Source organism: Cataglyphis hispanica, chromosome 15 (assembly GCF_021464435.1).
Source record: "Cataglyphis hispanica isolate Lineage 1 chromosome 15, ULB_Chis1_1.0, whole genome shotgun sequence".
NCBI classification, from domain to species: domain Eukaryota; kingdom Metazoa; phylum Arthropoda; class Insecta; order Hymenoptera; family Formicidae; genus Cataglyphis; species Cataglyphis hispanica.
In genome coordinates, this window is record NC_065968.1 from 5309492 (window position 1) to 5597849 (window position 288358).

General features: G+C 35.9%; 12 protein-coding genes and 1 long non-coding RNA gene across 28 annotated transcripts; 5 read left to right on the plus strand and 8 right to left on the minus strand.

Moving 5' to 3' along the window:
* Positions 1 to 7663: 7663 nt before the first annotated feature.
* Positions 7664 to 37527, minus strand: LOC126855066 (uncharacterized). The gene is made up of 6 exons (XM_050602424.1): positions 37118 to 37527; positions 35597 to 35813; positions 11610 to 11866; positions 10852 to 10915; positions 10313 to 10552; positions 7664 to 9806 (listed from the first exon to the last, which is right to left on the minus strand). Exons 2-6 carry the CDS (start codon positions 35798 to 35800, stop codon positions 9444 to 9446), a joined length of 1128 nt encoding a protein of 375 aa, XP_050458381.1. The 5' UTR covers positions 35801 to 35813; positions 37118 to 37527; the 3' UTR covers positions 7664 to 9443.
* A 17792-nt stretch (positions 37528 to 55319) lies between these two features.
* On the plus strand, positions 55320 to 63183 carry LOC126855038 (LIM domain-containing protein jub). The gene is made up of 6 exons (XM_050602349.1): positions 55320 to 57702; positions 58834 to 58924; positions 60786 to 60955; positions 61031 to 61093; positions 61167 to 61349; positions 61647 to 63183. The coding sequence occupies exons 1-6, from the start codon at positions 55774 to 55776 to the stop codon at positions 61866 to 61868; spliced, it is 2658 nt and encodes an 885-aa protein (XP_050458306.1). The 5' UTR covers positions 55320 to 55773; the 3' UTR covers positions 61869 to 63183.
* Positions 63184 to 63483: 300 nt separating this feature from the next.
* LOC126855079 (protein FAM210A) lies at positions 63484 to 66736 on the minus strand. 5 transcript variants are annotated; one of them, XM_050602442.1, is made up of 6 exons: positions 66500 to 66736; positions 64777 to 64936; positions 64419 to 64694; positions 64188 to 64333; positions 64023 to 64102; positions 63484 to 63885 (listed from the first exon to the last, which is right to left on the minus strand). In XM_050602442.1, the coding sequence occupies exons 2-6, from the start codon at positions 64824 to 64826 to the stop codon at positions 63784 to 63786; spliced, it is 654 nt and encodes a 217-aa protein (XP_050458399.1). In that variant the 5' UTR covers positions 64827 to 64936; positions 66500 to 66736; the 3' UTR covers positions 63484 to 63783. The 5 variants fall into 5 exon arrangements, with proteins under 5 accessions (XP_050458399.1, XP_050458394.1, XP_050458397.1 ...); XM_050602437.1 differs by having other exon boundaries at positions 64419 to 64713; positions 66500 to 66732; XM_050602440.1 differs by having other exon boundaries at positions 63484 to 63712; positions 64419 to 64713; positions 66500 to 66727.
* A 1259-nt stretch (positions 66737 to 67995) lies between these two features.
* On the minus strand, positions 67996 to 73417 carry LOC126855041 (angiotensin-converting enzyme-like). Of its 5 annotated transcripts, none has more exons than XR_007688183.1 (14): positions 72892 to 73417; positions 72392 to 72529; positions 72128 to 72286; positions 71850 to 71949; positions 71624 to 71767; positions 71205 to 71508; positions 70964 to 71116; positions 70674 to 70798; positions 70417 to 70592; positions 70053 to 70213; positions 69837 to 69959; positions 69565 to 69749; positions 69306 to 69461; positions 67996 to 68133 (listed from the first exon to the last, which is right to left on the minus strand). XR_007688183.1 is itself a non-coding variant. In XM_050602374.1 (13 exons), exons 1-13 carry the CDS (start codon positions 73009 to 73011, stop codon positions 68120 to 68122), a joined length of 1902 nt encoding a protein of 633 aa, XP_050458331.1. In that variant the 5' UTR covers positions 73012 to 73417; the 3' UTR covers positions 67997 to 68119. The 5 variants fall into 5 exon arrangements, 2 of the variants coding, with proteins under 2 accessions (XP_050458331.1, XP_050458329.1); XR_007688182.1 differs by having other exon boundaries at positions 69306 to 69482; XR_007688184.1 differs by lacking the exon at positions 72892 to 73417 and having other exon boundaries at positions 69306 to 69482; positions 72390 to 72468.
* Positions 73418 to 74608: 1191 nt separating this feature from the next.
* Positions 74609 to 76439, minus strand: LOC126855195 (coiled-coil domain-containing protein 113). The gene is made up of 7 exons (XM_050602617.1): positions 76358 to 76439; positions 76098 to 76241; positions 75786 to 75984; positions 75470 to 75706; positions 75144 to 75376; positions 74882 to 75081; positions 74609 to 74731 (listed from the first exon to the last, which is right to left on the minus strand). The coding sequence occupies exons 1-7, from the start codon at positions 76437 to 76439 to the stop codon at positions 74609 to 74611; spliced, it is 1218 nt and encodes a 405-aa protein (XP_050458574.1).
* LOC126855081 (fas apoptotic inhibitory molecule 1) lies at positions 76422 to 78785 on the minus strand. The gene is made up of 5 exons (XM_050602444.1): positions 78667 to 78785; positions 77569 to 77801; positions 77370 to 77495; positions 77242 to 77291; positions 76422 to 77070 (listed from the first exon to the last, which is right to left on the minus strand). The coding sequence occupies exons 1-5, from the start codon at positions 78684 to 78686 to the stop codon at positions 76906 to 76908; spliced, it is 594 nt and encodes a 197-aa protein (XP_050458401.1). The 5' UTR covers positions 78687 to 78785; the 3' UTR covers positions 76422 to 76905.
* A 217-nt stretch (positions 78786 to 79002) lies between these two features.
* LOC126855061 (fumarylacetoacetase) lies at positions 79003 to 81876 on the minus strand. Of its 2 annotated transcripts, XM_050602415.1 has the most exons (9): positions 81679 to 81876; positions 81301 to 81339; positions 80878 to 81107; positions 80661 to 80801; positions 80341 to 80591; positions 79991 to 80197; positions 79740 to 79885; positions 79437 to 79554; positions 79003 to 79292 (listed from the first exon to the last, which is right to left on the minus strand). In XM_050602415.1, exons 1-9 carry the CDS (start codon positions 81760 to 81762, stop codon positions 79204 to 79206), a joined length of 1305 nt encoding a protein of 434 aa, XP_050458372.1. In that variant the 5' UTR covers positions 81763 to 81876; the 3' UTR covers positions 79003 to 79203. The 2 variants fall into 2 exon arrangements, with proteins under 2 accessions (XP_050458372.1, XP_050458373.1); XM_050602416.1 differs by lacking the exon at positions 81301 to 81339 and having other exon boundaries at positions 81679 to 81875.
* Positions 81877 to 85902: 4026 nt separating this feature from the next.
* On the minus strand, positions 85903 to 105562 carry LOC126855047 (glutamate decarboxylase). Of its 2 annotated transcripts, XM_050602390.1 has the most exons (11): positions 105355 to 105562; positions 103511 to 103599; positions 102706 to 102796; positions 99870 to 100106; positions 94127 to 94443; positions 93501 to 93752; positions 92809 to 92876; positions 89005 to 89083; positions 87586 to 87735; positions 87234 to 87428; positions 85903 to 87059 (listed from the first exon to the last, which is right to left on the minus strand). In XM_050602390.1, the coding sequence occupies exons 2-11, from the start codon at positions 103565 to 103567 to the stop codon at positions 86886 to 86888; spliced, it is 1620 nt and encodes a 539-aa protein (XP_050458347.1). In that variant the 5' UTR covers positions 103568 to 103599; positions 105355 to 105562; the 3' UTR covers positions 85903 to 86885. The 2 variants fall into 2 exon arrangements, with proteins under 2 accessions (XP_050458347.1, XP_050458348.1); XM_050602391.1 differs by lacking the exon at positions 103511 to 103599.
* Positions 105563 to 110123: 4561 nt separating this feature from the next.
* LOC126855068 (uncharacterized) lies at positions 110124 to 112550 on the plus strand. The gene is made up of 2 exons (XM_050602426.1): positions 110124 to 110345; positions 110760 to 112550. The coding sequence occupies exon 2, from the start codon at positions 110760 to 110762 to the stop codon at positions 111825 to 111827; it is 1068 nt and encodes a 355-aa protein (XP_050458383.1). The 5' UTR covers positions 110124 to 110345; the 3' UTR covers positions 111828 to 112550.
* A 3027-nt stretch (positions 112551 to 115577) lies between these two features.
* On the plus strand, positions 115578 to 117286 carry LOC126855091 (SIFamide-related peptide). The gene is made up of 3 exons (XM_050602466.1): positions 115578 to 115620; positions 116297 to 116439; positions 116901 to 117286. The coding sequence occupies exons 2-3, from the start codon at positions 116316 to 116318 to the stop codon at positions 116990 to 116992; spliced, it is 216 nt and encodes a 71-aa protein (XP_050458423.1). The 5' UTR covers positions 115578 to 115620; positions 116297 to 116315; the 3' UTR covers positions 116993 to 117286.
* A 1433-nt stretch (positions 117287 to 118719) lies between these two features.
* On the plus strand, positions 118720 to 120539 carry LOC126855083 (uncharacterized). 3 transcript variants are annotated; one of them, XM_050602445.1, is made up of 6 exons: positions 118720 to 118835; positions 119095 to 119166; positions 119322 to 119509; positions 119650 to 119728; positions 119799 to 119895; positions 120144 to 120539. In XM_050602445.1, exons 1-6 carry the CDS (start codon positions 118757 to 118759, stop codon positions 120211 to 120213), a joined length of 585 nt encoding a protein of 194 aa, XP_050458402.1. In that variant the 5' UTR covers positions 118720 to 118756; the 3' UTR covers positions 120214 to 120539. The 3 variants fall into 3 exon arrangements, with proteins under 3 accessions (XP_050458402.1, XP_050458403.1, XP_050458404.1); XM_050602446.1 differs by having other exon boundaries at positions 119665 to 119728; XM_050602447.1 differs by lacking the exon at positions 118720 to 118835 and adding an exon at positions 118881 to 119020.
* A 10608-nt stretch (positions 120540 to 131147) lies between these two features.
* Positions 131148 to 226202, plus strand: LOC126855063 (homeotic protein distal-less). 4 transcript variants are annotated; one of them, XM_050602419.1, is made up of 6 exons: positions 131150 to 132799; positions 148252 to 150514; positions 157746 to 157969; positions 218282 to 218453; positions 219849 to 220161; positions 221135 to 226202. In XM_050602419.1, the coding sequence occupies exons 2-6, from the start codon at positions 150016 to 150018 to the stop codon at positions 221151 to 221153; spliced, it is 1227 nt and encodes a 408-aa protein (XP_050458376.1). In that variant the 5' UTR covers positions 131150 to 132799; positions 148252 to 150015; the 3' UTR covers positions 221154 to 226202. The 4 variants fall into 4 exon arrangements, with proteins under 4 accessions (XP_050458377.1, XP_050458376.1, XP_050458374.1 ...); XM_050602417.1 differs by having other exon boundaries at positions 131154 to 132799; positions 148252 to 150529; positions 221135 to 224891; XM_050602418.1 differs by having other exon boundaries at positions 131155 to 132799; positions 148252 to 150529; positions 218282 to 218450; positions 221135 to 224891.
* A 45794-nt stretch (positions 226203 to 271996) lies between these two features.
* Positions 271997 to 279166, minus strand: LOC126855096 (uncharacterized). The gene is made up of 3 exons (XR_007688189.1): positions 278847 to 279166; positions 278116 to 278335; positions 271997 to 272283 (listed from the first exon to the last, which is right to left on the minus strand). It is a non-coding gene; the product is annotated as an uncharacterized LOC126855096 (long non-coding RNA).
* Positions 279167 to 288358: the final 9192 nt, after the last annotated feature.

Sequence of the window (288358 nt, forward strand, 5' to 3'; positions counted from 1 at the left end):
TTAATAAATAATGAATATATAAATAACAAGTTACTTACCACAGGGCTGTTTCACCGATGCCCGATGCCTCTCCTAGGCCTCCTCCTCCTCCTCTGTGTAGATTCACACGCGCGATTCTTTAAACGGCACACCCGCACTTTTATTAAAAAATACTTCCGCACTTTTACGCGCGATACTTTAAACGAAACTCCCGCATTTTCGAATTTCGGCACGATCGAACCCCGTTTCACTCGAGAATCATACTGCGAGTCGACAAGTCGGGAATTCACGATTACTCCGAGCTAGGGTTAAGCGAGCAAAGGAAGAAGACGAAATCGATTGATGGAATCGACGCTCAATTCTTGTCCGCGCTTGTTCTCACCGAGGGCCGACTCGAACTTTATTAGGAACGATCACAGAGAACCACCAAGTTTCTATCATACAGACTGAAACTTACGCTTATCATAAGGCTGAGAGACGGGTCGAGAATGAAGATACCCAAGTCCTAAGTGTTCACAATTTAGATCACTTAGAAGATGAGAAATCAGCTTCTCTAGCGAGCGAAAATCGAACCTAATAAAACACAGCCAACTGTCCTCAATGCGATACAGTACAGCTGATAGACGGAACAAGATGAGGGAACGACGATTCAAAAATCGATCGAATTCTAACCGATTCGGGCCGAACCGTTCGTCGAAGCAGAGCGTGCCCCCAACAGCCAATTCTCGAACCGAAGTTCTTGATTAACCGCGCGATCGTCGCATCTATACTATGCACGATCATACGTTGCTACGCGGCCGGCATTCACCTCAGCCGCGATACTGAGGCGTTTTAACGTTGCGTCTCCATTAATATATTAAATTTATTAATACATAAATATTTATATAATATATATAACATTAATATTGTATTAACGTTACCTAATATTATATAAAATTAATTATATTAATAGGGTATTAATATATTACCGATAGCAACGCTGAGAGATATCCCAGTTAGTCGGCAACGAAGTACGATCCTCGAATCGTGAAAACGGGATAGAAGTACGACGCGAAGACGCGACGACGCGAAAACGCGGTTATGCGGTTACGCGACTCTCTCGTTGCTCGTACGCTCCGATGACGAGCAACAAGGCAACGCACTAAGTCCTCCACAGATGTGCGTGCCACATATGAGTCATTGTACGACTCGTGGCAATGCAGTATGGACACGCGACGACGCGAAAACCGTCCGCGGCACGATGACGGGACACGGGATCGGCGTCGCGACGCGAAAACCGTCCGCGACGCGTTGACGGAACCGACGCCGCGAAAAGCCGTCCGCGGCACGATGACAGCACTAACGATACGACGAGCCGTCCGCGGCACGATGACAGCGACGACGGCGTTGGGTGCTTGGTTTCCCCTTCTCAGTAACCTCAGGAGGCCTTTAAGGCCCTTAAGGTACCATCCGGGTACTATGCCCTCCCACCACGCCAAGGTTACACCCTAGGAGGGTATTATATGCATATAATTTTATAATATGATATATATAAATATATATATCATATTACAAAATTATATACGTATAACGTGAGATTATATTTGAGAATAAGAAATGTAGATAAAAATCATTAAAAAAATTTTATTAATAATTTTCAACTCCTATCGTTTTGAATAAATAAATTGCGTGAAATTTACTTTAATATGTGTTGTCAAAAAAATAATTATTGTCTGTTAATTCGAAATAAATTATAAGACATATACATTGCAAAATTGTACAATATAAATGTTATATACATGAAATGATAAATGCATCAGAAATTAATTATTAGTCATTCAATTGATTGCTACTCGTGATGTGCGAGATTATATTTGAATGTAGAAAATGTAGATGAGAATCGTTAAAAAAAATTTATTAATAATTTTCAACTTTTATCGATTTGATTTCGAATGAATAAATTGCGTGAAATATTTAGTTCGGTAAATAGCTACCGCTTTGATACGTTATTAATTTTATAAATCTTTAATTATGAAGTTAATTTTACTGTCGGGCTGTTTGCTAATTGTTAAATAATAAATGATTGCAAGAAATCACAGAGTGTCTATCTCAATCAGCCTAAACAGCTCAAACATCAAGATCGTGTACTAACCAATTTGTTTTCATCAGCGATAATTTAGATTGAAAAACACGCATTATCAAAGAAATGAAAAAAGAACAAGCAATGTGTATATTTTAAAAATAATATAAATGAGGTAAATAAAATATATAATAAATTACTCACGGTATGCTGTTGTTTCGCACATCACTCGATATTTTTCTAAGTCTTTATTTCCTTTCTTGTTTATCCTTTGCTGTTTAATCATAACACTTACACTTACAGTCACTCGAGAAAACACAATTAATTATGGTTAATCGTATATTCAATAATCGCAGAATAATTTACAAGGCACTCCCGATCGAGGAACAATTACACGAGATACATTTTATTATATCACAAGAGAGTAATACAGAAGATATGATTCCCGCTTGACATTTACACAAAACCAAAATCATGTGTGCATTATTATAAAATAATATAGCAATCTTTTAATTAATAATTATTTTATGCTCGCATTTTAGAAAAAAATTATCGGACGAAATATATTTGAATTATAAGAATTAATTAAATAAATAATTATTATCCGTAAAAAATTGTAACGAAATTTACAATTTTTATCTCTATTAATTTGATTTTTATTCACAATAATGAATGATCGCAATTGAGAATTTGAGAAAGATTTGTATTTACAATTACTTACATCCGCAATACAATTTCGTGTCTTTTTTTCGTAAAAGTAAATTAATTTTTAATTATAATAATCATAATAATTTTTATTCTAATACTAATCGCGTTTGCAATCGCGAACATTTAGGAAAAGTATTTAAAAATATGCGCAGCGTTTCGTACCACTACGTTACTATTCGAGTGTCTCCGTACGAATGATAAGACCATGCATGTAAACAATAGGGCCAAACACTATGTTATTCGAAAATTGTTGCCAAAATATTTTACGTATTATCATATTATATGTATACGCGGAGTGTTAAAGTGTATAAAATATATTTGAAATTATGATTAATTATTAATTGCACGAATGATATATCACGAAGCCTTTCGTTATATTAATTACTCAATTTTACGATCTGATTGTTTAATTGCGCGGTAATCTTAATCCCACGCCGTCGAAGGATAAAGTATTGGACGAAATATATTTAACTTTAAATATTTTTGAAGAAATAATTATTGCTTATAAAGATCGCAACAAAACAATAATTCATAATTTTGACTCCGGTCTTGATTAAATGTGTATATACATCACTCGAAATACGCGCTAAAAAATCTATCGTAGCGATATAATTACGTTGAGTTAATATTAAATTATAATTATTATTTAAGATAAGCAAAAGATAACTAATTATTAATCTTATCAAATTATGTCACGATACTTGTTGCGATCGCGTTTAGGAAATGAATTTAACGGAGCGTCTCGCACTGCTACTTTACTGTTTGACTGTTGTCGTACGAATGATAAGACGTAGGAAAGGAATTCGAGCGTCTCACCCCACCCCTACAATTCTATTCAAGTGTCGCCGTATGAATAACAAAGTCGTGATACAACGTAAACAATAATGAATGTTTACATTGCCAAGGCCGAATATCATGTAATTGTTAATTCGTTGCCGAAATATTTTCCGTGGTGTATATTCAAATAGAATTATATTAAATTACACAGAAATTTTAAATTATAGATCAATTATTAAATTAACAATTAATATATCACGTAATGCATGAATGGAACATTGCGTTACTAATGAATTCCTTTCTTATAAGAGAACCGCGCGAACTAGAAAAATTTTGATATCGCCAAGTTTCATGGTTTTACCGTTATTTATGATTAAATTATTAACGCGCCAAAAAAGTACATTTATAATCTATTCAGATTTTTTTTTATCTAAAAGTTGACTTAATTTTTGTTAAAAATATTTTATAATTTTTTTTTTTCGTGGCAATTTTACGAGTAAACACTTAGAACGGAACAAAAATTATTTAAGAAAAGCATTTCTTATTATATAACTATTCAAATGTCAAACGCGTTTTATAACTTTTTAGTAATATATATATTTTACACACGTACGTCACCCCTTAAAAATGTAGTAATTTTCTTTTTTTTGTCGCTTAAAGAATAATTGAAAATATTACACATATACAAAAATACAAATTCTTTTTCAACTTATGCTATTAACCTAAGAACGTGCCTTTCGCAAAATCTGATATTTATTCATCTAATCCGCACTCAAATAATAAAACGCGCGAAATAATATGTTGCGCGCCCTAACACAATCCGACGTGATCAATAACGATCAATAGATAATATTGATCGATAATTAAAATTATTCAATTATTACCTTATTATTAGACGTAAATTCACTCAGCATTCCCGACACTTATCGCGCCATCATGACGGACCCGCGGGCGCGCCGATATTTGGCGCGCAAATATCGTAGACAAACGCGATCACTTATCAATAAAACTCCGCGGCAATGAAATCTCTCAGTACTTTTCGATGCTTCTCGATACTTCTCGATAATCCGAATGCTCGATAATCTGAATGACACGACTTGAACTGACGTATATCGCGATATATCTGCATATTAGAAACCGTTGCCATTGCTTCGACGAAGCGTGGAATGCATGGATCGCGCATACCGAGATACGCGGTTAATTGCAGTTAATTGCGAGATTGCAACAAGCTGATTAATGCTGAAATGATTACCTGTTACTAAAATTGACATCCTCGATGTTCGTCCAGATACGAAATTTGTCCAGGACGGATTAAAAAGACGCGAAAAGACGGAGCGATCGGGATTCGACTGCACACCGGCGACGCTCGGCTTCAAGTAACGATTCGGTTCGAAATTCAGTCACGTGACCGCGACTAATTTCGCACGACTACGTGAAACATAACTCCCTAACTGTTATATAATTGTACGTATATATGTATATATAATATTTCAAATACTATATTAATTGGATGTTATATATTGGATGTTATATACAATCTATATATATATATATATATATATATATATATATATATATATATATATATATAATTTTTCTATAATGTATGTAACCATGTTTCTTCTGCATATTTTCTTACACAAAATTGAAAGAATTTGAAACGTACTCGCACATCTAGATATTTGTGCACCATGACTGTTGATTAGAAATTTTAAATTATAGATTAATTTTAAATTAACAATATATCACGAAGCTTATCGTTAATTATTCAAAGCTACGTTTTGACTATTTTATTGCGCGTTCTTAATTCATGTTTAAACCGTCGAATGATGAAGCATCGGACAAAATATATTTAATTTTAAATATTTTTAAAGAAATAATTTTTATTTAAAAAGAAAGAGACAGAGGGAGAGAGAGAGAGAGGGAGAGAGAGAGAGAGTCCATGCTTTTTCTAATTGATATAATTATAAAATCTCACTTTGAGAGACTGTAATAATTCCTTTCCTAAAAAAATCATGGGCTAGAAAAATATCTTAATAATCAAGTATTGAGAATCAAATCAAATTTCCAATTTAGCCGTTATGTAACAATTTTTTTAACCTACGATTTTTTAGGAAAGTTTAAAGAGTTATTAGTTTTTCAAATTAAGATTTTATAATTATTGGTACTAATTAACAAAGAAAAAGTGTACCAAGTGGATATAAAATGATAAATACAAATATAAATTACTTACCGTCGCTCTGTTTTGTCTAATGCTTTTCCAAAGTATTTCCTCTCTCGTTCCTTCGTTGTATACACATAGCACTTACACTCACTCGCGAAAATACAATTAATTACAATTATTCAAATATAAGTGAATAATGATTGCTGAACACTTTGCACATCTTTTCCAATCGCATGCACAGCGCTTTGATTTATCATTGAGATTTATCATCGCGACAATTTTGTCAAAAGTTAATTAATCGTTAATTTTGTAATAATAGCAAATTAAGTTTTGATATTAGTCACGATTCGATAATATACGAAGCGTTTTGCATCACAACTTCAGTGCTAGAGTGTCGCCGTACGAATGATAACAAGGCCGTAACATATAAACAATAGCGCGGTACACGTCACTAAGGTCGAACACTTTGTTATCGATAATTGCCGAAATATTTTACGTACTATGACGTATATTATATATATGTACGCAAATATTAAATTTTATAAGTATTATAAATTATAGATTAATTATTTATTATGTTAGATGTATATCACGAAGCCTTTTGTTAAGTTAATTACTAGATTCTGCAATTCGATTTAATTAATTACGCTTTTCAAATATGAATCATATTTAAATCGTCGAAGAGTCAAACGATAAAATACCGGAAGAAATATATTTAATTTTATAATATCTAATTTAAATTTAATTTAATTTTAAATTATATTTAATTAAATATTTTTAAAGAAATAATTATAATTAATTATGTTCATAAAAAATTATAATTAATTAAGTTTATAAAAAAAGATAACAATAATTTATTATTTTGGACTTTTGTCACTACGTTTTGTACTTGAATAAATAAAATAAAATTTAATTAAAATTAAATAAATAAATTACGCAAAGTACGCACTTTGAATTGTTGCGATATAAATAACTTATGATAACGTAGGGATAATTAGTAAAAAATAATTAATTATTAATCATAATAATCATATCAATCAGATTATTCCCCGATATTTGGCGCAATCACGTTTGGAAAAGGAATTTGACAGAGCGTCTCGGAGCACTACTTTCCTATTCGAGCGTCGTTGTGAGAATGATAATAAAGCCATAAGACGTAAACAACAGAGCGCTAATGTTTATGCCGCCAAGGCTGAACATCTTGTTATTGATAATACGTTGTCGAATGATTTTACATCCTATGATGTATATATACGTATATATAAAATATTAAATTATGTAAATATTTTAAATTATAGATTAATTATTTATTAATTGATAGATGTGTATTGCAAAGCCTTTCGTTAATTATTCGATCCTGCGATTTGATATTTAATTACGTGTTCCCAATATAAATCATATTTGGATCAAAGAGTCTAACGATAAAATATCGGAAGAAATGTATTTAATTTTATATTTAATTTAAATTTAAATTGTATTTAATTAAATATTATTAAAAAAATAATTATTGCTCATAAAGAGAGATAACAACAAAACGATAGTAGAAACTTCAAGAAATGGTTCGATTCAATATTCAGTCACATGACCGCGGTTAATTTCGACTACGCGAAACATAACTCCCTAACGATTACATAATCGTACATATATGTATATGTATATATAATATTTCAAATACTATATTTGAATGTTATATACAATCTATATTATAATTTCTCTTTACAATGTATGTATGTACACTGTAGCCACGTTTTTTTCCCCTACATGTTTTTTTACACAAAATGGAAAATATTTGAAACACTCGCTCATCTAGATATTTGTGCACCATGACTATTGATTAGGAATTTTTAATTATAGATAGATACACATAAAATAAATGGCGCACGCGTTTATAGTATTTCAATACATATAAAAGAAAAGATAACGCAGGTGACAAAAAATTTCAATTGTAAGGTGAAATAAAAACATTTTAGAGAACGTTTTAGGACACATAAATCATTTTATTCGATATTCTCTCCTATAAAATATAAACGGACAATACAAAAAAATATTTACACTCTACGTAGATACATTAATTCGACATATAAGTGTAACATGAAATCGTGTTCCATCGATGCACACTATTACGGACGACATACATACATCAAAGACTTTTAGTAGGTATAAATGCACATTCGGCTGCCGTATTTTATGCGCGCGTGATTACTTGATATTTTTATATACGTACCTCTCTCTCTATCTCGTATTCCTCTCGTATCTCTTTGGCAATAAAAATCTAAAACGTATTGTGCGGCAAGAAGACGTAGCGGATCTTCATTTATTCATTTCCACCGTATGGAAATGATGAAATCGCGTGAATCGCCATTAACCGTGTGAAATAATTCTCAAAGTGTTTTGCACAATTTCTCAGATGTTACTTTACTTTACAGCTGATTAGTTTCAATGCGATAAAGTCGTTTGCCTTTGCGATAACAGGAGCAATATGTTTGCAATCGCGGTCTGACGTTTTGTAAATTACGTTTCCGTAATTACACACGATTAGAAAGAATAATATGTATACATATATATGCAACTAGGGAAATAGTTATTACAAATTCTTATAGGAGCTAAACGATGCTATAATAGTGAGTGTTACTTGAACACGTTTTTTTCTCCCGCCTGTAATATTTAGGAGATGTCCGATGTTCTGTTCGGCCGGTTTGAATAAAATTTTGAATAGACGAGAGAAGTTTAACAATAATTTAAAATTACATTCAGATAAACTTAACTAAAGACTTTTTACATTTTACATAAATAAATAATAATACATTTCTGAAGCTCTTCTCGCTCTTTAAATCACTTCAAACGAGCCTTATTTTTAAACTACGCGGATACACAATTTCACTGTTAAAATTATCTGGTAATTTTATGTTGATTTATGTATATAATAAAAAAATGATTTATTCTTCAGATATCAAGTCAACATTTTTTTCAACGCGCAAAAAATTATAAACAAATATTTATAAAAATTATCAAAATCTTAAGTGTATGTGTCAGACTTGATGAGTGCCGCACATAGTTTTACAAACGCAGCATACATTATTTAAACATATATGTATAAATACATTAAAATTTTATATGTCTACCTTTGGTACAATTTCCCTCACTACTATCTAATATAATAATAAATTCTCTTTGTTATCAACCTTCGATCAGCTGACATACAGGCAGCATACGAGTGTTTAATCATTGCAATTTTCTTCTTCTTGAATTTCTTTAAAAATTTATAATTATATATATATATATAAATATAACAAAGTTAATAAAGTTAAAAACATAATTTTTTTGTTTCCAAATGCTTTTTATGTGCTCGTGGAAATATTAATCAAACATCATAATATCCTTTAGAAAGTATCATGTCTATTTCGATGCAAATTAGATTCTTTTAATAAAGAAACGAGCTTCGTTGAATCATTATAGATTAATCCAAGTAAGAACTAATAATAAGTAAATCCAAATTGTATCGAGAAGACGCATTAGTAATTTTCTAATACAATTCGAAGGTACATCGTTTATTGACGCCTCAGTGCTCGTAGTACTTGAAGGCTACATATTACATACGAAGTCAATTGCGCTATTCGAATAGCCGCTACGTATGTTTTCTAATATCTCCAATAAGTCTCTGGTAACTCTGACCGTTTCGCGAGTCAAATTCTCGCGAGTGACGTGATTCCTCTCATCTTCGATTACGTTCACGCAAACTCGTAAGTGCCACTCGCCCTATATAAAGAGATAATTTTCGTAATCAGCGTAGGAAGAGGCAGTTATATGTTTTGCCGAGAGCGGCGTCGACGGAACGCTCTGCGGGAGTTGCTGCACCCGTGGCAGCTGCGGAAGATCCGTATTACGGGGTACGACGATTCGCGGCGCCTGATTAATGGAACCTAAGGACGAGTGATGCTGATCCCGATGAATGATATTGTTGTTATTGTTGTTGGTGGTAATATTAACAGTTTTTCCAGCAAGATGATGCAGGCTCAAATGATTGTTGTTGTCGAGCCTCGTACTGTAATGGATAGGAGGACTATCGTGGAGATCCAGCCTCGATATTGCCATGATACTCGAATCCGACGCCCACATGCTCTGAAATGACGACGACACCGGATTGTGTAACAGATTTGACTTTCTATTAAGCTCTTATGAATAATTCCGATAGTGGCATAATTATATACAGATTGAATTTGACGACTATAGTCTCTTTGTTTGAGCATACACATAATATTTCATACTCTCTATTCTTTAAAAATTGACGACAGAGAAGATTACCTGATTGAAGCTGATTTATTATATGAAATGAATTTCTCTCACTTTTTTATAAACAAAATAATAATAAACTATTATTTATTTGCTTTCTTTATGTGGATTTAATTTAATTTAGAAAAAATTATTTTAAAAATTATATTAAATATATTATTTTATTTAGAGGCACTTTTAAAAGATTATATTAGTTGTTAAATATCATAGAACATTTTAAAAATATAAAACAATTTTTTCTTCTAAACATGAATATCATAATAAATAATTTTGCTCATACAAATCTAAATGAACCGAGCTATCGTCAGAATGTCATAATAAATCGGATGCAATACCTTCCGCCTGTAATCTGGATTGCGTCTAATGCGAAGATGTCGATCCGTGCTGGTCCACCGCTGTGTGACTTTGAGCGGGGAATCGTCGGGATGTAATTTCCTTTGGTACTCTTCACCTTCGCAGACCTCGTAGAGAGAAAACTGCTCCACTGGTTCCTTGGAGCTGTAGCAACTCAACAGCATCTGGATCAACTCATCTACGGTGGTCTGCTCCGAGACCAGAAGGCTCTTGTACTTTGACTGTGAACATTAATTCTCAATTATTGCAGGAAAAATAAAAATTAAAAAAAAATATATATATAATTTTTGAAATAAAATATTTTGAAATAAAATATTTTGAAATAAAATATAATAGTTTATCTTTTAAAAAATATATATATGATGTAATTATATATGTAATTATAATTCTTAATTTATTCAAAGATTGCAAGTTTCTTTTATATATGAAAAAATTGTTCTTGCTTTCATATATTATATTTAATATTAAAATGTATCTGTTATATTTCTGTTTGTTTGTAGAAGAGTAAAAATTTATATACCCCGGACATGAGTGCGCTGTCGTATATTTTGACGAGTCCGCCACGACGCGTCTGCAACGAGAACCTGAAAACAAGGAGGAGGCATATGTAAGCACACAAGTTTACGTGCTAAAGATTCCGCGACGCTGGTAGAAGTCGGTAAATTCAAAGGACACGGACGAGCGTTATTTCTATGTTAAAGCATCGGTTTAAAGCGCCGGGGAGACAAACGCTCTCGTCCTGTATTACGTGTGTAATATACGCACCGGAAGTCTTATACTACCAAGAAAACATCGGCTTTTTTATAAAAGAGCGAACTGTAAAGGTGTGTGTTTGCACAACATTTTTTATATACTATAAAATATTGTATCATATCAAACTAATGCGTATCATGACTTTTGTATTACAGTATATATTTAATAGTTACATAATTAGGCTCGCGTGGAATCTTAAAATCGTCCTCGCGCTCTCCTCAAATCTTAATCTATAGCGTTTACGACCAAGACCACCATAAAATATCATGAATTCTATTCGGTTTCGCAACCGAATAACCGTATTTACGTTCCTCGCGAATCGTGCAGCGACCCACGCTCGCGACCATTTGTGTCCGAGAATTATATTGGTGAGCGACGCGAAGTACGTCGATCGTTGTACTTAGCTCGTGCTCAGTGGTCCACGGGACGTGTTTATAGTCACGAGCCCTGAAATTACGTCACGCAGCCGACCGAAACCAAAAGGGTCGGAAATCAGGTACGAAAGTAGAGAGTGAGCAAACGTACCTGGAATCGCCGCGAGGATGACAGGATTGCAGGACGGCCGGTCGTGCATCCTCGTCGAGCGGCAAAACGGTGCGCACGTTGGCCCTCCTTACGGTCACCTCCATGATCAAGTAAAATAATCGAGGATCACGGTGTCTCATGCGATACTTGTTCAGAAGATTTTGCACGACCTCGCGACAGGTCGTCTCGTAGGTGATACTCAGAGTCTTGTACTCGATGTCCGGTCGCAAGCAATTGGCATAGACCTTGATGGTGGTCTGTAACAAGAATCACAGGTTTAAATATACGAATTAGTATAAAAGTTGTCTAAACAAACATTAATGACACTTGTTGAAGTATGTTATAGAAGAGAATAAGAGAGAAGAAATCTCCTTTTCAGTTTCAAGTTAATTTCAGCAACGTAAGAGAGGAAGGCAACGTCTCGTTTTGCCAGCGCGGCAAAAACTTCCAAAGAGCGGGCCTTGACAATTAGTCCATAATTAACTCGGAGACAGGCGTTGCCCATGCACGCGACATAAAATACTATCAACCCTTCCGATACGACTGGTTATGAGGGGATGCGTGCACCGAAAATAAACCAGACACCAGATCATCCCATTCGCAGATGCCACCGCCCGCACGCATACGCTAACATCCGCTTGCCGGACTTATTATGTGTATGCGGATTTAGAATAATGGATGTAATTTCATGAAAAACGGAGAATTCATCGAAATACCGGTGAGTTACATAAAACAGCGAACAAAGTATATTTCTAAAAATAGTTTATTTTATTACATTTATTTGATTCTGCAAAACTTATTACATCTTATCTACATCTATTAAATTTATTTATTATTTTTTAAATAAAAAAGAATTCCAGCTAAAATTATCAATATTCTTATAATAAATCATTCATCTTCATAGCAATCAAAACTAATCCGCATTTTTTCGCACTTTCACTTTTAAAAACATTTGTGTACTTATAAATAAAAGAAACGTCAGATTTGATGTGACAAACATATGTTTGTTTCCACGCAAATGGTCTTCCAAACACGTGTTATCGTTGATGAAATTTTACGAGTCAGTCGTATGCTTTTATTACTTTGTCGAAAGTTTTCCGACCTGATGCGGATCCGATGAAAACATGCAGACATATGGTTCGAACGTGCTTGCACATTTATTCACGCGTGATGATTTCGCTAATGCCAGTACAAATTGAAATCGCGTGAAACCGGAACCTGCGTTGCGAAATCCAGTTGGCCCCGTCCGAATCCGGCTGACAAGCCCCTATCGTGTGAAATAAACACGTTTTCGATGACAATCATGGGATTATACGTTCAATGCGTTTATTACAATGTCAACAATGGATTTTGTTGCGTACTGGCGCAATCGCATATTAAGTTGAATTTGTCGAAATAATTCTTACGTTTCGTCTTATTATGTGACATCATGATGGGTCTTTAAAAAAAAAAAGATTGAATCACGCTGAATTACAGTTCCAAATCCGGAAAAAAATAATTTATGAATATTTATAATATAACATAGTCTTACATTTTAAGAAGAGATAAAAGGCTATTAAATATCTCCAGTCAAATGTAACAATATAATTACTTTTTTATATCGATTTATATTGTTAATTAACAAGCTACGCATTCTCATAAAATAATTGCACGAATTGGACGTAAAAAAAAAAATTTTATCTCAGAGCAAACTTTGCACGTTTTCACAGAAACATGTTTTTATGTTTATGAATACAGGGAAATTTCTGATTCAGCTGTTGAAATTCCAAAGTGTTTATGTAAATAGCATTTACGCAAGTTTCTTTAGTGCGCGTGCACCAATCTTTAAACAGATTTTTTCCTTAATTATACCGCAGCCAGACAAGGTGCAAAGATCGTTATGAATCATCGATTATGAACTTATGTGAATGATGTTTTTTTTTCTCGCACTACTTGAATGAATGATATATAAAGTTAATCGAGAAATGAGATATTTACGTCTTATTATCGTAAAATAAATGTCAAGTTAAATATAATTGAATCACGCGTACGAAATTAATATGCAGTTTAATCTGCTAACAACAAAATAAATCATGTTGAAATGCAAATTAAAAAAAAAAAAACCCATTAGATGATAAATAACAACATAGGTCAATCATTATCTTGCTGATAACATCACTTGCATATGTTATATTTGTATAGCGCGCACGAGCCGTTCGAACACGTTTCAGGATCATCTCGCGAGTACAGTCGATCGACCATGTTTTCGTCCGACTAACGGCTAATGAAAGGGAAAATGCGGGAGTTAGAAGGCATGCAAATGTCAAAGCAAGGTCTGCGCTTCGTCAGGATCGAGAAGGTCGTACGACACTTGGTTACGAGCGGTAGGCTCCAATATCTCACACCCGGTTATACAGGACAGGAATACATCTCGAGATATTTCGGTGCGGCGTTTTTTTTCGAGTTGAAAATATTGTTTGACTCGCGCACGTGGCGATCGACATCACCATCAAAAACACAACATCGATAATTTTTACCGCTACAACTATAAAGCAAATCTAACATTGATATTTAATACCAAGAAGAAATTGAAAGAAACGAGAATATTAAACATCTTCTTATTTTTCTTAAGCTGTTTTATTATGTCTCAACTTATGTATTGGACTTTAGACTGAACGCATTGTTCTGCGAAATGTATTCGTACCTCGAATGAAGTTATCGATGTACACCTCACCTTGCATAATATACATGATATCACTGCTGCTATTTATAAATGCGCACATAAAGGAGATTTTGATAACATGCGGACTGATTTTCCGTGCCCTTGATCTTATGTTACAGCCAGTAATAGAATGCTGCAGAAAGATTATTTGCTATCGAGATGATGCCAGCTGACGCTATATGCATTATATTATATACAATATACCATAAGAAATATTTTAAAAATAAAAAAAGTATTATATTTTTCAGCAATCACTATGCATGATTATTATCAGAGATATTATATTATTATAGATAAAATATTTTTTCTATCATGTATCAGAGAAGATAAGAAAATGATGTAGAATGATGAAAGATGTAGAAAATAAAATTATTAATTAACAATAAAATATAACATTAAAATTTCATAAAAAGTATGAGATTTTTTACAAATTATGATTATTCGAAAGTCTCGTTATTTAATTTCTAAGGGTCCATCAATTGATTTATAATATCCATTGCTTATCGTGCTAAATTATTATTGCACATTAAAGATAAATTGTTTGACGGCTTCACTTTTTCCATACTCGTTAATTACACAGCTCATGGCTGATCCCAAACGAGAAAAGCAGTTGTATTTTTATATCGCCCTAAAGACTGATTCTGTAAATCGAAGCTCTAATGAAGAAGCCACATTGAGGAATTCGAAGAAGTCTTAAAATCTAGCCGCTAATATGCCATATCCAGCACACGATACGACAAAAAAATGAAGCGTAGAATGGAATCGTGGATGCCATATGTCATGGGATGCCCTCGTAATGAGGGTATCCAATTTAGCCGGAATCCATAAAAATCCCAAACTTACTCTTCGCCAAGCGGAGCGGCAAAGCATAGTCATACACTAAAGAAATTCTACATTAATTGCACATTTAAAATAGAAAAATCAGCCCTTGCTTTTTTTTTGCTACTGTATGTTGCCTATGATTTGTCTTGCTCTTCCAGTAGCTCATTGGCTACTAGTTCTAAATATAGTCGCCTTTATCGCGAGCTTATCGTTATCAATAGCTCGGTTCTCAGCACTCGTTTCCAAACGACACCCGGTATAAGTATCATACGACTCCCGGTATAAGTAACATTTTAGAGCAAGGTAAGCGACACCTTTCAACGGAAATTCTCTTTTATACTAGTTCACCTTTTTTCTAATTAACAAATAATCTCATTTCTGTATAATGAGCACTTTGAAACGTTTATTTTACGTTAAAGAAAATATTAAAACAAACAATTTTATTAATAATATTTGATGTATTTTCTAATAAGTATTTATCACATTAAATGTCAAAAAAATTACAATTACTTTATCTCAATAATCATATAATTGTATAATTAAACTATCCATGATCCAAATTTAATAAGTTTAAATATTAAATTAAGTATTAAATTTTTAAAGTACATTTCCATTTATTCTGAAATACCAAATATTAAATATAACTAGGGGAGAATGATGTGTCTGGATCAACTCACAGAGTTTTATTATTCTTGATGCGTGTTGTCTCTTGCATGGCGCCGTCTATTTATAATATTTATTCTCCAATTGATAAGATGAGCGACGTTGACGCTATATTTCACATGTGCGGCAATCAAGTTAAATAGTTAAAAAGAAATTCTATGCAAAGATAACAGATCCGTCGTGTTTTATTTGAAAATTACAAAATTAATCCCCATTATGAATTATGTGCAAGAGATTACATATTATTATACACTAAACTTTTTTATAATATTGAGTGTAATGCGAGATGTCAAGTTTAATTGCTTAAACAAAGGAAAAAAAATTTGCGTGGTGTTCTTGAAATAATAAATACATTTTAATTATGGAGAATCTCGCTGAGATTGACCACTATAATTACCAGTTTTTCTTAATAAGCTTGAATTTTTTAAATTACATTTATATTACGTATAAATAAAAAATATTAAGATATCTCGCAAGCCATGTAGATTCGGCATATTCGAGACGTTCGTTCATTTTCATTCAACCCCACGTGAACAGTAGTTTCAATGGCTATCACCTTATGTATTGATGTCCCAGGTAAGAGTTCTCTGAATAATAAATTTCTTATCCCAGCACTCCATTGAATCCTACGTCTCCTCTTACATGCGTGGCACGTGCTGTTCGGCCCTCAGCTGCCATTTTTCCTCACGAAGTCTTCAGGTACCGTCGTTAATCGAGCACGTGTGTCCCTCGCGCTTATCCTCCTCTTAGCTTCCGGTCGGAGAAGGGCCTCAAGGATAGGATAAAACAAAAACTCTAAAACGAAGAGAGAAATGCTGCGCTCTGTCCTCGTATACTTTGCTTAAGGATCCCGAATGTTGCGGGAGTAATTATCCGGAGGTAGTCCATTAAATATCATTGCGTTTCAACAGCGTGAAACCAACATTTTTAAAAGTTAAGGCGTTCTATTATAGTCTTGTGTCACAAGTGGTTTTTCTTTTAATTCTTTTCATTTACTTTATTTTTGTTATTATCTCTAAGGTTTTCTTTGATATAAAAATAATTCAATTTAATTTCTTGGAATAATGTAAATGATTTAATAATCGAACAAACCACACACGCAGGCATGATATATGATACATTTATCTAAATGATTATAAGACTTATTTTTACTTAACTACGATTAGTTACGAAAACGATATCCATCGACACCTGCGATACGTAGTAGCAAAGACTTTGCTGATCGCATATAATTTGATCAGTAAACCGCGTGGAATCATCATCGAGCACCTTGAACAGTGTCAGCAGATAATATAGAATTTCACAAGTGTCATCGGCTTTAATTAATACGCCAATCATACGACACTCGTCATAATGATAACAGGCCAATCTTTCACGCTGTTAGCGGGTAATATCGATGACACTGCTCTCAGACGCTTGATAATTATAATTATAATTGAAATCACACACTGCTCTGTACATAATAATCGTCATAATAACATTTAATTAAACGGTCAACTATAATTAAAATCAACGGTCGCCATAGAATTGCTTATAATTGCGAGTTCTCGACAAACTGCTTGTTATGTTAATTAATCTCGCACGATCTATCCAGAATACAGTCATTAAATGCAGAACTTTGTGATTGATCCGCGCACAATTGCCACTCTCTCCGGATCCCACGTGAATTGTCCTTTCAGGATCGCCGATCGGCGAGATTAGAGATCCGTCGCGAATCCGTTGAGAAACCTCACGACGGATATCTCCTGCGGATTCTCTTACTTTCGCGCCACTTTCCCGACGCGAGACAATGAAAGCCATGGGATAATTAATTGTTGCCGAACGGAACACACTTCACACGCTCGATGAAAAAGCATGTGACTGGAAACCGCGAGGTGAGAATTCGACGGTGGCTGACAGAACGTCGTCCGTGCGACTCCTTCCTATGCCGCGAATCGTCACACGACACGGTTTACATAATGTCAATCTATAACAGGAATAACTGTCGCGAAGATTAGATAAGGAGTTTCTACGAGTATATATACGAATATTGTTCGGGAAAAAAAATTTCTTAGAAAATCGCGAGATGTTTTATTGCAAGAAATACGCATCGCGGAAAATCATTTCTGTCACGGCTGATTTATCATTCTCAGACAAAGAATATTGAAATGATCACGTTTACTAGTAAATAAAAATTTAAGATAACCGTGTCTAGGGCAAAAAAACTATTCTATAGTGATGAGCATTTTAAATGTGATTTAGTTAAATAAAAAATTATTTTATATTGAAGTATAAAACAATGTGTTTCGCAAAATATATTTAAAAAAAAAAGAGGAGAAGGGAAAAAAAGAAAAAGGAAGAAAATTTATATATATATTGCATTTCTTATAAATTATATGAAACTAAATAATATTAATTATATTAAATAATATTAAATAATATTAATTTTTTCTAGAAAAAAAGCGCTACTATTTATATTTTATTTTATAGTGAGTTTGTAAAATTAATTTAAAAATAGTACTTCTTTGCTTTCTAATTTTAATTAGGATATGTAGAGTTTAAGCTTCGTATAAAAGATTCTTATATTTTATTTCTTGCCCTGGAGGGGCTCCCTATCTGCTGCCAGCATAAAAGCGCCAGTTTTCACGGTTTCTCTCGTCAGAAAGAAAATGACGTTAAATCGAGCGTGTCGAGTTCAACTGCCGAATCTTTGAACCCATCGCTCCGGGGTCAGTAATTCCATGCGAGGGTCAATCACTTTTGCTTGCATTGCCGGAATCAAACATTTCGAACAAGTTGATCACGATTTTATAAAAGTATCATTAAATTTGATTAAATGTACATTCGATACCAATTTGATAATATTATTCAAGTCATAAAAATATCTTGTAAAAATTAAAAGATTTTATTAAAAATAGAAATTTCTATCATTTGTAACACCTAACATTCTTCATTTGCACGAAACGAAACCAGTAAAACAAGGATATTACTGCAACATTGTGCGTAGTTATGTTCTATTTCCACGGAACAGTGAACTGTTACATTTGGGTTATAAAATTGAGGATGCTAGATCGCATGAAGTTGATGACGGTAATAATGATGACGAGGCAATGCTATGTAGCGTGGGTCAAGATTATCTTGCGATCCCCTTTTGTGAATTACCGTTGTAACGGCAGATTTATCTACTTTTATTTTATCAATAATGCTCTCCTCATTTTTTATATCCAAATAAAAGACTGTCAGAAAGATTGCATAAAGAATGCACATGATAATTGACTAATCTAAATTAAATGTCTTGTTTGCATTAACTGAAAACAGATGTACGATGATACGTGTGACAATATTGATATTATATAATAATTTAATATTGAAATTATCATTTCCTATGTTTTAAAATAATTTCTTATCACATTCGCGATTTTAAGAAATGTATATAATAACTTTTCTCCATTTTTCAATTATTAATATAATAAAAATTGATAATAATTCGAGCATATCTTATCATAAATTGACAAGAGAAACAAAGAAATATATTTTATATGCAATAGATTAAACATCGTGACAAAGAAATCACCATCTCTCAAATTACCGCGAATTACTGCGAAGCTAAGATACGCGCATATAAATCGGACCGTAAATCGATATCATACTTATGCACGTGCTGCATCTCTGATTGCAAACACTACCCTCGCGTTCCGATAAGAAGCCTCTTGCGAAGGACCACACACCAGAAGCGAATACGCTCGCTCGATCCATCCCATGTCCGGCCATGGACGTTCGAGTAGCTGACAATTGACACCCGCTTCCGGACCTTCGGCGATACAAAGGAGCAGCCATGCTCTAAGAAAGAAAAGAAGGGCACGTGCCCTCATCGCGTGCCCCGCTTTTACACAGCCGCCCGTGTTCCTCGCGATGTGTTCTCGGTACAGGGAACATAATACGCACGGTTATGCTGGAAAGCTTCCTTCCTGCAAATACTTCGCCCCGTGTGTAAGCTTCTTCTAGAACCATATGGTATCGAGACTTCTCTTTCTCTACGCGCAAGATGAAAGGGAAACCGTATGTTGTTACTACTCGTTGTACGGGCGAGTGCATGCGCGTGCCGTCGCGAGAATGCAATTCGCGTGATAGACGCGCCGCAAATAGTCGCCCCTTTATACTGCTGGAGAGAGAGAGAAATCTTGATGAAGATGCTTATATTTTTCACCAATTCTTTTTCTCTTATCAGCACAAAACATCTTTTATAATTTCATTTGTTACTGTAAGATTTCTTATATCGGTTATTGGAACACGCTTTAATTAATATGTTGATTGCCAGATGCACATGTGACACATGCAATTATATTTATAATTTATTAATATCCTCCTCTAATATATTCGATGTGTGTTGATTTAAATTCCACGTGAGAGCATTAATTAATTGATATATTAAAAGTATAAGATACTTATATATATAGTGTGTGAGGCATATTTATTTCAATAATAACAAAAGTCATTATTTACTTTAGTGAATTGATGATAATGACATAATAACTGCATTATGCAGTGAATAAATCGGATAAATGCGTTATGCAATGGGTTACACGGAAGCGCAAATGATCGTGTTAAGTGTAAGGATTACTACAAGCAGCATTACTTCAAGTACAAAATATTTCCGTTTCCCTTCCTCTCCGTGCAGCTTTAATTCATTTTCGTTATATAAAATTTTTTTTAACAATTCCTTCCAAAACGTAAGAGAAAGAAATCATTAATATTGTTTGAAAAAAATTGATGTTATTAATCAACAAAAGTATGTAACACATTTGTTCGATACATCCGTAAGCGTGACCAATGAAAGTATCAGAGATAGTCGTTTTATTTCCACCACTTTTTACACGAGACAGACTATGCATATTCGGCCAGGATATAGATCGTTTTTGAGTTTACATCCTGTCGCCTCCCGAAAGGCGGAACGCACGGTGTCGCGCGTGGTGCCGGCTTTGCGTTTTTAAAAGAATAAGACAGCTGGCGAAGTCTCCCTTTTGCGAGGAAAATGTGCCGCCGCCCACTCTTATGTAAAGCACTCCTCGTAAAGTATTCCAAAAGTATTTTATTACAGCGATGTTTTTCGAAGGTAACAATTCTATATTTTGTCATAAGGGGTAGATATGTGATTAAAGAATTTAAAAAAATTATTATGAAATATAAGGATATAAAGAATCAGGAAAAGAGAAACGTCCATCAAGAAAATATATTCCCCTGCTTTACATAATTTATATCTTATTACGTACGAGAACATTAGCACTATCGCGATCTTCAAATCATTAACTTGCGATAAAAAATAGATATACGTATGTACACGCATACACACATATATCGGAATAGCTTCTTTTCACAGGATGCGCGAAAGCGGCGTTTCCCTGAAGAAACGCTATGTTGCCAGTGGGTTTAGTAATTACGCGGACATGTAATGTTGCTTTATATACACTTAATGCAACAACCCAGCAACCTAGCAACTTTCTTAAAACGGATATTTAAAGCGAACTCGGTGCAGTTACTCGTCACTGAATTGTTCGTACAATTAGCGAGCTAGATAAAGGATCGTTTATGTGTATGTGCTCTTTGACTCAATTGTATCTAACATGAGTAAAATTGAAAATGTGGCACAATTACCGTTATTCTATTCATTAACTGCAAAAATGTTCACGTCTACTATCATCAAAAGTGCATTGAGAGTAGGTTTTAAGAATTAATTTGCATGCGAGAATCTGCGGAGAAGAATATTTATCCTTTAAAATAAAAAGGACAAACTTAAAATATTATTTATAAAAAATTATATAATTAGTATTTTACTATATTAAAACATTATTAAAACAATTATAAAATATAATTAATTATCTTGATACTCTTATTCAATGCTTTATTATTTTATGCTTATATACATTACAAAATGGTCCATGATTATTTCAATCGTTCAAAGATTTTCATTTTTTTCAAGAAATGGAATTAATTATTACAGTTTGTTAATTACAACAAATTATTTATATACACACTCATGTATGTTGTTTTGATTACTTATACTTGTGACCTGATGCGGTATGTTAAAAGGCCCACAGGAGGTCGGTGACAGACACAGTCACAGGTCCGTATAATTGGTCCTTCCTCTCCTGCTGATTGTTTTAAACGAGAACAACTCGACCAACTTTAAGTCCCCCGTTACCACCAACACGCGCGCGATTATTAGCGACGCACAGCCGCCGTGCGTGGAACACTCACATCCGGTTCGTAGAGTGTGGAAGAGCGACAAAACATCCTATGTACCGCGCCCGACGTAGATACGGCTCTAATCTCATCGAGCGTGTCACTCTAGCGATCTCTCGAAATAGGGAAACAAGCCTAGTTATTGTACTTATAACTCTCATCAAATGCCCTTCCCAGCGGAAGACAAATTAAAGCATAATTGGGGATCATGTAATATCTTGTTTGAGGCTTATATACTGGTTTATATCATATTTAACTTTTGACCAATTGATGCGAGTCATCAAATATACATTTTTATCTTTTAGTTTATTATAAAATTGAATAATCTTTGTCGAAATAATACATATATTTTACATTCTGTTTTTGGATTTTCTTTATATCAAGATTTACAAATTTCTATAAAAGAACAATTTTAGCTAGAATACTTTCAAAAAATAAGAAATCATTATTATTAATTATAACATTTTTATTTACATATTTATATAATTATATTTATATATATTTATATATATGTAATAAAATAAATGTGTTATATAGAATCATAAGCTTAGCTTCAATCAATATAACTATAAGTTTTGTTTAAATTGAATTAGGCTCACTCAGTTACATAAATTAATTGAATGGCTTAAATTTAGATTTAGATGATTAGTCATAGTTTACGAGCGGAAGTTGACGTACTATTAAATTTGTTAATCATTTATGTGCATTTACTTAAAGTATCTTAGAAATATTTAGATATGATAGTCATTATTAACTTTTGTTAAATTCTCTATATCGTAAATATCGCATTGTTAACATTTTCTTTTATGCAAATTGCATTAAAAATTTTTTAATTTTATTTTACTTGAGAATAAAAAAAGATCGTCGCCACAAAGTAACATTGTGAATTTAATACGCATTTTATGACATTGATTTATCTATGCGACATCATCGCTTATAAATCTAGTTTAGAGACATAGTCTGTTTTTCTGTTCTATTTGGCGCCGACGCGCGGCTAAATGATAATATATCTTCTGAAGTGTATAATGTGTGTGTGTACAAAGCAGGAGGAGTAATGCACAAGCTGACACCCGTTATTGAACGGGTGCGTTCTTCACGTACGCGACATGCGTGCCGAAACATCCATTAAAGCTTTCCGCCTACTCTTAAATATTGAAGACATAAAGTAGCAGTAGTGTGGTTGACATGAACAACCTTCTACGATTTATATCTTTGTAATATATCCTATTAAATACCGTAAAACAACAACGTATTACAACGCTCTATAAAATACAAGTACATAAAATAATTAAAATATACAAAATTTCTTTATTTTTATATTTATGAAGATACACTTGCTAGAAATGCAACGAAGCTGCAGTTAAACCAACAAAGCGATGCGTAACTAGTTGCAAAAAAAAAAAAGAAAAGAGAAAATGTCATTTTTTTCACGAGATACATTGAAACGATATTCAACCCCTATATATAATTTACTCGCGATATATCATTTTTTGCAGTTATATAGACGAGATAATTCGCGGGAGTCACGAAAGGGCTGGAAGGAAACTTGGGTCTTGCATCCGCGCGTACAATCACGGCCGTCGTTTTCATTTGTCCTGCACTCCTTCGGCTCTTTCGTCCCGACAATCACGTCGCCACGCTTCGTATCTCGGCCAATTTGCCCTTGTTCCCAGTCAACGCACCGACCAAGTCTTCCGTTGAACGCACACCTGACTACGACCGACGTAACCGGCGACGATAACACGGACAAGGGTGGTTTATCGCGAGTTAAAGTACTGGAGTTTTCATGAATAATGCAACGTCGCGCCTAGAAGAGCCGCACGCCATAAAACTTATACAAGAAGGTACATATTTTTTAATAATTTGTTCCATACCTCAGCTGTATAATAAAAGAAAATAATAAAACTTAATAATAATATTATATTGATTTATGCACAAATAAAACTACTTTTCTTTCTACAAAAAATCATTGCGACTCGAGATTATTTTTTGCCAGGTCAAAGTTAAACAAGCAGAGAAACGCTCTGTCTCATTTAACCCATCCTCTTGACTTCACTTGGCCAAGTGTCAATAAGTCGTATGCTATGGCAAGAACGAAATTTAACCTTGGACAATAATACTCTTTTCCTCCAGTTCAATAAATTCTAATTAAAAAGAAAATCAAAAATTTATTATTTAATCGATTATCTAATTTATTATTTAATTTATTATTTAGTCGTAGACAAGTATTCGAGATATTCAATGACAAAGATAAAAGTAACTAGTTGCCGCGGTGGTATCTGTTTTGTCGTCGCTGGGAGGCTCGGAAAATGCAGGTGCAACATGTACCTGTGCTCAATGTGTTTCTTTTTCTGCAGTTATAGCAATAGAGTCTATGTATAGGCTGTCGAACGCCGCGCGAGACTTCGATGACGTATATCTTACCGAACTATTTCCAGAGGTTCGCCGTAAAACTAATATTGGTGTCGTAATGAGCTACGAGTGTTCGACGAGTTCGTTGCACCGGAAGTGTCGTGTTCGTGCTTTAACTCTTTCGTCGTGAAATCGTGGAGAACTCTTTGAAATTGAAGCAATTTATCCGTCAACGATAAAAAAATCGTGCACTCTTGAAGAAATCATTCATTTTTTTATATATAAAATCATTATCATTACCATTGCATGTCTAATCATGAGTGATAAGATTATTACTTTGAACAATCATCTTCTGTAAATGTTGTATAGATGATAAAAGCTTGTTTCATAATGTATTCAAAATCGTTAGAAGCATTAGCGTTTAAAATTATAATTCAACTGAATTCATTGATTAAAGTTATTTCATTATACATTCTGTATAATTTGATAATCTATGTTACACCATTCGTTACATCTTAAAAGGACAACGCACGACATCGTTATGGCGTTGCATTAGTCATATTATTTTAATTCTCATTGATCACAATATGCTTAACAAACACACTTTTCATTCACCCGTACAAGTCCGCGAGATTACACTAATTAAGTTTAAACGTCCTATTCATAGCCATTAGAAGGGACAAGTGATATTGGCGCCATACCTATAATTAAAATATCACTTTACATGTCTCCACTTATGTCAAAGTTTATTAACAATTGTCATTAAAATTATTAAATTATTAAACATTCTCAACAAATATTACAAAATATAGTATAAAAAAAAAGTTTGAATAAAATTTTCATACAAGAGAGGCTTAATTTCAAGAAAGAGAAAATAAACAGTCTTGTTCAAAAATTTATAATTTATAATAATTTTATTGTTTAATATTGGAGATTGTGAATGCTTTATCTTTTCCGACTCGTGATATATGGATCCACAGTCGGAGATATTGTAGTACTGGCGCCGTGGCTATCATTACGTTGTTTAACTCATAATACGCCGTAACACGTACGCTACCGCGCCGTGTATTACAACCGTTTACGCGTTTCAACGACCCGGCTCACATGTATGCGTGTAAAGTCGACGCGTGCACGTGTGCACGAGACACGGTACGCTGATGGTCGCCGCATCTGATGCACTACCGCCGTGCAATGCGTTAAATGCATCGGCGTTTTAATTGCCTTAAGAGATGATCAAAGAGCTTATTTCTTTATTGTAATTATAATTATATCTTTTGGATTATATCATAATTTTTGAGATATTATTTACTTTATATATAAATACAAATTACAAAATGTAAATTATAAATTTTAATTAAATATGAATCATTGCACAAAAATATAAATATTAGAATATGATTGATTAATTTAGAAATATGTATATGTATGTGATATTCTTTTTCCTTTTTTAATTGTAATCTACAAAGCTTTTAATTTGATCTTAATGTTTGATTAAAAATTTTTATATGATATGTGGAAGTATCTGATATCTTTGACAAGAATCTATATAGTTATCGATTCTCCTCTCTTCCGGCTGATCCGCTTTGGACTCGCGTACTATCATATTTGTATGAGACACGCAAAACTTCCGGTTGTCTCAAACCCTTGTATGAGTCTCATCCGGTCATCTTTTGAACATCGAACAGCCGGTCTGGGACTCCGGATCAACTGTTTGCATCCTATTCAGCTTAATCATTGACGTGTACCTCGCCTTTAAAAGGATATATTTTACAGCTATATTTAAATTCACACACAAAGAACTTTATTATCTTTACTTGTGTATTATTTAATTGCACAAGAAAAACTCGTCTCTTTTGTCTTTCGAGCTTGAATAAAAAATATTTTAATAAGATGAATTTAAAAAATTACTTAGCTATGGACTTTCTATTTTATCGCTGATAACTATTTGAGTGCTAGAACAAGAATTATTTTCACTGCCGTTTCCTTCGCTTCATTGTCCTCCAGGACATCTCCGCCGTACTTCGAAATATTTTCTACATGATCGAGGATATAAACGGCGCCCACGCTCCCTCAGATTTCGTAGAAATCTCATGGCGATAAACCCAAACGAGTCCATAAAACGCCGTAGATTGTCAGAGGTCAATCGCATGACAGTTATCGTCAGTGAGGCCTTTCGTATTATACGATCGAGGATCCCTCCCGGTTATGAAATAGCAATGAGACCGGATCTCTCTCAGCATATAGAACGAAATGTACGACGTCGAGATGCGGCGACGCCGCCGAGCCATCTGGCACACAGTGCTCCCATTCACTCTTTCTTTCGACGCACACCATCCCTCTCTCGCCCTCCCTCCGTCGCTCGTTGTAGTAAGTTTCTTCATTCGATTCCCCTTTCTCGTTCGCCGACGCGCCGACCGCGGCGCGATATCAACGCTCACCCTGATAACCATGTTTGCGCTCGGTCGCTCGGTTGCGTTGAATTATTGCAGAACGTTACGTTTCTCGGGGTGTTTTCGCTGGTGCGAGAAGAGATGATCGATAAAAATCACCGGTGATACAGCTTTCATTTGATCCTCGCATTTGCATCAAAATATGTTGAGTAATTCGGTCTTGATGCAGATATGATGTAGATGTGAATATAAGTACGTAAAAAATTTCTGCGTCACCTGGTTTCCAGTTAAAGTGCACGTGCAAGAAATAATCGAAGCTTAGGACCAAGTATGTATTGTATGAAAAGTGCTACGTAAAAGAAAAAAATTTTCTCTCGCACAAGAAACAGAGATATAAGAAATAACAACAGAGTATTGATCGATTTTAATTCTTGATATAGGGCAGCGAAATAAAGAAATGCCGTCAACTCGAGCACAAAAACATGTAATAAAATAAATGAGTTGAAAGGATGATGTGACGAGAATTGCACGAAAGCCGAGGGAGACAATACTGGACGCTCCTTCTATTCTAAAATTTAGCGCCCTTGTCGATCAGCCACCAACACCGATCGATATCGTCCTCCTCACGCGATTCCACCGCGATATTCCACCATACAATTCGGCATTCACAATTGTTCGCTTTCACTGCGACATTACGCCGTGCATTATCGTCTACCAGAAGGGATCTTCTGCGGTTTCACGCCGTGGTCGAGATGCACGCACGCGTCCCGGGCGCTAACTTCCCAGAGTCACGACGAGGGAAACCTGTTCGCACATCATTATGCTTTTGGCCGAAGCGAGAGAGGATCCGATCCCGGCATCTCACATTACTTCCTCGCGACCGCAGGAATTAATCATCTCTTCTTGCATCCCGTCGCTCTGTGTAATTTTTCTTTCGACAGACCTGTCCGCAGTTGTACTCTCTTTCTCTGTGTATTGCGAGAAAAAAATGTACCGTTATGAGAAATTGTGCAGATTTTTAAAAACACATTTTCTGATTATAAATAAGACAAATGCACGTATTTAAAATTTACCTAAAAAATTTTTAGTAACAAATTATATATTATTTAATTATTACTAACGAAAAAAAAAAGAATATACGTACATAAAACATAAAAAAATAATTAATTAAACCTATTTTTTTTAACACTGCCAAGTTAGTATTATGTATTAAGTATTAATTATAATAATAATAATAATAATAATAGAATCAGTAAAAACTGTAGATATTCTTTAATATGTTGTGCATATATAATATTTGAGGGTAAAGTTTGGAGGCTTCAAATGTGAAAAATAGAAGAAATGCCTTTTAACTCTTTTAATTACTTTGAAACCCCTGTACCAACCTTTTCTGCTTATAAAGTATTGTGTCGCAATATTAAAACATTATTATACAAGGTCTACAAAGGCAGAATCGTAAGAATGTTAAGGATAACAATCGTTATTATTTAGCAACACACAAACTCGACCATCTGCACCGGAGACTCGAACCACAATTGTCGATTGGCCAGATGTTGAAAGTACATTGAACAGGGAAAATGACTAACAATAAGAAAGGATTCTCGGTAGTCATAGAAACAAAGACACACACAGGTACGAGTGACTCATGAATTGTTGCATAATGCGACTTGCAATGCATTACCTATTTAAGAAATGATTATAATCTCATTAAAAGGGAGTAATATGTGTTTTGAAATAATTAAAATTTTACATATCTTGATAAAATTTTAATTTTAAATTAATTTTTTTTTTTTAATTTAAAATTTTTTCATATTTTATACTTCTTCAACTTCCAACAAATTTAGAAAGTTGAAAAATGTATTAAATCTTTTGCAAAAAGGCGTGCTCCAAAAATAGTTTGGAATATATATGACGCATATTTTGCCATAATTACAAATTATATGATAATGAGATATGATGAGGTTTCGATCTCTTTTTCCCGGTATGATTGATCAAGAATGTTCAAACGGATTCTCAGAATGCAATTTCTCGTCCTACGTGACAATTGATTACTTCGTAGACTCTTAATGACACAAAGCTCTTTGACACCTGATTGGTAAATAGCCGATAATATATTGTAATTGCATTACCACGCGTTCGCACGTAATCATACGCAATACTGGAGACGCCGACACATTACAGCTTGAAATACTCTTCGAAGAATTGTCTTTTCCTCCTCCTTCCCCTCTCCCCTCCATACCGCATCCGTCTCCGGTTATTGCTGTTATTATATTACAACTAATTCCTGAAACTAGTCAATCTTCTAATATAGAAATTCTTTATGTATTAGTAATCTGAATAGCAACATAAATGTATTAATTAATATTAATATCTATATTAATATTTATATTAAAAGAAGAAACAATGCACACATATGTTCAAATTATTATCGGAATTATAAAGAAATAAGAAAAAAATTATTAAAATATTTTAAAGTCATTAAATGTTCATTAATATATAGCGATCGTAAAGTGTGTGTTATTGATATCCTTATAAATCTAATGTAAATAAAAATATACAGATTATTATAAAATTATTTAATAAAATGTAATTTTACTCCTTTTTATAAGATTATAATCTTTACCTTGAGATTTCTATAACTTTACATCCTTTCTATGTAATTTACCGTATTCAGTCGTTTCTATTGCTTTTCTTGTCCTTGCATATTAGCTTCATTCGTTTTACAAGTGTGTAAAGCATCGACTTTAACGGCGCGTAATCTGCGTTTTCAGATTGTCCAAGTTTAACCAGGTAATAACTCGCGGTAGAGCGTGAATGAGTATAATCGCGAATGAGTACTTTCGCGTGCACGAGAAGCCGGCTTCGCGAGCGCTTTCACCAGTAGCCCGTGACCGATCCCCAAAGACATTCACGGCTCAGGAATTCTTACGATAAAATAAATACGATAAATTCTTCTCATGAATGAAATCCATTCCTTTTCAATTCGTTATATGTAACTCCTTAATTAATCTCATGAATTCTTCCGTCTTAAAATTTTATTTTTAATCAATAACCAATATAAATATATTTTCTTGTTATTTTTATTAATTTTTTATTACTAATATTATCCATAAAAATAATTCAAAGGTAAAATAAAAATTATAAAAATTCTATCTAAATATATAAACCACACAAATATATATATTTTTTTCTTACAAAATCGAGTTTGCTACGACACGATGATTTCATTCGTGGCAGATCACACGATGAATCATTGATCATCTGTTCGTGAAACATATCGATATTTTCGTACGTTGCGTACAATTTCAAGATGACTGTGTGAAATTCGATCATGTAAAATCATATGCAATTGTTGAAACGTGCTTAGAAGATACATAAGCGTTATATTGTGTAATACGTCGATTATCTCGAGCGTTAAGCAACAAATTCCGGTTCACTGACGACTCGAGTGTTAAATCGCGGATGTAGCGCTACGCGTGATAATGGTCAAGCATTTCAATTAGAAATTATCATTCGGTGGCATTGAGCAGGACGAGAACGCTTTATCGGATCAGTTTCACAGAGTGGAAAAATCCCATTTGAAGAATTAGCTAGTTTCCAACTGTCCGATTGATGTATTAAATTTGATGGACAATGGCTTATAAAATTACATTACATTTTTATATCTGTTCTATATTTTCAAGTTTAAATAGTTAATGCTTTTTTCTACAGCTATTTCTGCTATTTTTATATTACTTATTTAATCTTTTTTTTTTGAGATTTACAGATCACAGCTGCTTTAATTCCTTTAAATTTATTTTAGAAAGTGTCCAACCGCGAACGTGAAAATTGTTTTTAGAAATCCGGCGAGATTTTCGGTAGTCATTAATTAATAGAAATTGTAGTCCGGCTTCACCGTTGCGATAAGCCAGACATATTGATCTTTCTATAAATAAAATCGTAAAACGGTTTCTTTTCGTTTATCTGCTGCGCTGGCGTCTCAAGCGTATCGGCGGTTTTCTTCAGTTTTATCGGTACCGTTTGCCCGTTTTTCCACGAATTGTCTTCACATACACAAAGAAGGAAAGCTGGTGATTGGCGCGTTATTTGTAAGAATAGAACGAGATTCACGTGCTGAACAAGATAAGCGATGTGCAAGCGCGGCGCGATCTTTTTCTTCGTTCACAGATATCTGCCGCGAAACATGAATGAAACGATTGATGTATTTACGCGGGCGTTGTGTCCATGGAAGATTAAATCGCCAACTTGAGAAAATGTATTGTCAAAACAATGTCATTAAAGAAGCCATAATTATTCCAAATTTTTTTTATGGATGTCCGATGATAATAGACGTAATATTCATATATCATTTCATATTTTAATAATTCTTCTATTTATAATTTTTTATATTCATATATGTACACTGTATATGACATATATGCATTTGAATATAAATGACAATTCAGGTTTTTTCATATATATATAAACCCTTTTTTGTTAACAGTCTCTTGTAAGGAAATCGTTTTAATAATAACAGTGACATTTCCGGATTCGATGCGATTTGCCTTATCACGACGATTGCAGCTGAGCTATTGTTCTTACTAGTTAACATATCATACTTCCGGCTATAATCTTGAACTTAGCACACACTCATCCGCTTCTTTGTCTAATGTTTGTGATAAGAGATTGCGATATGGAAAACTTCATATGCACGATAATATTTTGATGTTTCCGAACAAAAGGTAATTGCGATATGTATTTCTTAATAATTACATATCTGAGATTTTTTCGATAAGTTTTAATCTTTCACATGTCATTTCGGCAGCGTGTGTTTTCACGTGTAAACGAGGTCGATCTTGATCCGGAAAGATTACGGAGCGCGTCATCTCGGTTACGTCAACGATGAAGAATTCCATACCACCGATGATGAAAAACGGGGTGGCTGTAGTTTCTACTTTTTACCGTGGCCGAAGTGTTTTCGTACGACGGCAGTGTGTTTGCTTAAGGTCGTTCATTCGGTAAAGGCTCCCAAGCCTCCCTTCGATCCGAGAAGAAGAGTTCATCTCTCGCGTTCCCCCGAACGCAAGCGGATAATAATCTATAATTATCTTAGGCGTAACAGAAGGAACGCTGCACGTTTGGTGCTTCGTAAATAGTTATTAAAAATGGAAACAGAACCGGATCGACGAGCGGATCGGCCAGTGGAAGGTATCCGAATATGCAATCCATAAGCCCGTCGATCGGACCGAAGGAAAATAATGGAGTAATTAGACTTCTCATTTTCCACTCGAAAGAGCATCTTTTTCGTGGCCATTGTACTCTGTGTCGTACTCGTTCTATGTTTCGAGGAAACTATCCTTGGATATGGGCAAAGATCTTTGGATGAGTTGTATCCTGATTATAGGCTATTGTCATCATGCGGGGTCTCTTCCACGGTGAAAAGCCTTGACGAAGAAGTTGCTTCGCGCCCGCTTCTTTTCTATCTCTTCCTTGTGTCGCGCCATCATGCGGGTGAGACGACACGTATTAATTAACGCAACGCACAATTTATTTTGTGTGCTCTTTCCATCCTGTCTTCCGCGAATAAAGGAACCGGAGCAAGACGAAAACAGGCAATGTCGGCTATAAATCGACATTAGCGTGCTAAATGAACGTTCTAATTCTAACACGTATTTTGCATGCGTGATCACGCATACTTAAATGCTGTGAAGATGACATTAATTTAATTATATGAATGGCAAAGTAATGATCAATAATTTTTAAATAAATATATGTATAACTGCGTGTCTTGGACGGCGCAATTACATACAATATTATTAAAAATTATTATTGTTATTATTATTATTATAACATTAATTCGGAATATTCAACCGTAAGAGAAGAATATCTTTACTATATATAGCGTTGTATTATTATTACATAAATATAATGAATAAAAAGACTACGCAAATAAATTATTAAAATTTCTCACAGCTTATATAAAAATATTTTTATAAATATTTGTTGGTTTTAAATAAGTATAATCAAATAATATATACCCATGACATACAGTAAAATTCGCAACCACATGTCCTTGAATCAACGAGCATCTCTACGAGCAGCTCCATGCGAATCAAGAAAGGTTTGCTATGTCGTGAATTCGACCTTCCTCAAGTCACCGATGCGAGAAACATTTCTGCTCCGAGGGAATCACAGGACAATGAACGTTTTCGAAATCCAACACGATCATATACATCGCGTCAATGATAATTTCGTCATTTCCGATTGTCATCTTCACACACAATACACAAGCCTAATTTATTTTATAAAAAAGATATATCGGCGAAAAAATATAGCAAAATTGTACAAATACTAACTAAATGACAGAAGCAAAGACATAACTGATAATAAGAAATTTATTGCAATATTACAACAAATATATATATTTATATATATAAAATTTTATAGATGGAAACTTGACATTTAACTGGGATAATGAAATGTGGTTTATCGGATTCAATGGAGCATTGTGGAATCGTAAAGAAACACCGGAAACACGGCCTACCGAGCCGGATATTGCAAGGGTCAGGACAGGTCTGGGACCAAAGGTGTAACGAGATATAAAACTTGATCTCGTGTTATACAAATACATAGCTCGATGTTTTAATGTAATATATTTAATTATTTTTCTGAAATCATATTAATATCAAAAATATAAAGAAATTAAATAAAGTAAAAGAAAGCTTAAAAAGAAGATATAAAATGTACAATTTTTTAAAAGTAGCTCGTCTCTCACATGTCTAGTATTTCAATGTTAATTGCAAAAATTATGGAGCTCACGCGCGAGTCGGTAATTGATCCAAAGCTTCTTTGAAAATATACCGCTTAATTCTGAATGAGCAATAAAAAAGTCTGCGTAGATCGGCAGAGAGCGCGATTAAGTGGATCTGTCATGGTTACCGCGGCTCTTTTAGTTTTTCACTGCGTATTGTGAACACGATTGCAATATGTGTGACATCTCAGTATGCGGGGTTCTCACAGAGAATCCTCCGTTTCATCGACAAAAAGTACGGGACTACTTGTGCTTTGAAAACTGGGGTCTCGTCACTGCTTTCTATTACTTATCTATAAAAAGACACTACTTCTTATCGCGATAAAGATATTTTCAAAATTTAACCGCAGCATTAATATATGTCGTCATTAAAAATTTATTCTCATGCAATGCGGTCATATATGTATAATTGTATTCAATATTGTCTACAATGCTCTTTGGATTAATTAGAATTATTGCAATTATAATCAAAATGTCTATTCATTAAATATCTGTTTTGCATATTCTACTAATTACGAAAATATCTATATGATGTATGATCTTGTGAAGATGCGCATTGCCAATATATCTCGGACGGACTAACGGAAGCAATTATACATTTTGCGACGACCTTTGCAACCCGCGTGCGAATCAGGTCAGACAAACACAAATACAATGAAAACACTTTGGTGTGCAGTCATGGAGGAGAATCGCGCGTATGTAATATCTAGAGCTCAAATGGAAATGAGGATAGTGACGTTTGCACGGGTGCAATAACATTTTTAAATATACCGACTCTGATCGTAATCAAGCGTGCGAATTTGCAAAAAACACATATTCATTTAGAAAATTCTTGCAATTTGCCGCTTGCAACTGATTGCATTACTCCATCTCCAGATATATCCATAAATAATTTATTCTAATACACACATATACACATATATATATAAAATTTTTAAAATATTATTCTTTTTTTCAAATTCGTTATTGGACTCCAAAATTGTTATTTTGCATAAAAAGAAATCAATTCAAAGTAGCATAATCATTTTCAAGGATGCCCAGTGTTTTTAGAAAAAAAAAGATTTTGGATAGTAATAAGCATATGTTTGCTACACTCTGTGCAGATGGCGAAGAAAAATATGTCCTGCCTAAATGCCATCCTGAGACGAAAACCCTCGAGAGAATCATGTTTCTGTATGCGCAAAAAGGGACGCGAAACCGCATACCGTGTTGTTACATTATAGCGCAGACTTTAGAAGCCGTGAGAAATTATGCGGATGTCATTAAAACTGGTTCCAGTCGTAAGAGTCAAAAATATTTATCTCGCACGAATACTTATTACTTCGATAACATTACTTATTACGATCTTAAATAAATTTACAATAAAACATTTATTAATATCTTATAGTTACAAAATTGAAAAAAGACCCCTATTATTGACATTATTTTATTTAATCATAATTATTTTTTATAATTATTTTTTTATTTATGACTGTGTTTAAAATAAAGATACGATTTTTTTTAATTACAATAAGAAGAATAATCAAGGATTAAATATGTGATAAATTCATCAGGCGACCTCGTGCAGATACACACGTGGTACAGCTGTTAATAAATGCTAGGAAAACGTGTTACTCCCGTTCTTGCTAAACCACTTTACGTCACGCGGCGAACCGCGTTTTTTATTCTATTTGACTTTATTAAACGCAGCATCGTCACTTTTTGTACTCTCCCGCGTTGTTCTTAATCATCTCCCGCGGACAACGCAAAACCGCCCCTCCCATTTTACAACAATAATGGCTTTATATTGTGCATTCATTATTATTACACATCACATTATTTATCAATTAAAGTACGTTTATCATTAAATGTAAATAATCCTAAATAATCTTTATTTATCACATATTAATAACTATATTAATTTGGAGACAATTGTTTTTTATAACACAGAGTGCTGAGGAACTAGTGGAGTCTCTTATTCCCGTTTCCGGATAAACGATTTCGCGGAAGTGTTCGCCCTAAACAGCGAATTTTGTAAGCGGGTGTGGGAAACTAATCACAAAGTACTCACCTGTTGGGGTGCGGTATCAGCCGGGGAAAAGCTCGACAGAGCGTTTAAGGGTACTAAGGAAGCGCATGAGGACGCTCTCGAGGGTGGTGGTGTGTGACCGGGGGTAGGACTTCCGCTTCCGCAGCTACTCGCGCCGCCGCTGGATGAGAGGCTCACGCTGTCCGCTCGTCCTCTCCACGGCGAGACCGACACGTGTTTCAACATTCCTCCTTTCTTTCTAAAATCAGGTGTTTTATGGTTATCATTCAGCATTAAATCGCAAATATTAAACTGCAAAAAGATATAATTATGTATAAAGTCAATTAATCATTTGTTCTCATGTATCAAGAATCAATTTATCCGCAGATATATTTTTATTTTTTATTTATTTATTTTTTTTTTTCTTTTAATTGTGCTCAAGTCGATTTATATTAAAATTGAGCAGAAATCTCTAAAAAATAATAATAAAAGCAGAGACCGACCTGTAGAGAATTTATAATATAAAAAGATCTCAGTGACAATAGTAATTTCGCGGCCTCTACTGCAAATTTAAATTTAAGATTTACTTTTAAAGAGCATTAAAAAAAAAGCGAGTGAAATTGTCCACTGCGAGTTTCACTGCGGTGTGGATTTCCGGTAATGTATTCGTAACAGCGTTCGCTGGAAGTCGCAGCAGTAGCAGCATAACGTTTCAATTAATCTCTTTGTGCGTTTCCTCTCACAAGGTCGTAGAAAAACCATAATTGGTCGGGAGACCTTTCGATAAGTAGTGTCCAACGACTGTGATTGCTGGACTGAACAAATGTGGAAAGCGCTGAGAAGCCCGCTCGTAGAAAACCGGACGGTAGCTACGGTTACATTTTAAACGCGTCTGTGTAATTTGATGTCGGAGTGAAACCAGACGGTTGCAATATCCAAACCGACGTTCGCGCACGCCTACCTTCTCGAAAGCGAGGAAAATCCTACATAAGAGGTAAATAGTGGAAAAACTCGTTGCAGACGCAAAGCAGAAGCTCGCACATCACATATACAAAATATATGGATACTACATTCTCACCAATAAAATGTTGCAATAAAACTGAATTTTCAAAACAATAATTCATTCTCCGCCTTTGTTATTAATATTGGTAATATAATATTACCGATAATTTTTTTATTCCTCCATGGATTTCAAAAACATATTATTAAGTACTAAAAATATTAATTTTACAAAACTTGTAACGAAAATCCAGAAGCTGAATTTTTCCACTCGGTTTGACAACATATCGCAGATAAATTCTAATTATATACTATGCAATATTTCAATTGTATAAGCATGGAATCGTAAGAGAATATAGTGCTTTCCGGGATGTATCATCAACAGATCGACGTGATGTGGTCACGTGTATCCGAAGGATACATCAATATCCGAGTGCTATGAGAGGAAAGAAAAAGAGAAGGATGTATACTTCTGATTTTTCAAGAAAAGAAAAGCAAAACAAACAATTTATTGTAAACATCAAATAAAAGTATTGTTAATATTTACATGCGTTATATACTTACTTTTATTGAATTCAGCTCAGCTCAGCGACCCGCGCACTCGCAATAATCCGCGTCGACACGCGACAAAGCGATTCAAAAGCGACAAATATTCGACATCGAGATCATCTAAATTCACTGTCTTCGATTAGAGAAAGATTTACGCGATAGTCACAACACACCAACGAATTCACCACCAGTCACAATTTCGACGAGGAGAGACTTCCGGCACGCATGACATTCGCGCGATGACATTTAGTTTCGCGCAAATCGCTCCGTACATTTCACACGAAACGTCCTCGCATCGTTATTCGTCGAATGGTCGTAACGAGACGAGTCTCCTCCTTCTCTCGAGAAGAGTTCGAATCGAGTTCGAAGTCGATTTGCTCGAAACACGCCGAATGCACCGCGATGTGCGCTCGGCGAGCGTTCTGTCGCGACTGGCGAGAACGCACGAGTAAGCCAACATAGTAAGCTAGCGGACGGATGAAGTGGAGGAAAGAGAACGACCTTCTTGTTTGTGTAAGCCGCTGTGCATTCCGCGTGTCTGTATACGTGCGCGTGTCTGTATGCGCGCCGAGAAATTGCGGGGGTGACGACGATACTCGTTGTTCACGACGACGACGACGAAGAGCGTTGTCCACGAACCAGTTGCTCCTGAGGAGGTCCAGGCTGTACTCTCAGCTCCGAGACTCTTCCTTGTCGCAGCGAGAATATAAAATCATTCAGAATATGAAAAAGAAAGATAAATGACAATGGTAAATTAAATGTCCTTTTTTAGGCAAGATTTTAAATTGCAATTTTTACAGTAATCTAAATATATAATAAAATATTATATAATTTTATAATCTGATTTAGATTTTAATGCATTTATGTTTATTTTGAAATATATAAATTAGTACTGATTAAGAAAAATATAAAATTTCTAGAAATTTTTGTACAAGGTTTACACAAGATTCTTACAATAAGCCAGATTGCGCAATTACAGATATTTTAGATAATTTTATAAATATACATTATTATATATATATCATGTTATATTTTTGCATACATATATAAATTATACCATGAATTGCGATCACGCAAAACAACTTGCGCAAATGAAACTCTAGGAGAAAGCGTTCGCATTATCGAAAGCGTGTGATCTACGCTTTATGATTCTATATCTATGATTCTCCCTATAAAAATAAATTAGGATTCGGATGTTACGTGATGCACGTAGCAAGTTCCGCGTTGTATTGTTCAGACAGAGACGAGCTACACGCATATCGCAGCCGAGTCCCGCATCGTGGGGAAAGAATCTGACAGATCCCTCCGCGGTCGTTACGCATAAGCACGTCCGGCAATTTTATTAGTTATTTTGCGCAAAAATTACTTCACCGATTCGAAACTGAGCGACATGTGTAAGAAGCTATTACGTGATGGCGGTAGCGCGTTCTCGTTAAGATAATCATCATCACCGGATCCTAGAATGTCGCGATTGCGACATCCGCCGCATATGCGAGTCTTTCACTTGTCTACAACTATATTTTTTTCGCGAGAACATTGCCAATTTTTTTTATCTACAATCGCGGGATGAGAAATTCCGTAAAAGTGTGAATAAAATATTATTTTCTCGCTCACACGCAATGTAGCGTAAATATGATTGATCGTTTTCTTATGCTGATTGTACAAAGGTAAAATTAAGATTCTGCGGCAAGCTAACTAGCTAATATTAAGCGATCGGGCCATTCATGGAGTTAGAGAGACTGCTTATCTCTGGATGGTGCACGGTCAACAAATCTTCGTTCCTACCTCCTCACGACGGTATTTTACATACACGCCTGTACCCGTCACATTCGAAAAAAAAAAATAAGACGCGAGAGGTGCGTCCTACGTGATCGCCCGTCTGCATGGGCGTCGAGTTCATGCCGAAGAAAGAAGGGTTTACGTCTCGGTGAAGGAAAAGCGAGAAACGTACGTGGGAGTCGACTCGATTCACTGAATGGTAATATGTGTGCGCTTCCCCGATTCCTTTTTAATAAACTCGTTACAACGCGCGATACGTGCGCCTGCCGAGAAAAACAATGAGCTCGCGGCTGAGAAAATTTGTCATTTCGTGGAAAGCGCGCTTCATATTTATAGCGACCTAGTCGCTATTATGTTCCGTGATCTAAATTGGAGTTTAACTTTGCATTTACGTCAGTCCATCCATGCAATCGTGCTTATTCTCGTGCCGGAAGAAGAAATAAATCTTCATTTTCCGGCATCTTACGTCTCACGATTGAATTTTCCACAACCAATGTTGCAACCGCGTTGCACTTTCCGATGGTGATCCTTTGAAGTGATTTATAATAGAGCTATCTGAAAGGAACACTTGCCGCATCAGTCCGCAGGTATTCGGGAAGGTGTAGGTTTCAAAAAGAAAGGAGCTCGCGATTAGGCACATGGTGCAGCCAAGTACAATGTGGGGTGGTCGACACATGTCATTCGAGGCCAATCTTGGATGCATAGGCGTGTCGAAAATAAGGGATGTCCTTGAAAATAATACTCTGGTGCGTTTTGTTTGAAATTGGGAAGATTATCTAAAATATTATCTATTAAATTTTCGTGGATTAAATTAAACTTTCTCCAATCGTTTTACAATTATAGAGATTTAGTAGTCATAAAGATAATAAGAAAGTAGAGAAATTTAATTAGAGTTTATTGATTTTTCTATCATACATTTCATATCCGTCAACTGTTTGGAAACATTTTTCTGAGGACGCGTAGCGCTTAATTCTTGAAATTTTTTTCCATCGATTCTACCGGGGGGGTCGAGAACCGAGAAGTCGTAGAAAAACGTTGCGCGCGTCTAACGGCGGTCTGTTTGTAAGAAGCGCGAATGACTTTAGTCTCGAGCCGGCACGAGAGAGAACGAGAGAGATAGTTCCAGGGCTGCAGCCACGCGTACTATCGCGATACGGTCGTGCAACATGCGTGCCTTTTGTCGCGAACACAAGGGACCTCACTGTGAAAGGTCCTTCCACCATCGGCTCTAGCTTCGTCCGCGACGATCTCGAGGAGAAAATTCAATTAACTGCTAGATCGCTGCCCGCACCGCCGCGCCGATGCAGCTGCAACCAGCAGATAAGTCTCGCGAGTGCACGCGTGCACGGCCGACAATGCGAAACGTGTGTGCACATATATATATATGTATACGTTGGTCTCGTAAAGTCAGCATGAGCTTATCGCGCAAAGGTATGTACCTTACGAGCGTCGATCTGCCGCGCCAAGTTGCTTTTGTATCAAATTATTTTCATACGTTGCGGACCATCTTCTGTTATATGATGGAAAATAAAACATTTGTATTAAATATTGCGGGATAATATTGAGATTATCGATTGATAACATAAAGTAAAAATCTATAACAATAAAAAAAAAAAAATAAAAATATTTTAGATATCATCAACATCTTCTAAAACATAAATTACTTAAATATTTGAATATTCTAAAAACTATTAATTAATCATATCTGATTATTTTTCAATCATATTTATTTTTAACATTCAATCTCTTTAAATTTATAGTTTCAGCATATAATAATGTTTTCACGTAAATTCAAGATTAAATTAAATGATTATCGCGTATATAAATTAAATGATTATCGTGTATGACGTTAAGGCAGGATGGATTCCGAAAGTGTAATCACTGCCAACGATGTTTCAGTGAAACACTACAATCATATTTTTCATCATTTTCAACAAAGTGTGACGTAACAATGTTAAATAAATTACATAGTATTATCGTTAAGTGCCTAGCAGTTTACCAGTTTAGCCTATGGAACCTGCTTATAGGTACTCGCTGATAATATTATGCAATTTATCCGCGTTGCATCACTTAGATTTTAAAGTAATCAAAAATATACGAGCAAAACGTTTTTTTTTATAACTCCAATTGTTTTACGAATGTAATTTTTCTCCTAGAAGTTTCGCAGCGACTGCTGTACTTTTGATTGTATTATGTACTTTTCATTGCATGTGATTATTTAACGAATTTTAATTGATGAGAAATTAATAAAGAAATCAGCGCGTTTATTCGTTTGCAAATTCCACGAAGTCAATTCACCATTCGGCATCGGTGACAGAAAAGAGGAAGTATGAGGGGGAGGGGAGGGAGGGAAGGAAGGGGGTAATCGGAACCATGGTGGTCAGTTTAACCGTGTATACCAAGCAGCGACGAGCATGACGGACTATAGTATGCAGAGGATGCTATGAGACTTTAGCGCACGACGCGCGGTCCAGTCCGGTGGATCCCATGGTGTAGCGTTACTTTCCCACAGGCGAGGCTCTTCCTCTGCGTACGCGCGATTCTTTCCAGCATGCATCTATCATGCACCTGCACACGCTGATTTGCGTGTATGCGTGCACGAGGCGAAGGGGACAGCAAAAAGGTACATGTATCTTTACCTTGCGAGACGAACCTGTTGTTCCTCAGTCCGCCGAAACCGAAGATCGACGTAACCGAGTGTTACCGCCTAAAAAATAATTTCCACCTTCTGGGACCGCCAATTTCGGCGATATAGAAAGCTGGGAATGAAACGTGTCACGGAGAAAAATAAACATACCGGAAAAGAAAAGATGGAATTATTGTAACTGCAAATTTCGATGCGTGCAACAACAGCAAAATTTATATTGTTATATTGACAATTTTATGCTTAAAATTTGAGAGAAAAAATAATTAATTGCACAAAGAAAGAAAGAAATGATACAAAAAGTTAAAAATTAATATAAATTTAAATATAATATAATTAGAATTAATATTATATATTATAAGTGTGCGTATGTAAGATTAATTAATATATTTTTTAATATAATGTTAATATTATAATTATTTATTACAGTACATAATGCATAATTTTATTACGCGAATATTTTGATATAACTACATCCTAATGAGAAATCTAAACAATACACATAGGAGAACAATGGTCAAATTGTTGACCATGGAAGAAAAAAGAACATGTATTTCGAATTCCCAAATATATACTCGAGATATGAAACAGTCCTGGAAATGAGCTTCGTCACGCAGAGCGGAAATTGAACCTTACCGCATCAATGCCATTAAACTACATCGATCGCACGACCAAAGTGTAGCCCAATTCCTGAGAAGAAGAATAATAGCTTGTCTTCTACAAATCCGCTCTTTTTATATTTGTTTATATATCTTTGAAGATATGTGTAATTAATAAAATGAAGATATTGATACATGCGGGCAAAAAATAATATATTGGTATAATAATTATTTCGCAAAATGATAAAATAATATTTAGACAAAAGTTTAATAATGTTTTATACTGGCACCATGCTATCTAAAATTTATCACGCTGAAGTTTAACAGGCAACAAGAGAGTTTAAAAATCATTCTCTCGTTCTGTTGAGTGCGAGAAGAAAAATAAATATGAAAACTAATCTCTTGCGATTTCTCACGTTGCATATATGATAACACAAGAACTGGCAAACATCAGAAGCTTTATGGAACCTGAGAATCAAATTTATATCACAGTCGCTTATATGAAACCATATTTACACTGTGAACAGATATTTATCTCGTTTTTACTAGGATACAAAGCTCTTCTTATACGAGAAGTTTGTCCATCATACCTTTTTTAACACCGCAAAACTAGCATATTAAATACATCACACTTTAAAAATAGTATCATTATAAATAAAATATATAGTGTGCTTAGTTTGTATTTATAACAATATAATCTTTTTAATAAAAAAGAACTTTATTATTTATAATAAATAAAAAATAAAGTAAAATATTTAAAAATTTAAAATATTTTCTCAAAAAGAGATATAATGTATTAGAATAACAGATTTTACATTTGACACATATATTTTGATTGCGCAAATCTACTTGTTCGTTCACAAATTTTGTTTTAAAAAGTGAAATAAAATCATATATTGAGCTCCAGGTGTGCATATTAGCTAATCGTGTTTTAGAATAGGAAGCATCCGCATCTAATAAAAATTGCACAGTCACATCACGATAATCTTTATTAATTGTTGATTTCCGACAATTTTAAACAGTAATTTCCTTTTTAGATAAAAAATAAAGTATAAAGAATATAGTCCGCACCCATGCATAGAGAAAAATAACGATCTTTTATATGTATTCTTTTGAAGATTATACTTTATGCCAAGTCACCGGATGCTATTGGATTCAGGCAATCATAAAAACTCCACCATCTGCATTGATCGATTTTATATTTTACAGATGAGAAGTTATTATTATCACATCTTTAAAATTAAAATTAAAATTATCAGCCAATTGAATTCTATTATTACATTATCGTATAAGCGTAATTAAAAAAATATATTCTCTACAAATATGATTATTTATTATTTTTACTATAAATATATAACATAATTATATTATGTAAATATGTAACAATATTATATAACCTAAATACAATTGAATATATTATGTGCGTGAATTGTTGTAGCCATATTGAATCTACAATAATGCTATATCTTACTTCTTGGTTGCGCAATTGATTAATTATTTCCTATTTCGTGCTCTGTCAGCGAATCGGTGATTCAGGAGTGGTTCGACACATGTAGGTCAGCTTTTAATCTCTAACATGATTGACTTACATTACACGCTTCGTGAACTTTTGAATTTTTTAAGACAGTTGACAGAGGGCAACGAGGGATAACGAATGAGCAGATGATGCCCTTAGTAAACTGGAAAAATCATATCTTCAAAAAAATACCAGTGCGTTTTTTACAAAAACTTTAAAAATTACTTCCTATCTTCAAGACAAAATTTTAAATATACCATTCTGTTTTCTTAATTTCAATATTATTGTTACAACTGTATATTTTATTCTATCTTATTGCAATTTATATAACTATAAATAAGATATAGTGAATGCACTTTTTAATATTTGTAAATCACAAAAAGATGCGTAAAATAAAAAAGAAAATATATGTTTGGGATGATCGTATGACGAATAAATTATGACTAACAGTATGTGACAGTACGAAGTCACACTGTAAACAGTTCAAAGTGCCCATCTTCTCAGACAATGAAAATGCTGCGAAACATAAATCATCTACTAGAGAAGTAGAAGTCTATCATTGTCAAGAGTCGTATATCATGGCGGTTTATAGATTTTACAGTACCATATATTTTACTATATAATGATTTATCCAGTTTACACACACACACACACATCCGTTACTATAACATGAATATAATAAATAAAGAGATCAATAAAATAAATGGTTACTATATTATATTTCAATAAAAAAGGAGATTAATAATATATTAAACATATGTATAAATATTACGTATATTATTATAAAAACAAATGAGGATTTTATTTTTGCGGATATCTCTCTTAAAGCACATATAAAAACTAATCTGGCTGGGCAGGCTGCTTATAATTAAAAGCTCCATGGCTGAAACATTTTCGGTGGTTATTAAGGAAATGACGTTAAATTAAATAGCTTCACCGCGTGCTGTCATAGGGATGAAGAATAAGGGTTCCTGCACGTGCAGCAAACACCACACCCTCAAAAGCCGCGCCCTTATTTCAGGCGTGGCCGAACATTGCACTTTCCACCCTTACGAACGACGCGTGCAAACACGGACCATTAGTCTGTATTTTCACGTGATAAAGTACATCGATATGATTATACGCAATGAATCGTGATATGAAAGATAGAGCGATGGTTTGATAGTCACGTTCGTGGAAAAAGTTGTACCTTCGTGAAAGAGAAGAAATAATAGCGGAATCGCGTTACGGTATCACAAGCAGAACATGCAAAGTCATATAAGTGTTGTATCGTATTTTTGTAGCATAATCAACCATAAAGCTATATTACGTATCATCCTTATAGCATACGCTATTTCTATCCATATAGCATTTTATGCATATTACGATAAGAACGGTGAATGGAATTTAACTGGATTTTAGCGTAAAACTCGTTCATTGATACGCTTCTTTTCAACTTATAGAGTCCTGATTGCATCAACATGCAGTTATATTTAATCTTTTAAATATATTTTTTTATCAATTTTTTTTATTTTAATCTCTTTATGAGCGATTAATCTTTCACTCTTATTGATTTATTATTAAGAAATTACTGATTTTATTTTGTTTGTATCCCTGATATATATCTATGTATAATTATATTCTTATTAAGATAATTATTATCCAAAGATGTTTGATATCTCTAGTTTTACTTCCTAGAACAATAAATATGATGTATCAGATGTAAAGAAGAATAGAAAGAACAAATTATCTATAGAAATCTAATTAGCGCGAATGAGTTTTAATCTTAATTGAATAATCTTATAAAGTTACTTTCTATCTCATTAAGATTGGATCCTCCTTGTCAAACATTTTCCGTTTCCGGAAACATCCGGTACTTCCGGAGCAACGCGGCCATAATTTCGTGGCAAACAATGATGGCCTGATCTGCTTCACGTGGTCTTGCTGTGCATTTCCGGCACGACGACGCTTAATTTGCTTTAACTTCCGGCGGAACCACACCTATCAAACCGTAACGAAATAAATGGAAATTCGCTATTTTCTCGGACAACTTTGATCTAGTTTCGCGGCCTCCAATTACCTAGCCTACATCTTTTTACGCCTACGCATCCTTCAAATAATTTGATCGTAATAAAAAAAAAATATATTTTTAATCGATCTAATTGTAAATCTAATTTATGCATACAATTATATATTACAAATTTATCAGGTTTATTTTAAATAATTCCAACTTGCAGCCAGTGCGTAAAAGCACAAATCTCAGAACCGCAACGAAGTTGCTGCAATTTCCTACTGTCGTTTCATGCCATACCAAGAATTGCGCTAGCGTCTGAGTTGCGTCTACGCACTTGCGTTATTTGATTGTATTCGCGTACCCACGCACGATTGTAATAGCCCGCGTCAAGCGACACGGCTGCAGGATACGAAATATTGTGCAACGTGCGAGGCGAGGCTCGCGTGTATATATCATCGAACGGGAGCATAATTTCCGCCAAAGGAAAAACAATTTTAGCAATGATTTTTGCGCGATAGCATTGCTCTATCCGAGACAGTCCAAAAAAACGATGCGATGCGCTGTATCACTTCCAAAGGTAACGGTGCGATGTGACGAGAAAAAATACATGAAGCAATAAAAGCAAATGAATTAATTTGCGCGCGCTATTGTGACGTGTTTCTTATGCAAACGCATCTTAAAAATTTACATCAACGAGAACGATTTCAGTCGCACGAAGTATTCGTTGCGGTAAAACCAGTTTTGCAATCAAATCGGTAGCATGATTTTTCCACGAATCATTCCGCTTTTCTTGCTCCCCCATCCTTTCAGATCTTACATAAATTTCATGTTATTATTTTTATTATTTTACAATAAAAGAAATTATATATATATATATATATATATATTACAATAATTTTATTCTATCGAATAAAACGAACCAATATTATCAATATTGTCTTGAAACATATTAAAATAGTAACCAATGCAATCTGATGCACACCGAATGATAAATAAAATAATTGCAACAACAAACACGCTAACAGACAATTGCTGTAATGCATAGTTCATTATTAATAATCCGCTTTTAATGTGAGATGCACATTAATAACGAAGAAATGCGCTGGAACAATGCACTTTTCGTTACCGAGCGGGAATCTACGATTTTAGTCTAATTTAATCTAACGGTGGGAAAATTTTCATCGCGATAATTGCAAAGAGAAAGTTGAAAATAATGAACCGGTATGCTAATTAAAACGACTTAACGCTTGGCATTCGTAATCGTTATACATCACATTTTGGACGGAGAACATTATGTAAGAACTAATGATAACATGAATTTCCGTTATAATTATCGAAATAAGTATCCATAGCTGCGATTTATTGCCGGACGATTACGTAGCTTGAAAAAAATAATGGAAAGCAAATACCGATCTGTTGCAAAGCTAGATTTATTTCATTTGAACTCGTGTGTCAAATTGTAACCATGCACTTTGTCACGTTCAGGGACAATCCGCCGTTGGTTGGTAAAGGTTCTAATCGTGCCTCTATGGACAATGGACATGCACTGATACACTATAAATCATGGGGCAGTTCTCAGCTAATCTCTTGTTTAAATCACTGTTCCAAGATCCGTCTCAATCCTGACTGATTAAAGTCTTTACACGCTCGTCGATAAAAGCAATACAGTAAATATGTATATATAGATATGTAGAGGACAGTAAATAAATAATGTAAATAGAACGTATTATATTATAATAACTCATATTTATATGCGTCATCAATTTATTTTATATTAACAATGTTAATGTAATTGTATGTAAATCACAAGGTTTCTATCTTGGATAATGTATATACTTCTTTGCTGATTTCTAAAGACATAGAACTGAGATTTCATTTTCTCACAGAAAGCACTTGCATAATGTGTGACAGATTAGATATGCTAGCAGAAGAACATCTCACACCTTCCGACACATACGTCACAAAAAAATTTTGTGCATATGAATGCATATAAATTATCTAATCGATATGTTCCACTTCCGCAATTATATACTTGTCTCTATGATATAGCAAAATAATTGAAAGACTTTTATCTCGTATTTCACGATTTAAAATTTAATTGTGTAAATTGTATATCTACATAATCGTGGGAATCAGTTACATCTAGATTAATAATATACTAAAATAACGGCTCTGGTTAAATAGATAAATATTTCAAATATCAGAATTTCAAGATTCATATAATAATTAACTGTTAATGTAATAATGTTCACTTAGAGATATTATTATTATCTGACTTCCCGGAAAGCTTTAATCATCATTGACAATCTTACGATTGAAAATGGACTATTCCGTGTAACAAGTTAAAGGTACAGGAAATTCTCGTTCTCTCGAATTAAACATTTTTCAGGTTGGCCTCTATTAAACCGATCGCGTGTAAAGTCAATTGGATGATTCGTTTCCGTAAGACAGGTTCCGTTTGATATCATCATGTAAATAAACTAATTCAGTTTCTTCCGATGGAAAAAAGAAAGAGAGAAAGAGAAAACACAGAGAAATTTAAATCTTTTTATACATAAACAGTTATATCATATTTTTAAAAATTCTATTGAGACAAATATATTTAAATAATATATTTTTTTATTTTTTATATTTTACAGCTTTGTGTTCTGAGCCATCATCAATCGAAATTGTTATTTTATAATTCTTAATTTTCTTTATACCTTTTTTAATAGCATTACCAAAAAGACATTTTTGCAAAATTTACCAGAAATTATTAATTTAACGTCACAATCTTGCTATTTCCCAATGTCTCCTAGAATTGTATCTTCTAATATTTTCTAATTCGACACTTTCGTTTTTGTTTGCAAAGAATAGCTTCCTTTGATAAATTTACAGAAAGCTCTGACAATTTTTAACAACTTGTAAATACTTGCAAATATTAAAGATATTATTATTAATATTAAAAAAAAGGTAATGCATTTTTTACTCATTATTTTACTCATTTGGGAGCAAGCAGTTACCGATATTTATTTTACAGAATAATAACATTGTTCATGACATATCTAATATAATAAGCGATCGATATCGAGCATATAAACCGAGTATCGATAATAACCAACTGTGTTGTAGCGGTTCTGAAACATATTCTCCGCATTCTTTGCATTAATTGCTGCCATTTAATTTCAGAATGCCGCGTTACGATCGTTTTTATTGCGGTACAATTACATGGTTCCGGCAGAGGTGTTTGTTCGGCATTCTGAAAATTTTGCACCTGCATTTCATTTAAAGTCAATATTTCCGGTGGATAGGGCGTGGGTTTTTCCGTGCACTTTCTTTCGCAATCTATGATTTATATTCCGGTAAAACGACTGGAGGATATTGAACGTTCCCATTGCCTGATAATGATGTATAAGCGTGATAAGAGAAAGCAGAACGCCGGTGAGACCACCTTTGATTGTGTATGAGTAGATACAAATTAGGCACTATTAAAATAAATATACTGATATTTTTTCTTTTTTTTTTTAATTTTATGTACTGTTAAAAATTCTTACAAATAATGGTCTTTAATTTTTAATTTCTTAAATATTAAATAAATAAAAATTTTTTTTTCTGTAAGTTTAATATGTTAAAATTATATTTAATATATTTCATGACACTTTATTATATTTACATTTTTTTTTTCTACGTTACATCCAAAAACTCAAATCTGTCGACGACCGATACAAGACTTTCCAAGAGTATTTCGACACCCATACCGTAAAGTTGGTGGTGCATGACTGTCTCGTATGACCTCAACGAACCGAGACTGGTCTCATCGATTCTCATTCTCCCGGCATTCTTCCGATCTTCTCATTCTCAACCGTATACAGATTGAGTGATTCCATTTTTAGCGACTTTATCGTTATAAGATCATGATTGATGGCTTAGGCGAAATTTTCGATATCACTTGTTAATATATTCCGATTTTTAATAACTACTTTTTATCATGACAGTCAAAAATAAGCCAGATGAAAGTTGATAATTCGTAGTTATCTTGCATCGCACGCGGAACTTTAACGGTTACCATATTCAAAGAATGGTATCATAAAGAAACTTTAATACGTAATTAATTTGCTTAATGTTAACAACCTCGTGTAATATTCCTAGAAAATTTAGGACACATACGCGAAACAATTCATTCTCGCTGATGAAATCATAATTTGCTTACATTTGTACGATATTATTTTGACAGTATTTATGATACACACGCCTGTACGAAATAAACAGACGGTACCGCACATCTGCCACACGATATAACGTGGGAAGCGTCCTTCGCGTATAACGGCCTTCCTGAGTCGCGTGAGAGAACCGAATTAAGTCTTCGTAGCATATATGTATCGTCTTTCTGGAAGCGCGAAGTTATGTTCTCCTTATTTTCCGCGTTCTCAAGCAATTCGCGATTCTGTTATCCTTTATGTCATCCGGATTATTTGCTAGATTCAAATGATAATCGAACGACTGTAAAAAACACTTTCACCAAGATATCAGATTTTATATAGATTTATATAATATTTAATTGTCAAACTAAATTACAACTAATATAATATAATAATTTCTAAAATGGTGTTCCGAAGGTATTATCTTTCTGTAATTACATAAATCGATAACACGATATGGTAACACTCGTTTTATTTTTTTCATTTCTTTATATATTTCGCTCCAAATTGCTCTTGGTTTCAAGACCGCGATGTTCGAAAGCAAGGCGGTCGTGATTCTAGCTCGTACAGAACTCTGAGAAAGGAAAGCGGCCTTCTCTCTTTGTCAAGAGAGTCTATTGTCCTTCTGGGGATGGATGGGAACAACGCGGTTGCGGATACTGGATGTATCTCAGGATTATTTCTTCGGATACTTGCAGCGGGAGATTCATCGATAAAGATTTATAATCAGGATATATAAACTTATTGTTAGAATTTTTTATACACATTGTTATATCTATTTCCTCATAAGACTAAGCTATTTATTTGCAATGTGGATAACATCTTATAAATATTATCGCTTATATCCAAATATGTATATTTATATAATAGTATAATAGTTTATATAAAGTTCTTCCTGCAAAATGAATTCAGAAAAGAAAGAAAGTTGGAAGGGAGAATAGCACAAATATAGAAATCAGATATTAAAATAAGATTATTTCTAATTTATTAAATTATTAATTAAAATTAAATTATTTAATTCGCGATTTATGCGCAATATTACATAATTTTCTCAGCAAAAAATATTTTTTCGCTTGTCAAGGATTTATGCAAGCGGAAGGATATGCGTTTGAACATTTGACTAGTCCGATTAAGTGGCTTTAAATGTAAAAAAGTATAAACTTTTAAAAAAAATGCTATTCTCCGATTCAATCTTCTTCCTTCTCTCAATTCATTTTACAGGAGAAACTATTCTGGATATAGCCTGTGGTAATAAGCATTTCTTAGCCGGAGGGAAATGAGGATTTCGCCACATTATCAATCATTATCCATTAAACTCAATTTTGCCATTTCCTTCCTCTCATATATCTTCGCAAATATGATGGGCTTTTTTATTGCCTCAACCAGAAGAAACTCAATATCGTAACACAATTATCGAATTGCCGAAGTAATTGTCGAAGGTACTCTACGATTGCATTCATTGCATTAAAAAAAATCTAGAACGGAAGCCCGTAAGAGATCGCTAAGTGGAATGCGTTTCACGAATGTAAACCGGTTTTTGGGCCGAATTCTTGTCAAGGTGGTAACCAAGAAACAGTTAGATTATATATCGACATACGCGTATCAAGCGACATTATAGATACTTGTATGAGCGCGGAAAGTAAAGGCGTATGTAAGCATGCATTATATACATATATATATATTCGCTATTGGAACGCAGAAGACTTCCGTTGCTCGGGACAACCTGAAAGATACAGGAATTCGACTCGACGGCACAAAAAGCAGTGACAGCGGAATGTAACGTCGTTGCAAGTGAAGAAATGGATTGCCAGATGCGGAAGACCAATCAACGAAAATCACGCACGTATTTTCGCGTATTGCCGATAGACATTTATTTCATAATTCGTGCTTTATGTTCACACATCTTTTATAGCATTTCATTTTTCGTTACATTTTGTTTTTTCGTTCAACGATTTTACAGTATTGTTTTGCGTAATTTGCATGTTCGCGACGTTTTTTTTTTTGATAATTAACGAAATTCGACGGCAAACAGTAGAATTAATTAAAAAACTATAATTTAATAATAAATAAAGAAATATTTGCATTTGATATTAATTCTCTTTTTCTCTTTCTATCCAAATTTTTCACCAAACATTCGTGAATATTTTTAGGTTTTTAATTGCATTAAAAGATTCTTGGAGTTCTCATTGATTTGACATTATCAAAAATACTTATGTATATATCTTTCACATTTTGTAATTACAAGATATCAAGAAATCATACTGATCAACTTCAAGCAACACTGTTAATCCTTCGCATAATTACAGCCAATTAAATAATCTTTGCATCGGTATCGATTTTATATTTTTCCGCGATGGAAATCCTTGCTTAGTCAGCATCAAGAAACGAGTAGTAGTACTATGTATGCATCATGACTTGTCTGACGCGTAAACGCAAGTGTAATTCTACACAAATATACGTCAAAATATGCATGCGCATGCAACATACATTACATACATATGTACATGCATCCAGAGATAAATATCATATATATATAAACGAATATTTATATATACGAGACATTACATATTTATAACTTGAAATATGCGATTTGTTTCACTCATTTACAGTGTCTATCCTATACGTTCGGATATAAATGAAGATGTTTTCCTGTCTAAATCATTACATCCGATACGACGCGTGTTCATATAAACACGATCGTCTCATATTTATTGTCACATCGAGGTGACACGCGTATCAGACCTTATGTCATACACGCAAGGCTTCGTGCGACGAGAATGCACTGCCGTGACACGCGTGTTGGTCACTGCACTTCCGTTCGGGACGCAATGCGTCTTGTATAATATGAATTTTGCATACATGCAAAATTCGCTCACGCCATACTCACGCCATACCACCTGGCGATATATGTGTCTGCAAAAATGAGAAATTAGGATATCCCTAGCAGACTTTGCAATATATCTGCTTACAATTCTCCAATAATAAAATTACAATAATATGAAGATTACATTATCAAAATATCACGAGTTTTAAAAAAAAATTATACAACTAAAACAAAAAATATTTTGTCAATATTTAAATTATACTAAGAGCATTAGTATATCGCATGCAGTTCGCAGATACTTATTTGTGTGTAGGCACAACAGGAAGAGAACATATGGACAGCGATAAATGCCTCTACGAGATTCGCGAATTAATCAGGTATCGAACCCTGAATACGCGGAATTGCGTCACGAGCTGATATCGATCGATCGATCAACCGGTATTGGCCAACGCGGTCGGCTAGTCGCGCAGGCAGGTGCCTGGCGAAACGTGGGCTCCGACTGTCTCGTGGGTGGTACGAGATGGCTTGAAACCTGTGTTTTTTACTCACCTTTCGGAAATATAAGGTTTTCGTTGAGCGAGGTCACGACACCCACGCTATCGCACCGCACGGCGAACAGCTGCGATCTACGATGGGTGAAAAGTTGATTCCTTTCCTGCGTAGGACGACAGTGAGACACGATTACAGCAAGTAACACCGGCGCGATGTCGTCGCAACGATCTCGATAAGATGTATCGAGATTTTTTAATCACTACCGCGATTGTTAATTCTAGCCGCTAGTGTTTGGCACGCGACTGTGTGACAGCTTGCGACGAGAAGAATTGTGTACAGATTTATGTATAGATCGCAAAAATATATAATAATTAATGAAGTATAGCATTAATTTATATACAAGTTACATAAATTTAAAGCTGTTTATTAAGTGAAAATATTCGATTTCCTTTGCAACTAATTTGAAAAACGATGAGCTATATATGTATATCCGATTGATATAAATGAACTGCGAGCGATACAAGTAATCCATTCATCTGAAAATGTTACAGTTTAATGTAAAGAAAAGAAAGAAAATGAAGAATATAAAATACACACACACATTATGCATAATTAATTTCATCGCCGACCCATTTCTCAGAATTCATCGATCATGAGATGAGCCGCGTGATTGCATACAAACCTCTGATTATCCTAAATCTCGAATCCCATTGCAATTGCGTTGAAAATTGTTATCTTTATAGGTCGTATATGCGTGAAAGCTAATTAAATTTAATTAGAATGAAAGCAGAATTGAGGAGAGGGATAAACAAAAACTAATCTTTCCGAGATTAAAATATAAGATACATTCGATATGAATTGTTCGCAAAACACGTATAATACAACTTATAGAATTATTTGTATCGTATTATTTAATTAAAAATATTGTTTGTTAAAATATTTTTTAATTTTATTCAATGGAAGATTTTTTTAAGACGCTTCTTTTTCTTGCCAAGACAGTCTCGTATTAAACTGAGTGTGAAATGCAATACATAGAACGTCATGGAATTACATCGCATTATTATTCCGTGCACAGTAGTTAGAACTGCATGAAGACACGCGAGGTACCAGATACCGTCTGCTCATTCTGACCTTAGGCAAGGTTTGAGAAACCTGTTTCAAAATATCATCATTTGCATTTCGTCTATCTGATATCGCTGTATCGAAAAAAAATATCTTTTTGTGTCCGACGCAACTTTTAGGGTAAAAACAACTTATCTATTTGTTAGGAAAATCTATTGTATAATTCACATACACAAATTCAAATGATAAAAATTAATAAATATTGCTTGAAATGATAAAAATTGTGATAAAATATATATCATATGTATCTCCCGTTTAGTTATAAAGTTATAATTATATTTATAAATATTGTATGGGTAGAGCTGCTTTCAAAAAAACTTTTTCGTATGATATAAAATATTTTCGATTCTGTTCTTAACTTTTATTAATAAAATATTTTATGAGAAGAATTCTTTCGATTAAACTTCGATTAATTTAATCGTTAATTAGCTTTTACACGGCGATCAAAAACAAAATTTTTAAATTTGTATTATATTATATACATAAATTCTACTGTTAGAAATTTTTATGTTAATCATTCTGTACGTTAATCAACGATTAAATTAATCAGAGTTTGATCGAAGATATAATTAATTCCACAAGATAGAGAAAGCAGTCACATAAGAAAGAGAATTATTCCTGTAATATATTACTGCAAAAACTTTAAGATAAAGTATTCAAAATCGAATGCTACAGACGTTGATGAAAGGAATGTAATCACTATTTATCGCGATTAAGCTACGTAAAAAAATACGAGGCCAAGGTTTCTTTTTTTTTTCGCCAAATCTGGATATGAAACGTTTAATCGGTATTCTCTGTATGAACGACCAAGAGTGCAACCGAAATTACTCTACATTCCGTCCACTGATGGCACCACCAATCACATTGCCACCCCGTCACGTACTACATACTCTACTACTATTCCATTCAAAGATTATCATATGGGTCTCCATTGATTGACATTAGACTGAATGAACTTGCTTCTAGCGCCGCACTACGATAAGGAGCAATAATATAATAGAGTTACCGCCAGAATAATTCCATAATATCGCGCAGATCCCTATCTTAACGGAAGATGATGCACGCTGACTCGTTCCGTGCGTACTACGTGCGTGTGCGTCGTCGCATAAATTTTCGCAGGTGGTGATTTTTCGATGTTGCAACGAGAAGAGCCCCGAGGTCTGCGCCGGTCGGCATCCGAGAAGTAAGAGTCCGAGGCGCCTTGGTCGAGGGGCGTAGTCCGAAATCGAAGGAGAAAAAAAGGACTCGCGATACATATCTTGCATTGAGTTTCGTGCTATCCCGTGAGAAGTTTACGAGAACGCGCACGTTTAAAAGGAGGAACAGAGAAAGAAGAAGAGGAAGGAGGAGGAGAGAGAAGAGCGAGTTCGACGATATCAGTTTGACGTATACGATGTCAGATCGCTTCGAATCAAACTCGTCGACAGTATCAGCTTGTATCTGAAAAATTAAAGAAAATTGGAGTGCACGAGGAAATAGACGACATTCTGATTGTTATAATCGTGCCAACGAGAATCCCTGCCAATGTGCAATTCGGCGGATACCTCTTACGTACAAAAGTTAGGTTATCTTCATCTTGGGGATGATACCGCAGATACCGGTGGTGCGACAAGTGCGACTAAAGTCTCGGGTTCTAGACCCGAGGCTCAGGTGCCTGTATCTAGGAACGTGATCAACAGAAACGATGCCAGAGCGTCCGGTAGACCAGTCGGTGCTATTGAGAGCTTCATTGAAAGCAATTCTTCGGATATTTCTAGACAGGCAGCTACAGGCACAGATTATAAATATGAGCGTGAAAACATAATAGCTGCTTCACGATTTGCTACTCCCAAACCAGTGGAGCAAATTAACACGCTACAACAACAGCAGCAACAAAATCAAACTCGTGGAGGTCATCAACAGGCTCCTGTTTATGAAAATATAGATTATTATTCACAGCAGAGTCAACCACATCCTCCTTATTACCATCCAATAGAATCTCGAAAAAGCCCGAAAAGTAGTCCTAGAACTTCCTTGGTTGGTGATTCCTATGAAGGAAATTATAGAAAAGCTCAACCACAAGTGCCAACTGGCAATCGTTATCAAAGTACGTCACCAGCAAAAGAATTACCACCATATGAGGCACCGCCAGTATATGAAAATATACAGGAAGTACACTTCTCTGAAAATATACAAAATAAGCCAGGACCTCAAGTTCCACCAAATTATTACCATCCAACAAATATCAATGGTGGTGATTATGTTGTTATGACTGGAAAGGTAGGTCAATCTCAGAATCAACGTGGTATGTCTCAAAATTTATCATATACTCAACAAAGGAGTGGAAGTATACGTGGTCAAAGTTATGATGGTTCAAGTTTACAGCGATCAATAGATTCATCTACATCTAGGTACTTACAGAGTTCATCCTCTACATCCTCAGATCATCAGGCTGGAAGAAGTGCTTATGTACCTCCATCTGAATTGCAACAACCAAATAGAAACTTTAGTTACAGCTCTGATCAACAGCAACAGTCTCCTAGATCTGGTTTACCATATCACAGTGAATCACCTCCTATACGTTTACCACCAGAATCTCATCATTATCGTGGTTTACTGGAAAGTACAATGAGTGGACAACAAGGATTTCGTGCTACAAATCAAATTGATAGTGGTCAATCTTCCCAATTTCGGCAGGACAATTCACAGAATTACAAGCAATATGTTGATCCTTCTTCAAGAACTGCAAATGCAAATTTCACAGGTGACTCGCAAGCCAGAAATTCGCCAGTATATGGAATACGCCCAGGGGAACAGACAGCATGTCATAATTCTCCATGTTACTCTCCAAATCGTGCAATGCCTCAGAATGAAAGAAATTACCATCATCAAGAAAATCGACCAGATTTCCCTGCAAGAAATTCCCCTGTTTACTCTTCAAATCGTTCTACAGAACATTTGAGATTAGGTACTCTGCAACAAAGTGATAGGAACTATGTCTCGGATGTATCAGATCTCCCAACTACAAAGAGTTCACCTTTATATTCTCCGAGTCGAAGTGATCCTACTAGGACCATTCCTAACAATAATGCAATAAGAGAATCTCCAAAAACAAGTCCAACGCATGGTCAGATGTCATCAGACATTACTTCGCAGAGTATGGTCAATTCACCTAGACAGGGATTGCATCCTTCGTTCAATATTGGGAGTCCTATACGTGTACAGGTGCAAGCTCCTGTCACTAGTGCTTCAACTACTGCCAGTGAAACTGATATCAATACTGGCCCTAGGATCACTAGTCTCCCGCCTGGTGTCACCAGCGGAGTTGCAGGGCCCGTACTCTTGAGTGCCGGTGTACCTGTATTGCAAAGGTCTTCCAATTCGGAGGCAGAAGAGAGAAAATCCGTTAGTCCGCCGATCAAGCCTGCACCTGGAAAAGGATTACTTCCTTATAATGTTATTTCTAGACCTTCGGTAAGTTTATCGTTACTGCATGTAAAATTTCTGTTGAAAAATCTTGCGCTTTTACTGAAAATTTTATATTTGCACTATATATCTTATCTCGAAAATCCTGTAAAATGTTTTTCTCATCTCCTATCTCGATCATACTTCTATTGCATTCTCGTTTGTTGTCACTGCTACTTATTTTGCTAAGAAAGTTGAAGTAACGTAATTAATGCATTGCATTAAGTGGGTTAAGGAAACACATTGACCATAATATATGTCAAGCTTTGTACTTGGCTGAACGCCATAAAGACTATATATAAAATTCGTACAAGAGGGATAAACAATGCGCTGACGCATCCCAAATTCACCGAAGCGTAATCTTATCCCGTTTAAATTGCATTCTCGTCACAAACAATGCAACTTATTTACATAAATTATGGGTAGTCGCCAATGTTACAACGCAATTTCTTTAAAACCACGAATAACTTTTGAACATCCTTTTTTTTGTGTTTTGCCAGCGATGATCTCATTAATGCTCATTTTAATCGCTTATTTTACACAACGCCTGACCTATGTGGCGATAAGATTAATACGCATTTTGAACGAAAATGCGACTCGCAATCATTATATTTTTCTCACTTGTGCACATCTTTATTACCGTTCAATCTCTAATCCACAAAATTTCGATAACCACTTATAATTCCATCCGAAGAATTCATTCTTCACGCACTCGGTGAATCATAGCCAGTAAATTGCTTGCCGCTGACAAGCAACTTGCATTCGCTGGATGATATTTTATTCATGAGACGTTCATATTTCTGCGTTACTTCAACACAGTTTTTAAGCTTTGTTATCTTTTTTATTTTTATCATTTTTTTATTTTTATTTTTCCCTTTTTGTCTATCTATTGCCAGGAAATTAACAACGGTGCGAAGAAACAATAGCATTTTGCAATGTTTGCATAGAATGTTATATCAAATGTTTAAAAAGTTTGTGTGCATATTATTACTACTTTGTAAATAATCCGAATAAGAAAAGTAATAGCCATTGTATTTTATAATTTTTTCATAATTGGATTACGTATGAAATAATAATTTAGAAAACATTTCATACTGTTATTAATCGATATGCTTTTTATATACAAATTACTTTTTGCAGGGACCAACGGAAGCGGAGAGAAAGATAGAGGAATTGACGAGACAACTCGAAGAGGAAATGGAAAAACAGGAGGAGGAAGGAGAATATTTCGGTAAGAAAAAATTGTTCGTGTGACATTTATTTCGAGAAACTAACTATAAGCTTATCGGTGCACTTAGTGTTCCATATTTCTGCACGATAACGAACGATCCTAGACGCAAGAATGGTTATTTATTTGGGGACGGAGTTATCTTTCCATGCTTCGACATTTTTATCTACATTTTTATTTTTATTTTTATGTTCCTCCTATCCTGCGGTGACAGAAAGAAGAGATTAGCGAAACGATCACTATACGCGGGTTCGCACGACACGATAATCGGCACGAATGAATTCACAATTTTAAATATTTCTGAGAAACCATAAAAAGAGCGCAGACACACGTGACACTTTCGTGCCAATTCCCACGGTAACGAGTCCGCGGTAGACCGGTTTCGGAAAACGGAGTCGAGTTTCGGTGCGTCGTCGTTGCGGATACATTTTAGCGCGACACTTTGTTGGCATTCACTCTCTCGCGCGTCGCGTTAGCTTCCACCCACGTATCTCTTCGCATCTTTCCTATATAAAGGGACGAGGGCGAGTATGCGGCACGCACGCGTATACATATATAGGTGTATGTATAAACGAATAGACCGCTCCTCTCTCTTTCTCTCTCTTTAGTCACACGGCTCTTTAAAAACATTAAAGTAGTGCTCATACTAATATCGATGATACATCGATATAACTGTATAATCATTTCTTTGGTTTCCTTATATCGAGGACGATAATAAGAGATAAATTCAATTCGATTACGCAAATTACAGGATTATATCAGATTATATCTAATGCAGAATGTGTCTATAAGAAAATTAAATTTTCTCTTTTATCTTTCTCTTTCTTTTCCTCTTATATTTAATAATTTAATACTTATTTCATGAGGAACAAGAATATTGTGTGATAAATCAATTTAATATACATCTATGCTAATTCTTCTGCGATTTTCATTGTATCTTTCTTCTTGTATTCTTTCAAAAATCTAATATTTATATTTAAGCGGTGAGATGTTTTGTCCCGCTATTTTCTGAAAAGACCCGCAATGCAAGGAAAAGCGAAGAAGGATAACATACAGCTATAACTCTTGGAAGATAAATGTGGATGGAGCCTAATGCACACAATAAGGAACCGAGCGGACAGGAACCTCGGTCGAGCGAAGTAATGTCAGTCGAGAAGTGGCAGGCGTTTAGGCGAACGTAAATGTCCCCCTAGTTGTGCTTATACTTGCAGACGAACAGCGTTCTCTGCTGCGTACGTCCTATATACGCGACTGGTAATCTCGTTATAGATAGACCAGTCCAACTCGTTGGTCGGATTCTAATCCGGCTAGAACTGGTCTAGCAAAACCAAATCGCAAAATTGAAACGGTCAGCGTGGGTGCATGCGAGTTACGGGAAGCATCCGCTAAGGGATGGCAGGATCGCGATTACCCATCGAGAGCTGTGAGTTTGCTTATTTGTTCTCGTCCATCCGCAATGGATCGAGTAATTTTTGACATCGATTGACCCCTGGTGAATGTACATTCTTGCATCTGTCGACGCGTATATTTTTAACCCTTCGATGGTGAACCTCGTGAGTCTCGTGTTCTTGAACTCCGTGTGCTGTATCTCACGCGACGAATAAGCTTCGAATGTGCGTCCCATGAAATAATATGCGATTCTATTGTGTAATTTATATTTTAAGCAGATCTAATGTTAGTCTAACTATCGTCTGTTATCGTAACTTCAATATAAGTTAACGATTTTAAATTCGCAAATTTGTGATTTATTATTTCATGGTGATACATATATATGCCATGACTGAAGAATTAAAGACTGTAAACTATTTCGCACGATGCACCATGACACATGAAAATTTCACATTGAATTATCACTTGATAATAGGTATCTGTCATACATGCGGTGAGAAAGTGACCGGCGCCGGACAAGCTTGTCAAGCAATGGGCAATCTCTATCATACCAATTGTTTCATATGCTGTTCCTGCGGAAGAGCGCTACGTGGCAAAGCTTTCTACAATGTTCATGGGAGGGTTTATTGCGAAGAGGATTATTTAGTATGTGACTCGATTCAAATACCAAAATAATCGATCGATGATTTGCTTAGCTTATAAAAATTATTGTGTTCGCAGTATTCTGGTTTCCAACAGACAGCCGAGAAATGCGCGATTTGTGGTCATCTCATTATGGAAATGGTAAGCGACAAGACTCGATCGTCCGTAAGAATCTCATTGTAAATTCAATAACGTCGTCTTTTGTTTTTCACAGATATTACAAGCGATGGGCAAGTCATATCACCCGGGCTGCTTCAGGTGTTGCGTTTGCAATGAATGTCTCGATGGCGTTCCCTTCACGGTCGACGTCGACAATAAGATATATTGTGTAAACGATTACCATAGAATGTTCGCACCTAAGTGCGCGTCTTGTGGAAAGGGAATCACGCCGGTCGAGGTATGCGCGCTCTAAATTAATTAACTTATTATTATATTATCGAAACATAACAGAAATTTATTCTTACCATCCCTTAGCAATATCGACTCATTTAAATAGATTATAATATTTTGTGGAAAAATATCGCTCGTATAATAATATATATTAAAGTATATATATGTTAAACTAAACAAAATCCTGATATATTCCATGATTGTAATTATTTACGAGAAAAGGATTTTGATCGACATATTTTAATCTTATTTTGCAAGCATTAATTGTAGTCAATAAAATATATTCTATTTTGTATTTATTTAGGGAACCGAGGAAACGGTCAGGGTCGTTTCCATGGACAAAGACTTTCATGTGGATTGTTACGTTTGCGAGGATTGTGGCATGCAGTTGACCGACGAGCCGGATAAACGGTGCTACCCACTCGATGGCAGACTTATGTGTCGTGCGTGTCACATCCAACGCATATCGCACACGCAACCAAGGGCACCACAGCCGGTGTCGGCTAGTTATCAGTTTATGGGCTAAGTTACATCGGTGCTTGAACTTTGAAGCTTTCCGAACTGCGCACGTGACGATCATCTGATAATGAAATCTGTGGAAATCAATCAAATAACATACAAGCCTCATAGCAGAATAGGGCACTTACAATTGCATGCGTGAAATTAAAAAGATACATACGAGTCAGACTTTGCAAAATATACATTCATGTAGGCAAACATTTACATTTACAATATAATAGTTGTTGTTGTTTATCTATTATGCTATAATATAAGCTAATATGTTTGATATTATCTTATGAAATACAAATTATCAAATCAATACAATTAATATATCTCAATAATATATAGTAAAAAAATAATAACTACAATGTGTCACGTGCTAAGTGCGCTTTTAGAATATCAACAGTTTGTGCAATTTTAATTATTTTGATTTTTGAACGAAATGTCATTTTGACATAATTCTAACAATAAGACTGGATATTTTTAAAAAACCGAAATCGATGCACTGCCTTTTGGGATCATTTTAATTAAAGTGAATAGTTATGTAACATATAGTTATGCAAGTACAAGAACATTTCTTTTTAATTAAAAACAAGGACCGATAATCTAGAGAGATAAGTGGTATATTTAATATATGCAATCTTATTTATTTAGTTGGGGTGTTTGTTGCAAACACAGTAATCTCATTAGGATGAACGAGTTGCGCAGGCAACTGTGATATATAATAGCATAATAATTATCTGTTGTTAAGCAACAATTCCATACTTTTTAGCACATGTATATATCTATCACGCGTTTTTTATCGTATTATAACGCAAATTATGACGGAAATATTCTTCTGCGAATTTTCTCCGTCAATCAGGTCTCATCGTACTTCATAAAACATTCATTAATAATATTTATTAGGACAAATATATCGTCTCACTGCAAAGGCTCGCGTAATATTAAAGTTCATCGATATGTGACAGAATGTAATATAATATACTTCGAGGGCTTAAATGCGTTTATCATTTTAACGGCATAAATAACGGAAACTAGAAAATTTTGTTTGAAAAATATGTAGGCGTGCTATAATCGATATAAGCGACATTATTATAGAATATTGAAAGACGCACAACTCAAGCTGCCAAATAACTATTGTTACTTTTCAAGATTAATTAACATAATTATTCTATGTTACACTTAATACTAAGTGTAACACAGAAATGTTACTTAGTACATAGTAACTAAGTAATTAAGTTCTCGCGAATTGTAAATAAAAATGTAATCTTATTTAAATCGCATATATAATATGTATAAATCAATCAATCCTTCAATAAAGATAAACTGCTAAAAATGCATTTATTTGTGTCATGATCGCACTCGAAAAATATCTATATAACTTTGATATTTTTTTTACGAAAAATATTGTTATTTAAAAAATATAACCGAAATTGTTTTTTTCCTAAGAGAACTTTCTCTTTTTCTTTTTGTGAAGAATTATAGTATCTTTTTCGCGAGATTATCGCTAAATATTCTTACCATAAGCTGTTGTCATATTTCTTGATGTATCTGAAATCTCTTAAAATATATGTGAACAATGCTTATTGTTGGATATGGAGTGACAAACAGATTGGATAAATAAGTCATTAAGAAACAACTTAATGCAAGAGATAATTTATCGTGATATAGTTACATTTACAAAGAGAAGTATACATCAATATCGCGCGCGGCAGAAATAATACCCAAGCTATACCGAGCTCAATTCATAAATCCGACATAGTGCAGACGAAATATTTATGGTTTTGGCGGTTCCGTGTGTCGGTCCGTTTTACACTCTGCCTTGAATTTTGTCTTGTGTTCTGCTGCACATTTGTTTGACTGTATCGGCTACAACACGATTAAAGACAATTACGGAGAGAACATTTTCCCACCGATGGAAACGTGAGCGATCTATAACATTATTCACGCGACAAGAATACTTCGCACAGAACAAAAGCAACAGAGATCAGCACAATATATTTGACATTAATCGGTGACCTACTTATAGTTTTGCGCGCAGGCTGCACCACGTGTGCGTGTAAAAAGAGAATAGAAAAAACGGATATTTCAAATATAGACACAGAGATGATTCTATATTAAACATAGTTTATTTTTTCACTCTCAGCAGATGACATTGCACTTCAGGTACATTACTCACCTCTGCTGTTTGACGATTGAATGATGGTGCCTTTACGTAGCCTAACTTGCTGAGATATCTAATAGCCATTGTTGTTCCTCCTGTGTTTTGATATTAATATTTGAAATAGCATATATATAAACAAGTGTCTATTATATAAAATATTAAAATTATTCAAATACATACCAACTGTAACAGTGTATCTCAGTGGAGTAAATATTTTATAAAGTGCATAAGTAATTGCCCAGTTGCCAGCACTCGAATTACGTACTAATTCTATATATTTTTCACTAAAACTCATAGATTGCAACAACTGTGCTATATCCATACCACTGGAAGTATGCAAGAAAGATTTCACATATAATTAACTACCAAATTCAAAAGATATATATATGTGTCAATTGTATTTATACATACTTCCTAATGGCAATGTAGAATATAGCTACCCATCCTAAAGAAGTAATTATGTGTACAGGTATTAATATATGCCAATAATCTTTGGTCATTTGTTTCATTTTTTGGAATACTGATATTTTCTGTTTCGTCTGAGATTTTTGGCAGTCATTTTCGGAACTTTGCTTAATATCCGAATAATATGCCAAAGTGAAACCATTTTTATTCACGTCCTGCCTCAATGATTTCTGATACACAAGTACATTATTTACGAGGCCTAAAGAATTATATGACGCAGTCCTGTAATGATGATGCCTTTCTGTAAGATGAAACAAGTTTCAATATGCACTTATCGACATTCAACATCCAGAATTCAACTTACCAAGAAATGTTGACTTCCAACGTGTTGTATTGACATGACAAGTATAACATGCGGACAACGGAAGATATTTCGTTAATAACGAAGCATTTCCTAAATCGCAACTGAATCTCAGTCCGCGGGCCAAGATTACATCCATTTTCGAAAAACACCGCTTCTATTCCTAACCAACAATCATAAGATTCTTATGCTGCGATTTGTCACGTGCATAAAGAAAGATTTGCATATGAAGAACTTACGAGAAAGTTTTTCAAACGTAATTACTTCGATCCATCAGATATATAAATAAACTCACAAAAACATACAGTGACATATTATACTATGCTGCAGCAGTAATCTTTGTCAGATATTACAATACAGTGAACAAAATGTCGCACGTAGTGACATCTATAGTTTGGAGTATTAACGAAAAATTATTTAAATACCGCTGAGACCTCAGCTGGCATTGATAAAATATATCATTATACATATTTTTTTTTAATTAAAGGAATTATATCATTAACAGCATTAATTAATATTTTCACATTTATATGATTGGTCAGTAATCAATTTTTTATAACTGTCATGTTTTCGCTAAATGTCATGCGAAAAATCGTGATATCTCTTACAATATTGATTTCAGCATGAAAATATTAAAAATTTCTTTTTCAAAAAAATGTATGTCTTTTGAAGCTAAAATATATTTTTATATAGTGCTTTTTCAGTGCTTTGCATTATATTTTTTAACCATCGAATATTAAATTATATATTCGACAGTTCATTAAATGGACGGAAAAATATATATTGCACAATGCAGTTTGTATATAATATATATATTAAAAGAATAACTTTTCAATGATAATGCGTTATATTATTATTTTAATTATACCATTATATAACTATGTATTTCAGGATATATAAAAATTTATCAATAATAAACAATACAAAATTTAATTTATCCTTTATTAAAAATATTCGTGTTATATATTAGAATTTAAAAAACTAGAATACTATAAACGCGCGCGCCATTTATTTTATGCGTATGTGTATATAATTATTTACAGATTAATTCTAGTTTTCTACTTTTTCAAAATAAATTAAATAAAAATTACACACCCACTTAATATTTAGACTATCAAATGTGTCGCTCATTGTCAGTTATGACAAGCTTTTATTAATATAAAGTAATGTTCAGTGCATCGTCGAGATAACCAATCAGCATCGCGAAAAAGAGGTAACAATATTGCCAGTATATAATAAACTCCTTGATATATTAATTGATAATTTAATAATTGATTTAAAATACATGTATAATTTAATATTCCGTTTGTATATACGTCATAGTACGGAAAATATTTCGGCAATGAATAATCAAAACATAACATAGTATACGGCCTTGACGATGTAAACATTAGCGCGCTAGTTATGGCTTATGGCTTTATTATTCTCACGGCGACACTCGAACAGTAAGGAACGCGAAACATTCCACAAAATTTCTCTACTCAACGTGATCGTGACAAGTATCGGGAAATAATTTGATATCATAAATAATTAATTATCTTTCATACACTTTTAATTTTGAATAATTATATACGTAATTATATCATAATGGATAAATTTCGAAGCGCGTATTTTGCGTGACATTTTAATCAAGAATCAAAATGATAAGATCGATCAAACAATGATTGAATCCAATTAATGCGTGTGCGGGATTTATAATAATTAATATAAAAATAATAATACTCACCCTTGGGTTGCTCCGCCGGTGCAAGATGCCTCTCCTAGGCCTCCTCCTCCTCTCAGGTTGATTCACACGCGCGATACTTTAAACGGCACTCTCGCACTTTTGTTAAAAGATAATTCCGCACTTGTATACGCGATACTATAATACGACACTCCCGCACTTTCGGCATGATCGAACCCCGTTTTACACGAAAATCGTACTGCGACAAATACGACTTTATTGCTCGAGCGTTGCTGAACGAATGATAATAAGGCTATGAGTCGTAAGACGTTAACAATAGCGCGCCAATGTTTACATCGCCAAGGCCGAATACAATGTTATTATTTCGCGGCCGAAAGTATGTTGCGCACTATGACGTATATGCGGTGTCGAATATTAAATAATACAAGTATTTTAAATTATAGATTAATTATTTAATAAACGATTAATATATCATGGAGCTTATTATTATGTTAATCATTATTCGAACCTGCAATTTGACTATTTTATTACGCGTTTTCAAGCCGAATCATATTTAAATTAAAATTTTGATTCTAATAATCAAAATTATAAATTATTGTTTTATCGCGATCTTTCTCTCTCTTTCTCTTTTTCTCTTTTTATAAACAATAATTATTTCTTTAAAAATACTTGATTTATAATTATATTTCATCCGATATTTTATCGTTATTCGATTTTTTGATAATTTAAATATGATTCGGCTTGAGAACGCGTAATAAAATAGTCAAATTGCAGGTTCGAATAATGATTAACATAATAATAAGCTCCATGATATATTAATCGTTTATTAAATAATTAATCTATAATTTAAAATACTTGTATTATTTAATATTTGACACCGCATATACGTCATAGTGCGCAATATACTTTCGGCCGCGAAATAATAACATTGTATTCGGCCTTGGCGATGTAAACATTGGCGCGCTATTGTTAACGTCTTACGACTCATAGCCTTATTATCATTCGTTCAGCAACGCTCGAGCAATAAAGTCGTATTTGTCGCAGTACGATTTTCGTGTAAAACGGGGTTCGATCATGCCGAAAGTGCGGGAGTGTCGTTCATAGTATCGCGTATATAAGTGCGGAATTATCTTTTAATAAAAGTGCGGGAGTGCCGTTTAAAGTATCGCGCGTGTGAATCAACCTGAGAGGAGGAGGAGGCCTAGGAGAGGCATCCTGCACCGGCGGAGCAACCCAAGGGTGAGTATTATTATTTTTATATTAATTATTATAAATCCCGCACACGCATTAATTCGATTCAATCATTGTTTGAATAGTTTAAACAAAAGAGACTCATACTATAAAAGTTTTTATTTAAAATAGTTTTTTTTTTAGAATTTATAAAATTATTTCATATTTATAAACCTTCTTATTATTATACGCATCGGCTATAAAATTCGATGCGTGCAATAATAATTTTTTGAAATATTAATAATTATTTTAAACGTTGCTATAATTTGGATTTTATATTTGTGTGTTGCAGACAACGTAGCCTCAAGACCAAATCTCCGCTGTTGCGCATCAGTGCCGGTGAGTGATGAATTTTATTTTCTTTTGAAGTGACGGATCCGTAGATATTGTAGAAGCAAATGTAGATTGTAGATTGTAAATAAATCCGTTGCCTCAAAATGGATGGGCTAGAATAAATGCAATCAAATAACTTTTTAAGTATATATTAAAACACATTAGAAATATGATTTAAAATATAAATTAAAACAAAAAATTGAAAAAAATATTTTATATTTTTTCAATAGAAATTTAATTTAATTTATTTAATATAGAAGAGGCTAATAACTTTATTTCTTATATGAAATATTGATAATTATTGTGATATTGCGTCAATTTTGTCATAATTTTTCATAGCCCATCCATCTTTATTATCATAGCAATGAAAGCTTAGACAGTTTGTCACGCATCGTTTTAATATAATTTTACTTTAGTCAATCTAATGCCAAGTTATCAATCAAATTTAATCATTGTTTGAAGTAATAATATTATTTAATCTTATAATAATATATAATATTTATAATATGTAATTTATATTAAAATAAATAATAAAACATTTATCGTATAATTTGAATAATTTGACTGAAAGTCAAATTATCAATCAATTATTAAATTTGACTTTCAGTCAAATTATTTATATGTCAAATTTTGCAATTTATTGAAACGATGCATGAAAAAACTGTCATGTCATAAATGAGCATAAAATTATGCTCGTCTACCCTGGCGACAATAATTAGTCGGCAAGGAAAGAAATTTTTTTTCCTTTTTTTCGACCTCTGAAAGGGGTCGAAGCTACATCTCTGGCTAGACGTAGCCAGAATTAATATGGCCAGGATCAACGACAGGTAAGTCCAACTGGCCCAACGAAAACAGCCTACGGTGCATTAGGGCATTCTATTAGGGCACGCGGTTAGGGCACGCGATTAGGGCACTCATCTATTATAAAATACATATAACTATTATAAAATTAGTTATATGTAATCTAATAATATGTATAACTAATATGTATTATCTGGTTTTTCCAAAATCAATTAAATCAAAATTATATATATATATATGTATAATATTTAAATTGTCAAATACGCAGCCATGACAGATTTATTAAAATGAAGCGTAATAACCAATCAACATTGAGGAAAAGAAGCAACAATACTTGCGATTTAACATGTCTTTTTTAAGAGTGGATATAAGAGTGTGTATACATACATATGCATATATCAATTAAAATGAAATAATACTAATAATTTAAATTGAAATAATACTTTTTTATAATAATATAGAATATAAAAAATTTTGTACATACATAAAAGTATACACTTTTTTCGAATTAGATACATATTAGATACATTCAATATATATAACCATTAATAAATAAAAGCTTTATAAACGAGCAGTAAAGTAAATAAACTCCATAATTTAATTTTTTCTCCACTATTTTGATACCATTCGGCAAACAATGCTGAAACAAAATGAAAGATTCCTATTTTTACAAGATACATTTTGCCCTTTCATTGAATAGTATATCTGGATAGTCAGTAAATTAATATTAATTTTGGTCAAACCTCTGTCATCACGATTCGTGATCCAGCCGATCACAGATTGCATCTCATTTTGACGTTTTAACCACTCATTTAAAGGCTCAAAATATTTGAGCATGGCACCAGCATCTATCCTATTTACTCTACCTCTTGTCATTTGCCTGATAACATCTTGCCATAATCTAGAAGATCCCATTGACAGAATATCTCTATATAAATATGGAAAAATATAGTTTTACGACTTATTTCCGATAAAAACTCTATTTAATTAAAGCTTTTTTGTAAACTTCACGTACGATAATAATCGACCTGCTTCCCGTGATCTATAAATATCGCAAGTGTGCAATTCACCTGTATGACCAGAAATCTCACACAATGATTGGAACAATTGAAATTGTAGAGCAATGCTTACAAAATATCTAAAAATTAATAGAAATATAAAAATAATATATTTCTTTTTATAAATGCTATCTGTAATACAACAGTAAACATGTTTATTATGTTCTATCTACTTGACATAAAGACTGTCCGCTGGGATGTGATACTTCGCTGCCGGATCGAAATTTCTTTCAGCTCTAGGCATAGGTGGAACAATACCCTGATATTGCAATCTTAATTCCCACCAACGTGCTGTCATATCTTCCACGCCATTGCTAAAGATATGCCATCTCCACTTGAAAAAAAGATGCAATTTATGGTTATTAAATTACTTTTTTCTACATATATGTATATACGTATAAGAAAAAACAATTTTTGCTAAAATCATGTCATAAAAAATTTACGGAAACATTGAAAGTAACTTCTATACACATGCAGATTATGTATTAATTATCATTTATTTAATTATTTGGTGCAATTATTTTAGTTATTAATTACCTGATCAACTATATAAGCAAACGGCATATAAGCTACTTTGCGGAGAGCCATTAGCATCAGAAAATTTATGCTGCTATCATAATCATTCGTTAAATTCTTATACAATCCGATTTTATGCAAATGTTGTGGAGTAAAGATAGATAAACCAATAGCATCGCTAACAGCTTCGTAGAATCCTGATTTAAAAAAAAAAAAGAGTAATAATTAGAATACAATATACAATATATGAGTTTTAGAATACATGAAAAAAAAAATACCTGGCATGGCCTCATTTCGAAATAACAATGGTTGATCTTTGTATTGTAAAAAATATTGCAAATGTGCCATTTCGTAATGCGTCGATAACAAATCCTCCATTGTATTTCTAGTACACTGTTTTATTCTGCAATTACGTAAAAGAGCACAATCTTAAAAACTGTTAACTTTTATATTTAATATAATATATGTATTAAATATAAATATAATATGCACACAGAAAACTAACATAGAATTAAATAAAAAATTAGCTTGTAATAAAGAAAAGTTAGAAAAATAACAAAAAAGTGACCTGTAATCGATTCTGTTACAAAAATCCCACGCACTGGGAGTGCATTTAACTTCTCTATCAATGGGTTTTTCAAATATAGAAAATTTCCAAAATTCCGGCGGCATCGGCTTCATTCCGAGTGAAGTGAAAAACTCCTCCGCTATTTGGAACATCCTTTTTACCGTAAAAACATTCTCTCATAACATCGTTCATATTTTGCAAACTTATACGAGAGTGTATCATATGTTTGAGAACATAATACCTCATTGGTGTGAGACCCTGAATCATTATATCTACGGTCACATCGAGTTTTCTGCTCGCAGGAAAAGGTTGCATCAATTCGAACAGACCTTCCCAATTTTGAGCCCACATATTTCCTAAAACATGCGCCGGTAAAGGCCCGTCCTCTCGTATTCTGTCGCCGTATCTTTCAATAAGTTTTGATCGTACGTAAGTAAAAAGATTCTTGTACAGCGGAGAGATGGCTGACATCACTTCTGCTATATTTTGCTGGAAATATTCATCTTCGAATAACTCTCTCATTTGATCGCCAGCATCGGCAAAACCTAAAAAAAAATGAAAATATTTTGCGAAATTCAAATATATTTTTACATAAAATATTGTTTTATATTATATATTTTATATATCAAGTGCTACATTTGTGTAATCAAAGCCTTATACCGTTTAATTTAGCTGCTCGATTAGCCAATTGAACATATCTCAAATATTTATTTTGAAGCTGTGGACCAGTTGCTTCATGCCAAGCGTGCCAATAATACAATAATTCGTCATAATTTTTTGATTGTATCATTATTTTATTAATATCTAAAAATAAATATAAAAGTTACATTTATATTATATTTATGCATATTTATCTCTTTGTAACAGATTGAACTGAATAAATAACCATGATCTAGATTCAAATTACACTCTCCATCAATTTGTTTGTACGGACATACTCTGGCTTTGCTATAAATCTCTTTCATCTCGGCTATTAAATGGTGTATCTGGAAATTAAATATAATAACAATACGTAAATGAAATGCGATTGTGCGAATAGACTCGCAGTAAACATTCATTTTACTTTATTTATCTTTTTAACTTTTAATAGCAATTTAAATATTAATATTGATTAAAGAATTAACAAATAATATTCTTTTTATTTGAAGATATTTACTTATCTACCTCATTAAATTTTTCGTCTGATAAGGAATTCCGACCTTTTGTAACAATCATTTTAAGTTCCCGTCTTGCTAAAGGATCTGGTATTCGACTCCAAGCAAAAGTGATTGCTTTCCGCCAAGATGCTCTTTCAAATTTTAGCTTTAATGTTTGTTCATCCACCTGATCAAAATCATATAAATATTATAAAATATTTATAAATTTTTTTTTAATTATTAATGTATATCATTATGTATCATTTTGCATAAATTAAAAAATTTGTTACACCATTCTCTGATGATTTGCATCAGTAACGTTTGTCGCAAAATTCCATTGGGCCATTGTCACTCTTGTGCACATTAACGAAGCTGCGCTATCATATTCTCTCAGAAATAAAAGAGCGTCTCCTAAGTTTACGTTGAGACCCTTTGTGACACATAAAAAAAAGAATATTTAGAAATAAAATATAATACTCGAATATAATTTGCTATAATTGCTTAAATTTTTAAGTTGTTACTTAAATGTATGTGTATTATCTGTAGCCATTACATAATTAAAGAAAATATGTGTTCTCTTACATTTACAAAACATAATTACGGATAATTATCAATAAATGTATATTTCCAGTAACCTATATATTAAGCATTACATTAAGTATTACTGAAACAGTAATTACAATTTTAAATGTACCAGTTAACTGATGTGTTTGGGAGAATAATAGCTATGATTTTCCGAGCGTGACCGAGATATAATTTAGTTAAAAGATTGTAATTAATTTTGAATCTTACCTCTAAATATTTTCCATAAGCTTCCTCTCGTAATAAAACAATGCAAAAAACAATGAGATGACGAATTCTCAATATCACCATTCTTGAATGCAAGTTTATCGCTGCTTTAACAAGTGACATAATGAGCTTCGTCGTATACGCGTTAAAATGTCTTTCATTCTCAAAAAAAAATCTTAATCACAATGCAAACGGATAAATACAATAATGACTTAAAAATGCGTGTATAAATAATTATATTGTAATTATATCATATAATTATTAAATATTTGCCAATATTTTAATATTAATTTAAACACATCGCGTTTAAATTACATAATAACAAAAAAAAAATTTATTTGAAAACTGTATACTATATATATAAATTCAAATTTATGTCGCGTTCTTTTGATGAAGACTAAGCCATAATTCAAATGTAAATCGAATAATAGCAAAAACTTGAAGAAAGTTGAATTATTGCGAATGATATCCCGTCAGATCAACACAGTGTTCTTTAAATTTATATGGGGATGACAATCGATTTCGTCGTCATCACTCGGCAACTGATTGAAGAAACAGCGACTCGATGTCGTCGCGGCAAAACTGAATCATGGCAGAAAAAGAGACGGGTCTTTCCGGGACGGATATTCCATGGGCGAAAAGAGGAAGGGACAGGCACTATCGGTGCGTGAAGCGTAACCGTCCAACGCATCGCGGCACACTCCAAAATCTTTCTACGTCGCTTTAATTTCGCAATCGCTCGATTAAGTGTCTCATATTTGTTTTTCATAAAAGTGTCATAATTAAGTGTCTCATAATTGTAATTCATAAAAATCTTTGATATTTTTATGATTTCATATTTATTATACCAAAGCGAAGCAAATGACTCTTGCATTTTTTTTCGTTACAATTCACAGCTGTGTCATAAAAAAGAGATATATTTTATATATAAAAAAGTGTTGTTCATTTTTTTCTAAATATAAATATTAATTAAAAGAAAAAGGTTTAATGATGCATTTTGTACGCAGCGGAGTATATAGTTTAACTTCCTTCATCTTACATACCGTAACTTTAATTACCCGGTGGCGTAATGACAGTGACAGCATGACCATACGATAGTCACTGTACAGAATTGTCTCTTATACTTTATAAGTAATATCAAACCTGATGTTTTTTTACTTTTAGTAAAGTATATTAAGAATAATTATAAGTCTCTTTTTCTCTCTAATGTAATAGATCTTAATATTTTCTATCCATTAATATTTTATATTAATTCTATTTTTATAATAAAACAGTGAAACTGACATATATATTTTAAGTTTATTCCTATAAAATTCAAGCATAACTCCAAATGCATAAATATAATTTTTTGGCATATTTACAATATAACTTTAGCTATTATTAAGTAGAGTTGAGAAATAAGATTTTTGAATATAAATTCACGAAGAGCAAGTTATGATTCGTTGCTTATAAGCATCTGTCCAGAACAATACATATTTCCTACAACGGTAAATCTATTTTTTACGGTAGGAGTGGAGACATTCGTGATTTCACATAACTACGTTCACTATTACATACAATCTATATTGCATAATTGTGGATATTTCGACTCTCTTAAAATACAGAATAATAGAAGAAACAAAGATTGTCAAAATATTTTTGTCAAATAAGATAGAACGTATAATTTTAATTTCTAATGTTTTTGATAATTATATAATATTCCTGTAAAACACTGATGCAGTTATTTTCTGTTAAAATTGAAAGTTATTTGTTGAATGTCTCTTTTCCTGCTTAATTGTTTGTAGATTTTACGTAATTCCTGAAGTTCTATACTCATTTTGATATAATCTATGACATTTGGAACCTGCATTTATAAAATCTTTTATAAATTATAAAGTAAAAAATAATAAAACAATTATACTTTTACTTTAGCATCTTTTAACATCTTATCGCAATTGTCAAAAATAAGTTTCTAAATGATTCCATCACAATAAAATGCACACAAAAATATTACCTCAAATTTATCCACTAATGCCGTCACCGACTTGATCTGTTTTTCCGTGTTCTTTATTTCAACCTTCATAACTACTTTTTCCGATTGTAATTTCATAATTTCCTGTTTTTTAAAAGCAATGTTGCTTCTCACTTCATTCACGATAGATGTCAAGTTAGCTAATTTTTCCTTGTGCTTGGTCAATGCAATACTGTAACGACCTACATCAAATGCAACGATTTACATTATTGCGAAGAGATTGTGGAGTCTTTCTCTTCCTTACCCACGATCTTCTTCATTTCGAGCAGATATCGATTTTTTTCGTCGATTTCTCGTATGCAAATTTGATTTTCTACCTTCAATTGTTCAAAATCTACAGCGCGTAGAGCCTCGCCGAGTTCTTTTCTCTGCTGCATTTGCAGTTTGATTTTCCTTATCAGAGACTTTATGGTAGTTATCTTCAATCTCATTTGTTCTATTGTAGTATCGACTGTTTTGAACCATTCTTCTGTAAACCTACACATCAAACTCGTATCTATTGTCAATTTAATATGCCTACACTATCTAATGATCAATATGTATAATTGAGATTCGTTTATTATATAACACCTGATAAACTTCTCAGCTGGTATTTTCCCCGTAATTTTATCTACGCCTTTAAATACAATGTTCTCTTCGAAGTTCTCTCTAGTTTTGCAAGTTTCGCGAATGCTCATCTCATTTTCTTCTATTCGCGCTTGTATATATTTTTTTTTCTTTATCGATGTTTCTTCGACCTTTATTAATTCTTTTTCCAAATCCCGAATTTCGGTATTTACCATTTCGATGCGATCCGCATATGTAATTCTACGATTTGATAATTGATTAAAATATTTTATCCAATCAAAGACACAGTAACAAAAGTTATGACATCCGATGGACTAACTTTATGGCTGCTTTTGGCGCTCTGGCTGCTAAGAGATTTGATGTGATGAGCTGAGCGGATTGAATGCTGGCGATACTTTCTTTGGTTCCTTCCGTAATACTTATAAAACTTCCGCTTACACTTGTAACGGGTGACGCAAAGCTAAGCTGAGGTGTGATTTTTTGCACGCGTTTAGCGGTTTCTAACATTTGCGCTATTGCTGAATAAAACACGTTAAAAAGATTGAACTAAGATTAGTGTTTTTGTAAAAGTATCTATCTAAAACAATTTTTTTTAAATATGAAATAAATAGAAATTAAATGAGAAAATTACTTTGAAGAATTTCAGGATCGCGACGTGCGAGATATCGTTCGAAAATATCGTTTTCTAATTTTAATAATAGGTTTGAACGAGTAATATTTTCAATTGCCTGTTGCAATTCTTTTTCTGTCAAACCTGAAAAGTGAATAAATTTTTCTGCGATTTTTTGAATATGATTAAGTTATACAGGTATAGAATAGTTATATATATATATACATATATATTTACATCGATATAACTATATTACATGTTATACACAGATTTTCTTTTACCTTCGTAATAGGAGAAGTCATTTTGTTTAGAGGTTAAAATTAAACTTTCAGTACTATAGTCATTTCGTTGTCGTTGAGACATTTCTATTTTCCAAATTTAGTATTTTTTAGCAAACTACTTATAATTTTGCACTACAGAGAATATGTAATATTACACCCATATAATGTACAAACATGTGTATCTATATAATTATTTTACAATTTTTATACGTCACACGAACAAGGATATACATTTTTTCCAGCTATTTTCAAGTAATTCTCAACAAGTGTATTTTTAAATACAAAGTAATTAAATTCACATCATATTATGTGTGTGCTCAATAATTTTATTACATTTATCATAGTTTTAAAAATGTACGCAAAATTGCATGGAACATTGATATTGACCAAATTGAATATGTCACATTTCAGAAGAATGTAAAAATATGTCATATTTGTGGACATTATTTAATGATACATATAATTTATGAGCAACGATGATATACTTATCAATTAATGTTAAATATAAAAATCTACTTATAGATAGCTCGAGACATATTATATTTTAATTAGGATTGCTCTTCCATTAAAACTTCTTGCGGTATTTCAACATTATCAATGTATAGAGAGTACGTTATACCAATTTCTTTTTGTTCTGAACTATAAGATCTGATCACGGCCTGTAAGTTTCCAACGGAGAAAAAAATCTCTGCACCACCGTCTATGAATTCGTTCTATGTACAGAACATTGTTTAATTAAAAATTTAATTGAAATTTTTTATATCGTATAATTCTCAAATACAAAACATATGCTTAAAAATATATAAAAATATATATTAAGTAAATTTTGTTACGAAATTTGAATAATAATATAACGGATTACTTAATAAAAATTCTATAGTTACCTCAACTTCCACCTCTTGTCCATTCACCCAAACACTGTGAGCTTGTTTGTCTATAAATGTCATAGAGGAGGAACTAAATATTTCAATAAAAATATATCTATAAATTGTTTTTATTATACAATAATTACCTAACACGATTCTATATTCCTCGTTTCCAACTTTGGCCAACCAAGTCTCCAATATCTTTGTTTGCGACTGAACAAACTGATTGTAACTTTTCCCATTCACCCACAATGAGTAAGAATATTTCAGACCTATTCACACAATTGTCATGATAGAATAATAAAACATTTATAGTCAAAGATCGATAAGACAATGAGGCTCTACCTGGCATCGGATCGACTCTAATTACGAATTTAATGTTATTGAACATAAAAACTTCGTCACCGACTAGACAAAACATCCAATCTCTGTGGACTATTTCATTGCCGTCAATTTTTACTATACGTCGGCCTGTTGCTGTACCATGTTCAAATTCCACTACGTGATTTCCATCACTCAAAGGAACAGTCCACTTGGCAGTAGGTTCGGTTGTCGAACTTTCCAAATTATGAAGACTTCTAAAAAAATGTGAAAAATAAAAGTTATATATAATATAAAAATAAAAAAATAATATTAAGATAACAATGTGATATTAAAGAGCTTTTATGTGAAATTATATTAATACACAATAAAATTATATTATATAATAATTTTCAGCTTGTTTTCTTAAAATAGATTAAGTAATGATAGACAAATAGGTACAAACGTGCATATCAAAAAGCAATATAAAAGATAATATATTCCTTGTAGTATTTTTCCATCTCTTTAGTGAAAGTAGCTTCGATAAATTTCCTTCGCTCAATACAATAGGCAACCAACATGCTTGATAATCAAATTGCCTACCGTTGGCTAAGAAGGTATTAAAGATCGAAGTTTGTTTTACTAAAGTAATGAAAGTTTGTATTTGCTTATACCATTAAAATTATATTACTAAAGAAATCAAATATGTAAGTAATAATAATTAAATATAATATAAAAATATAAGAAAAAATGTACGTGAAAAAAATAACGTGTACACATATAAATATTTAAATAACATATGTACACATGTTTAATAAAACAAAGAAAAAATAATTTTATATAATATTACATATAATAATAATAGAATATTTTTTATATAAAATATTAATTAAACTTATATTATGATTATATTCTACAATTTTATAAAACAAAACCCTTACTGCCAAAAAATGCAAGTTAATTCGCTTTAGTTACATTTTGACATTATACTTGACACAATTCATATTTGCAGAAATAAAAATAACTATATGATAGCAAATACATAGTACTAGTTAATAACTACATTAATGAATTTAATAAGAATTTAGATGTTGAACAATCCTTTATAGAAATACTGTTTAACATAATTATGCTTTCACTCACCGAAGTAGAACGCCTGCCATACTTCTTCTGACTACACCTGTACTGGCCTCCTTATTGATCGTTCTTACTATGACTATTCTCTCGATCAATAATCAAGTTTGTTTTACGTTATATCATACAATACTATTCCTTTTTAAACACATTATAGTATAAATTATTTAGGTTGTTTTAACTATGAGTCGCGCATTATAGCGTATACCTTTTACAATACGCAAGAAAAACAGTAAAATTATTAATTGGTAATAAATATATAATTAGTTAGCAATAAATAATTAATTATTTTTTTAAAGAAATAATCAACTTTTTAGAGTAATATATAATGAAAGCAACACATAATTTAATATATAAATGTGTGTATAAAATTTTATATTAGATATTTATTTTTTCATACAATTTTAGTCAAAATTAAACACCATTACCTTTCCCAAATCTCACTATCAATAAAAAATTAAAACAAAAGTAGAAAAATGTATTACATAATGCAAAAGTAAGATATAAGAAGGAGTAAAATATGTATATAAACAATTTTATCTCGTTTTATAAATCAAGTTCACTCGATGTAGGCGGTAACAATTTACCCGTGCATGATCCAAAACCGATCTTATAATTATCGCCAAGGCAGTAACCTAAAAAACAATGCTTATAAAAATCGCTGTTTATAATTTTATATATATATATATATATATATATATATATATATATATATATTATAATATATATTATATATTATATAAATATATATTATAATAAATAATTTATTTTTGCTTTACCACGAATTATTACTTCATCACCGTCTTGAAGGAATTTTCTTACGGTACCGTCTTTTAATGGAATGGAATGTGTGCCTTTCCAACATAATTCTAGCATAGAACCGTAAGAATCTGAAGTCTAAACATGAATATTACATCTCATCAAAATATTATCAAAATTGCATAAAATAGAATTATAATTTGCATCTTGTAGAAAAAAAAAACAAATATAAAATTTTATAAAAATACAAGTATAGGAAATATGAGTTAGCATATTGATATTAAATAAAATAGCAATTAAAAACAGTAAAATTTTAAACACACTTCTCCACTTATAGTGCCAGAGCCCATTAAATCGCCAGGATTAATATTACATCCAGTAACGGTATGATGCGCCAGTTGCTGTCGCGGAGTCCAATACATGTATTTGAAATTGCTTCGACATACGGTTGTGATTACACCACTTGGAGCTGAAAACATAATCTCAATCGTAAATAACTGATATAAAAAATTATGTAAGAAGTAAATATATTAATCACTATAAAAAAAACGAAACAAAATATCGATTTACTCACGTTTAATGTCAACTTCTAATTTAATGTCAAAATTACAGGAATCATCATGTTGCAAATACGGGAATGGTGTTGGATCCTGAACCATATTAGGTATTTTGAAAGGTTCTAGAGCTTCCATCGTAACCACCCACGGAGATATCGTAGTTCCCAAATTCTTTGAGCCGAACGGTCCCAATGGTACATATTCCCACTTTTGGATATCTCGTGCTACAAAAGAATTGAAATAATTAAAATAATTTTTGAAATAATTAAAAAAAATTTCTAACAAAAACAATTATATATATTTTAAACAATTAAAAATATATTTTATAATTAATTATAATATTTTTTAAAATTATATCTAATTGTACCACTCCAATCATTCATTAAGACCATTCCGAAGATATGATCGTAAGCCTTTGAAGCTGGGACGGTATCACCGAGATTTGTAGGTGGCCCAACAAAAAAAGCAACTTCCAATTCAAAATCCATTAATCTACAGGGGCCAAAGACTGGTGCTGCATCCTCGACTGGAAGTGTCTGACCATGTGGTCGTTTTATAGGTGTACCTGACACGACAACGGAACTTGCTCTACCGTGATAACCGACCGGCAGATATTTCCTATAATCATGTTATTTTATAGATTTTTTTTTAAGTAATCCGCGTATAATAATATATTTAAAAAGTTACCAATTTGGCATCAGCGGATTTTCCTTGCCACGAAACATAATGCCGACATTTGTGGCATGATTGAGAGACGAGTAAAAATCAGTATAATCGCCAATCTTTGCTGGTAAGTGCATTATCGCATCCTTCTGTGCATCAAGAACTCTAAAAAGGAAGATTTAAAACAATTATTTAAAAATTTTATTATATTTTTAATATCGTTTATTTATTTATTTTTTACTTTGAGCGGACTTCCGGATCTTGCAAGGTATGATTGCTGGCAGAAAGCAATTCTTGAAGTTTTAATCTTGCTTCTAGCCATGCTGGTCTTCCAAGAGACATAAAATCATTCAGGCAATCACGGCGGAATACATCCTGTTTATTCTTTAATAGTGGTCCATCGAAATAATTCGCGATAGCATTCAAATCCAAAATTTCATCACCGATTGCTACGCCTATTCTCTTTTCTGGCTGAAATATATATTTTATACAAAATAATTATCTTACATATTATATATTATTTATTAATATCTCTATTACTATATATTAATAAATAAATAAAATTAACATGAGTCTTATATTTCGATCTAGTAAATCTAATAATTTTTTAATATATTATGTAATATAATTTACTGGCAGAAATTTATAAACAAGATATATTTACGTTATCGGACGATAGTAAGGTACCAGTCGATGGTATCACCTGTTAGAAAGAACTACATGGTTTACTACTGCGTATAAGATATTGGAGACATGGATAAATACAGTCCGAAAATATTCCATGTTTTGCTTTGATATTATATATTTTTATGTTTTTAAAAGCTGCCAAATTCTTCATTATACAATTATTAATCATTTTTTAAAATATTTTATAAAAATATGTAAAAAAAATTTATACATTTTATCTCGATATAGTCTACGATTTCTAGAGTCACATAAAGTTAGGTATATCGTCCATCTAAATCTATATATAATTGTTTGAGGTCACACTATGTTTATGATGTTTATGATTTATGTTTATGATGTATTTTGTCTTACTCACCTTATTCTTAGTAGAGAAGATTCCATATGGCAAATTCTCGATCGGAAAATCACAATCTGCCGAATAATTCACGAAGCATTTCATGATTACAACTGTTACGAACGACTGTCTCTGTCTCTGTTGCGTTGCGTACGCGAGCTGCGACGATCTGATATCGTTTGTATGCGCTCTCACCAAGGCCCGACCAAGTATAATATATACATCTGTTTACGACGAGGCAAACCTCCGGTTTAACTAGTTTCACACATTAATGCAACGAAAACTTTACTTGTTTGCCTCCGTTTTTATTTAACTGTTATTTTAATTTAAATATTGATTATTTAAGCCTAATAATACACATCATATCTCAGTTTTATTCTCACTTTCTTCTATTAAAAAATTTTTTAATGTCAACTTAGAATAGATCTTTTAATAGAAATGTCACATTTAATTGTATTTTAATTTTTTTGACACAAGATTTGTTTCATCTTATTTTTTACGCAATGAATTTTAAAAAGAAAGTATTACAAAAAAGTAAATGTATGACAAAATTCATATAAATTATGTAAACTTACTAGTACATTATGACTATTTGGGGTAACAGCAGTTTATTAGACATTGATATACAGTGGATAATAAGGGCAATTAGGTGAGTAGGCGGTATTTGAACAACATGATTACGTGCTTGCAAACAATCATCCTTATCTCATCGCCGCATGCTCTCTCGACTTTTGCTTCTCATCACGTATCAACGAAGTTTTACTCACACGCATGTACATATATATATATATATATATTCTCTATGTATTTATAAATGTATTTCTCATTACGTACAGTATACAAGGACAGCTTTCTCCTCGAAGATATTTCGAGGCTTTTTCACTAAACGCTAATCGGTACTCTCGTCGTTTGGAAGACATGGGACTTTGTTGCTGCTTACCTTGCTTCGTTACCAACTTAAACTAATAATTAGACTAATAATTAACAATAATGAGATCAAGGATTCTCAAGGTTGACGCTAAATGATTGGTAAAGAAAATATTAGTTGTATATTAAATGACTTGAAAGAAGATGATTTCCTACCTCGTTAACATAATCAAAATAAAATTTTTTTGATTACACATGTATTTCTCGTCAATGTAGACTATCGAAAAAAGCAATAAATGTACTGAGTACTAATAAATGTTATTAGCCTAATGTATTGAGTGCAATAAGATGCCTAAAATTTAATGTGTGCAGTGCAATACAACAAATATAATATTTCCAATGATATCTTAAGTAATATCAACCGACAAAATGTAAAAATGATGCATAATAAGAGTGCATTATACAAAGATGTGAATTGTGCAGTGCATTTGGAAATGTGCATGTGTGGTACTTAAATATATGATGTGTACATAAAATACTCAAGTAGAATTAAATATAAAATTTATGTGTTGTCTCATATTAGAAAAACTTTATATTTAATTCCATCGTCAATAATAAGTAGAGTATTCATTTGCATTGAAGTGGTACTTTATATACAAATATTTTTAATACGATTCACTAAATTACCTACAAAAAAATTTGCATAACATTAGCGGTTCTAAATTGTAATTATATAAATATTATATAATTTCTAATAAATCGGTACAGTTTTTGAAATATTAATACTATATTAATACTATTGCTAATATTTGTTAGCCGCGTATATGTAAAGATATTTTACATTCCAAAGGAAAAAAATGTGTATATGTGCGGCATCGAACATCCCAATATATCTTTTAATTGTACACAAATTAAATAATCTGGAGTCTACAGGGACGAGTATACTTTTTCCATATAAATATATCACTCTTTTTTTAAAAAAATGATTGTTTACACGGGAATTAGTAAGATGTATGTAATCACGAGAGATTCGTTTATAAATAGCATTGATCGCTATGTTGGCAATGCCAACGACTATGACTAAAAAAACTTGCAACGCCGATAGAATTATGAATAATAATTAACAACTGTTCGATAAAATGCTTCTTTGCAGGTATCGGTTTGCTGGTCAGATTAATTCATTTTTCTTTCGAAAAATACATTTTGTCTCTTCTTTGACGCACATAGTGATCACAAATAAATTATTTTTGAACTCTGAATCAATAAATACTATTTATTTTTGGGAATAATATTTCAAAATTGGCGTTACGATGCAAACTGTGAATCGTTTAAAAACTGCCATATCAAAATATTTGATATTTTTTCCACGCGATTACGTAACAATATTATTTTTTAAAAATGTGTGCCTCTTTATTTCAAAAATAAACAAGAATAAAAGGTATTATTGCTTTTTTTATGTAAAAATACGAATAAAAAAGAATATATTTCAAGAAGAATAGGATCTTCAAAAAAGTATGAATTTAATATTATAAGATATTACTTTCTCTTTATATATATTAATATATATAAAGATAAATTATGCTTTCGTTTCTAATTTTTACTTTTATTCGCCTCATTGATGCAGAGTTCAGTATATATAACGCGTTCTATGTTTTATACATTACATACGTTTTATTGAATTGACATTGCCTGCTATAATCCGTCAGCCAAGCGCAGTCACTTAAATACGAACGATTAACGTCGTTGGCATAAAATTACAGGACATATCGATTATTTTCTACTTCGATTAATCCCTCATTAATTTTCTGGCACTAATTGCGGCTTCTTTTCTAAATGTATTCTTCTAAGAATGACTTAAGCTATTTGTCACGACGGCACGACAATTGTCGATGGAAAAAAAAAAAACGCGCGGTGAGTGCTTTAAAGATGTATATAAATAACACTCATATTTCTTTGTATAGTGATACACTTAGATATTTTATATTATTTAAGTATCTCTTTTTTTGTTACTCCGTATTGGCGAGTGAATTGAAATCTATAGAATCGTTCGATTGTAAGTTGTCAAATTTGTCATCATAATAAGAAATTTATTATGTTTAGTAACACACATATTACATATATGTATATATATAAAATAATGAATAACTGAAATAAAATAATGAGCATAAATGTAAAGCAAAGTGCATTAATCAATACAGTCAGAATCAGACCAGAAAAGTATTTATTATCGCAAAATCATAAATCTTTTCTAGAAAATTATTACGAGATCTTTGATATTGAAAAATGTTATATCAATTTGTTAATTGTGACACTAATACAGTCATTAACTGTAAATATTGTCGAGGGTGAAAAATAAGTAAAGTTTTAGCATCGACGAATCAAATGACAACCGTTCGCACCAATATTTGAAAAAGCATGTACTTTCATGGTTTTTTTTTGTGTTTTATATTCTTAAAATCTCTCAACACTAAATATATATAACATATGCTTTGATATTTATATATATATTTATACTTTATATATATATATATATATATATATATATATATATATATATATTATCTATATAGTATATTAAATAGTATTTTTCGTTCGATTAAAACTGTTTAACAGTAAATTATAATATATATATATATATTTTTGTGTATATGATAGATGCAGTTCATCTCATGTATAACGTTATCTTTGCAAACAATCGATAAATTATAAACTCCGTTAATATCCCAACAGAGAATAATGCACAGCATTAAATCTATTTTCTATAATGGAAAGAGCAATGTCAATTCATGTTACCTATCCATAGCATTATGGCGATAGAAAGTTTCTATTCCGAAGCTATTCGATGACCATTTTGTTGCAACTCATACAACGAAGTCAGAGCAATGCTTATTGTTAGGCTCAGAAAGTTGTTTTCTTACAAGTTACAATCTAGATGTATTGTATTTTTACACCACTCGCAAATAGCGTTGCCTTCGTTCCAATATCTTATGGACAAATTCTGATTAAATTGTAATAAATACATATTTTTATCCAAACTTGTTGAGAATTATGGTTTTGTATATAAATTTGATTTACTTTCATATAATTTATTTTTACACAATTTTAAAGACCTAAAACAATTTTAATTACGTAACTATAATTGAATAATTAAAACTGCAAAGATTTTCAGATATTTCATCAACAGATAAGGACTAATAAAAATTTAAAACGTATTAAACGATTTATACACTCTTATCCAATAAACTATAAAAATTGCTAACAAATTAAATAAATATTTTATTTAATATATTTATAATATATAATATATAAGTATATATTATATTATATCGTCACAAAGAGAAAAACAGAAAATATATTTATAAATTTAAAAATGTAATTATTTATGTAATTCGTAATATATAAATCTTTCAAAATTAACTGAATAAAGATATTTTATTTAAAATTAATATATCTATTCAAAATAATTAGTTAAATATAAATTCTCTAAACAACATTATTTTTGCAATTCACATTCGAGATAAAAGATTTTATCCGAATGTGTTTTATTTGGAAAGCAAATATATATTATTATTGCTTCGATTATATAATAAGAGAATGATAATTTCATCACACGCACGAATATTATCATGCATCGAGCAGCGAAAAATAACGAATCTGCATAGTTTACGGCCGGAAGCATTTTTAATTCTGTAACTGTACCTTTCGTTTCTCGGAGATATGCTGTGTGTTTCGTTTAAATCTAGAAAACTTATGTACTACTAATATCTTTTGAAATTTAAATTGCTGCTGCAAACTGACCGCAGAATAAAGAAGCATTTAACTATACATTGACCCTCCATCAAATGTCAAAATTATCGTCTTTTTCCGTTGATAAGATTCATGCCAAATTAAATTATTCCTCTGTTAATCAACGGCTGTATACATATATGATATACTGTCGATTAATTCAGATTATTACAGAGCCCGATGAAAAAATTTATATAAAAAATTCCATAAGATTATTTTTTCTCCAATTGAAAATTTAAATAATTAATAATATTAATGTGTTAATCAATGGAAATCTTAATCAAGCGAAATAAATGAATCACGTTGCTAAAAATTGATAAATTCTCAAAAAATTACAAGAATAAAATCGAAAATGTGCGAATTTGAAATCAAACATATCTTCGCATATGTTATGTTTCACATTGATAAGTTTAATTTTTGAACTAAGCTTCAAATTCATCGCATACACCGTCTTTTCTGAACGCATTGCAAAAAAATACGTTCAGATGAATCATGAGGCGAATACGATTTTGCCAACGGTCAATTGTCTAATCACTGCATATTATATAATTAATGCTTATGTGTGGACAGATTTCTTACAAGTCATGACCCAATCGATCCATCTCGGTTAACAGGAAATCGACGTCGGCCTCCGTCACGGCGGCACTGGAGATAATATTCCTGAAGAAGTTGGGCCGTCGATCGTCCGGCTGATAACCAACCATCAGCGTGCCAGCTTGCATCATGCGACCTTTCAAGATTGGACAAATCTGGAAATCATATAAATCATCATATAAACAATTCTCTAGTTCCGAAAGAAACTTTTCCGAAAAAGAAATCAGAAGCTTTTGTTATCTTGTTATTAGAGAATTTAGAGCTAGATCTTTAGATCAGTTAGATGTTGCTTGTATTTCTACAGGATGTTTTCAAATTATCAAACGCACCTCGCCCAAAATTTTTATTCTTTCTGCGGTATGTGGCATGTTTCGCACGCGTGTAGGTAGGTACCAGAAACAGACATTCACCATTTCAGGCTCAAGAATCAGATAATACTTGTCGGACATTTGTTTAATTCTTCTAACCATGTACTCCGACAACTCCATCAGCCGATCCATGTGTTTCTCGAAACCTTCTGTGCCCTGATAATAATATAATAAAATTCATTCTAATAAAAATTTATAAATCACCGCAGAACAATGCTGCGTATAATGTTCACTCGAGAGAATACGAGAGAATTGATGAGTAATGGAGGAAACGTAAAAGCAGCTTTTTGTAACAATATAATGGATTTTGTACCTTGGCGCGCCATTGCAACCAAAGCTTGAAAATATCATTGTGACGTCCGCATTGAATGACCTTATCGCCAGTGTCGTACCTCACGTCGTACAGTTTGTCCGTCATAAACAGATATTCCGCGGACATTTGGTTACAGCTGATCAGTAGCCCCTGCAAAATGGAAACAGCTCTCGCTTTCAAAATCGGTGAGAGAGACGGTCGCATATAATATTTTTCCAATAACGGAACGCAGAATTGTCTCGCAGTTTCCGATTGACAGACCGTTGCAGGAGGAAGAGGATGAGTCTGTCTGGGTCGATACGACGTTTCAACACATGCGCATGAGGAAGAAAATCTCAGGAAATTGAATTTACAAAATGGCGGATATGCCACACTGATATTGCGCTCTATTATTGGCGATCATTGTTTTCAATAACATTATCCTTTTTAATCAAAATGTATTTCTTCAAACTTTAACCCATTTATAAATTTCTATATCACATAAAGGAACTCTTAATATATAATATTAATTCAAATAACGTTGATAAATATTTCATTTCAAACTGAAAAGAAGATTTTTTACGATTTAATTATACATTTTTTTGTTATTTTTACTACTTAAATATTATTGCTTTTAAAATTAATGCTTGGCAAATTGTAAGAGTTGAATATTTAACATATTATATATAACCGATTAGTTAGAAATAAATTTTATACTTTCTTGCAGTTCTCAATTTATAAATTTTTATTAGAAAAAAACAATATGATTGTCAATGTTAATGAAAACGCTTCAACGTCAACAGCAACGCGGTCCGACAAAAACATGGCGCGGTCTCCCCCGGATATCTCGCGGCAGCCGGTGCACGGAATTTTAATATCCGAAGGGGAAGTACGGAGTTAGCAATAACTGAGTCGCGTGGGGGGATGAACCCTCCCTAGCGGCGTTCTGCAAGTGAGGGAACGGCAACATATGTTATCTCTTAGTTTAATTAAATTCCTGTAGTGCCGCGCGCCCCGGCACGTAGAGCTACCCCTTGGAATGCGACCAGTTGTGTCGTTGGCCTTGCGCGATGCAGGAATTTCAGTACGTTCAGAAACAGGCAGGAGAACTCTGAAAAGTGCAACGTCTTGGACATATCGTGCACGCAACGTCAACATTTATTCATGAATGCTCTTTATTCGGGATTGTCAGCGTTTTTAGTCATGCTAAAATAAAATAATCTAAAGAAAAAACATTGAGGAAAATGTCTCAACTCAAAAAATTAGAAAGGTTTGGAAAAAAATACATTAAAAAAGAGACAGCGCAATGTGTAGTAAAATATTTTTGTTAATTTATCAATATTTTTTAAATTTATAAATTTGTTTATAAAAGTAGAAATATATCTAATTAGTCATATACACATACATACACGCGCATATCTAATGTAAATCATAACTTACGTCTTCCTTAAAATGAATAGTTGAACATTGAAGCAATGCTCCCATAAGTTTATGAGGATTCCATGTTACCGAGTCGGCTCTGAAAAATCATATAATGTTAGAATTACATAAAAAATTTTAATTTGTTTCAAAATATAATTTCTAATTTTTAAAAAGTAATAGGACTAATAAAAAATTAAATTAAAATGTTTTAATTATTATCCTAAACATCGAAGAACTCTCGATATTTAGAATAAATTTAAATTTTTTTTAGAAAAAAATTCTATATTATAAAAAAATCTTATCCTATATTTTTTTTATGGATTGAAATATTCAATATATCAATGTGTTTACGATAGTATTGCATATCGTATGGATCAAGACCATATTATGGTATAGAAAAATTATTCTTTTTCTCGCCTTATCAGCAACCTGTCGAAAACGGGCCGCATCGAGCCGGCTGAAAAAGCCAGCCGACCTCAGCTGGTCGTCAAACTCTTATCCACTCCCACGGGAACCAATAAGGGATAAAATATGAGTTATCTTTCTTCCGTGCCATGAGAGGAGGTCTATCAATTCGAGAGAAGAGCTATTAATATAGCCACGGGACCGGATTTAGCCCCCTGATCCTCTGGGACCCACTCCAGTGATAAAAACCTTTAACCCTTCTTAATCTTTAAAAAAGTATTATGAAATGTGAGAATCTCTATTCACATTCCTCAACAATAAATTTGTGGTGCATTTTAGATATTTTAGCAGTAATAATATAAAAAAGATGCGGAAGTAGAAAAAAAAGAAAATTAAATCTGGTAAAGTGTATTAAATAGCAAAATAAAATTTAGCAAATGTAATACTTAGAAATATATAGCATTTTTGTAAAATTAGAATTTTTACAAAATATTGAAATTGTATGCGCGCGTATACTGTAATGTATTTTTTCTGATTACAAAATTTCAGCTTTAAGTATATATGTCGCGTGCTGATATGATAAATTTTTGATACTTGGCAAGTGACATGTTTATCGTGACACTGGTCCAGCGTGTCGGTTGAATGCTCTGTGGATGATACGAGGGTACTCTTGAAGCACCCTTAAAGCACGATTCATGTCGTTAACAGATGCTATCCATTATTCACTCATGTGCATCTTCCTCTATGTTGCAGATTATCACGTTTTTATTTCATTCCTAATTTCGTGTAATGTATTTTTTTTTTTTTTTCATAAATTTATATATCAATTTTTATTTTTATTTATTTATCTTTATTTTTTATAAAAATAGATAGCATACTTGAAATATATTTATTAAAAGATTATATATCGATATTTCTTTCAAAATATAAAATATTTAGCAAGCAAAATATAATATATAGACATCAGATAAGATATTTTTTATATTTAAACAAATATTGAGATATTGAATTTTAAAGTTGTCTAATCTATGCAAGAAAAAGATTACATTTGTTTAAATTGTTTTATAATTTATTATCATTTATGTAAACTTTTCACGATAAATTTATGAGTAATAATTCATTAAAAAGTAAGACAGGAAATGTTCTTCGTATATAAGACGCATAGATTGTACTTGAAAAGCGTGTATAAAGTGCGAGTGATTAATGCGATTCGCAGCTGGAGCTGGCGCGTGTGGCACCCTTCCATACGCTTTTAAATTCATCTGAGGTGCCAACCCCAAAAGCCGCGCGATATATATTACAGAGAATGTTAATTACCCGCACCCTTAAGTGTGATGTGCGTAGACTATGTGCAAAAGTTTTATAATGCAAACTTTACGCTTCTGATTCAATAATGATCAAAAAAAGATGTTGACAGAGTTTAATTTTCATAACGCAAAAATAGATTTTATAGAACAATCTAAGTTAAAAATTTAATGCGAATGGGAGATTAAAAAATATTTTTATAATAATAAAAATTAAATAATAATTAGCTTTTTCAAAAAATTAATGCTAAGATAAGAACTTATGATTGAAAACTTGAAGTTTATTTGATTTAAAAAATTAAACAAGTTGTCTAATATCTCTTTCTAAATAAGTTGAAAGGTATACTTCAAACTTCACGTACACTACCGCGATCTTTCTCTGTTTTGTTCCTTCGTACGCGATCATTTTCGAGCGATTTTAACCGAGAAGGTAAAATCACGGCATATATTCTCGATTCTATGCAATCCGAAACGGAAAAGTAACGGGGAGTAAAGAGGACCGTCCAGAGAATGAGGGAGAGGCAGTTCTCTTTGTACGAGTTTTAATCCGGCATTGTCAAGGCACCGGCTTTTATTTCAGCCTTGCGGAGGGAAGACGCGGTGGTGGCACGACGTCGCGGCGCGTCGATGTAAAAGGAGAGTTCTGTTCCACAAATGTGCTCCAGGGAACTGATCCAGCTGTTGCTCGTGCGTCGGATCTTTCTCGGCGCACCATTCGTTTGCCATTTTAATCAAGACTTCCAGGAAGGAAGTACCCATCGCGGTACAGTCAGTGTAAAAAAATCGCGAACGCGCACTATCATACATAATGGAAAAAAAATTCATAATTATGATAGTATTTTTAAATAAATTTTAAAGATTTTTAGTTATATATATATATATATATATATATATATATATATATATATATGGCAAAAATTTCGCGAAATAAATAAAAAATGAGAAACGATAAAATTGTTATAATTTAGGGAATATCATAGTCATCATCATATCATTATCTATAAATAATAGATAATTCATAAATAATAGAAATAAGATGCATTTTTTTATTTATCAATATTCTCGAAATATAGTGACGATTGATTGATAGATAGCTTGCTATCTCTTTTTGTACATAAATCATTCCCGAGAGACTTCTCGCACCGATTTTCAGGTCAGGGATTGTGTGTTGTCGAATCGAGGGAGCAGATGCGCCTGGATGCAAATCGTGGATTAATCTCGCCAACCCCATACGTGCCGCGTCCGTACCCCTGACCCCTATCACAGCTCGAAGGGTTTCATTCGTGTCCATAGATATACTAGGTGAATCAAAAGTCGTGGATTTTCTCAAAAGCAAATATAGATTTTTGATAAAATTTAAATTTAATATTTCCTATTCAATTATTCAGTTGAATATCATATCTCTCTGAAAATTTCAATATTACAACTAAATTTCAAAACTTATATTTTTATTTAAAATATTTTTATTTATTTATAATGCATAAAAGATATATAATATCGCTCCTCGATAATCGTTCAAAATTTTCGTATCGATAAGAGTATTGCTAATGCAAGAGATCATTCTGAAGCAATCTGGTGCCAGCCCCTCGTAGCATCCTAATCGCGGTTTATGCGAGCAATGCATTATGGGCTGACTGCCTTCGACCATTCTCATGTAAAATCATTTTCAGCCCGGCGTTCGAATCGCAGTTACCTCGAAGGGACGTATTGATTTTATTCCACATATACGTTGTACGTTAGGTTGAAGGCGTTTTTTTTTTAAAGAAGTCCATCATAACTAAGCCTAACTAAGCCCAACTAAAGCTATAAAATACATGAATTAAATCTTCCCATACATATATGTATACGTATACGGAATACTCAGACTTAATTGCAGAAGTATATAAATAGAATTACATACAACGTAATTGCAACAATATATAAAAGTACATATTGCAACAACAATAAGCATATAAAACAACAATATTTCATCTAACAGTAAATGAAAATATTATAAAACGTTTTAATCAAATTAATGGGATTTATAATTTTTTTATAATAAATACACAGTTTTTCATTTGATACGCAAAAAAAATAAAATAAAATAAATTTTAATATTTATATTAGTACTCACCGTTCGATGCCAGATAATCTCGGATGCCTATACTTTCTCGACAGAAGCAGTCCACCACCCCAAGCCGCCTGAAACAAAAAGATAGAAAATTGAAAATACAATATTTGATGATAAAATGCGAGCAATTAATTTGAAAGACGACACAATAAATAAGCAAAATCCAGGATTCCGCGTTAAACACTTCTTAATCTTTGACTTAGAGTTTCCCTGCAGTTCGCCTGTGAATGTCGTATTGAAACTTCTGCCGCTTCCCGCATTTATTATTTACGTTAAGGCTCTTACGCGTTTGGCATTTACAGCTTAAACTGTGTTTGGATGGACTTGATTGCATAAGCGCATCTGATTTGAAAGGGATCTTGCTACTTAAGTGAGAATATCCCCTTAAAACTATTCAAACTATTCTCTCTCTTTTCTTAATTATTATCTATATTTACTATTTTATGCAATTTTTCATTAAATTGATCGTGTAAAGAATATTATTTGATAATCAATATATATTTTTATATTCATAACTAATAGGCAGAAAAATTAGCTTGATTTAAAACAGATATTGTTTTACTTAATGATGTTTAAAGATATTAATGTTTAATAGATAGTATTTTTAGATAATATTAATGATTTAAATTTATGTTTAATATTCAGCACATAAATATATAAATTTTTACATTTTTTGAAAAGAACATTACACTTACGTCGACATGCAGCCAGAGCTTGTACTTTTGACAGATATCAGCGATTTCCGGGATCGGATCAAATGCGCCAATAACCGTTGTTCCCGCAGTGGCATTTACGAAGAACGGTATGTGACCTTTGGCCTTACGCTCCAGAATTAATTCCTCCAACTTCGATGGAATAATGCGACCACGCTCATCGCTAGGCACCATCACACAGTTATCCGTTCCGAGACCGCAAACGGAAGCGCATGATTTCACAGAATAATGGCACTGCGGACATTAATAATCCATGCAAATCGTAAACAACTTTTATTTTTATTTTTCCACTTCTCATGTGTGAAAGTATATTTAAATAATCCTTTGCAACTTATATTCAATAAAAATTGATTTAATTTTTTTGACAAAAAATTTACAATTTTTAACAATTTTAGTACAAATATAATATAATAACAGAATATATTAATAATATATATAATAATTAAAAAATATAATAATTTATATAATTCCATATTTTTTTATGCAATTCTTAAATTTTTAGGCAATAAACTTCTTGTAAAAGAATTGAATTTCATTCAATATTAAAGAGTTTTCAAAAAGAAAGCAGATTACAAATGATTTTAGCAAACAATCGAATTTAAACGTACCTGATCGGACGTAAACATAACCAACTGTCCTCCGATAGCCGAGAGCCCTTTTTCTTTATAGTACGGGAACATTTTATGCCTGGCCGCGAGAAAAGCGTAAAGATTGCTAATAGAGCCTCCTGGAGCGAGAATAGAATCACCGCCATTCCAGCCTATAAGCTCTCGCATTTTTTGTAGGACGACATGTTCCATAAGAATAAACACGGGAGCGATTTCGTAGGTAAACATGTTCGTGTTCGCTGTCGCGGTTAGCCATTCACCGGCCATAGATACTAAATCGAGGCCGCATGACAGTTGATTGAAAAAATGTGGATGCCCTAAAAAAAGAGAAAAAAAACTTCCTTTAAAGAGATTATATTTTGATTGTATGCAGTTTCTGACTTGATCAGAATTTCTCCAAAGTATGTACTCTTGTTGAAAATTATGCAAACGCAGCAAAGAATTAATTACCGATGTGTCACTGACAATAATTAATAAATCATTCTGCTTTGATCGCGGCTGCACTGATTGTTGACAAGTGGCTCTTAATAGCAAAATAATTAATAACGCTGACATGGCACGTGTTCGAGTATTATTATGCTACACGCGACCGCGTCATAACGCGTAAGCCAAAGGCACGCTAGAGAAAAGGCGCCTAGAGAGAGAGAGCTTTAAGCTCTTCCAGAGTACGTTGTCATCCGCTCGGCTGAACATCGCGCGAGGATCAGGCCTAATGCTTCTGTTCGATGGGATCCCAGCCTTCTGATGCAACTAGGGGAGAGAGTATTTTATTTTCCTTCTCTTTCTGACATAAATGCGTAGCTATGTCAGCCTTCTAATCCGTTATTTGTGTTACGCATTAAATGTATTTAGTTTGAATCAAAATAAATACGTTTATAAAAAAAAAAAAAAATGCCAAACAGGTCTAATATAAAGAAAAAAAAGATATCGAAATTTAAGAAGAATATTATTTTCCATGTTTGATCCGGAAACAATTAATGAAAGCCAGACAGACAGCGTGTAGAGAAACCCTTCGAGATCACCGACACCTTTTGGGATAACGCAAATCCCTTGATCCTTGAAATATGATGGATTTGCTTCATTGAATATCCGGTATCGAAAAGACTTTGACCCTTGTGCGTTCGATATTCTTACACTTCTTTACACAATGCACGCACGCTAACGTATCAAAGGCATTGTATCAAAATAAGAAATAAAAAAAAAATATAAGAGATATTATAAAGATTTTTAGTCTACATGAGAAATAATTGAAACTATTTTATCAAATATATGATATATGTTTAAATAAGACGAGTAGAATCTTTTGTTACCGATTTGATGTAATTATTATAAATGTATTTTAATTTTTTGTTTTAAACAATGCTTGATACATGGCATTACTGTTTTCCATGAAGTATGAACGTTCCCCCTTCACCGACGGCTCTTTCGAGCTGAGATTTGCCACGTGGCAAAGTCGAATCGACGTTAAAAGCCTAGAAGGATAATCTCCGATTCTTGTTAAAGAACTCATGAGCACGAATCATGTGTTTCCATTAAAAGAACACCATTAATGGGGAACAAAATACTTAAGTAAAATAGCAGTAAATGTTCTTTAACCTGGATTTTTATTATCACATTGCATTGACTAGAAAGATATTTTAAATATTTTTAGTTCTTCATTCTTATCTTGAATGAAGTCTCAACTATTCTTATAATAATTACAAATCGATTGACGCGAGTATCAATGAATCCGACGCGAAAATCATCTCAGACGCGATATCAGACAGTGATGTTTGAACCGTTTGTCGTTCTGTTATTCGCAATTATCTCAGTCCGTGGATCGTGGCACGCGTCCGGTCGAGGGGTGTGCGAAAAGACGATCTTCTGTCTTTTTCCCGTCTGGCAGGAGCGACAGAATCGCATTGCGACTAAGGGTGGAGCAGAATTCGATGGTCCGAAGCGCCCGCATTTTGCGCGTCACACGCGTCGCTGCTCGACTAGATTGTTTGCAGAGGCTCTCAAACGCGTACACCGTCCAGGAAAACAAACAAAGTGCGGCTAACTGATGCAAAATAAGCCGCTTTTCATTATATAGATTGATTTATATTGCAAATTTGGAATTGCGCAGGCATGTTTGGCATTTTCTCGTAAAGGCTGCATTATTTGTATCATTCTCATCTTGAGAGACTTATTATTTTATGTAAATTTATTTTTCTCTTTTGTAACTCCTATATGTTGTATATGAATTCTTAAATATCAATAAATATAAGAATAAGAAAAATAAACGCAAGTGCTTTCTTGCCTTAAATAAAATAAATAGAACAACATTACAAATTTTACTAGACGTGAATTTTGAAAAAAAAAATAAAAATTAATTCTCAGAAATTATTAAATCTTTTCTAATAATAATGCTTAATCATCAAAAGATGACAGCTTACAATTAAAATGTTAATATGCAGAGTGGGCGCAATGTTCCAACCACACTTTGAGATTTTATAGAAAATTTAATTTTGAACAAAAAGTATAAATATGGGTCGAAAAATGCTTCCTTAAAAAGTTAGCAATCAAAATTCTCGAAAATCAAAAAACATATATTTTCCCTATTATATATTTGTAAAAATGTATAAAATAATTTCAGAGGACGCTAACTTTTTAATGAAGAATTTTTCGACCCATATTTTTGTTCAGATTTAAATTTCCTACAAAATCTCAAGGTCTAAGATCTCTTAGTCGGAACGTTTAGATATATTCTGTATATTATACTATAAATTATATTCTTTAGATTACATAATTTTTACATATATTTTCTTATTTTTTCTTATTTAGTTATATAGATTTGATTTTCAGCTGCTACAATAAATGATTTGTCTCAGCCGCCAAACGTTCTTCGTCCAGCTATCCAGAGAATCATTTTCCGACTAATTTGCTCCTGCCCTCGCATAGTCGAGAGAAAGAGAGAACGCAAGGAGAACCTGCTTCGAGCAGGCTGCGGTGATATATTATGGGGCTTGGGATTTGTATGGAGCGAAGTGTGTAACTCGGGTTTAACATTAATGCCGCGCGATCAATCATACCACTCATAAGGAAGAAAACATTGTGCCTGGCATTGCTGTTATATGAAGAATTTGACAAAATTGTGTGTCATAATATGCTACTTTTATCTTACTTTATATATTATATGATGATAACTTTTTGCATATTTCATTATTAGAACATAAAAATATTATCTTTGAAAACTAGATATGTTCCTTTATGCATTAAATTTTATTTAAAATATATTTCACCTACGAAAAAACCTTACGATTTGAATGTATCGTGAGATAAATCTGATACAATTATCTTAGACAATTATTTCTTTTTGATCGGATAATTGCAGCGGATGGAATCAAGTGCACTTTTATGCCAACAAACAAACGAATGCATTGAATATTTTAAACACTTGGTATGCTTGAACTTTTTCAACAGAAACTATCATCTCGCGGATACCATCCATATGATACGGCATTTTTTGCATTCCATGACGAACCGATTTGCGCATTCCACGACGAACTATCGATATCAATTTAAATTCCTCCAATGCCATACCCTCCCGATGCTTCTCCCTTCTTTAGAGCTTCGCGAAATGTCGCTGCCCCTATATCGCGTCGTGTACCACCCTCTGCAGCCGGGTTTTGCTCCCTATTTACTGTTTCCCCTCGGCCCTATCGAGGAAAAATCGTGTAGAAATGGCTCTTAATTACACCAATCCTATTGAATTCACCACTCCACGTAGCAGTGTCACATACATACTTAAACAGAGTAGCAACAGAATCGTAGCATGACTTTTTATCATAATTATAGTTTAAATTTGAACAATTTTATTTTTTTGGATTATAATACTTTAGAAAATTTATTGCAGTGTCTTTGTCAATAATTATAAAAGTAACTTGGATTTTAGATTTCTATCTATCATATTACTTGGATCTGTTGTTGTCAAATGTTTACAAAAACATTTTTTATTTGTAATATGTTTATTAGAACTAATATTATAATATTATATCGCAATTTCTGTCGATATCTATCGGCAGATTTTTTCGCGCTCACCGTTTTTGATATCTTTCAACATACTTTTGATATGTGTCCGCCTTTTCATACAAAAACGACTTTTATATCGATACAGATCGATTGATATTCTTCAGGACATTTTCCTGGGCCGAGGGTAAATCATCCTCCCAAACCCGATATGCGAAGGGCTCTCGAATTTTGTGGCATATAATCTAATAACGAATTTTTGTCGGCACGTATCGTGCACGCGCCCTTTGGTAGCGAGGGGATGATCACGCGGCCCTCGCTTCTTTTACATGGACAGACCGGATTCCTCCTAGCCTAAGTTTAGTTAGGTCTGCTCCATTGTGCATTACCATCCATTCAAGCTGGTAATCGAATCCTACCGAGATAGCGAACTTTCGCACGCCGAAAGGGAGATTTGCGGTTGACTTTTGGTATTTCACCAAGCCGCTATATAACAATCTAGCCGCTTGGACAGACGCGACGGCGTTATTGCTACAATATTTTTGCGAAATGAAACTTGCTTGGACACATTTATATTGCTTCTCACATTTTATTGGAATGAAATACGCACCTAAAGAATCCGAAGGATTTATTATATCCTTAGATATATATAAATATACTGCATGATATTATAGACTTCATATAGACAAGAAAGTTGTGAAATTATTTTAAAAATGCAGACAAGAGAGAATCAAAAAGAATTCAGTATAAATAATATAAATATTAAATTATTTTTATATCAAAAATATTTAAAAACATGATTTATTCTTTTGTATTAATAGATTAAAATTTTATTAAATGGCGTACATCTTGTTGACAATTAAAATCTAAAAATCTTATAAAATTTTACTTTATATATTCGATAAACTTTGAAAAAACAAGCTTCGTGATAAAAATAACTAACGTAATGCCTTATCTAAAAAATATTTTACGGTATTTTATCTTTGGTGACGAAACGTGACATAGCACGTGGCGTAAAAACGTGACGTGAGATATCTCTCAGTTTTGTAGTTATGCCCCTGCCGATTTATTACAAACACCACGCCAGTGTGTTTATTTCGAGGGTCGGTCGATAACCTTCATTGCCGATGTCTGTTGCCACCTTATCTTAGTTCCTCTGTGAGCGCGTATGCTAAATTGAATATGAAATTATGTGGCTTATCGCCCTCGGGAATAGGGACGTACGATAGCATAGTGTTAAAATATTTCTTCTGACAGAAGCGTCTACATTTTTGTAATATTTTTGTTCTATTATCTCATTAGAATTACTGCATTTCGCATTTTATTTTGATTTTTAAATAATTCTGATTTACATAAATTCTTAAAAGAGTGTTTAAAATTAGATTTATGTGAAAATTATTTAAAAATATTTAAAGTTTTATTATTTTGTAAAGATGTAAAATTATTTATGATCTTTCGTGTATTTAATCGCCACAATAGGTATATCTTTTTTGCATAAAATATATATTACATATAATTGTTTGAAAAAATACAGAAATAAAGAAAACGAAAAGTCAAACATGTAAGATTTAGATACAAAGATTATAAGAACCAGCTCGAGATGTAAATATTTATATTCGTATATATGTTTGCTCCTGTGTAACGATCGTTTCAATCCCGAAATATTTCGAGATATTTCAAACGAATGGAAAGCTTTTCTATTACGTTTTATATCTAAAATACTTTATAATCAAAATATAAAATTACGACTTACCTGTTTTCACTTGATACTTTAAAGTCGTAGAACAATCGAGTAGGAGTTGTTGAAGAGTCAATCCGGTATCAGGTATTTCCAGATCGAGCAGGCGCATCATGTCGGCAGGATGATGAAAATCGAGAACTTTCGCATTCCTATCATTTGTTGATTTGACAAAGTCTAGTAGAATATCCACTACCTTCATCAAAAACTCTTTAGTGGCCGGATAGCTTTCCACATTATGAGGCAGAATGTCTGCGAACAAAATAAGAATATACAAGCACGAATCTCATATATATGAATCATCTATTTAAAATCCTGTTAAATTTAGATGATGTAGAAACAATCATCAATATAAAAGTATTTAAACATTTATATAATTATGCATGATATTTGATTAAATAGCAATATCACATTAGCAAGTTTCCAATGTTTCCGAAATAAATTGCGTATCGATATTGTCTTTACGATATCAAATTTTTATTTTATTTTATTTTTTCTTTTTTGATTTCTTTCTTTTTTTTAAGAAAACAATAATGATAATTCATTCGCAATACGATGCAACAACTCTCTAATTGTTAGGATCAAGTGAAATCTCTTCTACAGCGATATCGATTAATATTGTATTGACAAAATTGCTTTTAGCTGTCATTTCGTTGATCAACCTACCATCATGACTTTGACGTCATCCTCGAAGAGAACGCGCAATTAGAATGATTTCACCTCATCAAACAATTGAAAGTATAGACCTATATTGACACACTCTCACTTGTTTGGTGGGATGATACCATCTTATTTATGTTCTTCTTCCTTCTTCTGCTCACAGTAAATTCTTCGTGATATTATGACACTGTTTTTAACCTTAATAAATGGCATGCAATTTATTGCTTTACATAAATGTATCATACAATTGCTTACATCATGTATCATACAATTATATATATATAATATATTTTACAAACATAACAAGTATAATTTAAAAGCGAAACAGCAGGCAAAGATCTCGAAGATAACTTTATATAAATATATATACATATAATATCTCATCGAATCTTATAGAAGCGAGAGAATGAAGATAGAACGAAGTCATTGCAGTGAAACATTTCAATGTACTCGTGGTAAATCCTCGGCAAATTGAACTGTCCTTCTATCGCGGAGCAACCATAAAATATCCCATAGAGAGTAGGCTACCCCCCGTTTCTCATAGCATTAAAGTGATCCCATGGATAAACAGCCAAGCTACTATGAGACTTCGCTTTCAAATTATAATTTAGCATTTCTAAGAAGGGCTACAAACGACATTTCTTAAGACGGCGTAGAATTGTATTCTTATTTTCTTATTTTCTTTGTTTCTCTTTCACACAACATACATTGTTCAAAAACATCAAATATTATTATTTTAAATTACAAGTAACTCTCTTGAACGAAAGAAATATTGATTAAAAACTTGCAAGTTTTACAAACATGTTGTTATTCCTTTTTCAAATAAATATAATTTCTTAAATAATAATTTTGTTAAATCTTTGATAAAACAATAAGATATTTAAATAAAAGCGTTTGATGATAATTTAAAAAAAAAATAAGTCCGGCAATAATTTTTTCGGAAAAGATCTCTTTCTTCAACCAATGAGAATGTTCTTTTTCAATGATCGTAAAGATCGTGCTAAATAAAAGCCGAATAAAGAAAGAAGGGCGCACGAAAACTATAGTGAATCGCCTTGAGCCTATGGTTAGACAAGGGAAATCCCTGGTTTCCAACAGTCAGATCCAACTAATCCAGCTCCATCAATCTAATGTCCAAAGACCTTCGTCTTCTTCTCGAGGTTTATAACACTTTTCGAGATACAAACAGGTTTGGAGCTCGCAAGATTTAATTACGTTAAAATAATTATTTTTTAATTGTTATCTGCTTCATCTTTTAATTATTTCTGTCAAAAAACATTAAGCTTGTATTATTTTAATAATCCTTCTATAGAATAATATTTCTATTTAGATAAACAGTTAAATGCAAAAATGATATTAGCTTACATATGTATTTTAATTCTAATCTTTATTAAACACAGTTATCTCGCAGATTTTGCCAAGTATATCGCTCGGTTCAAACTCAATAAATCTATCGTCCGTATAGTTATTCGGCACCAGATGTGTCTAGACCCTCGCATTTCGACTTTAATCAACGCGTCTTCTGGGGATTGTTACACGCGGCAATTAGTCACGCCGATTTATAAGCCGGATTACGACTTTAATTTATAGTAATACTGCAGATTTCGCGTTACAATGCATTCTCTAACGAAATTTTCGTAAATATTTGTATATTATTTGCAAAAAATTATAATAAAAATCATTCCAGATAAAGATCTATTAAAATATCTAAAATTCTACGAGCGGCACGCGCATGTCGTTATCACCCGCTAACACTTCCCAAACGGCGAAGATGACAAACCCTTCCGCATCCCTGCGGCGTGTAATCTGTCCTCAACCACTCGGCGCCTACCAACCTCTTTGGAATAATTCTAAATCCTCTATTATTATGCACCCTTCCGACCCACAAGCTTCGCGAAATCAGGACAATATTGTGACGCTTGGATTTTGCCCTCGAAAAGCTAAGTCAACTCTCGCGTAATGTAAAATGATATAATTTGTTCTTCTTAAATTTTAAATATCACAACTGGATGATGCTGATCTAATAATCAAGTTACGCGAAATTATGAATAATTAAAGTAGCATTCATGCAGCACACAATCATCAATTACGTCAAAAAAAAAAAAAATATTTATCTTTATATTAAATTCTCTCGCACACATGCAATACTAAAATAAAAACTGATTATCTAAAAATTCTCATAATCACTTACCCGAATACTTCAAGTTGCAATGCTCCTTGGAGAGCGAATAGGTATTTTCGGAACTCATTAGTCTCGTGGGTGAATGCGTTCGTGCAAAATTCTGAAATCCAAAATTACGAGAATTTTTTTTTTTCTTTTAATTGCTATGTGTATATAACATTTGCGTTAGTGGACTGACCTTTATAACAAGCAAATTTATTAAAATCGAATGTTTTATAAAAGAGCTTTTGTTAATCAATAAAAATTTAATTTGCTCACAGAAAAATGTATAACCGTATTAAATAACATTATAAATCAATTATCACTTGCTGAAAATTAAGAAACTAACATAATTAACCTAAATATTACTAAATGGAATTATATTAAAATCACTGACAAAGATTTCGTCCACAATGTTTTCACCAATATTATCTTCAAAGATGTCGAATTAGATCAACTGCATATATTAACCGATATAACTATTCACTGACATATATATATTCATCAATTTTCTGTGTGTCATCCTATTGAAAATTTAAATTTATTATTTAAAAGTAAAATATCCGGAAAACGGGTAGAACTATTCCTTTGTAACAAGGATAAATGCATTGCTTATGACAAAATATAAAATAAAGATATAATTAATATGTTTTACCATAGCATATATAAAAAAAAATTATAATATTAAAAAAAATAAAACATATTAAAAAAAAATTAACTATTATACTAAATTTATATTAATCTAATGAAAATATTTAATGAAAACATTGTCGAGATGCCACAATCTCACTAAACGAACAAATGTGATGAATGAAATGCAATGTGGATGCCTTACATATAAGTATTCCTTGATCGCTGTGATTTTAGTGCCGATCATTTGCACATTGTCCATGTCTCTGCTTGTGTCCCTCGCCTCAACAGTCCCTACAACAATCAACAACAGATTCCGCTTCAGTCACAACGTACTGCGGCGTCGAGTCTTTGACGAATTTGAGCGAGATTGCGAAATTGTTAAGCGAGATTGCCATCGCCTTGGCAGCGCGATAGGCTGAGCGACTGAAGAAACATGGACAGAGAGCAGTTTTTTGTCGTCTTTCTTAAATTAGTTTCTAAAATACAAAGCATTCTCATGTCTATATTAAAAAATTTTTAATTATTGCAAAATTAAATTTTTTACGTGCTTAATAATTTGTCAATTATCGCAAGTAGACTGATAAGCTCACAAATAAATATAATAGGATCGCGAACACTATTATTAAAAAGAAAAAGTATATACACACACATACATACACATACAGCCAGTAAAAGTTAATGAGTTTTAACGTTATTATTACCTCGATATAAGAATATATAATTGTAAAATAAGCAAATTTTACAGATTACCAAACTACTGAGCGCACTTTGTATTCTAAATAACCAAACAATAGTCTTCATAATTTTCTTGAGTAATTGGTTCACTTTGCTCTCTGAGTTAATAGAGCAGTCCTAGGATATGAGAAGCTGGAGAAAATTTGAAAGACATCCACCGATTATAAAATAATAAAACATGCAATACAAGAAAATGTAGAAGAGAGATAGAGCGATTATGAGAGCAGTGCATGATTAATGAATGTATCCGAAAAAAATATATATTACGTTAAATTGAATGCTATCATCATCCGCTTTATCAAATCAATGCATCAAATCAGTTTTCTTTTTTTTTTTGAGAGTGGGAAAACTCACGTGTGTAATCTATTTTGCGGGAAATAATCCATTACAGAAAAATTTGGAAACAGAGATAGGCAACTGTCATAAAAAAATGATTTGATAATTTTTGAAAAATTACTTCAAGATATTGTTAACATTAAACATTTTATTTTGCGCTCTAATTTTCTTTTATATATTTCTTTTAAATATTTACGAGTTAAATAGTTTTTAACTTAAATTATATTCAGTAAAAATTTATTCTCTTTGATCATTTTAACAGCAGATTTAATCTTCGCTTTCTGAAATTTGAAGAAACTCTTATAAATATATAAATAAATAATATTTTTCAGCCATTATCTTTTGAATAAACAATATATCCTTATATTAAGAAAAAATGTTTATCACACTAAATAACAATAAATATAAAACAAATGGATCATAAGATATAATATCATAAATTATATATTAGTTATAAAAAAATTAAAAAGAATATTAGCCAAAGCTATTTAATAAAAATGAATAAATTAATTATGACATACCAAAGAAAAGATAAAAATTATAAAATCGATATTAAACACATTGAAAGTTTTGACTATGATTATTTTGCTTCTATATAACTCACTATTTATATATTATAATATTTTATCAGTGTAGCAAAACTGTAATTTGTTTTAAACGTATAAAAATTTATTGACACACCTACTTATATATTTTTCAAAAATGTATAAAAATTTATTGACACTCCTACTTATATATTTTTCAATTCCAAATCCAATTCCTTTAAAAGTATTTACTCTCCAAATCCTTTCCAAAAATTCACACCTTTTAATTTCAATTTGTCGTAATAATTTTCCGAAATATATAGAACATAAATTAGCAAATTTTAAAGCATTTCCTGCTAATTCTATGACACATATTACATCAAAAATTAATTTTGAATTGAAGAGAAGAGAGCTAATCTACTTGATGGTACAACCTTTATCTCGTACTTACCTAATCCTGCTTGTTTCTTCACCGGATTTTTTTCGTGGCCGAGTAGTTCGAGTTGCGGTCTCAACAAGGCCTAGGTTTCGTTTCGGAACGAGCGTAAGCTTTAAGGATGAAATGCCGACAAAGTGGCGCAGCAACGACGGGCTTCAGGGTGGTTTCCAAGGGACTGCTTCGTGCCGAAAACGCCTGGACGATGATTCTCGAGCTTCGGCCTGACTCGGCCTGCCTCGAGTCTGCCTGACCCAGTTTCATTTCAGCACAACCTACGCAATCACCCTCTCCAATGGGGGTGCTTTTACGTAGGCGTGGTCGTGTCCGATCGCAACTGGTGGGAGTTATATAGGGGGATGAAATGGAAGGGTGAAATACAGTGGTGGATAGCAGGGCGTGTCGCCGTACCACCAATCCCGAAACAAACGTCATTTTTGACATCAGAGAGAAAAAGAGGGTGAAAGAAACAGACAGAGAGAGAAATATGAAAAGAGAGCCAATTTTTCTTCATGTTTGTTTTTTTGTTTTCAGATTTCTTTTTGTTTATCCTAGTCGCGTACGATTTTCTTGGCGGAACGTATCCACTATCGAGATATTTGTGTATCTATATTCAATTTGCTATCTCAGAAAATTGTTGAGATAGGAAGAGTCTTAAGAATCTTGGCAATCGGAAAAAAAAAATTTTGATGTCTTTGATGCGTGGAAATATGGAGAGAAATTGAAGTTGGAGAAGATTTTAAGGAATCGAATGTCATTGTTTATAAATTTCAAAATATGTCTGTACTGACAGAAATATGGCGATTCTTTAGGACTCCTAATGCTTGAAAGAACTCGATAAAATAAGATTAAATATATAAAATATGAATCTAACTAAATAAAGTATGAATCCGTATTAACGAATAAACTCATTGAATATTTGATTGAATAGGAGTAATGATTGCTTTTCCTTAAAAAAATTATTATCCAACTTAAGGATAAAATAAAAGACATAATATTATTAAATCTTTCAAAATTTAATAATTTATATTTTATGTGCATATTATAGTGCATACTACTTTTCATATTTTTTGTTATCGTACATGTGCAGTGTTTTCTAAATATATCAAATATTATTTTTTTATGAAAATGTGATATCAGCACTGCAGGCATATATACATATGTATATATATTCATAATATCAAGATATAAATGATAAGTATTAGCTATTTCAACGTTAATCAATTCCAGTTAACCATATACATTGTAACTATTTTTTAAAGGAGGCAATAAAAAAACAGTTTAGTCATGTATAAAAAATAAGCTACAATGTAGCTTATTTTTTGACAAAAATTGGAAATTAACTGCAAATGAAATACAACATCAATGAATATAATTATTTACTTTTTCATAATTTTATTATAAAGTAAATGTAAAATAATGATCGGTGTGTTACATAGATTATCAAAGAATGCTATTAAAGAGTTAAATTCCAAATTTATATCAAGTCTATATCTAGAACAGAAATTAAATGCTCATTAGAGTATACAACGATCTACCAAAAAAATATAATTGTTCCGATAGTGTCCGATTTCTCTTCAGAGGAAAATGTCGCGACGCTTGCGTCGTCTTTCGCCAACTGGGGTGATCCAGGGCGAAGAACGCGAACAGGTAAACAGACACGAGAATATTGAAAGAGGAAGAGGAGATTACAGCTAAAACGACGGAGGGGTTGAAAGGACAAAATGGACGGCAGCCAATAGGGTGCAAGAACAAAATGGCCGTCGGTGAATTTAATCAATACTGTCCTCCGTCCTTCGTTGTGTAGGTGGAGGACAAGACGAGACCTAGAAAGAGTCAGGAACGTAACTAGTGTAACCTCTCTCATTAAGGTCGATATAGTCTTCGTTTCGAATAGGCACGTAAATCTTCTACATAAGCGTACCTCTCTGTGTAACATAAAGTACTTACTATTTCTGTTGTTGTACTACGTCGTGACAATGCTTCATGAATAATGAAAAGGAGTAAAATCTTTATATCAATGTGTGTGTTAGAAAGAGAGACTGCTACGTAATATTTCTCTATATTGCAAAGAATTTATATATTGCATGTATTAGAAAATTTACAAAAATAAGTTGTTATAGATTTTTATTTTAAAATTATGAAAATTACCGTTCCAATTCGGTTATAATTAATTACATTATATTTTCTTAATTATACATTTTACCTTCGAAATAACATAAGATAAATATAGAAATCACAAAACCATAATCTACATATATTATTACCTTGAAATGAATGTTTAAAATACAAAAAGATTAAACATTTTTATATGTATATAATTAGAAATTTTTTTTATTTTATTTATAAAATTTATGCTTCTTACTAAAATTTTAACTTAGATATTTGATTATGATACAAATATAAATTATATAGTGTAATTAAATCATTATTTATTTTAAATTAATTAATTTTGATAAAAGCTTCAGTTTACTAATCTTAATATAATTAATAAAATTTTGGAAATTAAAGAATATTAAAATAATTTGTCCAAATTAAAATATAGAAAATACTCATGAAATTCTGATTCTGCTAAACTATAAAGTAATTGTTGTAATAAATAGAAATTTGGTCAAATAGTTGCAATCTGTTCTTAATAGTAGATAAATACTTATGACCTAAAATTATTTTATGGTTCTCACAGATTCTGGTTGTCATGACACATCAGTAAGAAGAATATTATCGTTGCTTGTAGAGCTTTAATATAAAGTCCCCAAGAGGTAACATACAGCTTGAGGTGACTGTTTTAAGCAGGGATCCAAGTTATTTTACTATGGCTGACAGATGAAGGAAGAGAGGAGTAGGTCGGTCGATTTAATGGAACCACGGTTGGATAGCATCGATCCCGCATCCACCCGTCTACCTTCCACTCTTCCTTCGAAAGATAACTTAGCTACGAAGATGCTGACAAAACTTTCCATTCTTCTCATCTTTCAAAAAACTTTAAATTGAATTGACATTTTGTACCGCGTTTGAAAAGAGATTTATTATGTAAACATATATTGTTATTGAAAATTTATCAATAATATCTTACTAATTGATTTATCTTTTCTCAAATCATCATTATAGAACTTTATTTGCATGCAAAAATGCAAATATAAATATTAAATCTAAATATATTGTTATATAATTTAATTAATTTTTTGAGATAACTAAACTTGAAGAAATATTTATAATAAAGATAAATCTAAGAGAGATCAATATTTTTTCATCATTATTACATTTTATTATTATTTTCTTATATTTAAATCATGTGCTACTTTACACAATCAATTCAAAATGTTAATGAATATTATAATAACGTGGAGATAAAAATAAAACTTCAAAGAGATTGATTTTTCTAACATGATTTAATCTACTGATATTAACTGATATGTTTACGTAAAAAAAATATTTTGTCATTATTGATAAAATTAAACTCACAATCAGAATCGTTGTAAGATGAGATATCCATAGACAAATCTATAATAAAACTGCAATAACAAATTACAAAATAAATATAATTAATTACTTATAACAATGTGTGTTTGTTATTTCAGTTGAAATAATTATTAAGTATTTCTTATTATTTATTACAAAATCATTAATACTTTTAATTCTATTAATTGATTAGTTTACATGTACACACAACTGTAATACTTGTCCAAACAATTTCCTTTCCGAATTATTTTGTTCTTTGTCTATATTGTCTAATATTTCCTGATTTATGCTTTTAAAAAATTGTTACGTGATTCTGGTTCTCCGGAAAATGTAACAGACATTATCTTTGGAATATGTAACATTTACAATTTCATTGTTAACTAAATAAAACCTGGAGCAAGAGAAAATCGAAATGTTTATCATTTTTGACTATTATTTTACAAAAAAAAAAAATAATTATTATTATGACATAAATAATTTAGCATTTTTGGTATTATCATTCCGTTCAAGTATCGTAACGTATCGTTTAAATATTCATATATCAACAAATGTATTTCGGTTGTCTGCTCGACCTATCGACATTTTTTTGGGTTAGCAAGCAATAACAGTACTTGTTATGATTAGCTAAATCGAATTGATATCAGTAACGATTTTAGGACTGTACAAAATTATTTTCGCAATAGGCGCCAATTCGAAAGCGATGAGCTTAAATTAAAATTTTTCTCCTAGAATAAAAAAAAAAAGAAAGAAAGAAAATATTAAATATGTATATATTTCTATTAATGTCTCAAATAAATGTATAAAATTAATAATTATTTAATTATTTTGAACTCATTATATATATACATAGCAGTATATAGCTGCTAAAAAATATATAATATATAATACACACATTTATTGTTAAAATTACAGACAAATTTGCTCAAGTAATTTAATTCATACTATTTTTAATAAAATACATGTACATAAGATTCAATTTTATTATTTGTAAATATAGAATAAATAGTATAAATATAGAAGAGAAAAAATATACTTTGAGTGATATAGATGAAATATTTCAATCTCATTCTCAGTATTTATATATTAGCTTAATATTTAATGTATAAAAATTACTGAATTTTAATTCGAAACAATACGAAATCTTTTTCTCTTGCTAATTAAAGAATATATAATAGTAAAATAAATTATTTGCTATATGTGTAAATGAAAAGAAAATATCACGTACACATATGTATACTGTTGCGTGGGGCTCTCTCAATGCTAAAGACGGTACTATTTACCTTTGAAACTATAAAACCATGAGCCTGTGTGTCGGAATAGGTATTTGTGTTTAAGACGTCGATGTGAAATGTATATCTCTCTGTAGAAGAAAGTCACTTTCAACAAAATTTTCAAAGCGAGATTAAGATAGAGTTGTCTTAAAACTACAGTCTACTGTCTACTTTTATAAATATTTCTGTAAAATTTTGCTGTAAATAAGGAGCCTTATAACTCGGGAAGAGAAGCGTTTCTGGATTTTTTATCGTATTTTCCTTTCTTACTTCAAGGTGAGCAGAATGTTATATAGAGATTTATTAATTTTAAAGAGTTTTATATAAAACAATATTTATATTACTTTCTCACACACAAAGAAAAGAAAATTATTCTCTATTAAAGTAATATTTGCGAAATCGGGATGTTCTATATAAAATAATTTGACTCTAAAATTATATTCGATATCGCATGACATACGTCGGTAAACATTAATTATATCAAATATTCCATAACATGAGAATTGTTCTACTGTCTCTCGTCTTTATCCTACACAAGGGCGATTCTCGTCTCAACCTTTTCGCATATATATGTGGGAGTGCGGTCAGACTCCAGGAATTCCTTCTTGTGTATGCGCCTATCCCTCCCGACTCGCTTGGAACGCAGAATCCTACATCCCCTTCAGAATATTGATTAGCCATCATTTTCAGATGACGCCTACGTTCTATTGGGTGTTCCTGTTGGCGTTGGTGGGCCGCGCCGCGAGCGTGCCGCAGCCTCTCGTGGTGGACGCCTGCGCTCTCATCTGCAACCCCGGAGCAGAAACCGAGTCCGAACGAGAGCGGGATGAGAAGCTATATCCTCGATATCCCAAGGTGGATTGCAAACTCCAGTCCGACTCCGAAGAGCATCAGGCGTGGGTTATTGCCAGCCACTGCTTGAAACTGTGCAATCGCGAGTTATCATATGCCTCGGAAGCTAATTGTTTCGCTATGAGATCATCTCTCGGAGCGAATTTAGGATGTTATTGTGAAGCTTTCACACCTTTGAGTCCGAATACTATGCGTCTCCATGAAAGTTGGAGGCTCAATTTCTTAGTGAAGGAGCTGGCGACTGACATCCTCGACGTAATCGCCAATTCACCTCTCGATAAAATGATTCTATGTGATATTCACAAGGAGATGCTTTCCAACATTCAGTTGGCGAAATTAAAGAACGGAACTTTTGAGAGTTGCTACAATGAAACCGCCGAATCTAGTATCCCAGAGCCTAAGGCTGAATCACTCAGAGTACTTCCTGTAGCAGAACCTCTTTATAACACACAAATTCCGAGCAAAGCGACCGAAGACTTGAAGAGTAAAGAACCTGAGGAAGATAGAATGCTAAATGATCATCCACATTCTAGACGTGAGCGGGATACCCTGAAGATACCTTATCTGCTTACGGACGACCTGCTACAAGATGACCAAGAAATTTTTTCTCCCATAGAAAAGAGAGAAGAAAAGAGAGAAGAAGAGAGAGAAGAAGAGAGAGAAGAAGAGAGAGAAGAAGAGAGAGAAGAAAAGAGAGAAGAAAAGAGAGAAAAATCGCCAAAAAAAGAGCCGGAGATAGAGGCCACAGAAGATGTGATGAATATCGAGAAAAATTCTAGCGAAACAGACAAATTTGATACTGAAATATGCCAAACATGCAAAATTTATTGTGCGTCTAACTTTAACGAAAAAGTTGATAAATTTTGTCAATGTAAAACACTTGCCACGAGATGTCAAAATCTATAAAAACCTAGAAAAAATCAGTTAAAGATACTCTTAAATATCGAGGTGAACCAAGTGATTCTTTCCAAGCAGATATACATCCTGGATTCACAGTGATTTAAGATTGAAAATTGCAGATGAAGATTACCAAGATTATAAAGATTATAGAGATAAATACTAAAAATGGTAAACAAAAATAAATTGAATTTATATATCTTATGTAGATTAATCGAATTGGTAGTCCGTTATATTAAAATCAATTTTAGCAATAATCAGAGAAATTTATAAGAAAGAAATAATAATTTAAAGCATGTACAATTAGTCATTTAAATTGAGTTCTCACCTGGTGACTCAATATTTATAAGAATTTTGATAAGCTACATAAATGTAAAAAATTATTATTCAGAAATTGTAATATTTTATAATGCGTAATTTTAGGAGTTGCATAATTTGTTATAAAATGTTAACAATAATCTTATTCAATAGCACTATATAACAATAATCACAACCTCATAATATAATTGATAATTATTTTGTTTTTGTAAAATAAAGAGATTTGATATCTGTTATATACATATCTTTTATATTTGTTTATATTTTGTTTTTTATATATAGGATTTATACTTTTTTATTTTTAATATGTATTTATATTTTTATATGTATTTATATGTATTTATATTTTTATTATTACTTGTGCATAGTTAATTTTGATAAAATTAAAATAAAAAATAAATTAAAATAAAATATATTAGAAATATAAGAGAGAGTAAAATAAATTATACATTACATACTATTTAAAATAATAAATTGTGCTACACAACACTCGACATGTTATTGATATACAAACTATAATTGCAAATTAATTGTTTAATTAATAATTATAATATAAAAGATAAGATTTTGCTTACTGTCTAACATGGATGTAATCGCTTTAGGCTTAAGAATTCTACACAAAGTTCAGTTCACACGATTCGCATTATGTTTTGCCCCGATCAAAAAATCACAATCAAATTTTCATCGTTATCAGTCTTGATACACAATTTCCGAATTTGTTTTCAGATAAGTATTTTTTCCAAAGAAATACATTCATATAAGAGAAAGTATTATAAATATGTAATTAAACGCGTTTTATTCATATTTTTTATATATTTAAATTATTATTATAATATGTTAATAAATGATTAATAATGAATAATGTAATATAATTGCATTTTAGATAAAATATTACGTTTTTATGACATTACATCTTTTAACACATTAAAACTCATTATTTTTTTACTGCATTATATATATATATATATATTCTAACCAAAAAAAGTGTATATTTTATATATTGCATAGTAATTTTTGAGGAACATCTTTGAATAATTTTATATGTAGTAAAGAATATATATAATGCGCGCGCGATAAAGACTTAATCGTTTTATGAAGGTTTCTATAAATATAAAATTGCTCTTTGATTTAAGTAATTAGAATAATTACAATTATGTTAATAAAATTCAGTCGAGAGATTCTTGCGACGTGTGAACAGGACATCAATGTGTGATATGTGTATTATGCAATAAAATCTATTTATATGCGCGCACGGTATGCAACGTGCATTGTCGCGCTAAATGTAGTCTGCTTAAAGCAAAACCAATAGCTTTTATACAAGAATAATATTTATTTAATAAGTATATAAACGATGAAACAAAATCGACGTCTTCCATTTCCTGTAGTCGAGACAATACTTGGCGGCACAGCAACCGCTTTATATAATATTATATTATAAGCAGAAAACGATTTTAAATATAACATTCATTGATTAGATAATTATTCATTGTTTAGCATAATAAGTATTGGCATGATAGCCAACACGAATACGTCGTTAATCATCTTCGATTGCCTCTAATCGAACAGCTATCAATTGCGGGAAACAAGGTCAATCGTACAGCGATTAGTCGACGATGTGTTTGTTTACATTATGCCAAAAGAAAAAGTTGTGACATGACAATAAGACGTAGATTTTAATATGCCTATACGATGTTTTTTCAATCGTATCACGCTCTCGATTATCCATCGATATAAACATACTCGCATTCTTCGTTGATTCTGAGGATTTTTTAATAACATACGATGTCAAACAAATACGATGTCTGAAAGTTACTTATTGAGTGCCTAGAGAAAATGTTACAATTATAATATCATTAATGTGTATATATGTATACAATAAATATATATATATATATATATATTTTCGCACGTGGACACGCGTAAAGCCGATCGATCATCGAGAGCGTGATTAAAATTTGGCTATATAATAAACTTTATATTTATTCTCTTGCTGTAATATTTAAATTATATTAATATAATTATTTGATTATATATTTATATATAATATTTATATAATCATTTAATCGTATATGTGTATGTATGTACATAAATATCAATTATATTATTATAAACATATATATCTATATTAAAATAATATAATGGAAGAGACACATGGAAGAATATCAAGTTTCATATTTACATATATGATACTAAATGATTGAAAATATAAAATTTAATCACTTTTTATATATGATTATGTAACATTAATACGAAGAATAGCCTTTAATAATTAAAAAAGATTCAAAGACAAAATATATAAGATATGTAAAAAGATTTCAGTACATTGATTTAGATAAAATGTAGCTCTTTTTAAATCATAATCATATTAATTGTATTTATACTATTTATAAGAGTGTAAATTATATACACACATAGAGGATGATTTAATGAATACTACTTAATGTTTTGTCACGTATAAATAAAATATATAATAAAACAATATTTATTGCAATAAAAATTTGAAAAATTCTATTATTCTATTATATATTGTAATATTATTTCTTTATTAATAAAAAGTAAAATATTTTATGAAAATAATGATATATATAATATAATAAATAATTAATAATTCTAGGTTTAGCTCACACAATTCGCATTATGTTTTGTAATCAACAGAATCATATTTTTTTTACTATTTAAAAAATACTTATTTTATGTACTCGTATACCGTTCGTTGAAAATATAGCAAAATTTCTTATCAACGGATAATAATGTAAGCATTCAAAGAAAATATAGCTGCAACAGATAGTGACTACTTTATCAGTATACTACTATTTTAATAAATAGCAATTGTTGGTAATATTTTTAAATAAAAATAAACATTTATTCTATCATCGTATATCATTGCAATTTGTAACAATAACTTTTCAATAACTTTTTCTTATAAAAAAATAATTTTAAAAGACTCTTGACTAATCGCCTAAATAATATGTAATAAAAAGAGAAATGCTTTATACCCTTTTTTTATCTCAATATATTACATCTTTTATAAATATATAAAAAATCAATATAATCAATAAAATATTATATTAATAAAATAATTATTTAATGTGATTTTATTTTTATTGTTATCTTTATGTTATTTTCTCATAATAAAATAATAAAATTCAAATCTGTTAACAACATATATAGATGAAATATACTTTTTAGTCAATTATTTCAGTATAATTATTTAATAAACAATGTTAAACAAATATTAGTTTTATTCTATGATCAATCTTGTTACAATTTTCAATGCATAGTCTCTCTAAACAATCCTTATTTCCCTGAAGTAAAAAACCATCAGAAAGGTCCCCAATTACATTACATTCTCTGATAGCTTATTATCTTTTTTATATCACACACTGCATCTCTATAGCACAAGCATTCTCTTATAAAAGCCAAGCCAACCGTCGAAGCTGCATCAGTCGAGTTCCATCTTCTCAGATACAACACATTCATTCAGGTAAAATTATCGTAGACCATGCTATATTAATTGTATATACATAATTGTTGAAATCTATATTATATCTCTTCTCTTTATATTTTCATATATTTTGCATAAAAGAATGTAAACTCATAAGGGAATCTAGTTATTCAGATATTTTGCAAAAAATATTTTGATTTCAATAAGTTTTAAATTTTCTAAGATTTTAATATCCATTTAATAGCCACTTTTTGTAATGTTTTCCCGTATAAACTGGTCACTGGTATATTACGTGATTTTGGTATTTTACGATGAATCAATATTCTGTTGGACCAACTCGTGACGTTACTTGCAAATAATGTAGGTTGACTGCGTTTGATGGAGACATTTGTCTTCGAGTCTTTTTCTCGAGTATAAAAGCTCGCAGCTTTTGCTTCGTTTGTAACATTCAGTGACCAGCAATCGTCTAAGAATCAAGCAAGTTTCTTCGTTTACAAGTAAGCTTTTTTATTTTACATAGTTTTTTATTCATTAGGAATCTTTTCGAAATTTACTATCCTTTATCTTCAACTATAAAAAAGTGATTAAAATACAACTATAAAAAAACGATTAAATGTGCCACTAAAATAAATAAGCAATATGTGATATAATTATTATAAAAATTTCCACAATTATAAATTGTCAATGAGAATCCTTTATTTTTTTGTTACATTAGTTGAAAACAAATCGTCGGCATGGTTTCCATCCGTCTTACTTTCGCTCTCGCTATTATTATGGTAATCTTCAGCATAAATGCTGCCTACAAAAAACCACCCTTCAATGGTAGCATATTCGGAAAACGATCTAATACTGTGACTGGTAAGCATAAATTTTATATTAATTGTATTAAGAATTCCGTCGTAATAAAATATCCTTTAAAAAATTTAATTTGATAAATAAAATTGCAATCTTATGCAAATAATTTACATATATTGGAAGAATATATACAGTCAACTCCATCTATAGTCTGTATCTAACTAAGAATATCAACTGAGAGAGAGATGTTTTTACTTATATCAATCATAAAAAAACCATTTAAGATGTATCAGACTTTATTCTTCAATTTTTTATTTAATATCTTTTATAGTTTTAAAATGAAACAATAATTATTAAAAATTTTACTATTCTTATAATATGTCTTTGCTTAAACATGATTACAAATTATAGAATTCCTTGCGCTAATCAATTTTAATTAATCATAGTGAAGCTTTTTGATGCTCATTTTTCATAATATTTCTTAAAAAAACAGATAGATCATTTGTTTATCATAATATTTTCAGATTACGAATTTACCAACCGTGCTCTGTCAGCTATTTGTGAAGTCGCCAGCGAAACATGCACCGCTTGGATGTCTCGCCAAGAATCCAACTGAGGATGAGTAACCGACCGAGATGATTCGCCATTTTCCCCGACTGATCAAACAATGAAATAATGTAATTAATCAAACTCCTGTAAAGGCACTAATAATCGTGTGCTTGAAAGCCACACTGTTCTCTATCATAATAGTTGCATTACGCCCTCCTCCCCATATCTAGTTGTATAATATTTAAACAATATTAATCATAATATTACGTTACATTATATTTAATGTATTTACAATTTAAAGTTCCATGAATTATGTTCACTAAAAGCATCATAAATAAAATATGATGATTTCTGAAGCTAATTAGTACCATTTTAAATATTTTTCCCTTTAATCTCCTATTTCACTAGATATATTTGTGTTGACGATCAATATCAGTTTTATTTTCTCTTTGTTAAACAATAATATGTCGCAACAATTTTTCAATTATTATAAAATATCGCAGATCAAATATTTAGGACAAACGATTAAAACAATAATTTTTAACAGTATCTTTGCTTTGCATAATTTATATGATCGTAAGAGTTCATTAAAACCTTTTTAAATGTAGATTGAAAGGTTTAGTATGAAAAGCACGCATTGTTCACCTGTCTGGATAAGGGTTATTGTCTATTGTTTGTGACCAAAAAAAAAAAAAACGCACATGGATTGACTGAAAAAGTATTGGCACACATTTTATTTAATTGTGCTCATGTTATAATTTATAATACTTTTAATGTAAAATATATTTTATAAACAAAATTATTAGAATATAATATTTAACTGTAATGATAAATTTTAAGAAAAAAATCTCTTATAATATATTTTGAAAATTTGAAGTTATATATTATCTGATATAATAGTAATAATTATGTACAAAGATAAATCAATATGCATCATAGATTAACGATATAGTAAGAAATGTAGAATTGTATATTATTTCATGTTGATGTATCAGCTATTGAGGACGATAAATCTTCCGCTAATAAAAACAGATCGAAATACAATCTATTGAGGACTACAAGCGTGCGCGTTCATTTACAAGGTGCACATGAACGAAATATTTAATTACTTTTTGATCTGGTATAAATATGCGGTTCGTAATCGAGTTTAGTTCAGTATTCCATAGGTTCAAATTATCTATAGGTAAGTAATATTATCCGCAATTATACACGCTAATCTATCTTTTCATTATTCTTGTTTTTGTAAAAGATCTGCTGATTTTCTAACATTATATCTATGACATTAAATTAGAATATCTGATATCTCTTTGATCGATTTTGAGATAGAAGAACAAATATCATATGTGAATATATGAGAGGTGCTCTCTACGTTATTTTACGAAAAATCTTCAAAAGTTATAATTAAAAAATAAGTATTTTTCTATTTGTATAGTTTATAACTACAATAAAAACTGTGTATAATACGTTATACACAAATAAAAAAAAAATCATAATTATTTTCAAGTTTGAGAGATCATTTTAAAACGTTTAATTTTTTCGCGTGTCCTGATTTTATCAAAAAAAAAAGATTAAATTTACATCTACATAAAAAACAAATTTTAACTTTGCACCAAAGACACAAGCGTCATCCATCACGTATTAGTAATTTTGGAATTTCCGTGATATTTACTTTTATTCATCCAATATCCGAATGCATCTCGTATGTCAAACATTCCTCTTAACGTCCCACGACATATCCGTTCTATAGAATGCATTTTACTTGCGACGCGCAGTTAAATATTCTCGCGCGTGTTCCGCGTGAGGACAAACAGCGCAGCGTGATTCAAATGCGATGAGGTTTCTCGACGTGCAAACTCCTTGTCGATTCTCTCTCGCCCACAATCCTCGAACACACGGATCCACTCTTCACGGTAATGGAAGAAGCCGTACATACGCGAAAAATCTCTCAGTACTCACTGAACGCCCGCGAGACGTGTATCCTTCCCGTGGGAATCGGCAGAATTCTATGGCAGTCACTTACGTGTCGACTGTGATCGAGAATGCCACGTCGATTGGCACGCGCTCACCTGCCGAAATAATTGCGCTCGATTCTGAGGCGCGTAATCCGTGAAGTGCTGCTCTAAGAACAAAGTTGATCTTAAAATCTGAACCGTGTTTAATTCATTGCAGGTATTGCGTATCTTCTCGAGATGATGCTTCGAGGATCTTATACTCGGCGGATCGGAGGTGTCTTCTTTCATGGTAAATTAATTGGTGTATTGTTATCTTATTACAAGTTTTTATTTTTAAATAATGAAAATAAAATTTTCATTTAAACATGATATATCGAAAGAGTAATCTTTTTGCATTTTCTTTTTAACGTTAAAACATTTAATATTTTATTTTCGTATGTACAGCTTCTCTTCTTGGAGTGATTATGTTGTTGATCTGTCAAAATGTTGCCAAGGCGGACGAAGTACCAGCGTTCTTTCTCAAGATAGCAAAAATGAAAACTTTGCCTCGAGTAGGCCGAAGCGGAAGATTCGAAGATTTCTTTTACAAAGCCGAAAAACATATACCTCGGATTGGTAGAAATACTCAGCAGGTATTCGCTTTTTCCTCTTTGTTAAAATAATTAAGATTATTATAATATTTTCTTTGTGGTACATCTTAAAGATTTCACTTAACAATCATATCGAATAATGCTTAATTTCTTCATTTTAAATCAATCAATCATCTTTACAGTATTCTACGTTACAGGACCATACCCAGCAAGACACTTACTTTGATTTAAATAAAAGGCGCATAGATTATCCCCAGAAAGGTTAGACCAAATATTGATATTTCTTTATATATTTATGACCGTCTAACATTTTCATGCATTATTTTATTAGCGGAAGAATGGTCCTGGCAAAATTTTCCTCTTGCGATTGAAGGACCGAAAGAATTATGGCGAGCATTGGCCGGATATTCAAGGGATGGCAGTGATGAGTAAGTTTGATTATAGAACAATAAACCGCAAAATAAACAAAAATATGTTTGATGCTTTTTTAATCGTCAGGATTTATAATACTTTTAAGAATATTAGAGTTTATGAAATTATACGAAAAATATCTCTTATTTAAGATCATTATTTAAAAAAAGCACATTTATTTTTATTTTATTTTATAATCATTTTAACATGTTTTGAGCAATGTCAAATATCATATCAATATTCAACAATGTTTAATTAATTCAAGTATTGAGAACGAAATATGGCAGAGGAAGAAAAGAACTGGAACTGGAGCAGTGACCACGCAAGCAAAATAGCATGGACATACAACAATTCTTCATCGCTTTGGAAACGCTAAATGCTATCGTAATATAGTCTTTGCTGGACTATATGGTGATGGGAAATAATAAAAAAAATAAATATTTAAATACAAACTATGGTTTCGCTTTTATTCTTCTTTTTTGCAAAATTTGGAAAAACTTTAAATAAACAACTAATGCTTTAAATTAAGTTATAATTTTTTATTAATATTGTACATTGTAATAATATCTACACAAAATTTTAAAATTCTTAGAAAATAAATTAGCTGTTTAAAATGCAGATTCTTAAATATGTTTCATATTCAAACAAATTTATTGATTGTTCTTATCAATGTATAAATATTTATCTGATAATAATAAAATTTAAAAATTTTCTGAAAAAATCTGACAATTTTTCTCTTTCCTATTTTTTTATCAAGTTCTAAATAATAGTTTTATTTAATAAATTTTATAGATTTCTAAGTCTATCCGTCCCATGTGTTTTACTTGATTAATTTATATGTATTATATTTTGTATAAACATCTGCAATTTCTGTTATTTTGAAGATTACCAATGCAGTCAAACTGATAGATTCGTTACAAGACATCTCGATGACAATTGTTTACTGAAATTGCAAATCTCTCCTCTTCGCCTCGATTATTATATATGACAAATAATAAATTTGCGGTAACATTACCGAAAATATTTCAACCGGGAGAGAATCAATCATTTAACTGATTGTGAGTGTATGTAATGGAATGTAAGTAGGGCAGGCTGGTGTGGCAATCGATATCGTCTGAGTTAAACGTTTCGAAAGATAAAACTATCTTTATTTCTTGCAATGTCAATAAACGACATTTGCATAGAAAGATTGGATACTTTCTTTCAAACGCAGCTTTTCGAAACAAAAGCTATATGAATGCATGGTCTCTTGAGCGATAAAAAAGAAACCTCTTGTATATAAATAAATGAATAAGTTGTATATAAAAATATTTTTCTTGCCGCGTGCTTTTCGTAGCACTTGCCATATTTATTTCTCAATTATATAACACGAATATGTATTTATTATCTGCGCTTTTACAAGGCTAATAAAAGAAAAAAAACATTTCTTTTTGTATAATAAATATTTCTTTAAATAATTTAATATATGTTAACATCATGTTCAGACATTTACTTCACTATTTTCGGTAAAATATGAGAAACATAGGAGACATTGCTGGAATATTTTCATAAATTATATCATTGATTATGTATTTGATAATATCAACTAAATCTGACTAAATATCGAAATATAAAAATGTGTTATTCTGTATCTTCCGATAAACGGCGCTCTCTAAAACACGGCATGTAGCACTGCGGGACATTATTTAAAATTTAATGTACATACGAAATTGACGGAAATTAATATAACAACTAACATATATAGAATAAAGAAAGTGAAAAGTGGATCTATGAACGAATTGAAGAGGCGTTTTCATATGAAAGCAAACACGGTCTCCTCTGATCGTCACGATCGTTCCTTATTAGAGCCAACTTAAACTCCGTACGGGATAGAAGCGGTTATAATAATAAAGGGGTAGAACCTCTCCTGCGATCATGTAATCATTTCTACCACATTGCGATTTGCGTGTAGATGGACTGGACCGCGACGATGGAGGATGAAAGAAAAATTGTCCCACATCTCGACTTCCACGAGATAAATGTTTCTCGCATCTGCTGTCGATAAATTTCCTTACGATTTTTGTATCAGAAGGAAAATGACACTTTTAGCTTCAAGCCAAATCGATAGAACTTTCCTGGAAATTTCCATTATTTTTTAGCACGTTTTATGTGCTTGAAAAAAAGATTATTTTTTTTTTTTGCTTTAATTCTTTATTTATAATATTAAATTTAATATGAGTTTATAAAAAATACATAATGTTTATATTCTTTTGAACTTTTATATTTTAATATTTAGATTTTAATAATTAGTTTCCCCCTTTTTAACACTTTTGTTTTATTCAAAATGAATTAAGTGACAATAACATTATGCAAGATGTAAATAAGAATAAAATAACTATATATTTATAGTTTATATATAGTTTTTTAAATATACTTGTTTTTAATTTTAATGTAATGTAAAATATCGATGTAGAAATATAATTTATTGATTTAAATGGTTATAGCCTAGGTTGTCCAACGTTGAAGCCCAAGATGTCGCCAGTCAAACCTATTTGATGTACATATTTGAAGAAGACATCACTAGGTAGCGCCAATAATCCATCAAATGTAAGCACTCTGTGCCATTGGTTGCTTCTCGTAACAATAAATTGTTGTAATTACAATAATTCTTGCCTTTAAAGCGATGCTTTGTGTTTAAGTCCCACCGCCGCAACCGGTAATTTTAATTCATTATGCGATAACCGCAAGGCGATTCATTCTCTTGCCACGATGACCTAAATCCCAACAAGATTATCGGAAGCGGAATTTTTCTCCTTTATTCGTCATATCTCTCACAACCTGTCTCTCTTCTGTATAGCTTTAATGATTGAAGAATATTCGTAGAAAAAGAGATTTTTGATTATCAATCAATTTCTATGAAAAATATATTCTATGACAAACAATCAAGCAGAAGCTTAGAGAATATGGATATAAGTACATCTTATAGTTTCATTTTTTTAGCTAAATATAGCTGTACATATAGCTCTCTGTTTACGTTTTAAGGCAAGTATAACTCTTAATTCCAATTGTTTTGTGATTTGATGCCAACTATAGGTTCGATTATCTACAGGCAGTAGAGTTACTTTGTTATAGAAAGATGTAAATTATCTTCTACTATCTCTTTCCTAACTCAAGAGGAATATTATCAATTATGTATATAAAATACATTTAATTTTTCGTAAAGATTACTATAGAAATAACGACAATGATATAAAGATGAGTATACATAAAAGTAATAAATTCTTAAACACAGTAACCCTTGGATATTCCGCTGCAATAAAGTATTACTCAATTGTAATAATTATTTTCCCTCGCTTATAATAGATATGTAATTCTCGCAGCGATATCCTTCTACTACTCTTGTAATTAAACTCGGTGCGCGTCAACTTTCCAAATAATTATGCCGCGTATTATTTAATTCAGCTAATTACGCGCCAAACGTACATTCGCGAGAGTACGAGAGCACGAATCCTTTAGCGAAATATCCTCGCGCGTTTCCATATTTTTGCCTCGCACTTTTTTTATAATAATCGCGCGCGATGCATAATTCGTGCACGTGCACGAAACGTCGTTTTCTCCACCGCTTTCCTTGGCCACGTGCGGTTTTCGCGCGGCGATTTTTCCGCGGTCGCTTTCCCCTGCGGCGCTGCGTGTCTCCCATTTTGCGAGATGCATCTCGAGGATACCTGTGCGATTCCGCCGACGAGTATGTATTATATGTACATCGTGCGCGACGCGGAGCGGCCGCGAGTTTGCACGTAGCAATTTACGGAAACCGCACGTAACGCGCGCTCCGAGCCGAGTCGAGCCAACACGAGCGAACGTTTCCACGGAGTGTTATGTAACGGATCGACGTTGGATCGACGGCCCAAGTAACTGTATTTTCGAAGAAGTGACCGTCCAAGCGAAATCATCGAGCTAAAAGACTTAGCCTTAGGGGAAAAGGTATTGGTAACTTTTATAGAGTTATTATGATTTTTATAAAAATGTATGATTCGGATAATTGTGGAATAAATTTTCTCACTATTCCAAAAATACATTTAATATTATAATTTATTAAGTAAATATTGTAGTTTGTTAAGATTTTGTGTTTTTGGCTTTTTCTGGATTTTAATATCATATACATGTTTCAGTCATTCAATAAAATTAAAAGTGTTTTAAATTCATTTTTCAAATTCAACGACTGATATTTTCTGATTATAATTTAATTTAAACGCATTGCATTGTTAATATAAATGTGTTAATATTTGTGCATTACTAGATTGCACATTTTAATAAAATAAAAAATGTCACGTGGTGACAGTTTTTATATGCAAGTCATCGTTGACTTTAGATCAGCAGTTTATACAATGTTGCGTGAGAGGCAATTTTCTCTCAGTAGTACTTAATAATCTATTCAAATGACCGATTATTACATTTCGGCCTTGATGTTTTGCACCATTCGGGAATGAAAATGATACGTTGGAAAAACACGATCTTTGTAGATGCCGAGTGAACGTTGCAGCTATTTTCTTTCTCGTTCTATCACATAATTATATTTATGAAAATGATTTATTATTTCATGAACCATAAAAATTTGTTTCTTTTTAATCGATAAACTCAGTTATTTATCAGTGACAATAAAATTAATTCATGTACTAACGTATAATTATTAATTAAATATCAATAACTTGCAAGAAGTATATTTTTACTAATAACTTTGAATATTTGCGGCTACTAATTTTTTATTAATAATTATTTTAGAAAGAAAAATTAACATGTCACAGATCAATGTCTTAATATAAATTTCGCTTATTTTAATACTCAAACTTTTATTTTACCTCTACACATTGCAAATGCCGAATAAAATTAAATAAACTGAATATGCTCTCACAACTGACTGTGCCTTCGAAAAAACATTGCCAACACAGGCTAGCATATAGAAAAAAAAATGGAGCTGGCCGCGGAGAAGCGAGTGCTGGCGGAAAAACGACGCGGGGCAAGGGGTCATGCCAGCAGGAAGGTCTTCGAGGCGGAAGTTGCATAGCCAGCGTGAACAATGCATGCGTCCCGCGAGCGGTCGTTTAATAACCCTGATTTGCCGTTTATACGGGAGGTCGGTGGAGGAGGTGGAAGTGGGCTGCGGGAGACACGGAGGAATGGAGAGGAGGCGGAGGGTGCTGATGATGGTACAAGAGGGTGAGCATCGGGATCGCGCGCAACAACCGTACATAATCACGTAATGCGGTTATCATGCCAATTGCGTAAATATTTGAGCCAATTTGTGGCATGCAACGGATTCGCTCTCCTCCCTCCATTCGTAGCTTCACCAGAAAGAGAAAGAGAGAGAGACCACCGCCCGATCGGAGCGACCCATTACGTTCAACTTGTTGGCGTTTGCCGACCTGTCGGTCCCTCTTTTTCTATCTCTCAATTTTCCCTTATTCTCCATTTCCTTCCCGTTTCTTACATCGGTATCCGTCCGGATGGAGGAATAAAGAAGCAACTAGCTGCCACGCGCAGAAACCGCGGCGACACGACGCGGCGGAAATGTTCCGCCTGCAGTAGCTTCTGATCGCAGCACTTTTAGTAATTATTTGTTATGTACATTAAAATTCAAATATTGTAATATTTGAATGTTGTGTATGCATTTTAATATTTGAATATATGTTAGTTTAGTTAATTTAATTTAACAGAGTAACGCGTGTGAAAGAAGTATCTAAATGAAATTATTGTTTCCCGCGATTTTATATGTATATATAAATATATAAATTTTATAATCTATCTATTACTATAGATTAGGTAATAAACATTGAATAAAAAATCTCAACTTTGTAGATTTTCTGAGACGGGTTTCATTTCCGACGAAATTCCAGCCAGAAGCAAGAGTACGAGAAAAATACGAGAGAAAGAGGAAAGAGGGATCGAGCGAGAGAGAAACTGGCGCCTCTTCCAAAGCACGTAATCGTTATACGTGGTCATATGTTGCTAACCAACCAGCCAGGATCCAGTTCCTGGTACTTGGCTTCGGCCGTAGATTCGGGCTTCCACTCTTGCGTGTATCCGCTTGTCCGCTAGTCTCTCTGTCCGCGTGCCGCCCTCTCATCCACGCAGGTAGAACAGGCGGGCGGCCGCGGATCAATTAGGCGAGTGCACAAGTGTAGACCTTGTAAGCGTGCAGGAACCGCCGACTTCCTTTCGGATAGACTTATGTGAAAGTCGGGCTGATTCAACGACATTATATAGAATTCTTCGTTTTTGTAATCATCTGTATCTTTTGATAAAGATATTTTAACGTCCATGTGTCATAATTTAACCATCTCGTCACGATGTTTATTAAGAAAAAATAATCAACTCTAAATATCAACTCTTTACAGAATCTCTTTAAACATTACATAGATGTATATATATTATTAATCGAGTATTTCGGATCCTCTTGATTTTTGGCGACTCATCGATTGACTTCAATAGAAATACGTAAAGAAGGTCGGAAGGTCATCGTTTCGTATACAAGATGTCATCCTACGACGATCATTATACATCTCTCAACTGTTGTCTTCTCATCGGCATAACGCGTTCAGGAGCGTGTGAAGAAGACATGGCGCGAGAATAGAGAGCAGAAAAAGTGGCGAGAAGTTGAAGAGTAGGAACAGAGGCGCCTTGTCATGCCGTGTAATGACGGCAAAGATGCACGACGTCCCGTTGGGAGAGAGAGAGGCAGAAACCCGATGAGAGAACGGGAAAAAGGAAAAGAAGCAATCAGCGTCCTTTATCTTCTTGCTGAGATGAAGCCTCCTCAGTTGCAGAATCGAAAGATACTCCTGCTACTGTCGATCTTGTTCTCTTATTGTCCATATTTGCCATTTTACTTTTATTGAAAAACAAATTTTTTACTCCCTTTTTCCTCTTTCACTAGAGAGTACTAGTTCATAAGTAGATATTTAAGTATTATTGTTCAATATTAGATGTATTATCAATTCCAATCTGAATATTTTTATTGTTTTATAATTTGTTATAAAACAAGAAACTAAACAGACAGAGAAAGAAAAAGAAACAGAGAGAGAGAGAAGAAGATTATACAAAAATATAATATTCTATAAAATGTTTATTGATAAACATGAAATATTTCTAATATGGTAATTTTTTTATCATTAATTTTACGAGTATCTGATTTTGTATAACTTTGCAATTTTTCTGTTCCCCTAATTTTCTTCCTCTTTCTTCAAAGTTTTTTAAAGACAGTCTTGAAAATGACGGCCAAAAAAATATTATCGTACTGATATTATCGAGTGCGGGCAATTAATGATTCCGTGAAAAACATGAATGGAAGAAAGCAACATAGCACCTGACTCGGCACATTAGTCGTCGACAGGAAATGGCTCCGAAGATGACGTTTCCTTCGAGAAAAAAAAAGAATCTTCGAAAGTCGGTCCTTTTTCCTGAGAATAATTATTTTGAAGAGGGAATGGCAATTTAACGTTGGGGATCCTCTTATAGAGTTTACTGTCAATTTATGCCATTAATTTCGGATTTGCAGTGAAAATGTTCGTCTCTTTTTCCAATTTATTGAAAATTTCATTACTGACAATGAGAACTATTACTTAGAAAGCTTATTTTTTCAATTTTTTATTTATTGAATGGTAGTTTTTTTTTCTATTTTTTATATAAAGCAAATACACACATTTTCTTCTTTTCCAAAATTATAAAAAAACCATACGTTATAAATTTTTTTCTCAACATTTTATTCTCTTTATATATATATATATATATATATATATATATATATATATATATAATGATATATAAATCATTCTCCTTGAGGAGAAAATCATTAAATGCTAAAATATCTATTGTGTTTCCTAAACACAAGTCATTATCGTTAAAGTAATCGGCCCATTGATCGATTCATAAATTCTTGGGAGAATGAAGCAGTAGCCGAACTAATTTTTTAATTTTTGAATCTTTGGGAAGTCATATCGTAATTTCTCGAAGCTCTTCAGAGTGTCAGATCGCACATTTCTATGATGTCTCTTTAAAAAAAGGAAGAACATCATCTCATAGAATTTATATCGGGCCCAAATCGATAAAACTGGACATTAATGAGGCCATCGAATCAGTTTTCATTGCTGTGGCGAAAGGAACTATCGGTTGCGCCTTTTTTCCTCTCGCTTCTGGTGAGAAATAGCACTTTGCGAAGAGAACCGCCCAAAAAGGAATGAAGAGATTGTAGGCCTCCAGAGTACATACTATCTTCACGTCAACTGATCGTGTTTTTTGAGCCAAATGAATATGAAAGAAATAAATCTAATTGCACTATAAAACATTTTATTCAATAAAAAAATTATTGTTTTTACGATAGAAGATTGCTACATGATTGATTGTACCATTCAAGATTAAATTAAATTAATTTTTCTATTTTTTTTAAATTATGTCAAAATAAGAAATTTATTATTGTTGTTTGACATTAAAACGTTTCGTAGTCAGATATTGCATGAAAAGTACAAATAAATATTAAAAAATAATAGTCAAATAAAAAATAATTTATAAATTTATTTAGAAAAGAAAAAGATAGCAATGTAGAAAAATAATTTAAAAGAAGATATCGAAAAAAGTAGATGATAATCAGTAGAAATGACCAAATTCAGATGAGTATCACTCGATAAACAACCCCCCATAGTGAATGTACAAGGTGTAGGTATAGGCGTTAAATGAAATTAGCACGGCGTTTAGTTAAGTTAGCCGGTTCGTTTATATATATATATATATATATATATATATATATATATATATATAGCCGATCCTTTGGGTTATAAATTATTCTGGAATGACTTGCACCAAAGCGGATAGGTGAGGAGATAAAGAAGAAGAAGGAGAGAGAAACTCGACTCGAATAAATGCCAAGCTAGAAAGAAAAGACAGCACGGGCAAAGACATAAAATAATATGAAGTTATATATTAAGAAATATAATTTATTTTATCTATCAGTGCGATATCTTTGTTAATATAATGTCCAATACTTTAATCAAAATTTTGTACGTACATTAACCTCATACTATAAATACGTATATGTATAATATACGTAAATGTATAATTCTATAATTTATATATATATATATATATATATATATATATATATATAAACAAAAAGATAAACAAATAGATTTTTAGAAGTTTAAAATTGAAGCTAACACGTTCTAAAATACTTATATATATTTAAAAAAAACTTTAGCATTGTGTTTTAATTTATCAATTGTTTGCAAAAATGTGATTATTTCAAAAAATTGTATCATTAATTTTTATTGTTTTGCAATAATTATTTCACAAAATAAAAAGCTTTACAACATTCAAAATTGCAGAGAGTAGATCATTATAATTCCAGTTTAAGGAACGAAAAAAAACGATCGTTGAGAAGGCGTGAAACGTTGGCGCCTGGCGCTCGAAATAGAAAAAGGGATTTAACATTTTATAAAGAAAGGTAAGATAGAACTGTTAAAATCTAAGTCATTGTTTCGAGAGTAAAAAAAATAATGATCGAAAAATTTTAATTTCATGAAATTTGCAACAGTATCAATATATAATTTCTATTACTAAGTACATTAATAACTCAGCATGAAAAAATACGATATTAAAATATAATATTATGGCATTAAAAACGTTACCTAGTCATATATTAACGTACAAAAAAATATTTATACAAAAATCACAATAATATTAATAAAGTATACAATTTAAAAAATCTAGAGAGCTTCTGTTCTAGACAAAAATTGCATTAAAACCTACGATTTTTGCGAATATCTTTCTTCGTGTGTCTTACCTGATAGCTCTTTGGTATCTTCTACCATGTAACGGCGATTCATCTTTGCCGAACAAGCGTAACGAAGCTGCGTGGACAGCGGCATCGAGAGCGAGGATATCACCGGTCCAAAAACCTCGAAAGCAATTATAACCGAATCCCTAAATACCCATCACCAAGCTACACGGGGTCTTTGTCTCGCGTACCTGTAAGCCGACTTGTTTCACAAACGAGGCTCGGTCGGACTACAAAGGTCGACCGCCGCGAAGAATCGAGGACCGGTTGACCCGCGCGGTGGTGGCTCGTCGAGCTACGTCAAAGGTGGCCCAAGTCCGAGGCCTCGAAGGGAGACATGTTTTTTGTATCAAATATTTACACATTTTTATTGGGTGCTAAACCTATTCGGGATCATTACATCGCACCCGCGATCCTATCTCGGGAATCAGTTATTCGCTCATTAAGAGACTTGCTTCTCGCTTACCTCGCGCCGTCATTTTATTATGTATAATATTTTTTTTCGAGATTTGTTTATGACGATTGCCTGCATCAATCAATGCACCGAGAAAAATAAATCGGATTAAATACAAGTGGCAATAAAGATAATTAATAGAGTACTACACAGATATTGATATAAATATACAGAAAGTTTAAAATATTATGTGATAAAAAAATAGTAACGATTCAAAAGTGGCTTAAAATTATGATTCATATTATTATTCGTGTTATATTCGTTAAATTTATTAATTAATATAAATATAAATAAAAATAAATGAAATAATTATTATTAAAATAAAAATTAAATATAAATTTAAATTAAATATAAAAATAATGTATACATACATATATATTAGACAAAGTAAAATAGTCTATTATTGTAGAGATAAAGAAGCACGTAATATTTTACAAATCGCAAATAATAAATGAAAAGGATCATAAATTATTCACCGACAGTTGCTTCCTTCGAAGATTATTCCCAGATCATCTCCTATTCTTTCTGCTCTTCGCTGCTTTTTCGTGATATGCTGCTTGCGAAAAACACGGTTAATTATGATCACGAATATACTAATTATCAGAATAAGACAGAATTGCGCGGTATTTTGCACGGTGCTCCTGAGATTAAGATGCGATGCGCACAAAACGATTCGAAAATTACTTTGTTGACTGTTTGCACGATAGATTTTGTTCGAATAAATCATATAACGACGTTTCAATCGTATAGCGATGTACAAGCAACCAATTTTTACTACACGATTGACAAATGTATTGAAATATAGTAAAACTCTGATAAGCTTGTTCGAATAACTTTAAAATACCCCACCACACGTACTTTCACCAACACACTAGTGTCGTGTCTCTTCTACTGGCAGTTACGAGAAGGCGCGCGCCGCTTAAGCCAGTCTCACATACTTTCCGTAACCGTAATCGTAACCGTAACGTAAGGATTCGATCAATCCGCGTTGCCATGGACAGCCGAATTAAGCAATGCGATTGGTCGAATCCTTACGGTTACGGGAAGTGTATGCGATTGGCTTTAAGACGCGCAACGCACTTCATACGCCTGTGACGTAGTCACACGGGGCTAGCGTAACTATTTCTCTCCACTCCGCTTTCCTCGCCTCGTACTGGAGAAATTATCGGCACTACAGTAGTTAAGTATAACAATACGCATTAATTAAACACTTTCTCAACACTCGATTCGAAATTGATCTGTTTTGTATCACATTAAAACGATCAATAGTCGAAAATGATATCGATAATTTCATTCTGCGCGTGATCTTATACGTCCGAAAATATACATACACACGAATGCACATACATCATTCGATTAGGTTAAATTCAATATTGCACGCATGATATATTTTGAACAAGTATTAAGTATATATATTGCATATATTATCACTAAGTGTTGCTCGCGTAAGAATTAAATAACTCGTAATTAAATAACTTATAAATCCTGTCTATCTATGGCGTTGATTCTTATTTGTTCATTTGTTGTAAAAATTAGATAAAATATGCTTCTCGATAATTAATCATTGTTTCGATATGCTTACGAATCGTATGTCAATTGCAAAAATTGATTAGTATTACGTGAATTTATAATCTCTAAAAAATAATAGCATTTATAGGAAGAGTGAGCGAGAGCGAGAGAAAGAGAGAGAGAGAAAGAGAAAGAAAGAGAGGAAGCAAGGGCGACCGAATGAGAGAGAGAAAGAGAAAGAGCGAGAGAGAAAGATAATACGTAGAGCGCTTCACGTCGTTCGCCGTACGTTGCGCAGTTCCTAGAATGTCGCCGCGCTGGAATGTAAACAAGGTTAAGTACGTAAACATTGGCGCGTTACAATTCTCTACATATAAATATATTAATTTCATAAACAATAGCGGCATTATATATCGCGAAAGCAAACGGCAAACATCTCGTCTCGCAGTTTAGTTATTGCTCGCACGAAATATTTAAGTATTACAAAATATGTATATTGAAACATTATATTCTCTCTATATTTTACTTTCATCGCTAATAAACATTTGATGTATTACGTTTTTTTTTTTATAACACTTGGATCATCACGTTTTGAATCCAAAAATGATGTGCTTTATAAATTGACGAGATATTTATCTCGCAATGCAGAGAACGCGAAACGATACGTGAATTTGTCTAATTGAGTGAATTGAAAAGCGAAATATATTAATCGTTAAATAATAATAGGTATTATATTTCGTGGGACTTACTCGAAATATTTTGTGCGTGCAATATCGAACTTTGATTGTATATTTTCGGACTAATTGCGTCTTAATTAGTGTCGTTAACTTAACCTAACCGCTGTGGCAGAATAAAATTACCGATGTTATTTTCGCGACTATTGATTATTAATCGAATACAAAATATATCAATTCCAAATCGATCGTTACAATATAGTGTTTAATTAATGTATTATTGTATCGTTACTTTTTGCGCGAAATACGTGATTAATATTGAAAGTGCCGACCAATATCGGAAGTGCAAAGTATCGCGCGATTGTTATATCAATTAGTTGTTGCGCGGTCGTGTTTATTTATGTTTTCGCGAGTGAGTGCCATAAAAAAGCAGCAAAGGAGAGGACTGCTCGGAGAGGCATCGAAAGAATAATCTTAAGGTATGCAATTTGTAATTTATTTATCTCATTATTATTAATTATAAATGAATTATTTGCTTATATTTCTATCGACAATTTATTTTACATTATTGCTTATAATATAATATATTAGATGAATTGGAAAGTTCTCCATACAAGTCTATATATTTTTTATATTATATATATATATATATATATACAGGGTGGGCCTATTTGTAAAAATGTATAAAATAATTGTAATTTCAGAGAGTTTTGGGCGTTAACTTTTTAAGGAAGTATTTTTCAACTTATGTTTATCGAAAAGTTTTTGTTCAGAATTAAATTTTCTACAAAATCTCAATCTAGCCGGAACATTTGAGCCCATCCTGTATATAAAAAAGAACTTGAAAAAAAATTTCAGAGCTCAATTTAGAAAACACTCTAAATTTTATATTCGAAAGTACTTTAAATTTTTCAATAAAATATTTCAACATTTTAAATGTAGCTTTAATAGAATAGAATTTTTAATAAATTCAGAAGTCTGCGTTTTTATTTTTCAAAGATTATATATGATATAAACAAATACAAGAAAGAAAGAGAGAGCAATAGCAGAAAATATACATATATAAATAGTAAATTCTAATTTATAAAATTCTGGTTTATATAACGCATGAAAAAATTCATCGATGCGAATAATAATTTATATTGAAACTACATTAGCTAGCGATAAAAATAAAAGAAGAGTTGGACATTTTTAAAGTTATTTTATAATAATATACGTTATTATACAAGCAACGAGTTTCTCTGGTTGTTATTTTGAATTAGCTTATAACTCGAACGCAAAAGTAGATCCGCGGGCAGATATTTCCGTGCTAGCCAGTTTACTGCCGGAGGGAGTTCGCGTGATCCTGGACGTATCCTAGCTCGACTAGTCAACCCCTCGAAGGGGCCCTCTTTCGAGGAGATCGAGGATGCTCGAGGATGCACGGAGACCCCATCCTGAAATCCGGGACACGCGAGCCTCGCGGGAAATTCTTGGTTTTATATCCGAGCTCTCTGCTTCTCGGTAAAGCAACTCGTAGCTACGAGCGTCGTATTCTCCTCTCGTGTCTCGTTCGTATCCAACCTCTCGCTTCTATCGATGGAATCTTTCGATATATTGTAGAATTATTAATTTCAAATCGAAGGTTTTTATTATAAATAATATATTTGCGTTAAAAAATAATTAAGATAAAAGTGATCGCGAATTGTAAATTCTTGAACCGGTATTTTTATTTGAATCAGTTAGAATATGATTAAAAGCAAAAAGCTCTAACATTTTTTTACATATTATGTCATTAAGAACTTGCATATAACATTTAATATTATATGAAATTATCTCGAATGATGAAATTATTGATCCTAAATGACAAAATTTGCACTTTGAATTTTTCAATTAAGCGACTCTCATGAAATCACATATTAGTAGAAATGCAAAAAAAATTTTTTTTGCATTATTTCGGGATTATATAAACTAAGTATAATCAATCATATCGTGAGAAGTCAGCATATCGTCTGATTATATGATTCACGCGAATTGCACGTATTCTTGCAATTAAGTAGGTACATTGATTATCGCGTAGTAATTAAGTATCTAGTATAATTAGAATTACATAGGCAAGACATTTAAACACGGTATAAGATAAATTGAGTAATTATATTCACATTATAAGCATCAGCATCGCATAGCTCTATTTATATCAGGTTCATACGTGATCCATAAATTCTATCTGTAAGGTACGATAACTTAAAAAATAATTTTGCATATATTTTCAAATATCACAGCGTCGATACGCGCGCGCGGACATATCGCAAATGGTGAAAATGCGAAACGGTGAGAACGAATGTTTCATTTGCACGCAAAGTCAGTGCGCATGTAATGCTGCAAAATCTCATTTTACGTAACACGCGATATATGACTAACGGGTGGAGGGGGGGAGGGACAAGATATCGGAAGGTCTGGATTATTTGAACGCATCGTTAGTTGAAATTGCAGACTTGATTTAACGAGATGCGCGGATTCTCGTACACAATGATCCGATTCATATCAGACTTGGAAATGCAATACGATCATAGGGGGAGGGGGATTAATTTCGCCGACACTGTAGTGTAGCGAGCCGAGTGTGATGATAACACGTCTAGCGGTACTACCGTCGTAACTTCGTCCGTGTTACAATGCGCGGAAGGGCATGACCGGTAGAGAGTACAAAGATAGCAGGGCGCGCGTGGAGGGTGCGGAGTAAAGCAACCCCTCGAGGGGACACCGGCCGTCCGGACGCGCGTAGATGTGGACGGCGGTGATGTGTGACGTGGCCTGACACGATGTCGGATCCCGGTGGTCGTGTTGGGTACGTCGCGGTCGTACATGATGTATATGGTGCGCGGGAATAGGGGCGGAGCGGAGACAGATGGGCGTGCAGAGAATCCCTTTGAGGCTGCCGCGCGCGGCGCCAGTGCCTCTGCGCCCTGGAAGTTGCTCTTCTTCTTCTATCTCACCTTGTATCCCTCCCTCCCTCCCTCGCTCCCTTTACCTATATACTATCCCGTGCCTCACCTCTCCTGGATAGAGCTTCGCTTCTACGGCTACGCAATCAAGCTCGAAGAAGTCGAAGAGCGCCCTCAATCCTTGCCTTGGCGCCAACTCTCCAACACCGTCTAAATCATCTCTCCTTTCTACTGGCGTGAAACAAAAAATTTTCCTTAACGGTACAAGAGCGAAGCTGCGAATTGTCTGCGATTCATGAGAATTCGATTCACGTTTCTCGTAACTTTTGCGCATTGAACAGTCTTCGTGCTGATCATACATAATACGACTGTCGCGTAAAAATTTTCTCTTGGATGTTGCCTGCAACTTGTGGCTTTGTAATATATACTCGTGTCTCATATATTGACTCTATTAATATAATTGGCTCGATAGTTAAATAATAGCATTCATTGTAAACTTAGTGAAAAAATGAAAATTTTCATCTTATGTAAAAAAAAAATATATTTATATAAAAATCTCTATAGCAAGAAATATTTATACAAATTTAAGATTTTTATGAATGAAAAATCTCTTTTCTCGAAAGTCACTTTGCATGAAATTTCATTCGCACTTCGTTGTAATTAATGGATTTTTAAGTGGCCAATTTATCAGTATCGTCAGAAGTGAGAATCGAGGTTCGCCGCGGTAAAATAGCGAATTGTGCAAGATCATGCAGTAACAATCGATCGAACGCATCGTTACGAAGGACTTTACGCTCGACTTCCCGGCTCGTCCCTATACCTTACAGCTTACTTAGCAGAGTGGGGTAACGGCGTTTAGCCTCCTGACTAATGAACCTGCGGGGCCCGAGCACCCGGCAGATTGCCTGAGTTTCGTTTAAACTCCCGTGGAAAGGGTCAACCAGAGAGCTGAGGAAGATGGATGCGGTGATGCTTGGATTATAACGTCGGATTCGAGTATGACCTACTCGCGTCGTTTCTTCGACATGACTTTTATATCGCTAATTAAAAAAAAAAAAAACACAGTAAGAGAGACATTTAAAATTATTACGCAATTATTATGCAATATGATTATTAAAATTGATTCTATAGCACATACACAAGATTCATATCATTAATGTGATGTGTAAATATAACATTTCTTACTATGTGTATGAAGAAAAATTAGCGATCATATTTTGAGGGCCATCATGATGGTCTTTGACCCGAATCGAATCCTTCTCGGAAATTAGATGAATCGAAATCGAAAGATGTCTTATAATTAATCAGAATTTAATTCTATATATTAAAAAAATTATAGCACGCGAAAGGTTTATCTCTTTTCACCATCAAAATGTCAAAAAATTATATTCTTTTTATTTTTTTATATAAGAAATAATTTTCTTATGAATGTTTTATTTAAAAAAAATAGATTTTATCACTTTGTTGATAAAAAAAATTAATATAAATTGAAGTAGATTAAAGAAATGGCATGCCAAAAAAAAAATGTGCTACATAAAAATATTCTCTCGCATTAAACATTTTTTTATTGACAAAATTTTATTTGACACATTTGATGATGCAGAGAAAATAATATTAGAAAATATTGCGTTCGAGAGAAGATGCGTTTTTTGTAAAACTGGTAAATTTACAAGGAAATCTCTTCCGTGCGCGTCGGACGTCTTGATTGATTGGACAGTAACTAATGAACCGCGGCTAATTGCGCGCAGTAATATTCGCCAGCAAAAACCAAGCAAAGCATACATAGCTGACCCGTGACTTCCCTAAGATCACAGGACTCCCCACGCCGCTTCCTGGCCACGACCTTCCGCCCGACCTTCCCGATGCCTCCCGCTAATTATTTCGGTTACCCTCTCATCGACTCCGTTTCTGTCTCTTCCGACTGATTTTTCTTTGTTCTCCTGGTTTATCTCTTTTGGCGCCCGGCTTTCGTCTACAAAATCTCGACTGTCTTCGCGTATTGATTAAAGCTATATAAATTAGTAAGATACGGGTTATTAATCCATAGATTTTTTCACAGTACATTTATACTTTAAATAATAGTTAATACGCACAATCATACACACATATTGGCATAAGCCTGCACGTACCGTAATATAATTTAAAATGACATCCACTTCTCAAATATCATAAATATATCGTGTTTAAAATTTCAAAAAAAGATTTATATACCATATTGTATCTGTGTAAAAGAAAGATTAATAAATATTTATTAATTTATTATCTTTATGGCTAATAAAAATATATAGCCCGTATTGTAGAACACATATCAAATAAACTATAAATTTCAGCAGGTATATAAAATAGAAATTCCGAGATAAATTTCTGTATCTACTACAGCTTCTTAAAACAATATGTAGTGATAATATAACTGACACTGACGGGGATTGTACAAATTTATTGTGGCAACTATAAGGGAGGTGGGGGAGGGGGAGGCATATAACGACATACAGTCACGTTTGCGGCGATCGAGAGGCGAGGGACTTTTATTAGATCAGCAATAAACACCGACCCCCAGGGTCCTCTGTCGAATATAAACGCCGCCGAAACAGGATTCGCCCACTGACTTCTAGAAATCCCTTCTGGCATCAGTCTAGAAAGCAAAGGGGCCAATTACGTTGCGAGGGGGATGAGTGCCGTGTCAATTCTGGTTAGAGACGACGGTATTAACCCTCTACTGGGTCTTTTTAACCCTACAATCCACCGCGACGAATCCTCACGCTCTTCCTTTCTTCGGAAAGGACCACATCTAATTCAAATAAAAAAGAGAATCGATACTATACCAAACTAGGCGAGACCCACGTAATTTTATTGGCAAACAAACATGTTAATCGATGGAAAACTAATTATTTGCCTGCACATACACATGACAAAGAATTATATATATGATTACCAATAATTACAGTAAGAGAAATATTAAAATTACATGATAAAATAATATAGTTTTTTTTTTACAATAAAAATTTGTTTTTAACTGTTTTTCTTTTAATGTTTTTAAATATTAATTTTATACGCGTAATTATATTTTTTTTTAATTATAATAATTTTTTTCTAATTTTCTATTATAAAGATAACTAATGAAAAATGTTTTAAACTTTAACTGAGAGACTTATTAATATAATTTTTAACGTTTATTATTTATACATGTATTATTCATTATAAATTTATTGAAATTATAAACTAAACTTCACACTAGCAATTAAAAATAGCGTAAAAAATTTATGTACAAAATATTTTTTATAAATGTCATTGACAATTTTGCGCGTTATATAATGAACATTATCTTTTTATGTTCTACATACAAGCTTTCTTAATAAGACAGTTTGCTTTCTCTCTAATATATAAAGATAGTATAGACAAGTTGACAAAACGGATACGTTGCAACAAGTTGGCGGATCTATTGTAGAGAAAAAGGCTAGATATTCTTGTGATAATTTGTTATGCGAAATTATTCAATATTTGCAATATAAAATGGTTCTAAAAATTTGATCACGACATAACTCGTTCGCCCTCATCGCGTATCGCTCACTCGCGTAAGATCGATCTGATTCTCACTCTCTCATGGCTTGCCGATGGCGTGACAGCCGGCTAGGCAGATGCGTGGCAACGAGTTGACATCGAGCGCTGCGGGCTAGCATGGCTAGAGTTGCTCTTCGCAGACACGCACCCTGGCATTCTGGTGGAGCAAAAGGGCGCGAATAAAAACAAAGGGAGGAAACGAGAGAGACACGAGAAAAGAGGAAAGAGAGAACAAAGAGGGAGATAAAGGGAGAGCTGGCAAGAGAGGCAGCGAAAAAATATATAAAAAAAAGAGGGGCTCGCCGAGAGACTCGTACATGCGCGTGCGCTCTTGCACGCACAGCGCGGCCCGTCGCGGCGCAGGCACGCACGCACACTGGCCGGTTTTCTTGTTGCCTATACACTGGGCCTGATGCGCGACGACGGCCCTCGTCGTCTACTACGACATATAGAATAGTAATGAGGGACAGAGATACAAGGCGGGTCTTCCAGCCGCCACGGGGGGAAACCGAGCCGGCCGCGCGGCGCGGAGCGTCGTCACGCGAGAACGCAACCAGCTGACGTTCTCTCTCGCTACTCCCCTGTGTTCTCCTTCGCACACTCTCCTCTCTCGCATCATGTACTCTTCTTTCTTTCATGCCTGCGTTCTCTTTTTCCGTACTTCACCAACTCTTTCGCGCGCATATTTGGATGTTTTTTTTCCTTTTTTCTTTTGATTGTATCGCATTATTGCTCTCTCTCTCTCTCTCTCTCTCTCTCTCTCTCTCTCTCTCTTGAACATTTATAATTTTCCCTCGATAAGATATAATTAGAAAAAATTCCTCTAGTTTTAGAATGAATAGAATAGATCGATCGTGAGAATTTAATTTTTCGATTTTATTTTTCTTTAGAGATATGAGTATTTTTAATATAATTTTAACAAAATTGAAAAAAATAACGAAGCGACAAATGTTATAGCTTCATAAAAAAATTACAAGCTCATGTGAGTATATAAAAAAATTATAATATTATTACATATCGCTTTTTGCATTTCCTAACATTTTATTTTCTTTTCACATCTTTCTGTACGACTTCGATTTGTTACTTTATATATTCCCGCGTTGTGTTCTTCGATGATTTCACCCGCCTTCTTGTCTCCTTCCTCTCTCATCATCCATACACCTCGACGGTGATCGTGAACCACCCCTTTTGCAAGAAACCGAGGAACTCCTCGTACAGAGTTTCTCGTTCAATTCAACCCATGTACCTTTCGTGCGAACACTAAGTTCCTTTTATCAACAGTCCATCACGATCGTTTGAGAACTCCAGGTGTTCGTCGCATACATTCGCAATGTCGTGCGTGCGAGCGAGGTCTTTGTGGAAAGTCGCGGAAATTGCGGGTACTCGTGAGATTCGATTAGGTATAAGAAAGAGAATGGGAAACGCATTTACTCTCCTGCTTCTGGTAGTGATATTAGCTATTTTTGTAATGTTGAATCAACAAATATCTTTCGAGTTTCCTACGACTATAAATTGCTTTTCATCGAATCTGTCGGTGCGACAAAAAGTGCGACATTCGATTTTGGCGCATTAAATGAAAAACAACATCAAATAATTGATATGTCTAGGTAAAAGAAATTTATTTTTTTTTTTTTTTTGCATTTATATATAAATTTTTTTTTCTATTTCAGCGCATTCGATTATTATTTATTATGTGATGTTGTAAGTTAAACACAAGAAATTATTTCTCTATTATAATTTTGAAGTTGAGTCTAATAATTCTAATGAGAGATGGAATGATTTTTATGTACATATTACAGCATATAACATTACAAATAAAATTTTTTGATATTTGTTTTGTAATGATATATCTTATTTAAGAGCATATACACCTTTTTCCTTTAGAATTTAAAACTAATATTTTTTCTAGAAAGAAAAAAGCCACGCTCATAAAAAAATAGCTCCCTTTTATCGCAAATACGAGGAAGATGCGCCTAAGAATGTCGCACGGTCGTATCGCGGATTGCACGCGAGTGTTGCGTTTTTTGCTCGCAGCACTGACAACCCTTCTGTTATAATTTTCACGCGTTGCAAATTGCTGTCTTCTCCATTTCAAAGTTTCACCCTTTTTACGCAACTCACTACTCTCAAACAATTATACTTCAAAGTCCCATAGGAGCAGAATTCTTTTTCATATGATTGCCGTCGCGTGAAAAATCTATAACATGTGTGATAAAAAAAGTCGCTTTCCATTTCGCACCTTCGTGAACAGAAAGAACTTAGTTATTTACCATCATAAATTGTCCCGGGAATTAAGTACAATAATTATCGCATAATTATAATTTTTAATACATTCCGATAACATGCTTCTGATCTTTACAACATGCTTTTAATTTCCTTTAACATATGTGTACAATGTTACTTCACCAATATATCGTCACTTTAATACTCTTACTATATAATTACGCGCATTTACTTTTATATGTGATAAATACTTATTAAATATTTTATGTATGATAATTTTATGATAAAAATTGCCTACTAATATATATTATACATACGCCCGCTATTGTCATTATATATCTAAAACTGGTCACTATCAATATTTGCCGAAACAATTATGGTACATTTACAGTGGAAATGTACATTCTGTACGAGTATCTACGCGGTTACGATTACGATTATTGTGACACACATGACGTTAAAGAGCAAGTGGGAGCTTCTCACGTAGAAACGTCGACTTTCAATCAAAACCGAAAAGACCGAATATCCGCCGGCGCTCGTAGTCTCTCATTGAAGGAGCTCCCGGTAGAGAACTCGCCACACCCCTCGCGGTCGCATCGTTCCCTCTTTCCCTTTTCTTCGTGTGCATCGTGGCATTCTTTTGTTTCGAGCATTCATTCAAGCGAGGGCAACTACCTTGGAAGTCAGTTTTTCCTCCTCTGTCTGCTTCAGGGAAAAAGACGAAGGGATATATGGGAATAGCGGGAGAACGAAGTAGACAAACGATCACACTTAATTGCAGGGGGGAGGGGAGGGGGGGGGCGGGCGATTGATATACGGATAATAGGGGTCCGATCGGGCGACACTTCGATAGGTCCGATACTTATTTTCCTGGCCAATTCGAGAATGCATCGTCAAAAATTAGATACCTGATGCTTTTGGGAAATTAAAGCGTCGACCATTGTCGGCACAATATTAGATTCTAACGTAATAATGATTCCAACGTGTTTCTTTCATCAATGAATTAAACTGCAGAGCTGGATTTTACTTATATATTCATTCATTGTGAAAGCGGAAGTTACATCATTTATCAATCATTTTCAAATGTAGCATTTTTATTCATTACATCGGGGACATTAATTAATTTTTTTGTTAACATATTAATTCAACCAACCATATTAAAAAATCTTAAATAATTTTTAGCCTGTAAAGAGAAAAAAGTATATAATAAAATAATAAATAATTAATCTACTACTTTGCTTAAAAAGTTATTTATAAAAAATTATTTGCGCTCTTTTTATAATATATAGATTAAAATAATATATAGAATCTAAATCGTCTCATAGAAAAAATAATTTGATTATCAATTTAATAACGCATTTAAACTGTGATGCATTATTTTCTTTATTAATAATGTAAAAATTTTCTTTGATGTATCCAGTTTCCATAAGCATTCATAATCTCGTCATCATTATTCCGTATCTTATCGCGAATCCTCTCCCGATATATACGATAATCAATTTCACCACAATGGCGGGCAATTCGACTTCTCCACAGCATCCCTCGTTCCACGTCGCTAGTAGCCCCATTCATCCGTCCTGAAGAAGCCGCGTCTTCGCCCTCTCGTTTTTCTCGTCGTGACTCTTCGCTCTCCCCTTTACGTGTCCACCTCCCCTTCGGTGTCTTTTTCTTCCTCCTCAGAGGTACTCGTGAAAGTCTCTTTGTTCAAACGACGGCCCGTCCTCGTTCGTCTCGTAAGTTGCCGACTCCTCGAAGGCTTTTGACTCTCGTGATCGAACGACTCACCGTGAGACTCATGAATCCGCTGCCTCTCCCGCCTTTCTAACGTTACGTTCCGAGCTGCTGCGTGATGCACTTTTCTCAGAATATAAATATACGGTTTTACATTTAAGACAACTAATTTTGCTATATCAATTTTGAACATTTAATATACATACAAATATCTACCTGATTTAATATAAGTATTTTATTTATGTGTGTGTGTGTGTGAATTATATAATCGTTTAATAAAAAAATGTCAAAAATAATTTTTTAAATAGTGACTGAAAATTTCTGTTAACAAAAATTGATTCAAATCAAACATAAATTTGTTCATTGCTAGTATCGTGTTATATATACATTTGCTTTCCGTACATATCGATCTTTTATGAAGTTCTTCGTGTAAAGTGAAAATAAATTTTGAATCGATTTTCAGAATATATATATATATATATACATGTTCTGAAAAGGACGGTAAATCATTGACGCTCGACGATATCGGATTAACGGAATCGATTCTGCGACAACCTTTAAAGTGTTTTCAGCGAAGTGGTAGGGGCGCGGTAAATAGATTTCGTGGTTCGTGCACTAAAAATAGAGGATGTTTTCGGACGTTAGAAGGAACGGTAATATCGTGTAGAACACAATGTTTGCGGGCAACGCCCACCTATACTCGCTCCGGCTTTTACTGCCGGGCAGTAAAGTACGAAAATTACGATCCGAGCTTGTCACTGCTTCGGGCATCGAGAAACTCGAAGACCTGCTGCTTTCGCGCTCTCCGTCTTTCTTCCTTCTCTATTCTTTTTTCATGTCATAACGCTTCGTACGCGGTGTAGATACGCGTACAACTTTTAGCACCGACCGCGTGGATATTAGATATACGGTGTTAGACGTATATGATGGATAAAGCATGACGCATATGACCAAAGCAATACGATTCAATCACGCAAAAAGATTAAATTGTACAACGCCTGGCAATAGATGAGACTGTGAAAGCTTTTCGCAGAATGCAGATATACCATTAATGATAATATTTTTTTAATGAGATGTGAGAGATGAGATATGTATTAATGATACATATAATATAAATTGTTTAAATAACTTTTAGAAAGTATGTTTACCAATATTAATAAGAGATAATAATAATAATAATATTAATAAGATATGTCAAATTAAAATAATTGTAAAACAAAAATTTTTAACGGCAACAAAAATAGCGGATTTTCTTGCGCAATAATGATGGAATACATATAGCTTCTGTATCTTCTGTTATTTCTTGCACTCGGGATACTCTCTGTTCTTAAACGTGACAAGTATTGAAGCCGTCATTATCAGACATATAGGATAGGGAAAAAAGAATGCACAAAAGTGCGGGATAAGCGGCGTACCGATCGACAGTCACGGAATCTGCGAAACTACACGAGCGGGAGAAAGTTCTCGCGAGATGCAAACGCAATTACAGCGAGTGATAAAAGTGCCACTTAGCACTATAATCTGCGAATATTTTTACGTTCTTTTGATTTGACAGAGAAACGACGGGCAACGAGAAATCAAAATGCCACTTTGCGTCGCAATTTATTCATTCGTTTCTACACCGCGCGTTGGTACACATTACCTTCTTTTTTTTTCCTGCATATGAAACTATTTTAGTTACAAGAGCTTCTTTTCCTTTTTCTGTCTCGCATCGTGCGAGAAACATTTTTCACGGGCCACGCCGTGTGAGACATCGCGAATTCGAGGCAACAAAATAGAACATTTTTTTTTTTTATTTGTTAATAATCTCTGATTATACATTTTACTGTAGAACTTTGAAATATCTTCTTTATCAACTTTTTAAGATAAATTAAATTTTACACATTTTTTTACATATTTTAATATCTTAATTTTATAATTGAATATGCTGACTTTATTATAAATAATTTTGAAACAAAGTTAGATTAACAAAAGAAAAATTCGTGATTTTAGATAAATTTATCACATTATAATAAATCAGCTGTTTTCTAATTGTATCGTAAAGTACAAAACACCTTGTACATGCGCAAGTATTTCAACTATCGATTATAATCAAGCATTTTATCTAAAAAATTAGACGCATAATTTTTAAAGCGTGCACCTTCGTGTGTCGACGAATCATCCGCTTTAGGAAGACCCCGGGCGAAGTGGAGAAAACAACATTGACGGGTACCGCCGACGCGGTCTTCTCATCGTCTAATTGAATGGCATTTTATTTAGCACAGTTCCCCGCACTCTGGATAGCCGCCATTTACCTCAATTACGTAATTCACCGTACACGGCCGCGCAGCTATCCACCATAGGCATCGCATGGGTGATGGCGTAGCCGATGGTAGTGGTGGTGGTGGTGCGGTGATGGTGGTGGCGGTCGACTGATGACACGTGTTTGCGCTACTGCCGCCATGCAATTAGCCTCCAATGTAATTTCGCGCCTGTAAGAGCGTGCCACGCTCTTTTGGCCTAGTGCCGTTCCCGCGGGCTCATCGGTACACCGGTATTACGAAGAGGGAAGTGATTTCGTCCAGGACACATTAGGAAATTCGAGCCTCGTGCCATTCTTTGTATTATCGTGTCCTGCGCTGCATTTTGCATATCGAATATATCGCCCGCGCAACGAGCTGTTTTGCAATTCAAAAATTCAAAAATCATTTTCAAGATGAACACATTTTGCTATAAATATTTGTCGATATTTATATTAAATTTTGGAAAAAAAAGATTGAACCATAGAAATCCGTAGAAAAGAAAGTAAAAGTGCAAGTATTGAAAAGGGCAAATATTGAAAATGGCGTGAATATAGAAATGTGAAAATAGAAAAAAAAATTTATATATCGTGTGTCTTTTCTATATTCAAACATATTATTTTGTGAGGAATATTACCGCGATGGGATAGCTTTGATGTGAGCGTACAATTGTAGTTGCATGCAACAAACCTATAGATATTTCAAATTTGATCGTAAAAAAACTTCACTATATCTAGAAGGCTATTATCATGTAACACAAAATAGAGTTCTGTGTACACTTTACTTCTCATACATTATTAAAAGTTTTATGTGTGTGCTACTCAAAGTCCGTATTTTCTATTTTCGCGTTCATTAATTTTCGTTTATTAGTTTCATTTCTTAAATAATCGGTAAAAATAAAATATCTAAAATTTTTCTATCAATATTGATAATTGTTACACATAAACTAAAGCCATATATGCATTTTTCGAAATCGAAAAATATTCACGTCGTCTTCAGTATTGCGTGGATAATAATTAATATTATGTTCTCTTTAGCGTATCGAAAATGAATGCTCACGTAATTAAAGCATCGAATCCGTATACCGATGAAATGTGACGCAATGTTAATAGATGAAGTATTATCTAGCAACTAATATCATTGTAGACGATAACCACGCTCAAGATAGTAATTGTGCTCGCTCTGACTGATTAAGTATAATTATAATCCAGAAAGAAATGTCTCTAGGTCACTGTGCTTAGGATGACAATCAACGAGTTCCTGTTTCAACTGTCTTGTGTCATATATATATTTCTGAAGTTTTGAAATCTCAGACAGATTTATATCGCATATGTTAGGGGAAAAAATTTTATTTGATTAATCAAATACAAATGAAATTTATATTTGATATTAATAATAAAATAAAGAGACTGACGTAGAGTTATAAATTCTCAAACTTGAGGTAATAACATCGAAAAATATACTGCTTGAAATCAGATTTAATTTATATACATATAATATATTTTAAATAAAATCAGAAGCACGATATGTATGTATATACATAAATTAACGTAAAAAAGAAAGAGTCCATAATAAAAATTTATAAAAAAACATTAGCCAAGTGATGCATAATGAAAAGTCATTATTTCAATTATGAATGTTAAAGAGGCGACAGAATGATTTCAATTACAAAAAGATTTAATTAAATTAATTACACTAATACATATTACACGATATTGATAGTCAATGAGTGCGTAAGTACGGACGGTCAAGATCACGCGCTAACAAGCGCGTAATCTATCTCTGCCCGTTCACCCGATTACGCATTCATAGATACTATCAACAAAGATTTTATTTCATTACAAATTGCACTTTATATTAAAGTTAGACGCCCATGCACTTAATATTTTTTCTTTTGGTTTATATTTGAATACAAATTTATAAATCGAGTGAATTGACATAATGTTTATTATTCAAGCGCATCGCATAATTATTGTGTCACAAATCTTTGGAATTTAATTAACAACAATCACAATCGAAATTGTTGTCGTTAGGAAAATATGATCAGTTTTATTATCGATACAATTGCAACGGTGACAATATGACAATGAAAGAAAAAAAAAAAAAGAATTGCGCTATTTATATGACAACTTTATGTCTGTCTTTATTATTTTATGTTCATTGGCGATCCATTTTCTTCGTGCCGAGTTGATAACGGAGCCAAAGGCGTTTTTTACTTTCAAAGATTGCGACAATATTCGCGCGATCAATAGTACAATGACAAGAAAATATATATTTCAATTTTAAATATTATTCTGGATGAGAATGATTCGACACGAAGGAAATGAATCATGTGGCAGCCCGATTAATGTCATGAATTGTGAGCTATCTGGATATTAATATATTGCGCATGACTTCTTTCATTTTTTAATAGTATTAGTATGTTAATTTAATATATGTTTTCTATTTTATTTATTATTACGTATACATTACCATTTTCATGAAATAATAAGTAAAATATAAAGTGAAAAAGTTCTCTTTTTCTCTCAAAAATAAATGCAATTTTTATGAGGCATGCGACTAATTATCGACAGCTGCCTGAGATTCAAATTGATAAAAATAAATTTGCATGCATGACACGACTTTGATGACTGATTATTCTTAATGATTACAAGATAACTACATTATAAATTTAAAATAAACCGACAGATTTGATTATCAGATATAATAAATAATATGTTATGCTTCGATTAAATTTTTTAAAAGTAATTTAGCTTGTAAATTTTGAGAAATAAACACTTTTCGAGATTCGAAATATTGAGAAAATCGAATAAAATTCTTTGAAAAATAAAAATTTTAAGTATTTAAAATATCATGTGTTAAGTCTCGTAAATTATGGGGTAAGAGAGAGCTAAAGAACGTAAACATCACTTGTTTACATAATGATTTATTAAATACAAGAGTTCACTAATAAAATGAATACTGGATAACACATAGTTTTTTTCATAGCTTGATGTCTATCTTCGACCCAAGAGGATCTAAATAAAAATTAAAATTAATGTTACGAGAATCAACTTATTAAAAAGAATAAGATGAAAATTACGTAGTATATATATTGCAATTATTTTATAACACATGTATTCAATTACCATTTATAATAACTCGTGTTGACCCTATCTCTCTCATTGTTACTAGCATTTATTTGAATAAAACAAGCTGAAAGTAACAATTTGCTTTCAGACTATCAGCCTTCGGAAGATCATCCACGATGAAATAATCCGTCTAAGTTCAATTCAACTCTCAACAATCGAAATACTGGAATACTCAACAATTGGAACGTCACTCGTCTCTCACCTCGCGTCAAAGTGAGCCTGATAGCTCAATGAATCAAACGAAGCTTGAAAGAAGATAACAGACGCGATTCTGCGGCGCACTGGACGATCTCTAGCCTTGTTGGAGTATATCTTGGGCGATATCAGCCGGACCTAATATCTTACGAACGAACGGACTTCCCCGGGCAGGCAGGTATACAGAACACCTCGGCGCATCGTCGGTCGCCCCGAGGGCGACCGAGTAGACGTAGGCGCGGTTGTTCTTCAGCGACACCCATGTGGATACCATAATGGCCTCCACAACTCCAATCGCCGTTGGAGACTTTATATATGCTTGGTGGGGAACGGCACGATGCGCCAATCGCAAACGCGCCTGGCACCCTTCACAGGCTTTGCCTTGAGTAGCGCCGACTGTGGCGACTCTCGGAAACGGTGAACCAGGCTCCGGGGAGCGGCTCGGGCTTCATTATGTATCATTATACCGGTCCGCGTCGCGCGGTGTGCACTGCAGTTACTGGAACCAGGCGCGCGTGTGTGCTTTTCTCTCCTCTTCTATACGCCCTGGTCATCTCGTCGTCTTCTTCTTCTCTTACCTTCTTCGTCCAGTACGTGCGCGTATACGAGTCGAGCGTGGCACGATACGCGCTCATCGGCATCAAGTGTAATCGTGGCGCGACGCGCGTAAAAAGCACACCGTCGCCGAGGAGGTGCGCGAGCGGGCGCGCGCGCGTGTCGCGTAGTACGTGTAATTAAATCGGGCGCGAGTGTTGAGAGATACGAAGAAGCGATAGAGTACATCGATCTCTCGAACGGATTGTTTTTCGTCATCATTGCGCAACCACCGTCCGTCGCGCCGATGTGATCGCGGACTATTGGTCGTGGCGGCGTTTGGTGACGCTGGAGCTGCGCTCAAGGACTGTGTCCAAGTGATTGTTGAAGTGACGTTCCACTACTCGTTGTAACGCGAGTGTAGAGGACCGATATGCCGACGGCCTGCTCGCGACGTTGTGACGCATCTCCGTTTGGAAGCCGAGCGACGATGAGCTGACGCATGGCAACCGGACAGTAGCGTCAATCACGGACTCTCTCTCTGGCTTTGTAATAGTGCTTTCGCGAAGAGTTCGCGTGTGAAGTGGACAAGTGTGACAAGTGGTGTCCGAGCTAAGAAACGAAAACATCCGGCTGAGCGACGGCTGAGTGTGATGGCTCACATGTAGCATAGACTGTCGCACACAGTGAAGGAAAGGAACGAAACATCGTGATAGTGCAACCTGACGAAAATAATTCAGTGCGAACAATCGAACGATATTTACTTTCTACGCAGTATAAATTAAAAAATTCCGAACTAAGAAGGAACAAGCTATCCGACGGCAGCGGTTAATTCTCTCGCGATCCAATGTCGGCTCGCCGCGTTTATTCTGACACTTGTTCGACATAGTCGCACGCGCTCATCGTGTAGAGTGGCCCCAAGATTCGGGCCCCGTACGGAGGACGCGCGGCGACGACAACGTCGTCGGCGAGTTTGGCGAAGATCGTGGGCTGTGGCGGCGGCATCGACGTCGTGTCTAAGGTGGAGCGTCCGGGCAGCACGACGACGCTCAACTTCACGGACCTGGGGAGCCCATTCGGGGCGGGCGACCCCTGTCCGTCGAGTACCCCGACCCCGAATAGTATGTCAGGCGGTGGTGGACCGACCGGCGGCGGCAGCGGTGGAGGTGGTGGCGGTGGCGGCGGCGGTGGCGCCGGTAACGGAGGCGCCAATTCTGACATGGAGCAGCATCTTCATCACGCGGGCCTTGGCTCGGTGACGCCTGGGCCACCCGGCGGAAACGGCAGCGACAGCACGACGTCCAGCACGCCGGTTTCCCAAAGCGGCAAATCCGCCTTCATCGAGCTCCAACACAATAACCTTTATAATCCGGCGAGTCTTCGGAGCGGTTACCCGGGCGGACACAATGTACCCGGGGCGCATCAGTTCTCGCACCAGGTCGGTTCGCTGGCTCACCAAGGCTCCGGGCCTGGCAGCGGCAATCAGCAGCATGCGGACGCGGGCTTCCCCAGTCCTAGATCCGCGCTCGCCGGATATCCGTTCGCGCCCATGCACCAGCACAACGCCTACGGATATCACCTGGGATCGTACGCCCCCCAGTGCCCCTCGCCGCCCAAGGACGGTGAGTACCCCAACTGTATGTATTCGCAGCCTTTTTTACATTTCTATTAGTATATAAATCTAGTTTATTAGATCGCGAATGATTCTCTGTTCCGTGCATCGACATCACCGAATCGGATCGCCATGTTTCGTATCGATGGTAAAATCTTGAAGAAAATATGATATAGCGAGATTAATTTCGTGCTCGTTAGTGTTGAATCGCTATGATGAATTTTATGATGAAAAAATTTTCGCGAGTGCGAGTTGCGAGAGTGCAAAGTGTCGTCATGGAACGGAGATATCATCGAAGGGCTCAAGGCGAAAGTGATTATACATAATCGACGACGTAGCAAAATTAATGATACTATAAGAATTTCTCTCGCTAATTATAATCGGAGAAACGCGTCATGCTCATAGACAAATTTGTTTTCAATTCAATAATCTGGTATAATAAATCAAAAATTTTATGATATCGTTTTTCGAGACGAGATTAAAGATTCGGAATTAAATATGCTTTTGAATATTAACTCGCATATATATTCACACACCTTGAGCCTTATATTTTAAATCTAAATAGATAAGAAGAGAGATATTTTGAAGTCGTCTATTGGTACGCTAATAACGACTTCAAGATGCGAATATCGTGTTATAACATTTGTCAAGAATGATACGGTCACCTTGACATGAAGCAGAAATAAGACGACGACAGGCGTTTCCGGTGGGTCACCTGTACCCCGCGCGAGCGTTTTATTATATTACGACTTTATTGTGGCCGCGGGACTTTTATTGCCCTCGTCTCTTACCCCCCGCTTGGTGAACGTCTTAATCCGCGTTAGCGAATTTCCGTGCGACAATAAACGCGGAACGCTTATGTCTCCGTGGCGTGAGCACAACAGATGTTGTTTCGGTTTTGTTCGACGTGGAAAAAAAGAAAAAAAAGAAACTGCGCGTTCACCGCGATTTGCTCGCTTGGTTCCCGCGGTTCGCGATTCTGTCAGCCCAGTTTTACGCTGTCGATTCACTCGCTCGCATCGTTACCCTTCCGCATGCAACATTTTAGAAAGTTCACTTTACATATATATATATATATATATATATATATATATATATGACACTATTCTTATAATCTTTATCTCCATCCTACAAAAGAGAGATTATCAACTCTAAAAAAACACTCTAAGAAATCGGACGTGAAAGTTTTTATAAACAACGGACATATCTGTGCATTAAAATTCATCCATTCATACACACAACTTTCTTTTTTTTTATATTTAAATGTATTTCATTTTTAAGCTCGTATATTTTTCATGAATGAGATAATTAATTTATCGATACAATTTTTACTCGCAGGGCGTAATTTAAACAAAGATTTTCGGGATAAAAATAAAGGTAGAAAACACGAGGTACAAAAAGAAAAAACTTAGAGTAGCAGGTAGTAGCAGCCGGTCGACGCCCTAGCTATGTCACAGCACAATGAAACGGAATAAGATATATGACTAAGAATCTTAGGGATCTAAAAAGTCCCGCAAAGCGGCTAACGAACGAGACAAAAAGATTCGGGACCAAACGGGAGCAGTCACGGCTTCTCTTCTCCAACAGTTCTCGCTCGTAGATGTTTCCTTCCGATCATCTCGTTTCTTTCCTCATGTTTTTACTTCTCAGAATGGCATTAGCGCGATGTAATCGCAATTTTTGTCTTACTCAAAATCACGAGTCAGTTAATTGCGATTATTATCGGATTCACTCCTACTTTATCGCGGATCGTGAATCACTTGAGACATTACACGATTAAATTATGATTTCGATGAGTATTTTCATAAATACATTGTCATTGGAATTCGAAAAAATTGGTTATTTCAAGATAATTATTCAAGATGTTTAGCCACAGTAGAGCCACAAATAATACAATTAATTTAGATTGCCTACGTCAATAAGTTGTCTTATCATATTTCATTGAAATTGTCATTTTATTTATACCGCATGCATGTACATCTTTGACGCAGTTCTCTCATAACATGAGCCTATTGTACATACACATCCGCATCGCGAAATCGCGTGATCGAGATAACTTATTTTGCCCGAGAGAAAGTCCGCGCGTGCCGTTTAGCTCCACGCGGCGACATTTGCGCGCCGGTTTCTCGGTCGATTGCATTTTCAAATATAGTCCGGGTTACCGTCTGGAAATATTCCGCCACATCCATGGCAACATTCGGCGAATAATTTATCGCGGCTATGTATGTGTAGAGCAACGAGGAGCTCCGCGTCGGCGCGCGCTTAGGCAAACGCGCTTGCGGAAGAGACCGGATAGTGCGGCGACAGTTTGCTACTACCCTTCGTTCGCGCCCCATGAATTCGTAACATCCACCATCGCGGCATATGGCAATCTCCCGGGCAAGTCCGTGCATTTCTACGTAATCCGCCGCGGGGCACTTCGACCTTCTCGTGCACGCAATTTTCGTGGCGCTTCTCTCGAAAATTACCGGCGAGCTTCCCCAACACGCGGCGGAGAGAGTATCGCGAAAGGGTTCGCCGCGGAAAAACTTTTTTTTACCGAGCGGGAGGAATCCTCGCGAGCCAACACGCGGGGCACGATCGGGGGAGCGCAATGCTCGCGACGAGCGATCGCTCGTCAGGGGGTTGAATTCTGACGCACGGGGAAACTTGCGTTTCGCCCTTAAATTACCGGTCATTTTCCTCTGCAACTTACACGCCGCTCGCTTTTTCATAAATCGTTTGGTAACGAAACGCATTATTCCCGATCCGTTCCGCGAGCTGCATTGTGGAAATTTTATCGATGGGTTCGCATAACTTCAGCAGTTATGCGGAAAAAATTTCTCGAGCGATAGTTACGTTGCAATGTTTTGAGACTCGTTGAAACTTGTCACATTTCTCTGAGGCATTTTTTATAGAAGCAACGAAAGAGCAAACGCGAGTTCATACTGTGATAATCAAAAATATTGTGACTATTAATAAGGTCAATCGCGCCGATTTAATCAATTGAAAGAATAAATACAAAATCACAATTGCGATTTGTCTAATTGCTAAGGAGCACGCCATACTATTTGTGCATTCCATTCAGACAATAAAAATGATTCTGTCTCTTGTCCATCTAGACAACGTGAAAAATTGCGATTATTTCTGAGCGATTTTGATTATCCAATTGAAATAGAGGTGACGCGGTAATTGCGCAAATTTTACACGCGTATTATATAATACACGTCTATATGCATCGATTCGCAGCACAATTAGTCGCAACACTTGTTTTTAACATTGCAATTTTTATCTTTTTTGTCATGCGATTGTAAAAAATTCAATCGAAAAATAATTGTATGAATATTAAAATCGATCTTTGAGATGAAAATAGAGATAGCAAAAACAAGAATTTTTAATACATTTATTAATATGTATTAATTAATCTGCGTGGAGTCATCGATCGAACCAATAACCGTCGTCATTCTATTTTGATATTCTATTTCCAATAGAAAAATCTTTGTTTGATTAATTTCGTAAATACACGATTTAATAACGAATTTTCTGAATTAAATAATCTGTGCTTCGATCAATGGTCAATAATAATTAATAGTCGCTGGATCCTCACAAGAGATTCAATAAGAAAATCGTTTTTTGCGCGAGCACATCTCGCATTTTATTTGACGGTTCGAATTTTCTAAGAACTCCTAATCTCTCGCGCGCAGTGTCTAATTTCTAGAAAGACACGTTCAGCTTTCGTGAACTCTATATATTTGCAGATAAGAGTTGAAATATATGATACTTTTATGCAACTTTTAGTGATTAAAGTGTCGTGTAAAATATGAGATAATTGTTTATCCATACGTCCAAACTGTCATCGAATTTCTTATTGCGTATAGGTGCCTTATGTCAATATAATAATTTTTTATAATTTTTTTTATATATGTTTGTTACTCACACAAGTTTATGATTATAATATCGGTGTTACAAGCATTTTTTTGAAAATTAATTCATTGGAAGCGCATTTAGTTGCGATGTCGGTATTATCGCCGTTATTCGCGGTGTTTTTTTATTTCAGGAATGAAATTGTCTGATATTATATACGAGCATGAACGCGACAAGCCGCGAGAGTGTAAAGAAAAGAATTGTACACATGTCGATGTACACATGGTTGATCCACGGCAAATATATTATATTTGTGATATATTTTGCACCATCGACAAATCTTATCGTTGCGTCAAGTATAATTCGTTGTCGCCGCGTCTGTATCACGCCCGTTGTCCCTGTTCCCTCGAATGAACGAACATAGTTGAAGATGAAATCCAATTAGCGGGGGGGTTTCTCTCGTATCAGTCGAGGCGCCCGTCGGTATCTCGCATCAGTCACCTGACCTGACGTCCGACTGCTGCCCGACTCGATCCGGAACGGTCGAAAGACAATGCTTACCCAGGTCCGAGTGATGGATTAGGTATTAAATGATTGTTTTCATAAGGATTAGGTAGAGGTATATACCGATCTAGAGAACACGGCTTGGTTTCTTTGAAATCCCGCCGAGCCACGGTCGAATCTTACGGATCGCTCGGATTTGTATGAAAGTCGTGTTTTCTCAGGAGATACATTTCCAGATATCTATCAGTTATGTGCTCTCTCCGTACAGCTGCATTATTAAAATAACAACTAATATTGAAATGTTAAACAATTTGAGTAAATGAATCTCGCATATTAAATATGTCGTGGAAAAGTTTGAATAATACATATTTTAGCGCGCGTATATTATTACCGAAATAATAACACATGAATATATATGTATAAGTAATAATTGAGATAAAAATCATGACTTACAAGACATTAATAATTTTTTATTTAGATTAATAGAAATCGTTTTTTGCCGAGACAAATATAGAAATAATAAAATAGTTTATAATTGTAAAATAGCTTATTCAAAAATTGTCAGTACGACTTTAAAATATTTGAATAGTTACGGATTTTTTAAAATAGCATCTCTGTGACTGAGCGAAAGAATGGATATTTTCATAGTTAGAAAATAAAAAAATAAACTTATGCTTTTACATAATTTGTTGCGCGCAATGTGGTAGCGATATAGGAATACAAGATGTCGATTCAGCGACAATGTTAGACAGGTTGTGTTAAGTCCAGCCTAGAGCAGAGACGGACACCTTGTAATTTCAAGTTCTTTGGATTGAGAGCCGTGCGCCTACCGTGTGATTATCAACGTCGCATTAATCGCTCCTCGGTGGGCTTATTATCATACGTTCGGTTGGGTTTGATTATGTGACTCTAAAAGAACCTTCGGTAATGCTAGGCGGTTGAATACGCGCGCGTGCACCGCGGCAAAGTAACACTTTGCGGCAGTTTCTGCCGCTGCCGCGCATTTTGCATACGCCTCGGTGTTAACAACCATAGTCTATCCTCTCTATCGTACCCCTCTGGCAACGCGAACTCTCGCCGAGCGGCGCGAGAGAGAAAAAAAAAATGCATCCATAAAACAGTACCTCGGTCTTTTCACGCGTGCGGGGATACTCTTCGCCCCGATCGACGTCGCGTCGCCTTAACCAGCTGTAATTAACAACGGGAGCTCATAATCCCTGCTAACGCCTCTATAAAATTTATCGCGCACTATTTTACGTGGCGTTGATACATCGCGCGACAATATTAACTCTTGCATCATGATGGAAAAAATATTTATGACAGTGTTGATCGATTATAAAAAAAATATTTTAGTCTCTTTATATAAAGTACATTATACTTTTATATTCGTTTTATCTGACAATTTTTTTAATTGATTTTAATTATTTCATTAAGATGTCAAATCTAATATATAAATAAAAAAATAGCGAATAATTTATATATGAAAATAATTTAACATATACATTTTAGACATGAATAATTGTCAAAATTGTCAACAAAGTATATGTTATTAATAAAAAGAAGAAGAAAAGATGAAAGTAGTTGCAATTTAATCTACTTTTTGTCTTATTCCCGCGTTGTCAAAGAAGATTCTTATACTAATATTGTACACGCCCGGTTTCGCTTTGAAATTGCAACGCGGGGAAGATAAACACGAGCGTAAACACGCGATTTCATCGCCACGGCGTAATGTAACCTCGCGGAAAGTTTATGGGGGGATCATTATTGTCTCTTTTACGCACGATCAAAGTCCTGTTGGCTCCCGATCGGCTCTTCTCGCTCTTTCATCGTCGACACGACACGCTCATATGTAAATCACGTAGAATCACGCGTGCGTGAATACACTCGGCGGTTCGCTTCGAGTAAATTACTCTAATTAATAAGTCGTTAATTGTCACGTAGAAAGAGGCTCTCTCACGCCTCGCTTCCAATCGTCACGTCGTTTTATTTCGAAAAGTCTCGATGTCAATATCTCCGTTTTTATTCGCATTATTGTTAATCGCTCTTTGGTGGCCTTTCCTCTCAACTTATGTTGAAAATCGCTCGACAAAACGCAGCTATCGTCGTAGAAAAAATGTCCATGGCTGTTTTCTCTTTCTCTCCTGGGAAGAACGTGCGCGCGCGCGCGATGAAAACACGCAACATGATAATCGCGATATAAAAATAATGAAACAGATTCCATGTGAGATAGGCGGCGCGGACGCTGGCGCGATGCGCACCTCTATCGCCAACTCTACGCTACTTCATTGCATCGCTTTAAGATTGATATATGGCTCCGTAATTAATTATCGCGCCGTTAACGCACCGCAGGGCTTTTTCTCTCGGTGTTGTGTGTAGGGAGGCCGCGCATTTTCTACACTGTGCTAATTATCTCAATTCGTAGTATGCGAATTGAATAATGCATTTATTTTATCAGATAATTACGCGCGGCTTATCGAATAAAATATTCCGGCTGTGTGTTTACGCTATTGTCTCCCTTTCTTTGCCTTTTGAAAAAACGACGCATCACTTCCGTTAATTTCGAGACTCTTTGGGAGCGCTTCGGTAAACGACGCTTCTTTTACTTTTTACGCGCATTCTCATATAAAAGTCTTTCAATCAGAAAAATCTTTTGTAATTAAACGTTTAACGCGATGCTTTATCGTGTAAAAGAACATCTTATACAAGATAATTATTTTTGTACACAGAGATTTATTAAATAATCCAAATTCTTAACTATAAGATATTAACAACTTTTTGTCGTGATATTGCAATACACATTATTAGTTAGGTTTTAGTTTTATTTTGTTTTTAGTTTGTACGCAAGTAGTGAAGAGGATTCTGAAAGTTGATATTAGGGTGGTGCATGTTCGCAGACCTCTCGCCATTAGGTGATAAAGGCGGTAGCCTCGTCGACGAGCTAGGCGGCGGCGGCGGCGGTTCCCTCAGGAACGGCAAGGGCAAGAAGATGAGGAAACCGAGGACGATTTACAGCAGCCTGCAATTGCAGCAACTAAACAGGCGGTTCCAGAGGACGCAGTACCTCGCGCTACCGGAAAGAGCGGAGCTCGCGGCCAGCCTCGGACTCACGCAAACACAGGTCAGTTCTATAGGCGTATTAAAAGACTCTAGAACGTGAGCTTCCCACGACGCAATAGTGCAACGATAAATGGCTCTTATCTCGCGCTACTTGCGACAGGATAGCATAAACAAATTATGATAAATGTAAAAGTAGAATATTTAGCGAGGGAAATATAGGTTTTTTTCTCGATATCGCCCATTTTTTTAAATTATTTAGTTTTTACCTGCTAAAATGACGCCATTTATTTTTGTACACAAGGCAACAATAATTTTTAAATATTCAATAAATCATTTTTATTTTTATTTAAATTTACATGAAAAATTATTCGAATATTTATCGTGATGACAAAAACTACGATGTAATGTGTTTTCCGTGTAATGGAGAAATTTTTTTTTTGCTACGAACTTATTGAACTCTTAATTTATACACATAACAGCGTGACAGCTGTGTTTTCACCAAACGATAAAATATCCGGGACATATATTTCCGCGGGCGAAACAAGTTTTCCCCTCCGAGATATGCATTATCAGGAAATGCCGTCGAAAGGTTTCTTGAAATTGCGTAAACGAGGCAATTCTGACGGTGAACAACAACGCATTGTATCGAAGCCGGTTGTTTTGTCCGGCTAATTACAGAGATCTCGCGTCACGACTAGATTTTTGAGTTTTATCGAGACGATAACGCGCAATATACTCTTCGTCGCGATTGACGCGATGGATGGATCCGGTTTTGTATACTCGGTCCACCGTAGTAACGGGAGCCAGCGATAAACGGCATCTGTCAGCATTATCGGCACAAATGACTTTAGTAAATCACTGATTCGCCACGCCCTGGACATTGGGGATAGGGTTGCTGCGCCAGTGTGTCCAGTGTATCGAGGCGGGGAAAGAGAGCGAAAGAGACAAGTTTGCGAACTAACGAGGTGGCCATAAATTTTCTCTCGGCGATCGCGCGAGTTTTACGCGAGCTTTCCACACAAGCAAAGGCTTTATGCGCTCGTCGCCCGGTTTCCAATTAACGATTTATTAGAAAGATCGAGCTACATAATCAGAGAGACGTTAATTAGGTCTCATCCGTATATTATAGATTTTTCGAGACACGACGATTTATCGAGCCCAAAATTCGAAGCTAATTAAAACGTTTTCGCGACAATTTGAATTTATTCGGATCGATTTGCATATCGCATTGACAGTTTATTAAATGAATATCCTCGTGAATTATGTCCTTTTTCGCTATTTTCCTATCGAATTGCAGTCTAACGAAATAACAAGTTTCTTCTCGCAAAATTATGCGTTTCATTGATTGATGCGAGACAACATGGAGCAATTTTCGCGGTTGCTTTTTGTGCGTTCCTCAACCCCCGAAGGAGCGTGTACAATCGTCGTAGTAACGCGTATGGCGCGCAGTGCATAACTGCGTATCACGCGCGTAATCACGGGATAACTGGTTGTCGTAGTTGGTTGATGTCGTTGCAGGGGGTCTCGGACCGGATAATTTCATTAGACGGAGCACCGCAGGAGTTGTTCTCCCTCCACGTGAGCGAATGAATCGAGCGCGGCGCAACCTGATGAGCAGTCGGCGTCACGTTTACTAAACACCATCGTTCTCTTTAAATCAGCAATAGCTGCGCGCAAGGAAAATATGATTAGAATACTCTATAAGATTATATTTTTTGCAATGTTATTAAAACGCATCTGTTATTGAATTCTTTCGCGTTACATCGAATAGCCATGTGAATTAATAAACATCAAAATTCAATATATGTGCATATTAATTTTCGTGTACGATAACGTTGTTGAATATCGTAAGAATATAATTTTTAGAGATATTCCTTTCCCGCGACTATAATAATTCGCATCGATAGAGCTAATTGGATTTCACGCATCAGATATTGCCGTAAACTTTCTTTCTCGCAAAATGGGGGGGAGGATGACTTATATCTTTAGCAGAAAGACCCGGCATCTCCGCGTCGAGTTTGGGAAGAATGCGTTTGCCGCGCGCGATCGGCGCAGCTCTCCTCAGCAGGCACCGTGCATAATCCGTAATCGCCCAATCAAGGCGTTCGACCAAGCGCGCCTCTGCCTCTGCACTCTTGGCCCTGCTACCGTCGCGCGCTAGCTTTCTTGTCATCGCCACCAACATGGCGCCTTAGCCTTCAGTCTCTTCCATCTTCTCCTCTTTCCTCGTCCCCTTCCCCTCTCCTCTTTACGCCACGACAGCCACGTCGTCCCCCCCCGGCGATCTCTCCCCCTCGCATTTCCCCACCGGCTTCTCCCCATTCTCTTTTCCTCCTCTTCCTCTTTTCCTTCGGCCTCAAATGGCCAAGAGGAAAAGAGAAGCGGCGCAGAAGGGAGGGGAGGGGAGGGGAGGTAGGAGCGAGATCGAGGTGAGGCGGCCACGCATCTCTTTTTCTCCGAGGCTTCAATTTGAGGACGTGGTAGCGTTCGTGCCGCCGGTGTACACGAGATACGCGAAGGGGGTGCGAAGGGGGTCCGAAGGAGGCCAGTGGTAAGGAGGGGACGAGCAGTGAGGAGCAGGGAGGTAGTATACTTGCTCACGCGAAGTACACACGGGCAACACGCTCTCGCTCTCGCGTGGATGTATACGTTAGGGAGACGTGGACACCAGCACGCCTGTCTGCGTTCCTGCCACGTACCTTGGGCGTGGTGCTTCCTTTTTCTTCCTCCTCGCCACGACTAACGTGCCCGATCTCTCCTCATTGGCCCCGGGAATGCGAACACGTCGAAGCGAGATTCGAAAGTCGCGAGAGGGAAGCTCGCGAGTACACGACGTGAATTTGAAATTCGTCTCTGTCATCCCGTCTATCGCGACGGATGCGACAAGCATCTTCGTAGCAACCTTGGGGGGGACGAGAATCTCGGAGGGCTCGACACGACGAGATGAAATAGATTAAAAGAATCTGTTCGTACTTTCATGCCTCATATGTAGCACTACAGATATACATCAATGCTGTTACATCTATCTTACATTCAAAATTTTAAATAAAACTGAATTAAATTTTTATAAAGATCTAGTATAAATATCATATATATATATATATTTTTTTTTTAAAGCGAACTTTATACACAAGTTTTAGATTCCAACTTGTTCTGAAGCCTTTATATAAAGATTGTATAGAATCTTATCTAAATGCGGGATATAAACAAGGATTTGTAACGACAGATATATTTTTGCGGTCGATGCTTTATTCATTAAATTTTCGAACCTTTACATCGATCTATCTCAAGAAAGCGAAAGAGCGAAGCGGATTAGATCATGTTCTTAAGATCATATCCACTCTCTTGATCAGTTCTCTCGATCTCTCTTTTTCTCTCTCCCGCTGCCGATTAAAATCATTACGCGGTTTTTCTTCCTTTTTCCGGCTACCGTCGTAATGCGACTACTTGCGAAACGTTCCGTCGTCCTTGTCTTCGTAGCAAACGTCGATTCACCGATAACCGGCCGTTGTGTCTCCGTTTTGTGTACGTGTATTTCCACCTCTTTCCCTCGTCCACCTTTCCCGCGCATTTATCAGCGTCCATTTATCTGCCTATCACTGCGTTCACTGTAGACACGTGTACGTATACACGCATACACGCGCTGATGGCCTCTGTAAGCCTTTCGTTTCGTTATCAGACCAGATGTGTTAGATAGCGGGCACAGTTTCTCGCCGGAGAACAATGAATCGGATAATTAATCACGGGTATATGGTGTATCGGATCACGAGGGTCACTGCCGGTTCTGCAATAAATCGTTCGGTTTATGAAAGTGTTATTTATTGAATAAAATATGGCAGATACGAGACTGCATCGGGCAATTTCTTATATTGCATGCGTGAAAGTAGTGACGCCGTATATCTCGATATACTTAAAATTTATCTCGTTTTCCTCCATATCTTTCCTCTATATTTTTAGTCAAATCGGTTATCGGTAGGTTCGAAACTTTTTAATTCCCATTCAAATTTGCATGTATCATATGTATATTTGAGATTTCTCCGATATAGCATAATTCTATATTTCAAAATTAACTCATCAGACACGACATATTTTTTATTGCTAAAAAATAAGAGATATATTTATTATTAATATAAATAAACCGAATTATCGAGCAACCCTTAAATAAATTTGCATATATAAAGTATATAAACTATCTAAGTTTAGATGAGAAAAAGAAATATGGTTGCTAGTTAGAATTTATATAGTTTATCGATGATCTATAGCAGGGCGCGCTCTTTCGTGTCGTTATTAGAGCAGATACAAAAGATAGTAGAATCAATTTCTCTGTTGGGGAACAATGAGCAAGGTAATTGATGACTTGGTGCGCTCGACCGTATAAATCATTGAAAAGGTAGCTTTGATGCCGAAACAATGTCGCAAGGCAATGCCGGGAAGTTCGAACACGTCCTTCAGAATGCATACATTATGGATGATTCCTCAGGGGCTGCACGATTCGTGTCTATAGCTATAAATTAATTTACTCCTTAATTAATTAACCGTTTTAATAAAGTAAGTGTCAACAAGTCTGGCGCATAAATGCTAAATCATTGAAGTCACTTGGGAATTTAGAAGCTCGCGGGCAAGAATCGATATGTGAGCGGAGAAGAACTTCGTTATTTTAATGACTTTTCGGAACTTGGGAAAATCCGACGAAACGCATAACGTACTTCATATCACCGTGTAAACTTTTTAATCGAGATTTACGAAGTTTAGCGAAAGGTCTGACTGCGCGTGTTTGACGCGACGTAAAGTTTGCCGTGAAAATCCCGACCGTTTTCGGTGAAGTTAATTAAAATACTTTTCTGTTTGCACCTGTAGTTACTTGGAAGCAACTGAGCACATATATATATATATATATATATATATATATATATATTATAGAGAATAGATTTATATGTAAATGATAATAAATAATAATTACTTAGTGTTTCTTTGTATTTTTATATTTAAAAATTTAAAAATTATTGATGTGTTCTCCACATATTGGAGAGCCATATTTTTATTTTAATTTTAATTTCCAAAACAATATATGAGAGCAATATATAAGTGCTATATAAAATCTTCTACTTTATCTACTATATCTACTATATCTTTTATGGATTTGTTAATGTTATTTTTCGTTTAGCTTTACTCCGACAGACCTTGGCTCTCAAAGAGTAATAAATCTATTTTTTTTTTTTTCTCTTATACATATATCTCTCGTTTGCCCTTTCGATCTCTTCGTACTCTGGCCCAGTAACCGGCATTGATCCCGCTCATCGCGATATTATCTCATCGGCCGACTCGTGCATGTCAGGATAGGGATATGTCCATCGTACGCGATCAGCGTGTTGCGCACGCTCGCTCTCACACGCGCTTACCGATATCAATCCACCCCCGTCATTATCGGCACAATGAAACGAATAAAAGTTTGACCGACATGTCGCTATCGGCTTGTATCTGTCAATCGCTAGTCTACCGTCTGCAAATGAGAAAGTTTCGCGACGCACGCGATCCTCGGTTCGATACAACTTATTATGTATTCCGAGTCGTGTGTATGCATTTTTATATATACGTCACGAGTTTAACAGATTTCTTCGCGAATTTTCTCGCCAAGGAGCGTTCTAATGTGGAGAATCTTTCACATGGGATGTCTTGAAACGTCTCATAACGGTATTTACAAATACTTCTAGATATGTGTGTATTTGTACAGTAAATTTTAATGAGCATATTGTTTTAATGGAATTTCTCAGTTTTTTGTTTTGCGCATCGTTTAAGATTGCACGTCGGCTTCGCCGATGGCAACTTTCTCGTATCCGACGAACCTTGTAACACATCATACGATTGACGTTTCCGTTGTTTAATAGAAACGTTAGTGCTAGTATGTCGAGTATATCGAGTATATGCCCTGTACTTTCTTTTGTTACTAGCAGTATACACGCATATCTGATTGCGACTTTATATAAATCGCCGAGGAATAATATTATTCATATATGCACAGTTAAATCATGTTATAGTAAATTCCCATAAAAATTGCACTGAATTTATTACATTAAGTCTTTATAAGAGTCTATTATATATAATTATACATGAAGAGATTTATAAAGAGATCGGATTCCAATGAATGTTTGCATTGAAATTGCATATATATTAATTCCATATATATACTGATGCATATAAATTATGTAGAATCATCGAATTCTGATTCATATTGCGACAAAAAATTGTTTATCTATCTCGTTTGATTGATCTGTTTTCTCGGAAAACGCATGCATTAATATTTTATGATGAGGTATCAAGAAAGTTCCTTTTTCATTTTATCCCAGGATTTATCAGTTTCGCATGGCGATTTTTTTTTTTTTTCGCTTATCGCAATCGGTTATAAGAAAAATGCTAATATTTTCAGCCATTTTTCAGATCAATATTGAGAATCTGATGTTAATCAGAGTAGAGTACTGGAGTCAATCCAGTTTTTTTTTTTTTCAAAATTTTTATAAAATTCTTGTTTGTACTTGTCATTCGCATTTGTTGCAAGCGTAGCGCGCGATATCAGATTGATTTCTTGCGCGATAATTAATATCGTCAAACGCGGCGTGAACAGCAAGAATCCATCGAAACTGTATCGAATCGCGATTACATCATACGACAACACGTGCGACGAAAAGAAATTTCATCCTTGAATTATGTCCAGTAATTTCTATTAAATGCGCGGTAACATTGGCGTGCCTTTGCGCGCCCGACAGCAAGTTTTTGTAACTTTTATCATTTTCTGCGGTAGACGATGCGAGAGAGCGACAGGGCTTATTGATTATTTTTCTAATCTACCGGAGACAATGGAGAGGCAAGTCACGATTATGCTCAACAAAAGGCTGTGTCAACCTGTCAACGCGCGTTCATCGCGATCGCGATGCTGGATGCCTCTTTTACTCTACGCGCTATAACTTGTTGCTAGCAATTATGAGAGACATGATGAGATTGATATTTAAGAGTTACAGAAATATAAAACAGTAACCATTAAAGTTCTTTCATGACTAGAAAATTATTTTGATATATAATTAAAAAATTTTTATATGTATAAAAATATAAAATATTATTACTTTACCGTATAATATTTTTGTATCTAAAGTCCAGATTCTAAATTTGATGAAAACGCAAATACAAGGAAATGCTATTTTAACTCGTGGAAATTTCATGTGACAACGGGATATTATCCACAGAGAAAGGAAAGAAAACTACGAGCGGAGTACCGGAAACTCGTCCCTTTTTTTTCTCGTCCGCGACATAGCGGCGTCTCATCTCGGCTCTGCCTCCTCCTCTCTCGTGACGTTTCTCTGCCGTGCAAACGGAGGCTAATAATTATTTTCACGCACTGACTCGTGTATGTATCCGCTTATTCGTGGGATGATAGCGTGCATCGCACGGATACCTCCCACGGCGCTTCAGATGCCAATAATTACACAGTTCGACGTTTGCAGAAACAACGCGGCGAGTCGCGATTCCGTTACACGTGGACACGAATGCGAACCGAAACGATCGCATGGAAAAAAAAAAAAGTGGACTCAAAGGGTTTCTCACAGATCGTGATTTCTTCGACACGATTTCTTTGCGCGCGTCTTTGCGGATTCGTGCTCTTTCTTGCTATCCGCTTTCTCCCACGAAGCTGTGTTAGGGATACGCGTAACGGATCATTGTACGTCTTAATGATATATATTCTGTTGATTGTCATCTAACATTGCACGCATTTAAACGCGATAGTCATGGCATTACGCATAAAACAAGTTATTAATGGTGCATATAAAAATAAAAATGTCTTTAAGAAGTAGAAAGGAGAGAAAAAGAGAAAAGATATAAAGCATATATGTATAATATTTAATATAATAAAGTCATAAAGTATATCATAAAGTTGACATATCAGGTACTTTTTGATTGAACAAACAAAATTAAAATTAAATTTTTATGAGAAAGCATCTATTAATACCGGGAAATATTTGAAACACTTGCGCCTTAGCTAAGCGGAGAAAGATCGTCCTTGAGGAGAATCACGCGTCGGCGAGTTCTTCGAGAGGAGAACCACGGCCGAGTGTAGAAGAATTCGCGCAAAACAGGCTCGAGGGGTTTTCGAGCGGCGGCAGCGCGCGGCCTTCCTGCCTCCCTCGTGCGAGGAATCCCTTCGCGGCGTAGAGAGAACCCTCTGCCCTCTTCCCCCCGCACTTTCCCCCGCATCGAGAGAGATCTTTCAGGAAGATCACCGGCGGCGCACGCTGCGCTTGGTTTAGCGCTGGCTCGCACCTGATTTTACCGTGCTAACTATCGCGAATGATGCCAGTAATATCGTTGTTGAATACCGTATGGCGACAAGAGAGAGAAAGAGAAAGAGAGGAAGGGTGGTGAGGAAGAAATAAGGGTGAGAAGGAGGGGGCAGCAGCACCCTTCGCGAGGCGATAGGAGGGGACGAGCCGAGAGGCAGCTTGTGAAGTACACGCATACACGTTCGCTCGGTCGGTCGCGCTCACATACACACTCGCATGCATTATTTCAATGTTGGCAGTAATGCCTGTTATTAAGCGATGATAATGATTGGTATTATCGCGGGTTGGGAGCAGGACTGGTAGCAGCGGATATAAATCATCGTTACTTCCTCCTCGCGCTGGCAGCGCCCGGGCTCGGCCTCTCCATGCCAAGAAGTTGTAAATAATCCGGCAAGAGTCGCGTTGACGTTCGCACCCGCCAACAGGCGAATTCTGGAGTCTTCGGCGACGATTAGACCGTTCCGTTAAGACGACACGACTCGCGTTGGCCCGGTTTTCCAGGACAAGGCAACCACGTTGACTCTCAGCGGAAGCGTGTTGCCGCGGCTTCCGCTCCGAGACACGCACGTCGTTACCAGTCGTACTTCATCCGTGTACATCGGTGAATAGTTTGACATGAAACGTTTGGTATCGCGTTGCGAGGAAACATGTCTGAAACGTCGCGAACGATTCTTCGATTCTCTCTGTTTTCTTTCGTTTCTTCCACCGCTGTAAATCACGGATCCAACCGACCGTAAAAAACTATCTCGAGAGTTCCCACAACGAGATCGCGAACAGTTCCATTAAAACTCTTTCTCATCCCGCTGTAAAGTGTCACGCGATCTATCGGTACTCGCGATCGTCCCCGCGGAATGTTGCGCGCTCGTCGGAAGAATCGCGAGAGTAAGCAACGATGATTCCCACGAATCTTCACGCCGGCCGGACCCACCGATTCGGTTTCCCTTCCAGTCTCTCTCGCTTCTCTCTTTTTTTTTTTACCCCTCCACCTCGTTTCTTCCTCTTGGCCCGTAAATCATCGTTCGGCGCCAACGATCGAATTCACGATACTCGCGACCCTCGATTCCTAGAACGTGAGGAGCGCGTTCGTCAGGATATGCGTCTGTGATCTTTCTCGATTTCTCGATGCGTGTACGTGCGCCGCGGTTCCTCTCGTCTAACTTTAGATTTAGATTTAGGTGGCTCTTGCTGGAAGGGCTTCTACGCGCGTACGTAACCTAACGGTAAGGTCGACGTTGTGGAGAAGCAACGGGGTGCAGGAGGATGAAAGGGGTGAGGGGGAACGCGGCGAGGCACGCCCACGCGTATCTCGATCTAATAAATTCAACATTTCGCCAGTAAATCCGAACCCTCTCGTACCAGTCGTGCTCGACCGTAGAGAAGATGGGGGGTGCCGAGGATAGGTCGCGGGAGGGAAGATGCGCGGCCGTCTCATCCGACATTGCCTTGTCGTGACGATCTTTAATTTTTGCCTCGGCTTATGGATTTTTATTTGCGAGAGAAGCTGGCTAATATGCGTGCGCCATTGAGAGGGATATTTTATCTATCCATCTATACGTATTCTATTAGAATTTTATTCCGATACATGTTACGCTGCATCTTTTCAAGTATCTTTACTGCTCTCCCGTTAGAAATAACACAAGTTTTTTTATGTTAATCGCGCGAAAAGATTTTTTATGAAAACTTGAAAAACAGGTATTTAACGCGCTTTCAAAAACGTGTATGCCAAGCTATGTTTTATCGCGAACGTTTCAATCGAACTTCCCCGCTGAATGAATACACCTATGGGTAATTACACTCTACTTTGAACTCTGTATACGGGACTAGTTTATTATCCTATATCTTCTCTTTATGGTAGCCTCATCGCGAGCGATCTTGGAGGGAGAGAAACGCGCCACGCGGTTACCGTCACGACGCAATAAATTGGCTTTGCAATAATTACAACCTTTCGACCGCGCGGCCGGCCGCAACAATGTCGTGGAGCTTTCTGTTTGCTTTAGCTGCGTCTTAAATACCGCGACAAACCGCGGGCCTGTTGAGACCCACCAGGACGACGGTGTGCGATCGCTCGCTCCTTCCTTTTCAAGCGGAAATCCAAAGCGTGCGGAGAGCCGCCGGCACGGCGCGCTCTCGTGATACGAAAACTATAATTTACCCCGGGATTTCTCTCTTCTCCGAAGAAAACAGAGCCAGCCACGCTCGAGCTACTTTATAGCCGCGATACTGATTCCGCGTAGCCGGTTACGCGAGCCGGAGGAAGGACTCTCGCGAGGACCCTATCGGTCCTGCGAGCGGATAACGAGGCGTCCCAGTTCGAAACTCTCGCGCTTTGCACGCGAACGTCCGGTCCGAACATGGGACGAGAGTATCACTTCGCGTTTACTTCTACGACTTCGTGGAAACGCGATGAACCGAGGGAAAAGGCACGTGAATCGGAGGAGACATGAGAAGAAGCAGCTTCGTGCCGAGATCGCTGGGAACACCACGAAGAAACTTTAACGACGGCGTAACGATCGAATTATGCGTTTCGCACGAAACATACCCAGAAACACGCCCCATTTGTACGGACATGGGAACGCGATGTACACGCGTGCAAGAATTTCCCTTCTCAGATATATTTCCTTTCATAACGTTTGTTTTTAAAGATTCGATTTTGTCCGTAAAGCTCCTGTAAGAAATCTATCTAGAGTTGTAGCGTTTTTATAAATAAAAATCATGATTCGAATTCTTGAATGTATTTTGAAAAACAGAATAATCGTGTACGCTGCACATAATTTTCTTATCATGTGACTGATGCACGTACAATTTTGAAAAGATTTATTGACATAATTATTCTACTTTATATAGTTATTGCTTTAAGAAGCGATATAAAGATTTAATATATCGTAATTCTGAATCATTTTATTTTAATTTTTAAATTTACGAGGAAAATATAATAATATCGATCATATTAAACAATCAAGAATTCATTCTCCATTATAGACGGTACTACACTCGGAGCATCCTAAGAGACACAAAGATTCTCGTCGGAGGTTACCGAACTTCCGAGCAAAAACTGTGGAATTTGCAAAAATGAACAATTATAGGAATCCAGAGTAGTCTCGTCCCGGATGCTTTCCCGCCGTTTTGCGTCTTTCTCTCGCGCTCTCTTCGTCTCTCTCTCTTTCTTTCTTTCTTCGCGTTGTACCTGGTCGGTCCTGGTCTACTTCGCCGACAACGGGGAGGTATATAGGGAGAGGGGAGGACGCATGCGCGGGCCGTTTGAAGTGGCGGCGTCCCCGTGCTTTTGCTCCCTCGAGTTTCTTACCGTCGCCTTCCTCTCTTACCTTTCCTCCCTTCGCTCCGGCTCGCGCACCGCGACAGCCACGGTTTCGGTATTCGTTTGTTTCATGGCGGCTCCCTTCGTGTCTGTGTTGACGATCCTTCTCCCCCTCTGTATAATCTCTCTTTCTCGCTTTCGCGGCGTTCCTCTTTCGCCTTCTCCGGGCGAACCTTTCGCGCTCTCTTCTCTGCGTCTTCCTCTTTTCCCCATCGCCGCGCTTCGCGGCCCTACATACATACGGCATAGTTGCAGCATTACTCCGCGAGAGCCTAGGTATCGTTTTACAACCCTGTCCAACCTTCGCTGGGAGGTACGGACCTCCGAAGGAGGTTCATCCATCCGGTGGATGCTTTAAAAATGTTCTGTGTAACGTACGTATTGGGCGCGTCTTTACGAGATATTTCATTATACAACTTGCTCCCATCTATCACGCGGATTCAAATTCTCAAGCTAATTTCTAGGACGAGCTTGAAGATTTATTTGTTCTATATATAGCGCTTGATACATATGTTTTCTCACGGATTGCTGCTTTGCGGCTGTTCGGTCTACATTGCGTATAGATGCGGCATGCATAGGATGGGTTACGCAACTTTTCCGTGTGACGTTGAATTTAACCGTGAGAATTTCCGCGAGGTGAGGCAAGACCTTGATCATTTGTATCAATGTTGCGTTCTTCTCATTTTTTCACGTTAAAATTGTATATCCGAGTAAATGAGAGAACTAGTCTTTGCCTTTGTGTCGTCGATTTTGTCGACCTCGACCTCCCGGAAGGAATGAAGACAAGTCAAAAGGAAGGAAACCAAAACGCGGTGTAAAACGACGACAGTCACATAAGAGAAAAGAAATGCAAGGAGACGCGCGATGCTCGGGAAAAGAACTCTCGGGAGGACAGGCAGTGGTCTCCAGGTAGACGAAGCGGTTCGATTGTGAAAACAGAGAGAGAGAGTGTCCCATCCATCTCTCTTTCTCGTTCATTCTCTCTCCACATTTTTCGCATTCTCCGCAGAACGAAAGATGCAACAAGAATACATAGATCGACATGCTTACCGAGTCGTACTTATTTTCAAACATTTCCAACAGTCTTTGTGATTTTTACCTTGAGTATCTTTTGCAAAATCCACGATATATAACAAAATAATATTTATTTATTCTTTAATATATCTAAGTATGTATAAATTTATTCCTATTTTTAAATTTTAATAAAGAAGACTTATAGACGAGCGAGAAGGATAATTTTGCATTGCGTTATAAAATTCGAAGAAAAATAAAAACGACAAGAAAAAATCGCCTTATATTTTTATCAATCTCAATTTATCTTATCAGAGAGATTACGTAAAATGAAATATTTTTATCGTGATTTAAATATATCAGCAAATTGTCACGCTAGTACATAGTTCTTGGCGCGATGATAAGACTATTTTTCAGTCTTACAAGACAAGTGTTGTCGAGTCGTTGCGGCGTGAATCTCTCCTTCGTGTAAGTCCCGAGGATTTCGTCGCCTCCGGCGAGGAACGGGTCAGGTGAAGACGACGGGGGTTAGGCAAGGGTTAGCTCACTATAAAAGTCGAGTGGAAGGCCGAAGATTCATTTCGTATTCGGGCTGCGCATGCGCCAGTTGTCACCGCTGACACATCGTACGTCAATCTGTTTCTGCACACAAAGCTGCGGAAGAATAAAAAGAAGGGTTTCCCTCAGGGACGTCTCAATCGGCATTGCCGATCGATCGCCGACGTCTTCTTCTACCTATTGCCAGATTCGTGCGGCCGGCTGTTCTCAAAGACGGAATTCATCCCTTCGCACGCTTGCGCAAGCCATTTGTTGCAAGCGTCGCGCGTGGTATCCTAAACAAACCGATGTTGAATAATTCGTCGTATTATAATAAAGCTTGCAGAAGACGAGTTGAAGGACGTAAAAAGAGAGTGTGCGGTTCGTTATCGAATTATTGTTAACAAATTTAGTTTGCTTTTGCATATCACATTTTGCCAAAAATTTTGCCATTGATCTCTAAAAGTTTTATTTATCTATTGTAATATCTAATATCTTCTAATACGGTACGCAATATATCTCGATCTTTCTTCGTCCCGTCCTCCCGTCGGATAACTTAGCCGTCGATCATTACCGCGTATGATTAGTAATCATGATTACCCCGCGGCGGTCGATATCGTGGCGTCTTCGGTTACAATCGCGGTTACGCGCGAGAGGAATATCCGCGTGTCACTTTATCGTACATAGTTGCACCGTGATTATAACTTCAGACGCGCACACACGTGGTACTGAAAGAAAGGATTTTAATGCCACGTCAAAATCAGCCACGCTCAGCACAGTTTGCCGATGCTATCAACCAGCTGCCGCGCGAGTTGAGTATGTGCCCACCAAGCACGCATAGTTCCCGAGGCCCCCGCACGCACATACACACGCACGCATCGTTTTTTTTTCTTTCTTTTTTTTTTTTTATTTATGTAATCTCTAACTCTCATTTGCTGTTTCATGAAAGATGTAACACGTTGATGCGCGCGCGCGCCTACTATATCTCTAAGTAAGAAGACGGTGGAAGTCGGAGTGGATCGCCTTGGAGCCCGAAAGGCGCTCCGCCCACCGTCTCGTCTTTGCTCGGAGCCCTTTGCTGCGTTTTGTACTCTTCCTCCAAAACCGTAGGACCGGGGAGGCGGGAGAGAGAGAGGGGAGGGGGGCACATTTAAGCCGGCCTCACACGTAGCCAAAGTACCCATAAATTCTTACACGATATTATACGATAATTCTGGATTAAATCTAAATCTCGTTTCTTCCACGATTAGAATCTCAAATTTATTATAATTCGCTACGTGTATTTAATTGCATGATTTTTCTGATACGATTACAATATCAAAGTTCATACATGCATCAGATATCGAAAATAATGTATTTTGCATTAAATGTGACAAAAAAAAATTAAATATTGACAGATTTTTTCTTTTTTTTTTTTTTATTTAATCTTATATGGCGCATGCCTGTGATTTTTGTGATTAAATAAATTAAAAAATAACAAATATAAAAATTGAGATGTTATTGTCTGACATAAGTTAATGGCAATAATACGTTAATGACTTTTTAAATAATTTAATGAGTTCTTTCTCGCTTTATCGTATTATTAAAATTAGCGTGCGGGCAATACACTGTGAGCCAGGCTTAAAGGTCTATAGCCTTACACCCCGGTATCATACTATTCGCGTTTGGTGCGCGCGTAAACCGCGCCACGAACCGACCGCGATCCATTCAGCGCAAGATCCTGCGGAGCCTATCAGATGCCCTTTGTCGATCGATCCTCTTTGTAAATCGGCCCGCGGCAGGTCCTATCGTGTTACCTTACGAGAGGTATACGCGGATACGATGACGGCGGAGCGCGTAGTCTTAATTTGTGTGTTCCCACACACACACAGGACGCGGTAGTCCAAATATTACGAATTATGACGCGAAAATAATTATCGTCGGTCTTTGCAGTGGATTATTTTTATTCCAAGGCGAATTTGAAGCCTTAATAAAGTGCAATGAATTCTGCTTCAGTTGTGTACATACATTTTTTTTATACATGATAATCTAAATAATTTATATATGTACTTTTGTGATGTGTCATCATATCACAAATCTTAATTATTGATCTTATAACTATTAATCATTGATATGCCAAAACATGCCGTTTTCCTTGTATGCATAATTTCACAATGACGCCATTCAATATATTTTCATATTAATCGTATTTCCGAACCAGCTATAAAATGTCAAGTGTAGTATAAATCGGAAAAATTATAGAACGACGTTCGCATTGGATATCGAGTTCAATTAAAGCGGCATCGGTTTCACGGATCGTTAATATCACCGTTACGACACGGGGCTGGTAATGGTCGCGTGCAAAAACATTTCACTAAAGAGAACATTTAATTTAGCATAATTCAATAGTGCTTTCGCGGGAATGGACGAAGAAAAAAGAGATCGGCGATATGACTCGATCGATGTTAAAATCAACATTTTGCTAGATGGTCCACATTTTCTTTTCTCTTACATGCTTTCTTTCGATTATCGTTATTATCGCAAAAGCCACGACGAGCCAACACGTAGCATTGCTTTCAAATCACTTAAGGCATTATTATAATACCATATACATACATTTTATGTTTTTTATCGTTTCGAGGCGCGCGCGCGCCTATTTACAGCATTATAAATATAGAAATATGAATAATACGATACTGCTAGTATTATTTTAGTTATATCGTTATGCTCATGTAACATGATGTCAGACAGTGTATGACGTCAGACTTATGGCGTAGTCTTTGACCGATGCAATTTGCGTTACCTTGTACACCGGAGCTTGAGACGCATTACTCCAGAAAATATCCAGTATGATAAAAATACTTCTAATTTATATTGCACCCCGAACATGAATTTTATTCCTATCGCATGCACTTCCTGTCGTACGTTAGCCATATACCTTGAGTGTGTGATGTGCGACTTTTCCTGCTATAGTTATAACTTTTCCGATATTCTTCTGCGATCCTATGCTCGCTATAGACATATGATAACTGCCATATAGGTATAACTTTTTTTACTTTCACGAACTTTTTTTTCTAAGTCAATAATAAATATCTCCGAATAAATATATTTTTAGAAATATATTTAGTTTGATTAAAATGAAAAGTTAAAAATATTATTTAGAAATTTTTCTCGATCTACTGAATAATCGTAGTAAATTGCAACTAAATAAATTGTACAATTTACCCAGATCTTTTTTTTTGTATTGCGTAATTGCGGTTTTTTCAAAAGGGAGTTGAATTTTACCTTGGATCTTTTTAGGGAATGTAGGTATAGATACCAGCCTGCCAAGTTAATCGACGATTCAAATAGAAAGATTTTGCCGCGGATCGATATTCATGCGATTGACAATTAGAATTTTCTTTCATTCCAACCCCTGCGTATCAACGTAGCGTGCGATTTGTTATTATTAACCCGTGCAATACCAGGTCAATACACCGACTACTATATCAGCTTTGAAAACCGCGTGCCGATTCTTTGCGATTGGTAATGACGTGTACACGCAAATGTTTTGAACTGTGTATGGATTTTACTTTTGCGAGAAAAAAACATGATTTATTACTTTATTGTAGGTAGTTTTATAATACAGATTTTTGCGTGTTTCATCAAACTAAATAGTACAAAAGAATGTTAGATATCATATCATTTAATATCTTTCCCCTCCCCCCTTTCCCCTCTTCTACGCGATTTATATTTAACGCATAATTTTACGCATAATATTGTTGACATATTTGCGATGAATTTGCTAATATGTAACATGAGAGGCAGCATCGACAGCGGAAAAAATATATAGGTGCAAAGAGAGAGAGAGAAGGATGTGAAGGATGACAAAAAAGAAATTTTTCCGCCGTTCCGACCTACGTACAACTCGATAGTCTAACTTGCACTTTCATTGTCCTCACCTGCATGCCACCTCTCGCACTGACTCTCCTTGAATACGTACATATGTCTATGCAACTCAACCTTTCCGCAGCGTGCTCGAAAGGGTTGAGAAAAGAGACAGAAATCCTCACGCATACCCGTCTCCTTCTTACCAATCGACTTTGCGCAATACCAGTACTCGCGTACCTTCATTGGCAAAGAAGAATACCACAGTTTTTGAGTTGTGGGGCGATCACCACAGCCGCCGTTAACCCCCGAGGTAATTTCGCTGTTTTGTCAAGACGATGGACACGACAGGTTGTACGCGGGGCCCTTCGAGGAATCCTTTCTTCCTCTTCTCGATGGTTTCCATGGCCGACCCCTCTTCGTCGGGGTTAGCCTAGCGGAACCGTAGAAACATACGGCGGCTGTGGGAAATAATGACAGGGGCCCCGCGCGCGCGCCCGCTCGTTCGCTCGTCCTCAACGTGCCTGACAAGCAGATCCGGAAGCGAGGCGAAAATTTTTCATCACCGTCGAATCACCTCGTCTCTCTCTCTGCAAGCGCGCGGCTGCACGGTCGCACGCCCCGCAGCCATTCGGGGGACCAGGCCCGTCGACTTCCTGTGTCGAGTCGGTCAAGAGTCGCCTGAAGACTGCGCCCAGCCGACTGAACCGTGAAGTCGCGACCCGAAACGGCCAGTGCGGGGTCTCCACGCGAGACAGAGGAAGAGAAGAGTGTGGGAGGGGGAAGAGGGGAAGGATAAATGAGACCGGAAGAAACCAACTTTCTTTTTTTAGGGAACCGCTCGCGATCCGTCCGACTTGCCCGCGAATCGATTATGAGCTCTCTTTCGTGAGAATCTTTTTGTAACCAAACTACAGGTCGAGAAGGCAAGGGAATATTGCTCTTCATCTTTGATATTTTCTCGTGACATGATATTTTCTTGATTGTTTGCATGGAAACGAAATTCGCGACGAGAAGGGTGGACACATCTTCCTTCCGCCCCTGTTGAGACGGCGATGCGCGCGGTATTAGATTACAAACCGCATAAATATTCATAGGATACCGGGCTCGGGGTGAATCCGAAAGGCGAGAAGAGAACGCGAGCTCTGAGACGAGGGAAAGAGTGAGAAGGAGAGAGAGAGACGAAAGAAGCAACAAGAGAGGAAGAATGGGCACGGCCGTGTGGCGGAATGGAGCTAGACATGGGAATGATAGAGCGAGAGGTGATGTGAAGAGAGAGACGGAGTGAAAGAGTAAGATTGAGAACGGGCGGGCAATATTAACGGGAAGTTTAATCGTCGGCCGGTCCGGTCTGTCAGCTCGGACGCGCGCGCGCGCCGGGTCAGTTGGGCCCCCGAGGTCAATTAGTGCTGCTCAACACTCTCCTCTCTCTCCATCCTCCGAAAACGAGGCGAGTCTAACGCGAGTCTCTTTGCTGATGACGCGTCGATCTCTTCGCTCCACACAACCGCGGCAGGTGTCTCTCCGCATCGCGAGCCTTAACGATGCGATTCCCGAAGGAACCAGGCATCTAGAAACACATTGGTCTTTTATATTTTTCCTCAAAGAAATTCAAACGAGTGAATTGCTTCGAATTACTCTCCTACTGATAATGAAAAAGTCTCTTGCAATCTCAAATTATATACAATTTCGCCATCACATGCGTAATATTATCTCGCTAAAATATCGCAATAATTAATCTGCATCTCACGATAACTAGTTATCAAGTGATCTGGTCGATGACTTTATTATAAAATATTAATTATATAGGGGATATACATATACATATTTGTTTTGTATTAGTTAAACGTGTATAAATCATAACGATGTTGTAGCCAGGAGTCTTTTTCATAGTAAAAACTGTATGCCGCGAAAACTAATGTAAGTATATCGATATAAGAAATAAATGATCGGCTCGGCACGGAAAGTACAGATATAATCTCGATGCTCAACGATGCTTAACCGCGTTTCTCATTGTACGAGAAGGGGAAGGCTCTCGTGTGTCGCGATGCATCCGAGTTTCCCTTTCTTTTTGATACACACGACATCGTTTTCCCGGAATTTTTCGATGTAAAATCATGATCGACGCGATACGCCGAGGTTCGACGCAATTCTTTTTCCTTGGCCTCCATGGCGAATCACCGTTCCGTCTTTTCATGGGAAGAAAAGAGCTCGCACAAGCGCGAAACATTATGCGGTGCATTATGCAGATTCCTCATACTGCTTGAGGCATTATTTGAATCTTTTGCGTTTGCTGAATAAATAATAGCAATAGATTTATATATATATATATATATATAATTATAATATATATAATCTCAGATATAACATTCATTGATTAATATTTAAATGATGAATCAGTTAAATATTGATAGGAATTTCTATTATAACAAAAAAAAACTTGTACCCAACACAAATATTTTTTTATCACATCATTTTAATAAAAAAAAAAATATATATATACATATTTCAACTATATATGTTTTGATATCGGAGGACATAGAGCACACGGCGCTTCGTTGATCGATTCGATAATTATCGAGACTCCGCGATATAGAGCGTCTCTCTCACACGACATACATTATCTTTCCGTGAGAAGAAAACTCCCTTGTAGAAGCGTGCGTAGACTATATGCACTCGCTCATATGCGCGTATGCAACGCGCGACTGCACACACGTTGCACCGCCGTGGCCTTCGGGCGTCATTCACTTGCAGCGGCCGTGCCGCCGGTCGCCATCCACTTTCATTATGTGCGCGCTCGCGCTTGCGCACGCCTTTAATTACATTTTTGCATCGCAACTGCCGAGAGAAAGAAAGACGGGCCGGGGAGGAAGAAGAAGAAGAAGAAGAAGAAGAAGAAGAAGAAGAAGAAGAAGGATACACATACGCACACACACGTACGGACGATCCACTCTGAGAAACTGTTACGCGGACATGACTGAAAGAAGAGTCCGGTCGGTGCAGGAAGATTGCGCGCTCTAATTTTATTATACTTGGAAATCGCTGAGGTTGAACGGAGCGATCGATCGCTCGCGTTTTTCTTACTAAATCCCCTCCCCGAGTTCGTGTAAACAGATCGTCGGTCGATGCACCATTTAATTGCACCGCGATTATTTTAATCCCACGCCACGCGATGATCGTGGATCTCGAAAACTGTCTTTGAAGAAGGACATCGATATTAAAGCGTGATAATTAATTTTCTCATCGGATTGAACGTGTTAGTATTGAAGGATGAAAGTGAATGATCGCAAATACTAGATACGTATTTAATTAACGGCGATTGAGAGATTGAGCGAAGCAATCAGCGTATCGTACAATGAAGATTTTAATGAAACAGTGGCAGGAAAGGCGCTTGATTAGAGTTATGGTTCAATGATATTCACGTTATGGATCCGCTCGAATAATCGCAATTGGATTTAAAGAACAGGACCAACATGACATCTTTCAAACTTTGTAAGAGTACGCGGTCCACTTTCGCGTATTATAAATTACGCTTTTGCGACTACGGAAATATTTACGATAACAAACGCGCGACCTCCGTGTAAATGTGCTGTAATGATTAATCGTCCGCGGTAGCCGGTTGCGCCAGCTGTGCCAGGCGAGAAATTATCTTGAGCGATTCTTCGACAGTTCGTTAGTCCGTGCGGCTACTTCGCGGAATTGGCTGCTTTTACCTGGCGCGACTTCCTTTCTCTTTATGCTCCGAAGGCGAATGGGCGGCTTTAATCGCATCGCGATGGAATCGCGCGCGATCCGCGAAGCTACCACTCGTGATCGGGGCGATTCTTACGCGGGAAAAATTCTACGTACCGCTTATCGGCTCGCGAGATCGATACGCTGTTTACTACGCCGATACGAGACACGACTTCCGTATAGCAAACGAAAATGATTAATGAATCGAGGCGGTAAATCTAGCGCTGACGAGATTAATTCGAAAGGCTCTTTCTTATTCTGACCGATCGTTTAGACAATTTCTTTACTCGACTATGTATTGTGCAATTGCGTTTTTTTACGTGCAATGCATATTTTATCCTGATGCTATAAAAATGTTGACACACATACACACCTGAAAAGAGAGAGAGAGAGAGAGAGAGAGAGAGAAAGAATCAAGGTACTTATATTTTAAGTTATATATACTAGAGATATATATATAATCAAATGAATAAATTTTAGTTTTATTCAAAATACTTTTATGAAAATAAGATTAAAACTTGGAAGAAAATGTTTGGAATGTAATGTGAATGCATTCTAGTTGAATAATACGGATATTATTATATGAGTGAAAGGTAATCAACTTCCGGTGTGACCTATTGTTATTAGTGCGTGCATCCCTTTTTGGGACAGGATAATGCATCATTAGCCTTCGTTAATGATCATGTACGCGTGCTTCTTTGTGTTAAGTGCTTATTAACTTTAACTAGGCAGCACTGCAGAAACCGGTGTATTAATTCATGTAATTTGCAATCCTAGCGTGCCGCGCCAGGTTTGTTTGTGTCCGAGGTACAGTGTTAGAAAGTGTTACGATCATCATAGAGAATTCCTCCTCCGCAAACTTTATCTTTCGTCATCTATTTAAACTCGATTTGTGATATTAATAAAATCTAAAGTAAGAGAAATTAATAGATAATTGAATTATCAAGTAATATGTATACAAATTAATAATCGATAAATACTGATTGAACAGCTTCCTGAAAATGCATCTTATAATTTAATAAAACTGCATAACTGCATATGAAAATTTATCTTTCAAAAATTATGTCAAGTATCCGCATCCATGATATCGCTCTACGGTAGAAAGTGGAAACGAAATTTATGGAAAAAGATGAAACAATCGAACGGCAATCTCTTTCGCTTGTCACGTTTAACAGCCAATTCGCCTAAAGGTGCGAGACCGATTGACATAAATAATCAATAAAACCTTTAACCGAGATCCGCACGATGCATTTTCTATCAATTGGCAATTCTCGATCGCCAAACGCGATTCATACTCGGCGATTTGGAATATAAGTCGTGAAATTTTATAGACGAGCCGATGGACGACGATCGCGAGTCGTTCCATTGATCGCTGTTTACATTCGACCGTAAACAAGCTATTATGTAATTCCTCCTCTCTTCCCCGTGAGTACATTCTCATACATAATTTACAAGCGCAGCTTTGCGTCCTTTCCACCAGCCGCTATATGCTGCTCATATCCGCTCGTCCCTCCGCGCGATGCCGCACGGTGATTGCATTCTTCATCGCGCGTCCTCGAAGCCTCGAATTGCCTGTACTACCCTTAAGGCGGTGTCACGTCATTAAGTCGAAACGTCAAATGAGAGAAATAATACGATACTTTACTGTTCGAAATTTAATATGCTTTTCTTGATTGCCACTATCATCTATGTAGATAAGAACTTTGAAAATTATCATAAAGCTTAAAAAAAACTTTTTTTTTTAGTTATAATATAAAAAAAATATATTAATTATTGTCATAGTAATATCAGTATTAAATTAATCGATAATAATATAAATATATCTTGCAATAGATGTTTTGCGTTTATGAAATCTCGGGATAGTAGAACTAAATTGAGAGGTAATTTTGCAAAGATGTTTCTTATCGTCGATTTGTAGCTTTCTTACTGACATCGCTACCGAATGCGGCCGTGAGAAATGCAGTGTACGTGATTGTGTGCGGCTCGTCGAAATACGCGGCGGCGCCGTTTGACCGACGATCTGTTTCAGTGAAAAGTAGCGAGTGGGGCCTCATTCGCGCGGCCCTGAAGTACTGCCCACCTGACGTCATGCACCTGTTCTCTCTTTCTCTCTTTCTCCCCGTGGTGTTCGTCCTGAGAACCCACCCGGCCCCGATCCATTATAAGGCACCGTAGGTTTTCTCTCGTCGCGGCGATTTCATGCCACGAGATTCGCGACTCGTATAAGGCGAGCCGGCAGCTTCTCCTTCCTTCCTTCCTTCCTCGACTTTGCGTACCGAGTTCGCGTCCAAAGTAATCGCGATCGATGCTCTGATAATCGCGGAAAAATGTATCTGAGAAAATAACTTACAGTCACTTGTAGTCAGCTATTTTTCTAACACGCATATTGACACATAAACATTTTTAACGCGAATTATTTCTGCCTTACATTAAATTTCACATTTCAAGATCGATCTTTCGGCATCTTTTTCCCTCTCCCTCCTGACCAAGAATACGACACATGTAATAATAACTATATATCTGGCGTTAATAATATCTATTTATCGTGTTTCTCGATGCCGCGCAATGTATTGCTGAGTAATCGCCGTTCTTCGTACGACAACTGGATGACGATGACGAACACGACGACAACAACGACGACGACACTTGGAACAGACGACAGGCATGAAGGTAACAATAACGCGGAGCAGCGAGAGAAGTGCGGCGCGCGAGCGTTGCGTAAGAGCGCAATTGCGGATGCGACGCGTCAGACGCTCCCTCGAGCGTGTCGGTCCATCTTAGCTCCGCAGGTAGATTTTTCGCGTAATCACAGTGCCACCTACGTCTTCCATGGATTTTCCTCCTCGCAGCCTCCGCGGCCCTCGGAAGATACGCGGAGTCACGCCTGTCTTCCTTCGGCCTTCGTTCCTCCCCCCACCCGCTTCTTGTCGCTGTAAATTCTTCGTTGGGAAACTCGCGGAATTACTTCAGCCATTGCTATTATACATTGTTTCTCGTAAAATATATTTACGATATGAGATCACGCGGCGCACTCTGACTCGAAAGTAAAAAATTTTACCTCACTATTCAGAATTTATCATAGCGATGATAATAATTTTATAATCTTATAATTAAGAAATTCCGATTAAATAACGAAGACGCAGAAATGCTACGGAAGCTTTACTCAGAGATTGGCCGATGCAAATTTATCTAACATGTCAAATGCAATTTTTTTTTGTTTTAATTTTATAATATCCTTATTAGTGAGGGACAAAATGAGGGCATTATCTGCCATCATTTATCAGACACGCAGATGCCGATATTCTATCAGCACCAGTAAAGTCGCTCATACCCGTAGCTTTGAAGATATTAAAACCGGAAAAATCATTTTTTCTTTTATTAACGCACGGCGGTTGGACATAATCGATCTTAAAAGACTAAAGCGGTATATTGGTAGCTTGAACGGCAAAGTTCCAACGGTTGCACCTGCCGGAGTTGAACGATTCTGAAGCCAACGTAGTTGCGTTTTATTCGACACATTGGAAGCCGGTTCGACCAAGATAGAGTGGTGTTATCAGACTCAATAACGCGCGAGCAGGCGCGTTGTTATTAACGACATTGCGTGTCATGATGCCGGAGAACATGAACGGAGCATGTGGAAGGAGTACCAGTAGCTACAGGTGGTTCTGGCAGAGCGTGTTACATCTCCGTTTCAGCTACCGATCGCGTTTCTTTTTTCCTTTCGATATAAAGACTTTATTTTCTACGTTGTATTTATATATATATATATATATATATATATATATATGTTTCGGATCGTCGTGTTTCCATTTCGGATAAATTGTTCGATTAATTTAAAAAAAAAAAAAAAAGAGTGACTAGGAATTTGTGCGAAACGATGTCTTGTCGAATGTCAGAATTCTAATGCGATTAAGTTTCGAATGATGAGACGGAAAGAGATAAAAGAAAACGCATATTAATGTCGATGAATATTTATATCGAAATAATTAACTAAACATATCGCGTTTGACGCGAAATCCCGTGCGAAAGAAAAAGGTGTTTTAGCTGTTTGTAGTGTATATCGATAGAGATGATAGATCACTTTTTGTGCACATGTTCTTATATACTCCTTGGAATAATTGTAAGTGAGACTTGTAGAAGCGGGATTCTTCTGCGAGAATAACTCCCAGACGAGAAAAACGCGGAATAATGCGGCGGCATTGTATGCGGTATAAATTCCTGAATGAGTGGAATCCTGATACGGTCATCGGATTCACCGAATGATGGAAAGTTAGGAGAATCGGTACGTGTTCTTTTAAGAATCACATAGGACGCTAGTCATATATGCGGTAATTCTTGGTGATTCGTAACGTCAACGACTGATTAATGCACTATTATCATTCTGATACGACTAATGGCTCAAAGTCTCTCGTGCTTTAAACTTCTTTGCTTAAATCAAGCATACTTGATATTCAGAAAATATGTAGTCATATTGTAAATCAAGCGATGTCGAATATAGCATGAATTCAAAAGATAAAAATCATTTTAATTTAAAATTAAATTTTTTTATCATAAATATCCGATATCAACCTTATGATTTTTATCGTACTCAAAATAAATCATCAGAATAAAGGAAATTTAAAACTTTTTAAAATGGGTAATTAAAAAATATTTTGCTTAAATTTTAACTTAAAGTACTTTACTTTCAGTACTTTACTTTAAGATCTTCTGCAAAAAATACTGCCGGCGTCTATGATAAACGTTTACAAAGAGATCGTTTCCACATTTAGCTGTCCAAAATGACGTAATAAGTACATGGTATAGAAGCGGTGAACGCGTTAACGAACCAGTTGTCAGATTTCTGCGAAATAATGGATCCGCAAAGAGTCATGCGTCTCCGGCAATTCGATACGTGTGCGTGCATCCTGCACGTATGCACATACACATACGAGCTCGCCCGAGAAGAAGAAATTACGTAAGTCCTGAGATACCCGCTTCCACTACGATACGCGTAGTCTCTTATTCCGTTCCGTCCTCTGTGGTTTCCTCGCGTCTTTCTATAGCCGACTCGTTCCTCGATCCGAATCGATGATAGCGAGCGAGCGGAGGCGTGCGATCGTGTGCGTGCGAATACGTTACGCAGTTGCGTAAGGTGCGAACGAACGACGCATCCGGCTCTTTCGACTCATCGGATAGGAAGGACCGGAAGTCCTTTGACCGAATCGGTTATTCGGGATGTACATTCGAGAGGAGTGACTGATTAACGCGACGGTAATTTTATCGATTCTAATTACTCTGATCGCGAGATTTGATTGTGGATTCCATTTGGTTACCTAACTAAATAGAGAAATTATCTCCATATGTTATATCGAAGAAAAACTAACATAATCTTTTATTTCTTATTATTATATTATTAAATATGCTAATGTGTTTTGCGCGTAATGATAAATTTAAATTATTCATGGAAAGAGATTGGCATCTATCGAGAGGATCGAATTGCGTGCTACGCATAACGAATCAGCTTTTACGCGATGCTGCACGTGGGCAACGGTGAATTTGCGCGTCACTTCCTGAGTTCCCGCTTGATCCGCATCGGCACGCGGATTATCATTTATCTCGTCAGCATCTCAAGTTTATACGGAGGGATGTTAAAGCGCGTTTAAATCATATCTTTCTAATCATTTTAAAGCGTTAAAGCGCTTTTTCTCGCTGTCTCTCCTGCGACTTTTCAACATCCGTCGCCTGTCACGCTTCGCAATCTCTACATAAATCTTTCTAACTGATATTATCCGATATCAACCAGATGAACAAATAGTTTATCGTTTATAACGCTATTATTTATAATAAATATATAACCATTAAATAATGTCCCTCCCAATATGCACGCAATGTCAAACGCAAAGTTTTAGTAACGAATCCATGAAAAATCTGTTTTGTTTTGATATACTAAGCAGACATTTATTATTTGATTACTATTAAATTTATCAGAATTGTCTACTAAAGTCTTTTGCAACAAAAATATTTCTGAATATATAGGAAAAAATATTAATATTTATAAATATAAATATTTCGATATATATTAGAATTATTTAACGTATTATGCAACGTCGAGGAATACTTGCAATTCCATTATATTAAATTCAAATTGTAATGAGACAAAAAAGTATATTACGAATGAAGCATGTGGCCGATGAGAAACGCGTGGAATCAATCGCGCGCGGAAAAATGCGTGTAATGAACAAACGCGGCGATCATCTATCGTTGATGCATCCGTCGCAATAAAGTGTACACGTGTTGTTTATTACGTAAGCACAGGTCGAGTCGCTACCCATTAATCCTAGCTCAGTTGTAATTAATGAGTGGCATTCCACCGGGAATCTTTTTTTTTCGTCTGTTTCTTGCTTTTCTTTTCGCGTACGGAAATCAGCACGATATAAAACATATGTGAACAAAGGAAAGTCTTAAAATTATTATGCTTAATATAGGATGTTTATACTTATTATGATTAGTAAATGCAAGATATTATGCAGATTCATATAAGTCATGGAAATAACCCACAATTGACAGGTATGTGTTTAGCGCGGAGAAAAAAGTGATTTCGAAATATCATCTCGTTTTTCTCGTGTATTTTTATGCGCATTAACTTTATTGATACGCCAAAGTAATATTGGCGGATTCAAAAAAACGATAATAATATTTAATAATAATATAACATTGTAGATAATATATTGCGTTAATTTTTTTTATGCAGGATAAATGTTTGAATTAATAGGTGTGATTAAAATCAAAGTGGCATTTGTGTAACATTAGCAAAATTGCTAAAAAAATTAAAAAATAATTGCAAACATAGTGTAACTCTTAAATGGCATAACTACAAATACAGTTATTCAGATTAACATAGGTATGATATCAACGATTTTTTTTATCTTAAAGTCGATTATTTTTCATGATAATTGTTTCTTCAAAATATTATATTATATATTTTTATGGCTTTGATAACGAATTTATTATTATTATAAATAACAACAAACAAAGTATTATTAATTTTTTTTATTGAAAATTTAATTTATTAAAATGCCAAGTTCATAAAAGTTGCGGCAGCCTGTGACATGAATCACGTTCGGGCTGTTAATTAAACCATTACATATATATTTCGCGATTAATCTATCAACGTTTCCTTTTCGGGCCACTATTTTCTTCATTCAATCTAATTTTTCTTTTTCTCATATCCTGCGCGTCTTTTTTCCAGTAAGAGCAAACTCGATTAATTTACACAGTCGATTAAATGATAATTGCATAATAAACAACATTATAGACAATAGTAATATAATGCGAGAGCATATAATGCATGTCGCGTAGAAAAGAGAGAACGTGTAGACGAAGAGAAAAGGCGAAGCGAGAGTCGACTACATGAGAACTTAAAGTGTATATCCAAGCGCGCGAGCCGCGCGTATAGAGACGCAGAAGCGACTAGGAGGTAGATCCTCCGTTCGTTTTCTACCGATGAGTTTTAGATACACACTTCTCTTGCACATGTGTGTGCACGTCGGCTTGTCGAGCGTGAATATTTATGCCCGACCTCTCTCTCTCTCTCTCTCTCTCTCTCTCTCTCTCTCTCTCTCTCTCGCCTTGTGCCGCGATCGCTGCGAGCCAAGAAATCCGCCGCATTCTGGAAAAGAGAGATGCGAATTGTTCTGATTTATTGTCAAGCGAATTCGTTCAGTCAGTGCCGTTCAATTGGCCGGATACGCGCGTGATTTCCGTCGATTATAATCGACCACCAAGAATAAATGCGATGAAATATGTAAGAGTATGATAAAAAGAACGCGAGATAAATATGAATTCTCATTAAGTTACAAAAAACAGTAATGTGATGATAAATACTCTCATCTTTATTCCTTCGTATAAGAAGTGTTGGTAATTTTAAATACGCATTTGTCTTATAAGACTTGCAAAAATAGACAAAGTTCTGACGGTGAAATTTATAATAACGTAATAATGATTGAATAATGGAATCATCTTTCATGAGAGATGTCAATAAGATAAAGATTTATTTATCAATCTATTAAATTTTGCAATATCTTGATGTAATGATGTGAAAAAGAATAATTGTCTTTTGTCATCCAAACACAATTATTGCAATTGTATAATTTTATTAGCATATTTGTCATTATTTTATATAAAAGTGAATAAATTAACGATATTAATCTCTAATTTATCGCTTGCTGCGATTATTTACGAGAGCCACTTCAGTATTATAAAAATAATTTTAATTAATTTTAATTAATTGCACAATATAATATCTTATTTCGTAATCTCGTTTTACATAACTAAATATATATAAAAAGCTGGATACTAATAAAGAAAGATTATTTAACGTTATAGTATATTTTAAAATTATAAAATTCTCCATACGATTGTATTAAGAAAACATAAACAGTACATATATACATGTATCTTTTTTAAAATTATAAAATTCTCCATATGATTGTATTATAATGAAGACATAAACAGTATTTATATATATATATATATACACAAGTATATGTGTAGGCGTGAAATTGAGTTATCAAAGGAGATACGAGGTTAATCCACTTTGGTAAAGCTACATTGCATTGGCATGAACAAAGGCAGAGACGGAAAATATGTTGCCGGTCGGTGTGCGAAGGAAACAAACTGCTAGCCTAATATGTATCGGGATACCAACACGGCGCGCTGATTTATACAAGCGAATCGATTGGAATCAGTGCCGCTCAATCGGCCGATATATACCTTAATCTCCATTATAGAGGACCACGTTTGATCGTTATCGGGTCAACTGCAATGTTGTTTTTTTTTTTACAATTCCTCTCCTCGTTTCTCTTTCGCATTTGCGTTCCAACTTATGTTGTCCTCGTCTTTTATGTAATTCGTACCGCTGATTTTTCCACTGCAACACGTGGTGCTAAACCGGTATAAACGTGAATGATAATTATGTTTTTAGCAAAGTCGTTAAAACGTGATGACAATAATAATCGTAATAACACATGTATTAACACATTGGAAATTGCGTAGAAGAACTATTTGAGTCGTGTGTATCATGCAACGAGTATTGAATAACATGAAATGATAGAACTCTCGTTCGTTTTAAGCACATTATAGAACGCGCGATTTTCTAATTAAAAATCAGGGTATAGGAGCGGGAGAATCTCGCAGGGTCGAAAAAGTGGCGCGCAGCTAAATGCCGTTAAATCACATAGCGTTGAAACAGGAATTTCAAGTTCCAAGTGCCGCGAATGCATGCACTTGCAATACGTGGTAGAACGCGGTGGAAAATTATGCAAAAAATGTAAGTTCTGACAGGTTTCGTTATCATCCGCGTTTTTCCACTCCTAGGCGCCTGTATAAGCGCGTCGTCGTCATCGTCGTCGATCATTGAGTCTCGCTAAGTCGGGAATGACGGCTTCCTCCGGTTCGCAGACGCACACTCTATTTTGATCGCTGTAGAGGCACTCGCATTATCTTACTGCTAAGTGTATCTTTTGTTAAGTCCGTTGAATAAAGCATGGCCGTAGTGACGGAAGAGTATCGATCTAGCATCGCGCGATAGCGTCTAGGCGTGTATATACGTGCAGGTCATATCGTTTCCATTTGAAATACCGATTTTTATCCAAGGAAATAAAATTATTTAGCCGCGCTGATAATAGTAACTATTTCTCCGATGATATATACTTTAGTGATAATATTTATAAAATAAAGCTATATTTCATCGATTCACTTTGCTCGACATATAGCTCGCCCTTACTATACTACAAAAATTATACGCGAACAGTCGAAACAAGTGCGGCCGAAATAAGTTTCGGACACGCGAAATTTGGGTTTACCTTACGAGCGACGAGAACCGGCGATCTGATAGCACTGCAGGAAATTATGCGCGAACGAGCGATGCGTCCTGCTCCTCTTTCGGTTGGGTGAAAGCCACTCTGGTCCTCGAGAGGCGAAACACTTCGCGGCACGTTCTCCAAGTATGCACGCGAGTTCCTTTTCTACTTTGTTGCGGTACTTCGTGCACTTCTCTTCACATGCTTCCTTGTTTCGCCGGATATGAACTTTTACCGCGCGGAGAGTAAAAGCAGCGTCTCGTTCGCCGGTACGTGTCATGATGATTAAATCCTACAAATCCCTTGGCAAAAGAGGGATTGTCTATCTCGTGACAATCGTGTTATTAGAAAGTAGTATACAAGCCTCCATTGATCGTTCAGCATCGACAACATCATTCTTAGAACGAGAGTTTCTATTATCGGAGAAATAATGGAATTTAGTTTTCTATAAGACAGAATAAAGAATTGTATCATAAATTTATTATAGAAATAACGTTAAAAATAAGCGAATGAACTAATAAATAGCTAAGATAAAAAAAGTATTTCTTACGCGCAACATTCTAAAAATAAATTTTGCGACTTGATCAAAGTCAAAAACAACGAACGCCACAAAGATTCGACGTATCGCAAGCATGATTTAATTTAACGAGTCATTTAATAGACACTCGCAATTACGAGCTGCCAACACTAAGAATAACGCCGAACATTAACGACTTAATACGTCAAGTCTTTCTGATTGTAGTCGGTTTACTACGAAATAGGTAACATCGATACTAGTACTGGTTTCCTAGATTAACTTTTTTTTTATACTCTTCGGAATGATCCTTAACGATCGCAATGCGTAAATAAACCTTTCCGGAAATGCGTTAATTCGATATATATATATATATATATATATATATATATATATATATATATATATATATCTTATAATCAAAGAGTCTTATAATAAAAGTAGCAAGATGTAAATTTTTTTTTAATAATTGCTATTGCATTTATAATAAAATATAAACGTACATAAAACAAATAATGAAAAAATATATGTTTTGTACATTAATATAGATAAACTTTTCAACAAAATTAAGATAGAAGAATAGTAAAATTGTGAATTTTTTTTAATTTATGAGGTGCTATACAAACGTAACGCCTAATACAACACATGTATTTTTTGGGGGGGTGAACGGTGACGATATTCCTATTTTTATCACCTAATAACAGCGGTTTTTGCCACATTTACGTCCTAATAGAAAATTAGTATCGTCTTACTGCAGCAGTTTTGGGCACTGGCGAGGCCGCAGGACTGCACCTAAGCACGAAAAGCGAATAGCAGTATATAATGTCTATAGGTATATGGGATGTGCCAAGGTACGCCCACAATGGTCCTGCCAGTGTTTCTCAATTCGTGCCGACTTTACATAGCTACGTTATTTCGTATATACAATTAGTATATCGCTATCACATTGAATTTTTATTCTTTTGAATAATTATTTATTAGATTCTATAATTCTTTATTCAGAGAAAGCTGTTTCCATTTACGCTATTTTTCTGAATTACATCAGTTTGCATTTTTTTTTTTTTTTTTTGCATTTTTGAATTGTAAATTATATTTTGATTTTAAAATAATATTCCGTTTACTTTCCATAAAAATTTCTAAATTACTGATTGATTTTATTTGCAACTGTAATAACTCAATGTAAGTTTTCATGCTGTATCGTTTATTTTGCAATTAATTATCTGCAATCTTTCACGTAATTTAATTCATCATACGATAAAATGTGAGTGTTGAAATTATCCGGAAATATTCAATTAACAGCATAAATTAATATTTCGCATTCACGTCCATAGCTGTCTCTTGTATGCAATCGATTAAAATTTAATTTAATTAAGTTTAATTTTCTTTTGCTTTAAGAACTCTTCTCATGATGAATTTCATCCACATGATTTTTAATCCATTCATTATTTATTTAGAATGTTTATCATTGAATATGTAGAAGTATATATTATCATTAAATACCTCATTACATATGCAACTCACTAATAAATACTAATATTGTATAATGTTCAAATTTGATTTGTAAAATACATGTGCATTGCGCTGTGAAAATAGTATATTATATCATATCAAAATATTAGTTGCAAAGCAATATGTCGACGGCGAAGCAATTAATATAGAGAGAAAATTTGTGATTCCTCGTCAAGCAAGTCAAGTGCGTTAAGTACCACTGTGCTGTGCGAATTTACTGAAGAGAGTCTTGATGCACAGCCTGATTTTTGGCAAGAAGGGACCTCCCCCTTCGTCATCGGTACAAGTTTTAATGCGTTTTATGGTCCCGACTAAAAACCCATTAAGGGCCCGTCGGCGGGTAGGAGGACAAATGCCCCCTTCCTCAAGGACGCGTTGAAAATTATTTCCTCTCTCTCTCTTCCTGCGAGAGAATGAAACTTCGCGTTCGTAGGAGCCTGGAGCTCGTAGTAATCCAGCTGACGTTCCAAAGTTTCATCTTCCTCGTCTTCTTCGTTTTCCAAGCGAAATAAAAGAAGAAATTTAAATTACGACAGGCAGCTTTTAAAGACCTAACGAATAAAACGTTACTTACGCGAAATTTCTAATGAAGCTGCCGAAGTGATTACAGTTTCATATACTATAAGATATACCAAAAGTCATTGCGTTCGCTTTTTCAGTTAAGTTGTGCTACTATTATCTTAAAATGACAAAATTTATGATGTCGCCTTATATATAAATATCACAACAGTTTAAACAGTCGGTATTACATTAAATTACACACAAATTAGAAGCGAATCAGACAATGGACGCCGATCGGTGTCGTAGCGGATGTGCAGCTAAAGTTATCGGCTTTTCATCGGCGGTGCCAGCTGATGCCCGCACTTTTCGTCCTCGCAAATTTCCGTGAAAATACCAGTTGCGTGTTCAGTCACGCAACTTGAACGCATGAATCAACGCTTGCCTTGTGGATAACGATGGCTCGTATCAAATTACGATCATAACGATTCATAACGTCTCATTTGCATCGTATCGATGTTTATTAAATATATTATCGTAACATAAATATCAATACAATAATGTAAATCGGTTGTTGGATAACTCGCATTAAACAACGAGTGTGTAATAAATATTAAAAATTATTTCGACGATTGAGTAAAGTTACATGAGCGCGTTTATTCCAAGAAAAAACTGTCAAAAAGCACAGCAAGAAAACCTCTCGTCACTATTTGCATGAGATCGAACTCCTGACTATCGATTCTATTATCGTTAAGAATTACGTGCGCCTCTTGAATTATACATGGCTCTGCTCCACCCTCCGGCCGCACCGCACCGCATCACACCGCACCGCACCGCACCGCATCGCGCGGACGCTTACGAGAACGGGAGAGCAAGACGAGGCGACAGCAAAAAAAGGGAGGGGGAGGGGATAGATAGGAGAAGTACGGGCACGATATTGATGCATATTTAACGTGCATATTTACGAAGCCTGTTTTCACGGATGTGAACACCCGGTATGCGCGCGATACACGGGAAAGAAGAGGGAGGTAGAGAGGGGTAAGAGAGGGGAAGAGTGTGAGGAGGGAATTCCGCGTGGAGAAGACCGCATCGGGCCGCGCGTACAACGCTATTTATTTATTTTACCCCGGCGGATGGATATAGAGAGAACTCGTTTGCGCGCGATACATACTTAACGGGGGCACGTACATACGTACGATGCGGAAAGCGCAGATCCTCCACGTCGTAATGAACGACGACGGCTATCCGACACGACCGCCGGCTAAAAACCACCTTGGCCCGCCGCTACCGTTCGCCAATTTTTCTAGAAATGTACCTCGCGAAATACGCGAGATTATCTACCCCGCGAAATTACGGACGATCGCACCAAGATTTGACATCTGCCGTGTTTAAGAGAAACGGGGAAAGGAGGAAGAGAAGGAGAAGAGATTGCAGCAGGTTTACTATCGCAGAAAGACGGCAAGAATATTACGGAAAATGGATACTTTGATAGCGCAGTTGTAATCGTTGAAATTAATATCGGACTGCCTAAGTACCGAGAAGCTCACGCCTCGGTTAATTATGCGTATACGAGATCTTAATCTCTCGATTAACTCTAATCACGATTACCTAAATTTTCCTTTATTATCTGTATTATGATTACAGAGTGTATTTATAAAAATATAAAACACAAAAAATTTTTTAAAAATTTAGGCATTAAAGATTTAAAATAAACGATTAATTATATTCAAGTTTCTAAACAACATAATTTTTATTATTACGTTAAAAAATTGTATTTAATTTTAAATTATTGCATATAATTTAAGAAAAAGTAATGTAGATAACTTATATCGTTTGCGAGTTATTTACGGGATAAAATTTGCATTGCATTTTCAAGTAAAATCAAGGATACTTTGCTCCCTGTCCTGCAAATATTTTGTTATGCTCGTGTGTGATAAGTGTTGTAATTGTGTGTTAATTTATGCGATTAATTCTTTTTCAAGCGATAGGCTATACTTATATACAATAAATAATACATGCTAAAATAAGCGTAAGCATAAAATTACTCTACGAAAATATATTACTTGTGTATATTATAATAATATTCATATATATATTCGTAAAAATTTGAGTAGATTACAACTTGATAAATTTGATGTTATCTATTTCAGAAAAAAAATTTATATGTCAGACAAGAAATATATATTTCTCTGTCTATTATGCTTCACTCATTATATGTATGCTAAAAATGATATCAGTCGACAAAAGTGATTTCCTGTTAGGACATGCAACCTGAAGAATGGTAGCGAAACCTCGCCCTATCAACGTAATCTAATAAAATAACAGTGGTATTGTAGCAAAGTTTTATGCACGCGGGGACGCTGCACTATGACCGGTATGAATCCGCGCGCGGCTTGCTTTGAGATCCGTCTTCGTCTCGCGTGCGATAACTATTCATAAGCGACGTTACATCGAAAACGACGTTACATCAGCCCCGCGGTAACCGTGTTTCTGTCATACAGTGTCGACAAGCCACTTAAAACGCGCGCTCTCCTCCTCCTCCTCCTTCTCCGCCGTCACCCTGCGGAGGAGAACGCCCGGGCGAAACGGCGAGAGTAAACTAGATATTAATGCGGACGCGTTGGGCGTCGGGGAGGAGGAGAGGGGGAGTGGACCATTATGAATTACTCGCCCATGTATATGTATGAGAGTAGCGGCCCTATGCATATTCATAAAATAATCCTCTTGACCCCGCGAGATCGGAGGCAGATTGTCGGGGTAACGCTGAAAGTGCTCCGAGGGCGGCGTGGCGGAGGGTCAGACGAGGCGGTGCGGTACAAATCAAGATGCAGTGTTGCATTGAAGGATGCGCGTTTTCTACGTTGGTGGACGTGCACGATTCCAGGCGATGTATATTCCAGGCCCTGCGAGTGCATCTGCGATGGGCGGCAATTGGATATAAATAAAAAAATTTACAATAAAAGGAACGTAAATAAAGGGCGACTGCAAGCAATAGTGAATAGACGAATAATTTAGACGGATATAAGATTGGTAAAGTAATATTTTTTTTTTGTAATATATATATATATATATTATTTCACACGTAGAAAGGAGAAAAATCCGTATGTCACATACATTCTTACAACTTTGACTCGATAAATTCTACTGCTGGCTGTAAGAAGTTTAAGACCAAACTTTCTGGAAGACGCGAGACAAAACGGAAATATAAAGCGAGCAATCGCAGAAAGTCAGGAGGAACCAGGACTTTTTCCCGTTGTTTCGCGGTACAAATCGCTTTTCTTAACTCAATTACAATGCCCCTGCTTTTAATGACGCCCGTAATTACACCGGCAATGTCAAAGTTAATTAAAGTTGTCGGATCGCTATCTTACTTTCATGTCGAGGCCCACGTAGCGCAACGGCGTTTTCCAGTCATCGCCGTAGCAGAACTTTCAGTAGGCTACAAATGTTTGACCCATGTTAGAGGTCAAAATGATCCTGCGACTTGACACCCTATACATATAGGTTCAGAGATAATGGCTTGTTAAAATGGCGATTTTATAATTTTATACTGTCCATAAAAATTACATGAAGAATATAAAAACTTAATTTACACAATTTAATTCACTTGCTGCAAATTTTGTAAATAATACTGTGTGTCTCAGAAACTGCGATTCTCTGTAACATCGAGGAAAGCCGAGTTACTTTTTTCTAGTCACCTTGATCTTGGTGACGATATAAACATCAACGAGATATAACAGGCTTTCCTTTGCTTCCCTTCCTTTCGCGACTTGCTCCAACTCGTTAGACTTCGTAGCGTAGAATCTTTATGATTATATCCTGTTTGCGCACAGGATATTACATCGATAATTCATGTTATCCTTTTTCTCAATGGAGTATTTAGAAATTGGATTTGATTCTCTTTCTCTCTCTCTCTCTCTCTCTCTCTTCTCTTTGTCTCTCTGCATAAAATATATTTATTAATACGTTGAATTCAAACAACAGATACAAAATGTATAATATATTGATCAACTACAAAATAAAACACGGCGATAATGATTTATACGTGTAGTATGAATGTTAATAACATTAAGTGTGAAAGAAACAAAAATGTATATGACCGGAAGGATGGAGATACATGCCAGTAATTTTCCGTTCGTTCTCGGCATTGAATACTCACCGTGCGGAATTCCATTAAGGCGATAATTACGCAACTCATAAATTCACCACGAGTCGGAACAAATCGCGACGGGTGTCGCACCCCCCGGCGGCCCTTCGCAGTTCATAAATTAAGGATTAACGAGCTGCCGATGTTTGCGGATCGTAATGATAGGATCCTCTAAATGACTTCGGTCGACGTTACCGGCGTTGCTGTAAAATTCCGCCGCCCTCCTAGATTAAAAATCTCGGCTGGTTAACGATCGCGCGTTAATGACTACAGCGTGATTTCCACGTTGACGAGCACGTCGAATGCGTTCTCGCCGGCGCGTCGCGTCGCAATCGTCGCGGAAAAAAAATATATTTTTCTTCCGTGTTGTTTGCGGTATAGCAGATTGCAGCCGGACTCGACCGGTTGCTCGTGGATAATTATCAGAGTCGTAAAGGCAACCGGCTGCTAATGAGGCCGCCTCGTTTGCAGATCTATCGATTAAAATCGTGATCTGTCGTCGTCGCTCGTATCTCGCGCCAAGCCGACCGCATATGCAGCCCAGTTGGCTGCACATTCATTGATATCGTGCTGATTCACCGTCAACATCGCAGAAAAAAACCAATACCTGCCATGTGTAGACCGTGAACTCTTATTTTTCTGAGAAAATATTTATTCATGCCGATAAATAATTTTTTTCAAGGATTTGTACGACAGCCAACAAAATATTAGATACGCTCAATTGAAATGTGTACTAGTCATTGTTCCATAAAAGTCTCAGTCTATATTTTATTTGTCTAATAATTTATATATTAGAATTTCTAGAGTGCTGTTGGAATTTTTTTCGCGACCGAAAGATCTTGCTATAAGATCTTGCTTCGAAGATAGAATAAAAAAAGGACGAAGACAAGTAGAGAAATATGGAGATAAAAACAGATAATTCAATAGAAAGTCTTGAAAAATGTGTAAAAAATGAATATATCGTACATTTACAAGTGGCGAAATGCATTGATGGAGAAAAAGCGCGGAAAAGGAAATAGGAGTGCTTCGGTAAACGTCAAAAGGAAGGTAAGGTGAAAAGCAAAAGGAAAGGGCAGGGATCGTGAGCGTGAGCAAAGAACTCGCTCTGTGCAATCGCCGCGAGGCGTAATATACCGGATCACCGCTTGCATATGTATCGCGGCGTTGATACTTACAGTAGTGTCGTAAGACAGATTAATCACGACTCTTTTGCATTGTATTTCCTAAACGACAGTGACGATGACAAGTATATAATTTCCGCTTTACTTTACTACTTTGACGTTCAACGATACCGTGGTCAATACTTCAATTGCCGTGTCAATAGAAATGATTAAAGATAGAAATAGTTCGGTAATGACTGTTCGCTACATCGATCATTACGCCGATAAGCATAACGCTTTGTTTATTGGGTATCGATCGCTCGGGTCAAGACGTTGATAATTGATACCGTAAATATCATAAGTACAGGGAACATGTCGAGAAAATAACTTTGGATGATGAAGCTCGTACATATTATCATAGTAGTGGTTTAGATTCTAATAAGAATAACACCTAACGTAAAATGTTGCAAAATTATTAGAAACATTATAAAAATATTAATGATATAAAAAAAAAAAAACGTTATTAAAAGAAAAATTGAAATGTTTTAGAAAATACATATTTTGAAAGTATATCTTTTATATATATGAAAAAAAACTGCGTCAAGTCCTGCGTGCATGCTTTACTCTGTATGTACAGTTCTTCATTAATCGTCATTTTTCCAATTATCGCGTAAAAAAACACATATTGTTGTGATGCTTATGCTGTACGAAGTACTCTCACATTTATACCTCTCGCGGGATAATCCTCCGCGAGAGGCATAAAAGGCATTCCGAAACGAAGCTAAATGAGGAACAAAAGAGAAAATACGCGGGAGATTGTGGAAAGAGGCACGTTTTACGGCAACGCGAGCGCGACTTTTCGTGTCACGATTTTACGTACCGCGGGCGCGTAAGTGCGCTCGTTTTCACAACCGCGGTTTGGAAATCTAGGGTGCTTTTACTGCTTGTTACTGAGGCCGCCAAGTTACAACGGGGACAAACTTTATAGTTTCTCTCCTCCGCACAAACTCGGACACGCGCAGCACCGCCCCATTCCCGGCTCATAAGCTGCACCGGAGGAGGAAGACAGCTGATCGCCGTTATAGTAGCGGAGGCAGGCTGTCCGCGGGCGCGGCTCGTGAAAAGTGGCCTGAAACGAGCCTCACTCATTGCGTATCCGCATGGAATTAACGATCGCGGCTTGGAAATTGCATGTTTAATCCGCAAGCGTTCGCACCGAGTTCAGAGTGAAGAATTAGATTCTACTTACATGTCATTAGACAATACAAATGTCATCTAGCAACGTGTGATCTACTTAGATATCTAATCTTCTGAAATACATAAAAAGAGAAGAAAGAAGGATAGGTATATCTTGTTTGAAAATCGAAAAAGGATAAAGTTGGTATCGAAATTATACACATTTATCTCTATTTTCTTTTTACATGCACTATCCAGTTATTTAAACGATGAAGGTGATGATGAGATTTTACGGAGAGAGACACATACTTTGTACGTAATTTAAATTTACAGCCTGATGTAATTGTAAAAAAATGTACATCATATATCTATGTGCATTGAATTATGTTGCCGGGAAAGGGAGGGAACGTGAACACCTGATCGTCATAACAGGCAGGCTTCAGAAACGCAGCTCGTGAAACGTAGCTTAGAAGTGAGCCTCTCGCTCGTCTTTCGCATTCACCGCGCGTATCGACGGAATTAACGACCCGCGAGATATACATTCTTTGTCTGAGAATCACATGTTTTAGAAATACATTGTAATTCAGAATTTTTCTGAACATGTCTTATCTCAGATGGTCGACTCGCGCTTCGGCATTTGCGATGCCAGAAAAGTTATCTATATATATATATGTGTGTTTCAAACAGCATTCGAAAATTCGTTCAGAGCAAGAAAATTTAGATTAGCTACTTCATCTTGTGCTTCAAGAATTGTCGCTTTTACATTTTAATCAATTACTATTGTTGTGCAATTTGCTATTAAAATTTCTATTAGGACCTGTGGAGAAGTGACGATGTTCGATAATATAAAAATACACCCTACATCACACTTGTAAAAAGCGTCGCATCTATCTCCGTTAAGGATTAAAAGATGGAACATTACATTGTGAAATATTGAAAGTGCACTTCGCGGAACGTTTACGCGAACATAAGAAAGTCTGTAAATATGAAATGAGTTCAGACCTTTCTGCAGACATGATTCGCATGCGCTCGATTTATGGACCATTTTTGTTGTAGCATCGTGTGCGGGTACTCGAGTGTTAAAAAGCGTGAAAGCTACGGCCTATCGACTGGCTGCTCCCCAACGTATCGTACAGCTTCATTGGTCATGTCCTCTTTTTTTTTACCGCGTCATCCCTCCACGCTCCGATTGGCCGGCACCCGATACTCCCGTGTCACGGTAAAATTAAGCTTTCAGCACAGCCTCGTATTCGGGGAATCCCCTCGACCATTGCTCGTCAGTTATCGATCCCCGTCCCCCCAATACCAGAACCGAAGCGCTTTCCTATGACAAAAAAAAAAAAATATGGTGCGCGACGAAACATATTTTTCTTTTTTTTTGCTGTAATATTTCAATCGTAATTTTAATTCAATCCATTAGAAGAAATTAGATATAAAATAATATTAAATTTATGCACATTTTACGGATGACAAATTTTACGAGTGTTGCTCTAAAATAATTATCTTGAATAATAAAAAAAAAAAATTCTCAAAAAGATTATAAATTAAATGACAGACGTGAAACAGACAGAGAAATAAAAGCGTGCCATTTAAGGCGACTCGGAAATAAAAGCCAAAGGAGCGTAACGTTAAAACGGTAGAGGGCGGAAAAATGACAGCGGTGCGTATACACGGTAACCGATAAAAATGCGTCAAGGAAGAAACGATAAATTCTGCGCGGCAACGTGTGGACGAATAGCTGATGAGAATGGCAGAACGAATTTAATGCCGACAGGCCAGCCGCCTTCCTCGGGAGACTAACTACGTTTTGAAATAGTTTTGAGGGCCTACCCTTCCGGACGACAGACGACGAACGGACGGACCTACGGGCATTGATGCGTACGAAAAAGCGCGCGCACGTCCGTCCCGCCAGCTTACCAGACACCGACGGCATTAGGGAAATATTCAAATGGACCTGCGAGGCCTACGGCATTGTTATTCTACCGTGAAAACGGCTGACGTTGTTACCTTTTATTAGCGTAATTTGTCCTATTAACCGTTTGCCAACCACCACCATCTTGTAACGGCTTTCCCCTCACGGCAGTCGCATGCCACGCCTGAAAAGCCCGCGTCGCGACGCACGCGTTCTATAATTAGCTCCCGTGATTAATTCGTCTCTGATTAATGAAGATTTCCAAGGACGCACGTGAATTTTCCCCCGTACAATTTTGACCCTCTCTATTTATCTGTATACATATATCTACGAAATAAAGTTTAGAAAATAGAAAATTTAGAAGATAGCAAAATATTCGCGCGTGATTGTCTTTTTAATCTTCTTTATTTAATCACACATATTAATCGTTGATCAAATAATATGCGATGCCGCCGAGAATTACGACTGAAGATATTCGCTGTGATGTTGCCATGTATGGCGTCGATCGACTCGCCGTTAGACTCGCGTGTTAGCGAAATATTGCATGCTAAAGAATAGAGCACTTGGTAGATCTTCTTAGGAAGGCCCACGCCTCGATGAAAGTTCCTCTAGAGGCTGACTCACCGATCGAGATTAATGAGTATGCGCCTTAAAGGCGCCGGGAAAACAATGTCGAGCTTCCTAAGGTCACGTAATGGTATTGTCTTATGCGAAAACCTGCCTTTAAGAGTACGTTTAATAAAGCAGCGGGATGTTCGCACTACGAAGTGGTAATTAAAATGTACTCACACTACGTGGCGCGCTTTAAACAGACCAATTTTCCGATTAAGCCTTAACTATGCCGTCCTACTATCGCGATCTCTCTAAACGAAATAAATTGAGCTCAAGTTGTGATTTTTACAAAAAAAAAAAAAAAAAAAATTAGATAAGTGCTTGAATAACGTAATAACTAAAGAATGTTTTTTTCTCTTTTGTTATAGGTAAGACAAAGCAGTTTCAAGAAGCGAGAGTTTAATTTTTAAAGATAAGTGAATAGAAAACAATTGACTTACTCTATTCATTATTAATTTTACCGTGGTTAAATAACATTCATTTTTATGTTCTTTATTGGGGAATATACATTTTGTATTTTAAATGTGTAAAACTATACATATTAAAACTATATATATTATATTCGCGATAATAAAAATTTAAACTGTGTAAATAAGAATGAAACAAATCGCTCTGTTGAGCTGTCATAAATATTTAGTCGACGAGCGACTCAGGCATAGAAGGTTTAAAAGTAAATAAATAAATCGAACATTTCACGCGCCGATTAAGCCATCCCGGAACAATCGAATTTTTACTGTAGCAAAATGTCATTGCGACTGTAAATCGACTCTCACCGGTCGCTGAAGGTTCGCGCGTTCACGCGACGTGTTCCACTTTTCCTCGCATTATTCGCTCAACAGTGATTTATACACGACATTTGTATGGAACATCCATAAATCGAGTTTTCACGTCCGCCAAAAAATCATTTGGCATAATCCACTGAAGACTATCGATGAAGCAGGCCTGTGTGTGAGTAGCAGAATGTCGTATAATTATAACAATTACATTCTTAAATTCCACAAACGGGATATTCCGCGATACAGAATGTATTTTATTCAGAGAAAGATTACGGCGCAGAACGGAAAAACATTTGAGAGCATATTTACATAATCGAGAGAAACGTTAAAAATTAATTTCACGCATAGATTAGTTGATATTTAACTACGAGTACAAGTTAATCGTTAAAAAAGCATTACGTTTCGAAGATTAAGTGGGCGACGGGACATGTTGTCTAAAAGCGGGGAGACGTGTGGTTGCTTAGTCATACTTAGGTCGGAATCACGATATGCTCGCGATACCATCTCCGCTTCCCTTCGTTCTCCGTGTATGCGTTGCGCAACCATCTCACCTTGCCGCGAAAACGCGAGACAATGGTCTCACGTGAGACGAACATCGCGCGAGATGTCGGAGATAAGCGATCTCGCCTTAGCTCCTGAAAATACCGCCGCGCCATAGCCGAATATAGATATCGCGCTTCGGCGCTGTTCCTCTGATACTTCCTAATGATTCATTCGCGGAATATACAGAACGTGATATAATAAACGGACCCGGAGATGTTCGCGGATGACGAAAGAAGAGGTACCATCGCGGTATCTAATCGGCGCATTCGCGGAAAAACAATTTTGCAGACCGGGATTTCCTCGCGCGGATTATTAACTCGTCTATTACGTATTAATCCGTTCGATGCAATTTCAAGATTAATAAAAACCCCTGATGATTTTAACTTTGCAGTGATCTATCGCCTATTTTTTGGGAGAAAAAAGAAAAAAGAATCCGAGTATATGAAATGCATTTTTAACATTTTTTAAAATTAACACTTAATTTATACGTTTTTAAATTAATATTACATGCTACCATCCATATCAATATGATTTATAATAAAGTTTATGCAGAAAATTTAATATAAATATTCTATTATACTATATTATATATGAAGCTTTAATATACAATATTAAGTTTCTCTCTCAATAATTTTGTACATTTAATTTATTATTATAAAACCATTAATTTGAAATGAAATGAAAAATAATATCCTGTTAATAATTTGTATCATAAAATTTATGACTTGCGTTGTGGAAAGGTGGTGTATTGGCGATCGAGGCGCAAGAAAAATGTTCGTAAAGTAAGAAGGATAAAATATCTGTTATCATGATACATTCACACATCTTTGAGGCTTGCATGTGCAGCACGTGCACCGTCAAAGATCAATCGTAGAAGTTAAAAAAAAGACGATAGAAAAACTGAATCAAGGAAACCGGGAGTAGCCGCGTTGCCGCTCCATATAAACATAATTGACATAGACGAAGTAAAAAGATTCGACATGTTGAAATCCGAACATATTCGTATCCTGTTTATAACAAGTATAAAAAAAAACAGATTTTCTTTCACAATCTCATGTCTGTGGCGGACGCCGATGCAGCTGATTGCTGCGAAATTAGTCACGGGATATGTAACCGTCATTACAGTGCGTTATCGACGTGTAGAACAAAGTTGCACGAAGTCAAATCGAAACGTGCCGATCGGTGAAAGTTACTTTATGTGTAATCAGTCATGCCGCCGTGGAATAAATTAATCCTCCGATATGCGTTGTACACTAGTTTGATTTGTATCCCCAATTGATATAACATTCATCAGGATCTTCCCGATCATTTCAAAGATACATAAAAATCACTCAAAGTTATCTGGTTCTAGATTGCACAATTTCGCTTGTACGAAACACAATGTAGCTTCAATTAAAATCGCTGGAGCGGAGAACGTTAAAAGAGATAAGAGTGCTACGTCAAAGGTATTGAGAATTCAAATTCGCCCCGTAAGTTAGTCGAAAGAAGGCAACGACAATCCGTCTGGCGCCTCTCGAGCGATTATTCATTCGCTCCTTTCCTTCTCTCTTTCTCTCTTGCTATTGTTACCATCTCGTGTAGGCTCAATAGAATCAGCAAACAATTTATTACGCCTACTCCTCGGGGCGCATCTACGCGCTTATCAACGATCGCTCGGTGCTCCTTGCGAACGATCGCTTCTTCTATTCGAGCCTTTAAGGAGTGAACAGCCGATGCTGATTCTGGAATCCTCCTCTCTCGCACGTGCACGTCCGCGCTACTGCATACATTAACAATGTTTTATTTTAATAGATTATCAATATCTTTCCGCGTTTATATATAAATAGCACAAATGTATCACTTAAAAAAGTGTTGGCATCTTTTTTACTATTCGAGATATGTATATTGAAAATGTGTGCGTGTGCAATAATTATTTAATTTTATAAACATTTGAAAACAAAATTATTATTCATTAAAGATCTCTAATATTTTTACTCTCCCTGTAAAAACTTGCTATTCGATACTATTTCTTTCCAGCATTAATATCAAACTGGTATTCTCTGGAGGAAGTAGTATTAATAGCAATCCAACGATAATAGCGAATTTAAACGATATTCTTTCTTTCTCAGCGTTGATGGTATTCATCGCACGCGAGTAAATACAAATCAGTTTTATGATTGGTAGTATGATTTTGTAAGCTTCCTCTTTCGCAGAACAAAAACAAAAGCGCAAAGCATGGAATTTATGTATGCATAAGTAACAGAACCAGTTTTAATTATCTTCACGATGTTATTTATACAGGGGGAATATTTAACCGGGAAGAAAGGGCGGAATTTAAAATGAGGTGATTACAGCGATTCCCGTATAATGATCTCGTGTAATAATCTGCAATGAATATGCGGATCGTATTAATAAGTGGAAGTATTTAGATACGTTTCTTTCAATAGTCCCTCGACTCTTAAATCGCATAAACAGCATTTATCTCGAATCAGAAAGATTTTACCATCTTGTTTATATAATTTAAATTAAAAGCAAAAGAAGTTGATATATATAAGTGAAATGGTGAAGAATGCCTCGTGAACTGCTTACGCAGTTTTTTATGAATTTATAGATAACCATAATTATGATAGTTGCGACAACTTCCGTTTAGCACTCGCATCCCTCGAACCGCGTCAACGTTAAGGATCGGATTGCTTAATCCTCCTCACACGTGTTCATGATAAATCACAAAAGCGCGCGCGCGCGCGCACGCAGGTATGCGTGTGTATACACACCGGAAGATTTCTAGGGTGATAAAGTCCCGAGCGAGCGAGAAACTCATGTCCCGTAACTATCTATCGGTACCGTCTGCGTTTTCGTGAACTAGCAGATCTTTAAAGCGAGGACGGTGCGAGGGAAAAGCGGGGGAAAGAGAAAGGGGAGGGAGCGGAGATGTTAGCGATGGAGAGGAGAACATCGCGAACGGGTACGACATTTTCCACGAGAACGAGCTGCGCCTTGCTAACCTGCCCGAGTAAAAGCGTGAAATTACCGGCAACCGGGGTAAAATTACGACGCTCCCCTCCAGCATCTCTTCCTTGCGCATCTCCCCCGTCGCCGCCGCCTCTTTCTTTCCCCAACACATTCAGCCGGCAGAATCCGCTCGAAAATTGCATGTGCCCGCTATGCGCCGAAGAGTACTTCGGATAATGCGGCTGTGGCTCACGAGTCCTGCTTCTCGTGATTATGCGTGTGTGTGTATACGTGTATGTATATACGTATATACGGATGGTTGATGGGAATTTGTACATGCCAGTGGAAGCGCAACGCTATGGGTTTTGTCCCGGAATGCTTGACACCATGGATCTTATAGATAGAATTAAGTAAGAAATAGAACAAATCGTTAATCGATATAAAAACTAGAAATTCGATACAATCACAGGTCGCGCATATAAAATGAGAATAAAGTGTGTACTAACTCTTTATTCTTCTTGTTGTTTAATTAAAAAGAAGCAGTCGCTAAAAGAAGAAGCAGTGGCGCGGAAGCGCACGTATGACCACGTGACGCGTTTTTTTTTTCTCCTTTACATCTGTCAAAGCGTTAAGATCAAAAATACAAGACAGGTTTATAAGAAAGAACGCCCGCTGAAAGCTGTGTCGAACGCGAATGTATCCAGCGGTTATGCCGAGGATGTGCCTGGAAAGTACAGCGGTACGTCCACACAATGTACCGTTTCATCATCTAACCGTAAGATCTTCCACGTGAAAACCGCAACACGTCGCATGCGAATTTTTGCTTCATCATCATTTTATAGCTTTATGGCGTTATGTCGCATCTCGCCGAACTCTTAACTTAATTTCGCGCTTTAGCGAAATATACACACACTGTTTTGCATTCAGGCATACTCTACCTATTTATCACTTTATGCTGTTTTAATTATTTTGCGAAACGTGGTTCATAGATTTCGCGCGTAATGTGTACTCTCGGCGACTGCTAGAAACGTAAATTCATCCGCGAAATATCGCGTCGACGTTTGTATATAAAATGCAAATTTCGAGCCGCAACACAACACATGGCAGCTTCCGGCCGGCCGTTTCCATCGATCGAGCTACTCGCACAAACCGGGTTAGCATATCGTAATCTTCGCGATCGAATGGAAACGGTTTTCATGTAGCGGCGTATGCTAATGATGGTCAGGATTTCCCGGCGGTGAGATCGCGGATCCCACGCGAGCGCGCGAGCACTATACGGCGTGTCGGCGAGATAAGACTTTATCTCTCGCGCGGTGCGTCACACATTTACGACTTAGCGGTGCGCGTGCAGGCGCGTCGATGCGTGCGGCGGTCGTATATGAGCGTGATATAACGCACATCCTCGCTCGCTGTATGAAGGAGGGAATCTACTTCATCATCCTGCGGCCTCATGGTAGCGCAACGCGATGTCACTCGCTCGCCGAGTTTCCGCCCGTTTTCTTGTAACATACGGCTGTAAACACGCGTCCATCTACCGCTGTTGCTGCTACCGCTTTTTCCACGCATTTGCATTTACGTGGCCGATGCGTATTAGAAGCAGTTCGACTCGCCACTATTGCATATAAATCTTTGCTGTCGATGGCGATTCGCTCTTCCGGTTTGTGAAACGCCAGAAACTCCGACGACGAGAAGCTCTGTCCTCTCCTTTATTTCTCTTTCTCTCGAGGCGTGATTTAATGGCGCTTTAAATGCACGCCGCATGCGCTAGGATCGATTATCGCGGAATTTTCATCCGGTATACACACACACACACACACACAGAGCTAATGTCTTATACATGATTTAATATACTTTGACAATTCCGCATCAGGTTGCGATGATTTAATTTCACGCTGAATCTTTTCCGACAAACGGAGATGCAAAGTTAATTAGAAATTTTTTATCGTGAAGATAATTATTGTTTCCGATATTTGTTATCGAATGTTTGATATTAATTATTGGTTTCTCAATGTTTTTTTTCTTTTTTTTTAAATTTTATTATACATATAGACTTGTTTTTATTTTGTTAAAAGTCCCATTTTAAAAGGAGAGAGAAAGAAAAAATATTAAATATTAATTTTCTACAAGATATATATATATATAAAGCTATTTTTAGATGACCGGTACACGATAATGAATAGGCGCGAATACATATACGCACACTAAACGTTTCGCGGTAACATTAGTTCCGCCGTTTCCTTGCGGCGCGTCTCACACCTGTTCGTTGGCGCATAGGCTTCTCTCTCGCGGTAGGCCGTGCTTGCTTCTAACTGCACGTGCACGGATTAAGATGTAAAGGACTCGCCTTAAGCGCAACCCGTCCGTGTACGACGATGCATCGTTGCGTTTGCTTTCGTAGAAGCGCTACGGTCCATTTAGGTGATCACAAACGGCAGAGCGAGAGAGAGAGAGAGAGAAGGCAGCTTCGCGCTCGGCCGAGCCGCTCGCGAGAGCGTTTCTAGACTTTTACGGAAATCGGCAACTTGGCGGCACATTGCGTGCCATGTACAGTGCACGATTTACTCGGCGGCGAACGACCCGGTCTAACCCGTCAAGTACACGCATAAAGGACCCGGCCTTTCTTTCTCTCTCTTGAGCATAGATATATCCGCGAGCCGTGCACGAAAAAAAAAAAAGAAAAGAAAAAAGAAGGCGAGATTGAGATATCGACCCGCTCGGCGGAACGCTTGCGTTTCCTCTTCCGCGGCGCGATCGTGATCGCGAAAATACGGGTAAGCCGAGCGATCGCATTAACGACAAAGATGTGGAAGTGGACGTATGTCGGGACCGTTACGGAGATCAGATGCGACAGGCGGATAAGAACACGGCATGACGATGATACGAGCGGTTGAGATTTCGAGAACTTTTTTTGTTATTGCGCGAAGAATATTTTTAAGTGTTATAAAAGTATGATTTAGAATCTGGATCTTCTTCATTATTCAAAGGTGTGATAATTGCTTATCAATAACATCTTTAAATTCTTTTCTTTATCAAATTATACGCGTATATATAAGACAGTTGTATCTATTAACTTTGCTGGTTACGCTAAAGTTGAAGATTTATACATGGTCCATTATTTGCCACTTTTATGATTTATACGTGTAGCGGTGTATATTAATTCCTCCGCAATATTTTGCAGAGTACCGCGATCGGTTCTGCAGCCGCTCGGCAACCTGCTAACTCGCGCCAGGTGCGACTCGAAGCGCGAGGCGTTCGCCGAAGCGAGACTCTTGCGCGGCGCAACGATTTTATCGCGCTACGAGGACTAACGTGTTCAGGAATACCATAGATATTTCGCGCGGGAGCCACTCTAGTTGTTGTGTTTCGAGAGATAAATCGATACACTCATACATTGTGTCCCGCCTCGCCGTCGAAAGTCGTCTCATTGTTGCTTTAATGGAAGAAGCATGCCGGGTGCCAAGTTTCGCTGAAACACGAGCGTGAAAGGGATGGAATTTTCAGCATAATAGCGTAGTTGTCATGCAAATATGAGAGAAAGAGAGAAGTCACGGAATTCGTAATATCATCGAATAAATTTTACCGTTGACTTCTGAAAAAGAGAACTATTGACGTCCTTGATTTTTTACATTTGTGTGAAGAAAATTCTGATACATATTTTCTATCGCATCTATTGCATTTTTGTGTTTTTAATAAATGCGACAATCACAAGTCTACGAATATTTATTGATGCATCAGTACACATCCGATGATTATTTGCTGTATAATATCCCGACGTAATTTATCGTACAACGACGAGAAACCGATCGCTCACCGGAAGAACGACGCAAATCCTGACGATCGCGTAAGATCGAGTAAGATTAACGTTGCCACATACGACAACGGTTTAGACGCGGTTGAAGCGACAACGTAAACGTGGCCGTGGTTTAGTGGGACGCTGACCACGGCGTAGGAACGACCCAGGGGACGAGGATCTACACCTCGATGAGCACAGCACGACATTCTCCTCGCCCCTCTCGCGTCCCTGTATACACGATGGTTCTCTTCCTCCGCGGCCGCTATCAAGAAGAAGGTAGCCTCTCTCTCGCTCTCTTTCTTTCCCTTTCTCTCGATGTCTTTCTCTTCTGTTGTTTTCCTTCCATTTTTCTCCCCTCCCGATTCATATTCTTTTTCTCTCTCTCTCTCTTGTCCTGTCTCCGCTCATCGTCCTCGAGCGCGTCCACGATTGTCCGGTAAACCATGCTGCGAACCGCTCACCATGACGAAGGTACCCACCTACAAACGAGGACTTATTCCGGCTCGTGGAAACTCGCGAGAACTCGGACATGGGAATGTCCGCCGGGCCTCCGTCCTCATGCTCGCCGTGAAAATTACGAAGTGGATCCATTCGCGACGTCGACGAGCGCTTTCCCAAGTGCGTTAAAAAAAGATGAGATTGGGGTTTGAGTCTGAGCCTACATAACGCTATATTTCGAGGCCATTTGATAAAATGTCGGCACACCGCATGTATCAATGATTATTCTCGTTATTTTCTATCACGATTGAGATAAATTATTCTCTCCGACATATAATAATATATATTTCTCTATAAAATATGTCATAATTTTCACGTAATCATTCGCGTTTTTTTTTTTTACCGAATTTTTCCAATGCTTTTGATAAAATAAAATTCGAGATTTTCTGGCTTTGATCAGCAAACGTAATTTCATTCTCAGTTGAGAGGAACCATCTGCAAATCACTGTATCTCAATTAGCGCGAGAAATAAACGGTAATTAATTTTAATAACTCTATAAAGCTAATAGCTCGTATCATAAAAATACTATCGCCCTATTAATCTTGACATGATAGGAAGATTAATAATCCCTTCTTATCCCACCATGTAACCGTGAATAAACAAACTGCCTGTCTCTCTCTAGATTATGATTCTACGATCGATCGATAGTTTCGCGACATTAACGCAAAATGCATTTTCATGGCATTAACGCTCGTTTGCAAAGCTCGCAAACGAAAGCCTCTTTCGATTTTATAGGAGATGCGTTCTTTCGTCTTTAGTTTGCTGCGAATTTTTTTTTCGTCACGATATTACGCGGTAACGAGATTGAACGAGCAAGAAGGATGTATTCATCGGCAGAAAGGATGCGCGATATGACGGAGAAGTCAAGATCGGTTCCTACATATGCAATTGCATGAGGATGAATAGAGTCTTTGTGTCTTGCGAACGACAGCCGGCGTGATATACAATAACGGTGCCCCAAGATTTCTCACGTAACGCAGGACCACAGGTTGCGGCTGCTGATCCTGCGTAAATGCCTCTCGCTCAAACTCGCGCTGCGCGTTCGAAGGAATAACTGAGACTTTATCGAGACTTACATTGCAGCAGCTCGCGATGTGAAAGACCTCCGATTTGATTAGGGATCTAGTCACATTGACTAAGAACATAATTGATAATGAGAAGTTATTGGTGCCCTTGCAGGAAGCAGAAAAATTTATGCTTCCTCAAAGAAGAAGAGCATTACTAATTATGAAAAATTAATTGAATTACTTACGCTTTCTTACAATACATGCTTTCAGAAAGAAAGATCATCTGATTTTAACTGATTAATTGCATCTTGTATGATTCTATAAGGGATATAATGTTTCTTTGTTAGAGGAAAATTATAAAGTACGAAACACGTTAATTGAAGATGTTTGGGTACAATCTTGGGAGAACTCGGGATTCACTCGTATTTCTTCGATGAATGCATTTTTATTTGTAATATTTTTAATGCCATGTTTTCCTGCAGATAAAGAAGTTAATATATATACAATTAGCACTGAGATTCTTAAAAATATTCAGCCGCTACAAAAATCAGCTTGCGCTCGCAGTGCATTAATCGCACTTTAATTGAGATAGTACTATTTCTGCGTGGTCATTCCAAGACTCAAGACATAATAAATCCGCGCGAAACGCATCACCGGACGTTGATGGATGACAATCACCGATTGGTATCCGTGGACGTGGAAACGGAAAGCGTAAAAAATATCGAGAGAGAAAAAAGAGAATTGATAAAGCGAGAGAGTAAGAGAGAGAGAGAGAAAGAATGCATCGCAGTACGTACACGCCGATGATGTAACGCCGTTATGAATATGTACAAAATAACAAAACGGCGACGTGGTACAAAGAAAGAGTGACGGGTGTTGTACCGCTTCGCGCGCGGCGCGTATTCCGCTCTCGTCACGGTGTCAACCGTTGTTCGCGGCACGTGAGCCCACTACGGAATTGCGTTTCGATTTCAACCACTTTTCGTCAATCGTTGTTCGCGCGACCTCGTGTCGCGACGCGAACGCGGAATGCGCGAAGCGTATAATAATAGCGATATCGTGGTAATCGCGCTTCCGATTAAGATTTCACCGGATTTCAAAGCTACTAGTACGCGTGGTTTTGTCGCTCGTGGCCGACAAAACGACAGAAATGATCGTGAATAACGTTGCGACATCATTCGTAGCTCCATTAATTCCACCTCGAAAAAATAATAAGTATGTGTGTGCAACGAATAAGGAAAATCGGTAAAAATTATTAATCATTTTTTTCATTATATTTTGTTGAAAGATGCAATCCCTCTTCCTCCTTTCAATAACTCGCTACTTATAATTAATGTGCCTTTGGCGGGCATCGTGTGAGCGTGGCATGACAAGAGAAATGATAGAAGATCAAGATCGTCCTTGAGATTACTTTGGACGTAATCTACTACGCAAGGAGTCGAGGAGCTTAGCTGAAATCTGAACGCGAATTCCAAACATGCGAATCAGGTCGCTTGTGATAACATCTGTAATTCCTTTTGTATCATCGCCGGATTCCGACTCATGCTTCCCCCTCCCCTCTCTATGTTCCGCGGTCATACATATAAAAGGAACAACCGTGAATGAAACAAAAGCAAAGAGGACCGCTGCAACGTTGGGGAATTTCGTTGTTAAGGTGGCACTGCGCATCACCGATGCCAGGCAGGAAGTGGGAACCGCCGAAGCAGCGAGGGGCCCCTGACACGGCGGTCGAGAGGGGCAAGGGGGCGGGAGAGGCCGACGTTGCATTGTGGGAGTGAGCGGGCGAGCGAAATGAAAAAAAAAAAAGGCATTATGCGAACGTACGGGGCCCTAGTGACGCATTTACACGGCTGTTATTATTCTCCCTGACCTCCCCTCCCTCTCTCCCTCGCCCCTCTCTCCCTCACTTCATCCAGCGGATAGTTAGAAATGTAGGTGCTTATGATATCCGCCGTGTGTGCGACTGACTGTTTTTCTCAAAATATGCAACATATGTTGTCCAGCTGCGTTTATCTGTGTGATTTTGACTATGAAGGAAATAGTTAATAGTTTGAAAAGAATTGCATTTTGCAAATCAATATTAAAGTATATTGGATATTTTTTTCAATTTTAATTTTCAATGAACAGATATGTAAATCGAGCATATTATATTGTCAAAATGAATCTGAATGTACTTTGATATATCACTTGAGAGAGCATTATCTCCTTCCTATCTTTCTTCCCCCTTTTCGTGCGAACAAGTGCACTAACCAATTCGGCGCTATCAGATGCATGCTCATTGATCTATTTATTTAGACTGTACAAAGCACGAGGGAATATAGACGAGATGATCTCATCGTATATTCTCCTCTTTATTGCGCTCGCTGAAAATCCTCGGGCGAAATGCACCGGCATCAGCAACTAATGACAGATTAGTTTTGTTACGGCTTTCGGCCACAGGTAGGCCGCACCGATATACGCGTGATTATTTATTGTGTGGACAGATTGGATCATTCAGTACGCGCCAACGGGGGTCCCACTGTATGAGGGGGAATCGACCCCATCGCGGGAATAACTCGATCTGCGATATAATTTTCAATTTCATATAGATTTACGTGAGAAGTCGATGTATAACTCGCGTACAATTTCGATTCTGACACTCGATATACGCAATTTTTTAATATTCTTCTGATATTGCACTTTAGTTTATTAAAAATTTCCAAACTGTGGTTAAAAGATATTTTTTATTATTTGTAATAAATTAAATAGTAATGTCGGCAAAGTAATTTTTTATTATAGATTAATGATAATTGATTATCATCTTCTAAATTACGCTGAAAGTATGCTGCAAATGTATGTGAACTATTTCACTGACTTCGTATTGTATCATTAATCGCCGTCGTAATTACATTTAATTGTCCAGTCTCCGCTTCGATCAGACGAAGGATGAGTTACGATAAGGTCAATGATGAAGAACATATATCACACATAATATAATTGCAGCTGAGTGACACTTGTTGACATAATTTGCCAAATTAAATTTTAATGTGTCATAATAGAATTATGACAAAATGTTTGCAATAGATTATTTAATTTAATTGATTTTATAAACAGAGTGTGAAATTGCCAAATCATTTCCATACATTTTATTAATATTATGCAATGACATAGGATATAATATTTGAAACAAAAATTACGCAAAGATAATTCATTATAATCGATGTACATCATCAAGTCACAAATTATTTTTTGTTAATCGCGCGTTACATTTATGACAAGTAAATTTAATTGGCCGTGCCATCTCGGCAAATATCGGCAGAGCAAACTATCGATTCGAAATCAATCTACACAGAATCTTATGACAAAAGAAGAAACAACAAATATGCAACTAAAGACACCAAAGTCTCTCAGAAAAAAAAACTTCATATATTTATATTTCTCAAATTATTAATATTTTACTAATATTTGTAGAAGGCGATTGCTATCGCCTTTGTTGATGAATCTTCGAAACATTTCTTAGTAACGACCCGAAGTCTGACGTCACATCCGCAGTTCCAGCCATCCAAAAAGAAGGTCACAACTTCTAACGACTCATCCTTCCGCAGTTCCCCTCCTCTCCCCCTTTTCCTCGTATTAGGTATAGCGACTTCAAATCATCGAGCTGCATCGCGATCCAAGGATGCAGTCCCGACGCGGATCGAATTGCGGTGGGAGAACGTTTCCATATATACAGAGATAATATTACTCCTAGATGCTACTCATACATATTAAACAGCATCGATCCGCGTTGCATTTTTTTCGTCTAAAAATCTTACCTGTCCCCTTGTCGATTGCATTCCCTGCCACCTTCCTTCTGTCCCTGCCCACTAGCATCCTCTCTCTCCCGCCCCTCGAGGCGACGATCCATCACTCATTGAGTATGCATCAGCGATATCGACAGCGCGGACTGTTACCGAGTTCCTCGCCCGCGGCGACATCGGAAGCCCGTTGCTGGTCGCGGCAACATCAGCGGGGCCCGGCAGCAACAGCTTCCTTTTTTTGCTGGCACGAGGCCAGACGAGGCGAGGCGAGGCGAGGCGACGAACGACCACCGGCTGGCTGCTCCTCGCGCGCGTTGCAATTTTTGCTCGACGGCCAGAGGAGCCACGGAACACGCGCTTCTCTAAGTCCGGTCGAGAGATAACGACAGCTTGCCACCGTGCCGATGCCCGTCGGCGTCAGAGTGCATTCGTATCCCTCGACTCTCGTTCCCTCGGTTACGCTTCTTTTTAACTCGCGCGACGCGACGCAGTCCTTGCGAATTCCGCTCGATGCTTCGCTCACGTTGCTGTAACGTCGCTGGAGCAAAAGCGATTTTGATTACTACCTCGTGGCCAACAGACGGCTCTATAACTCACTCTCTCAGAGTGTGATTTGATTTATTTCTACAATTATCTTCAGCACCCGCTTGTAGTTTCTTTATGTGTAGGTTGTGTAAAAACTATTTCGAATCTTTTATATAAATTAAATCTCATCGATGTATATGACCTTAAATTTCGACATTTTTTTTCGTTCGTGCGCAAATTATGGGAAAGATTTGAGAGAAAGAATGTTACTAACGGAACAATGAATGCAAGAGGTAATAAATCATTAAAGACCGAGCTTGTCATCGTACCGCTTTGCGAGAACAATCATTATCATCTCAAACCTTCGCACCATGAAATCCTATGTTTTCACATTTGCGTTTCAATATCGCTTTCTCCATCTACTGGAACGACATAAAAAATTGTACAGACTTATTATATCAGGCATAATACATATTGTACGATACAGCAAATAATAATATATATTTATTATAATATTATATAATATTATTACAAATTATGATTGATAATACTACATTGCTTAGAGGAAATTGCAAATATTTTCGCAAAAAGGGAACATAAATAAAAAAAGAAGAGAAAGAAAGAAAATAATTGACGTAAAAAGGAGACGGATAAATATATCCTATCTTTAACTACACTACGCATAAAGTACAATCATTATCCGCAATCTTTTTCTTCAAGTAAAGTGATCGTAAAAGGAGAAAGAGAAGAGCGATCTAACATATTCGACGACACCTGGAAAAAAGATATTAATTAAAGCTCTGCGCCGACACGCGCGTAATTGTATCTCACATGCCGTTCCTACGAGAGAGAGAGAGAGAGAAGCCGCCGGCAACTCGAAAAAAGGTACAACCCCCCTATATTATCCTCGCGAACGAAGGCGCATCCCTTACCGTCGATGCGCGTCGTATCCTGTCAACGCCGGCTGTAAATATCAATAAACAAACCGCGCGGCGAGCGCGATCCGCTTCGTCCCGGCTGGCCGGCTTGACCGGCTTAGCCGAACGAAATAAAGCACGTCGAGATCGGGTTTTAGCGCTGCTGGCCTTTGTCGGGCGCCATCTCGACTCGGCGCAACCGCGGCCAAGTTTTTCAGCGAGCAATTAGAAAGAGATTTATCTGCGCCGGCACGCCGGGCGCACGCTTGCCCGGCCAGAGGCCGGAGGAAGTCCACGTCGATGTTGCCGCGGCATATTTTTCGCGATCATATGTAGTATAGGGTGCTTCGGAATTCTCACACTGGATGTTTTAATGAGCTTGGAGTCGATGCAAATATCATATGTTTTGTGGTGTTAACTGTTTCTATGTAATCACTTTTTATGTCACGAATCTATCAAAACTCATTTGATTATTTTATTCTTGAGAGAATGTTGATACGAAATTAAAATCTACCAAACATTCTGTCATTAAAATTAAAAGACGAAGATTCTGAGACACACCCTATATATCTTGTAGGTACGCGCATAGTATCTGCATCGGCCAAGACGTTTCTTTCGGTAGCTCGTGCCGTGATTTTAATGAAGAGGCCACAGCGGAGTGTGACGATGCGTGTTCCGCAAAACTGGAGCCACAGTTTATTTCTAGTCTCTTCGCTCTCATGTATAATGCAAGAGCGCTGTGCCGTACCTACCGATTAGTCTCGGCTTTTCGATCCGCCCTGGGTACATCATCGTTCTGCGTATTAGGAAAATTAGCGGAAAGTGAAATTTGCATCAGTATGACGCAATTGCGATCGGCAGGCGCGTTATGTTTGATTACACGTTGCAAATATTTCTCTTATTTGCGATACACTTGCAAATCTCTCTGTTCGAATCATTTATATGAAAGAGAGAAATATATTCTCTTTGCACATCTCTCGATCATAATCTTTTATTCTTTTATTATCATACATATTTAATCTGTAATAATGCAATGTGTAACTCATCCAAAATATTTAAATTAATTTTTTATTGTTTCTTATTTTATTTGACCTTTTTTAAATAATAGAAACTGTATATATTGTTTAATAAAAAAAAAAGAAACCCGCACTACTCGCCAACTCGTGATTCCTCCATTGCGCAAGACTCTAAAGCAATATGCACATATGTATATTCATGTCATCAACTTTTTATACTTTGAATGTCAATCAAAAGCTGGACAGTACTTTAATTAACTAAGTCAATTCGCGTTCAGTCAAAAGCGAAATGTTAAAAAGGTAGAGAAGGAGACGGTCGAAGATGCATCGAGAGTAATGCAACATCATACGAGTTCATTAAAAGTAGAGAGACTCATCTAATTGCAAAAAAGGAGATGTGTTTACTATCGTTCTTTTGCATCTTATAGAGAAAATTATTATTACCGGCTATATTGAAGAAATGCCGTACTAATGAAGCAACAATAAAAAAAAATAACATTTAATTGTCATTTTTTTCGCGCCAAGAAATTTTGTAAAGAATTGTTTTGTCGTCTATTTAATAATTAATTTACATATATACGGCAGTATATATATATAGTTTATATCACAATTTACATTCTCATCGCATACATACACGAACGCATTGTTTGATGGGGTTAAAATTGCCGTGAAAGGAAAGTAATTTTTAATTGTGAAAAAATATTTCTCGTGTGCTTGATAAATGGCCGGCGCGTGTTTTCGCCGTATTCATTTTGCGACCGCAGCGTTTGATCGACGCGGCGGTGGAATATCAAGTTTGATCGAGTAAGCCCGGATGGTTTGTAGCGGATAGGCTCGTTAAAAAGTCATTAAGTCTAGCATACTATTAATAAAAAGATATATGTCTCTGTTTTCGTTCGAGTCATCCGGCATAGCCGAATACCTCTATTACATCGTGTGCGGGAGAATGACAGAGTCATGAACATGTCAGGGGCAAAAGAACGCGCATATGGAAAGCTTCTAAAAATAATAATCGACTTCTTATTGCTTTGATACAAGAAGCTTTATTCTTGTGAAAATTGGTCAATCTGTGGATATAATAGTTATATGTAGACGAATAAAAATATATATCATATATTGTGATAATTTTAGATTGAATTAAGTTAAATATACAGCTATTTTTATGGAATAGAAAAGAAGATATCGTGCTATCCGGCACAAGGCCAAATAAAAAGAAGCCTTTAAACAATAAGTTTTGTTTCGACGATTTCAACAGTACATATCCAAACATATGGCTTCTTGCCGTGCAAAACGCGAATATATACATGTATACTTCGCGCATATTCCTGTAATACGTACACACTTAGAGTTCCGCGACGGCAAGGTTACGTAAGATTGAGCTAGCACCACGTCACGTGCATGCGGCGCATGTGTGTGGATGCTGAGACAAAAAAAAATACAGCATGTGCAATCCTATATAGTGGTCGCGCGTGCGCACCCGGTATCAGGAGGACAAAGTTGCTTGCCGCTGCGGTTCTATGCATCGCACGGAGGAGGCGAAAGAAACGATGATTACGAAATGACGAGCGTTCTTTTTTTTCTTAAATCTAACTCTCGACGGTACGGAGCAATGATGCGAAGCATCGGATTAGATTCAGGCATACCTGCGCATCATTATACAGTTGCGAAGTATATTTCTATGCACGGTCGAATCGATAATCGGACGATGTATCCCGACGAAAACATTCGTGATATTATTTCATAATAATTTCATGAACCGGTTCGACGGTTTGAAGAAATCTGAAAAAGACATACATTAATAATTAACATAATGTAAATTATAATAATAATTATGATGTTTGTACATGATAATTTATGATGATTATATGTTTAATATGCTTTATTTCGTAAATATTATAATTTATTATGTGCTTGAAAGTCACACAATGTGTAAGAAGCGATATAATTTTTAAAATTGTGCTAATTAAAAACATATTTTCTAACGCTTATGCTTTATTTAATCCTGTATTTATAAACATTTATAAACATTCCAATTTTTTAAAACAAGAGTTTATATTTTCAGAAATTAATTATTATTTTATTATGCAAATGTATACATATATAGACAATAATAATAGTTTTAAGAAAATAATCTTGAAATACCGAATGCTAATATATACTAATAAGAATTCAACATAATGTAATAAGTTTATTTATAGCTTATTCTTTCCAATCACAATATTTTTTGTCCCCACTATAGTTTCTCATTTATCTTTCTCATTCTTCGCCATTTATTCTTCCATTCCAATATCTTCAAAAGGTTGACAGAAATTGTTTTTATTATTAAGATAAGATGAAAGACGATGGCCTCTTCATAATATTGACTACCTATATTTATTTATACTTATTTCTGTTTATATTTTGAAACAGTCGAATCTTTGTGTTAGATAAGCCTAAGATATAATAAAACTTCTGAATTTTATTTCCATATTCTTGAACATCTTATTTCAAAGATCTTGATTTTTCTTACAGGTGAAAATCTGGTTCCAAAATAGAAGGAGTAAATACAAGAAGATGATGAAGGCAGCGCAGCAGGGCGGAGGTGGTGGTGGTGGCCAGCATGGCAGTCTTTTAGCGGGTGGAAACGCTCTACCCGGAGGACCATCCCCTCAACCCGGTCAACCCGGAAGTCTCATGCAAGGTGGTGAGTCGCTTTATGTCTGCATAAATAGAATACATCGATTCGGATAAAATATTTAAAAAAATATGCGTTATAAAAAATCTCTTTTATCGTCTATTTAATTGGCGATTCAGGAGAGCGTACAGCCGATCGATCAAACCAGTCTCACGATCGATCGATCTATTTTCGCGACCGCGATCGCTTGTGCATCTTTAATCGGGCGAACGTCCGCGGATGTTAATTGAATGTCATCGGTATAAATGTACGATGATTGCACGGTAGACAGGACTACTTCATCACTTACTGCATCATCGCAATCTACGCTCTCCTCTTCGTAATTACAATACTAATAATCCGACGCAATTTTCGCGGGCTACGTTTACCATCGCGCGATATTTTGCCACCGCCCGGTGTCGGTTGTCCCAGACGATGAGGATACCAGGGGTTGCCTCATCGCTGCTCTCTTTCTGCGGCTAACAGTAATCTAAAATCTGCCTCATGAGTGATTTATTCAGAAATGCGCGCTACGAAGGCTGCTGTAATTAACCCCATCTTGAGAAATTTCTCTTGCTAGAAGTACCACTCGGCATAGCGAAATTTGCTATGCACTTCCCGATGCGCGTCATTATGCCTCGCAAAGTGATTTGGGTCAACGATATAAGTTCTATCTTTTTGCACACATACACACACACATATATACACCACAATATCAAATTATTTTATTTATATAAAAAGTATGTATCGTATTTTTGTATTTTTTAATTTATTGCATTTGAATTACTTTATTACGATTTGGATTGATAGATTATTTACAAGCATTTTTATAATGTATTAGATTAGTCTTATGCTAATATTTTTCTTGGAATAATCGTCGCAAAAATTTAAGTACAGGTAAATGCATGTACTTTATAATGTACCTCATTATTTACACTAATGAGTATAAAGCTCCAACTATTTCGTGCTTAAGAATAGCGTCAAGGTAACAAAGTTTCGGGAGAAGGATAAAAATCAGAGCGTTTCTAAACGGCGAAATGTCACGGAAGCGTGACGTATACACAGTCAGGGGGATGAACTATATATATATATATATATATATATATATATATATATATATATATATATACACCTCACATTCTCAGAACGGACCCCAACTTAGCTTAGCCCGCGGAATCGGAGCAATCGCGCAACCATCCTGGAAACTCTTTCCCGTCTCGTTACAACAGCTACCAGATGCATTAGTGCACAATGCCGAGCGCGGAAAGCTCTCCCTCGCGCGCTATTAATACAATTTACGACGCTGGTCCCATTGAAGACGCGCGCGCAGCTGCATGTGCAACCGCGCGACTTGAATGCGACGGCGAGAGAATCTGCGAGAGTGGTCCTGTAACCGGGGCTTCCCGGTTCGCGTTTGTGTTGCAGGAGGCGGAAGTTCTGTGTCGGGCAGCCCGACGACGGGTTACTTGGGCGGCATGGGCGGCGGGGGTGGCGGTCACACCCCCGGGAGCTCGAGCCCCGGAAGCGAGATGTCGCCTCAGCACAACGAGAGCCCGCCGGCACCCTCCTGGCCGGGCGAGATGAAGCACCATCCGCATCCGCACGCGCCCCCTCACAGCCATCATCACCCGCACACGCCCGGGCATCATCCACCGCCGCCACCACCCCCGCCGCATCACGCAGGCTATATGCCGCAGTACTCCTGGTACCAGGCGGACCCTAATCCCGGACTACTCACGTAAGTTGCTTTTTTTTTTTAATCGCGAGCAGATCGACATTCATGGAGGCTTGACGCATTGCTCCTTTCGAAGCTGACGAAATAAATGAATATATTTTTAGAACAGTAATTTTTTTAGAGTATCTTTAAAAATATATAAAGATAAATAAGATTTGAGAAATTTAAGAAATATATTAGAGTTAAATAATTATAAAGAAATATTGTGTGATCTTGGATATTTAAATACAATATTCGAAATGTGTACATGAAAATATATTGATGTAATATATGAATTAGATAAGACATTTATAGAAGATAAAGATGGAGTTACCGTGAGATAAATGAATATTGTGTCCTCAGGAGAAATCTATTGAATTTATAACATACAATAAGTAAACAGCATTTCTTAATATTTGATAATAGTTTTTTCAACTTTCTAATTGCTATAACTCGATATCGGATTTTTACGCGAACAATATTGAATAGTATTTAACAGACATTTTCAATTTGAAATTAAAGTGCGACGCGTCAATCAGCGCACCTCAATGCAAACTGGTACTGCCAGTCATACGTCCCCTTGGGATATGCTAGATGTTTCTTCTATTCACCGAGAACCAACATGACACGACAAATTTACCTTACTTGCCTTGCCGTAATATTCATCGCGCTGTGATTCCGGAAGCTTCAAAGTTACCGCATATCTCTTTAATAATATAATAACGCCGAGAATCGACGTGAAGTGTGTACGTAGTATAGCACAAGCGTAAAAATATACTTTTACAGCAAAAAAAGAGAGAGAGATTAATGTGTATTTGCAGTTTTATATCAAAAGATGTAAAAGAAAGATGTACCTTAATATACCTGATTTAAAATTAATTAATTATTGAAATAGTTATTGTAAAATTTTTATAATTGAATCTTTTAAAATTTCGCGAAATATCTCTCACGATACGTCAAACCTCTCTAACAGAACGATCGTCTGTGTGTTTTGCAGAGTATGGCCAGCGGTTTAACGAAGATGTCCCTCGAACTGAATTCAGGTGAATCATCCCTTCGTGGCGCCTTGGACGTATTCCAGTGGTCTCGCCCCCAAAGTGTGAATATGTGTAGCGCCTCTCGTGAGGAAAATTGAATGTTAATATTGTTTCTAATTGTCTAACAAAACTCGCATGCCGGTATCCGTGCGGGCCGTCCGTCAAAGTGAGTACGAACAGTGCGACATCGTGTGTGATACGCACACATACACACACACACACATACACACACACACACACACACATTTAGCGAAGTATTAATAATAATAATATTAATGAAATGAATAATGTGCAACCACAAACGCCAATCTTAGATCGGCAATGACGCGCTGTCAAAAAAATGTTTTTCAAAGCTAACGAAGAGTACCGAATTTCCAGCCAACGTGGACTAGAGCGACGTCGACGGCAAATCATAAACGGTTCGGTATGCATCGAGTGACTTTTGACTGATAAGTGACATTGTTTCGGTGCGCGCTGTTTCGTTGCGAAAAAACGAGGACGTTTTTCTCTCGGTATGGACATTGGTTGAAAGAACAAAGCGATTTCGAGTTAAATGGTGAAGTAAATATTATATAAAATGGGTGATAATATAATGTCGATAACAATAGTTTATGACATAAAATTGCCGAAAATTGATCGTTCGTGACGCGAATGACTCTCTGAGGAATGACGACGTCACTTTCGTTGGTGGTCTTGATGTTCGATTTACAAGTTGGAGGGTACTTGTAACGCTTCGTGTATGATTGAGTGATTATCACGACTGTAACGCTTTTCGTGTTTGACAAGTAATCGTTGTCGCAAAAAAATATAAAAATCGCGAGGAATCTTTTTCCTGGGAAATAAAATGGCTTCTCTATATGTCTGTTCGTGTCAACCATCGCAATTGCGTGCATCGGATCTAATTTGATTACTACAGTTAATTATAAGCAAAGATTGCCTCCAAATAATTGTTTTCATTGTAAAAATGTTGTCCATAATGTTTGTCAATTGCGTGAAATTGCGTATCGATTTTAATCGCTATAATTAATTATTAATTAAACAACAAGAGTTACGCGATACAATTATTTTCTATGAAAACATATTGAATCGACGTTACCGCTACAATTACCAAAACTAATCAAATCACAGTGGAACACAGTTAGGTGTTAATTGATTGTATTTGTACCTATATTAGAAGCCTCAAATCTGTAATTTATAGAAAAACATTCCCTTTACGTTTAATTATCAAAATTAAATATTTTCTTATTTATTTAATGCCATTGTTACAAAAAGTAACGTCTAAAGTTTTAAATATTGAGTTCAATGTTTTTCATTTATAATGTTACTTTCAGACACAATTATTCATAGAACAAATGCATAAAATTTGAAGAATTCAAGAATTTTAATTTAATTTTGAATTAAATTCCTTTGACATGAAGGAAGGGGAGAGAGTCATACTGGTGTTGGATCAGATCAATGATTTATTAATATTATTAAAAATTGCTTTGTTAAACACTTAGTCGGATATGATAAAATATTTAAACTCGTTCAACTTCTCACTACTCTCAAACTCTTAACGAATCCCGATGGTCATCAAAAAGCGATAGCATTAAATTGGCAATAATATGACATCTACGATGAAAATAATAATACGCGAATCAATTTTGAGATCCATGGCCTATATCCGATACTTGCCTCTAGTAATTACGTTTATTTCCAGAACAAATCCTGACGAAAACAGGATCAGATTGAATGACCTTTTTATTCAGCTCGATCAACACAAGATTTTCGTCACTTTTCTGAATCAAGCACGATCGTGCATCTAAAGACCAATTTCTATCTCATCGTAAATGTCAATTGCCGATGACGTTAGGCGGATCGATCCTTTGTGACAGTTGCCCAACAGCTGAGAGCGCAACCGACCTACTTCGTGCCGGTATTTCGCGCGGTAGAGATAGAGAGGAACGGCTAGATTGGCGGAATCTCTTCGAGAAGATAAACGTGGAATGGGATAGGGGGAAGGGGAGAAGCGGAGGAAAAAGAGAGACAACGTTGCATAAACTCGTTGAGCAGTCGTTCCTCAAGGCAGTTGGAAGTAATGAAATCCTAATGACATTTTCGTGAGTCAAACGATCTCGGCAATCACGGTGGCTCGCTATAATCACCGGTCCCTTCTTCCCGAATGAGGCAATCGGCCGCGGCCTCCTCCGAAGAGGAAAGAAGCGCGAGAGATGACAGCGGAGGAACGACAGTTCGGGAACGAGTTAGAAAAAAATCGTTATCTCGTCTAAAGAGTCGCGTAGGACGCTCTATCGACGTTCGATTTTATTAAGAATTTTGGAAAATATAAAGAAGACATTGCTTGAACTTTCAAGTTGTCTAGATTGTGATCTTTTCTGTAATTCTACAGTTTAATGCACAATTTGTTTGATTTTTTTCAATTGCAATATTTTATATACATAACAAATCATTGACAATTTTTATTTTGAAAATAGCTAATTTTGAAAATATTTATTTATTTATAATCTGTGTACGCAAGGGAGTATAATTTTATTTAATATAAATTATATGAATTGTTTTACAAATTAAGAAACTTTAAGAAAATCTATCACTAAATTAAAAAGAATGATTTGCTGCCTTTCTTTTTTCTTTCATTGCCGCGGCGATTAAATGATCTATGCTCGAATTAGAAACTAGGCATCCGAATAAGCTATCTGTCTAAGCCGGTCAAGTTGCGGGTGAACAATGCGGCGGTCTGTTTTGCGCTGTTTCTTCTTCGCTGTCCCCCGTCAGCCATATTGGGTCACCCTTGCCATCTTGCGTCGTGCAATATCTAGCTTTCCAAGAGGCGACGCCAAACCGCAAAAACGACGGCTGTGGCTTGCAACCGCGGGAAACTGGGAGGGTCGACGGGCCCCACCGCTGACCTAGATCCACTGTCTCGTCGATGCAACAATGGTCGTCTCATGAGAACGCATGGTCCCACACGGTTCCTTTCCTTCCTGATTCTCTGCCTTTTCCTTCGCTCTGATTGACAGTACCGTTTGGCACATGTCGCGATGCGCGCTGAAACGCATCAAGTCTCGGTTTCGCTCAGCTCGACTCTCAGATTCTCACAAAAAAAAAAGAATTAATATTCACATAAGATTTTAAAACTTTTAATGGGCTAATAAAAATTTAAACTTTTAATTTTTTAAATTTTAATTTTTTTCTATAACGCTCTATTACAATGTAAAATATTTCACGCATTTAATTCGTAATTAAAAGTACATTTACATGATCCAAAGTTGCATCGAAGTCTCGAGACTGAACAATAAAACCAGATATGAGACACAGTATACAAATTTGTGTTACAGATTTATATAGAAATATAATAATCTACGCCGAATTGTGAATTAAATCTCAAATAATTGTATTGAGTGTATTTTTTCGTCATACCAGAACCGTACGTTTCCGACGCCGCGTGTCAAGAGTAGAATCGAGAGTATATACGCGAGATCTCACGTGTATATGTATATAACGCACTCGTATAAATTTTCCTGAGAATCGACGAAGAAAAAGCGTCGACGCCGCGCGAGTCGATGCGGCGCGGAAACTCGAGGCGGATTAGGCTGCCCCAGGTTTACCCCACGGTGCACAAAGAGAACAGTACAAAACTAGTTTTATGCCCTTCCGCTCGTGTCGACCGCGCTTGCTGTTGAATGCTACGCGATTACGTTAGCCCGCGTAAAGGTTCCGCGGGCCGAAAAAAGAGGAAGGCGGGCTGGAAGGTAGGCTACGTTCCGGGGATCGATGTCGCTGCGCCGGGGCGACGTTAAATTCCTACATCGTGACGTGTATCGCGTTATCGTCGTCGTCGTCGTCGTCGTCGTTGTCTTTGTCGGGATGTGATGTCGGTACGGGCAAAGGACGCGCGCACCGACGATGACGATGATGATGACAACGAGAGACGCGGCGATTCTCTCCCGTATATAATAATAAGTGCCGTTAGATTTAACCGCAAGCCGCGCTGCGGAGAACTAGGAGGCACGAGATGGCCTCCTCGGATGGGTTCTTGCGTTTTGATTCGGTGCAATAAGAAGCTGTATGCGTATATAATTTAAGACGAAGCTCCCCTCAGTTCCTAAATTACGTGTAAAGCCGGAAATGCGGAAAACAGCGTAAAACAATTGTTAGCGTGGTCGAAGTGACGAGACATACGTTTTGATCAATGTTGTCGAGATTGAATTTTCCGGGAAGCTGCGTTTATTAGAAGAATATCTTTATTTGCATAAGAAATCCGGATCTATATAAACTCAAGCAACATATTTTTCAAAATTTTAAGAAAGAGAATGATATACACAAAGGTAGCTTATATCTTTTCGTGAATATAAAAAAAAAAAACCATTTGCGAAAATATATACAGTTTCCAGGAAAATAACTAAAATTAATTTCTGCGACGTAGGAAGATGCTTATTGGATAGCTTCGATGAATAAATCGTGCGAAACAAATCGTGTAACGTAGTGGCAGTTCACTTTTTCCACGCTTTTATCAAATACGCGGATTATGATCAGCGCCGCGCGCGAGAATGAAACGCGAACTTAACACGATTCTCTCTTTAGAAAGAGACAGAGAGAGAGAGAGAGAGAGAGAGAGAGAGAATGGTAAACAGTATAAAAAGAGTCCATAGAATTTACTAGCGTTACTAGTCTCGGTGCAAACCATCGGAGATCGATCAGACTCGGCGAGGCCGACAGATCGAACACCGAACATCTGTAAATATTGCACCGAGGCCCTCTAGCATGTAAGCCGTAAGTGAATCTGTGTAAAATACGATATTGTGATAAGAATGTAAAGAGAAATGAGACGAGAACGAGAAAAACAGAAGAAACAAGAGAGGCCTAGAAAATCGTCTATATACATATAGGATATAACACGGCAGACCCCAATTTATCGATTTTACCGAGTACACCCTTGTACGGATATAGAATATTACGAGGAACTAAAACACCTTAATTATGATTACTATTGTGTATAAAATATGAATAACTAATTAATTCAATTTAAAACTGCCTCGTGGTATTTTGTTTATATATTCCCCCCTTCCCCCCCCCCCCCTCCTCGTCCCGCTATCTTTTATATTTTATGGAATATATAAATTAACATATTTAACATTTTGTATTTTTAGAAAAAGAACAAAAGAGTTCTATTGAATCGCAGCAATTGCATATCAATCAATTGGTAAGTTTTTGAAAACGATGTCGTTATAAACGAGGCATGCAAAATATGTATAGTTATATTGGTTTAACGAGAAAAAAATTTGTCTACGTTTATAAACAATACGTGGGATTTAAAGAGAAAGAAGTTGTTATATTAGATATGCCCTTTTTGTGATATCGATAAAAGGAGCATATTGGTAAATTGATGAAGCGAGTCGTATGTCTTTCATGAATTACTACATTTTCGTGTACAACGAGCGGTCACATCGGCTCAATGATTCAATCATTTCCGAGTGAACGAGTACTCTCTCGTGCTGTCCCGATGGATGACGGCTCGCGTTCTTTCGCTTCTTCTCTCTTTATTCACCGGCAGCCACCTGCCGTTCTAGAGCCAATGTACGCATGCTCTACTTTTATGGATAACTGTACTTCTATCTCGCTCTCAAAGCCGAAGACACGCTGTATCCTGCGTCTTCTCGCGATATCTTGAAAATGTTTCGCTCACAGAATCACGGGTATAAAATATCCCATATGTTGTTACACATTTTAGAAAATTTTTTTATTAGGATAAAGGAGTTTTCATATTCGTGAAAATTTTATTTCTATGTTTTCCATAGATTTATTCTTCGAAATTGTATTTTCTAAGTGTCTCTTCATCTTTGCTCACTAACAGTAAATGAAAATTTGTTTAGATGACCAATGATTTGAATTTGAATGAATGAATTGTGATAGAGCTAAACTTTAATTAAATCAGCTTGTCCGATGTTGGCGAGTTCAATAGACTGGCTAAAAAAATCGTTCGGTAAAAACGGCTCTTCGAGACAGAGTACATACTTTATTCCGAGATCCGTCGTTCGCCACGCGCGACTAGATCCGCTCATTCGTGCGGGACCGTGCAGCAGAAAAAGATACGCCGATGTTGGGATGAATACCGCGAGGGCTTGTGGGCTCCGTGGTTTCCAAACGTAAACTTATATACGAAGAGAAAAGAAAGAAGAAGGGAGGATGGGGAAAAGGACCACCTCGGGACGACAATGCGAGTTTCGCGGGAGGTCACGGGAAAAGAGGAAGAGGAGAGAGAGAGAGAGAGAGAGGGGCAGACAAAAACATATAATGGATACAATGTTCGATGAAGCATGCTCGAATTCTCGCAAGGTAGATGCACTCGACCCGACGAGTCTTCGAAGAGATTATGTCGAGTGGATGTTTATTTGCTCTCGGCTACCTCGGAGACGAGCAGCTCGTCATCGACGTCGAATTCAATTTACCATTATCGTAAGATCGATTTCTTTCTCGTAAAGATTGTTCCATCTCTTTCCTCTTTCTTCCGTCCTTCTCTTTTTTTCTATCGAAATCATGTTTAACTGATTAATACTTTGCTTGTATAGGCAAAAAAGTTTATTTTTATGAATGCTATAAATCAGATTTTATCCGAGTTTTTACTCTGCGTTATAAAACGCTTTTCCTTCCTCCTTCATCGATTCAGGAGGAAGAAAGAAAAAGGATAAAAAAGGACAAAATAGAACTGAAGTCCTATCATTGCATATATATACCGAGACATTCATTGCATTTATGCACTGCGATCAGTTAGGTATTGATACCATTAGAAAAAGTTACGTTCGAGCAGTTGCAGATGAAGATAAGAGATGATCCTTCATTTAATAGATAAGTTCGCTGTAAGTGCTCCCTATCATAAGTCGCAGCTATCATAAATCGTTTGAGGAAAATGATCAATAAAATAAAAGATTCTTCGCGGAAAAGATTTAATGTTGTTAATGAGTAAAAACTGCATTTTAAATTTATTCATAGAGATATTAATAATTTATTTATATTCACACATATATCTCGATATATATTAAATAATTTATTATTGATATTATTAATACTCTAGAGATATAAAAGAATAATAATGCGCATTAAAGATTAATAAATGCTAACAAAGAATTATTCTTTCATTGTTAAATAATTATCTTTAAAAATGAAACATGCATACATATAATTAATTAATTTTAAGACTAAGTAAATACATACTTTCGCAAATATTCGACGGTTCATCGAAATAACTGTACGCAATTAAGCGCATCTCGGGAAGAAATACCCGCGAGATAACTTGTTTGGATTGCGACGTCATTTGTTTATTCAAGAAAGTAGATAGAGGAGCCGTACGATCGATTCAGGACACTTTCTAGTCAACACACGGATTTCGATAAAGCTGGCAGATCTGGTCTAGCCGGTCCGTCATTGCGCGCTCTTAACGTCATATAATCGCATTATACGAAGGATATAGCGGAACACGTTATTTTCATTCGATATATTTCTCCGCGCTTATTTTTAAATCGATAATATCAAAATAAATTATCAATACTTTGATACTTTCTTATTACAAGAAAGCAAAAAATTTACACTCTTTATAATTATATCGTTATTTATACATTCGATCAACTGTTGTGCACATTCGACGTTTCGTTTTATTATTCACGTCAAATTAGATAACATTATTTGCGCGAATTGACCTTATTTCTTTGCATCAGCTCTCTCGGAGAAAAAAAACATGATATTATTGCCACGCGGAGGTAAACAGTAAAATACAGATATATAGTATCGTTGCGAATGATAGAAAATTGAATATAATATTGTCAAACGTTACAGTTTATTTTTGTCTTTGTGTCGTATCGGCGCGTGCATGCGTAATCACTTGGTAAATATTTACGATACTAATAACACGTTCGCGCGAGATTATAAGGTTTTCTCTTGAGATTCCATTTGCCGTGAATCATTTGAATCGCTTACGAACTATTATTTCAGCACAGTGAATGCGTCCTAATTTTGTAATATCGATAACTTTTATATTTTCAATATCATGTGGAGAGTACATACTTTTTCCTCCCCCCCCCCAAGAGGCGGTCGGCGGGCTCGAGAACGTGCAACACAACACGCAACTGCTACACGAAAGCTAAAAGTGCCCCAGAACTCCGCATACACGATACTCTTAACCTTCCGAATGTAAGCGCGGATAAGAACGCACGGACTTCGTGTAGCTTGCTTTATCGCGGCCGCAGATCGTGCCACCCGAGGGATGATTCGCCGACTCGAGTTGCCCGACTTTGTGCAATTAGCATTTAACCCACATCGGATTTCTTGCTCGATACTTCGCCGAACGAGCGAATCCGTCCACGAGACAATACGGCTCCCTCGTGGCCCGAGAGTTCGTGTTACGTCGACGACGTACGAGTCTTCGTGTGCGGAATGATTTTTATTCAAATTAACGAATAGCTCATTTTTTTAATTGCGATAATAATTGGTGATTGTAGCCATGGCCAGAGATTTTCGCGTAAAGTAAAAATTAAAATTATCAAAATTATGCTAAGATCGCCACTGTAGACGATCTATTATTTATGATAAAAAATTCGGAGAGATTCATTATATTTGTAATATGAAAAATATTACAGATATAAAATATATATCAGAATCCATGCATGCCAAAGAATATGCGCCACAAAATAGAATTCTCTCTTAAATTTTATCGTGAATTACGTGTGTAAATCTAAAAATCTAAAGATAATAATTCGAAAATATATTATTATCAGTAAACTTATTGAAAAATTCCGGAAGGGTCTTTAATCGCTTACTAATTTATCACAGCCAGAAAAACATTCGTAACATGTTTCTTCTCTGCGAATAATTTCACCCTTTCATATTATTTTTTTCGATATTTTCCCTAATTCATGTACAAACGGCATCAGTAACGTCATAAATCATTCCGCGTACACATGTAACGCAATCGAAGGAAATTATATTACCATGTAAGGGTCAGAATAAAGACGAGAAGGCACGGGCCTCGTAAGATGGTCGACGATATCGAATAAACAAACGAACGAGTGGGAGGCAGCGGAAGTGGCGGATATTAAGGTCTTCGTGACGGAACTTAGCTCGTATTATAGCGAGGCAAGTGAGGAGGTCTCCGTCTGGCCGAACTAATTCTATTACTCCGTTCCCCTCTTCTTTCTATCATCAGTGACATTCCGCGTGCACACGTGGTTAAAAATCATTATTCTGGTCGAGCTGACTCGCGGATCGTAAATATCAAAAGTTATGCGGGTTAAATTGAAAGATGCTTTCTTCAACTTTATTCCATAATTTTATTTCTAAAAATTATGAAAATATAGTAAAATTATGAAAATGTAGTTTTTATATTGTACAATTATTTATATTGTCGATTAAACTATCACATATGGGAATTTGCAGATTTTAATATTTCCATAAAAAAAAATGACGCATTAAAAAAATTGGCATAGATATATATATATTATTATTGTTAAAGACATATCTCTGTTCAAGAGTAAAGAAAGTTTAGAACAAAGTTAAGAGCATGACAGGAAATAGAGTTCGATGGAAAGGCTTTGTGAAAACTCTTTGTACTCTCCAATGGAAGATGAGAAAAAAAATTAACTGACATTAAAACTTTCAAAGACAAACGTTATTCAACGGCTCTAGCGACGAAAACTCGATCGTAGTACCTTCTGTAGTTCCAGGTGGTGGACTTGCAGATCACAAAGGTCGAAAGAAACCGGGCGCAGAGAACTCCGCCCAACGTATCGGTTGTCTCATAAGGGTTGCAGGCACGTGGCAGAAAGACTCGCACAAATACTCGTGTACAGTAACGAAACTCGAACAACTCCATAAGTAGAGGAAAGGGTAAACTCTGACTGACACATTTGTGTGTCTCGTTGACCGTCGGTGATCAAATTCATTGTTTCGATATATAGACTTTGATATAATATTTTGATTAACTAGAAATCGACGAAAGGCAAATCACTTTTTAAAATAATATTACGTTAAAGTTTTGTAAATTTTACAAAAGTTAAATATGTTATTTTCTCGTTCAATATATTTCAGAAACGAATATTTGCGCGCGCGCGCACATATACACACACACATATAAGATGACTTAAAATAAACATGATATTATTAGGAAGATATAAAATAGTTCTTGCTTTAATTATCTTGTTTTAAATATTTTTTATAATGAGATATGCGCTTATGATCGTAGATTGATGATTAAAAAAACATGCCATTACCGCTCATTAACAACCCAGTGATAATCTCATTGAATTTATATTTATCTCGTGAATATTTCTTGCTCTCTTTAATGCCTTGTCATCTTATTTGCATATTTTTGTATTATTTATACATTATTTTTTGCTGTTTAATGAAATGATATACGAAAATCCTTTACATCAATAATTTTTTTTGGCATCATTTAACATGTGTGTGTGTGTGTATTGCATCTATTATTTATTATGCAATATAAAAAAATTGTATGTATGTGAATAATAATTTTTTTAAATAAAATGAAAAATTTGTGTAATATTATACAGTATTTATGTGAAACAATCATACAACAATTATAGATATTATTGCCTTGAAACACGGGCGACTTTATCGTAAATTGAAAAAGTCAAGTACTTTTGAGGAGCTCCTTCTCTCTGAGCTCTCGACTCGACAATAAGAAAGGATCAAAGGATTAGCGCGCAAATCTCGAGGATGCGGCAAGCTCGCTCGAGAGCAGCGGGGCAACACGAGACCGATGTCTTTCTCGGGCTGTCGATCGCACACGAGGGTCGATCCTCTCGAGGACCTACCTGTCGAGCGAACCCGCGTAAAATAAACAGATTTGCGGGAGGGTCGGCCGACTCACTCGACGGTAGTCGTAAAGTAGAGCCGCGAGACGAGAGGTAAAGCCCGACGGACGGCAGGCGCACGCCCGACCCTCTGACCTAGTCTCGTGCGAGTCGTTTTGAAAAAAGGCTAGTGACACTAATCTGACATTAACAGCATCGCCATAATCTTAGATCTTATCTAGCGACATGTCTGGACATTAGGACGGGAGTTATTCGTCCGTGAGATCAAATCATGTCAATCGGATGAAAGAATAAATCTTTATGTAAATTGGAATGCTATGTTATTTATTAAATAAAATTAATTGCTTTTTCTGAACTATAATTAGGTTAAATTATAATTAAATTATTTTTAATACGTCTACGAGAAATGCTGAGAAAAATGCTAAAATGTTAAAAGCTGTCTTTGACATTGTCTACAAAGTAATTGTAATGCGCTTTTATACGCACGCACATGTAAAGAACAGATTCTTGTAGATTTTTTTATCTTGTAGATTTTTTATTTGAAGAATGTTATTTTCTATATTTCTTATAATTAAGAAAAAAAAACAAAAAAACTTTATTACTTATCTCTAAAGTTTAGGTTTAAGTTTAAGTTTAACTATATCTTTCACGTAGGAGATAATTGAGATATAAACCTACGTGAGGTAAATAGGAAAAAAGCAAAAAACGTACGATGGACATTTGAATAAATTATTGGAAGTTAAGGTGGATCGCGTTTTTAAGAGAGAGCATATCGCCGAGAACAAATCGGCAGAAACAGCTAGTAGTAATTTTTTTATTAGTAATTACTCGCGAAAGACTATAAGATCAGAACACAAAGTATAATCGAATGGTTGCCATTCACTGATTTATGTTTTATCAGGTTGAAAAATAAGAAAAAAAATTTATCGATTATAAACCACTACGATGGCGATGTTACTTATTGTTCACAAATAATCGGTATCATTATACTTATAGTATTGAAATTTAATTAGTCAAACTTTTTTAACATTTAATATTACTGTTTTTTTCTCAAACTCTAATAGAGATATATTTTTTGTAGATGTGTAAATAATGCAATATTTGCCAAAAACAGTTTATCGCACGCCGGCTCCGTCCACCCAATCTTTGCCAGCTGGATATCGGCATAAACTTTAACGGCCTTCCTTTCAGGGCTCAACTTTGGCGATGCTTGCAAATGCGAAAAACGCCTCGAGGTTACTCGTGGCAGCCAGAGTTCACGCCCCCCGTGTCCCGAACACAATCGCGAGGGGGTCGCACCAGAAGGGAGAGCAGCAAGAAAAAACTCGCGGCGCATACTGCCGATAAAAAAGCCGTCCTGTAACGGAGGGTGAATAGGGGTTACTTTACAATGTGGGAGGAAATCCACGTACGGCCGAAAGCATTTTTTTTTTTCGCTCGGTCTGTCCTCTCCCCACGTCGCCCTCTTGTGTCTTTTCCTTACGCGCAAGTTGTATGCGTGTCTCATTGTACCGGGCACTTCCGGTGTAACCGGATATATAGCCGGGCGCATTGACATTAATTTATAAAATATTCGCGGCGACACCCGTCCGTTAATCCCCCATCTTTGAATCCGAGAAAGCAACGAGATCAATGTTCGAATGACGAGAGTTGCGTGAAGAACGAACGTTTTTTTTTTTCAGCCTTTTAATCTTATATCGAATGAATAGAACAATAGCTATCAATTTCAAACACATAATTTAATAAATTAATTTTAACAAGACATACAACAAGACACTATTTTTTTTATTAAAAGTTATATTTCTTTACACAAGCAGATGGTATCAATCACTTTGATACATAAATCTAAACTTTTATGAGTAAAATCAAAAGCTGATTTTACGCACGTCCCCCAAGCTACTCTAAGCTTCTATTACTTGATAATTCATAGGAATGATATCGGATCACGGTTTCAACCTACCGTCACCTATTTCAGACGCCGAATGGCACGCGTTAACCCCTAAAGAAATTGCGCCTTTAAGCCTTTGTTACGCGCACGCGTTGCGTGCCTCATTTTACATCCGGACCCCCTAGGATAGTATTTTCATATAAGTCGTCAACGAGATCAAAGCGGGTTGCCACAGTATCAATAAAAGCATTAGATATGATAACATTATTATTTACTTGTGTTTATTAGTGAGATATGAAAGAGAAATCTTATTTTTAAATAAATAGATCTGTATCTTAAATATACATATGTGCATACGCACATTGTATATATATATATATATATATATATATATATATTCTTATAATTTATTTTCTCAATTTACGCACTTTAAACGCGCTTTAATTATCATAAATATTTTAAATATTTATGAATTTAAATGTAAATATTGTATTTTTATATATTTTAATCTAAACAGATATTTGCATGCTTTTGTGTAATTATAATGCATGTGTAATCGTACTTGTTGAATTCTTATTATAGAATATGAAGAAATATTGTGGAATATTAAGAAAGATGGATTATCTTTGGCGACGTATATATGTATATATGTCGTACGTATGTACGTATGTGTCTATACGTAGATTTATCTCATTATTCAAGAAATTAATTAATGTGCCATGCGTAGAGAAACATGAAGTGCTCGTAGCTGAAGTCCTGAACCGAAAGGTCGTTCTTTTTTATCCCTTAGATAATATAATCGTTGACATTCAACCGCATATATGCAATGGAATGCAGCGTTACGTAAGCGACTGGTTATGTAGCGAAGAAATATTATCGGAAACAGTCTCTTTCTGCATTACAAAGAAAAAAAAAACAGAGATACAATACTTTATTTGAAAGCCATCTAAACTTGTCATGATTATTATACATGTATTTTGTTCGTATTGTACATTCCAGCCATTCGGCAATTTTTGATTTTTTTTTTCCAATTATATTTATCTTTCATACTTGTGTAATGTAACTTATAAAATCTTTTCAAAACTGTAAAAATCACGACTATACAAAAAATGAGCAATGAATCACTATTTTAACGTTAATTAACGAAGTCTTTGGTTAAAGTATATCGATATACGTGTTCTCTTGTAGGTTGTAGGAACAGAATGTGACAAGTCTCTTTCATTGAAATAAATCTTCTGTGATGGAGAATGTTACACACTTGCGCAGAGAGAAATATATGTGCGCGCCAAAAGAGAAATACGCGACTCGAATTGACGCGTGGTTCCGTTTGCAGAAAGCTGGTCGATGCCGAGATGTAGCGAAGATGGGTCCGTTCATTCTGTAATACGCTTAATGAGGGCCCGTTAATTACGCTAATGAAACCCAGAATCCCTTATACCTGCCGCCGCGCTGACGAGCGAAGAAACCTGCTACCTCACGGCCTTCAAACGCGTTTTTTCCCGAGATATATCACGCATTCTACACTACTACCGATCGCTTTTACCTATTTGTGATGCAGAGACGCCGATTAAGGTATGACGAATGAGATTGGGATGCTTCGTTATCTTACAAAGCAAATAATATTCAGATCGAGATTTTATTGACTTTATTATCTTGAAACTTTCTACAAATTTTAAACAACTGATTTTAAATATTGCTTCTGTAACACGCTTCGTGCGCAATTAAACTGTAATGAGATTGCAATTTTCCACAGCACAGAAATATAATTCTTATACGTTCTATCAAGGTTTCATCGTGCTGCTGATGAAATTAGTGTGCGTCTCCTTGCAGTATATATATATATATATTTTTTAAATAAGCGTAATACCTATTAAATATCATATTACAATATAATTAATTATTATCTAGTAGCCACTTAAGAAAATTAACATATAAGAAGGATTAAATATACAAAATGAACGTGTTTTCTTGTGAATGCTAAAATATAAAATAAAAATTTTAGCGACGTATAGTTTTAGTTTAATATATAAAAAATCGAGCATGAAAATAAATCTTGTAAATTTATTTGTCATGAGGAGAGACATGTATTTTATTCATTTTCGGCTCTCTATCTTTAACTTACTTTGTGCGGAAAGTATTTTGAATATTGATTGAGCTTGGCATCTCCGGATTGCCGGCAATCCGCAAAGTTAATAATACGGTGAGAAACTTTGCTTTTTTCCGACATTACGATATTCGCAAAAGTGTTTCATGAATTTGCTTATCAGCTACATCGGTCTGCCTTCGTGACAGTTAAGCGTACGCCATTAGCGTTACTTACCGGCCACAGTTAGTCATTACTATATGTGCACTGCGCATATCATTTTAACGACAGGGAAAACGTTTTCTCTGATTCCTCTGAACAACAGTAAAAAAAAAAAAGTAGAACGCCGAGCCTGAGCGCTCTGGTGTTTATTAGCGGGAAGCATATTCGAAAGTCATTACTACTTTCGAACAGAATCCATCGCTGATGCTTTCGATTTCTCGTTTTATCTCCATCTATACGTATACATGTATCTCTATATATATATTACACAATAATTATTTTTGCAAAATAAAATTTCATCGCGGTTGTTTGAAATATACTTGCGTCAGAGCTACGTCACAAGCTACTTATTGATGAGAAGCTCAAGTGCACGATTCAAGTACACATGAGATTCTCACATTTGTGCAAAAATGACAATAGCCGAAAGAAGCAAATTACATCTGTGCGTGTCGCACATGGATTGCAAATCAACTTGGAGTCCTCGCAGGTTTTGATCGTCGTACGATCAAGGCGAGCGAAGCAAACTAAAGAATCGTGTATGTCGATAACGTTTTTTCGTATGCTCACTCTATCTTCTTCGGTCATTTTTTCAGTTCACCGAAAAAGTATGTATGAGTTGCCGAGTGTGAGGAGGGGTGGAGGGGGTCTTGTTTCTTCTGAATCGAATCGAGGAAGTCACTGCCGTTATGCGCGCGTCCTCTCAATAGTGGAACGATAATTGCTATCGTGACAGGAGTTACGCAGGAGTTACGTCGTCTGCAATTTATTTTGTGCGCGGGCTGAACGTTATACACGTCACCCCACATACGCGTGTGTATAGTTATTAGGGCTTAAAGAGCCCGAGCACTTACGCGAAATAATAATGCGGCTACTACGTTTTCAAGATAAACTCTTTGAAGGCACTTGCGGTCTTTAAACTGTAATAACTGTGATAAAACTGAAAGTCGACGGTGAACGGTTATAATGGCAATACTATATTTTATCTGGGATGTCTGTTTAACTTGTTTTCTAAGATATTTTCCATATCGCACATACAATTATAATAGAACTTGGCCTATATTTGTTAGATGACAGAAGTTGTAGTTTTATTAAATATTTGTATAATGAATGTCGATTATGAAAAGAAACTGATCGTATTCCTTCGTTCGCTATAGGAACTTTATATCTAAATTTATATGCGATTTCATGTCTATTTCGCGGCGAGAAAATTTCATATAGAAATTAAAGCAACGAATCTTCGGCCTTTGCCGCGACGGCTTTAATTGCGTGTAATTGTTTCGAAGGTCGGAAGCGGCCTGTAAAGACGCAAGCCTACGCAATTGACGGTCACACCATGCTATAATACAGGGTGATCGCGTAATAATGTTTTGTACAAGAAACGTTCCTTTCATTATAGTAAGATCTGATCATAAATGATAATTGATATGCATAAATCTATAGACGCAAGGAATAAATCTAACTGCGTCAATTTTTTTCGTCGTTCAATGCAAAAAGAGTTTGATAATTTATATCTTCGCGATCAGTTGCCTCTTTCAATATGTATTTAAATTTAGCATCGCTCACGTCACGGAAGAATAAACATAATAAGCAAGAGAGAAATAATAAAAGACAGGATTGAAAAATTTATCTCGTGTATGCGCGCCGATAATAAATATCATTATTACATTATCGATCGGTAATCAATAAACAGAGATAAGCATCGAAGGCAACTTTGTATAATCACTTTATTAAGCGCTGTATTATAATTGAGCTTTGTCATAATGCCGCGTTTTTTGACATAAGCAATGTGCCGATCTCTCATAAAGTGACTCGTAATTGCATTAACTTATTCACGAATGGGCACAGCAGAAAGAAAACACTGTCTTGCGCAATCTATGAAATCATAACAACAGTTTTTACCGTGATTCGTCCGACTTTCTTGCAAATCGCATGTCAACAAAGACAATCCGCTACTCGACTTTTGACAGTCGTGGAAATAAATATGTCATAACATACGAGAAAATTAAATATTTTCATAACTAAACTGTGCCTTTTATTTCTGCGATTAGTCAATCTTTCTTGCTCTATTTTTGTTTTTATTTTTTTCTTTCTTGTTCTGTCTTGTATACGCTGATATTTTCTCTAACGTTTTACATTTAAAGGAGAAATCATGTTCTATTCTGCTTTTAGCATTTTCGATATAGTTCGCAATGACAGCATCCCACGCTTCACTTCTCGCCAGTCGGCTCGTTTCCTAAAAGGACTGTCACGCCATGTTGCGGTATGCATGAGTGAACGAGAGTGGTTTAAATGCGCAGAGGGTAAGATCGGTGTCATCCCTTTTATGAGGACAATGCCGCCAAATCCGATTTCCGAAATGATCGCGTTAAACGCGGTCCTGGCATCCGCCAGAAGATTCGAAGGGCCTTCCTGAATAGCCGATGTTTACTGGTCCCGATGAAAAGCGGATTATTTGCGTGCATATCCGTTGGACACGAAAGAAAATGTGCCCCATGGGTCTCCCGCGGGGAAAGGGTGGCGGTGCGCGACGCAGAGTGGATGAGGCGTGATATCTCTCATGGCACTCTTACGATGTCCTTGACAATAAGATGAGGATGCCAGACCCGGAAACTGGGTCAGCCCGCAGCTGTCGTACGGTTGAGATGTGAAGGATCGTACAGGAAATTAAGTGACTGCGCTCAGAATGTCCTTTTTCTGTCGGAAATTCTACTAAATAAATATTAGACGATTTCGTAAATTGATCGAGATTGTTAAAGATGCTGAATATAATTTATCTTTTAAAATTTTTAATTTTTTAATTTTTTTCCATTAACAGAAATCAAAATTTTATGCCATATTATTTAGAATAATTTTCAAAGTTTGAACCGTAATTATATTTATGTCTATACCAATATTTTCTCTATTGTTTTCAACATGGTCTGTTGAAATAAGCTATTGTTTTTCGCAGTTTCGCGTTACGAGTGCGTGACTGAGGTTGTCGGACAATAACGATGAATATAATGCGCAAGACCCATTACGCTTTTCACCAATCCGAAGACATATCTCTCCGGAGCAGGGAGCACTTTCGAAAATCTCGTGACTCTTCTCCGTCATGAAGGTATATCTCCTAGACGAAGAGAGTAAAAAAGAACGAGAGAAAAAGAAAGAAAAATTGCTTCTCGCAAAAGGAAAACGGAATCGCGAGGGTGAGCCAGAGCATGGCCATTTTGTCTGTTTAGTTCCACACGGAGACACCCGATGTATGGGTGCCGCGATGCGTATAATCGCTAATGTTAGAACCCCCTTATCCGACCGGCGGGGTGAGCAGGGGGTGAGCCCTCGCTAATCTATTAGGTACCTCTCGCTCTTTTCATCATCAGCTCCTCGGAATGGACCTCGTGAGATCTCGATACCGACTCTGCTCTCGTGCATACGCTATGAGATAAACGCCGATACGTGACACGATGAAAGTCAAGTCGGTGTTTCCACGATGTATAACAGATAACAGTGTGTGTAAAAAGCGTGCTCTATATCACTGATTGCTGGGTGACAATTTTAGAATAATATTTTAGAAACTATTCTCTAAAAATTAATCAAATATTTATATTCTCTAAAAATTAATTAAATTATTCTAGAATAATTTTAACAATTATTTAGTATATAATATATATATCTAAACATTAATTTGTTTTTTTTTTTATAAAAAGCATATAAGCGCACGCAGAAAAAGAATTCGTACACCCTTCAATCGATTACTTTTATACCTCTGTTCTTTTTGTAACGAACCCAAATCGGCGCGATTGATATATTCATGGATTTTAAGAGCCGTTTTATCGCACCCCTTTGCCAACAGCCTTTGACCGCTTTCCGCTTCCATGCGATGTGCGCGTTCTTCCTTTTGCGGTCTTTTGTGAGAAATCCTCTGCACGAAAACCTACTTGGTCCATGTCACCGGTTTTACGCTTGGGTGCATCGTGAGTTCTATGCTCTTCGTCGTTCGCATGAGGCCGAGCTTGAAGAATGGATAGAATTGGCCTTTTCCATTTTCGCACAGAGTGCCAAGCCATAATACGTTTCAGCGAGCCATAGAGGAGCCTTACGTGAACATTCTCCTCATTGTTACTATGGAAGCTTACCAGGAACATCGCCTACGTTTGCGCGGAAATTAAAAAGGCCTTACCATATTAAAGACATTATTTTACGTATCTTAGTATACATATATAATGATTCTTAAACATATATTTTATTAAGATATTATTAAGAAATTATTATAGTTTGTACACGATTCTACAACACAATAATTTTTTACAAGCATTAACTATTCTATATAAAAATTGCGACTATATATTTTTACAAAATCGAACAGGCGTATACTTTTCTCTAATCTCGTGATTATCTTTAAGGAACAAAAAACTTTATATTAAATGATATGATATAATACTTTTTTAAATGATATGATCTCTTGTAAGAGATTCTCGTCTTCTAGGTGGAAAAGAGCTGAAGGCGAAGTCCCTCGGTAGATCCGTTTAACCATCAGAAGAGTAGTAGGTACTCGTCTCTGGTCGCCGTCGGCCTCTGATTGTCCTTTATTGGGTTAAATTGAACTTCCTTCTCGTGATACGCGGCTCGCATCAACTCACTCGCTCCGAGTAGTTGCTTAGCTCTTAAACATCTGTGTAAGTACAGGGTGTGCTTAAAGTATCTCTGATTTGTCTTTGCTCGTTCTGTGAGTCGACTTCCGATCTCCGATTCAAGTACTACTCGCGACATTTTGTACATTACGATGAATGATAACACGTGGCGCGAAAGCATTTTTACATTCTTATCATTTAAAAATTTTTGCATTCTTACTATTATTTCTTGAATATATTTGTCCATTTAATATATACCTACCAGCTTACCTTTAATGAAAAATGACTATTTAGACGCTTATCAATATGTAAAATTTTTTAAATGCACATGAGCTGCTTTCTGTAAAATAATAGATTACCCGGCAACTTCAGATCACCTTATATATCGTTGAATTGGCGAGTCATGCGAGCTTAAGAGTTAAGAGTTTGGGTTTGCGCTACGCAACAATTCGCGAGGGGGCGAAGCGCGACTGAGGAATTCAGAACGGGTAAATACGGTGGGCGTCTTATTTCTACGTGTGGGGAACGCGTTCCACGATCTGTGAACCACGCTTAATGCATCGTGTCATCGTGTTAAAACTGTCGCTTCTTTTGGCTAAAATGTCATACTTTTATCAACACTTGGGCAGATTATAAAAAAAAGATTTGATCTCTAATCTTATTGATGTTTAAAATATAATTTTTTAAAGAAATAAGACATTTTATGATAATTTTCTTATTTTCTCTTATACAGGAAAAATTCGTGGTTCCAAAAATAATGTTTCTTATTAATAACATTTATCAAAAATCTAATCTGATTGTAAGAAAAAGAGAAGGAGGGAGAGAGACAGGAACTTAATAATATGTACGTTAAACAATCCATAATTTTTATTTAACTTTGCGTGCAATATTTGTACACTTACATGATAGATTATCACTTATAAATGCCGTAGCAGATTTATTCGTACATTAAGATTAATACATCGTACATCGATTAAATTATATCTATAGATCTTATATCAATGTATTTATCATGTGTTCAACATTGTTGGTTGAGAATCGCTGCTTGAGGGAATCGTACTGATAAGAATGATTTATGCAGATGAATGTTGCGGCGATGTCGCCGATGTATCAAACCGCCTCAACTAGCTCATTCTCCTTCGTTATCTATTCATTGACGAGCCCGACGTGCGCGACGTGATCGTGGACCAGAAATCCGGACTGTTCCCATGTTCCACTTATGGCATTTGGTCCAATCGCACGCGTCTGACTTTAGACGATGTCTGATAGCCCCGGAATCAACATTACGCGCGATAACGATCGCGCGCAAGCATTTCTATATTTATACGTTGAAAGCTTCACAAAGGATTGTATGTGTCCGTTTCTTTGGATTTGTCATCGTTAATCGCGTCCGTCACGGTCTTTTCGCGACTTGCACAAATATATTTCCATCGTCCACAGTAGTAACATCTAGTTGACGTTCACCAAACGTTCTTAAAGAAATTTGCTGGTACCGCTAAGCGTTTATCAAGACGCGTATTTGTCGCGCTAGACATTAAATAATCATTAAATAAATTAGATATTTTGATGAAAGAATATTTCCATTAACATATATTATTAAAAATATCTTTACTAAATTAAAAATTATAAATGTATCTTTAATTTACACGAGATCTGTATCTCTACCGACAATGAGACTTGAGAAGCTGCCGTAGCAAAGAGCAATGCCGAAAGAAGCGCGGTTTCGACGGAGGTGACGATAGATCATTAGGCAGTTGATTTGATTTAAGTAACGAAGGCTAATCACCTAGAGTTAATAACCTTGCTGAGAATAGAAGCCGCATAAGATGGACCAGCTCGATATTCGACATCATTTCTGTTGCCAGCGAGGAAGCGTCGCCCGGCATCGACGGTGAGTTAAGACGAGGGGTACGCAGGAGGAGGCGGCGAGCAACTTAATGACGCCGCATCCGGGAGTCGCCAGGACATTGTACCTCGCAAAAAAGGATCTTATAACACGTTCACACAGCTGGACCCGCATACTACGCTCGTCCGTGTTCGAATGGGAGACCCCCCGATCCATTAACGGGCCGGCGCGAACATTAATAATCCTCCGCGTCTTCTCGCTCGGATTGCCGGCGCAGACGCGCGAGCTGCAAGGTGGCGGCAACTTTGCCCAGGTGACGTAATGGTAGCCGATCCGCGGCCTATCGGCTTCCTGAAACGGGCTCGCGCGGTAGCCACGTCGTCTTTTGTACCACGTCAAGGCTAATCACACTTTGTGATTTACCCAGATGGCGTCGATAAATCAGATTCGGGAACGCAACGTCAGATTGGGCTCGGTTTTTGTCGGACCTTTGAACAGCGGTTGATGATGCGAAAGGGTATAGAGATTTGAAGTTGATACGTATAGGCATAATTAAAAATATATAAATATTAAAGCTGCACGAGAAAAAAAACTATGTTATATCAATTAAATGGAAAAATAATTATTTTTAATTTTATACAAAATGTGTATTTTTAATTATTTTTTTATATATATTTAAAAAACGCGAGAAGCGCACACGAACGCTTGTGCAACATTGATTGTGAGAATGATTTAAGCATCAAATAATTTGCTTCAACGGACAAGTCAAGATTAATTATGAAAATTGCGCGACTGGCGGCATGAATAAAAGAGAGGGCATAAGCTTTCCGACAGTGTTGGAACGATATGTAAGTGATCTCGCTGTGTAGGTTCACGGGATCGGGCCTGGGTTGATCGGTTCGATTTCAAAAAAGCACCGCCCTCCCGCAGCGCGCATCGCCGTTCATCCATTCATCCAGCCGCGAGTTACGTTGTCTTCCGCCGCGTGCTGAAAGAAGAAGACGATGTAGTAGAATGGAGAAGAACAAGAGGTAGAAAAGAATAGAGCGTACAATCACGATGAGTGGCGGTCCTGAGGTGCAAGCTGCGAGTGGAAAGGCTCCCGGGCTGCCAACCTAATAAAGCAATTTGTCACGGTTGTCGTCCGAATGCCAGCCATACATTAACACACAATCTCGCCTCCGAGAGAGCCGAGCCGTCGTCTTCTTCTTTCTTCACTGGACAATCTCTCCTCTCCTGTCCTAGTCTCTCCGGTTCCTCCATATCTACAACTTTCACTTTACGTGTTCCCGATAGTTCAGACGCATCAAAATTCATTATAGTAAAATATTTGGAAATTGGAAATAATTATAAAAGGAAAAAGAGGAAAAATAATTAGAGTAATATGAGAGATTTTAAAAAGCAATAAATATTATTATTAAAACAATAACAATAAAATATTATCATGTAAAATATTATCATATAATATTTTTATATTTTTCTACACGGTAATCATAAAACAACTACTGTAATCTGACAATGAAATTCTTCATTCTGCATATTAGCAATGTCTATCATATTACAAAGAGAGCACACGGAAGTCATTTGTCAATACTCGCACATCACAGCTGACTTTCTAGCAGACATCGTGCATAGGTGACTGAGAACATGCGCATACTGTTTTCTTCACGTCCGCCGAAGCACAATGCCCGCGGATTATTACGCACTTTTTGCGCGAAGCGAGAGACCTTAGGACGATGAAGGTAAAGGATGAGGACCCGACTTCCTCGGCGACGCCGTTGTAAAGGCGAAGACGTTCTGCAGGTTCTTGCTACCGGCGAGAGGTGCGGGACATGTGTGATTGATGGATCCTCTACGAGTGGTCCACGGCGAACCAGATGAGACTCTTCTTCAACGTGTGTTCCACCTCCCTCTCATTCCTTTTCTTTCGTCTTTGTTTTCTTCTTCTTTCTCTTCTTCTTCGCAAACGCCTTCGCATCCGATGTGCCGCGCGATTCTCTAATCAAGAAATATTGGTCACACTCGGCTCTCGTAGCTTAGGAAGCTCGACGGACATGTACATTTCCGGCGAAAATTTCTGACGAGAGAAAGAGAGCGAGAAAGATGACGAGAGGAAACAGGAAATTATTCATAATTTTTGTCGCTATATCAAATCATAGATACTGATGGGGAATGATGTGAGTGACAAAAATATAAAATATTAATAATTAAAAGAAAATAATTTTATAATAAAGATCGTAAAATTACTATTCTCTACAAGAAATCTTTTCGCGCCGTAAAATTTTAATTCCTATAAACATTTTCAGAATACATGTGTGTGTGTGTGTGTCAAATTGATTCTAAAAAAAGCAATCGTTTGCTCGAATCCGCTATATTTCTATAAAACAAATTAATTATCAATTCACATTTATTCGATTTATCAAGAGACGGCTATTTCTCAAGAGAGCTATACGGATTTGCTTACCGATTTGTCGTTGTATCTCACGCGCTTTTCGTCTCCCCTTCGACGATGACTTCGAATCTTAAGCGACGTAGTGTATGTGCGCAAACGCGTTCGCGTATGCATACATCGTGCTGTATGCGTGTGCGCGAGCGTATTTGTGTGTCGTGGGGTTAATTGAATCAAGCAGCACGCAACCAACTCTGTATACACTGCCGGGTCATCCGAGGTCAAATCGGTAATGGGCTGACCCTTAATTCACCATGTGGCCGACACCGCTGAACGCCGATACATCGTCGCTCGTTCTTGGACATGCGACCCTTCTAAGCACTCGATGACCTTGAACTCGGAAGACCGGACGACAGAGTGGATCTACGACAACTTCAACGGCACGAAACCACCCCGATGAGTCGCGTCGTAGCTGTCTGCTAGTCACTATTACTTCCGTATATCTCCTCGCGTGTTATTTGAGGACGTAAAAATGATTGGTTTCATTGAAGGAACGATCTCGGTGGACGATTATTAGTGGACTTTAGATAATTATGATTGAGAGTCGGCACTTAGCCATGAATGCGCGACATATAGATTTTCTCGTAATGTGATGATCGATCTTCAGTATTATAATGGAACTATGCAGAGTCTTTCATTATGCGGTGGAGTTGTGTGATCAAACAAATATTTCAAACGACAAATGAGTGGAGACAGCTACTGTGATAAAAAAATATTTATCTTTTACATATATAATTATTTTCTTATTTTATCATTTATTTTCTCTGTATTAGATGCACATTTTATTATAAACGTTTATAATATAGAGGAAATAAATGATAAAATAAAAAAATAATTATATTTGTAAATGATAAATATTTTTTTAAAAATTATGTTTGAATATAATGAACTATTTATTTAATTATTATTGAGATATATATAAAGATATCATGAAAATGTGATATATGGATTAAATGTGAGAATTATGCAAAGAAACATTTTACATCGATTAAATGATTTGCTGATTGGATTGGTATCATTAGCACGAGCGAGTGCGAAACGGATTCAGAGGTCCGGTCGTGGATCGATGAGCTTAAATCGCTCTCTCGTGTCTCGTCTGCAATTTGCGAGAGGACCTCTTAATTCGATGTGGTTTTCTGCGCTCACCAGGCCGCTCGGTAGGCACGAACAACGTGTAAATATGTAACGAGTTCATTAGGCTGCCGGTCCGGCAAACTTTCGTGGCCGCTATAACGACGATCGCTGCCGCTAATTACGCTTTCACGGAATTTTCTCGATTAATCGCGCTGTCCTTCTGGACATTTGTGGTGAATATTCCATTAACAATCTGATTAATGAGAGACCACAAATTATACTTTACGGAGATAAATCTAATCTGAAAACGCATTGTTAAAATAAAAGAGAGAATTTAAAAAGGGATAAGAGGAGTAACTAATATTGCGTTTTGTTGCACAATTCATCATACGCCTCTCTCAGTAATTATGTTTATCTTTGAAAGATAAGAACTTTGAAAAATGGAATAATTCTTTCGTTCATGCGTAAGATATTATACAGATTACAAATGCATTATATACTCTATCATGAAGGTTATATATCGTATGAATATAATTTCTATTATTTTTATCATAAATTAAATAATTAAAAAATAATAAAGTAATTACAATTTTAAAAATAATATTTCTTTTTAAATATATCTAAGTAACATATATTATTAATTTATTTAAATTTTGTCTAGCAGCATTCGTGTCCAGCTTTGAATGTCCATCATCGAGAAAAGCAAACGAACAGTCAACTCTAGGACGAACACGTTCTACTGAATTTTTCATCAATCCAGCGCGACGCAATCTCCAAAATTACGGTCGGTGGAACGGTACTAGGTAACAAGAACAAAATCGCCACTTTATGACGGACAGTGGCAATAGGCCTTGGACACGGGAGACGAATAGTGCAGAGCTCATCGCGTCTAACGAGTTGCCGCGACGCATTGAATCCCACACGGCGAAACCGCGACACACAAATCCCACGGAGACGCTTTATCCACCGCGAGAAGACGAATTTAATTTATTCGACCTCGGGGCCCCCACACGCGCCTCGCGTGTCGATCCGTTCGCTATTGGGTCAGTCGCATCGCGGACATTTAAAAGGTACTTTCTCTTGCTAATTGTATAATTGACGTGGCCGTTCGCCGCGACTCTAAATGATCGAAGAAAGAAGAACCCTACGAAGGGTCAGGTCTGAGACACTGATTGGGCAATCAGTATCGAGTTTCCCTTCCTTCTCCCCTTTCCTTCTCCTCTTGTCATTGTTCTCGAGTTTTTTTCTATTCCAACGTGGACGTACAACAAACTGCCTCTCTCGACTTTTATCGCGTCAACGCATTTGATAAGAGCCGAGGTCACCCGGTAACCAGTCAACAGATGCGGCCAATTGGACGGCTTAATGCTCTTACGGTGCTTGGAGGGAGTGTGCGATTGTGCACTATGAATTTTTACAATGCTGTGCATTAAGAGGTCTACGAAAATTTAATTATTCTCTAGGTAATTGAGTTATGATATTTATAATTATATACTATGATATGTATATTTATATATTTTTAACACACATGAAATTTATGTTACATGTTTCAAAATTTACAACAAATTGTAAGTAAAAAAATTATGTAGTTTCTTTATCTAACTATAATACTGTTAATAGAATTATAATATGAATTGATGTATACAAACATGTAAAGACGCAGCATGTGTAAAATGGTAAGTGCGATCAATTTTTACGACATTTCATAGCAATAAGTTGCCAATATTTAATAAATAACCGTATACAAAATTTTTTAAATTTGATAACTAATAAATAATATAATAGTAATATTTTATGATGTAATTTCAATAAAGTTTAATAACTACAATAACTAAATTTGCATCTGTCGCGTATCTTTAAAAAATCCGTTTTATAAAAGCAGGTTGTGCGTGATTCTTGAAACACAACTCGTTTCTTAATAGATCAATGAGATACTTTATCTACGTAATATGTATTATATACAGATAGATAAAATGCTGCGGGCAACAAGCATGGCTCATTACGACGCACATGTAAGTTGCATTAAAATTTTCCTTTCCGTTGTTTTGCTAAATTAAATATACAAAGATGCAATTGCAGTTTCACTATTTTGAGACTAAAATATTTCAAATAATTTTAAAAAAATTTGCGAGATACATTCTGTTTATATAACTTAATGTACAAAAAGATACGTCCCTTAATAATACTAGGGAGAAAGTACGCATAGAACACATTCTGATAAAAAATTATTTTATCACAATGCTTATATTGTGTAGTTTTGCTTGAAGCCATCACATTCATCATCACTTTGATTTCAATCTTTGTTAAAGTCTATTTAAAATCGAATAAGATTTTGCTTCTTGCATTTTATTCATTAAGAACTTTAAACTTTTAGTCATTCTAGAATAGTCTTCGACTCTTTTAATTAGATCTCGGTCGAGCAAAAAAGCACGAAATTGTTGGAAGTCTTTGTATAATACGGACTCAAGACAATGAGCGCGACGGTTTCTTCATAGAGGAGGACAATTTGGTGCCTGGGCACATTCAGGTCTTCGGTAGCTCTTACGGCAAGTTTCAGAAATCGCCGAGTCGACGGCAATCGCGAGACTCGGCCGAAGTTTTGATGTCACAAGTTTCTTCTGGATGTCGAGAGTAGTTGTTAAAAGTCGTGTCGTAATCACATCGGTGCTGGTGAGCCACTGCGGCTGCGCCCGACTGCGCAACTTCTACGTCTTTCCAATAATCCCTTGAACATAGTATGTACTTTATATACAAGCAGCGTGTACTTTTAACACGCCCGTGAGTACGCGAGCGAACGCATTATTGCCTATACCGCAACTATAATTTTGTGTTTTACGGCCGGTTTAATGTTTAGTGGTTGTGTTGTTTTTCTGTTCACTTCGCGGAATTCGTCGATCTCCGAGTGTACCAAGAATTGCCAATAAATTTCGCTAGTTTATTGAATAAAAAAAAAAAAATAACTCAATGAGAGAGCGACAAAAACGAGACAAGATATTCTATTTGAAATTTAAAAGTTCCAATTATTTATTCCAGAATTCACTTTAACTTATTTATCCGATCAAAATTCTAATCTGTAGAATCTATTGCCGTACTAACTTTAGCAAGTCGCGATTTATCTGAACAATTAAATGGTTCGTTGATTAACGTGCGAAACCCATCGAGTCCGTTCACGCTCGCGCGACTCGCGCCTTTTTTTGTCCGCCTCAACGCGCGCGTCGATCCTCGAATCCCCGCGTTCAACAGGCTCTATTAAGTCACCCCTCGTTACATATGTCGTAGGAAAGAAAAGGAGAGAACATACAAGCGAGCTTAATGGGATGTCTTTCACGTGGCTTATCTCAATATACATTACTAAATAATATGTGGATATTATTGAGGACATCTTTCTCCCACTCGAGAAATATGTTACATATATTTAAATTAGATTATTTGACAATTTTAATATGTATAACACGTATAACGTATAATTTTTTATGTCGAGCGTAATTTATAAAACAAGTGCTAACAGGTATAAGATAAGATCCCAGGTTGTGAACTTGTGTTATTAGCTGCTAATTGCGGGAAATTTACCACGAAGAATAGAGCGCATGGCTTGATCATTGGTATCCACGATACTTTGTTTTTCGCAAGCTTGACGCGAGTCAGCTGAGAGTTATAAGCAAGCTGGTGAGATTTTACCATTAAGGAACATCATTAGCATTACGATGATTAATTACGAGCGACGACTTCACGAGTCGTTAACTGCCAGGCGACGAGCTCTCTCGAATTCCCTCTCGACTAAGGAAACGACTGTACGCCTCGATCTCATTCGATATTTCAAGCCGCACCGACCGCAGTAATTTTTTAACTCGCTGTTGAAAATTGATTCTTACTGATTCAAAAAATGCAGAAAAAGCAATGCGCGTTGTTCTCTCTTATTATTATCTTTCATAATGATTATCGGTTCATTAAACGCTTGAATAAATATAGCGACCTCAGAACTCTTTTTAGCTTATTGGCATTAATATTATTTTTATAATATCAATCATAATGAGAAAAGTAATAATTTATGATATGGAAAAATTGTTTAAGTAAAAATTTTCTTTTTCTGCATTTGTAAGAATCTTACTTTATATATTAAAAAAATTACATAGAAAATATAAAACTCACGAGCGCGTAAATACGATTAATATAATTATATACATAAATATAATTAAATCTGTTTTTTTTTTTTATATCAGAGAAAAGCAGAAATAGAATTTTTCCAAAGTTTGTTAAAAGAAACTCGGATTCTCGATCTATTAGATCCAGCAAGGATGCCTTATTAGCTCAATGTGCATAAGCTGCTAGTCGCGTGGAGACAGAGAGCCAGAAAAAGAGAAAGAGAAAGAGGAAGAGAGAGAGAGAGAGAGAGAGAGAAACAGAGGACATCGGGGAGAGATCCGATGAGAAGAGGGTGAGCTTTGATTGGTCCATTGAGGACACGTGCTGGCAACCCCGACATGGTCCAGCCCTCTAGCTGTGCATCTCGTTACGAACTCATTCAGGAACTCCAACGTCGCCAATGACGGAATCAAGTGGAATTGTTAACGGGGGCACCGTAGGTGGCTGGGACGAGGAGAAGGCGATAGAGATCGAGCCCTAATGACAACGACGACGATATAATCTGATGGGATAATTCACTTTACATGATCGCGCCACGGAATATTTCTGACGTATCGATACTTATCGGGCTCGACTCTAATGTTAATGGCCTTTTCTGCATTACATATGCGTCAATAATGTAATGAATTTTATTAATTCTTAACAATCCGTCAATGTGCATTGCCAGACAAGAATAATAAAATTTATTATCAACAACCGCTTATTTGTTTAATGAGATGTAAGATATTGGTGAGCGGCAATTGATAGTATTACAGTGTGCATATCATTTGCATTTACGAGTAGCAACGTCTAAACAAAGAGCGCAATGAAAATTAATGACTTTAATGCAATTTCATAGAAAAGATAGCTATCAAACGTCGATAATACGAGATAACATTATATAGCAGCTGTAGAAGTTGAGAGATCTTCCAAGTGTTTAATGGACATTGTTAATTGATGAGAATGCATTTAATATGCGGAAGTTTTGACATTTTATTCGTATACATACGGCATAAATACGTAATTTCATTTTTACAAGTGTTGCCGCGATTTATTGATGATATAATTATCATTGATTCTGTTTAATTTAAATACCCATTTTTTAAATATCGGTGAAATTACGAATGTTAGTAATTAATCCATTGATACTAAACGAAAAATTGCGACAGGAAGAAGCTTAACAGTTAAGTGTGTGTAGTATTCCAGTACATATTTTCTTATCATCTACGAAGACGTCAGCCTTCGCACAGACTTTCTTAATATCAGAAAATCAAAATGAGAAGCATGCAGCTCATATAATTCAATATTTTTTCCCGGAATCAAAAAGATTGACAGTCTCACTTAGAATCTCAGGACCTGCATCCACGAGCTGCGTGTAGCGTTTTCGTCGCCAAACTTCCGCTGAAAGAGGAATGTCGTCGTTTTCAATGTCGACTTGGTGGCCGGTAGGGCACAGGTAGGGCTCCCATGTTGCGCGACTCGACGCTACTTGGCACGTTGCGAATTTCCACGAGGGCTCTTCAGCATCTTTGAGCCGCGCGGTCGCGGTGGAGCACCCTCCGTCGACAGGGAGTATCCCCGGCGCGTAACCGCGGCGGCCACATGAAAACGTGTGCGGAATATAATGGATCGAGTGAAGTGCGTCGTGGTCGGCTCTACCGAAGTGGGCATTGTTGGCCCACATGCTCGCTCGAACAAACCAGGCTGATGCGACCTCGGTGGTAACACATGGGAACGTCGACGTGGGCCGCCTCGTCGTATATTCTCTTTTCGTCTTCTCGCTCTCGCCGTTCCCTTTTCTTCTAATCTCGTCTTTCCGCGACGTCCTTCTTACTCTTCTCCCAATTATGGCGACGACCTTTAAGATCAATCGCCGACAATGCCGCAGATTCTCTCATTTGTATATGCTTGGGATTCGTGAGTAATTTAAACGTTTGGTTAAACTTGCCGATTAGTCGAGGCTTTTGTTTTTACGCGTAAATGAAGCTAATGTATTAATCGATAAGAGACATTTATATTCTTGCGTAATTTTAGGAACAGAAATGTTTTTATTAGAACGTAATATTTTCTGACGCTATACATTTTTTATAAAAAAAATGTACATTTTCCATATCTTCTCTCTCTTTCTTTAGATATATTCTAAATTATATTTTCCTTAACTAATTTAATCATAAAATAAGTACTGTGTTTAAATTGTTACTGTATACTTATCAGGACGGTACATTATCAAGGCTGTGCTTAAGAGAAAAACACAAGGCATTATAGAATTTTCACTATGCAAATAAATTCGCTGGTGGCAACGCGTTTTATGGACGGGATAATGCTGTTCATTGAGAAATGGCATCGTTTAAGTATCCGCTACTGTTTCGCTGTCGATGCCCTGCGACGGACCCTCGAACCCGCTCTCCTTCAGGCCGGTTAGAGGTGCGGGTACGGATGTGAAAGAGAAACGTACATATGTATGTACGTACGCCCCGGTACGCGAAGGGTGAAACAATAAGCGACGGACGACAATGAGGATTTAAGTGGCGACCTCAATGATATCAACTGCACGCCGGAATAGAATTCAATTGAATTGAAGGAACGGTGAGGGGAGCCCTCCTCTATCGCTTGCGGCCAACGTTTTGTAACCATGTCGTTGTCGACTTTAACAGTTTTTCACGTGGGTCTTAGCCAACCCTCGTCATCCGATCTGATATGCTATATCGATATGACTCTACACATAATTGGAAGGCAACTTTATATATAGGAAGAGCAGTAATCTTATTGTGCATTTTCAGCGTAACATTGTATATCGAATTCATACTTGTAGCTTTCCAATCATACGAGACACAAATAGCACGTGTGAGCTTTCGTTGAGTGCTCTCCGTTCTAAGAGGTAAACCACCGGAGGAAGAGAGATAAGAGATCGAGATGAGTATTCCGTAACAATATATATAGCTACGCACGAAGCTAATTACTTCGCAAACCGTGTAATTTCGTCCCTCCGCTCTCGCACCCACGATCCAGCACGTTAATTCTTTCGAGCGCCACGTCGTAATGCAGTTAACCGTACGTCAGTAATCATGATTAAGGTGCTTGCCATTAACCGGTGGCGTTAACTACTCGTCGGCCCAATTTGTGCAAATCCGCCGAGATATCCTACGAGCTCCGCTCTCCGTCGTGTAATAGCGCCACATGCATAATTAATCGCCGCGCTGATATGTCGACGAGAGCGCTACAAATAGGGATAGCATGTGGTTAATTCGTCGTGTCGGGCGATTGCGATTTTATTGCGCGACGTTACACGCGCTTTATCAGGCCGCAGATTATCGTTCGCGGTCGTTTAACCGATCTGTTATAGCACCTCGCGAGCGGCTTCGCGAAAATTGAAAAACAGACGGCTATTACGCCCCCATCTTAATGATTTATAGCTCAACTTTCATTCGCTTTTTGCCGGAGTATCGACGCGTTAATTAATATTATCTTAATTACTCCCTCTCTACACGTTATTCTCGTTATTCTCGTTATTCTCGTTATTATTTGAAAAAATGTTGAAATTGTACACACTTGTGAACATTAACATATTTTTAATTATTACATTGTAATTTTTTAATCATCATGACTGTATATTTGCAGAAAGTGAAATTATGAGAAGAATTTTTTTATAGGCAAACTGGTTGACTTGTCATATTGAAGATACTATTTTCCTGGTGGTGCCATCTCTTTAAGAAGCGAAGAACCAGAACTCTCATGTATGTGAGAAAACGGTGGAGTGGTTGCCTCTGGTTATAGGGTGTCTCGTAAATCAGGTACCAGAAGTGATCGCGTGCGAAACAATTCGCACTCGGCTCTCATCCCGGTTAATTCGACTGAACTAAATCGCTTTGAAAAACTCAAGAATAATTTGATCGCTTTAAATTTGCTTATGCTTTTCTGATGAATTGACGTTTCGTATTGTGGAATTATATGTCTATGAGTTCAATAAACAATTTAGCTAAATAATTGTTTTACATAGGGATCGCGCTATTATTAAAACGATTTATTTTTCTCAGCATGGAGAAAATAGCGAAAGCCTTTGATTTGGTCATCAGTAATTCTTTAAAACATGATGAATTATTTTGCTACACAAATAATATATCTATATTAATATTATTGCCACACAAAGCACAGGATTCGTAGTTCAATGAACATAAATTTAATATATATATATATATATATATATATTTTTTTTTTAAAGAACCAAAAGAACCAATGATCAATCAGAGCTTGTGGAAGAAGCCAATCGTGCTACAGGAACGCTCGGTATCCAGGACTCTCGGTAAAAAGCATCAAACGAAGCCGCCGGCATTCACGGAAAGCGTTGGCCCTGCTGCACCCTCTCTCAAGCGTGTCCACGTTCCGTCCTTCCTTCAGCGTAGCATCGACCGCATTTTTTTCGTTGGCATCGATCGCGGCATTGCGCGAAAAAGATTGCCCGGGGAAGGGAAAGTTATCAAGGAGATACGTGTGGTTATAGACGCGCGGTGCGGATACATTGTCCTTTTACGGATAACAGCGGCTTTTTTTGTGGCAGTCGAACATACGAGTAGATGAGCATTTTGCCAGGAAAAGGACAGCTTTCCCGATAGTGTATCTCGTCTACCTCGTATATGTACAATTGCGGATATATCGAGCGAGAAGTGAGAGCGAGATGAGTCCAATATGTAGAAAAAACAACTATCGCGGCGTTATTTATGCACGTATGTCACGCAGAATGAAAAACGAGACTCTACGATCGATGGACTCACATCCGTAACTTCTCTCGGCGATACGTCCGGGGCAATACATGTCGTTTTTCATTTTCTTTTCCGCAATGCGTTTTTACCCGCACATACGCTACTCGCATGCGTCTCTTTTCCGAGGATGCGCGCTTTTCCGTCGGATCGATGGTGCATCATCCGCCGATCCGATCGAAAGAAGAAGGGACGAAGAAACATATAAGTTTTATTTATTTCTCTATTCTTCGTTGAATGCACGCGCGATTTTTCAGGATACATGAACGCGTATATTTGCGATTATATTATGTAAGAATGCGCGACTCGCGCGTTCTTCTTGTCGCATCAACTGCATTCTTCCCGTCGCGCGCAAACTACCTCGCGATACTTTCGCGATAAAGAATGCCAAGATGAAGACAAGTAATACGATTACCAGCGAAGGTTAATGCGTCTTCCGGACGACGCATTATAAAATTTCCTTTTTACCTGTGTAATGCTATTGCATGTAACTAATGATGCGATATACGGTCTTAGTGGCAAGAAAAATTGACATAAATCTTGCTATGCTGTTCGAACCACTATTAGCTTCTCCTCAACCGCAGTTTTTAGATCTAGTTGAGTTATTACTCGCAATAAGCTTTAAATAGATATGCAAAATAAGATAATTTTTTTTTTTTAATTTATTAATCAAAATATGAATATTTCTTTATATATTTATACGTCATACAAAGTTGCATTAAAATGTGGATACTGTGGATTATATGTTGGGTTTTTTGAAAAAAGTTAGAGGACTCTTAACTTCATATACAGTCCACAGCGGACTGTTATTATGGAAAAATACAAGCCGGTCTTTAATGCTAGGGTCGCCCGAGCTGCTTCGATTCCAAAATTCTCGACGACACGAAACAAAGAACAGTTGCGGCAAACATTAACGCACCGGCAACGACAAAGTGCAGATGGAACGCATTACGAAATGATGCTTAGAACCACAAAATTGCTGCAACAACAAAATGAAGGTTCGAATCGGATTCTGTTTAGACAGAATATATAAGTGACACAACTATTCATTCTGCTGCAATATTATTATTCTTTTTACAAAAAGTTGAGATGCCAATAAAAAAATTAATCATTAGTTGTACAAAAAAAAAAAAAATCAAAGAAACGTACGTTCCAAAATTTTATCTATATCTAAAGATAAATTGCATATATTTTATTGTTGCGATATACAATTTAAAATGCATTAAATTTAATGGAATTTAATTTTAGAATTTAATAAGTTGACAATATTTTTATTTTATTAACTATTTATAAGGAGAAATAATCTCATACAGCGATTATGATATCAAGCGAAATATCGTGTTAATGTACGAGAAAGTTAAATAGAATATTTTTCGTTAAATAACGAGAGTAAATACGCTCGACAAAATTATATGGCTATTCAAAGCCATGTAGTAAGAAGGATATTCAATGATAACATACGGTTAGCTATTAGTAAATACTAGAATGATTGTTAGTATTAACCAGAACATTAGTCGCGTTTTATGACAGTTGTTTGGGTGTAACGACCGTTAATCCGCGGACTATTAATGTCACTGTCTTTTAAATATTACATGTCGATGTAATAGTTATCCAATCCCGGCGCATATTAGACGTTTTATTGGGCGCTGCTAATTACGCTGATCATAATATTTAACCCATCGCGTTATAGGCAATAAATAAAAAGTAAACAAGACGTTAATGTTCTCGCTTTTATCAACTTTGCGCAATTAGCATGAACATATGCTAGCATAAGAATGCTATATATTTAATTAATACACAATACGCGAACGGTAGCATTTAACATGCTTATACGTGGATACAAAAAAAAGAATGCAAAGATTGTTTTATTTTGTAAATTTAACGGATCGAAAATGTCTTTTTCAGGATGATGATCCGTCAAAATAATGTTGATAATAATATGTAGAACAAGCCAAGTCATTCGTTTAGCGTTATTTACGGCCGCATGTAATACAAATTGATTAGGAATGTCCTTGTTGGAATTTTACCTTGAATTAATCGTAAACATGAGGAACGGTTTCGCATATCGGTAACAATATATCTCTGGTTGCGTTTTGAACGTTTTCATACCTACGATCCTCTCCCATTTACTATTGGCTTTTTATGTTATCTAGGACCGTGCATCATACAATTTAAACTAATGACTTATTTTTTATATCGCTTGGACAGTGTAATTCAATTAAGTAAATAGAATAATATAAAACTTTTATCAAGAGAGTGTCTTTCAAGTTAAAAAATACAATAAGCAAATTATACGAGGCTCCAAAGTGCATTTTAGACTTAATCGATGTTGTATAGCGACATACAGGTGAAAAATAGCGCACTGATAATGTCTGCCGTATCTTGTCACGCGTTATGCCCACCGGACATAAACAACTTGATGCACTTGGCTCGATTAATGATGGTTTGTTTTTATAATATCAGTATTGATGCATAAACTGCACACAAAGGTCGTTAATTTAAGATCTACAATTTAAGATGAATTATGGATTCAACTGGGATATATAATAAAAAAACTAGGCTGGCTTCAATTTATTTGCGAACTTGTGTCAATTTACTCGTTGTGCATTAGATGGTTCGTATATATAGAATCGTTATCGATAATTTTGATGTCGACTATCAAGGATACAATTACTAGTGCTATACATTTCTAGTGGCTTCGCAATTACGATGAGAGACGCAAATTCGTAATTAGTTTGTATGGCGATAAGATATACAGCACACATATCGAGTATAGGTATAAAAGATTAAGAAACTAAAACACATTTAGTTAATTATTGGTGACTTAACTGTGATAAGGCGGTGAAGAAGTCATTATTTCTCGGCGTAAAATGTAGGTATGCGTCTAACCTGACGCGTTAAATGCCCTGTATTTTTTAGCAATGACCTATGAGTGAGAAAAAATAACGAGATCTTGTTACCGGTACTACGTCGTACGAGATTCCGAAGTCTTCGGGATCCTCGAGAATAAATGCGGATCATTAGGAGTCTTCCGGTTCCGCGGCGGGTTGGCGTAAACAGGACTAAATACCATAAACCATATTAAGTAGCGGCCATAAAATTTTCCCCGCCTGGCGCCGCTTGATTTCAAAACCCTGCGAGACCTTGCTATTCACTTTGATCCGAGCGCGGTGTGTGTCGTATATATTTATTGAGACAGTAAACCGCAATTATGCCTTCTATAACCGACTAACTAACCGCCTCGTCGTCTTCATTGCGTTTCGACTTTTTCGCTTTGCCGGTCTTTGTCTCGCTTTATCTCGTTTTCTTTTGAGCGAAAGATAAAAAAATCCACAAAAATGACTATTGGTACTTTATGACCGCTAATCGTTTCGCAACAAGTTGAATGATTAATTAAACTAGTCCTAATAGATTAGAGATTAAGGATTTTTTTATTGAATTGTGGGGAAAATTATACTTTTCTATTAAAAATTGATGCAAAACGTTTATAAAACAAAATAGATTTTATAATTTATATTAATTTCCTGCTTATTATTGTTTATTTTTTTCTTATAAAACGCTTGAATTTTTTATTTCTAATTTATATCAAGTCTAAATCATTCGTCTACGTCATATTCCACAATATGAGATCAATGAATTTATTATAAAAAAAATAAATATAGTCACAGGAAAAACTCGATTTGATAATGTGACACTAAAAGAATAAAATATTCCAAGAAAACGCAAAACCCGCGACTTGGCTTAGCTTTGCCCAGCGGATTTAATGATTATTACCGCCAATGATTGCATCATATAAAACAACATATTACCGTACGTGAAACTTTCCACGACGATAAAACTTCAGACTCGTATAATCTGTGGGCGATAATAGAGTTGCCCCGGATATTCTGTATACTACTGAAGCATAAAACCGCGTATCGATCACGATCTATGCTACAACGATTCCATAAATCGATGCGGATCCGTTATTATATCAGGATGTTTTACGTAATTCGGTATTAACTGTTAGACTCACACTTGTCGTGGATCGCTGTAATCGATCGCTGTAGTTCAAAGGACTCTTGACACCCGAGTTATCTCACTTTTTTTATTGTATGTGCCATGGCCGCACACCATTCTCTCTCTTCACTCCCATTAATTACCTCCGCAGCGTACACGGTTTTGAGAATGATGAGGAGCGGCATCCCCTGCGCTCTGTATCGCCGCTCTACAACATCCGTTCTGCATTAATTGAATATACGTTTACACGCGATATCCTGCTCGTGACCTTCGCTCATGCGCAAGTTGAAATTTATTTTTCTAGAAAATTTTAAATTTATTCAATCCTTCCACGCCAGAAATCGCCGTTTGCGTGACGCGCGGAAATATGAAGGATCAAATACAGAAAAAGAATCGTATCATATCGTAGATCAAATATGCAGCTGAAAAATTAGAATCTAATTATCTACAATCAAACATTTATTTATTTATTTATTTTTTTTTTTAATAGCTTACAATACTTTTTTGTAAAAGTTTGGAAAAAAGGTATCATGCATATGAATATATCAAAATTTTTTATTGTTGATATCAAAGAGAAAGATATGTCTTTAGAAACTCGAATATCTATCAAATTTTAGATCTGTCTAAATATTTAAAATAGTACATATATACATATATGTGTATATGCGATGAAGATTTTTAGAGTTAAATAATTTCAGTAGAATTGTCTTCAATGATGACTGTCTTGATAACTATTAAAACGTCAGGTAATCGGTCGAATGTAATCTTGGTATTAAAACAATCAGTACTGTCGCTCGTTCGCGAGTACCTGGCCAGTAAGGAAGACACGAATGCGGCCAGTCGTTCGATAAACAATGTCACTGAAGAACAAAAGTCAGAGGTAACGAAGGAGGAGCGATCCATCGCATGTTTAACGAAGCGCAACTGTCGGGGATTGCGAGGAACAAAGAGAGCGACAATATCATGGGAAGCTACGACGAGAGTAAAGGAACGAGAATGGACGGCGGCTAAAAAGGGCATCGCCGATTGTAGAAACGGTCGCCACAAGAAACTGACTAACTGGTAATTAGCATATTCTCGGAATATTTCGAAGACACGCGATGTTCCCGGTCGCTCGTGTTCCGCAAAGTGTCTCGCGATTGCTCGGATTCCAGTGAAAGAGAACTTTGTTAAATTCTGTAGATGCTGATATATGTACAACTTATTGTATGCGTGATTTTCAATGGAATGATCAATTGAAAATATAAAATAATTTTGAAAAAATATGTATCTATAGAAATTTACGTGCATCATAAGTAATAGTTTATTAATGAAAATTACTTAAAATTTCGAGTGATCCACGCTTTTTCTTTTATGCTTTATTTCTGATAATGTTTGCCCTGAGAAAAGTGAAAATTTACTTCGCGATTTATAATTTATAATATTATCTTATAGAGAATAATTTTATAATTCTTGTATAGCTTTTGTACATTATTCCAATCTTCTATACTCCCACATTGAGATTTAGCTATTAATTATTTTATCGACAACACATGATCATAGATTTTACAAGAGCCTTTCAGACTAACGCCTCTTTTTATCATAAGACTGTTCCCTCTACGTTTCGCCGATGTAAGCAATCTTGCAAAACCTGTCGCCTGTACTACTTTACTTGGGAGGATAAACCATCTTTCATCGACCATAGCCGATTATTCGTGCGTGTAATTGAGCCTAATTGTACATTGATCGTACAATCTTCAGGCATGCGTTGTCTTGCGAGCATTTTAATCCATCACCATCGGGATCAGACAGACTATTTGCAATGCTCGATTATTACGCGATTAATGACACAATGACTCAATTAAACGGCAACACGTCCACGGATTTCAGATAGTTTGGAATCAAATTCTACATCGCTTACTATTTCCACATATCCATTTCGTAATCAATTTGATATAACGCGTTACGTTTTACATTGCTTTTGAATTTATTAGAGAGAGATTATTTGTTGTCTTAAGATGCAATCGAAAGAATAGAAAATTAATTTTAATTTTATTTATTCTTTAATTATCAAACATTTCTTAAAGATTGAAAAAAGAAAGAAAAATTCTCTTTCTTAACAATATAATTTTATTTTGAAACTGATTTTTTAAAGATATAAGCATAGACTCGTATTAATTGTAACATTTATTTTGTGTGTCACATCGTTGTTATAGCATATTATTATGCAAAAATTTATGCACAAGATTATTACCTAGTGTAATAGCCATTTGTGTAGGCGAAACGGACAACGCTCTTTCGCACGCGTGGAAGAGCATAGCTCGAATTTAACGAGCAAATACAGATCGTATCAGCCATTATGTCCGCCCTATTACGGTGATTAAGCTCTGCTCGCGTATAATCGTGCGAGTCACGGATTATTGTCCGCGAAGTGTCGCCATGCCATTTCATCTTTGTCGCTCTCGGACGAAGGTGACATGTCTACAATCTCTCTTGAAAAAGCGTCTTATATATAATCTAATTTTTTCTAAATAATTTTTAATGAAATACAAAGAATTCTTTATACACAATGTTATAAGAAAATATCGTTTTAAAACCCTCTATATTTAGTACATATATTTTAATTACAAAATCTAATCTTGTGTTATAGATATAGAATAATATAATATTTTTTTCTTTAGATATATGTGCATATAAAGTTGACAAAGTATTTTATTTTGAAAATATAAAATAAATTTTATTCGATAAAATTGTTAGCGATGGATATTTAGCCCGAGATATATATATATATATACATATGTCTAGTCGGGCATTCGATAATTGAGGATTGCGTTCCTCACTTTCGACGTTTCGTGAGCTCGATTCGCTACTGGATTACCAGACGGCTGCTTATTTGCCGCAAAAGGAATGAGATTCTATGGTTCGATTTACAAGCCGATAATTTCGTGGCTCGCGCTCTTCTGGGAAAACTATGGTGACTGATCGCTTTCACTTCGCGCCATTTACGATTGGTTCAAGGTTCTCTTTCCTTTTTTCTGTACCCACATTGCACCTGCAGCATGAAAGAACACGGAAACGTGATTATGATGCTGGTACTGCGCACGTCCGAACTCAATAAGAGAACACAAAGTGCGCAAAGAGGGTGAAAAAAAATAAACAGGTGAAGGGAATCATAAGAATGATACCTGAATAAAAGCATGCACATATATATATATATATACAATCATAAGATCTGTGGTTTACTTTGAAAAAAAATATAGTACTTATATATATTATATTTTTTTAAAAAGTCATATGTAGTAAAGTGTATGTGATCGCGAAAATTAAATACAATCCAAATGCGATTTGAAAAATAACTGAAATGTAAAGTTGCAAGTGTTTTATTAATAAATCTACTTGGCGTAATTATATATTTTTCAGGCAACACAAATATATATTTAAGGAAAAATTGCCACTACCAACCATCACCGTATACCTAGTGCTGCATTCAATATGATAATTAAGTTGCGGCAATGCGCAATTTTGCTTCGTAATTGTACATTCTTTATCTTCGAGGCGCAGAGCAATTAATCAGCTTCTACGTCGCAGAATTAGTAATTTTGAAAAAAAAAACTCTCTTTACATACGAGAGAAAATTAACGTACGCGCGCAACGCGCTCTCGAGCGTTCGCTCGGGGGTTCTCGTGCCGGTCGCGCGGCAAAAAGAAAATGCGACTTTGAGGGAAAAATGTCCAAGCCGATATGGTTTTGCTGCAAAGGAGAGGTGGCAGGTGATATGGCACGCGATACGAAAATTACGGTGGCATCGATCAATACATGCAAGAATTGACAAAGGGGCAGCAGGGACAACGGGCGCATCAATGACGATGGTGATGCTAATTTTCAGTACCTGCTCGCACGGTGTTTCGCATTTACCGAGAAACCTCACCATTTCGTGCGTGTGTGTTACCTCCCGAAAAAAAGATTCCGCGGCGAAATAATTGAAACCTGCGAGGATCGACCTAACCGCGTGCGTGTCTTTATAATGTTTCGCTTTTTTCTCTTTTCTTTAGATTTATAATGACCGCTGATAAATGTGCTACTTTATTCGTTCGATCGGAATCGCAGTTAGAATGTTTTAATGGTACAGAAGACGACACGCAAAGGTTGCATTTTAATAATTAAACAAATTGTTCGTAGAATGCAGTCAATAATACAGCTCAGCGTTAATGAATAAACGCGTAATGAATCAACTCTTCGTAATTCAACTATTAATAAAACAAAATAATTTTTGATAATTGTATATCCCGATATAAACGACGATAACACTTTCTGTATTTAATTTGTAACTAAAATTTTTTCCGTATAAGAAAAAAAAATAGATTTCCGAATTTGTGGCATTCGATAAAAAAGCCCTTGCAGTCTGAATAATGATTTTGCAGTTTTCGCGAAAAAGATAAATCGCCAATTTAAAATGACGACAAAGACCTAATAGCAACAACATTTTATCCTCGTGTACAGTTTACGATTAAACTCGCCGATGATAAACTGGGCGAAAATTACAATACGATCGAATCGCGGGCACGCAAGCAACGTGATTGTTACTTAGCGGCTCTGCAAATCACACTATCAACACAAAAATCTGTTGCCGATTTCTTCGCTTACATTACGTAAACAGTTAATTAAAATTTATATTATACATTTTAGTAGGTACAAAAAAAAAACAACGTTGCGTTAAAATCAAAGTGCCTGTGTATTATCTTCTTCGACAATTCAAACAAATATTTCTTCTACATCACAAACTGCGCAAAATAATCCTTCTAAATAATTTACGCGAGGAAGAATTTGTATCTAAGTCATTAAATCGTACATCAAAACTCATGTGCAGCCAAGTAGAAAATAGTATGATGACTATTGTCGAACTTTAACGAAAAATCGTCCAACACGGGATATAACTTGATTTGAAATGAACACCAGAGAACACCAAGTTTAATACGGCTGATCTAACATAAATATGTGTGGCAACTTTTCACATGAGAAATTACTAGTGATCGAGGCGTATATGACTTATGCGCGGTGTCGATGTACGACGCCATCCTACTCGACTCCGCGTTTATAATGTGATCGTGTATGCCACCCTCGCGAAGAAACCCCTTTATTATCGCTTTTTTTACCGCGGTTATCTTATAGTCGCGTTGTTGCTCGAATGGATTAACGAAAAAAAGCTCTGCTGGCTTCTTTCAAGCGGCCATTTAAATATTTTACGTAGCGAGCGGCAGTAACGATCAATTATCGGGCACTGATATTGTCATCGGCACTTTAATCATCATCTTAGCTCCCCGTTTCTTCTCTTCCATCAATATCGGACAAGAGAGTTTCGTAATTTGTCGTCGGAAAATTACGGGGTATGCGAGAAGCGGAGAATCTCCTTGAAGATGGAGAAACTTACCGATGGCATTCATCCATTGTTTGCTGGTAATTAACGCTGATAATTATCAAAAGTTTGCATAATCGGAAAAATTTGCTGTTTTCTAATACAAAATCTGTCGCACTAGTCGATGCAAATTGTGGCTTTTAAAAATTTTGAAAAATTTGCGCTATGAGAATTGTAATGTGATAATTTAATGACAATTTTACAACATTTTAATTTCGCTGTTACTACGTTAAGATTTTTTGTTTTGCTTCTTTATGGCAACATATTAATAATTTCTATTGTCATTTTAATGTTATTTTTTAATTTTTATAAGGAAACAATATTTTTATCATATAAAGCCTGAAATATTTTTCATCGGCTATCAACCATACAATAATTCCCACGTTTCCTATTTGGTACCGAAAGCTGAAGCCTCCTATTCTAGAGTATAATACGGACTTTGACAAGTGCGATAAAGATAAAGGTATTCTAGTGCGAAAAGCAGAAGAAGAAAATGCAGGAGGAGAAGCAGGAGGAGAAGGTGGATGAGGAGAAAGAGGAAGAGGACAAGAAGGTGGTGGAAGAAGAAATACCTGACGCCGATCGAAGAGAGGGAACCCCACCTCTTGCGAGAGCAATGCCGTGTCGGGACAGGCCCGTCGAATGTTAAGGAGACGTGGGGAGCAAGCATAACCTCGTCGAACCCAACTTCACCTCCTCTCTCGGAGGCCGCTGCGCAGCCGGCGATCTCGTGTATGATTTCCAGCCGGTCTTCTATTGGTCGGGGGGTCCGTGCGCCGTTACCGCCTTCGTCCATTAAACAAAACGTGCTGCGAGAAGAGGGATTAAATTAAAAATCGAAGGGGTTCGGACCCGCTGCAGCGTGTTTCTGGCCTTGCCGTGGCATTGTTGCGATTCGTATATGTGGTCCTTTTGCAAGCATCTGCTTGTTTGGTCGTACGACTCGTCAACCCGAATCGCACACCTGCAATTACATATTTCCTATACACGGCTTTGAAGAAAATATTTTTGGAATACCATCGCGGAAATGACATAACGAAACAAACATCGTGACATTAATTCCAATATATTTTGCGTTGGATATATTTTTAATTTTAGCCTTAATTACATGCGCGCTTTTCCAATTTTGTAATCTACCATCTCATCATCAATTTGTATATATTTTAGTTGCATTCAGTATGCTAATTTTAAAAATAATTATTGATGGTAAAGTTATATCACTATCTAGTTTGAAATATGCTGTCTGTTTATATATTATGTCGCATGTCGATTGTTGAAAGAAGAGTTGAGCCGATCGTGACCAACGTATTCGGAGCATAACGCGATTATAACTGCATATACATTACAATGCATCTTGAAAAATTCATATTAGCATTAATGGCCAGAACTACCTTCATTCATATTTTACTTAGTAATTTACATATGTCTCTTGTTGAGATTTCTGAGGCCACATTTTCTTAGTCAGTATATTTTAAAAGAAATTTTATAATTATTTTATATTTATTTTATATTTTTCATTTAACTCTTTAACATTTTTATTCCTACCTTTTTGAGATAAGAGTACTTGCTTTTACTGACAAGTACAAATGAACCCAATAAATATCGAATTCTCACCGAGGATGATGAGGAGAGAACGCCACTGTTATCCGCGCCGAGAAAAGAACGCGATACCGATATCTCTTAGGTTAAATCGTGGGGTTAACTCTGTTCCGTCCTCTTCCTTCTCCGCATACGATGCACCGGGCACCCAGGGAACAGGAGGTGGCGGAGCAAGAGGGTCCAGCATTGTTCGCGGACAATGTAAGCATGTCCGGAACAAAGAGCGGTAATCGACCCGTGTAACATTTATAACGTAATGGGAGGGCCCCTCTCCAGCCTATAATAATATCAATTACTGGGCCCGGAGGAGCGAGGGAGACACCACGTGGACGGAGGACGTCAAAAAGAGAACCGACGTCGTCCGCGGGCGCGGGTGGAGGGCCTTAGATCGAGGGGAGCGGATCGACGACGCGGATTCGCGGATCTGTCGGGCAGAAAATTGACGACGGGGCCCTCTTCTACCTCCTCAACTGGCCAGCTGTCTTCGAGAAAGAGGACGCGCCGTGACGCACTCACGTTAGGTCTCGTAATCGGAGAGTAACAAGATTCGCGTGTGAAGCACGATGACTTCGAGATTTCCGATCACTCGCACTGGTATCCTGATGATACGCTATGGTTGCCTAGAATTTTTTCGATAACGTTTCTTTTATACGATGTTCTCATTTTCTTAATAAGAACACGTGTTTACTCGATCTTTCACTCAATAGAATTTATGGATATATTTGGCAGTACGTTTGCGTATAATAGATTTTTGTAATTACGTATATTTTACACTTTTCTATTCCTGCCAATCATTTTGTAAAAATGTAAATGGTTTTTATGTGGAACTTTTTTGTATAATACTTTTAATCTTCTGCAACTTTTAAGAAATTACCATCTTCGACAGAAGATTATGTTAAGGAGTGCGCATTAATTAAGGCAGAAGTTTGGCGCCGATATTTTTCCATATATCCCCGTAAAGGGCCGAGGTAACGATGCGGAAATTAGAATACGATACTACGAAGATCAGTAGATGATGATCTGGCCATGATTATTGGCATTAGGCGCGTCTGTCGCGCCTACGAATTTTGTGCGGCATTATTTTTGGGGTTTCTGAGGTCGACCGATGCTGTGTTCGAGGCAGGTGGGGAGCGCGATACGGTCTGGATGTATCATAGTTTTATTCCTTCCACGGCGGGGGAAAAAATGTAATTGGCTTGACCGAAATCTATCGCCGAGGGTGGACGGTGAGACGGCGCGCACCGGGGGATGCACGGGGGATGTGAGCGAGGGAGAAAAAGCTCGTGTGCGCGAACGGGGCATCCTCCCGTAATAACAATGATTAGGACGACGAAACGGATCGCGAAAAAATGAAGAGAAGAGAAGAAGAATAGCAAGCATCTTCAGATCTCTGATCGCAAAATGGCGGCGGATAGAACGATCTATGCATTGTTATATAGAAGGATACGTTCTTCTTCAACTAGCAAAGAGACTTGCTTGCTTTTTATTAGATCCGAAAATATATTAATTACACGTATAATCTCTCGTATTTTATGCAATTTTATATATATATATGTAATGCAATTTTATATATATGTAATGATACAATTAAGATATTATTGATTATTCACTTATCAAATATATATTTTAATTGGATCGTGCTATCATTACTGTGCAGCTTATTGTTAATAGTTAAAAATGCATAGAAATTAAAAAGATTTTTGAATTCACGTATATGATCAATAAACAGCAAGAAAAAGAAACTCTCACAAAGTGCTCAACTGGATTTGTTTCTGCGAAGACAGATGTACAATCGTTGACACATCAAGATTTCTTTCTGCTGTCAAATTGGTGACAATCAACAGTGTAACGAGTAGGATGCGTGTTCCATGCTCTCTCTCTCTCTCTCTCTTCCTTCCCCCTTCCCCGTTTTCATGCACATCGCGGTAAGTTTGCAAAAAAGTTCAGAGCATTCCTTAACGCATGCACGCGATTTTCTGCTCCTCTTTTTGAGGATCATTAAAAATCCACTCCGCCGGCATAATATTCGGGCTTTCCGCGAAACGCGCGCGTCGGGGAAAAAGCACTGGCGAACGAGCGGCGCAGTTATGTCACTATTAAAAACACATTAATCTCGAATTTTGCAGTCCGGATCGCGACCGACGCTTTATGTCTATACCGACTTATCCGAGATTGTACAAAGCTCGCATTATTGCCATACTCGCGTATTTAATCGTGCATATATATTAAAAAAAGTAGCATCTATTTCGACAAACGCATCAGCGTATTAAGGAATCGCAATAATTTATTGCATTATTTTTTTACGAATAAAGAAGTACGATGTGTAAAATAAGTAAAAAATAAAAAACATCTCAGAAGTTATAGATATGGATCTATCATATAATGAGTGATTATAATGTAACATTAAACTATAATTAAAAAATATTATTAAGAAAAAATAATTGAGAAAAGTATAAAATTAATATTTATAACGTAGTCTTTTATTAGTATGTAGTTTACACTATTTAAAAATTAAATTTGTGTAAAAGAAAATCCTCCGTCGCCCCCATAGCTCTTATTAATGATTTTTTTTAATGATTAAAATAGATATAAGATAATGATTAAAATAGATTAAAATAGATATGTTTTTAATAAATGAGAAATAACGTAAAGAATAAAATGCTTTATTTCGAAGACACATTTAGCGAGAGAGATCGGCGAGGAAAAGTTTGCATTTGCCATCGCGAGAATTGCAACAGCATTGTTCCGCACTTAGGATTAAAAGGCAGCGATTCAGTCAACCCTGACGAAGGGGCGGTGGATGGAATGGATGCAATATTACGAACGTCATTGACAACGAGAGAATAACGAGCTACGACCGATGTTGCCGTACTCGAAAGCGCGACGAGATACGAGAAAGCTCGAAGCTTCTAAAGCTGCGCTCGCCGTCACCGCCGCTAATGGCACTTCTTCGAACGACAAGGGGGAGATTTTAAGCTCGTTTCGCGGGAAAACTGTTGATTTTCCCCGAACGAGGAGTTACTTGTCTACCGCATCATCTCTCGAATCATCGATCAAATCGACGAATATATTTTAAGATACAGGCATCGAAAGAAAATTCATATTGCATTAACTTAGATTACAATGAAATCAAAGAAAAATTAATCTATTTATTAATATTAAAAGATTATCAATGTTTATATAGATAAATCTTTCAATATTGCATATATAATATACATACCTTATAAAATCGATTGATTATTTAAATTTTTGAAGAATGCTATAACAAATATTGTGACTAATGATATAACTTTTTTACGAAATAGACTTGTAAATTAATTTAAAACTTGTTGACCTTAAACTAAAACTTTTACAAAATAAAAATAAAAATATCGTAAAGAACGAAAAACAACTTTTAATACTAGACATCGGAACCATTTTTAACATTGTACCATAAAATGACGCTTAAACGATACAAATCCTCGTGGCCATTCTTCCTCTTTTCTTTTCCCCATTTTTAACGATGCAGCCATAGAAAAAAAATGTGCTATTCACGAGGATTCGACGCAAGAAGGGTAAAAAGACAGAGCGTCGGCGGAGCGAAATCAAGAAGGAGCGCGACGCGAGAGACACCCTTCTGCCTAATTCGATCGAAGACTCATTATGATCTTAGAGCTCGTCTCAGCAAACCTAGCATTAGTATAAATACGGATCGGGAGTACCATTATCCTGGCCGCGGCAGTGGCCCGTTTTGAATACGAAAGAAGCAGAGATATTATGTTAATCGGCCGGGCGATATTACGATATGCGATCGACCGCGTTGCTCCTTTCCTCTCACATGGACCTTTTTCGGATTTTTCGCCCACGTATAGCGTCGCGTATGCATATATGTATGTATGCGTATCTCCTCGGGGCGGGAAAAAGTTCGTTGTAACACAAAAAGATAATTAATAAACGGAAGAGGAGCGCAAGGCGAGTCGCGTCGGCAATCGCTGTCTCCCATGAATATTTATTTGGGTCAGGCTTGGACTTTGTTCGAGGTCCAACTTTTTCGACGCTTCGTTAGACGCCCGACAAAGAGGCCCTACCGTACCCTTTTTAACCCCTGTAAAGTAATTAGACGTCGCGCGAAGACGCTCCACCTAGTCGTCGTCTACTCGCGACATTTATTCTGACGGAGTCAGACGTGAATGCGCGACCGAGGGGGCTCGACGGAATCGACGAGGGTAGCTTGATACGAGAAAATCTCGCTTCGAATTCGCGTCACCTTTTGCGCTCGTCTTTGCAGATTAGGGGAATGCAAATTTGCAGCGCAGAAAGGGTTAATCGCTCGATCGACGACGCTGATTCAATGAAACATGATTCCCTTCGATTAAATATTTCTTATGAAAAATTGCATCTTCATTATATATATACATCAAATATTAAGTATTCTTGATATTATTCTAACTTTTATTAGCTTAAGCACGTAAGATATTATAATTTTAATTGTTAATACTTTTAAGTGTTATTATTTAATAATGGTAACTCTCTCTAATATATTTTAACGTGAGATAACTTTAATGTAAAATTAAGAAATATTGAAAGTTATATACCTTTTTGTATTTTTTTATTTTTTTGATATGATAGCGTTCGCACATTATTCTCAGAATTTTACCGTGAGAATTCTTCTTTAGAGAAAGAAACTCAGATTTTTTTAATGGAAACAAAATTGCGCAATCAAGCATAGAAATGATTATACACACTGAATTCCTGGAAGTGATGATTTGCGTCGCTTTCTATAGATCAACGCGTCTTTTCGCGCACGGAGCTATCAATTATTGAAGTAACTTTAATTGCAATCACGTACGTAATCGCCGTGGCAAATATATCCGCGATCTGTATTTACACTTACATCATGAATCGTATAGTTTACTGGCCGAGAGAGCTAACGTGCGTAATTTTAGGTCTCGTTACTTGCCTCTTTCATTGGTTATCTCTGAACATTATCAAAGTAGCAATCATTTCCAAATATTAGCGCGAAACAATTCCCGTGAATTAACGTTACAATAATATCGACAGAAAATTACTGGCATCTTTGATTGAGATCCAACAATCGAGAACAATTTCGTTTAATCTGAATTAATTTCTCGTTTTCTCTGTATGTAGTATGTAGTCGATATAAAATTATCAGGTATAAATCAACCTGATTTAAAAAATACACGAATCATTACTTATAAATATCAATTTTCACATATATATTTCTACAAATATTTGAATTAATTATATAACACTTTGCCAGTAATATTATTTTTTTATATACTTTAATAAAATCAATCAAAATAGGATTTCTTTTTAATCTTTTCATATTTCTCTGTTTTCAATTTAATTTTATCGTGTAATTTTTGACAGATACGCGTCAAAATTTTTATTTTATTTCTCACGATACATCGTGAAAGCATATATCCTCTCGCGAAAATTGTGCAGTGGCTGTCTTCGAGTTCGAGCGGATTATAGGGGTGGCAGAGTTAAATGAAGGGTGTAGGAGGGTTCGGCTACTGAGGGATCGTTGTTGCTATGGTAACACCAGCCCCGTCCTCTGGTCGTTTGCCATCCTCCCCCCCCCCGAGAGGGAATCCTCCGACCGTCAGGGAGGGCGCGATCCATATCTGCTAACGTGAAGTCACGTTTGAGTGGCCATTTTGTGTCTACATTTGTCGAAGAATAATTCTGCGTGTTGGTACGCTTACCACTGATTTCAAATAATTGCATAAATTTTTGCTTGTGCAATATTTTTTATTTTATGTTAAATATTTTTTATCAATCTAATTTCAAATCAATTTATACTAGCAAATCATGATGTATCATATCGTCAAAATATAATCAATTAATTTTATTCTTATTTTTTTCGCAAATTTCTATCCAATAAATTTCGAAACTTTTCGCAGTATTTTTAATAACACAATAATAATTAATATTTTTAAATAATAATATTATTTTTTACATGTGAAATATTTTATGTTTGAAAGTATCAATAAAATAAACGCTTAGCTTGTACAAACTTAATATAGAATAATAATAGAAATTACAAAGATATCGCATTTCGAAGGAATTTTTCTGTCGTGTATTGCAGTTATTTTGCACCAAAGTAAATGAGAGAAAATTTTGTTCATATATGAAAGATAAATATACAGTGCGATAATAGTAGGCGCGACATGGCGCAAAAAGTTAAGCTTCGCACATAAATGTTGTATACAAAAGAGTCCGCGTGTCAAAGTTAGCTGGGAAAAATCCTGAAACAAAGAACGAGGGAGCAGTGATTAGAAACAATGTTGCATGCTGCTTGGTAATTACGTGTTTTCCTATTTATGTAATCTCTACTGAGCTCCGACTTTGTGAATTTACACGGTGATGATACACATGGTCTCTGAGTATTACTTGATGCACTTGATACACATCACATTGTGCGCCTTTTAATACCTAAAGCCGCACACGACCACAGGCAGAAAAAAAATAAAAATTTTCCACGTTTTAAGCTTAAAATTCCACGTGAAAACAGAAACAAGTTGAAAATTTACATTTATCTACGCTTCTGTTGCATGAAATTCCATCTGACATAAACGTTCGCGCGTGCAATGTATATTTCAATATTATTATTTAAAAAGCAATAGTCTTCAAAATAAATTTAACTATTAATATTTGCAATTTTACATGATTTAATTTCACTGTATAAAATAAATCTGATTGATTCAAAATAGATAATTATTTAATATTAATAAGACATGATGAAAAAAGTGAAAAAAAATTGTGTTAAATTGCTCAAGAACGTGACTTGTTCTACAATATTCAAAGAGACACGATGTTCAAGAGCAGCAATTATTAATTACGCTTTGTGGCTATCATTCGTTGGTATCAATAAATAAACGCGACGGTGACAGTTAGATCATCAACACTGATAATAACTCACACGATTCCATAATATTTACACCTCTCGCACGGGGAATCACACTTGCGCTGCGAGTAAACAACTCGCTCAATAATAAAAAACAATTACTTTCAGAGCATTAATTTGGCGCTTATATAGAATCGTGCGTAGAGTTTTCAATGACTGAGTTTTTGAGGACTCTCCGAAACCCTACCCTACGTCTAATCCGGCGCTCTCTCGAGAATGCATAGGGGCGCACTGTCGCGATATATCTGCATAGATTCTCGAGCACCAATTTTCAGAGTCATGCTCTTAACCCATTACAACGTTAAAAGGGAACAATCATGCAGAACGATAATTAACATAGAGTGTATTCGGAATATATATACTGACTTGCGCAAAAAAAGTCACTGTCTATTTATACCTCGCTGTTATAGACTACTTTGTATGTATTCGAAGTAATCAGATATTATTATAATATCTGACATTCTTATTAATATATAAAAAAAAAGTCTTGATCGTATAGATAACGCGTACAAACGTTGCTATTAAATGAAGGCAAAAACACGTGTTCTCCTTAAGACACTTGATATGTTACGCATAATTGTTCGAAGATTAACATAAATCCTAAAAATATCTTTTTTGAAGTTTAAATGGGTGTTTCTTCGCGGACAGAAATTTGCACTTTAATGCGCTCTTCTTTTGCATGCACATGTACCTAATTTCTTATTCATTCGCAAGTGTTCAGATATACGTTATCGTACCTGGCGCGCACGATTACGCATGTAATAACCCGCAAGCGAAAAAAGCGAATAATAAAAAGTAAATCTATTCTCATTGAACTCGACTTCATTATATACTTTATACAAACAACACGACAAAAAATTAATTATTTTACTTTGTAATATTGTTATCCTTTACAAAAATAGCATTTTAACTCATGCACACATTTTTCGTATATATATCTCATTTTTTATAGAAATATATAGTTTTGCGCGACAAACAATCAATTTCTCTAAAAAAAAAAGCAAGATATCTTATACGCACACGCATTACATAGAATATTTATATTCATAATTAAAATTACAGAATTAGAAGAAACAAAACTTTTTTTTGTTATTGCATCAAACTAATAACAAAATCGGAATCGAAATAAAGCTGTGTGAAAATCTCAAGCATTTCTCGTATAGCAAAAATTATAATATTCCGCAAAACTTATGCAATTCTACATATATCTATACTGCTATTATAGTCTCGTACAAAGAATGAAAATTCCGATCAAATTGTTTAGCTGCCCTCGAAGAATCGTTTCTGGTGGGGGATAAACGGAAAGAAATATATACATATATATTGTTTCAAGTTGGTCGCAGGACAGAGGTGCGTGGTGAAGGCCCATTTGCGTTGCAGGTAACTCCTCTCGAGATATCTTCCACCTTCGACGTGGCTGCTTCTTATATATACGTGTGCGCGCGGTGGGCGATGCACATGCAGCAAACGCGGGCAGAACCTATCTGCCATGCACGATCTCTCGGTTGCATATAGGCCGAGACGCGCAGCACGTCATTACACGCGGAAAGCAAAAAGATGAGTGCTTCGCGGTCGGCCAATCGCCGTTCTCGTGCTAATGAATCTGAATCGGCTCGACCAATGGTAGGGTTCGCATACACCGCTCCCGCTCGTATGCCCGATGTAACCCCCGCAGCTATGTCTCGCCGAACCGGCCAAGGGTGTGGTGCCCTTCGATCGGGGGACCCGAGTACCGCACGAGATCGGGGTTGAGCGCGAATTATCGGCGAGTTTTACAGCGCGATTTTTCGGCTAATAATATTTGCTGCGTGATAATCTCTCGGGATCAAATTATTGATAATGCCGATTTCGTGGATTCGAATTAATTAAATTAAACTTAATTCGTATATATTTAAAAAGAGAAAAAATGAGACAATATCAAGATGTAATTCTCTAGCGACGGGACAGCCTTGTATTATAAAGATCATTTCTTTTGTTTTGTAATAATTAAACATTGAAAACTTGCCTACGCGGGGGGGAGGGCTTGCGCTGTATGCGAATAATGTGTAATGCACGAGCGATCACTTAAAAATTAATTCGCATCATCAATAAATAACTACGCGTCGTCCCTGAGGCCAGAAGTGTATGTAGTGGATTGATGTCGGAAAACTCACGCGACTGTATGCATTTTTTATTGCTTACCCCGTCCCGCGAACATTATGCTCGCCCGTCGGCAGCATTATGTAAGCAGTAAACTTAAATTTTCGTATGCGTTACGTCAATCGTCTCCCGCACAGCAGTACAGATATTTCTTTAAAAATAATAGTTATTAATATACTCTCTCTCTCTCTCTCTCTTTCTTTCTTCTTCTAAAATTTCATATATATATATATATATATATATATATATATATATATATATATATTGCAAATTGAGTTTACAAGAAATCAAAGAGTATCTCGTCTTTTGCAAAGTCTCTTTACATTTTCTTCTTCTCAAAAATAAAGCCAAATTCATCCATGTCGAAATCATCCAGGCATTCTCTCCGGAATCATCGATCGTATTGCGCTCCACGATGCGAGCGATAGGAAGTCGTAAAAGAGCAAGAGCATCTGGAGCTGCGAAAATTCTGCGACAAACACGCATCGCCGTACGGCTCCGCTTGCATGTGTCTCGGTGCATACTTACGCGCGGCATGCATTGCCGCCGCGGCGGTTGTAGAGAGAGCGGCGCAGCGGAGTCGGAGAGGCGCTCAGGGCTATCATTATGGCAGCAGTAGACACTCCCTCCTTATCGCCGGTTTCCAACACGAGTCCCAGACGAACGAACGAACGCTCGCTCGCAGCTTCGCTCGCTCGCCATCATTATGTTTTCCACGGCGAGCAAGAACGCATAACATGGAGAAAGAGAGAGAGAGAGAGAGAGAGAGAGAGAGAGAGAGAGAGAGAGAACGGGTACTGCATTTCCGTATACATGCATGTGTACAAGCGTGCGCGCCGCGATGGAGATACGAGCGTATGCACACGGGCGTGGAAATTCTAACACGGCCAGCGCGTCGAGTCGTATGTATCTCTTTCTTTTATGTCCGTAAATATACATTTCCGCCAACTCCTTACAATACATTGTAGTCGATACTTTGGAGAAAGGCCCCTAGATGGAAAGCAAGATGGTGAAAGGGATGGAGAAAGGGAGGATTCGTAGAATAGAGTTTGTCCTATTCTTGTTTGACTTCCTTGGTTGGAAATACTCTGTTTTATAAAAAATCGAAGTAATGTATTGCTGTGCTAAAATAGACTCATAAACTATTATCAAGCTAAAAAAATTAATTTCATACTAAATGTAAATATAATTATAATGTGTATTAATGAGGCTTTAATAAAATTAATAATTGATATTTCATTCGTAATATTAATAATAAAATTTTGAGTGTGTGTAAATACTTAACGATATATATAATGATATATAATATAAATTATTTTATAATATATATAATTGCAACAATCAAGTATTATAAAAGAGAAGCTTTTAAATTTTCCAGCGTTTGGCTTGCATACAATATATTGATATCTTTTATATTAAATATACGGAGTTTTTTTTTCACGATAATAAATTTATATTTCGAGGAAGCGTTATTTCTTATGTATATCAATATCCGTGTAATTCTCAATTCCAGAAAATACGAAGCAGTAATCATTCGCAACGGCGGAAAAATCGCTATTCCGTAAGAGTAATATAGCGGATAAGGAGGTACCGGTGATGTTAACTCAACGCACGGGATATAAATTAGATTCAGATGGGACGGCTTATATATGTCGCTTTCTTAAACTTTTTTTTTTTCACGACAACAGAAATTACGGGCCATATACGAGCAGTAGCGGTGCTGCACACACATGATCGCACCAATCGTACACGGGTGTGGATCAAAACGCGGTCACCATTGAGCCGTATGTTCTTTCATTTCCTTAAACACAGCTCAGCGAGCACAATTCTGATACTTTGTAATCGATAGTTGTGAGAAAGAGGTCTAAGCATGTAGTAGAAACTAGACTGACCGGAATGGCAGACCCCGTAGAAGCGCTGACGTCTGTCATTATTGCGAATGATAATGGTTGCGTAGCTAGCGGTTTAGTAATAACGCTGACGTTTGCTCTCTCAAGATTTAATGAAAAAAAAAACATGGATATTTGTAATAAATAGAGACTACTTTGTTTCTAAATTTATATACATTATGTGTACAATTTGTACAAGAAAAATTAAAAGAATATCAAATAAATTTCAAAAAGAATTGTTTTGCGATCTTGTGTCAATTGAAAGCAAAACAGCTTGCTTGCGAATAAAAAAAACAAATATTTTTATTGTATTTTCTTTCCAAGTGTGGAATTATTTGATTCTGGCAGAAGAAAAAATTTTCTGTTGTAAAAAAATGTTGAAATGACGTTTTCTTTCGCGTGATAGTAACGTTTAATTGCAAACTTTCGCGGAAATTGTGCTTGCTTCTTTTATTTATTCTTTCTTATTTTTACAGTGCGCTTTTGTATTTTTTTTTTTGGCGTTTATAGCGAGATTCAACCGTCAAGTGCCGATCGCCTTCCGGAAGAAATTGCAATTTCACCAAAAGGATCGAGATAATGCTCGATTTTGCACGTAACGATTAAATGCAACGCGATCATTATAATCCCAGGATCAGATAATACCGAAAGTGATCGAATTCGCAGTGATCCGCGAGCGTGAAAATAATTGTTCGCGAAGTTTGTGCTATCGTTCTCGTTATCATAACGCAATCTTAAAGTTAATACACCAACAAGATTGATTCTAACGGCAATCGCTTTGCCAATTTTGTTCTCGATTGCAACCAGGAGATTAACAATACATGGAAATTACTGTGATTTATTTACTTCGCCTACGATTCAGTTCGCTTATCGTATTATCAAATGCTTTCCGTATTTATTTGAGATATAGAATTAATTTATTATTATATAACCAATTGATCGCCAATCATTTTTAAAATAAATATTTATTCCGAAAAGCGAAGTATGTATGTATTATATTGCTTTGTATTACAATCTATATAATAATTAAAAACTTAAAACAAATTGATGAGATTTATGTGGCAGATAGGTATGTATGTTATATGTGTATGTATGTATCTATATATATATATTTTTTTTTGTACGTTAAACGATATAATCTTTACCTTCTGACGAATTCCTCCCGTATAGTTTTTGCGAAATCATTTCTCAGAGTCATTTCTAAACTCAAAGATGTCCTTCGCGGTCAGACAGAAATTCTCAGGTATCCACAAATGATCGGTTCTCAAGCGACAATTATTACCCGACTCTCGAGTCGTAAATGTTGTAGCCCGGCCGGGTTTCCAAGTTTTGTGAGACTCGGCTCGATGCCAGTATCTGTGACAGCTGAACCGAAATATTGAAGGCGATTATTATAGTTAATTGTATGTAGGATTTCGCAGATCAGAAACGTAAAGTGAATAAGAATTTCACTCTGGATAATCCTGCTATGCTTAAACAACTAGATGTACAAGCATAACAATACATTTTTTCTGCAACGCAATACATTAACATAATATTTTAAATATTATATTTACAATATTTACTTAATTTAAGTTTTTAATTTCTTATAAAAGGGAAAGAAATATATTATTTGATGGTAAAAAAATAAATATCTTTCCGGTTGCCCCAATAAAGTAGAGTAATGAAGAAAGAATGACACTTGAATGGGACTGACATTTAAAAGACGTGACACGGATTTCTTACGTAATCTCTCTCAAAGTGACATATTCTAACACCATGCGCGCGCACACATAAATCCATGCGTTATGCAATTGAATTGTGCACACTTGATGCGCGTCACTTCAACAATATTTTTTTATATATGTACAACGATAAAATCAATTGATATAATCACCTGGTAATAACGCTCCTCTTCGTCCAATTTGCGATACACAATCCCTTGATGAAAAGATATTTGTCGATCGGTGCGGGCGTTTATATAATCATACAACGGCATACATCCTCTTTATCAAAAGAGATGCGATTATTTGATGTCTCTTTGGTTTCCTTTTACGGTTTTCTTTCCTTCAGTTCTCCCTTCGATTTTGAAATCGCACAAATACGTCATCGTCTTATGCTCACGCGATATGTCATTAAATGTAACTGCATCAGATATGCATTGATTGATGTACAAACATCGAAAGAAACTCAGAGATCGACAAAACAGTAACGATCGATTTGCAGTTTGTCAATTCTACGGCGCACAAAAGCATGTATCCAGAACAACATGTACGTCATGCAGGCTGCTGTTTTTATCGTACAACACGTAGAAGGAAGGTTTTTTCACTGAAACTCGTGGATGATCATTTTAAATAAAGCTATGCCACGTCGCACGTATGATCAACGGATACATCACGGCGATCGATTCACAAATAAGTTATGAGAAAGGAAACTGGCATTCCTGTTCGTTATGATGCTTGCGTGGACATCGATATTAATATTCGGGCATGTCAATTGTCGTTCAGATTTCTCTTGAATCAATCGAGGACCTTCTGTTTAATCGATTCGTCATTGATCAGATCACAAATTAAGCGACTTCACTACGCACTCTTGCTACGAAGAATGGATGGAAGAATTATGAGACAAAAACAGAAAAGTAAATGTCGCGATTCACTCTCGAGAAGTATCGCGATAACGTGACGCGGATGTTCCGGAAATGGTCCCGATATGATCCCCTCCTCCCCCCCTCCCTCCCTCCTTTCCCCAAGAAAGTATAACTTTCTGACCGCTATCTTTTCTGTTCGTTCTCGACTGACCGCCGTTCTCACTCACACCACGAGGAAAGTTCTCCACCGCAAAATCGAACGCGGAGGAAGTGCGAGTGAAGAAGAGGAAACGCGCTCCATCGTGCAAGCTGGAGCATGTGACAATCCGCTCGCATCGAGGACCGAGGAGAGACTCTATAAGGTGGTTTCCATCCCCCAATAGCGCGGCTGGCGCGCTGGCGGACCCGACGCTGCAATCATTCCCCTGGTAATGATTGTCATTACCGGGCACGGGAGGGCGAGCGAGAGCGGGTGGACGAACCGAGCAGAGGGATTGGCCTGCATTGCGATTGCGTTTCTGTCTGGTCCCATTGGCCGACAAACTGCGACTACGGACGCGTCTGTTCCTCGACGGATGCCGGCGACCTGCATCGCCGAGGGTGGTGGTGGCTAAGTAATTTCCCTTTTTTGGACAATCTTCATTTGATAGGGATCGTCCGTAATCGCGGGCTTCGATTGTTGAGCCGTAAGTACTTTTCAGGGAGGGACTCCAGCCGATAAAGATTGTGTTTATCGATTTTTGCTGCTCGCGAAGAGGAGATAGAGCCTGTGCTGCGTTTTTGCGATCCATGGGCGGTAAATTTTGATTAAAGAGTCCAGAACTGATACTCTACTTGCAAAATGTCATCAATGTAACTCTTTATGAACTGATAAAAATATTTTAAATTTTTGTTTTAAATAAAAAAAAAGAATATATTTATATAATGGATAATTTTAATATAACAAAGAATTATAATACATTACAAATATTATTAGACAAATTGCCGGAAAGCTTACTAAAAAATATATAAATTCTACAATAAAATATTACAAAAATTATGACGGCGATCTCGTACATTACGACACTTAAAGATATGCACCGTTCCAACCCTCATCCGCGTCTCGTGCCCATTCATTACAGCGACCGTAGCACTCACGTGTAGTCATTGAGCGGGATGCAAGTAGCGAATTAACCTGAAATGCCCGGCTAACTTTTCTGAATGGGAGATTACTGACTCGTGCGCTCGCAGAATCGCTCAGTATTTTTATTAATGCCTCGCGTTACGTCAGCCTCTTCTATATCATCGATAATGATTGCGTGATTCAGTGAGTTTTACAGCAATATATTCTGGCATTCTTTCCCACGATAAATGTCCTTAAATGCGTTACAAAAAAAGATATTATTCGTGCCTCTGTAAAAAGACAATTTTAATCAACCACCAAAAATCTCTACGAAAAATATTTAATTTATTGCATTTAATATATTACTGTCTATCAAAACCATGCTTGATTATTTTTAAAAATATAAATTTATTATTTTTTATACATCATACACATCAGTCACTATTTTTAAACACGTAAACATTTTTTTATTAAACATGATCAACTTTTTCAATATTATATTAGCGATTGCTGTCTCGCAATCAGCAATTAATAAATTTGCTGAATCAAATGCTATTAATCCAACAAATCGACCATGTTAAAGAGTCGACAAAAAGAATAAAAATCGCGACCGAGGGTGAGAGTCGCGGAGGCACTAAGAGAGAACACATCAAAGCAACAGATATCATGGTAGGGACCTTTCATGGCAGCCATTATCGCGTTACTTCCGCGTGGCCGAACATCATTTGCCTCACACTCCCGCGATGATTTGAGGGCAACCGAGCCACCAACCCAACCCCTCGTGGACTGTTGGGTCCATTATGCTGCTGCAACAGCTCCGATCCGTTGTCAAATTCACTATTGTATCAATCTGGCAATACGACACTTCTAAATACTCTGATATAATTTAAAATTAATATATTATTTATATATTCTAGAAATATGTGAAAAGAAAAATAGACAAGTTATTTGTAAGCTGATCATTAATCATTCCATGAACATATAAAAATATTCCAATCAAGATCATCTATTTCTCATAATTCTTTAAAATTTGTAATTTTCCAATTTTTAATAAGTTAAAGTCTATTAGAAGTAAAGAGTTTTTATAAATAAAAAGGTAGAATAAGAAATATTAGCAATACATCATAGTAATACAACTTGCGTGAAACATATGAAATCTTCATCGCGATATCTTAAAAGCGCGAGCGAAAGTACACACAGTGTGCACTCTCGAGGCGAGGCGGAAAATCGGTCCGTATCGCCCTTAAAATCCGCGGGTAGGAAAATCGGCCGAGCGATCTCACGCTCTATTATCTCCGCGGGTGACATTACCAAGCCATTAGGGCCGCCGCGTCGCGCTCGCCGATGATGTTTTCGTTGCGACGACTCGTCATCAGGCTCGAAGTTTTAGCGTAGGCGGGCGTGACGAAATGGCTCGTCTCTCCTCTGAGAGTCTCCTCTTCTTGTCCTCATCTCCTTGTCTTCTCCTCGTCTGCCGTCGCGAGTCGCACCTCTTCGTGCGACGGTTGCATTAAGCACTTTGCAACGACAATTTGCGATACATTTGTCAGAAACGCGCGCGCACTCGTACGACTTCGCGTTCCATTTCCTCGAGGAAAGTTTTCCGAAGGAGGATAGTGAATTTTTCCGCCGACGCCATCGACGTAACTTAAATTCGCGACATTCGCTTAGCACTTATATTTTTTGCTTATGACATGCACATCTTTTTATAGATATCAGTACTATATTTACTGTACACGAAAGATAATAGAACAATATGGCCCAGTAATTTTGACAAGCATATATATAGGATACAGTAAATGTAGATATTGTTATATAAGCTCTTGCAAATAATCAGTTTTACATATATTTATAATAAAATTTAAAAATTCATTCTAAAAGGTTTATCATAGATTTATCACAAATTAATATTTATTAAATAAGAAATTAAAGCACTTGTGAATTTGACTTTATCGGAAAATTCATTTATTCAATCACAATCTTTAGATATGATTGGTTTAGATCGGTTGTTCATAGCTTGTAATTGCAGACGATAATTGAAGCTATTCTCAAAAAGCGCCTATCAGCGCTCGGATTACAAAGCTGATTTGCACGCGCGTGGCCGAGTAGGAACCCACGAAAGTTGTAACTCGAGCAACAAATGCGCGCTCGTTGTTAATTAGGAATCCCAAGTTTGCGTGGTAATCAGGAATCGTATTTCACCGGTGTACCGATGTGCCGCGTACGAAGTCGATTCATCAGCGGGGCGAACGGTTGTCATGGGGATGCGACCCGCCCCTTATACCAACCCCAATGCAAACCTGCGCGTTTCTCCAAAACTGCTTCCCTCGCCTTTCGAATGCACGCGAAAACGCAGTTCCTTCAGATATATGGCCGCGAAATTTCTCTTTGCGCCGTCTGCTTTCCTAATTACGGCTCGCTATTTCGGGAAGAATATTTATCGATGTTTAGGATGATAAATGCAGCAGAGATATGTATTTAAAGAATATAATGTATAATTTATATACATATGCTTTAATCAGACATTGATAATATGTTTAATTTTATTATAAGTATGGAAAAGTAATAATAATATTTAATTTGCGATTTACAGAATTGTTATACAACATATATATCGATTATTATAATACATTGAAGTATTTTTACACAATTACGCAAAAGACATCTTTTCTTTGAGAGATGTCAAAATAATAACGAAGGATTTCCAATTACGCGAAAGAAAGACGACGCAGCTGCAACAACACGGGAGAAGAACAAAAAATGGCTTCGTCATATCGCGGCATCTCAAGCACCCCGCTAGAAGAGTCTTAAAAGCTTCCCCGACACATTTAAGGACTCGTAATAATCTCCCACGAAAGTCAGTGTCTGGGATAGTCATGGGGAGAATCGTTTATCGGGTGCAACGATCTCGTTCGCACGAGGATTTTCCAAGATATTCATCTTCGTGAGTTAATGCATACTTAAAGTAGACTATACATTTATTAAAGTTATTTCTATATTGAGAATTTTTTTTAATAATAATGTGATATTTATACGATGCAACATGGCATATGCTTGCAGTCAAAACAAAAATTATCCATTTTAATTAATTTTTAAATGAAAGAGATTAGCGAGTCTTTTTTTCTTTCTTCTATCTGAAAGCTTGTCTTTGCGATTTAAATGCACATCATTATTTCAGTGCTTCAATGATTTTATGTCGTTACAAACTGCCGGTCAGCGGCCAATGTAATTTATCGTCGCTTTTAGCGAGAGCGGTCATTCAGTGGAAAGACATCTACAATGATATTTCCTTTCATTCGCTAAGTATCTATGATTGTACGGCAAGCAGACACACTCGTAAAATTAATCACTTCCGACGCCGGACAAGTCTATGGACTCCTGTTTTGGCGTTGAACGACCGCGCCTCGCCTACGCAGAAACATCATGTCGTTAATTTCGATTTTTTTTCTCCCTGACTTTATGCAATGCTCCCACCATTTGTGCAAGCGGCACTCCTTAAAAAATATTTACTTTTGTCTAAGTGGTGGCATGTTTTTTTCGTAAGATTGTTACTCATGACAAAAACGTTAAACTTTATTTAATAACGTTAACCGTTATTTAATAACCGAGAAAAGACATTTATATATAAATTTAAATAAATGTTTATTAAATAAAAATTAACAAATTTTGGAACACATTTTATTCTGTACTAGAAGGGCTAATGCTCCGTAATGCATCTTCCACCTGTCGTCACATCGTCCCGATTACATTGCGCCGCTTTCTTTTCTTCAGACTACTGGGGCGAGCCAATGTTGCTTCGCTGTTCAACTCAATACGCTTGAATCACCGAGATGAGAGGAGCCCCCTGCTGTGTGTTGTCGGCTATCCGGCTACCTGCCATCCTCTCCTGAGGTCCGCCTAAGGCTTCGCATTCATCATCGCGGACCACCTCCGGTGACACACCATGTAGTATCACGAGATTATCACGACGTTCGCACATCCGGCAGCTCCTTCTTATCGAAATTCTAGCAAACTTTTTGCATCCTACGTTCTTATCTTTTCTATATATTTGCACGGGATCAATTATATCGTGAAATTAACATGTCTTATATATATATATATATATATATAATTTAATATATGTTCTACACGTATTTTTTTCAGCCGATGTCAAGAATCGTCGGTTCGATAATTTACTCAATAATAGAAAATTCGATTTCTTATCGCAATAAGTGCGCGGTGTCAAATAACAGTGATACTATCGAGATATTTCCCCTAAAAAGAACTTAACATTAATGCTCGAGAAAGAAACGAAGGTTAATAACACTGTACAGTGAAGAGATTCAGCGTGGAACCGGTCGGCGGAAAGAAGAAGCTCTCGCAGAGAGCAGAGATTGATTGAGCACGACAACGTAGTTAATCCTTTTTTTCCCACCGCGATATCGTGTATCGCCCGATGTACTTACATATACGCGTAATCTCTAATATGCATAAATAAGATTGATGGGCACCACGTGCACGGCAAGGTTTCGAACGGAGGACTTCCGTAAGGAGAGAGAGAGAACGTCCTTCGGCTCTGAGGACGCATGGAGACATGTCGGTGCCGCGAGGCAGGGATTAATCCTTCTCCCGGGATTTTTCATTGTCGACACCGACCGACTCGTTTCTGAACCCAATAATTACGCGCGCTCGATCGGCTCCGACCTCGGTGGCGAAGCGACAGGCGTTATGCCTCTTGCTACATTGCCTTTACTACGCCGTGGAAGGATACTTCGCGTAATGAGGCACCCGATAGCGGTCGCGCGATAATTCAGATAATTAGGAGATGCTCGGACGTAGGAAAACGTGGGTATCTCCCGCGAATGCTGAAATATTTGCAGAAGAGGACTTAATGAAAAACAGAGTTGCGTGTCCTTCGCACATCTCAAGACATGCGACTTGTGATAAATTATCGCAATATCGAAGATATTGAACCGTGCTTCTTCAAGCCTAGATAAATAGGACAGCGCAATTTTATACATTTGATTAATCGGCAATGCTCGATATAATTTATGGCAATTGAATCTAGCTTTTATAAATATAATTTAATACATAAAGAATGAATGTTATTTTTGTTCCAGAATTTATAATAATTACTAAATAATTACTACGCGTCATTGTAACATCATATATAACATGAAGCAATCATGAAGCTTATAAGTTATTATATCTCGCTTTCACCACCCACCTTTCAACAATGCCGAGCCTAACAAATAGCAGTATCCCGCCTCGGAATTACACCGCGCCAAAGAAGGGCCGTTGAATTTGACGCGCCCGTCGCGCGACAAATTCGATCTATCGATTAATCCCGCCGACAAGACCGTCCTCTGGAAGATACATGATTCCTTGCTAATAAATATAATTACAAATTTAACGCGTTCGACGCTACTACGAGGTGGTCGGTAGGTATGCGCGCATCCTCGAATGACGTGCACGTAGATGAAGCGTGTCGAATCATGGAAGAATCGAGGCTCATTGCTCGAAAGAAATCGTAAGAGGTCGACGGGGATGGCAAGCACGGCAGGACAAAGGGCGCGCGACTTTGTTCCGCATGGACCTTTGACGACCCAACCGTGCGTCGTTGACGCTCGCCCCTCATCTTTCCTCATCCTCTTCTCCTCCTTCTCATCCGCTCTTCCATCTCGCGCTTCCGCCGCGAGCTAGACGGGTCCGCCGTAGCGGTGACGATGATTAATCATCGCACCTTTGTCTCGCGATAATGAGATTTTGGTTTGCGCAACGCGTCCACCTGCGGGAGCTACTCCTTCACTCTCTCTTTCTCTTTATCTCAGATCGTTCGATGTTCGGCGGTGGACCAGCGATTCGCCGCCACGGAGACGCGATCCGCTATTATAATAGGAATATCAAAGAGCCGTAGTTGTGTGGAGATTCGTAAATTACGAGAGTGTCATTGCAAATTGATCCTGTCGCCGGGTTACGCGATTGTGAATTATCGAATCGAGAAAAACATCTCACACGTACTACGGTATAACCGCACGTCTCATTTATTACGTTGAAATATAAATCTCGCGTTGAGGAATAGTTTTTACATCGCAGCAGAGAAAATTGAGATTCCATATCGGAGAGAGTATGAGGAAATGTTGGAGAGTACCTCTCCTTCTCCTTGGCGTAATCACATAATTAAGTATAACGCGTGAGAGTGAAATCATTTTTCTTCAAAGTTTATCGGGAGGTACGTGAAAGGAGCGAGAAAAGACTCTCTAATTGTCTACTGCCGCATTGCAAGCCGCTGTGTCAAGGAAGCGGGCATGTGCATATACGTATATAGATGCTTACGTCTCGTGCTTCGAGACGCGTACGCAGGGAAGCGTGGAACATTTGACTACGGGCTGTCAGAGTGTCAGCCAAGCCCATCCTCTTTCGCAACATAGAAAATATTGTAATTGCCCCGCGCGGAGTTTCCTCCGTGACATACGCCACCAGGATATTACCGGAGTCAATTCCCAAGAAGGGGTTCATAAACCTTCTGCCCTTGAAACCGATATCGCTTATTAAAATTCAAATATATCTAATTTGTGTGATTGATGAATAGAAGACAGTCTGATCTCTATTATACTCAAATGCCCGTTAATATGTAAATCTCCTTTTTAAATTTTCTATAAATAAATTTCTGTGAATATAAAGTTTGGAACAAACGTCTTATAACTCGAATTATAATTCAGTATTATTAATTGATAAAGATTTTAAACAATTCTTTATTAGAGAGATTAATGAATTAGCAAGATTAATGACGTTCTACTCATAGAAAAGTTCAAACGCCTGCATTTTTAAGCACCTGCTTCCGAATTCCACTCTCTTTTCGTTTGTTCCCATAGATTCGGGCCTCCGAAGAGATGAATCACGCGACGACAAAAGAAGGAAGAGGAGCGGGAGGGTTGAGAAACGCGAGAAACACGATGCTTCGTTTGAACACAGGCATATCACGAGGGCCGATTGTTCTCTCCTCTTGCTTCTTTTTCTTATCCTAAAACAAGGCGCGAGTATAGTTAAAAGATTCGTCAGCCAATTCGGTCGGCGCCTGCAAAGCGATTCCTCTCCGTCGACAATTGTTCGATAATATCAGTCTCATTTGTCAACCGCGGCGAACCGTTTAAATGCAAATAAAGCAAAGTGGTCAGATTGATCATTGCGCGGCGTCGTAAAGTCTGCAACAGAAAGTCGGACACGATTCTTTTCGAGCACGACCTGTTTCTCTGAACAGGAATTTCTCAATCCATGTCGTGACTATTTTTTTCTATGGATAATTTTAATGAGCAAGGATTTGCAAATGTAGGCTACTAATTGTAAGTAAAAAATATATGCAAAAAATATTTTACAAAAGAAACTGCAAATAAATAAATAGAAATAAAAAAAATGATGCTATGGAATATTAGCCCCTTTTTTTAGTCTAAAAAAGATAGAAGCAAATAAATGGAAAAAATTTGAAATTTTTTTCTAGATGTAGAAGATATTAGTTCAATTCTTTTACTTAAATTTTAACAATACATATCCATTTTTTTCATTAATTTTTTTTTTTTAAATATTAAAATGCAGTATTCTTTGAGCTCAATAAAAACAACTATTTAAATTTCTATATAACTTTTTTGCTCTTCATTTTCTTTATACAAAAAAAAAGAGAGCAATAGAACTCCCTGCAGCGACGCGACTAGTCATTTTCTTTTTTTAATCTTTTAAATAAACC

Coding starts and splice junctions, on each gene's coding strand:
- LOC126855195 (XM_050602617.1), bottom strand. CDS start 76,439: ATGTCTCAACGACAACGAAATGACTATAGTACTGAAAGTTTAATTTTA. Junction 75,985..76,097: donor CGATCCTGAAATTCTTCAAA/GTAATTTTCTCA, acceptor TGTTTTATTCAG/CAATAGCGCAAATGTTAGAA. Junction 74,732..74,881: donor CATTAGTGGATAAATTTGAG/GTAATATTTTTG, acceptor TTATAAATGCAG/GTTCCAAATGTCATAGATTA.
- LOC126855081 (XM_050602444.1), bottom strand. CDS start 78,686: ATGGCAGGCGTTCTACTTCG. Junction 77,802..78,666: donor ATGGCAGGCGTTCTACTTCG/GTGAGTGAAAGC, acceptor ACATTTTTTTAG/AAGTCTTCATAATTTGGAAA. Junction 77,071..77,241: donor GACAAGAGGTGGAAGTTGAG/GTAACTATAGAA, acceptor TTCTGTACATAG/AACGAATTCATAGACGGTGG.
- LOC126855083 (XM_050602445.1), top strand. CDS start 118,757: ATGAGGTTTCTCGACGTGCAAACTCCTTGTCGATTCTCTCTCGCCCAC. Junction 118,836..119,094: donor ACACGGATCCACTCTTCACG/GTAATGGAAGAA, acceptor AATTCATTGCAG/GTATTGCGTATCTTCTCGAG. Junction 119,510..119,649: donor TTGGTAGAAATACTCAGCAG/GTATTCGCTTTT, acceptor TCATCTTTACAG/TATTCTACGTTACAGGACCA.
- LOC126855066 (XM_050602424.1), bottom strand. CDS start 35,800: ATGTTGAAACACGTGTCGGTCTCGCCGTGGAGAGGACGAGCGGACAGC. Junction 11,867..35,596: donor CTGATACCGCACCCCAACAG/GTGAGTACTTTG, acceptor TTCTTGTTACAG/ACCACCATCAAGGTCTATGC. Junction 10,553..10,851: donor ACAGCGCACTCATGTCCGGG/GTATATAAATTT, acceptor TAATGTTCACAG/TCAAAGTACAAGAGCCTTCT.
- LOC126855079 (XM_050602437.1), bottom strand. CDS start 64,912: ATGGATGTAATCTTGGCCCGCGGACTGAGATTCAGTTGCGATTTAGGA. Junction 64,334..64,418: donor TTCTACATTGCCATTAGGAA/GTATGTATAAAT, acceptor GCATACTTCCAG/TGGTATGGATATAGCACAGT. Junction 63,886..64,022: donor TCAATCGTCAAACAGCAGAG/GTGAGTAATGTA, acceptor CACGTGGTGCAG/CCTGCGCGCAAAACTATAAG.
- LOC126855038 (XM_050602349.1), top strand. CDS start 55,774: ATGTGCAATTCGGCGGATACCTCTTACGTACAAAAGTTAGGTTATCTT. Junction 57,703..58,833: donor ATGTTATTTCTAGACCTTCG/GTAAGTTTATCG, acceptor TACTTTTTGCAG/GGACCAACGGAAGCGGAGAG. Junction 61,094..61,166: donor GTCATCTCATTATGGAAATG/GTAAGCGACAAG, acceptor TGTTTTTCACAG/ATATTACAAGCGATGGGCAA.
- LOC126855068 (XM_050602426.1), top strand. CDS start 110,760: ATGACGCCTACGTTCTATTGGGTGTTCCTGTTGGCGTTGGTGGGCCGC.
- LOC126855047 (XM_050602390.1), bottom strand. CDS start 103,567: ATGGACAATGTGCAAATGATCGGCACTAAAATCACAGCGATCAAGGAA. Junction 100,107..102,705: donor TTGCAACTTGAAGTATTCGG/GTAAGTGATTAT, acceptor TTTTGTTCGCAG/ACATTCTGCCTCATAATGTG. Junction 92,877..93,500: donor AGCTCTGGCTGCATGTCGAC/GTAAGTGTAATG, acceptor TTTTTGTTTCAG/GCGGCTTGGGGTGGTGGACT.
- LOC126855061 (XM_050602415.1), bottom strand. CDS start 81,762: ATGAAATGCTTCGTGAATTATTCGGCAGATTGTGATTTTCCGATCGAG. Junction 81,340..81,678: donor TCTTCTCTACTAAGAATAAG/GTGAGTAAGACA, acceptor TCTTTCTAACAG/GTGATACCATCGACTGGTAC. Junction 80,802..80,877: donor GATCCGGAAGTCCGCTCAAA/GTAAAAAATAAA, acceptor CTTCCTTTTTAG/AGTTCTTGATGCACAGAAGG.
- LOC126855041 (XM_050602372.1), bottom strand. CDS start 73,011: ATGTCACTTGTTAAAGCAGCGATAAACTTGCATTCAAGAATGGTGATA. Junction 72,530..72,891: donor CTTATGGAAAATATTTAGAG/GTAAGATTCAAA, acceptor TGTGTCACAAAG/GGTCTCAACGTAAACTTAGG. Junction 70,214..70,416: donor TTGCTTATATAGTTGATCAG/GTAATTAATAAC, acceptor CTTTTTTTCAAG/TGGAGATGGCATATCTTTAG.
- LOC126855091 (XM_050602466.1), top strand. CDS start 116,316: ATGGTTTCCATCCGTCTTACTTTCGCTCTCGCTATTATTATGGTAATC. Junction 116,440..116,900: donor ACGATCTAATACTGTGACTG/GTAAGCATAAAT, acceptor TAATATTTTCAG/ATTACGAATTTACCAACCGT.
- LOC126855063 (XM_050602417.1), top strand. CDS start 150,016: ATGTCAGGCGGTGGTGGACCGACCGGCGGCGGCAGCGGTGGAGGTGGT. Junction 150,530..157,745: donor GGACGGTGAGTACCCCAACT/GTATGTATTCGC, acceptor GCATGTTCGCAG/ACCTCTCGCCATTAGGTGAT. Junction 157,970..218,281: donor TCGGACTCACGCAAACACAG/GTCAGTTCTATA, acceptor TTTTTCTTACAG/GTGAAAATCTGGTTCCAAAA.